The sequence below is a fragment of the Scleropages formosus genome, chromosome 12 (genome assembly GCF_900964775.1).
Source record: "Scleropages formosus chromosome 12, fSclFor1.1, whole genome shotgun sequence".
Classification (NCBI taxonomy): domain Eukaryota; kingdom Metazoa; phylum Chordata; class Actinopteri; order Osteoglossiformes; family Osteoglossidae; genus Scleropages; species Scleropages formosus.
In genome coordinates, this window is record NC_041817.1 from 4,972,126 (window position 1) to 5,215,918 (window position 243,793).

At 43.3% G+C, this 243,793-nt stretch overlaps 5 protein-coding genes and 1 pseudogene across 5 annotated transcripts; 4 read left to right on the forward strand and 2 right to left on the reverse strand.

Moving 5' to 3' along the window:
• The first annotated feature begins 21,645 nt into the window (after positions 1-21,645).
• Positions 21,646-22,890, forward strand: LOC114912041 (paraneoplastic antigen Ma1 homolog). Its single transcript, XM_029256896.1, has 2 exons — positions 21,646-22,257; positions 22,375-22,890. The coding sequence occupies exons 1-2, from the start codon at positions 21,646-21,648 to the stop codon at positions 22,888-22,890; spliced, it is 1,128 nt and encodes a 375-aa protein (XP_029112729.1).
• A 21,835-nt stretch (positions 22,891-44,725) lies between these two features.
• LOC114912042 (uncharacterized) lies at positions 44,726-46,595 on the reverse strand (annotated as a pseudogene).
• Positions 46,596-87,169: 40,574 nt separating this feature from the next.
• On the forward strand, positions 87,170-177,225 carry srrm4 (serine/arginine repetitive matrix 4). The gene is made up of 13 exons (XM_018737831.2): positions 87,170-87,870; positions 139,075-139,215; positions 156,692-156,781; positions 156,945-157,019; positions 158,152-158,178; positions 158,276-158,326; positions 162,773-162,859; positions 167,714-167,888; positions 170,859-171,193; positions 171,609-171,803; positions 171,922-172,020; positions 172,370-172,522; positions 174,154-177,225. Exons 1-13 carry the CDS (start codon positions 87,632-87,634, stop codon positions 174,395-174,397), a joined length of 1,911 nt encoding a protein of 636 aa, XP_018593347.2. The 5' UTR covers positions 87,170-87,631; the 3' UTR covers positions 174,398-177,225.
• A 1,437-nt stretch (positions 177,226-178,662) lies between these two features.
• hspb8 (heat shock protein b8) lies at positions 178,663-190,654 on the forward strand. The gene is made up of 3 exons (XM_018737816.2): positions 178,663-179,509; positions 183,030-183,093; positions 189,713-190,654. The coding sequence occupies exons 1-3, from the start codon at positions 179,122-179,124 to the stop codon at positions 189,879-189,881; spliced, it is 621 nt and encodes a 206-aa protein (XP_018593332.2). The 5' UTR covers positions 178,663-179,121; the 3' UTR covers positions 189,882-190,654.
• An 843-nt stretch (positions 190,655-191,497) lies between these two features.
• LOC108925669 (uncharacterized) lies at positions 191,498-193,302 on the reverse strand. The gene is made up of 4 exons (XM_018737817.1): positions 193,176-193,302; positions 193,026-193,089; positions 192,729-192,855; positions 191,498-192,243 (listed from the first exon to the last, which is right to left on the reverse strand). The coding sequence occupies exons 3-4, from the start codon at positions 192,825-192,827 to the stop codon at positions 191,650-191,652; spliced, it is 693 nt and encodes a 230-aa protein (XP_018593333.1). The 5' UTR covers positions 192,828-192,855; positions 193,026-193,089; positions 193,176-193,302; the 3' UTR covers positions 191,498-191,649.
• A 3,322-nt stretch (positions 193,303-196,624) lies between these two features.
• LOC108925672 (coiled-coil domain-containing protein 60-like) lies at positions 196,625-242,982 on the forward strand. The gene is made up of 15 exons (XM_018737821.2): positions 196,625-197,245; positions 207,413-207,490; positions 207,585-207,661; positions 225,989-226,183; positions 227,310-227,417; positions 233,309-233,413; positions 234,837-234,968; positions 236,536-236,548; positions 238,403-238,583; positions 239,834-239,947; positions 240,307-240,358; positions 241,268-241,408; positions 241,564-241,695; positions 242,169-242,358; positions 242,878-242,982. The coding sequence occupies exons 1-15, from the start codon at positions 197,036-197,038 to the stop codon at positions 242,980-242,982; spliced, it is 1,833 nt and encodes a 610-aa protein (XP_018593337.2). The 5' UTR covers positions 196,625-197,035.
• The last annotated feature ends 811 nt before the right edge of the window (positions 242,983-243,793 follow it).

Below are 243,793 nucleotides of genomic sequence, written 5' to 3' on the forward strand. Positions count from 1 at the left end.
AGCCTAACTCAGTAGCACAGGGAGTAAGGCTGCAGGGGGAGGGGACACATCCCGGGCAGGACACCAGTCCCTCACAAGGCAGTCCATGCAGGACTCAGACCCCAGACCCACCAGAGAGCAGGACTCAGTCAAACCCACTGCACTACTGCACCCCACACTCACTGAACTTAGTTTTTAAAAATTTTTTTTTTGGAATGCTGTTATTTACTCAAGGGGTGCGGTGGCACAGTGGGTTGGACCACGGTTCTGCTCTCCGGTGGGTCTGGGGTTCAAGTCTCGCTTGGGGTGCCTTGTGGCGGACTGGCGTCCCGTCCTGGGTGTGTCCCCTCCCCCTCCGGCCTTACGCCCTGTGTTGCCGGGTAGGCTCCGGTTCCCCGTGATCCTGTATGGGACAAGCGGTTCTGACAGTGTGTGTGTTATTTACTCATTTGTATTGTTTTCTGTGTTGTTCTTCTTGTTGTTTAAATAAAAAAAGTTAAAATTCTTCCTCTTCCCCTCTGCAATTGTCACGGTGCCCCACACTTTCACTTGCAGGGTGAAACATGTTGCATTACATTCAGAAGAAGAGCAGTGATGGCACTTTGTAACATAACATCATGACAGGTTTATGGGTAACAAACAGTTCCGTGTGAGAGGAGGTCACACATGCTTGGAGATCACTTTGCACAAGGTGTACTGACACCAGACCAGCGTACCATAAATGGGAGATTTAATTTGGGGCTTGATTAGACACGTGGTGTTTTGCAATTGGGGGCGCGGTGGCGCAGTGGGTTGGACTGGGTCCTGCTCTCCAGTGGGTCTGGGGTTTGAGTCCCGCTTGGGGTGCCTTGCAATGGACTGGCATCCCGTCCTGGGTGTGTCCCCTCCCCCTCCGGCCTTACGCCCTTTGTTACCGGGTAGGCTCCGGTTCCTCACGACCCCGTACTGGACAAGCGGTTCAGAAAGTGTACGGGGGGTGCAGTGGCGCAGTGGGTTGGACCGCAGTCCTACTCTCCGGTGGGTCTGGGGTTCGAGTCCCGCTTGGGGTGCCTTGTGACGGACTGGCGTCCCGTCCTGGGTGTGTCCCCTTCCCCCTCCGGCCTTACGCCCTGTGTTGCCGGGTAGGCTCCGTGACCCTGTATGGGACAAGCGGTTCTGAAAGTGTGTGTGTGTGTGTGTGTGTGTGTGTGTGTGTGTGTGTGTGTGTTTTGCAATTCATGCACATAAAAACTGCAAAAGCACAACAATGTCTAGCAAAGAAGAACAAACAACATGGATTTCAGCGCGGTCAGCAGACAGTCATTAACGTACATTTATCTATTTTGGTGTATCTTGAACGATGGGGGTGCGGTGGCGCAGTGGGTTGGACTGCAGTCCTGCTTTCTGGTGGGTCTGGGGTTCAAGTCCCGCTTGGGGTGCCTTGCGGCGGACTGGCGTCCCGTCCTGGGTGTGTCCCCTTCCCCCTCTGGCCTTACGCCCTGTGTTGCCGGGTAGGCCCTGTGACCCTGTAAGGGACATGCGGTTCTGAAAATGTGTGTGTGTATCTTGAATGCTAAAGAAGAAAAAACCAAACACTGCATATAATTAACTGGTGTGAACAACAGCTATCAGTGTGAAGTAAAACTGAAGTTATGTTCAGCACTGCAATAGTAAAACACAAGGCCCCAATTTTAATTAGCCCTCAGGGTTTGGTATGCAGAAATTAACAGAGAACACAGCAAGTGTAGAGCTGTAGGCAACAAGGCAATGGCATCGGCTTGTCACGCTGCCAAAACATACACAACAGCAGCAACTTGGATAAGTACATCTTAAATCTACATCTGAAGACTGAGACAGCACCTGACTCTGAGGGGAAATCAAGTAGGCTGTTTCATGGTTAAGAAGCAAAACAGGAGAACAATCCATTTACAGTTATCTTTATTCATTTAGCAAACACTTTTCTCTGAAGTGACGTACAAGCCATAATAAACAAAAGTCAATTTCCCCAACAGAAAAAGAAAAATAGATGCACATTAAACAAGTAGGTGCCAATAGAACTGAATGGAATTGCGGAGGTGATTGTGACAGAAAATATAGTGCAAGTTTATGAAGCAGACAGAAGATCAAGAGGAAAGTGGAACTCAAAAAGATGGGTTCTGAGACCATTTATGGATGCTGGGAGGTATTTAAATTTTTTTTGGAATATACCTTGTAAACAAAACAACAGTGAAGAATAAAAAGTTGTTTGTTAAACTGAGTCAAATTTTTAAGTTACAGTTTATAAGTGAAAATAACCTATTACATAGAAATAAATTTTAAAATGTGTAGCTTTCCACTAAAGTGTAATATTCAGGGGGGTGCAGTGGCGTAATGGGTTGGACCGCAGTCCTGCTCTCCGGTGGGTCTGGGGTTCGAGTCCTGCTTGGGGTGCCTTGGGATGGACTGGCGTCCCGTCCTGGGTGTGTCCCTTACGCCCTTGTTGCCGGGTAGGCTCCGGTTCCCTGTGACCCCGTATGGGACAAGCAGTTGTGAAAGTGTGTGTGTGTGTGTGTGTGTGTGTGTGTGTGTGTGTGTGTAATGTTCAGTCAAATATTTCCATACAGGAATAAAACAGCACAACACTGGTTTTTGTGACAATGAGAAATCCAGAAAATTAAAAAAGATCCTGTTTTAAGGATGGGCTGAATTATTCTAAAACTGACTAGTTTTTTAATAAGTCATGTATACATATATGACTTAGACATATAAATATACGTATATAAATAATTTCTAATGAAAAGTCTCTAGTCTAATTATCATACTGTATTATAAACATTTAATTTTATCTCATAAACTGTTAAAATCACAGTAATAACAATGACAATAGTAATAATAAGGAGTTATTTCAGTGTACAATGCATTCAGAAAGTATAAAGAGATGGTCAGGAGAAATGGCATGCACATGAGGGAAATATTATATTTCTTGTTTTCAATAAATTTGCAGAAATTTCTAAAGTCCTGTTTTCACTTTGATATCATGAGGTACTGTGTGTAAACTGATGAACAAAAAAAATGAATTTAAATGATTTTAGCATAAGTCTGCAACATAAAAAAATGGAAAAAAAGTGGTGTCATGCCCAACATCACACGCCAGACACCTAGTATCAATCAGCACGACCAGGATTAAAATGCACCAGTCCACCACCTTGCAGATTCTCAACAAAGACAATAGTCCCTTCAGCTCTCTCCAGTCCCGTCTTGCGATCCTTACTTGTTCCTGATCCTTGCCCCCTCTTCCTCGCTCTCTTGCCCGACTCTATGTCTCCCATGATGCAACCTCTTGCCTGGTCCTTCCACCACATCTTTGCATCTTCGTCTCAACAACATTCGCCCATTGACCAACCATTCACCTGTCCCCGACCACAAAACCTGCCTAGCCCTCCAGTGACTAATAAAAGATCCAGTTTCCTGTGTGTTGCCTCGATGACCTCACGGAAGGTGTATATTTCAATTATTTCATGAAAAAAAGGTCATATTTTGGAATCTTAATTAATGAAATACAATATGTGAGAGAAAAATCAGTGCAAATAGAAAATATCAAGCCACCTGCTCACTTTTTTCATATTGAAAGAGTTACCCAGTAATGTTTACATGAGTTATACTAGGTAATTTAATGAAATATTTCAACAATTTTGATAAACAAAATGCTGGTGTTAACAGTTATTATATAATTTGTCTTTTGTACAGTTGAAAGCTGGTGGGCCATTACTGTCCTCTGACACTGCACTGACCTACAGTAATTCTACACCGTCTCATGTTATTATTTCCAAAGGTCTCCCAGGTAATAGTTTGCCGTATTTTTCAGCCTCTTGTCCACTTACCTAATGCAAGAGTGCTTTGGGCGTATGCTTGTGTCCGCCTACAGACCTAGCAAAGAGCTGGACTGGGATACCATAAAGGCAGGTGTTCCCACTTGAGTGAAATGGAAGGTAGGAGGCATTATGCTTTCCCTTCCTCTCCAAATGCATTTTAATACATATTCTTTGGGCCCATGAAACAAATGTGTTCCCAAGTTACCTGTCAGGAAAAGCCTGCACCTGCTTGTCGATAAAAGAGGACCAGCAGAGACATGCAGAAAAAAAAAACCACCTCCAGACTGTATGTGTCTATCACTCACACAACTTTATCACTGCATCTTTTAATTTGGGAAATACATTTGTAATTACAATGACAAAAAAGAAAAAAGAAAAGGCAGTGCCCTATGTTAATTGCATTTTTGGATACTAGTACAGCTTTGACTGAGTGTCACTTGGAATACATCCTGTTTAGATCTCTAGGGAAGATACTGGGAAGGGATTTCTCAATGTATTTTTAGTGCTGTGGAACAGATCAATTACACCTATGTGCAAATAAAATCATGGATACCCTGGATAGGACACCAGGCCACTGTGAGGTAGTCACACCCACATCCACACTCTCAGTCAACCATTCACACACTATTGACAATTTACGATGATTAATTCAGCTGTATTTGGATTGTGGAAAGAAACCGGAGCACCTTTAAGAAACCCACATAGACACGGGGAGAACATGCAAACTCCACACAGACTGATTCAAACCGATGGCCAAACTTCCCAGGCCCTGTGAGGCGGCATTGTTGCACCACCATTCCACCTCTTCTGTTAATCACATAATATTATTGTATGAAATATCTATTTCTATTGAGTTCTTTAAGCAGCCCCTGAAGCCCAGCCACTAGACAACATTAAACTCTATCCTTTCCATTTATGTTTTAATGGATTTTGCTGAGGGGGTGTGGTGGCGCAGTGGTGCAGTGGGTTGGACAGGGTCCTGCTCTCCAGTGGGTCTGAGGTTTGAGTCCTGCTTGGGGTGCCTTGTGATGGACTGGTGTCCTGTCCTGGGTGTGTCCCCTCCCCCTCTGGCCTTATGCCCTGTGTTGCCGGGTAGGCTCCGGTTCTATGGGACAAGTGGTTCAGAAAGTGTGTATGTGTGTGTGTGTGTGTGTGTGTGTGTGTGTGTGTGTGTGTATTTTGTTGATTCACTCATATTTCATGACTGGTTTGTTTAGCTAACTTGTTATCTGAAACTTAGCCAGTTCTACTAACACTCATCACATTCTTTTGTCAGTCATCATATTTGTTTTTTGTTGCGTTTCCCTGACTCAGCCATCATCACATTTAATGAAATACAAGAAAATAGTATTATTTAATGTCTCTGTGACTTGCTGTTTCATTTCACTGCAATAATGCTACAACCCACTAACTTTGTATGAGTGTTTTTAATCCTATTCCTTATGCTCCAGGTGTAGGCTCTTTTTTCTTTTCAGCTGAGCTGTCGCAGGGCTCTTACTAAACTCATTAATTTTGCCTTACTGGGTTGTTGAATGAATGAATCACAGGAGTCAAAGCACATTAATTCAAGCTTTATACCGAGGCTGTGTGTATTCTTCAATTCTTGTGTACATTCTTTAGGCTGTGTATATTCTTCCATTTCTGTGAAACTGAATATACTGTAGAATATAATGAGATGTGATGAGCTGTGTCCCTGTGTTATGTCTTTTGCTTTATCGCTCTTCAAACTTAAGCAAGAACTAAATAAATTGGTGCTAAACCTGTTTTTTTAGTCAATACTCAACTGTTAAAATGATATGAGTGATGTTAATTTTATGACAGAAATTTAACACCTTTGTTGAATGTATCACTGCTACACAGAGGTCCTGCCACAGCACCTCTGTTTGCTTTAGCTCTGGACTTTGACAATGCCACTTCAAAAACTTTAAGTTGATATCTTTTCATCCATTCTGACATGGACACACTTCTGTGTTTTGGATCATTGTCTTCCTGCATGACCCAGCTATGCTTCACGTTCAGTTCTCGGACAGATGACTACACATTCTCCTTTTAAGTTTTATGTCAAGTAGTCCAGGTCCTAAACTCCGCCATGGACAGTCACAAGCCCGGCTGAGAAAGGAGGATGGTTGATCGAGGGGCTAGCTACTCCACACCAAAAAAACCTTGCCAGCTACAGAAACGCCAACAAGGAAACTTTAAGGAGAGCCCTTGCTGGTGGCCTGTGCCCTAGGAGGGGTGGAAGGCGCAAAGAGAGAGAGAGTTCAGGTTCTAAAGTAACAAAGTACCCCTACAACATCACATGGCCATCACCATGTTTGACTGTTGATACATTGTTCTTACTGTGGGATACTTTGTGTAATACGGCAGATGTAATGAGACCCATGCTGTCCAAAAAGTTTCACTTTTAACTCCTCCGTCCATAGAACATTCTCCAAAAAGGCCTGGGGATCATCCATGGGCTTAATGGCAGAGGAGTATTTTTATTATTCTTGGCTGTACAATTTTTTGTGACTTCCTGGGTTATTTTGTGCAGTACTTTTGGAGAAATTTTGACAAGCCAGCCACTCCTGGATTCTGGACATGATGGCTGTCACTGTGGAGTACCAGAACCTTATAAATGGCTTTGCAACCATTTCAAGACTGATAGATGTAAACATTTTTCTGATCTCTTCAGGAATTTCTTTCGAATGTGGCATAACGTACCTGTTTAATCTTTGTGCTGGGAACTTCAAGGATTTACATTTACATTTCCATTTATTTATTTAGCAGACGCTTTTCTTCAAAGTGACTTCCAATGAATTCTATTTAGTGTTATCAGCTCACACACCTTATTCACCAAGGTGACTTACACTACTAGATACACAACTTACAATGGGTCACTCATCCATACATTGGATAAAAGTAATGGGTTAGGGTCAAAATATGTGAGGTGTACATCAAGCCAGTCTATGTTCATTTACACACACACACACATTGTCTGAGACCACTCCTCTCAAGCAGGGGTTGCAGCAAGCTGGAGCCTAACCCAGCAACACAGGTTGAGGGAACACACTGGTCCATTCCAAGATACCCCAAGCAGGAGTCAAACCCCAGACCAACCAGAGAGCAGGCCCCAGCCAAACCAGCTGCTGCATCACCACACCCACCATGCTCATTCACACACACTCACACATTGAAACCACTTGTCCCAAGCAGGGGTTGTGGCAAGCCTGAGCCTAACCTGGTAGCTCAGGGCATGGGACACACCCAAGACAGGATGCCAGTCCACTGCAGGGCACCCCAAGCAGGACTCGAACCCCAGACCCACCAGGGAGCAGGCACAGGCCAAACCCACTGCACCACTCCCCCCATGTTCATTCACCTAGGACTTATTCTATGTTTTCTGAATTTTGCATTTTTTTTTAACTGAGAATGTGATTTAGGTCTCATTCTGGATCCATTTAACTCAGGACAAAATCATGCCCTCATTTTGACTAAACTCATTCCAGAGTATGTAAATCTCAAGCTGGCACTTACTGTATGTAGGGTATAACTGGATGTGCTTTGAAGAGATTGTCAAAAGCCTGAAATTTGTAAAAAAAAAAATGATTTTGGTCCTCTTATTTGCAGTTCTGCATTCCTTGAGCTTTAGCTCATAGCTGAAACATGCTTAAGTCTATAATTATACCAAAGTCTGTTCGATGCCCAGGTCATGGTGGATCAATACACACATGCCAGTTTTAGGCAAAAGTTTTTTTTTCCTGTGTATTCCAGACTCACTTATTTTTTACTCTCATGAGCACAAGATGAGTAACACATTACTTCCATTGTCACATGCTGCTTTTAGGCAAGCAAAAATATGGAAAAACTTGACAATACAGCAATTAAAACTGATTAACTGTGTCATGTCCTGAGCACCCACCTCATCGGCGACACCTACCGCTTCCTGATGGAAGTGAGCAAAAAGAGGGACGACGCGCAAGCTGGGGTGCGGAACCTAGTTTTGCCTCTCTTGTTTCCCGTATGATGTCGCCACAGTGAACCCAGCCCGAGACCGACCTTCGCCTTTGTTTTCTGACCATATTCTTTGTCTTGCCCTTCGTATACTGTCTGCCGATCACCTGACCCTCGCCTGCCCCACCGCCTGCTTTTGGATACCGATTTGGATTGATTAAACTTCTCATCTCCCTACTCTGTGCTTGAGTCCGTCCTTCTCTCAGAGCGAACATGACAAACTGCATGTGCTTATTGCATTTTTTGAGGTTGTTCCGGACAGTGGGACTTACTAGTCATTTCATCTTTTTAGTGTTTTCTCCGCCCACCTTTTCTCAGTCATTTCACTGACTGCATGATGCCTGCAACACCACAGCACTCTCAACTTGCACTAAAGGTATAGAAAATAGTGCTGCTTAAAAGCACTTCTAAAGACTCCTACTTCACCTTTTGTTTGTAGATGGCAATAAGTCTACTAAAGGGAATTACCTTGAGGCCCAGTGAACATCTCTACAGTAGCATCTTATCTCCTTTGAGCCTTTCTGGACTTCTGAGGCTTGACTCAGCCATAGGTCATTTAAGACATGAAACACACACACACACACACACACACACACACACACTCTCAGAACCACTTGTCCCATACAGGGTCGCGGGGGAACCAGAGCCTACCCGGCAACACAGGGCGCAAGGCCGGAGGGGGAGGGGACACACCCAGAACGGGACGCCAGTCCGTCGCAAGGCACCCCAAGCGGGACTCGAACCCCAGACCCACCAGAGAGCAGGACTGTGGTCCAACCCACTGCGCCACCGCACCCCTTCCCATGAAAAACACAATAGACATGAATTTGTGGTTGTAGAATAAAGCCCTAACATACACATTATCTTCTCTGAGGCAGTCATATGATTGACATGCCTTTTGTTTGCAATGCATCTCAGAATATTAGACATCTTTACTTGTTTTAAAATGTGTGCATATTCATTTGAAGAAATGAATTTTGACTGGTTGTTGAGGAAAACTGCATCAAATGAAAAGCTGAAAAATGATTCTCTGGATTAGATTATATGATAAAACAAGAGCATAAATCTCAATCTTAAGAATAGTGCTATATACAGTATTTGAAAACTATTTAAAAATATATGAGGATACAAAAGTTGTACATTATATTACCACAGGGGTTGGAATTTAAAAGCAGCTCTTGCTGCTTAATAAAGTGAAGATGAAGTGATAATCATTCATTTTAATTTTTTGCTGTGCCAACAGACCAGCATTGATAAGAATTTTTTTATTTTGCTTGGCATTATTTGTTCATTTTCAGTGGAAGGACCAAAAATTGTTTCCATTCTCAAACAGAAGAAAACCAAAAGAGAATAAATGCATATTCAGAATTTTATTTATGTCTTCTATACCTTAAAATGTCCATTTAACTATGGATAGTTTGTCCTAGACGAGAGTAGGAGACCAAGGAGTTGGAGTGGACCCAATTGCGGATTTCTTTATTGTGGGAACAAAACAAGGAGTAAGCAAGGATCATAGTCGCAGACAGGTGTGGGTTGTTTGAGGTGCAGACATTGTTCTTGGGACGAGATAGGAATCCAAGTCCATCAAGCGAAGCAGGACATCTGGAACCAGGAAGGCAGCAAACAGGACGAAGGGGAAAGGATGAAGAGGGACTGGAAGGATGAGGAGGGTTCTATCACTATTGCAGGAGAAGTGGGTTTAATCAACAAGGTTCTGCAACCAGGTGAGCTGGCACGGCTTATTTTATACCCTGCTGCTCTGAATCAGGGCAGGTATGGTCATCTGGTGCGAGGGCGTGGATGTGACACAGACATTACTTATTTTGAAAAAGTTAAAGGTTTGTTTAAAACAACCATTAAGTTTTGTGGTCTCAAGTCAACTGACACTTTAATAGCTCTTAGATAGAGACTTCAAAAAAATGGATGCAGTTCAGTCGCTTGTACGTCAGGCTGATGAAGAAAGTCTTTAACCTGAATTACTCCAGTAAACTAACAAGCTGTATCACTAGGCTTCAAATGTGTTTCAAAAATGAAACTGCAAAGTAAGAAAAAAATATATGTCAAAGACCCAAATACCCTTATTGCACTTTAGATACTGAAGCAAGCTTTTTATGTTGTACAATCTTGCTTATACCATGTAAAATGTGCCGTATTAATGTAACTAATGTAAGGATTTCATTACAAGCTAATTTTAAAGTGTGTCACACATAATGTAGTGTTACATGCTATTTTAAAGAGAAATTTTGACCCAGTTCAACATTAGCAACTGAAAGGTGATGTTGGCAAACTGTTTGCATGGACCCTTCAGCAAGAGTGTGAAGTGAGTAGACGACAGTGACCCTCTCAATCAGCATCAGACCTGTTCAGTCTGTCTATACCAGTAGATAGGTATGTAGGTGTTATAATGCTGTCAATAGAATCTTCTTTACAGCACCTGAACACTGACTGCAAAGAAGCACTATGTTACAGTTAATTACCACACTCACCATGAGCAATGTGTTCTTACTGCCTTAACATTCAAATTTGCATCTGACTCTGTGTTATAACCTTTGTTGGTCAAAGGTTAATAGAGACTCTAAGTGGAATAGATTACAAAAAGGACAATGGCTTATTATTAAGCCAAACAACTTTGCCATTTACAGTGACAAATTAATCTTCCATCTAATCTTACAGTGCATCACAGTTGGAGTGCCAAAATGTTCCATAACCTATTTTTTGTCAAAGTGAGTAAACATGAATTTTAAAAAACATAAGCCTTCCTAGGCAACTGACTGGCTAATATGGGCTGAATGACTGAATAGAAGGTCACAAATCACCAGTTTAACTGAATATCCTTTGATATTCATATAGACATTAGACACCATTCCATACAGCCCAGTGCATGTGTAATAAGCATGATTGCCTTCAGGGACAGCACAGGAAAACTCCTGATGTAAGGCAATGCCAACAACATATCGTATGAGACTAAAACGTGAGAGCAAATCGTGCTGTACTTAGCAGTGACACCAGATAAAATGGCATTACGAGTGTTGCTTAGTCTTAAAATATTATGGTCACCCTTTAAGGCAAATATGTTTAATTAGTCAGGAGAAACGTTTCTTCTGTTTAAATAGATGGCCTGAACCTGTATAATTAGAATATTCCCTAGGTGAATTTGTGGCTATCACTGACAGCCTTACACATAAATGTCTTAAATATCACCCCATATAAGCCAAGTGCAATTGTCCAGAATTGTGTTTCAATTTATCTCACATATTTTTGGATTTGCTGCAGCAGCCAGCCAAGGAAAAAAACAGCTGAAGAAGAGAAGTTTGTCACTGCAGGCCTAGCTGCGGACAACAGTTGGCAAGACATTTTTAGTGTGGTCAGCATATTATTCATTCCCCTCACAGGAATGCTCATTATTAGAACGCATGTAATGTTACATGTCCAGGAGCACCAATTTGTTTCCATTAGGTCTTCCGCTGTAGCCATCTCTCCTACTTTAAAACTACTCTAATGAAATACAGTATGCTTAAATTACCTACAACTCTTCAACTGTAGGCACATTATAAGATTCACTAATTGCCTTTTAGAAAATGCTTTAGAATTTACAACAGCACTGCCTACATGGTTGCTAAATTAGCTTGTTAATAAAGCTACTGTATGCATTTTAAAAACACATTTTTTCCTTAGTTCATTATCAGTGGGTTTATATTCATTGAGTGGGTTTGTTATGTAATATGTTGTTTAATTAATCTCTGTGCCCCGTAAAGCTCTGCTACTGTGTTTCTGTACCTAATTAGAATAATGGGATGAAACTAAGTGAATGCCATCATTGAAGAGGAAGCCCTGAGTGTAAATCAGCTCTAAATGTTCACAGAAGAAGAGAAATCGTGTCATACCATGAGAACTGATATTACATTGTATGATTTGCCAAAACCAGATCTGAATGGTCCCTTTTGCCTATGATAAATTTTCTTTTTGGTGCTTTAAGGGAAAACTGTATTCTGAAATTAGGAAGGCTTAAGAAAAACTTTTATAAAAAAGAAATTTATATAAAGAATAAAGAAACACATAAGGTGATCACTAAGGCATTATTACTGTCTTTATTGTCAAGAGAATAAAAAAACTCAGGAATCGTGTTTTAATCTGAGAATGTTAGCTTTTGTCATGCCCCTGAAAAACTTGACCTGAAAGATTCACTCATTGCACCTGGACATAATCAAAAAAGGAGGAATAAAAGAATCTAAACAACCTCAGGAAAACTGCAGATTTTCTTTGAGAACCTATACTTCCCTTTGCCTTTTCCTTGCCTTTGACTCTTAGTTTAATCATGTGCTCAGAACTGGCTTGGAAACTTGACTCTGATCTGGATCACAACTTGTGCTTGGAATCCTACTGTTCCTCTGGCCATGAACTTGACCACTGCCTTCACCCTTCACCATGATTTGACTTGACCCTCGACCTGACTCTGGACTTCAGCTTTCTTTCTAACCCTGAAACTTGCTGCAACTTCACTTCCTGTACCAATGCCTTGTCTCCATCTCAAACACCCTTCACGCATCGTTCCCTACCTCATCACACTCAATCCTGCATCAGTTCCTGGTTTTTTCATCCAATAAACTCTGCTCTTGGTTCCACCCCCGTCTCCGTATTGGTATAATTCCTGACAGCGTTCGGTTAATTTTAGCAAAAAGTATAAAGTTGTCACAGTAAATTATCAGAGATGATATTCAATAACAAGTGGTTGGTACCACAAAGCTGGACATTTTTGTCTTCCCCAAGCAAGCAAGAAATGCGGTCAGAGGTCCAAGTCAACCGTCATGGCTTTTATGCAATTTGGCAGAAGACTGACAGTTACATTTAAAGCATGAAGTAACTTCTTCTCCAGGCAGGGGCTGAAAATCCAGCAGTGTGGCTCACACTGGCGTTGCTAGGTTACAGAAGAATTCACAGACGGTTGCCTGCAGGCTTCTTTCCTCCAAGGAAAAAGGGGATATCACCTGATAGACTGACGTTATGGCTACACTCAAGGGAGCATCTTGCTTGCAAGAGAACAAACTCTTCTTCGCTTCTCTTAGTTCTCCCACACTTCTTTAACATTATTGTTCTTGCATGCAGTATTTCAGGAGGAAGGGCAGGGCACCAAATGTTAATGTTCATCATATTGTAACGACCTGCGTTACTGTTTTAGGAGGGAAACCTGTCTAATGTAAATAGTTGCATTATGGGGAATAATGTTAAATAACGTGTAACCACTGGGGGCATCTCTGGGGGAAATAATGGGGTGACTGTGTTGATGAGTGTGTTGAGAAAGAGCCTGGGGGTGCTAAGTAGGCTGGGAAGGCTAGCTGTAGGTGCAGCTCCTGGAGAAAATGGGGTCCTTGGCCTGAGAGTGTTAGTTCCCTGGTGCTGGTGTTCCAATAAATTGCTTGTAATGAACACTGCCTCTGTGTCTTTCTTTGCCCCATCCAAGCCCACGGTGCTGCGCACTGCAATATTTCAGGAGCTCAATGAAATTTTCTTTAAATTATATGACTTGTGTAGCTTGATAGCAGTGGAGTGCTACCCTGAAGGTAAATTGCTTTTAGGTGTATGAATCTGATTGCGGTGTTTCTCAACATCATGCATTCAACTGTAATTTCAAATTTTTGATTACTATTTGTTGTTTTTAAGCAGTGAGAAATTACATGATAAGAAAAATTAACAGCAACCCTTACAAAACAAGAGAATTGCATATCATGGAGGATTGGTTGTGGTGACGCAGTGGGTTGGACTGTGTCCTCTTCTCTAGTGAGTCTGGAGTTTGAGTCCTGCTTGGGGTGTCTTGTGATGGACTGGTGTCCTGTCCTGGGTCCCCTCCAGCCTTGTGCCCTCAGTTGCTGGGTTAGGCTCTGGCTCCCTGTGACCCTGTATGGGACAAGTGGTTCAGAAATATGTGTGTGTGTGTGTGAGATTGGTTTTCAGGATAGCTCCAACAAAACCAGAATACACTCATTCATCTCAGTCTTGCTGTGTGAGGACCTTCTATGGGGCAATAAACCAGAACTCCCCCCACTTTGCATTTGCAAAGCTATTAAGAAAAACACATTACATAAGAAACAAATGCATTCCAGTAAGACAATAAGTTTATGAGAGGAGCCAGTTTTCTCCAACAACCCTGGGGCAGAAAAGACAGAGTTCAGGAATGGAAACTATTTTTATGCTGACGAGACCATGACGACAAAGAGTGTAAGAAGTAGAGAACAGAGACACTGAACAGGATTACAGCATGGTGTCTCTTTGTTCAGGAAGCCAGAAGAGCCTGTAGCTGCTGTGACTGCCCGGGAACAGATTTGTTAATTTCAACCTGTCCTATACAATTTTTAAGTGCAGCACTTTTGCACAACTTTTACTTAAGCTATCAAACATACAGTAGAGTGAACAAGTACATCACAAAAAGTTGTTTGGTAAACTGTAACATGGGTACATCCATAGGGCTGTCAATTTTGTTTTCCCCTTTTGGTTTTCCCAAACCATAGTCTGGAATGAGAGGCACATCCGTCCACCATCAAATGACCAATTCACTGAATAAGAAAGGTGAGATTTCCTCTAAGTTAAAAGGCACTCCCTGGAGGCCTTTGGGGGAAGGTTGTTTGTGTAATATCTCTGACAGTGCTCTCTCCTTGTTGCAGTTAGTTTTTATGTTTTCCTTCTTTGTCTCATTTGTATGTTGCTTGCCTGCCTGTTTGGTTGTTTCTTTTATCTTTTTCTCAGTGAAAGAATAGTACAGTCAGTCAGGTGAAAGAAGACCTTGTTCTGAGTTTTGATCACTTTTTAACTCTGTGCTTTGGGTTAGCAACTTAAAAGGCTAGGTTGGTTAGGCTTTTCCTTGTTTTTTTCTGAATACACTCTATGTTAACATTTGTAAGGTTTTCCAATATGCTCTCTTTCTGTGTACTTTGATTATTGTCTTTCACAGAAACATTAAACACATACATTTTATGAGTTTGTTGCTCCATACTTGTTATCCTGTCCATTCATAACAAATAACTTTTCAAATTTTATGTTACATCCCACTACACCCATCGGCAGCCTTGGGATCATAACAACATGATATACAACACCTATGAAATACTAAAATTTATGTTCACTCACCTTATTGGTAGGTACTGTCAGAACCATGGCCATACCGCAACCAGAAGCACCTGGCTTTAAATAGAGCATCTGGCCTTAATTAGAGCACCTGACCTTAATTACAACACCTTACTATAAATAGCACAACTCCAGCACTTCCCAGTTGCAGAATCTTACGTGAGACAACTGTTCTTCCTACCCCTACCCTGCCCTACCCTGCCCTGCCCTACCCTGCCCTACCCTGCCCTACCCTGCCCTACCCTGCCCTACCCTGCCCTACCCTACCCCTCCTTGATTATGACTGCTCGCCTTGTCCCTTGACTACAGCATCAGATCCTTGCCTCTGTCCAGTTTGACAATCAACCAACCATTCACCCGAACCCGATAACACAAGCAAACCTAGTCCTTTAAAACTGCATAAACGATCCTGCACTTGGATCCACCCTCCTCTGTGTCCTCTGGTTGCCCTGACAGGTAAGAAACACTGTAGAGGTTGTATACCTAACCTTTCCAGATCCGGAATGTTTAGGAATCCAACTGGAAGAGTTGGAAAATGTTGCTTTGAAAGGATAAAATGGTTTATCATTCTCAGCATATTGCCACTGTGACCCAACCCAGAATACATTTTGGTTCATTTGGTGTTATAGTAGATTCATTAAACATTCACTGTACTTTTTAACCCCTCCGCGAACCACCACCTTAACGTGGTGGAGGGGTTTGAGTGCCTGAATGATCTCAGGAGCTATGTTGCCTGGGGCTATATGGCCCCAGTAGGGTCTCACAAGGCAAACAGGTCCTGGGTGACAGACAAGACAAAGCGTGGTTCAAAAGCCCCTTATGACTATTAAATGAAAGTTCTCGTTTACCCTGCCCGGTATAGGGTCACCGGGGCCCCACGCTGGAGCCAGGCCCTCCGACCCAAACCTCGGGTGCCAACTCTGGCTTTTGAGACTTAGAATGTCATCTCACTGGTGGGAAAGAAGCCTGAGCTAGTGCAGGAGGTTGAGAGATACCGTCTAGATATAGTCGGGCTCACTTCCACTCACAGCTTGGGATCTGGAACCACTCTTCTCGACCAAGGGTGGACTCTCCACTATTCTGGCGTTGCCCAGGGTGAGAGGCGGCGGGCGGGTGTGGGCTTATTAATAGCCCCCTAGTTCAGCCGCCATGTGTTGGAGTCTACCCCGGTGAATGAGATGGTCGTCTCCTTGCGCCTTCGGGTCAGGGAACGGTCTCTCACTGTCGTTTGTGCTTATGTGCCTAGCGGCAGTGTAGAGTACCCGGCCTTTTTAAAGTCCCTGGGGGGCGTGCTGGAAAGCGCTCCCACTGGGGACTCTGTCGTTCTACTGGGGGACTTTAACGTCCACGTGGGCAGCGACAGGGACACCTGGAGGGGCGTGATTGGGAGGAACGGCCTCCCTGATTTGAACCCGAGTGGTGAGTGAATTGTTATTGGATTTCTGTGCTAATCACGGTTTGTCCATAACGAACACCATGTTCATGCATAAAGGTGTCTATCAGTGCACTTGGCACCAGGACACCCTAGGTCGGAGGTCGATGATCGACTTTGTAGTCGTTTCTTCTGATCTTCGGCCATATGTCTTGGACACTTGGGTGAAGAGAGGGGCCGAGCTGTCAACTGATCACCACCTGGTGGTGAGTTGGATTCGATGGCGGGGGAAAAAGCTGGACAGACCTGGCAGGCCCAAACGTATAGTGAGGGTCTGTTGGGAACGTTTGGCGGAGGCCCCTGTCAGAGAAGTCTTCAACTCCCACCTCCGACAGAGCTTCAACCAGGTCCCGAGGGAGACTGGGGACATTGAGTCTGAATGGACTATGTTCCACACCTCCATTGTCGGGGCGGCGGCTCAGAGCTGCTGCCATAAAGTCTCCGGCGCCTGTCACGGCGGCAATCCCCGAACATGGTAGTGGACATCGGAGGTAAGGGATGCCGTCAAGCTAAAAAATGAGTTCTATCGGGCCTGGCTGGCTCATGGGAATCCTGAAGCAGCTGACGGGTACCGGCGGGCCAGACGGAACGTGGCTCTGGAAGCCGCCGCGGCAAAAACTCGGGCCTGGGAGGAGTTCGGTGAGACCATGGAGAAAGACTTTCGGTCGGCCTCAAAGAGATTCTGGCAAACCGTCCGGCGACTCAGAAGGGGGAAGCAGTGTTCCGCCAACACTGTTTACAGTGGAAGTGGTGTGCTGCTGATGTCCTCGGGCGGTGGAAGGAGTACTTTGAGGATCTCCTCAATCCCTCCGACACGCCTTCCGTAGAGGAAGCTGAGGCTGGGGACTCGGAGGGGGACTCGTCCATTACCCTGGCTGAAGTTGCTGAGGTAGTCAAAAAACTTCTCGGTGGCAAGGCTCCGGGGGTGGATGAGATCCGGCCCTAGTTTCTCAAGTTTCTGGATGCTGTGGGGCTCTCTTGACTGACACGCCTCTGCAGCATCGCGTGGAGTTCGGGAACGGTGCCTCTGGACTGGCAGACCAGGGTGGTGGTCCCTGTTTTTGAGAAGGGGGACCGGAGATTGTGTTCTAACTATAGGAGGGATCACACTCCTTAGCCTCCCTGGGAAAGTCTATGCCGGGGTACTGGAGAGGAGAATCCGACCGATAGTCGAACCTCGGATTCAGGAGGAGCAATGCGGTTTTTGCCCTGGCCGTGGAACACTGGACCAGCTCTATACCCTCACTAGGGTGTTGGAGGGTTCATGGGAGTTTGCCCAACCAGTCCATATGTGTTTTGTGGACCTGGAGAAGGCATTCGACCATGTCCCTCGTGGCATCGTTGTGGGAGGTACTTCGGGATTATGGGGTTCAGGGCTCGCTGCTACGGGCTGTTCGTTCCCTGTATGACCGGAGCAGGAGCTTGGTTCGCATTGTCAGCAGTAAGTCAGACCTGTTCCTGGTGCATGTTGGACTCCGCCAGGGCTGCCCTTTGTCACCGATTCTGTTCATTATCTTCATGGACAGAATTTCTAGGTGCAGCCAGGGAACAGAGGGTGTCTGTTTTGGTGGCCGCAGGATCTCGTCTCTGCTTTTTGCGGACGATGTGGTCCTGTTGGCTTCATCAAGTCAAGACTTGCAGCGTGCACTGGGGAGGTTTGCAGCCGAGTGCGAAGCGGCGGGGATGAGAATCAGCACCTCCAAATCCGAGGCCATGGTTCTCAGTCAGAAAAAGGTGGATTGCCCCCTCCGGGTTAGGGGGGAGTTGCTCCCTCAAGTGGAGGAGTTTAAGTATCTCGGGGTCTTATTCACGAGTGAGGGAAAAATGGAGCGGCAGGTTGACAGGTGGATTGGTGTGGCGTCTGCAGTAACGCGGTCATTGTACCGGTCTGTTGTGGTGAAGAAGGAGCTGAGTTGTCAGGCGAAGCTCTCAATTTACCGGTCGACCTACGTTCCTACCCTCAGCTATGGTCATGAACTTTGGATCATGACCGAAAGAATGAGATCGCGGATACAAGCGGCAGAAATGAGTTTCCTCCGCCGAGTGGCTGGGCGCACCCTTAGGGATAGGGTGAGGAGCTCAGTCATCCGGGAGGAGCTCGGAGTAGAGCCGCTGCTCCTCCGCATCGAGAGGAGCCAGTTGAGGTGGCTTGGGCATCTGTTCCGGATGCCTCCTGGACGCCTCCCTGGGGAGGTGTTCCGGGCATGTCCCACTGGGAGGAGGCCTCGGGGCAGACCCAGGACACGTTGGAGAGACTACGTCTCCCGGCTGGCCTGGGAACGCCTTGGGGTTCCCCCAGAGGAGCTGGAGGTGGTGTGCGGGGAGAGGGAAGTCTGGGGGGCTCTGCTTGGACTACTGCTCCTGCGACCCGGTCCCGGATAAGCGGAGGAAGATGGATGGATGGATGTACTTTTTAAAGACAATGTTTTCCTTTCATAGCAAGCAATAAATTTGAGTTCATAATATTGTGTACAGTGCATGATTACATGTGACTACATGTATTGTCTGTTATGTGTTCCTATGTATTCTTTGATAAATTTGCATTCTTGATTTCTGCTTTGCTTTATTTACTGCTGCATACTGTTGTTAACATTCTGTGGAAAGCAATTTGATCAACAGCAGCCATGACTTGCTGTGTGACAAAATGTCAGCTGCCAGGAAATGATCAATATTACATGTTTTTAAAATACCGTTTCACATTTTTTTTTCCAACTGCTTTAGGAATCGTTCCACAGTAGTTTTGGTAGTAAAATGCATTCTAAGTGACCATATATTTCTGTTAGGATTTGCTATGTAGCATTTTTTTTGAGTTGGGTGCAGGGAAGATAAAGTAATCCTCTTTCAGTGTGTTGGCATCTGTTAGGTTTCCTTTGTATATATCTGATCAGTTGTTTGGCATTCATGTGCACTCACTGTGAATACAGAACTCTGGCTGCAATTAACAAGCTTTTTAAGATTAAAATGTTTCCTGCCCTTAGGAGAGGGTGACTGTGAAATTTTCAGCTAAGTTACAGTCAGTTTATACTGACTTATTTTTAATTGTCGATTGGTGGGGAGGGGGCATAGTTGCACAGCAGGTTTGACCAGGGCCTGTTGTATAGCAGGTCTGGTGCTCGAGCCCTGCTTGAGGTGCCCTGTGGCAGACTGGCGTCCCGTCCGGGGTGTGCCCTCTTCCCTTTGCCCCTGCGCCCTGCTGGGCTAAGCTCCGACTCACCGGGACCCCGCCTGGGACAAGCAGTTGTAGACATTGTGTGTGTATTGGTGGGGGCCATTATACACAGCTGTAATGCCAGGAACAGTTATTGTGGTGTTGACTTTTGCTTTTCTATAAATTCAAGCCTCGTTGTCCAGTCAAATCCCACCCTAACCTCACCCCACCCTCAAGAGCAGGTGATGTCTCTGGGTTTTAAAAGAATTTTCCATTAAAAATTCTCATTTTCCATTGTTGAAAACTTCAAGGAAACTTTTTTTGGAAAATTTTCTTCCTCTTTTCATCAAATTAGAATGAAGATGAATATAAACAGAAAACCACCAATATCCAAGCTGTCATGGTGTCCCCCTAGCGCGGATGCATAGGACCCAAGTGCAAAGCACAGGAAGTGAAATCAAGGGGTGATCCAGTAGACATGGTCAGGAAAACAGGAAAAATGGTCACCTATCTGTGAGCGGAATCCAAAGGTCAAATCCAAGAGTCGTTGTCCAGTAAACAGATGAGAAGTCTTGGCAAACCAGGAAGTCCTAGACGCAGGGCAGGAACTGGGAAACAGGGAGGTCAGGAGATCTAAGGCGAGAAGGGGACGCACAAACTAGTAGCAAGGCTGAACAAGGTTCCACAACTTCCTGCCCTCCAGGCTGTCTTTTTATGTGCCCGGACTCTGTTCAGCTGCAGGTGTTGCTCGTTACTGAGGTGGAGGGCGTGAAACAAGCAAAGTCTTTTTCCTTTTTAGCTTGGCCCAGGGTTATCATCATAGTTTTCATTTTAACTAGAGTCATTCTAAATTGTTAGCTCCATCATCAAAAGTGTTTTCAGTTAGGTTCCACATTGAATTAATGCATGTTCGCATTATAAATTAAAAAAAAAACCCTGTGGTAGGTAACACAGATGCCAACACAGTGAAAGAGGTTCAGTTTTTTTTTTTTTTTATTTATCTACCCTGTATCCATTTCATGGATTCCGGTTTTGTACAGGAGAACGGCATCCCCGGGAAGGACGGTTACGTAGCTTTGTTGGTGAGCACTCTCGATGGGCAGCCCCTTGGGTTGTGGAGTCTTGCACCAGAGTCCTTTGCATGATGGTTGGGGCATGCCTTCAAGAGGACGTCTTTTGTTTTTTTTTTTTTTCTTTTTTTTTTTTAAGTCCTTCAGGCCGCAGATACCCCTGTTCTGGGCTTTCCCTGGCTGGTGAGCCATGACCTGGTGTTTCGGTGGAGGACAGGGGAGTTAGTATCATGGGGTGACTGGTGTGCGTGGACCTGTTTATGACTCCCCTGCAGAGTCACTTCCATTGAAGCGGTAGAGGGGGCTCAGCAGGTGGAGGTCCCCCCATGAGTACAAAGACCTCCAGAAGGTCTTCAGTAAAGTCCCAGCAGCCAAACTTCCCCTGCACCAACCGTGGGACTGTGCAATAGATCCCCTACCCAGTACCACCCTGCCGCAAGGTTGTGTTTACCCCCGTTGCTTCCTGAGTACAAGGCAATGACGGAGTACATTGCAGAGGCCCTCAGCGCGAGGTTAATTTGGCTGTCTACCTCTCCCACGTCTACAGGGTTTTTCTTCAAAGAGAAAGCTGGAGAAGGGGTGCGGGGAGAGGGAAGTCTGGAGGACTCTGCTCGGACTGCTGCCCCCGCGACCCGGCCCCGGATAGCGGAAGAAGAAGATGGATGTTTGCATTCGTTTTGATGGAATTTTCAATTTTGGGGTTAATAACTTTTAATATTTCTATGGGGGTTTGGAAAATTTATTAAATCTGTTGAAATACCTGAGTTTGGGTTATATATTGGAATAGAACCCAGGGCACCACCCTCATAATTAGGCGAAATGGAGGGTGGCGCTACATAAAATGGAGGCACCGCTGGGATAAATTAATTTAGGATGAACAGGTACTGGAAGCTAAATTGACTAGTTTATTGTGTAGTACATATATAATCTTTGCAGTGTGAGGTTAAGGGAATAGAAGTGTGTTAGATTCCATAACTGTTTATCGGTGATAATTGGTACAGGCCCCGTAGAGTTCTTGCAGTTTGAATGTTAAACAAAGTTTAGTACCAGACAAGGCACAGTGACCACAACTGAAACATGGCTGAGCTCCGTAATTGGTGTAGGGGAGAGGCCATTAACCCTGAGTACGCTCTGTTAGTGAAGGATATTCCTGAAGATGCAGAGATTACTCTCGTTGAAGAGACTTTGCAATCCATCAAGGCTCTGGGACGAGTTAGAGTGCGGGGACGAACGTATGATCCCCAGACTCAACATCTGATGGCTCTATGCGAATGCCGTGAGAGAGTAAATGTGAAGGCAATCCCTTTGGACGTGTTGCCACAGGACAGTGACAAGCCATGGAGAATCCTAGGAGTCTCAGATGAGGTTGCAGGAAGTCAACAATCTTCTGAGTCTGACCGACCGGAAGAGAACATGAAGGTGCCCCTCCAAGCCTGCTCTCCTGAAGCAATCATTCGTGCTGTTGGGGACTTGATGGAGAGGCAAGGCAGGCGATCTGTGGATAGCAATGTGTATAGGAGGCTACGTACTTTCTCAGGAGTTGTCCCGACCCCACTGGGTGAGGAACAGCTTGGAAACTGGATAGAGCAAGCATGTCTCATGGTGGATAACTGTGAGAGGCCAGACAGAGAAAAGAGGTTAAAGATTATAGAGAGTTTGAAGGGTCCAGCAGCGGAGATTGCTCGGGCAGTTTGATTTAGCAACCCTGATGCATCTTCGGAAGAGTATATTGAGGCTATTCAACATACTTTTGGGTCTGCTGAGACTGGCGAGGAACTCTACTTTGCATTCAGGCTTCTGTGTCAGCATCCAGGGGAGAGGGTCTCCGAGTTTCTTCGAAGAATTGAGAAAACTTTGAGCAGAGTCACACAGAAAGGAGGTCTTGCAGCAAAGGATGCAAATGCCGCTCGCCTAGATCAGCTCATCAAGGGAGCTGTAGGAGCCGACATAATGCTTTTGAATCTGAGATTGAGAGAGGGACGAGACAACCCACCTGATTTCTTACAACTGTTGAGTGAGATTCGCACTGAAGAGGGATATGAAGCATCTCGACAGAAACTGAAGTCCACCGTGAAGCCTGTCCAGGCCAAAACTGTAGTGGCACATGCAGACAGTGGAATGCAAGAGCTCCAAGCTGAAGTGAAAGCTTTGAAGCTTCAGTTAGCTGAATGTTCTGCTGTGCTCCCTGCTCATCCTGTGGTGGTCCAGAAGTCCAGCATGGTAACAACTGACTCCACTGAACATTCAGAGGATGATAGAGATATGAAAGCCTTGAAAAAAGAGATGAGAACTCCGAAAGCAAGTCAAGAGTATGTCAGTTAAGCCTGCTACTGCAGTCATCGAGAAGTCAGATCCCAGACCACCGTCCTCACCTACACCACAGCGAGGCTCACTTCCATGTCGTAGACAGGGTGGGTTTTTCTGCTATCGCTGTGGTGAAGACGGGCATACAGCCGCAAAATGCGACAGACCAGAAAACCCACAGAAAGTGATCCAAAAGTTCATTCGTGCACAACGCACAGTGAGAGTCACTAAACAGGGATCAAGTGTTTCAGCTGAGAGAAGCCCTTCAGATGTTCACGTGAGTAGAGGTTTCGCCAGTACCCAAGCTGGTTCATTACCTAAAGGATTGGTGGGACCACCCTCCACTGTTCAGGTCAAGGTGGAAGGGAAGATCTGTACAGCCTTGTTGGACAGCGGGTCCCAGGTGACAATTATTTTTGACAGCTGGTATAATGAGCATTTGAGACATGTACCATTGTGTCCGGTAAGTGGATTAGCTATCTGGGGTCTGAGTGATTCTGATGATAGTTATCCTTATCGAGGGTATGTGCAGGTGGAGTTGGCATTTCCGCAGGAAGGGATGACTGATGGGAATCCCATTACTGTTCTTGCTTTGGTTTGCCCCGACCCACGCTGCTCTGATAACATTCCTGTTTTGCTGGGCACTAATGTGAAAAGGGTATGCCCTTTCGTTTTTGGTACCCACGAAGATACGAGTGCTGATCCATCGTTGAGTGTGCGCACTCTTACGTCTCAAGTAATGACACCAGCCCAGGTGGGGCGTGTTCCCCCCGACGCTGGAGACAAAGTGGCCGATGTCAGATGGATGGGTCCTGACCCTTTGATTGTTCCTGCTGCTGGTGAGCGCGTTGCCCTCTGTAAGATTGCAGAAACCCAGCCTATGGGGAAAAGCATTGTGATTACAGAGCGTGCTCCCACTACTGCTGTATCTTCTGGTGTTCTGGTACAGCCCACTGTGATACTTTCGTCAGCTGTTGATAAAGAGAACTTCCTGGTTATGTTGCGTAATGAGTCATGTAAAGATGCTTCCATTCCAGCTGGCACAGTCATCGCACATTTACATGTTGCGGACACAGTGACTGTTGCAAGGAGTAATGATGCCAAAGAGCCCACAAGGATTGATCCAGCCTTGTTTGACTTTGGGGAATCACCCATTCCTGAAGAGTGGAAGAGGAGGCTATCACACAAGTTAGCTGAGCGAGCCAATGTGTTCTCAATGAGTGAGTGGGATGTTGGTCTGGCGAAGGGGGTTGAACATAGGATCAGACTTACTGATAATAAGCCATTTCGAGAGAGATCTCAGCGTTTGGCACCCGCTGATCTGGATGACTTGCGGCGTCATCTACAGGGATTGTTGGCAGCAGGTATCATAAAGGAATCCAGAAGTCCTTATGCATCCCCCATAGTTATTGCCCGAAAGAAATCCGGTCAGTTGCGCATGTGTGTGGATTATAGGACACTGAACCGTCACACCATCCCTGATCAGTATGCTGTGCCCCGCATTGACGATGCACTTGATTGTCTCAATGGAAGCAAGTGGTTCTCTGTATTGGATTTGCGTAGTGGATATTACCAAATTCCAATGGCAGAGGACGATAAAGAGAAGACCGCTTTCATCTGCCCACTGGGTTTCTACCAGTTTGAGAGAATGCCGCAAGGAGTCACAGGGGCTCCGGCGACATTTCAAAGACTCATGGAGAAGGCAGTGGGGGACATGCATCTATTGGAAATAGTCGTGTATTTAGATGATCTAATCATTTTTGGAAAGACGTTAGAGCAACATGAAGAACGCCTTTTCAAGGTTCTAGACCGATTGGAAGAGGCCGGTTTAAAATTATCCATAGATAAATGCCAGTTCTGCCGCACACAGGTGACATATGTGGGACACATTGTGTCAGAGCATGGCATTGTGACGGATCCTGCTAAGGTTGAAGCGGTAGCTCAGTGGAAACAGCCAACTGATCTTCCATCCCTTCAGTCCTTTCTGGGGTTCTGTGGATATTACCATCGTTTTATAAAGAACTTCTCCATCATAGTCCGACCTCTCACTGAGCTGACCAAAGGCTATCCTCCATGCCAGAAGGGCCGGAAAGCTGCTGGCACTAACAAGAAAGACTATTACAAAGTGAGTGAGCCATTTGGTGATTGATGGGATGAGTCATGTACAAATGCTTTCAGGCAAATCATTCATTGCCTTACCAATGCACCCATTCTGGTCTTCGCTGACCCGACCAGACCCTATATATTGCATATTGATGCCAGCTTCCATGGACTGGGAGCAGTCCTAAACCAAGAGTACCCAGAAGGTCTGAGGCCCATCGCATTTGCGAGTCGAAAGCTCAGCCCTTCGGAGAAGAACTACCCTGTCCATCAGCTCGAGTTCCTAGCACTGAAGTGGGCTGTGGTAGAAAAATTTCATGATTATTTTGTATGGAGTGAGTTTTACAGTGAGGACTGATAACAATCCTCTCACGTATGTTCTCACTTCTGCAAAGTTGAACGCAACGGGTCATCGCTGGCTTGCTGAGCTCTCTACATATAATTTTACCGTTCAGTACCGACCAGGTTGCCACAACATTGATGCTGACGCATTGTCACGAAATGTGTTCTCCAAGGAGATTGGGGAGTGGCAAGAGTTCTCTTCTGAGAACATCAAGGCTCTTTGCAAACAGATGCGCTGTGGTAAAGAGCATGTAAGGTCGCTAACATGTGCTGAGTTCATGGGAGTTTCGCCTGAAGCCATCCCAGACTGTTATGCTTTCCCAACACGTCTCAATGTCGGGCGTTTGGAACTTGTAAGCAGCACCGAACTGGAAAACGCTCAAGACTCTGACCCAGTTATATCCCCAATAAAGGAGTCTGTCAGGAATGGGCACGTATCTCCTTATGTGCGGGGTGAAGAGTGGCAAGTATCATTGTTGCGGAGAAAGAGTCCAAAGCTGCGAATGATTGGTAGCCTGCTTTATAAAGTAGTGCAAAGGCCATCTGGTACTGAGGTACAGCAGCTTGTGTTGCCCAGACTGTATGTTCCAATGGTACTCCAGTCTCTTCATGATGACTGTGGCCATTTAGGATCGGAGAAATCGGCAGAGCTCATCAAGGACCGGTTTTACTTTTATTGTGGCAGGTGCATTGCGCGCAAGACTCTTCCTCAGAGGGCAGCTCCACTGAACAAAATTACAAGTAAAGGGCCGCTTGATTTGGTGTGCATTGATTTCTTGTCACTCGAACAAGATTCAAAGGGATTTGGGAATGTACTTGTTGTGACTGACCATTTCACTCGTTACGCTCAAGCCTTTCCGACAAAAGACCAGAAGGCTTCAACTGTTTCTAGAGTACTGTTTGAGAAGTACTTTGTGCACTATGGACTCCCTGCTCGCATTCACTCTGATCAGGGGCGTGACTTTGAGTCGAAGCTGATCCACGATCTTCTAGGGATGTTGGGCATCCGCAAGTCCCGCACGACACCTTACCACCCTCAGGGAGATCCCTAACCAGAGAGATTCAACAGGACTTTGTTGTCCATGTTGGGAACATTGGACCCTAGGCAGAAACAGAATTGGAGTCAGAAGATCAGTCAACTCGTAGATGCCTATAACTGCAAGAAGAATGAGGCGACTGGTTACTCCCCTTATCTGTTGATGTTTGGCAGGGAAGCTCGTCTGCCTATAGGTCTGTGTTTCGGGGTGCCGCTGGCGGGGGATGACGAAATGCAATATCAGCGATATGTCACAAAGTTGAGAGCAGGTTTAAACAGAGCTTATCAGTTAGCTAAAGAAGCTGCTGAAAAGAATCATGAGCGGAACAAGAAAACACATGACAAATTAGTCAAGGAGCAGGTTCTGGAAAAGGGAGACCATGTGCTACTGAGGAATTTCGGTGTCACAGGAAAGCACAAGTTACAGAATAGGTGGAGGTCCTTACCATATATTGTGGTGGGGAAAATGGAAGATCTGCCAGTGTACCAGATCAAACCTGAAAGTGGCTCTGGAACAATCAGGACAGTCCACCGTAATCATCTACTTCCCATTGGGTGCTTAGTGAGACTGCCAGAGAGCGTGGATGAATTGAATCCTCCGCAGAGATGAGTAACAAGGACGCAGAGTATCTCAGAGATGAAACAGTTGAGTTGCAATCAGAGGAGCGATTCCAGGACGAGGACAGCTGTATCATCCTCCTCAGACTCAGATTCCGAGGTGGTTACTCAGCCCTTTACGTTCGATGGACGGAACTGGGAGAATGTATTACCATTAGCCGGAATATCTGGGGTGAGCCAGGCCCACTGTGGAAATGAAAGTCACAGTTCTTCATTAGCAGGGGCTGGAGATGAAGTTGAATTGGAAGAGGTTGAAGCTGCCAGTTCAGCAAATGCCCTCGAGATCGAGGAGTCCCCTGCTTCAGGTTCAGCGGTGGAAACCGATCTAGAAGGGGGAGCAGGTGACCAGGATGGTTGTGAGGCGTTGCAGGATGACGTGTTAGCTGAATGACCAAGAAGGGAGAGAAGACCAGTGGTACGGTTTACCTACAATGAGTTTGGAAAACCTTCAGATCGACCACTGGATATTCTGAGCAGAGGAGTACTTGTTGGCTGTGGAGCTTACGGAGATAACCGATGCTGATCCAGCCACACTGTGTGGTGTCACCCTATGGCACTGTGTTCTTGTTGTGGTCCATTTAAGTGATAATTCTTTATGAGGCTGCTATATGAGTTGATGAGGGCATCAACTTATTAGAAGGGGGAGAATGTAGCCCTGTAGCGCTACTAGGTTGCGTGTTTAATTTTGAAGGTTTAAATAAAGCTTCATCAATTGGAGTCCTAGTTTGGTTGAAGCCATATCACATTTTTGGAACAGGTGCAACCTACATGTTGTGCCAGTTCTGCACGCACTGTGAGTTGATTGGGGGGTTCAGTTTGGTGCTGAATCAATGAGAGAACAGGGGGATGGAACGAATGGGAAAAGTTTCGAGACTTTTCTAGAAGGGTCGAGAGAGAGGAGAGGGTGCGGAGGAGAGTGTGAGATGGAGGTGTTCGAAAGAGCGCTCCAGAGTGTCAGGAGGCGATATTTTTCTGGTTGCTGGATGAGTAACCAGAGAGAAAATATCACTCTTCTGCATTTGGATTGTGTTGGCGAGTTTTAGTTTCTGTGGTGTCCTTGTGGTCCGACGAGACGTCCAGTTAAAACAACAAGTTTTCAGCCCGTCTTGTCGAACTGCTACGCCGGTGTGATGGAGGAGGACTGAGGAGAACCCGATAGTGCTTTGTGCTACCGGTAACGCGCGAAGTTTCTTGGGCATCGCTGGAGTTTTCATTCGCCCCTAACGTGAGTGGACAGGGATAAGGTAAACTGCGGTTGTTTTTCCCCTTTGCTCGCAAGGGTGAAGCGACCCATAATTTTGGGTCTCAACGCACACGAGCTGCGTCCAGGCCTGCAACGAGGTGGTTTATGTGTGTTAAATACTCCGGAGTATTCGAGGCATTATTATTGATATTCATGGTGTGCATGCAAGAAAAGAAGGTTCTGTAAGAAACTTCTAGTCTGTTGTGTGTCGAAGAAGTGTGTAGTACAAAGGTTATTCGTGCTTGTAAGATATTGAGTGTACGTGTGTTTTCTGTTTGGTTATTTCATGTTTGCATTCGTTTTGATGGGATTTTCAATTTTGGGATTAATAACTTTGAATATTTCTATGGGGGTTTGGAAAATTTATTAAATCTGTTGTTGAAATACCTGAGTTTGGGTTGTATATTGGAATAGAACCCAGGGCACCACCCTCATAATTAGGCGAAATGGAGGGTGGCGCTACACATGTGCTTGAGGACCTGGTCAATGAATGCACGTTAGTTCACCTCAACAACATCCTCATCTTCTCCTGGACCCAAGAACAACATATCCAACATGTGAGGACCATATTGTGTTGACTTCTTCAGAATTGGCTTTACGTCCAAGGTGAAAAGTATCTGTTCCACCAGTTGCAGGTATCCTTTCTGGGATACATTCTAAGTAAGAACGGAGTAGCCATGGACCCCAAGAAGATGAGGGCAGTGCTGAAATAGCCCAGACCAACCACAGTGAAGGCCCTTCAGCATTTTTTGGGGTTTGCCAATTTTTATCATAGGTTCATCCAGGGATTCAGTACCATAAGCGCTCCCCTCACAGCTCTCATTGCTTGTAAAGGACTCTGGCTGACCTGGTCTGATGCTGCTGACCATGCCTTCCAGTACCTGTGGACCTGGTTCACTTCCACGCCCGTGTTGAAACACCCCGACCCTGCTGTACTGTCGTTGGTCAAGCTGGATGCTTCTTTTGTAGGGCTGGGTATGGTCCTTTTGCAGAGGCAGGGGACCCGCAAAAGCTCTACCCCATCCCTACTTCTCCTGCAAGTTGTCCCCAGCAGAACAAAACTACGACATTGGCAACCGGGAGCTGCTGGACATCAAGCTAGCATCTGAGGAGTGGAGACATTGGCTCGAAGGTGTGGTCCACCCCTTCTTAGTTTTACCTGATCACAGGAATTTGGAGTACATCCAAAAAGCCCGCCTTCTCAACACTCGGCAAGCCTGCTGGTCGTAGTTTTTTATGATTCAGGTTCACTGTGTCCTACAGACTAGGCTCAAACACAAAAGCAGACACCCTGTCCAGAGTGCAGGACCCAGACTCTGTGCCAGACAACCCAGAGCCTATCTTGCCTGCAAATTGTGTGGTCGCCCCGGTCAGGTGACATCTCTTTCAGGAGCTGCGGGATGCCCAGGTGGCCGAGGCCGGCCGCCCAAACTGACCTGATGGGAAGGACTACGTCCTCACTAAGATGCAACTAGCTCTCTCCCAGGGGACAGCACTCTGCTGATTCTCCTGGGTGACTTAAATCTGCATGTTGAGGACATTATGCAACTAGCCTTTTGTCACTCCTGCAGTCCTTTGACCTCTCCCTTTCCCAGTACCCTGCAACTGACAAAGCTGGCACTAGCCTTGACCTTGTCTTCTCCTATAACTGTGGCTGTTCTGTCCTCTCTGTTACCCTACTCCATCTGTCCGATCATTCATCTCCTTCCAACTAGGCCTCTCCTCTAATCCCTCTCCTTCTGCACCCATTGTTACCTTCCGCCATAACTTAAAATCTGTCACCTTCGTGTCTGGTCTCTGACACGCTGTCTGCTATCCCTTTTGAATAATATGCGCAAGATCCATCCTTACCTCACAACAGACTCTGCCCAACTACTTGTCTAGACCATGATGACATTCCGTCTGGACTACTGCAAATCTGTTTTGTCTGGCCTTCCTTCTACTGCCATCAAACCTCTACAACTGATACCGAACACTAATGCTCGAGTTGTGTTTGACTTACCAAAGCGTTTGCATGTAACTCCCCTACTCGTTTCTCTGCACTGGCTTCCTATAGCTGTCCACATAAAATTTAAGACCCTGGTTATTGCCTACAAATGCATCAGTAGAACTGCTCCCAGTTAGAGACTCCCAAGTCTTTATTATTTGCTACATGCCAACCAGATTGCTACGCTCTTCTACATCTGCTCGCTTGGTAGTCCCATGCAGAGAAGTTCTCAGTTCTGGCTCCATTGTGGTGGAACAACCACCCCTCTCACTCAGAACTGCTGAATCTTTGTCCACGTTTAAAAAGGATCTTAAAACTCATCTCTTCCGGACTCACTTTGCCCATGATCTCTTACTTTCATGTGAGGTATAAATGTTCATGATCATGCGCTGATCAATCCTTTACAGAGCCACTCCTGCAATGTAACAAATGTTTATATGTATCTCAAAAAAAAAAGGTGGTGATTAGGAATTGGCGATATTCTAGTAAAGTTTTATGCAGCTACTTGTGTGATGAACGTCAGCACATATGGTGAAGGAAACTAAGTATCACACAGCTGCAGCTATGTCTCTTTCTCCTAAGGTAATAAGCAAATTGTATTTTCTATGAGCTGTACATTGCTTGGGAGAAAAGCATCTGCTAGGTGAATAAATGTAATGTATATAAATGCTCAATCTAAACATAATACAGAAATCTATAAAATTGCAGCAATAAACAAAAAATGAAACTTGCAGTTCTGTGTGATCTAATACAGAAATAGATACTAGGAGATATAAGACAGATGCATATGCTGGTTTGGATGGATGTGGATAAAGATTCCTATAGGGCTGACACAAAGAGCTTGGCAGTGAACCGCTTGATTCAACGCACTATCCTCACTGAATCCATTTAACTCTAAGCTTCTGTTAGTGTAAATCTGTTAGATTTGGCCCTCCAGGACCATAATTAAATAGCCTTGTGCCAAAGGATATAGAAATAGCTGCCAGTGCTAGCTTTAACAGATGTAGGAGTGAAAAGCTGATGCTGAGGTAGCTGGTAAGGGAATTCCACTGGTGAAACTATACACAGAATCCCACAGTATGAAACCCAACCACTGCACTGATATTACTGACCATTCGGATGTGGAATAGGGCTGACGGAGAGACCTCCGCCTCTGGCCATCTTGTACAGCACCTCCTGGGGACAATGGGAGAAGAAATATAATTTTTTGTGGGTAGAAATGGCTTGAGAAGTGTGAAACAAACTGTCCTGGTACCATGCTTGAGAATCCCTTAAATTAGCAGGGTGACGATCTCTTTACAGCAAGCTGATGCAACACAAGTTAGTATTTTTTCCTGAAAGAGTGACAAGTGCATTGATGCAGAAAATGTCACAGCACTTTGGCTCGAGTGACATGCGTGTGAAAGAAACCTATGGATCACTGCCATGTTTCGCTTGACACTTTTTGTGTAACTAAGTGACAAGAAGCAACTGGTTTTGCTGTACAGCAACACAGAATCCAGCAGATGTCCATAAACAGCACAAATGACATGGAGTCCCTTTAATATGCTTGAACTTATTAAATAACTGTTTAAATTAGAAAGTCATCATATTGAGCAATAATGTGAGTTGATATGCTCCAATCTTTCTGTTTCTGCCAGCAATAATAATGTGAAAAGAATACATTATATTAATCTCTATAACATGTGTGATAACTTTACATTGTAAAAGTAAATTAAAAATTCTATTCAACAGCATGCAGAACAAAAAATTTTATTGGTGAAAAATTTACAATAGCCATAGCACAATTAATAATAGTATTACATAACAGATGAAGCAAGTAACTAGTCTTATTTCCTAACCACATGCAAAAAAAGTTATATTAACTACTAAAATTACACTGTTCATGGCATTTTTCCCATATGGTAAGTAATAAATTGAAAATACCATATAACAAATATGCAGAATATAATAAATTTGCAAAGAATGAGACAAAGTCCCCTATTGTTTTATATTTATTTTAGGGGCAGCAGGTATTGAGGTGTTGAGGTCCTTACTCCTAATTGCTCCAGTAAAAAAAAATACCTACTATGTATATGGATAACTCATTTTAAGTAGCTTTGTATAAAACACTAACATAAGTTTCTTCGCAGAAAAGCAAGTAAAAATGAATAAATAACTAAATATGGTAGTATCCGTATGTTAGTTTTGCATGTTATGTGCAGTAAATAATTCCTTCATGCTCGAAACATGAAACCTGTCTGCAGCATGAACGATGGAAAGTAACACTCAATTGGTCTGGGCCAGCAAACACCTGGGAATAACTATAAAGTCTGAATAAAACTGCATTGTGGTTCAGCATTTGTGATTTTTGCAAATGTGGGGGTGAGGTAGTGTTTCTGAAAGAGCCTGAAACACTTATAGAGATTACTATGGGAGCGTACAGAGGCCACAAAATGGATAGTGAACTAATTAGAAGATTAACCACAACAGTTTTTATCATGCAAATCAAATCTTTTTTGGTACATAACAAAACCAGTGCCAGAATTCACTTTAATGGGATATTATTTCGTAGTATTAGCGCTGGAAAAATTCACATTCATCTGAGTTGCTTTTTCAGGCACCTGTTGTAAGGAAGAATCAGAAGCAGTCAGTCAATTTGAGATTATACTGGCAATTATTTTATATATTTGTATTTTGAAAAGTTAATTGTCAGGAGATTTGTGACTGTGTGCTTCTAGAATTATTCGTAAAACACTATTTGACTGACATACTGGCTGATGATATGAATTCATTGGCTGAGCATTAATTCCTTTGCAGATGTTACTTGAATCTCTTCTCTGAGAATTTTCTGAAGGCAGTAGTGTTTGCTGACAGCCACTCTTCTATGTTCCCAGAAAAAAACAATGTCAATAAGGCTAGAAGGAAGTCAGAAATTGTGGTATTGCTCAGCACTTTGCAGGTTTACTTTAACCTTTGTGGAGTGAGGATGTAAGAGAGACTCACACTTTAGGAGCAACAGCGTTTAGCAGCATTGTATTTCTCCAGGCTACTGTTATGATTAATCCCAGAGCCACCTCTGTGATAACAGACAGGGAATTCAGCATAACCTACCTTTATATTTTGTCTCAGCAGCTACATTAGCACTGCTACCATTTTTATAACCAGGGCTAAGTTAGTCTATATTTAGTATTTTAGTCTGATTTTAACAGGAAGCTTAGTAGAGTATCCTGGGGATACGTATATTTGATCCAAAGCAATTTACGGTATTTGACCTATTAAAACAGCTGGGTATTTTCACTAAAGCAATTCAAGGTAAGATTTAGGATGCTACAGAAGTATTAGGAGAAGGACTCGAACCTGTAATCTTCATGTCTTCACTTATATGCATTTAGCCACAATACTACCATTATGCTAGCGCATTGTTTCAGTATTACGTTAAATACTGTGTTTGTCACAATAAACGTATATTTGCGCTATAAAAATATATATGTTCTGTAGTGTGTAAAAATTTGTTGCATTAAAGTTGTTAGAGGTTGTGCTATTTTGTGTTTCTCTTACTAAGTCACATCTGTTTATGTCTCTTTATTAATATAACATTATATATTGTTACTTAGTTTATATACTGCAAACCTGCATTTTTCTTGTCAGCTTCAGCTGTAACCATTGTCTACCCAAATTCAGGATTTTCAGATCTTTAGCTGTCAACCTGAATCACAGTTCCAAGTCTGAGCTTTGGATTGCTTTATGGAAGAAAAGGTATATTTGTTTGATTGTCTTATGCTTGGGTATCCTAGTAGCTATGATCTGTAAATGTTCAATCTCTTATGTGTAACATCAACAGTTAATCCTTTTCTAAATGTACATTTATTTCCAATAAAATATGCCCTGTACAATGGTGGAACAAGGGAATACAGAGCACCCACATACATATAGTATACAGACTACAGCATGCACTCATAGAGAACGGAGCATAAAACATTACCACTACAACATATAGAACATCACAAGCATACACACCTACACTTGCTTTCATATGGAACATTACACACAAACACACCAACCCCCATGCTTGTTTTCAATGCTGACAGCCATTGCATCCTATCACATAAACCTAGTTGTCATTAACATACACCTAGTTGCCATGACTCCCCTATTAATCCTCTTCTTGAAGGGTGACAAAAGACTTGCCCTAGAGCAGGAGACAGTGAAAAACCAGTCTGTGATTGCCCCCTCTCCTCCACACCATGCCAAACCTAAAGGTTCCAGAGTAAAGACTATTGAATCAAGAAATCCTATATCAATATCCCTTTTCACCAAAACAACAATATTTCATCATGACCCATAAATTCTATATATTTTCATTAAATTCACCCTGATATCGAAGGGAGTTTCGGAACTCCTTTAGAAAGAGACAAAGGAATGGACTAAGGGTTAAATGGCCTGGAATGTAGACACAGCAGATATATTTTAAAAAATAGACCACCATCTCTGCCACCCAGGAAGAGAAATGATAGAATTTCTAAGGGAAGGTAAAAAAATAGAAGTCCAGTTCAGGGCTTTTGGCGATGGCACCAGACTGGTAGCACTTCTTAACAAGTCATTTTGTTGAAGCTGATAATCCAAGAATATATGGAAGAGATTAATGATGAAGAAGAAGGTGAGGTGGAGCACTGTTGCTTGAAAGATTGAAGGGCAAGGTGTGTACCCACTGAAGAGGGGTGTGAGTGTTTCACAGGACTTCTGTGGGTAAAGAGAGGTGTACCATGGGTTCAGGGTAATCCTTGTAGGGTTCCTGCTCAAGAGTGTCTGATATGGTATTTAACAACATTTGTCAAAACATAAAAAAATCCATTAGTTCTTAGTAGAGCAGAGGCTTTGCCCTTGTTTACATTGGGACTGTGAAACTACAATTAAGCTGGCATTGAGTCAGATGGAGTTGTCTTGTTAATAGACTCAGGAACAATTATGTTGTCTCAGGGAACTTCAGACAATTTTGTGGCTTTGGCCTCTTTTTTAAATAATTCAGTGGGCAGTTTGATAACCTTATGTAAGCATTACAGAAAATAAAGGTACAAAATTTTCAGAGACAATTGGATATATTCAGTCTACAAGAAGCTGTAGACTGTAGCTGTTATTAACACCAAGAAAACCACTGCAGATCTGCTAAATTATTGACCAAAAGTAAAGCAATGTCAGAGAACATGAGGTCAACAATTAGGCTTTTTTATGTTCCTAAAAAGTGGGGGGGGGGGTATGGTGGTGCAGTGGGTTGGACCGGGTCCTGCTTTACGTTGGGTCTGGGGTTTGAATCCCGATTGGGGTGCCTTGTGACAGACTGGGGTCCCGTCCTGGGTGTGTCCCCCCCCCCCCCCTCCAGCCTTACGCCCTGTGTTGCCAGGCTAGGCTCCGGTTCCCTGCGACCCTGTCTGGGACAAGAAGTTCATGATGATGATGATGATGTTCCTAAAAAGGAGAAAACTTAAGTGTTGCCATTTTAGAGTCCCTCTAAAACATGCACTTTGAGAATTATCATAATATACTGTTAATTTTGCTAAAGATAATTAGAATTTCAGTCATAATGCGTTCCTCAGAGACCATGTTTCATTGTCCCACTACGGATTATTTCATTTGTATTGCATAACAACATAATGAAGCATGTGAATACTAAAGTAGGACAGCCATAGCAAGTACACTGCAGCAGAATGCAGAATGTCTGGAGTTTAGTGTAGGTTGCGATCATTATGAGTTACACATTATTGAATCTTTATCAGAAATTTGCATGATGTCGTAGAATTCATTCCTGCAAGAAAGAAGGTCAGTGGTCTCCAAAATGACAATAAATGAGAAGAAATCTATATACTGGTTTCTTGATACTGATGCCAGGTTTTGCAGAACATGCTGCAACAGCATGAATACAACAGCTTATACTATTTAATTTGTTTGATTAATGGCAAAGTAACAATTTTCTATTGCAATATATGCAGGAAAAAACATATATTAATATATAGTGAAGACATAATTACAGTTTCAGGAATAAAAGCCAGTGCTTAGTATGTCTGTGTCTGTGAACAACAAAAAAAATAGCATAAATAGCATGGAGAGACTCAGATTGGTTATGATTTAAGATTTGACCATTTTAAGCATTTTTTTGTATTCTCACTCATGCTACTTCATTATAAATTTAAATTATTTCTTTGCTTGAGATAAAAAGGCTCAGCTTTAAGTGATTACCAGGCTATTATGAAAAAATCAAAAGAATTTCAAACAGTAATTTTTACTTTCTATAATAAAAGGCCAGGAAAATCTATGGTTATTGTGAATATTGACAGTTTTTCCACAATTTTTCTACTTTATCTGATATGGAAATGCAGACTTTAAGCACTATTTTTAATTAGTTCCTTGTGGCCTTATTGATTTACATTCTATTTTAGTTTGCTGTAATACAGAAGCAATTTCAACTAGAAATCAACCAGATGTGAATTTAGCTTGTCCTCAGCTGACTGTGTAAATTCAGGCCTTTGAAAGAAACCCCAGCTTAAGTTATTCAAACACTGAATAATTTAATTGTGAATTTTTATTTATTTTTAGGTTTCATATTTTACTATTTCTGAAGCACTTTAAAATAAGTGTAATTATCCATAATTATCTAAAAACAATTATCCAGTCACTCTGAATCGTAATTGCATGCTTGACAAAATGATAATAAACCCTTGCAATCATTGAATATCAGTAACACTGTGACAATTTGATTCAGCTGATTGATTAGTAACTTTTTTTGTTATACATATAATTTGCATTAGTAGGATTCTTGTGTCCTGCCATACTAATGCTACATTTGATCTGATCCTGTACACTGCATATGCTGCCATTTTCAAAAGAGGTTGACATCTCTTTTTTTCAGTTGAGAGCTTCCCTTCAGAAGCTGCATGTGAAAATGAAGGGACAACTACAGCTACTCATGTCCCTGGGTGCCATCAGTTACAGAGCCTGATCAGGACTCTCTATTCTGAGTCCCAAGGATTGCAGAGCCAGGAACCCAGCTCAGAGTGATCCTCTGGATGAGGTAAAAGTGGAACACTTTTGTAAGCACACACACACATTATCTGTGCTGCTTGTCCCATAAGGGGGTGCGGGGAACGGGAGCCTAACCTGACAACACAGGGCGTAAGGCCGGAGGGGGAGGGGACACACCCAGGACGGGACACCAGTCTGTCACAAGGCACCCCAAGCAGGACTCAACCCCCAGACCCACTGGAGAGCAGGACCCAGTCCAACCCACTGCACCACCACGCCCCCCTTTTGTAAGCATCGATTAAAAAAGTTCAAGACATCACAATTTCTTGAAACATGGCTTTTTATTTTTTCTTTCTTTCACAGCTGGCCTATATTTTTATAATTTTACTTTAATGGATGTTACACTACTCAGGAAGGAGGCAATTTAAAAAAGTTCTTAATTTGTCAAAAACTGATACTGCACTTCGTCCACTATGGCATTCCTGTGTTTTGTTTTGAGAATAGTCAAGATTATTGTTCCCAAGTTTGTGCAAATTTATTTATCTAATAAATTTCTTGTCGCAATGTCAGTATGAAGTTGAAAATACTATTTGAAGTTTGAAGTTTCAGGTTTATTGTCATAGGTACAAGTACCATGTACAAGTATTATGAAATTCTTCTTGAATACGTCTTCACAGACTATACACAAAAACAATAAAAATACTGCACAAAAAAAAAACAATGACAATGAGTAATGCTAATAACAATAAATAACGGTAGCAATAATAACAATAAATATCAGCAGTCAGCCAGAAGACTCAGAACATGAGAATGAGAATGCTTAAAGTGACAATGTAATCTACCAATGTGCTTGAAAGGAGCGGTCCAACTCTAGTTAGAAAAGGTGGCACATTGGTGAGTGTTGTATACTCTTACAGCAGTGGGGTAAAAGCTGTTCCTGTACCTAGCAGTGTGAGTTCAAATAGACCTGAGCCACTTTCCAAACGCCAGAAAAGAGAAAAGTGCCCATGGGGGGTGACTATTATCTTTCATGATGGACATCATTTTTCTGAGGCGGCGTGTGGTGTAGGTGTCCTGGACTGCTGGTAGCTGTGTGCCGATGATTACCTGAGCTATTTTGACCACCCTCTATAGGGCTTTCTTGTCCTGTATGGAGCAGCTGCCACATCAGGATGCAGTACATCCTGTGAGGAAGGACTCCACAGCACACCTGTAGAAAGTGGTGAGGACTGTAGTGGACATCCTGGCTTTCTTCAGACGCCTGAAGAACTGGTGACGTTGATGGGCCTTTTGATGGTGGATGCTATGTGCTCAGTCCATGTGAGTTTGGCAGTGAGGGTGACCCCTAGGAATTTGAAGCTGTTGACCCTCTCTACAATGTCCCCTCCTGTGTAGATGGGTGTAGTATTTATCTTTGATTTGAAAGCATACTGGATTTTGTAAAAATCAGCACCATCATTCAGATTAGTTTCCTTTTCAGGTTTTGCTAATGATTACAAATGTCTTGCTTCTTAACTGATCACCTGTGAATTTTTTTGATTATATGAGAACAGCAGCTGTACCAAAAATCCTCTTAAATTCTTCTGAATTGCTTCATTTTTTTTTCAAGTGCCTTGATACTTAACACTGAGGCATATAGAAAACTAATTTTGAAATCATTGACTAATCAGCTGCTTGAGTATTAAATCGGAGTCCCCAGATTGATCTGCCTGTTCATAAATGTTTTCAAAATTGAAAATATGGGCAGGGTACCCAATGAATTGACTTGACCTAATTTTGTTGTGGAGCACCTGAAATAACAATTGGACTTTAGTCTGATGACAACAAAAGAACAAAAAATTTTTTGGAAGCCAGGGCCTAATGTGAAACCACAAAAATGGCACTGCTATCCACTTTTGCCAAAAGGTTTGTGTACTACACAGTATATTGCCAGTATGATACGTTTGTATGTTGTTAGTACATGTAAATTTATTCATTTAGCACATGCTTTCCTCCAAAGCAATATAAAACTCATAGTAAGCAAAAATTCATTTTTACAAAAGTGATGAACTTTAGGTCCAGCCAAGTTATTGTCAAAGCAAAGTTAATTTTTCCGATTCCACTGTTTTGGCTGCCACACATTATGTAAATAGTTTCTTACAGAACAGAGTGGGGCCAGAAATACAAAGATGACATGACAGATTGTCTGATGCAAAATTTTGGATCTGTTAGGAGATCAAGATTTGGCTCTTAAATATCATTTTGCAACCCTTTTTGAATGCTGAAAGGGACTGGCCATGATCAGAGTTTTGAATTTCCTAGCCAGTGGAGAGGGACAAGGAGGGGGAGATAGATAGTATCACTTTGGCAAATTAGATATACCTTGTGCTGCAGCATACTAGATTAGGTGGAAAGGCTTTATGGCAGAAGGAGAACACTAGACAGAAGAAAAAAGCAATCATCCAAGAGGGATAGCATCATGAGCTCGAAAGACTTCTTAATTGTTAGTCCCAGTCCCTCTTTACTGATAAAGCAGATGGACCTGCTGGGAGGTAGAAGGTCTCACTCTTAGATCGAGTTATTGATGGTGGCCATTCATCCAAGCAGAGATTCTGAGAAGAAACCGGTTATGTTAGAAAATATATCTGTTGCAGCTGTGGGAACGAATGCAGGGGGGACGGTTGTCTCAATGATGTTTTGCAACTGAGAAGAGGTGGAGAAGTGTTTTTTATAGCTGAGTCCTACAATTAATGCCAGGTGTTTAGATGGAAGTCAGGTGCTGCTGGTTGAGGTCCAGGCATGGACGTGACAGTACCCCCCTTGCTGACCTGCGACCCCTTGAACGGGGGGTGGCCTCTGGGATGGGGCGCTGCCTGATCCAGATGGTCCCTGTGGAAGTTGGTGATGGGGGATGGACCAAGGATGTTGCACTCCAGCATCCAGCTGCATTTTTCTGGCCATACCCCTCCAAGTACAACGTACATAAGGTAGGAGATGCCCCCACACCGACGCTTGGAGTCCAGAAGGGTGCAAACAGTGTAGGCCAATGCCCAATCCACCTCAACTGGAGGGGGTGTTGGTTGTCTGTAGGATGCCTGGAGAAGCAAGGTCCTGTAGGGTCTGAGCAGGGAGACATGGAAAGTGGGGCATATACGTGAGAGTGGAGGCAACTGTAACTGGTAAGTGACTTGAGTGATACGTTGGATGATCTTGTAGAACCGAATGTAGCGGGGGCTGAGTTTTTTGAAGGGCAGATTCAGCCGGATGTCACAGGAGGACAACCACACCTGTTGTCCCAGTTGGAACAGCAGTGTGCGGTGATGACGGTCAGCTTGTTGTTTGTAGCGGTGGATGCTCTGGCGTAGGTGTTCTCGTACTGCACACCAAACCTCCTTGCTGCTTCGGAAGCAGAAATCAACTGCAGGGATGTCAAAGGAACCAGGGTTCATTGGAAACAGGGGAGGTTGATACCCAAGGAGACAGTGGAATGGGAGGGAAACCTGTGGAGGAGTGTGAAAGGGAGTTACGTGCGTGCTTAGCCCATGACAGGAACTGTACCCATTGGTCCTGGTTCTACCTGCAGTAGCCATGGAGGTAGCAGCCAAAGTCTTGATTCAGCCGCTCCACTTGTCCATTGGCATGAAGGTGGTATGCAGAGGTCAGGCTTACCAAAACTCCCAGTTTCTGCCAGAATGCCTTCATACCTTGGACACAAACTGCAACCCCCAGTCAGATAGATAGATAGATAGATAGATCCCACAAGGGAAATTATTATGTTACAGCAGCAGAATACAAGTCTCAAAATACCTGCAATATAAAAAATATAAAAACAAATGGAAAAATACAAGATAAAAATACACACACACACACACATTTTCAGAACCGCTTGTCCCATACAGGGTCGCAGGGAACCGGAGCCTACCCGGCAACACAGGGCGTAAGGCTGGAGGGGGAGGGGACGCACCCAGGACGGGACGCCAGCCCGTCGCAAGGCACCCCAAGCGGGACTCGAACCCCAAACCCACCGGAGAGCAGGACCGTGGTCCAACCCACTGCGCCACCACACCCCCCCATAAGATAAAAATATATACAATTAAATATACAGTTGGAGGAATAATAAATAAGTATATTTAAATAAATAAATCAAACAGTATGTAGTGCAACAGTATGTAGTGCAAGTTGTGCAGAATGGTAATATAATCATTATGAAATAGTAACAAAACGAACTAACAATAGTGCTGAATAGTTCATCTGTCACACAGAGGTGAGCTGTTGTACAGTGTTATTGTGAACGGTAGGAATGATTTCCTGAACCATTCTTTACGACAGTGGAGCTGAATGAGTCTATTAGAGAATGAGAAACTATATCTTCCAGTAACCCAAAGATACAGAACATGTTCTGGAAGAGCTGTTCGGCTGTGGCTAGAGCAGTGGGGAGACTAGGCAAAGGGATTAGTCGGCAGGCCTTGGAAAACTTGCCCACGACCACCAGCATCACGGTGTTCCGGGCAGAGGGAGGTAAGTCCGTCAGGAAATCCACTGCCATAAGGGATAAGGGCCGGGATGGCACCGGGAGCAGTTCCAACAGCCCCGTGGGCTTCTGATTATGGTTTTTTCCTGGGCACAAACCTTGCACACTTCTACAAACTCTTCTACATCATCGCGAAGGGAAGACCACCAGTACCCCTTTTTGAGAAGAGCAAGAGTCCGTCAACTCTAAGGGTGGCTGGCTGCTGCAGTATTGTGTGCCCAGTGGAGTAGCTGGGATTGCATCCTTGCTAGGATATACTCGTTGCCCTCAGGGGTGTCCACTGGACCCTGGTCTTCTGCTTGGGCCATCTGGAGATCCTGCATGAACCGCATCGGTGCCACAAAGCACGAGCTTTGCAAGATGGTCTCTGGCAAGATAGGGGCCGGGTCCTTGTCATTAAGCCTGGACAGGGTGTCGGCCTTGCTGTTCCTCAAACCTAGACAAGATGAGACGGTGAACCCGGAATCCAGAACCTGGTGAAAAAAAGAAACCCCAACAGGCTTGGCAAGGGTTAGATCGATGGGCTGTTCTGAGGTACTCCAGGTTCCTGTGGTCGGTAAAGACCAAGAATGGGTGAGTGGACCCCTCCAACCAGTGTCTCCATTCATCCAAGGTCAATTTTATGGCCAGTAATTCCCTATTATCGATTTTGCAATTGCGCTCAGTGGGTGACAGCTTGCGGGAGAAGTATGCACACGGATGGAGCCTAGCAGGAGTTCCTTGTCTCTTTGAAAAACTTGCCCCTACACCCACAGTTGAGGCATTCACCTCGACAACAAAAGGCAGCAACGGATCGGGTGCCTAAGGACCAGGGCAGTTGTGAAATGCGGCTTGAGGTCCTGGAACACCTTAAGGGCTTCTGGTTGCTACGTGAGCCAGGACCCCCTTCCCTTGAGGAGTGAGCTGAGGGGAGCAGTGATGCAACTAAAGTAGCGAATGAATCAGCAGCAGAAGTTTGCAAACTGTAGGAACAGCTCTAGAGTCTTTACGGAGGTCGGATGGGGCCAATCGAGTGCTGCCTGGACCTTAACCGGGTCCATTGCCAGCCCATCTGGGCCAAGAGTGAAGTCCAGGAAGGCCAGATGCTCCTGGTGAAAAAGGCATCTTTTATACCCTTGACAAAGATGCTGTTCTCTAATATGTCACCAAGCACCTGTCGCACATGCACCAAATGTTGGGCTATGGAGTGCGAGAAGACCAGGATATCGTCGAGGTACACCAGGACAAATTTGTTCACCATATCCCCCAACACATGATTCATGAAGGCCTGGAAAATGGAGGGAGTATTAGCTAGACCGAATAGTATAACCAGATAGTTATAGTGCCCCAGGGTGGTGCTAAATGCTGTCTGCCACTCATCCCCCTCGTATGTGGACCAGGCTATACATGCTGCACAGGTCTAATTTGATGAAAACTCGCACCCTGTGGACCTGTTCCAGCACTTCCGTGATCAAAGAGAAGGAATAGAGATATTTCACCCTTATACCATTATGGCCACAGTAATCAATAGAAGGGCACAACCCGCCATCCTTCTTTCCCACAAAGAAGAAACCCATGGAGGCCGGCACGGTGGATGGCCGAATAATGCCCGAGGCCAAGGCCTCAGACATACACTCCTTGATGGACTGCTGCTCAGGGAAGAGAACAGCTATACATGACCCCTCGGAGGGGAGGTTCCCGGCAGGAGGTTGACAGCACAATCCAACCGTTGATGTTGAGGTAGGGAAGCTGCTCAGGCCTTACTGAAGACCTCTTTGAGGTCTCTATTTGGAGGGTCACTGTCTCTCAGTCCAGCTCAGGTGTTCTTGACCGATCCCCAAGGGTATTAGGGCATCAAAGAGAGTGCCAGGGTCCCTTGTTGCCGACCAGAGGTGTTGCAGGAGCTCATGGGCCACGTTGTCCAGGGCGATGGCATTCTTTATGTACTACTGGTCTAAGGTCCAGTCTTCACCCTGGTACATCAGCGGTCCCCAACCTTTTTGGCACCAGGGACTGGTTTCGTGGAAGACAATTTTTCCACGGACCGGGGGGGAATGGTTTCATTACATTTATTGTGCACTTTATTTCTATTATTATGATATTGTAATATATAATGAAAAAATTATACAACTCGGATTCTGACTTAAAGCCTGCCACCAGATGCAGCTTAATTGTCACTTGCCACTCATTGATAGGGTTTTGATATGAGTCTGCAAGCAATTGATTTATTATGGTCTCTGTGCAGTCAAACCTCTCTGCTAATATTAATCTGTATTTGCAGCCAGTGGCAGTTCTACCTTCTATGGGCCCTGGGTGAACCCCCGCTCAGCGTCCCCCCCACTCCCCCCCAGAAAAACCTCTCTCGCTTGCTCCCCCTCCCCTCCTGCTCTCTTTGCAGATGTTACCTCAGGTGTTGCCATTGGATGCTCTGAGGTGATGTCAACTAACCCCACTCCTCCTTTTCGTATTTCTTAATAAGAGTACAGGTGTGTGTTTGACTTCACAGAGTGCCTGTGCTGTGCAGTCAGAGCCACGTATGACATCAAAGTACCACAAGAGCGATTCAAAGGCATATGGAGGTGCAGTGTGTTCGCGAGACGCTCCCGCGGTACTTTGATGTCATATGCCGAACAGTCTGCGCAGACGTGATGTGCAAATACGCTGTAAAAACCTGATCACACATTCTTTTTTTTTTTTTGTGCGGGCGCCCCGTGCCGCCCCCGGTAAGATGCCGCCCTGGGCGGCTCCCCATGTTGCCCATGTCTAAATCCGCCACTGTTTGCAGCCGCTTCCCAGCGCTAGCATCACTGCCTCAGCTCCACCTCAGATCAACGGCGGCATTAGATTCTCATAAGGAGAGCGCAACCTAGATCCCTCGTATGCGCAGTTCACAGTGGAGTTCGGGCTCCTATGAGAATCTAATGCTGCCGCTGATCTGACGGGAGGCGGAGCTCAGGAGGTAATACGAGCGATAGGGAGCGGCTGTAAACACAGGTGAAGCTTCGCGCTCGCCCGCCGCTGACCTCCTGTGCGGCCCGGTTCCTAACAGGCCATGGACGCCCGGGGGTTGGGGACCCCTGCCTTACGTAAACTTAAGAGATCATGGGCAAAGTGAGTCTGGAAGAGATGAATTCTCAAGCACTTTTTAAATGTGGAGAGAGTTCCAGCAGTTTTGAGTGAGAGGGGAGGTTGTTCCACCGCAACGAAGCCAAAACCAAGAACCCCTGTGCTTTACATTTCGTGCGCGGGACCACAAAGCAAGCAGAAGTAGAACAGCGAAGCTGTCTGGTTGGCGTGTAGTGGTTGATCAAGTCTTGTAAATATCTCTGAGAAGTTCCGTTGATGCATTTGAGGGCAATAACTAGGGTTTTAAATTTGATCCGGGCAGTTATAGGAAGCCAGTACAGAGAAACGAGTAGAGGAGATACATGGTAATGCTTCGGCAAGTCAAACATAACTTGAGCAGCAGCATTCTGTATCAGCTGTAGAGGTTTTGATTGCAGTAGTGGGAAGGCCACACAAGAGAGAGTTGCAGTAGTCCAGACTGGATGTCACTATGGCCTGGACAAGTAGTTAGGCAGAGTCAATTGTGAGATAAGGACGGATCCTGTGGATATTATGCAGGATATATCTGCAGGTCTGGGTTGTGGCTTCAATGTGCTGAGAGAAAGATAGACTTGAGTCAATCGTTGCTCCCAGACTCTTAGCCAGGGAAGAAGGCAAAATGAGTGAATTGTCCAGTTTGATTGAGAGATTGTGACAGGAAGACGGGCCAGCCTGGAGCTGTAGGATCTCAGTTTTGAAGAGTTTGAGTTGAAGGTGGTGATCGGACATCCATGCAGAGATGTCCTACAGGCAGGCAGCAATGTGTGTGGAAATGTCTGATGGTCCAGGTGGAAGGAAGAGGAAGAGTTGGGTTTCATCATTGTAGCAGTGGTAGTTGAATTCATGGGAGGCGATGACAGGGCCGAGGGAGGAGGTGTAGACTGAGAAGAGCAGAGAACCCAGTACCGAGCCCTGTGGGACACCAGTTGAAAGAGGCTGAGGAGGGGAACGGGAGCCCTGCCAGACCACTTGATAGGATCTGCCAGATAGGTAGGACTCAAACCATCTTAGTATTGCTCCTTTGATCCTAAGCTGACAAAGAGAGGAGAGTAGAATCCGGTGGTTGACAGTGTTGAATGCTGCAGACAGATCTAGGAGGATGAGAACCGACTGGAGAGCATCAGACACTGCCAGAAGTGCCGTCTCTGTGGAGTGACCAACTTTGAATGCAGACTGATATCCATCGAGGAGATGATTCCAGGTGAGGAATTCAGAAAGCTGATCACAGGCCACAGGACTGGGACAGGGAGAGGTCAAAGGACTGTAGGAGTGACAGAAGGCTGCCTACATGAATATTGTCAACATGCAGATTGGAGTCACCCAGGAGAATCAACGGAGTGTTGTCCCCTGGGAGAGAGCTTAACAAGATGTCAAGGTCATCCAAGAAGCAGCTGGGAGGGTCAGGAGGGTGATAAAGAACATCCACAACAAGAGTGATTGGGACAGTGATGGAGACAACATACAATTCAAAAGAGGATAAGTCATGCAGGTGGAGAGGGAGAGCAGAATATTACCACTGGGGAGAGATGAGCAGGCCTGTGCCTGTGCCTCCACCTCTACCCGCAGGACGAGGGGTGTGGGAGAAAGAGTCGTTAGTGGAGAGAGCTGCAGGTGTGGTTGTGTTGTCCGGGATGATCCAGGTTTCAGTTAGGGCCAGGAGGTCCAGTGAGAGATGGGAGGCATAGGCTGGTATGAAGTCAGCCTTCCTTACAGCAGATTTGCAGCTGCAGAGTCCCATGGAGAAATTGAAGCCTGATGGAGGGTTTTACAGATGAGGATAAACCAGGTTAATGTAGCAGCAGTAGCGTCAGAGTCTCTGATTGTGGTGTAGGACAGTTCGGTTGACATAGACACCTTTAATGTTCGACATATTTGAAGCATGATCCCTCGAAAAACTGACTGGGGACAGCATAATTCATGTAGCAGTGGTGGCCTCAATTGGTTGACCCCCGCAGGTAGACTCCCTTGTCTTTGCACCCCAAATCTTTGCACCAAGAGGCTGCCGCTAGAGGTCACAAGCTACTATTTAAACCAGGCTACTTCCCGTCAGATGAGATTCCTAATCAAAATCGCAACTACTCCGACAATGGTAACCAAAACAAACAGACATGATTAATCAGTCGACGGAGTCACGTCCATCCTTCTGTCACCACTTCTGCTTCAACTTCTCTTCTTCACCATCTCACATTAAAATCCTTCCTCTTCCCTTCCCTTTCCTCTGTCGCCTTGACTTTCAGCTGTCAAATTTCCAGATTTGTCTACAGATTATGAAACCAATGTCCTGCTTTCAACCCTATCCTTTTCTGTTTATTCACTCAGTCCCCTCTATTTTCCAACTCTGGCTTATCCACGCACATTCTACAGTATGGAACACAAAATTGTTTAGCTTTACATATACCCGAACAAACTGCAAATACAATTAAAGAAACAAACGAATAAAAATATGACTGACAGCTACACAACCGATTGCTTCAATATATCCGCACAACTACGTGAGAAGAATGCACGTCAGGATGAAGTGGTAGCAAGAAATAAACTTACCCGAAACATGACGAACTGCAACAATAACTCCAACGCAAAATATAATGCACAATGAAGAAGATCGACAGCTTTCAGGCTATTTAAGGGCAACCATTCCTAATCAGAACTACTCTGAAAATGGTAACCAAAACAAACAAACAGAAGTGATTAATTGATCGACGGAGTTACGTCCACTCTACAGTGCAGGACACAGAATTGTTTAGCTTTACATGCACTCTAACAAACTGCTTCCTGAAGTTTTTATATGAGTCCCGCTTGTTCTACCTCCAAACTGCGGTAGCCCAGGCTAAGGCGGGGCCCGTCAATAGGGACACCAAATCAGTTATCCGGCTGGTGTCAGCAGAGTAGACCTGCGGCTGGCTGGAGAACACCAGTCCGCATTGAAATGGGGTCTGTTGATGGGACAGGAACGGCGCCCGGTGATAATGCAGGACCTAGCACCAGAGCAGGCATCGTCTTGGTTTTTTGGTACTTTTTCTGTTGAAACAGACACAAGAGGTCCTGTTGGGTGCTGGACAGTTGTTTCAGCAGCTGCTTATGGGATTCAAGGGCTGCTCTGGGGGCGAAGATGACCTGTCTTCTGTGAAATCTTCTGTCATGCAGAACAGAGGACGTGGGGAAGGCTGGACCTAAGTGCAGGATCATTTATTTAGAAGCAAGCAATCAGATGTGTTCGTGACTTCCTCCAGCTCAACCCAGGGGGTCCCCAGCCACTCCCAGGCCAACTGGAAGATATAATCTCTGCAGCAGGTCCTGCGCTGACCTCGGGGTCTCATCCCAGTTGGCCCTGCCTGGTGTATCTCCAAAGAGAAGCGCCGAGGGGGCATTCTTACCAGATGCCCAAACCACCTCAACTGGCTCCTCCCAATGTGGAGTAGTTGTGTCTCTACTCTGATTTCCTCCCGGATGGCCAAACTCCTCACCCTCTCATGGAGAGTGAGTCCCGCCACCCTGTGGAGAAAACTCATTTCAGCCGCTTGTATCCGCAATCCTATTCTTTCGGTAATTACCCAGAGTTCATGACCACAGATATGGGTAGCGACATAGACTGACTGGTAAATAGAGAGCTTTGCCTTGTGGCTTAGCTCCCCGTTCACCACTATAGGCCGGTACAGCGACCCCATTATTGCTGCCGCTGCTGCCAGTCTGCAGCCAATCTCATACTCCCTTCTCCCCTCACTCATGCTCTGTTTAATCTATCTAAACTATCTGTTTAATAGTTTTTAATAATAATTTGTCTACTTGTGTAATGTATGTTGGTTTATATGGAAGTTTGTGACAAATTCACTTACTCTGCTTTTGTTCATGTAAAGAGAGGCACCTCCAACTAAGTGTAAACCTTCTGACCTTGCAAGGAGGTCAGATTTGGTGGAATGACAGATCTTGACTCCAGACTGATAACCATCAGGGAGATTATTCTGAGCAAGCAATGTAGATAACTGGCTACAAGCTGCATGTTCAAGAGTTTTTACATTTACATTTACATTTATTCATTTAGCAGACGCTTTTGTCCAAAGCAGCGTACATCTCAGCAAAATTACAATTTATGCATTACATTGAGAGGAGACATAGCTGCAGACATGAAAATCTCAAGCAAACCTAATTTGTTCTCTACCACTTGCTGTACCGAGGTTTATCATTCAAGTAGGTGCATAAGACACAGGATAAACAAATCCCGATACCCACACCAATTTTTTTTTTTTTTTTTTTTTTTTTAAATATTGTAAGATACACAAATGAGCAGTACAATACCAGAGTAATGGCTGAATAAAGGTTGTATCTGGGAATGCTTCTGGAGTTACAATGAGTGAACAGTTACACCATACATTAGCTGGAGAGATCTTGGGCAAAATGGATCTGGAAAAGAGGGGTTTTCAGACCCTTCTTGATAACAGACAGTTTCCGCAGTTCTGAGTGACAGGGGAAAGTCATTCCACCACAGCAGACCCAGAACCAAGAACCTCCGAGCTTTGTCTTTTGTGCGCGGGACCACCAAGCGAGCAGAAGTAGAAGAGCGAAGGGGCCTGGCTGGGGTGTACCAGTTGATCAAGTCCTGTAAATAGCCAGGAACAGTTCTACTGACGCATTTGTACACAGTAACCAGGGTTTTGAATTTGATTTGGGCAGCTATAGGAAGCCAGTGCAGAGAGATGAGTAGAGGAGATAGATGGGAGTGCTTTGGCAAATCAAACACAACTTGTGCAGCAGCATTCTGTAGAAGCTGCAGAGGTTTGATGGCATTAGCAGGAAGGCCACACAGAAGAGAGTTGCAGTAGTCCAGACGGGAAGTCACCATGGCCTGGACAAGTAGTTGGGCGGAGTCAGTAGTGAGGTAGGGACGTCTCCCACGAATATTATGCAGGATGTATCTGGAGGACCGGGTTGTGGCTTTGATATGTGGAGAGAATGACAGACTCGTATCAGTCGTTACTCCCAGACTCTTAACAAAGGAGCAAGGCGAAATGAGTGAGTTGTCCAGTTTGATCAAGAGGTCGTGACAGGAGGACAGGACAGCTGGGAGGTAAAGAATCTCTGTTTTGGAGAGGTTGAGTTGGTGGTGGTGATCATACATCCATGAAGAGATGTCTGACAGGCAGGCAGCAATGCGTGCGGAGATATCTGACACGCCCGGTGGAAAGGAAAGGAAGAGCTGGGTATCATCAGCACAGCAGTGGTATTTGAATCTATGGGAGGCTATGACCCGACCGAGGGAGGAGGTGTAGATGGAGAAAAGAAGAGGACCCAATACCGAGCCCTGCGGGACACCGATTGAGAGAGACAGAGGAGAAGAACGAGAACTCCACCTGGCCTTCCTGCTACTGCCATCAAACCTCTGCAGCTTTTACAAAATGCTGCTGCACAAGTTGGGTTTGATTTGCCAAAGCGTTCCCACATATCTCCTCTTCTCATTTCTCTGCGGTGGCTTCCTATAGCTGCCCGAATCAAATTCAAGACCCTGGTTATTGTCTACAAATGTATCAATAGAACTGTTCCCAGCTATTTACAGGACTTGATCAACCGCTACACCCCAGGCAGACCCCTTCGCTCGTCTACTTTTGCTCGCTTGGTGGTCTTGCGCACGAAAGGCAAAGCACAAAGGTTCTCAGTTCTGGCTCCGTTTTGGTGGAATGACCTTCCCCTCTCACTCAGGAGTGCGGAAACTCTGTTTTCAAGAAGGGTCTGAAAACTCACCTTTTCCGGACCTGTTTCGCCCAGGATCTCTCCAGGTCATGTACGGTGTAAGTGTTCATGCACCGTAACTTAATGAGCAGCACCAGATAAAGCCTTTAATCAGCCAGTAATCCGACATTGTATTTGCTTGCTTGTGTATCTTGTGTGAATGTACCATGGTGCCGCGAATGGCCGCCTCGGTGTGGAGCGCCACAGTTGTTCTACTGTTTTTGTTAGTTTGTCCTGTCTTTAGTTATATTCCTACAATCAGTTTTACCAGGGAAGAACTGATGAACATTTGGCAGTACACACCACCCAATATTTTACCGGTTTTCAATTATTCTGACGTTTTGCTGGACATTGTAGTTGGAGGTGCAGCGGAGCTGCTCAAGCGCTCCAAGACGTGCAAAGGTGGAAAGCAAGCCAGCACACTAGTCAAGCTCGGAAAGTGCGGCGTCAGGACCACGCTGCCTAGTATCCATCTGCCGAATCTCCGCTCCCTACCAAACAAAATGGACAAACTTCTTCTCCTGTCCCAAAAAAACAAGGACTTCTTAAACTCTGGTGCTCTGTGTTTCACGGACACTTGGCTGAATGAAGCCATTCCAGACAACGCATTACGTCTGCCAGGCTTCCAGCTGTTCAGAGCAGATCGCGACTGTCATGGTCGGGTCTGAGGGAAGCGGCGGACCCAAGTGCAGAGCGGTAATCGTGGTGGTGTCTTTGGGGAAATCCAAGAGAGGAGGTCAGAGGACGGGCAAAGGGTCTTCAAGGTGCGAACGTCGTAACAGGGAGGATCCAAAAAGCGAGGTCAGTACACAGGCAAGAGGTCGATGATCAGAAAGAGGCAGTAGATCGGGGGAACAAGGGACGGGTTCGGGGAAGGCGTTCGGGAACAGGAAATGGCTGGAGAAGGTCGCTAACGAGGAGGCAGATCAAGGTTCCGCATCAGCTGGTGGTCTGACGCAGCCTTTTATGCTGTAGTCTGCGTTGCGTCCCAGGTGTTCCGTGTTGGCCCGGAGGTGTGGGTGTGGCAGTGACGCAAAATCAGCGGGGAATTCGCGTGGCGATGGGACATGCTTCTACATCAACAAAAGGTGGTGTACAGATGCAACAGCGTTGAAGAAGATGTGCTGTCCCGACCTAGAAGCGCTCTTCATTAATTGTAAGCCTTTCTACTCGCTGCAGGAGTTTTCCTTGTTCATCCTCCTAAGTGTTTATATTCCACCACAAGCGTGTGTGAACGCAGCGCTGCAACAGCTGGCCAATCAGATCACAGACACAGGGCAACAACACCCGGACTCTGTTATAATCATACTCGGGGACTTTAATAAAGCAAATCTCTCCTGTGAACTGCCAAAATACAGACAGCACATTACATGTCCTACCAGAGACAGTAACATACTGGACCACTGTTATACCACAATAAAGGATGCATATCACTCTGTCCCACGGGCAGCTTTGGGGCTCTCTGATCACTGTCTGGTTCATCTTATACCGACCTACAGGCAGAAACTGAGAACAGCTAAACCTGTAATAAGGACTGTTAAAAGATGGACTGAGGAAGCAGAGCAGGACTTACAAGCCTGCTTCGAGTGCACTGATTGGAGTGTTTTTGAAGCTGCTGCTACCAATCTATTTGAGCTCACAGACTCTGTAACATCATATATCAGTTTCTGTGAGGATAATGTGCATCTCTACCAGGACTCATTTAACATACAACAATGACAAACCGTGGTTCACTGCAAAATTCAGACAGCTTTGTCAGGCCAAAGAAGATGTCTACAAGAATGGGGACAGAGTCTTGTATAAACAGGCCAAAAACACACTGGCAAAGGAGATCAGAGTGGCTAATAGAAGCTACTCTTAAGATCTGAAGAAACAGTTTTCAGCCAACAACCCTGCATCAGCATGGAAAGGCCTGAAAGACATCACCAATTACAGGACACCATCCCCCAGCACCGTGTCAACTCAACAACTGGCCGACGATTTGAATGAGTTTTATTGCAGGTTTGGAAAACCCTGTCTCACACCCCACACCCATTCTGACCCTCTCTCCATGCATCAGTTAACACCTCCAGTAACCCCCACCTTCCCCCCTCCTGCACCTTTGATCTGTGAAGAGGAGGTGTGTCTGGTATTCCGCAAACAGAAGACAAGGAAAGCACCAGGCCCAGACGGTGTCTCACCAGCCTGCCTAAAAACCTGTGCTGACCAACTGACCCCTATCTTCACACAGATTTTCAACAGATCACTGGAGCTGTGTAAAGTTCCTTCTTGCTTCAAATGCTCTACTATTATCCCCATTCCAAAGAAACCCAAAATCACAGGACTTAATGACTACAGACCTGTCGCCTTAACATCTGTGGTCATGACGTCATTTGAAAGACTGGTGTTGGCCTACCTGAAGGACATCACTGGACCCTTGCTGGACCCCCTGCAGTTTGCTTATCGAGCAATCAGGTCTGTGGATGATGCAGTCAACATGGGACTGCACTACATCCTGCAACATCTGGACAAACCAGGGACTTATGTGAGGATCCTGTTCGTGGACTTCAGTTTGGCCTTCAACACCATCATCCCACACCTCCTCCTGTCCAAATTAACCCAACTCTCTGTGCCCACCTCCATCTGTCGGTGGATCACCAACTTCCTGACAGACAGGCAGCAGCTAGTGAGGCTGGGAAAATATTCATCCAATACTTGCACAATCAGTACTGGCGCCCCCCAGGGATGTGCGCTCTCCCCCCCACTGCTCTTCTCCCTGTACAGCAACGACTGCACCACAGAAGACCCCTCTGTCAAACTCCTGAAGTTTGCAGACGGCACCACACTCATTGGCCTCATCCGGGATGGGGACGAGTCTGCTTACAGACAGGAGGTCAAAGAGCTGGCTGTCTGGTGCAGTCATAACAACCTGGAGCTGAACACGCTCAAGACAGTGGAGATGATTGTGGACTTTAGGAGAAACACCTCAGCATTATCCCCACTCACCATCATGAACAACACTGTGGCAACAGTGGAGTCATTCAGGTTCCTAGGCACTACCATCTCACAGGACCTGAAGTGGGAGCTCCACATAGACTCCATTGTGAAGAAGGCCCAGCAGAGGTTGTACTTCCTTCGCCAGCTGAGGAAGTTCAACCTGCCACAGGAGCTACTGAAGCAATTCAACTCTGCAATCATCGAGTCTGTCCTCTGCACCTGTATAACTGTCTGGTTTGGCTCAGCTACAAAATCAGACATCAGAAGATTACAGCAGATAGTTAGGACTGCTGGAAGAATCATTGGCACAAACCCCCCCCAAAGCTCTCCAAGGACTGCACTCATCCAGAGTCAGTAAAAGGGCTAGCAAAATCATTCTAGACCCCTCACATCCAGGCCACTTCCTCTTCGAACCTTTGCCATTTGGCCGGCGGTATAGAGCACTGAGCACCAGGACAGCCAGGCACAAGAAAAGTTTCTTTCCTTAGGCCATCTACCTCATGAACAGCTAAATCCCCCCTAGAGAGTAAATCAGTGCAATACACAGCGCTATTTATATTTATACACACACACATTTTCAGAACCGCTTGTCCCATACGGGGTCACGGAGCCTACCCGGTAACACAGGGCGTAAGGCCGGAGGGGGAGGGGACACACCCAGGACAGGACGCCAGTCCGTCGCAAGGCACCCCAAGCAGGACTCGAACCCCAGACCCACCGGAGAGCAGGACTGTGGTTCAACCCACTGCGCCACCGCACCCCATTTATATTTATAATTATATTTATTTATCACATCATATATCTTACTCACATTCCCTTGCATTTGTATAGAACATACCTGTACATACATATTATGTCTAGTGACTATTTTTTTCTATATTGGGTATTTTATATTTTTATATATTTTTTTTTTATCCTTTATTCACATATCCTACCTTCTCATCTGTCTTGTCACTGTCATTCTGTCTGCGCTGTGGAAGTTTCTGTTACCAAGACAAATTCCTTGTATTTGTAAACATACTTGGCAATAAAGCTCGTTCTGATTCTGATTCGTTCTGATTCTGATATTAAAAAAAAAATGGTCAGAGGATCAGGATTCGTTTATCCTGTGTTTTATGCACTTACTTGAACGATGAACCTCGGTGCAGCAAGTGGTAGGTAAACTAGATTTACTTGAGAGTCACATGTCTGCAGCTATGTCTCTTTCTCTTAATGTAATGCATAAATTGTACTTTTGCTGAGATGTACGTCGCTTTGGACAAAAGCGTCTGCTAAAAGAATAAATGTAAATATAAGATGGTTACTGCATTCTGTGTGACAGGGAACTGCAACTGGTCAAAAGACTCTATAAGTGGCAAAAGGTAGGTTGCTTGAACCTCCTGAACATGTAAGTTAAAATCACTCTGAAGAATCATGGTCTGGGAAAACCAAATGTCAAGGTCATCCAAGAAGGAACCAGGAGAGTAGTAGAGAACAACCATAAAGAATGCAGTCAGGGCAGTAATAGAGCCAACTGGAATAGCAATGGGGACAGACAAAGATGGTACAAAAGAGAACTGAAAAATTCCTACAGAGAAGTGACAAGCAAACTGGTGGTTCCACACCTGGTAGAGGGTTGAGAAGGAAGAAGAGTTGTCTGAGAAGGCCCCAAGCATGGCTTTATTTTCAAGGGTGATCTATGTTTCTCTGAGGATCAGAGCAAGAGGTGGGTGGCACAGGCTGACATAAAGTCAGCCTTCTTCAGAGCAGGATACATTTACCAAAGAAATTTGCTGAAAGGAGGTCTTTCATGTATTTTTGCTGTTTATTTCAAACAAGAACTACATTAAAGTGCTAAGAAACCACGGACTGACACCTGCATCCAAAAATCAATGGATTTCCCTTATATTTCATTTTAAGTTAGAATCATCACTGCAGTTTCAAAGTGTGCCAAAATTTAGTTTTGCAGATTAACAAAGGCAGGGCACTGCACTGAAGGTAGTACATTAGGAAATCTGTTCACCTGGGTGTTTCCTTGATGCAGCAGGAGCAAAAGACTGAAATTCAAAAACTGGATAGGATCCAAACTAAGATTATTGAATTCTCCAGTTTTTTGTGTCCTGATAGAAGAAATCTGAATATAGGTAGAAATGTTCAAAAATAAACTGGTCAAGGTATTAAGATTTCAAAACTTAATAAAAACATACGCATTTCTAGAAATGTAGGGCATTAAAATAAGAATGCATACTTCCTGTGATATTCTACTGTGTGTATAAATAATGCAAGAAATGGTTAATAGCTTCAAACAATGATTTTGCTCATTGCGGTAAGTGTCAATTACAGCACTGGCTTATTAATTCATGCTATGTTTAACTAGGCTGGTCTTTTGTCTGAATAACCCTAAGGCTCCTGGATCTCTTTTTTGGGCTTTTGTTCTTTTTGAAGTTTTTTCACCTTAAAATAGAAAAAATAATTATTATGAAGTCACATAAGATCATTTATATTAGAATTATCTCATAAATTCTTAATTGAAGAAGAAGCTTGTCTTCTGGTAAGAATGACTTTTTTCATTGCTGTGCCCCAGATTGAAATCGTAATTGCTGTTTCAGTTTGAGAGCTCAGAACAATTAAAGCAGAAATTGTACAGTAGACAATTTGGTCTTAAAAATGAGGGAAAAAAAATGGGAAAAAAAAAGATAATGTGATTTTAAAAGTAGATTTTTCTCTTTTTTTTTTTTACTTAAACACTGTTATTATCTTGCTCACAGAATGACCATGGATAACAGAGTGCAGCAATAGCAAGACATACTGCTTTCAGCAGAAAAAAAAATTCGATAAGTAACACAGCAGTCTTACGAGCAGCTATTCATATTCTGCAGGATTGCACATTTCACAGCTAAATGGAGAATAAAAAAATAATGAGCGAGGCAGAGCGTCCAGAGCGAGGCACACACCGGTTGCTGAGACGGCGTCTTTGGAAAGAATGAAGTCCCTGTCCGACGCAAGTTCTATCCTGAATGTATCGTTTGACAGCATACCTGTGTGTTATGTATCATGTAACATGTTTTGTTTGGTTGCACCTGCTGACATTGTGGAACACTTCATTTGCTCGAAATGCGTAACAAATAATGACTTGGTGCGGAAGGTCCGCGGTTTAGAAGAGCACATTAAGAATTTGATTTCTATCCGAGAAACTGAGAATTGGTTGGACTCGGTGTGTCCCGATGCCACCGTAGTGTTGAACTCGGCGTCGACACTTACAGGCCCCAGTACAGCTATTGAGAAGCCAGGTACCCTGGAGCATTCTCACGGCGACTGGGTTACGGTTCGGAGTAAGAAGTCAAATAAATCGAAGCCTAAGCTACGGTTCCTGGTTCGGGTTCTCCCGTCCAAACCCAAATAGATTTTCGGCTCTAAGCAGTTCATCTAATAATATTATTATTATGTCCTCATTTTGGGGGATTCGGCTGTCCGAAATGTTAAGGTTTGGGGGCCTGGGAATCGAAATGTAAATGTAAAGGTAAAATGTTTCCCACGCGCACGTGTGTCCGACATGGCGGTTCGTGTCAGTTCTCTGGCCGATAATGCCGCGTCGACTATGATGGTGCATGTTAGTGGTAATGATATTCGTTATCAGCAGTCTGAGGTGTTAAAGAGCCGATTTATTTCTATGTGTATCAAGGCCAGAAGGAAATGTCGTAATCTAATAGTGTCTGGTCCTTTACCTAGACTCTTCATGGGGGACATAGTGTACAGTAGACTGGTGTCTTTAAACAGGTGGTTAGAGACGTGGTGCCGCTCTAATCGTATATCATTTGTTAATAACTGGGATGATTTCTGGGAAAGGCCAGGCTTTTCACGCGTGATGGTGTACACATCAACTGGAAGGGTTCGTTTGTTTTGTCCCAGAACTTGGCCTGCAAGTTGCAGGACTGACTCGTGGTCCATGGATCATCTCCTTTAGCAGCTTTGTGTATTGATGGGCCTGTTACTCGTTCTGATATCAGTAGTCATTTCTCATGTGATGTGGTTTCTTGTGCCTTGTCCAGTGTGGGCCTAAAAACTTTAAATAAAAGCGTTAAGTGCAGCCAAAACATACAAACTGTTACAAGGCCATGGCATTTAACTAGACTTAATGGTAGAAGCGTTTGCACCAGAAACCTAAAATACATTAAAACAAACATTCTCAACTTACCACCGAGGCCAAACTGTAATATAAAATGCTGTCTGTTAAATATTCGTTCACTAACAAGTAAAGCTGTCCTAGTAAACGACATAATATTTAAGTTACAAGTCCGATCTATTCTTTCTTACCGAAACCTGGCTCGGTGAGTCCGATACGATTCTGCTAATAATAGTAGCCGCTCCGGACGGATATGATTATTTCCATAAATCTCGTTCTGTGCGTCGTTGAGGTGGAGTCGGCGTTCTTTTCAGTAATAGATTACAAATAACACAGAGAAATCGTGATAATATCACCTCGTTTGAAGCTCTACAATTAGATTTCAACTCAAACCCTAATATAATTATATTCCTTATCTATCGTCCACCTGGACCGTACTCCTCTTTTCTCAAGGAATTTAACAACTTCATAACCGATTTAGTCATTAATCATGACAAAATTATCCTGCTGGGTGATTTCAATGTTCATGTAGACATGTCGTCGGATGCTCTCACTAATAGTTTTCTGTCTCTCTTAAGCTCCATCAGTTTTACCCAAGTTGTTACCGGTCCTACTCATTCCCTTAACCATACGCTCGATCTCGTCATAACCTACGGCGTAGATGTCCATCGTGTTAATATTATCCCTTTAAATGAGGCTATTTCTGATCATCATTTAGTAACCTTTGATCTATACCTGCCCGTGCCGTTGGACAATAGTAAGACCAAAATCATGCGGCATATTGATGACAATACTACTGCTAAAATTATTGATCATATTAGAAGCTCGGATTTTGGAACAAGCGTAGATATTGATCAAATGATTTTAGATTATAATTCGGTGGTAAAATTCGCCCTAGATTCTGTGGCTCCACCAAAAAGTAAACTTAATTCGAACTGTAAGAAACTTGCCGTGGTTCAACGAATCAACTCGTGCAATAAAGTTAGAATGTCATAAATTAGAGCGTAAATGGCGTTCAACTAAACTAAACATTTATCATGTAGCCTGGTCTGATTGCCTAAAAAAGTATAAAAAAGCACTTTCTTCATGCCAGATCCGAATACTACGCAAAGTTAATTGATGAAAATCACAAGAACCCTCGCTTCCTGTTTAATACCATCGCTTACTCAACAAACACAAAGATAAACAATGTATTTCTGCTACCATTACTAATGATGAATTTATGTTGTTTTTCAATAATAAATTAGTGAATATCCACAAATCCATAGTGCCCCCTAGTTCGGTTTTAGCAAACATAAGCGCTTCTGACAATGATATTAGTTGTCCGCACCATCTCAGTAACTTCGACGTAATAACTGTAAAGGAAATTACCATGCTAATTCGCTCTATGAAAAGTACTACCTGTCCTTTAGACCCAATCCCCACTAAATTACTGAAAGCCGCAGTTTCCGTGCTTGCAGAACCTATTGTTAATATTGTTAATATGTCGTTACTAAATGGCTGTGTTCCAAAAGCTCTTAAAATCACTGTTATTAGACCCCTACTAAAGAAATCGGGTCTGGACTGTAATAACTCATGTAATTATAGACCGATCTCCAATCTACCGTTTTTATCCAAAATTCTAGAAAAAATTGTAGCTTCCCAAAATGTAAAATATCTTAATCATCATAATATATTTGAAAGATTTTGGTCTGGTTTCCGCACTGGTAACAGCACTGAAATGGCACTTACACGTGTTGTTAATGATATTCTCATTTCTTCTGATGCTGGTCAGATCTCTATTCTTATGTTACTAGACCTGAGTGCTGCGTTTGATAGTGTAGACCATAGTATCCTACTGAGTAGACTTGGAAACCTGGTTGGACTAAGAGGTATCGTTCTGAAATAGTTTGAATTGTATTTAGCTAACCGTGAACAATTTGTATTGAAATCTGACGACAGCACCCTGTCCATCTCTACTACGGTTCAGTATGGTGTGCCACAGGGCTCTGTGTTGGGTCCATTACTGTTCTCACTTTATATGTTACCACTGGGTGATATTATTTGGAAACACAATGTGAATTTCCATTTGTATGCCGATGACGCACAGCTTTATGTATCGTTCAAGCCTGATGATCCATCACATGTGGTGTCGTTAGCTAATTGTTTTACCAGTATAAAATTTGGATGAGTAAGAAATTTTTTATCTCAAAATGCCAGTAAAACAGAGGTACTTGTGCTGGGTGGTGATGCTAAAACTCTTGGCATAATCACACCAATCTTTACAATAAATGGTATTACCTTCAAGCGTCCAGATTGTGTCAAGGATTTGGGTGTCCTGCTGGATGGAAAGCTGTCATTTGCATCGCATGTAAATGCTTTGACTAAGCCGTGCTTCCTTCAGTTAAGAAGCATAGCTAAAATGCGGTGATTCCTTTGTAGACGGGATTCTGAGAAACTGGTTCATGCTTTTGTTTCCAGCAGGCTGGATTACTGTAATGCTTTATTGTCGGGTTGTCCGTACCAGACTGTATCCAGGCTACAGTTGGTACAAAATGCTTCTGCGAGAATTGTTACTAGAACTAAGAAGTTTGACCATATAACACTGGTACTTAAATCCTTGTATTGGCTCCCGGTTGCTTATAGAGTTGATTTTAAAATCCTACTTTTGACTTATAAGGCAATACATGGCATTGTTCCGACTTACCTTTGTGAGATGATTCATTTTTATACCCTAGAATGATATCTCCATTCATTAGATGCAGGTTACCTTAAAGTACCTGTGATCAATAAGACCTCAGTAGGAGGTCGTGCCTTTAGTTATAGAGCACCTAAACAGTGGAATAGTCTACCAGTTACTGTCAGAAATGCCCCGTCTGTTTCTGTGTTCAAATCCCAACTAAAGACTTACATGTTCACTCAGGCATTCCACCTCATAATGTAATTTGACCTGCCTTGGTTGTTTTTTATCACCTTCACAAAAATGCATTTTATATTTACTTAAGTAACAAATTATTAACTCTGTCCTATCTTCTCGTTAAGCACTACCTCGCTACATAAGACCTGAGGAGGCCAGCCAGTGGTGACAGACGAATCCCGTGCTGACAGAGGATGATGTCCATCTGCCATGACGATCGAGACGTTCCATGCCGAGCTGGGGATCCAAGATGCCATTTATCAACATTATAATTACTTGTTACACACTGGCTTACAAATTGTTACTTTCTAGAATGCCCAGTAGGGGTGGGCAACCACTGGCCCGTGGACCCCCAGAGGTTTTTTCACTCTCAACCTTCAGTTGGGAGCTTTTGTTCCTTTCCCCGATGGCCAGTAGGTAATACTTATAACTCTATAATAAGTTCTTCATTATGGTAGCCATTAGCTGACTGTCTTCTTTGTATTAATTTTTCTTGCTGTATGCCTGTGTTAAAGCACTCTGTGTCACTGCATGAGAAGAGCGCTCTATAAAAATAGAAATAAATAAATTAATTAATTAATTAATTAATTAATTAATTAATTAATTTAAAAAAAACTTTTCATATGAACAGACCTTCTTACTGGAATCTGCAAGTGCAGAGCCCACTGATGTCAGCGTGTCACTTTGATTCACAACGTTACAAGTGAAAAACACCAGATGAGGTTGAAGAGGTTTTTCAACTTCATCGATCATGCTTGTCATCTTACAGTATCATAAGCTGAGACTGCAGGTAAAACATTCATCAGCCTTTCACTCAGACTTCTGGACTTTTAACAGTGATGCAAGCATCTGGTGTCTTGACAGTGTTGTAGGAAAGACTTAAATTAGTACAAGCACTCATTTTTTGATAATACTGTCTGTAGCAGAAAAAAGACTGGAGGTTACAGTGCAGGCAGGTTTACTTTCCACTACCCGTGAAATGATCAAAGTGAAAGTATAAAACTGAAATGTCCCCAGGAGGCAGCAGGTTCTGGTTAAACTTCAGGAAGACGCTTTCTTTGTATCTGTTATTGAGCATATTCCTGTCTTTTCCATTCCAAAGCCATGCTGTTTTTTTGAAAGAAAGTACTGTATCACAATGAAGTACTTTCTATGATCTTATTACATGCCAAAGGTCCTGCACGTATCATGGAGCACCAAGGGTAGCAAAGTGTGATAATGGAAGAATAAGCAAAAAATACATATATTCTCACTTGGAAGTCTCTTCAAAAGTAATGAAAGCACTTAATATTACATTTAAAAGTACCATTATAAGATATACAATTATCATATTCTTACAAATTAATTTTATAGTTATTTTGTTTTGTTCTTTAATTGAAAAATTATAAATGTCTACATTGGGCTGGATACTGCTACGTGGAAAGCTCACCTCTTGATTTGAGTGTGTAAAATGCAGAGAGGACTGTAAAAATATCGAAATAAGAGGTTAATTACATGGGTATACCATAACCAGTTTTCAGGAAGTTCATCTGAGAATGCTCTTATTAGTTCAGATTAATCATTTGGTACCCTTCGTTGTCATACCATGTAAGCACATAAGTATATTATAGTACAAGATATTTCATATAATGCTGTATATTATAGCTGTAGTTGATATTGAACTGATTCTGCTTGCCCTGGATATTGCTATGAAAGATCTCCACTGTCGATGTTTTTATTATAATTCGGGTGCATGGTTTGCAGTACAACCAATGGCACCACAACTGTTGGTTGTGAGGCTGGTGAGAAATTTCTGAATTTATACACACGTTACTTGATTGACTGCAGGGGAGTCATTTTTCTAGGTGCCATTTAAAACTGTATGTGAAGTTGAGCAAATGACCTTTTCCCCATGGGCTCTCGTCATATGCGAGGTATGTGTGGCTGTGCATTTTTATACTTCCATTCTTTCTTCTGTAGATTGTTTTCAGTGCTCCTTTAAATTCTCTTGGCAGCAAGTAACCAGGCAACAGGAGGAAGGCTAAACCTTGAGGAAATGGAGGGAAAATGACAGTCTGTGACTAAGATTTAAATCTAAATGGAGGACACCGCACAAAATGAGAAATGTCCACAGACATCGGCAGACCTTAACTGCTGCAGGGTAATTGATTCACTAATGGCAGCAAATCAGTTCTTGAATACATGCATTTCTTTTTGCTCAGCTCTTTGGGTAAATGCCTCCAACATGACAAAAGACAAAAATACAAACTCAAGTCTCCATTTCTCAGTAATAATTGCTTAACATATGTACATTTCACTATACTAGAGCTAATGTCAAAATTTAGCTGGGTTTCTTATGTTACCTGACATAGATATAATAAGTTTATGAGATGATAATACTCTGTTTTCATTTTCTGCACTGGATATTAACAATGTCTCAGCAAATGTAAAATAAGTGATTGCTGAAAACGGATGGATGGACAGATGGTAGTTGGTAATAGGATGTCCCATTTATACAGGTCTTGGACATTCAGTTTAGTAACCAGCAACTCATCCAGTCCATCCCAAGTTATGTGCATACCGACATTTGTTACAAGTCTTGGTAACTTCAACTCAGAAATCAAGCAAACATCCCTAATAATATGCCGGTAAAAGAGTATGTTGTATGGTAACACCCTGGGAACAGGTCAAGGGACCACCCCTCTTGAGTGGTGATGTTAACGGGTAAGTTCCTTTTAATTATTTATGGTTTTAAGCCATAGGGTATGTTTTTAGTGTTTTCAAAGTTCTGTCATGTGGTCTTTATATTAGATGGTCTTATTGATTTTTGTTGTTTTATTTAAGATTTTATCATAGGCATGGCATGGCAGTTTTTAGGATTCATGTATTTAATGAATAAAGGTTTTAATCATCAGAAATGATGAATGGATAAATTTTTACCTGTCAAGTTGTACAGTGTGGAACCAGGCACCCATGGTGGGCTGATGATCTATTCTGATCCATTAAAAAAAAAAAAAAAAAAAAAAATTCTGCATCTTTCTTTCCAGCATGTAACTCCATCCATCCATCCATCCATCCATCCATCTTCCTCCACTTATCCGGGACTGGGTTGCGGGGGCAGTAGTCTAAGCAGAGCCCCCCAGACCTCCCTCTCCCCGCAAACCTCCTCCAGCTCCTCTGGGGGAACCCCAAGGCGTTCCCAGACTAGCTGGGAGACATAGTCTCTCCAACATGTCCTGGGTCTGCCCCGAGGCCTCCTCCCCGTGGGACATACCCGGAACTTCAGGAGGCATCCGGAACAGATGCCCAAGCCACCTCAACTGGCTCCTCTCGATGCGGAGGAGCAGCGGCTCTACTCCGAGCTCCTCCCAGGTGACTGAGCTCCTCACCCTATCCCTAAGGGTGCGCCCAGCCACTCTGAGGAGGAAACTCATTTCTGCCGCTTGCATCCGCGATCTCGTTCTTTCGGTCATGATCCAGAGTTCATGACCATAGGTGAGGGTAGGAACGTAGATCGACCGGTAAATTGAGAGCTTCGCCTTACGACTCAGCTCCCTCTTCACCACAACAGACCAGTACAATGATCGCATTACTGCGGACACCGCACCGATCCGTCCGTCAACCTGCTGCTCCATTTTTCCCTCACTCGTGAACAAGACCCCGAGATACTTAAACTCCTCCACTTGAGGGAGCAACTCCCCCCTAACCCGAAGGGGGCAATCCACCTTTTTCCGACTGAGAACCATGGCCTCGGATTTGGAGGTGCTGATTCTCATCCCCGCCGCTTCGCACTCGGCTGCAAACCTCCCCAGTGCACGCTGCAAGTCTTGACTTGATGAAGCCAACAGGACCACATCGTCCACAAAAAGCAGAGACGAGATCCTGCGGCCACCAAAACAGACACCCTCCGTTCCCTGGCTGCACCTAGAAATTTTGTCCATGAAGATAATGAACAGAATCGGTGACAAAGGGCAGCCCTGGCGGAGTCCAACATGCACCAGGAACAGGTCTGACTTACTGCTGACAATGCGAACCAAGCTCCTGCTCCGGTCATACAGGGAACGAACAGCCCGTAGCAGCGAGCCCCGAACCCCATAATCCCGAGGTACCTCCCACAAGGATGCCACGAGGGACATGGTCGAATGCCTTCTCCAGGTCCACAAAACACATATGGACTGGTTGGGCAAACTCCCATGAACCCTCCAGCACCCTAGTGAGGGTATAGAGCTGGTCCAGTGTTCCACGGCCAGGGCAAAAACCGCATTGCTCCTCCTGAATCCGAGGTTCGACTATCGGTCGGATTCTCCTCTCCAGTACCCCGGCATAGACTTTCCCAGGGAGGCTAAGGAGTGTGATCCCTCCTATAGTTAGAACACAATCTCCGGTCCCCCTTCTCAAAAACAGGGACCACCACCCTGGTCTGCCAGTCCAGAGGCACCGTTCCCGAACTCCACGCGATGCTGCAGAGGCGTGTCAGTCAAGAGAGCCCCACAGCATCCAGAAACTTGAGAAACTAGGGCCGGATCTCATCCACCCCCGGAGCCTTGCCACCGAGAAGTTTTTTGACTACCTCAGCAACTTCAGCCAGGGTAATGGACGAGTCCCCCTCCGAGTCCCCAGCCTCAGCTTCCTCTACAGAAGGCGTGTCGGAGGGATTGAGGAGATCCTCAAAGTACTCCTTCCACCGCCCGAGGACATCAGCAGCACACCACTTCCACTGTAAACAGTGTTGGCGGAACACTGCTTCCCCCTTCTGAGTCGCCGGACGGTTTGCCAGAATCTCTTTGAGGCCGACCGAAAGTCTTTCTCCATGGTCTCACCGAACTCCTCCCAGGCCCGAGTTTTTGCCGTGGCGGCTTCCAGAGCCGCGTTCCGTCTGGCCCGCCGGTACCCGTCAGCTGCTTCAGGATTCCCATGAGCCAGCCAGGCCCGATAGAACTCCTTCTTCAGCTTGACGGCATCCCTTACCTCTGGTGTCCACCACCGTGTTCGGGGATTGACGCCGCGACAGGCGCTGGAGACTTTATGGCCGCAGTTCCGAACCGCCGCCCCAACAATGGAGGTGTGGAACATAGTCCATTCGGACTCAATGTCCCCAGTCTCCCTCGGGACCTGGTTGAAGCTCTGTCGGAGGTGGGAGTTGAAGACCTCTCTGACAGGGGCCTCCGCCAAACGTTCCCAACAGACCCTCACTATGCGTTTGGGCCTGCCAGGTCTGTCCAGCTTTTTCCCCCGCCATCGAATCCAACTCACCACCAGGTGGTGATCAGTTGACAGCTCAGCCCCTCTCTTCACCCAAGTGTCCAAGACATATGGCCGAAGATCAGAAGAAACGACTACAAAGTCGATCATCAACCTCCGACCTAGGGTGTCCTGGTGCCAAGTGCACTGATGGACACCCTTATGCATGAACATGGTATTCGTTATGGACAAACCGTGACTAGCACAGAAATCCAATAACAACTCACCACTCGGGTTCAAATCAGGGAGGCCGTTCCTCCCAATCACGCCGCTCCAGGTGTCACTGTCGCTGCCCACGTGGGCGTTCAAGTCCCCCAGTAGAACGACAGAGTCCCCAGTGGGAGCGCTTTCCAGCACGCCCTCCAGGGACTCTATAAAGGCCGGGTACTCTACACTGCCGCTAGGCGCATAAGCACAAATGACAGTGAGAGACCGTTCCCTGACCCGAAGGCGTAGGGAGACGACCCTCTCATTCACCGGGGTAGACTCCAACACATGGCAGCTGAACTGGGGGGCTATTAATAAGCCCACACCCGCCCGCCGCCTCTCACCCTGGGCAACGCCAGAATAGTGGAGAGTCCACCCTTGGTCGAGAAGAGTGGTTCCAGATCCCAAGCTGTGAGTGGAAGTGAGTCCGACTATATCTAGACGGTATCTCTCAACCTCCTGCACTAGCTCAGGCTCCTTCCCCACCAGTGAGGTGACGTTCCAAGTCCCAAAAACCAGAGTTGGCACCCAAGGTTTGGGTCGGCTGGGCACTCAGCTCCGACCACTGCCCAAATCACAACGCACCAGCCCCTTATGTCCTCTCCGGCAGGTGGTAAGCCCACCGAAGTGCTTCTCCACGTCTCGGCTTCGGGCTAAGCCCGGCCAGGCCCCGTGGGCATAGACCTGGCCTCCAGGCGCTTGCATGCGAGCCCCCCCCCACAGGCCTGGCTCCAGGGTGGGGCCCCGGTGACCCCATACCGGGCAGGGTAAATGAGATCCTTGATTTAATAGACATAAGGGCTTTTGAACCGCGCTTTGTCTTGTCTGTCACCCAGGACCTGTTTGCCTTGGGAGACCCTACCAGGGGCATATAGCCCCAGGCAGCATAGCTCCTGAGATCATTCAGGCACTTAAACCCCTCCACCACGGTAAGGTGGCGGTTCGCGGAGGAGAGCGTGTAACTCATTTGCTGTATTGCAGCTCAGTCTTGGTTTGATTTTAGCAGATTTGCATGAGCTGGCAGCTAACCATGCTGACACGGATTCACATACTGGTGTGAAAATTGCATGTACAAAACAGCACCCTGGTGAAATATATGTATTAGCAACATGTGTCTAATCTACAGTATATGTTTAAACATTTCAGTAATGCAATAAGTCACGGTGTTTTACTTGCATCTCTTTTGCTAGCTGCCTTAGTGGCTAAGCAGTGATTTGTACTTCTTGACCTATACCTATTTCAAATAAATGCAGCAAGTTTGGGTTTTTCCATGAATTCATTCCTAAATTTATTCACTTGCCTCACCAGTCTGGAATTTGCTTGTTAAAACAGAGAACATAGTATTTTTTTATTATTATTTGATGTGTGAATTTCATTCAGTCATTCTAAAACACACACACACACACACACACACACACACACACTTTCGGAACCGCTTGTCCCATCGCAGGGAGCCGGAGCCTAACCCAGCAACTCAGGGCATAAGGCCGGAGGGGGAGGGGACACACCCGGGACGGGACGGGACGCCAGTTCGTCGCAAGGCACCCCAAGTAGGGCTCGAACTCCTGACCCACTGGAGAGCAGGACCCAGCCCAACCCACTGCACCACCGCGCCCCCCTTCCATTCTAAAACAGTGTAACATTATATTTACTTTTATTCATCCAGCAGATGCTTTACTCCAAAGTGATGTTAACTGAGACTAAAGTGTATTTCACTGACAGATGGAGAGATACAAAAATACAATTTGTGAGGTGCAGTCACTTTTTCCAATGCTATATGTTAAGAGGGACTCAACAGTTCTGAGCAACAGAGGAAGCACATATCACCACTTTGGGGCCAGAACAGAAAACCTTTGAGGTTTGATTTTGGATCTTCTGTGAATGGGACCACCAAGAGACCAGAGGAGCATAGCAATCTGGTTGGACGTAGCAAGTGATCAGGTCCTACAGCTATCAAGGAGCAGATCTGTTGATACTCTGGACCTGAAGCTGTGTTGTTTGTTGCAACATAAGGGCAGATCCATCAGATGTTATGCAGAACATTATTCTTAAGAACATTTTTCCTCATAAATAACTAAGGATAGAAATGTTTGTTCATTTTTAAACCATGTTTCTATAAACACTCCCATAAACACTCATACTCATTAGTAAAAATTAATTGCAGCTAGGCTTAATTGTCATAATGGAAGACACAGTGTTGAAGTCCCACTAACGCGGATGCTTAACTGAGTAAGATGAAGTAGTTCATTTCTGTCAAGGATACAATAACAATCCCCCTCCTGAAGTGGCAGTCCTTTGTTCATTAGGCCATTTCTCTGACTCTTTTAGGTTTCCTGCTCGTTTAACAGAGTGAATGAAAAGGGCAACAGTAAAAATGAAGGCAAGTCGGAGGAGGGGAACCTAGAAAGTTTTATGGTGTTTTAAATCAATCGAATATCTCTGAAATTATTAAGGAACAAGAAACCTTCAATGGTGATTGCTATTATCATGTAAAAGAGGAAATAACTTGTTGCAGATCACAAACAGAAAAAATCCAGAAACATGATCTTGACATTTTGCAGGTGGTTCTCTAGTTCCAGTTACGAAGCAGGGCTCGAAGAATGAGCATACAAAATGTCATAACTGATTGCCAGGCTAAAAATGTCTGGCAGTCTCACCAAAACTGAATAAATCACAGCCAAAAAATAAACAATAACATAAACAAATAATGTCATTCATTAATAATGATAAAATTGTCTTTAATTGTCTTTTTTAATTCCTTTTAATTAAGTGGTGGTTATTTATGAATATTTGTCTCTCAGTTACATGGACACAAACATTCTAGATGAAGAAATAATTTCATAATTTTTCTTGTAAAATGAGATTTGCAATCTTAGTCCCATAAACAACAAATTAATAATTACATTTAAGAAATGATGAAATCATTGCCTGGCAGCACATATTCATGTGGAAGTCAGTTATTGCAGAATATATAATGTATGGACCAAGTCAACCATCACCAGCATTTTTAAATGAAAGTTGTTGACTCTTAAATAGTGTATCACATTTTAAATATTTGCTCTTCGTGAGGCACCACTATTGCTCATGCAGCATTCACATGTACCAACTAAACATGAACCACCTGCTCCAAGAGTACAAAGAGAGTGGTTGCAAGGAGTGGCTAGCATGACAGACAGAATCAATTTGGCCAAAATAAATAGAATGCCCCTGGTCAATTATTTTACCCTCCCTCTGTCCTTCGGAGAGAACTGCCATCTCCAGTGCTCAATGGAGCAAACTGTACGGTAGGGGATATCTATAAATAAAGGCATTGTGCAGGTGCACCTCTTTTTGTGCTTCCTTAATTGCCAACTGTATTTATAGAGGTATTCTGGATGATAACTGGGGTACGAGATGCAGTGGTGATATGGAGTCGTCAGATGTATGTGTGCTGAGCAGACAGGTTCATTGCCAATGGAAGCACACAACAAACAGGACTGCAGTGTACAGTTAAGGAAATAAACAGAAATGTTTCTTTCTTTGTTTGTTCTGCATATTTCAAGACCAATGATGACGAAGGTCATTAAAAAATTGATGATTCTGACAGTACCGTGTAAAGCAATTAGAATTTTCAATGCTTATTTTTGTCTTTGTCTGTAACAATGTTTGTGTATCTTCCATAATGATGTGTACATGAATCCACTGGAAAAACAGGTACGTTTCTTGCAGGCAGAGAAATGAGCTGATTCTCCTGGTCTTCAAGCAGCTGGGAACCTTTCACTCTCCTTTAGGCTGACTGTGACTGACAGTGACAGTACTCACACATGATGTGTGGAAGTGGACGGGAGCTCCATCTCTGGGTTCAGATCCACTATGTCTCATCAGTAAAGTCTCAGAAGGGATTAAACAATTTCACAATTGTGTCAAAGCACAGCGCTGTCATGTTCTGAAATGTCCAAAACTGCGGAAAACGTTATGAGCTTAACAGCTAACTGTTTGCAGTATGGGTACTGCTACCCTTCTGTTCGATCCAACCTTGGAAATTTAAATTATTATTTATTAATGCTAATAACAATAATAGCTGACTTACTTCTTATACCAAATTTGAAGCAATCATAAGCACTTTCTCTATTTGGTTATGCTTTGAGATGCATTCTGTCACATTTCCCGTGTTATGAGTGAACAAAACTGTGTTGTTGCAGTTTCAGAATGAAAATATTTTTGTGGACAGTGGCTAACCCACAATTGCGATGATGCATTTTAAAAATGGTCCTGCCTGGCATAATGGTCAAACTTTAATTTTATTCCAGCACTTTTAAGTTGTGCACACTGCTCTGGAGGAAGTGGCACAGACATTGCCGGGACATTGAGTAAATATGCAATTTTTAGAGAAATCCGAATTTTTTAATGTACGCTTATGATGCATGGAGGAGGCAGTTTATTTTACGCTGTGCCGGCACATATAGGATAGAGAAGGTGGTCTGTGTGCATATCCAAGTGCATTTTTATAACAAAATATTTGCATTGCTTCTGCTGTGTCAGCAAAGCAACGTTTGTTTCCTTAGTGTGGGCCTTGCCCCAAGGTGGAAGAATAAGAATTTGAGAAAGTTGATAGTCTGCTCTTTACACTCGAGCTTAACTACCCTGAGATTTGTCACATTAAATTCTACTATCGCTTCTCATTGACTCATTTCACTAAATGCTTTTTGGTTACACTTGCTGGTGAATCGTGAAACATGCAATGACGGGGCAAAACAGACTGGGCCGAGTCTCCTCGAGAAGTCAGTGCATGGTGTGGTCTGGTGAAGGTTAAGCTATTAAAATTAATATTCCTTCGACAGTGCTGCTTAATAACTTTTGGCTTGCATTTAATTGAATCATGTTCATAACAATTATTTTTGTCAGGGGATAAGGCATATTGATTCCAGATACAGTGTCTCCTTGTGATGGGGAATGTGGAGGAGGACGCAAGAGTCCTTGTAACTGGAGAAACTGACAAACAACCCTTAGTGAGGTGCATACTGAGAGTTTTAGAACAGTTCAGTTATGAATCTGTAAATCTGTTTTATTTAAAAAAAAAAAAAAAGTTTTTCTGATCTACAGTATATCTAAAGGCAGGGTCATAGAGACTCATGATACCTTGATCCTGCAGTCTGACTATTCTTTGTATTACATGTACAGAAGCAATATGGACTATTTTTGCAACCTTTAACCCAGTGAAATTTCTTGACATATATCATGGAAACTTGATCATCATCTCCTCCGTGAACCGCCACCTTATCGTGGTGGAGGGGTTTGAGTGCCTGAATGAGTCCAGGAGCTATGTTGTCTGGGGCTACATGCCCCTGGTAGGGTCTCCCATGGCAGACAGGTCCTGGATGACAGACGAGACAAAGCGCGGTTCAAAAACCCCTTATGAAGGAAAAAGCAAGGCGTCCGTTTACCCCGCCCGGTATGGGGTCACCGGGGCCCCACCCTGGAGCCAGGCCTGGGGGGGGGGGCTCGCATGCGAGCGCCTGGTGGCCAGGTCTATGCCCACGGGGCCTGGCCGGGCTCAGCCCGAAGCCATAACGTGGAGCCGCTCTTCGGTGGGCTCACCACCTGCCGGAGAAACCGTAAGGGGCCGGTGCATTGTGAGTTGGGCGGTGGTCGGGGCCGAGTGCCCGGCCGACCCAAACCTCGGGCGCCAACTCTGGTTTTTGGGACTTGGAATGTCACCTCACTGGCGGGGAAGGAGCCTGAGCTGGTGCGGGAAGTTGAGAGATACCGTCTAGATATAGTCGGGCTCACTTCCACTCACAGCTTGGGTTCTGGAACCACTTTACTCGATCGGGGGTGGACTCTCCACTATTCTGGCGTTGCCCAAGGTGAGAGGCGGCGGGCTGGTGTGGGCTTATTAATAGCCCCCCAGTTCAGCCGCCATGTGTTGGAGTCTACCCCGGTGAATGAGAGGGTCATCTCCCTACGCCTTCGGGTCAGGGAACGGTCTCTCACTGTCGTTTGTGCTTATGCGCCTAGCGGCAGTGTAGAGTACCCGGCCTTTTAGAGTCCTTGGGGGGCGTGCTGGAAAGCGCTCCCACTGGGGACTCTGTCGTTCTACTGGGGGACTTTAACGCCCACGTGGGCAGCGACAGTGATACCTGGAGGGGCGTGATTGGGAGGAACGGCCTCCCTGATCTGAACCCGAGTGGTGAGTTGTTATTGGATTTCTGTGCTAGTCGCGGTTTATCCATAACGAACACCATGTTCATGCATAAGGGTGTCCACCAGTGCACTTGGCACCAGGACACCCTAGGTCGGAGGTTGATGATCGACTTTGTAGTCGTTTCTTCTGACCTTCGGCCATATGTCTTGGACACTCGGGTGAAGAGAGGGGCTGAGCTGTCAACTGATCACCACCTGGTGGTGAGTTGGATTCGATGGCGGGGGAAAAAGCTGGATAGACCTGGCAGGCCCAAACGCATAGTGAGGGTCTGTTGGGAATGTTTGGCGGAGGCCCCTGTCAGAGAGGTCTTCAACTCCCACCTCCGACAGAGCTTCAACCAGGTCCCGAGGGAGGTGGGGGACATTGAGTCCGAATGGACTATGTTCCGCTCCTCCATTGTCGGTGCGGCGGTTCGGAGCCGCGGCCATAAGGTCTCCGGTGCCTGTCGCGGCGGCAATCCCCGAACACGGTGGTGGACACCGGAAGTAAGGGATGCCGTCAAGCTGAAGAAGGAGTTCTATCGGGCCTGGCTGGCTCATGGGACTCCTGAAGCAGCTGACAGGTACCGACGGGCCAAATGGAGCGCGGCCCTGGCAGTCGCCGCGGCAAAAACTCGGGCTTGGGAGGAGTTCGGTGAGGCCATGGAGGAAGACTTTCGGTCGGCCTCAAAGAGATTCTGGCAAACCGTCCGGCGACTCAGGAGGGGGAAGCGGTGTTCCACGAACACTGTTTACAGTGAAAGTGGTGCGCTGCTGACCTCAGCTGAGGATGTTCTCGGGCGGTGGAAGGAGTACTTTGAGGATCTCCTCAATCCCTCCGACACGCCTTCCGTAGAGGAAGCTGAGGCTGGGGACTCGGAGGGGGACTCGTCCATTACCCTGGCTGAAGTTGCTGAGGTAGTCAAAAAACTCCTCGGTGGCAAGGCTCCGGGGGTGGATGAGATCCGCCCCGAGTTTCTCAAGTCTTTGGATGTTGTGGGGCTGTCTTGGCTGACACGCCTCTGCAGCATCGCGTGGAGTTCGGGAACGGTGCCTCTGGACTGGCAGACCGGGGTGGTGGTCCCTCTTTTTAAGAAGGGGGACCGGAGATTGTGTTCCAACTACAGGGGGATCACACTCCTTAGCCTCCCTGGGAAAGTCTATGCCAGGGTACTGGAAAGGAGAATCCGACCGATAGTCGAACCTCGGATCCAAGAGGAGCAATGCGGTTTTCGCCCTGGCCGTGGAACACTGGACCAGCTCTATACCCTCACTAGGGTGCTGGAGGGTTCGTGGGAGTTTGCCCAACCAGTCCATATGTGTTTTGTGGACCTGGAGAAGGCATTCGACCGTGTCCCTCGTGGCATCCTGTGGGGGGTACTTCGGGATTATGGGGTTCGGGGCTCGTTGCTACGGGCTGTTCGTTCCCTGTATGACCGGAGCAGGAGCTTGGTTCGCATTGCCAGCAGTAAGTCAGACCTTTTCCCGGTGCATGTTGGACTCCGCCAGGGCTGCCCTTTGTCACCGATTCTGTTCATTATCTTTATGGACAGAATTTCTAGGCGCAGTCAGGGAACGGAGGGTGTCTGCTTTGGTGGCCGCGAGATCTCGTCTCTGCTTTTTGCGGACGATGTGGTCCTGTTGGCTTCATCAAGTCAAGACTTGCAGCGTGCACTGGGGAGGTTTGCAGCCGAGTGCGAAGCGGCGGGGATGAGAATCAGCACCTCCAAATCCGAGGCCATGGTTCTCAGTCGGAAAAAGGTGGATTGCTCCCTCCGGGTTAGGGGGGAGTTGCTCCCTCAAGTGGAGGAGTTTAAGTATCTCGGGGTCTTGTTCACGAGTGAGGGAAAAATGGAGCGGCAGGTCGACAGACGGATCGGTGCGGCGTCCGCAGTAATGCGGTCATTGTACCGGTCTGTTGTGGTGAAGAGGGAGCTGAGTCGTAAGGCGAAGCTCTCAATTTACCGGTCGATCTACGTTCCTACCCTCACCTATGGTCATGAACTCTGGATCATGACCGAAAGAACGAGATCGCGGATGCAAGCGGCAGAAATGAGTTTCCTCCGCAGAGTGGCTGGGCGCACCCTTAGGGATAGGGTGAGGAGCTCAGTCACCCGGGAGGAGCTCGGAGTAGAGCCGCTGCTCCTCCGCATTGAGAGGAGCCAGTTGAGGTGGCTCGGGCATCTGTTCCGGATGCCTCCTGGACGCCTCCCTGGGGAGGTGTTCCGGGCTTGTCCCACTGGGAGGAGGCCTCGGGGCAGACCCAGGACACGTTGGAGAGACTATGTCTCCCGGCTGGCCTGGGAACGCCTTGGGGTTCCCCCAGAGGAACTGGAGGAGGTGTGTGGGGAGAGGGAGGTCTGGAGTACTCTGCTCGGACTGCTGCCCCCGCGACCCGGCCCCGGATAAAGCGGAGGAAGATGGATGGATGGATGGACTTGATCATCATGTGCCCTTGCTCCCGAGCACAAGGAAAAATCGATTGCATGAGCAGCATCTGAAGGCAGAGAAGCTCTTGATTTTGTGTGTATGTGTGTCTGTGTGTGTGTACGTGGAAGGCACTGCAAGTGGAGGCCTGCAGTGTGCTCTAGAATGACAGCAGTACACTGTACATAATAGCCATGTGTTCCTTTCAAAGTGCACCATCTCTGTTCAGACATCCTGTGTCTTCCTGATATGAAACAAATGCAATATGTCAGACTTGGAGAAGTTCTACCCAGACAACTAAATTTGTGCACTTAGCAATGGTTTCCTTGACTCTAATGTACTTATATGGCGATAATATCATAGATGGTACCTTTCATTTCCACAGCTCTGAGATGATTTCTAAAAACTGACATTTTGTTAAAATGTTTTCCTGCAGGGGGTTGCGGTGGCATTGCAGGCTTGGCTGGGTCCTGCTCTATGGTGAGTCTGGGGTTCAAGCCCTGATTGGGGTGCTTTGCGGCAGACTGGTGTCCCATCCTGGGTGTGTCCCTTCCCCGTCTAGCCTCCCGCCCTGTGTTGCTGGGTTAGGCTCCAGCTAGATGTGACCTCGCCTGGGACAAGCAGCTTCAGACAGTGTGTGTGTTTCCTGCAAGTTCTATACAACCCATGAGTCAGCAGTTCTCATCCCATTTGATTTAATGGTTTGAAAGTCTTAATTACGTCTTGCTCAATCTTGATTAATTTTGACTAATTAGACAACTAATATAACTAACAATTTTTCAAACAGTTTTGTTCTTCTGTATTAGTTCACTTTGTGGTTCCTCGGCTGAATTATTTTTTTAATCACTGGTATGTATTTATAGAGATCATTTCTGTTTATGTGCACAAGAAAGAAGGGTTGCCACATTATTCCCTCCGATTACTCAATGACTTGGTGCTCCTCTGTGGTAGGGTGTAAAATCCATTTTGCCTTTGGCATGCCTGATGGCATTCATAAATAGCATGAATGTTGATTAAAATGTGCTGCTGAGAGGTATATCCAAAATTGTCTAACAAATGGTAATGGAACACCTTATCAGGGTACAACAGCTGGGTCCGACTAACAACAGCAAGTTGACATTTCAACCAAGGTGTCATAGTCAAAAAGTTAAAGCAACTGAAACTCAAACATGCCGTTGTGGGTCTCAGCCTTTTTACTCAGTAGAGAATAGTTTACGTGTCTCATCCAATTTTGCAGCTGTCCAGTTTTGGAAGTACAAAAGTAAAGAAGCATATAGATTTAAATTATCCTTGTAAACTGTTACCAAATCAGGGTAATCAGGGTATCACGTGAAAACAACAGTACTTACTAGAAGGCACCAGCATAGAGAAATAGCCCAAAATATCAAGATTTTGGGGCATTTTGTTTTGGGCAAATTTGGGTGCTTTCTAGCAAGAAGAAAGTTTTGAGACAATAAATGCAGCTGACACAGTTAGTGATTTCACAGTGTCTTTATTATAATGTTGGTCATTTTGTATGAAAATTCTTAATATTTTATCATAATTTACTTTCCACCTGTTCATAGGGCAGGTGTCAGAGTGATTCTACCTGTGTATGTCCTGGACAGTTGGATACCCATTAATCTTGAGCCCCGTCTCAGACAGAAATACTCTTTTTTTTAATGTTTCAGAGTATGAAAGTTTATGAACCTATGTGTAACCTTTTGACACCTGTAAATCAAAAATACAAAGTTTCACAGAAGGTCCACTATTACACTGTCATCTTTTCCAACCTTTCTAGATGCAGAACATGTCAAACCACCAAAAGCCAAGACCATCTTATTTTTGTAGGTAGTGATATTTGGTAAAATGTTTTTTAATGTTTCATGCCAAGAAATTTTAACTTTGATTTCAGAGAATAAGACATAGATTCTTTAGTGTCTGTGGTAACTGTCAGAAGTAACCCTGCCATGTTTTATTCCCTCATGTTTTACACCAATTACACTTTTCTTTAAAGTGCTGAGTTTGGCCTTTAGGGCTACTGTGAGGCACTGTAGCCTACTGCCTACAGCCCCCCTTCTCCATCAAAACATCAGCTTGAGAAGGTATGGTTACCTTATAAGCTTCGTCTCTCGCATCTCTAATTGCTTCAATAGGCTGGCTGTGTTGAGGTGGAATGAGCAGGCCAAGTCCTTGATTATACAAATATCGCTTCTGCTCCTGCACTCCTTATTCATGTAGCTCAAAATAGTGCATATGTCAAAGCATTGTGAGTGTGTAGTGCACGCTTCTATAGAGAAAGGGACGAGTGGGACACTCCCTCATGCCATGGTAAACCTCGCCCCCAAACTAATTTTCAAAGGCCGTTTTCAGTCTCGCTTAAGGCATTTTTCGGACCGATCTGGTAATTGGTTAGCCTTAACTGAACTCTTCATGTGCTGTGATGTTATGTTCTTGGCTGGTTGTTTACATGGCCCAGTGATCCTCAGGCCTGGTGCTTATTGTACCCTTCTGTGTACTGGGTGTTGCTGCAGCTGAGATCTTAATTAAAGAGCTAAGGTTGAATGAACAAGATGATTCAAATCACTGAAACCAAGCAAGTCGGCAGAGTATGGGGTGGATCTGAATTTGTGGTGGTCTGAGAAAATTGTTGGAGGTGAACCAGAATAATGTACTATTTATTTGTTCCTTCCTGAAACATAAGCAAATCCAAATTACTATTGAACCTTATCTCATTTAATCAATTCCTTAACTTAATTGCTGAAAGACTTCTAACAATTAAGGACAAGGATCGAAACAACTGTTCTACTGAAATATGACCATTGTAAACTAAGAATGTTTTACATTAGTTTTAGTGTTTCTTCAGTATCCGGCATGTTACTTAATTTAAAAATGATGCTGACTCCTCAGCTAATTTGTTTGATTATTACTATATATGAACCCTGCTGCACATTCAGTTAAGAGGTATGTAAAATGTAATTAAGAAATTACAAACATTCATTTCCCCAATATTTAGTTAGCGATATTTCTGAAAATATAATTTAGTTCAGGGTAGTACTTAATTTGTAGTTCTTAATAATTTGTACACTTTTTGAAGTATTTTTTGCAGCAACCTGAAATGGCAATTGATTGACATATTTCTAGTTTTCAATAATTTTTATATTTTGCTTTTAAAATATATTCTGCAGCAAATGGAAATCACCCTGGATTATCAGAGTGTCTACTCAATAAAAAAATAAAAAGATAATACTAGCCAGTTCTGAAAGCTGTTTTGATAAAGAGAGCAGTGTGGCTGAATTAATCTTATTATAAAGACAGATAGAAAGTTCCTTTCTCTGTCAGTCTGCTGTCCAAGGTTCTACAATCCAAGCATTTCTTTTAGTGGCCAAAATAACTCAATTTGTTACAGTGGGCTAATCCTGGCCATGTAAACTACAGGTTTTAGTCAGTGGCTTTGAACATCTCAGGAGGAGGCTGAGCAGATAGTCCCTCTGCCTTATACTGCTGCTTTCCGAATACCTGCTCTTTGTATTTTTTTCAGAAGTGAGAAATGATCATTGAATTCAGTCTTCTCTCCTGATGAAATAAACTTGAAAGATGAATACATCATCTTGAATCTTCTGTCAGAATAAAATAGGAATGACAGTTTTAAATGTGCCTGAGTAAAATTATGTATTACATGCATTTTGTTTTGCTCATAGGGTGAATTCCTTATTACACACATTATATTATTTTTTCTTCCATTTTCCTGCAGGAGTGTTCCTTACTGTTTAGCAAATTAAAATGTGATCCTCTAAACTTTACTTCTTAGAGAAATTGCAACTGAAAGAGGAATTATGTTGCTGTCACATGTCAGCATAGCCGCCTTGCTGGCGCTCCCAGGTCAATGCACTTAACCTCAAACAAAGAGAGGCCAGGACAAAAGAGGAAAAGACAAAAACAGAAATCTTGAAGGAGACAAATTTCCACCAGTGTCTCCCGATTGTGGAGTAAAGCCACAATGTCTGAAAAGCAGCAGTAAATCTACATGGAGAGATTTCACTTCAAAGGTGACACACTATCTTTCGTACATGTACATACATACATACATACACACACACACACACACACACACACACACACACACATTGTCTGAAACCGATTGTTCTGAGCAGGGTTGCAGCAAACCAGAGCCTAAGCTGGCAACACAGGGTGCAAAGCTGGAAGTGGAGGCCACACACCCAGGACGGGACCCCAGTCCGTCGCAGGGCACTCCAAACAGGATTCGAACCACCAGACCCACCAGAGAGCAGGCCCCAGCCAAACCCACTGTGCCACCACGCCCCCCTACCTTTTGTACAGTGGAACTCAAACATACCTCCAATGGTGCAGAATCAGTTCCACAAGTGTCTCACAAGTTACTGCATTAACTAATATTGAGATTTTCAAGGGAAAACCAAGCACCGAGTCACTATGAAAGTGAAAAATATAGGATATTGCTATTATGCAAAAGAAGCAGCAGTGTTTCTTAAAATTTAGTACCTTACTTGTACCCAGTACTGTTACTCTGCATGGCACTGAGGTAATAGATTTTGATATGAAATACACAATGTTTTTACATCATGTGATTTACATTTTAGGTTTTTATACTAGCACTACTACAGATTTGCTTGTTTTGTCATGTGGCAATGGTTACTGCTAGCATGAAAAGAAAAAGTTTTAAACTTTGCAGTTCTGTATCTAACTGCACTATAAAAGGCAATTTACTGTACAGTGGTGCTTGAAAGTATTTGAATTCTATAGGAATGGTCATTATTCTCATGAAAAATGTTAAAATAAATGTATAAAATCTAAACATTAAAATAAACTAAAGAAAAAATAAAGTGAATAATTGATTATGATTTATACACCTGGTTCTACTAACTAACTTGGTTTAACCAATGAAACTTGGGGTTTACTTATTTTTGCTCCTTCACTAGTTTGTGGTAAAACTAAGTGACACAAGGGGTTTATATACTTTCAAGCAGCACTGTGTTTTCTCTTTAAATATTAGATTTGGCTATTTATTTGCACAATATAACTATTAAATTACTGCTACCTTTGAAGCATATTTATATGACTTAATATATATAATCATAATATATATATAATTAAATTATCTCAGCATTCTCATGTTAAGTAGTTGCATCTAATGAAGGTAATTAATTAGAGATTTAGTCACCAACAAAATGGGGACATGGCCACATTAATGGGACAACAGAATCTGATCAGCTGAGACAGGCCCAAATCAAACCAAAGAAAACAACAGAAATACGGCCCACCCAACAAAAACTCAAGCTAGTTCCAGGATCCCCAACCAACAGTCTTTCAAAAATGCTCCCCCTTCAGTTCTCGGACCAGCTGCTTTAAAGTTTTTACTTTATTCTCACTCTGTTGTCAGCAGCTTGTCATCATTATTTCGTTACAGCAGGGGAAAACAGTTGGGAGCTGTCTGTCACAGCAAAACCCCACCCCTTGCCATGGTTGCACCATCCACCAGCTCACCGTATACTGAATACAGTTTTAAACTAAACCCAGAAACATTTGAAATTAGTGTAAATTTACTTTCGTTAAATAACCTAAGGGTGGCCTGGTCATGCAACAGGTAATGCTAGAACTTCACAACTTCTGTGATGCAGGTTCAGTCGTGGGTTCTGATATAATTCAGCCTCTGCAGACTTTGCATCTTCTCCCCATATTCATGAGGGCTTCCTCCAGGTAAATTGGTTTCTTCCTATAGTCCAGAGACCTGTGTTTCAGGTGAATTGGGCTCTGAGTGCTGAGCTGGTGACTCAAAATGTGTGAATGAGCCTGGGTGATTGCCCTACAATGGATTGGTGCTCTTTGTTTCATGCTCAAGGGGGTGCGGTGGCGCAGTGGGTTGAACCACAGTCCTGCTCTCCGATGAGTCTGGGGTTTGAGTCCCGCTTTGGGTGCCTTGCGACGGACTGGCGTCCCGTCCTGGGTGTGTCCCCTCCCCCTCCGGCCTTATGCCCTGTGTTACCGGGTAGGCTCCGGTTCCCCGTGACCCCATATGGGACAAGCGGTTCTGAAAATGTGTGTGTGTGTTTCATGCTCCATGCTTCCAGGATAAGCTCCAGACACTCATGACCCCAACTTGCACAAGCGGTTATTGATAATGGATGTTTAGTCCTAATATAGGCTATCTATATGTATGAAAGTTTGAATTTTTTGGCTTGGCACAAAACTGTCAGATACTCATGAACAAATTACTTAAACATTTGCTCTGAACTGCATTGGAAGATATCGAGTAATGTCCAAAAAAATAGTATCAGTCTTGAATGTGTGTGCTTGCAGCTGTTTTTAACACATTTGCTGTCCTGTTGGACGTATTCTGTGTTGGCTCCCATTTAATTTGAGTGCACTTAAACTCCATCGTTATTCAAAGCACACAGATAAAGCTCCCACTTAACATTAAGTGCTTGGACTCGTTACTCGTCAAGTTTCATGTTAGCAACTAAAATATGCACAGCTAATCATTGAAGCTGGAGTTCACCACTGCCGTCTGCATACCTATCAGTCTTCAGGATATAAAATGTGAAGAAGACATTCCTGAAAATGGATTCTAGAGCACTTTTCACATTTGACTGGTAATGACAATATGGTCCGTGGAACAAATGTAAAAAAAAGATAAAACACATCACTCTTCTGAATTACTACCTAATTTAGGCATCTGTCATAATTTCTCATAATCAAGTCAGCATCACTCAACACAACATGTTTCAATGCACCACTTATAGACAAATGAATATGATAGAGCAGGACCCATGTACATATTTAGATGTGCATAAAAGAAGTAATGATCACATTACTAATGATATCTGAGATATCTAAGTAGATCAGTAGTCAGTTCACCTATATATGTTTTTGATGTTTTTAATAGATTTCATGCATTGGTTTCCTCCTGCAGCCCAAAGACATGCTGTTCAGGTTCACCCATAATGTGTGAGTGACACAGAGAGAGTGTGCTCTACTGGACGAGTGACTCATTGTAAATAGTGTATCTAGCAGTGTAAGTCACCTTGGTGAATAAGGAACGTGGGCTGATAACATTACATACAGTTCATTGGAAGTCGCTTTGGAGAAAAGCGTCTGCAAAATAAATAAAAGTAAACCATAAAAAAAGGATAGTGATATCAATTTCCTAAATTGAAAAATTTCAGTTTGTTCTAATCCTATTGTCACGTCCCACAGGGTCACTGCCCCTCCTGGTCAGAGGCGATGCCACTCAGTGCCGCTAGTTAATGCTTACGTATCACCTCACAGTCTCGTAGGACACGGAGGTATAAAAGGAGCCAGCGGAGCAGAACTACTCGCAGATTCTTAATCAGTGGTTCTCTTGTGCTCCCTTGGCGATTAGTAGTCTCTTGTTCCCTCAGTCTGTTTTCTAGGTGTTCATGTTCCAGTCCCGGGTGCCCGTCCTGTGAGTCCCTGCCTCTTGTCCTCCAGTCCTGGTCCATCGTTCCTGTCCGGTATTTCGTCACGTCTCGGGGTTGTGGTCAAACTCACTGAATAGCGTTTCACTTTCACCGAGTGTCTTACAATACGCACAGTGCACTTCTAACATCACACTGCACGTGAGGTCATTTTGTACTTCGGACGTAATAGCAACGCGCGTCCGTGTCGGACTCCCGTCCGGACGCTACAGAAGAATCCGCCTGCTAATATGACTTCAGCAGAATGGCGTGAACTGGCGGAGCTGACAGAGGCGAACCAAGAACAACTCCGGGTTTGCACAAACGTTGCTCGCCGCATCACGGATCAATTGGAGTGGTTGACACGACTCCTCAGTCGCTGTGGGCATGGCGCCCATCCGACCAGTTCACAAACGTATTATGATTGACAGACATGTCTTCTTGATGCCCCCTCGGGTCCCCGCGCTGAGCCTGCGGTTGCCCTATGTGACAGGGAGCCAGCTAAAGCACGCATCATTGTCAGCTGTGGAGCTGCGGATCACGTTCAGGTTTCCTGTCCAGTGCGGCCACCCCGTGGATCCCAACGGACCGACTTACTGGTGAGTGATGTATCTCTCCATACCTCCCTGTTGACATTGCCAGTTGCAGTATCCTGGGGTTTCCAGCGGCAGGAGACAAAAGCTATGGTAGACAGTGGCGCTGCAGGGAATTTCATGGATCATGATATTGCTGTGTCCTGGGGCTTGCCCTGTGCCCCATGCTCCAAACCTCTGGCTATTAGAGCTATTGATGGCGCCCCAATCGGGTCTGGGAGTGTAGAGCAGCACACAGAGCCCGTTACTCTGCAGGTAGGGCCACTCCATAAGGAACAAATATGGTTCTATCTGATTAAGTCCCCTGATCACCCTATTATTCTGGGATATCTGTGGTTAGTCGCCCATGACCCTGTTATTTCTTGGAGTGAGGGGAAACTGCTGTCTTGGGGAAAGCAGTGTCCCAAACATCGGGAGATGTCTTGTAACTCCACATCCATAGAGAGCCCTAATGCAGATCTGCCCCTGCAGATTCCAAGGGAGTACGCAGATCTAGTGGCGGTGTTTAGCAAACACAAGGCAGCAGAACTGCCCCCTCATAGGCCTTGGGATTGTGCTGTAGATCTTTTGCCTGGCACTACACCCCCTAGGGGGCGGGTATACCCTCTTTCACAACCTGAACATCAGGCAATGGAGACTTATGTAACGGAGGCACTAGAAGCCGGACTAATCCGGCCGTCTACTTCTCCAGCTTCCGCTGGCTTTTTCTTTGTTGAGAAAAAGGACGGGGGTTTGCGCCCGTGTATTGATTATCGGGGGCTAAATGCCGTTACGGTGAAGTACCCGCACCCCCTGCCTCTTATCACGTCGGCCCTCGAACAGGTTTCTGGTGCTGTCATTTTTACGAAACTGGACCTTAGGAGCGCATATAACCTGATTCGCACTAGGGAAGGGGATGAGTGGAAGACCGCCTTTAGCACCGCCCTAGGCCATTATGAGTATCTGGTCATGCCTTTTGGCCTGGCGAATGCACCTTCCGTATTCCAGGCTTTTGTTAATGAAGTACTCCGAGAGCTGATTAATCGCTCAGTATTGGTGTATCTGGACGATATTCTGATCTTTTCTCGGTCCCGTGAGGAGCATATTGTACATGTCAGGGAGGTGTTGCAAAAGCTAGCAGCGCATAGGCTGTACGTGAAAGGGGAGAAGTGCCAGTTTCATGTGCGATCTGTGGATTTCCTAGGGTACATCCTAACACCCAATGGGGTCTCGATGGATCCACAGAAGGTCTCGGCAGTTCTGTCATGGCCCCAGCCAAAGACAGTAAAGGACCTGCAACGGTTCCTAGGGTTTGCGAACTTCTACAGGCGCTTCATAAGGAACTTCATTTCCGTTGCAGCCCCGTTGACTGCTCTGTTAAGAGGAGCCCCTAGGCGCCTGACCTGGACCCCTGAGGCTAGTCAGGCCCTTGAAGACCTAAAGAAGCGTTTTACTTCTGCCCCAATCCTGAAGCACCCTGATCCCAAACTGCCCTTTATCGTGGAAGTTGATGCTTCCGAGGCAGGGGTAGGGGCGGTGCTCTCACAGCGCCAGGGAAATCCCCTGAAGCTCTATCCGTGTGCGTATTTTTCACACAAGATGTCACCTACTGAAAAGAATTATGATGTAGGAAACAGGGAACTCTTAGCCATAAAGATGGCCTTGGAAGAGTGGAGACATTGGTTAGAGGGGGCTACTCACCCGTTTTTAGTGTTGACTGATCACCGGAACCTGGAGTATCTGCAGAAGGCAAAGAGGCTCAATTCCAGACAGGCGCGGTGGGCCATGTTCTTCACCAGGTTCCGTTTCACGGTGACCTATCGTCCTGGCTCCAAGAACGGCAAGGCCGATGCGCTGTCCCGCTTGTTCGAGGTATCGCCTCAGCTCTCCCCACCAGACACCATCTTGTCCCCGAAGCAGTTTGTGGCTCCTATCCGTTGGGCTTTATTTGACGATATCCAAGCGGCCCAACGTCAAGAACCCGGTCCCAACGAGCAGCCCCAAGACAAAGAATACGTCCCGTCCACCGTTCGGTCCGAGCTCCTACACTGGGCCCATGATGGTCCAAGTACAGGACACCCAGGGGTCAACCGAACCTTTAGGCTCCTCTCTGAACGCTTCTGGTGGCCATCCATGAAACGGGACGTACGAGACTTCGTCCTTGCCTGCACCACATGTGCCCAGGCCAAAGTCCCACGGCAGCTGCCAGCAGAGCTTCTTGAACCACTCCCAATTCCCAACCGTCCATGGTCCCATATAGCGGTGGACTTCCTTACTGATCTTCCGTGTTCTGATGGAAACACCACCATATTGGTTGTCATAGATCGCTTTTCCAAAGCCTGTCGACTGATCCCTCTGAAAGGTCTGCCCACAGCCCTGGAGACCGCGGAACTGTTGTTCCAACATGTCTTCCGGCTGTATGGCCTGCCAGAGGATGTCGTCTCGGACAGGGGACCCCAGTTCACTTCAAGGGTCTGGAAGGCCTTCTTTGCCCGCTTAGGAGTCTCAGTCAGCCTCTCCTCTGGTTACCATCCACAGTCTAATGGGCAAGTGGAACGCCTCAACCAGGAGATTGGACGTTACCTGTGGAGCTACTGTGCTCAGAATCAAGCAGATTGGAGCAGATACCTCCCCTGGGCAGAGTACGCCCAGAACTCCCTGGTCCACTCGTCCACAAACTTAACTCCTTTCCAGTGTGTGCTTGGTTACCAGCCTCCGCTGTTCCCGTGGACGATGGAGACCAGTGGATTACCAGCTGTGGACAACTGGTACAAGAGGAGTGAATCGGTGTGGGAATCCACACATGTCCGTCTCCAGGAGGTGGTGTCCAGCCAAAAGGAGAAGGCCGACAAAAGGCGTAGGACTGTATTGTACCAACCGGGGCAGAGAGTGTGGTTGTCAACCCAGGATCTCAAACTACATTTGCCCTCGAGGAAGCTTGCCCCCCGTTTCATCGGCCCATTCAAGATCCTGAAGAGGATCAACCCGGTTTCTTACCGCCTTCAGTTGCCCTCGCATTATCGTATCTGTCCCACGTTTCATGTTTCGCGCCTCAAGCCCCATTGTGTTTCCACCCTGCAGAGCCCAGCAGTCTCTCCACCTCCACCGTTGGATGTGGATGGTTCTCCTGCTTACTCCGTCAGGGTCCTCCTGGACTCCAAGCGGAGACGGGGTACGCTGTACTATCTGGCCGACTGGGAGGGCTATGGGCCGGAGGAGCAGTCTTGGGTACCAGCACGGGACATATTGGACCCGGCTCTTATTGGGGACTTCCATAAGTCTCATCCGGATCGGCCTGCTCCGCGACGGCGGGGGCGACCGCCTACCCGCCGGCATCCTGTGGCTGGAGCCGCCCCTGGAGGGGGGGGTACTGTCACGTCCCACAGGGTCACTGCCCCTCCTGGTCAGAGGCGACGCCACTCAGTGCCGCTAGTTAATGCTTACGTATCACCTCACAGTCTCGTAGGACACGGAGGTATAAAAGGAGCCAGCGGAGCAGAACTACTCGCAGATTCTTAATCAGCGGTTCTCTTGTGCTCCCTTGGCGATTAGTAGTCTCTTGTTCCCTCAGTCTGTTTTCTAGGTGTTCATGTTCCAGTCCCGGGTGCCCGTCCTGTCAGTCCCTACCTCTTGTCCTCCAGTCCTGGTCCATCGTTCCTGTCCGGTATTTCGTCACGTCTCGGGGTTGTGGTCAAACTCACTGAATAGCGTTTCACTGTTCACCGTAGTTCAAACATCGTGTGTGTTTCCTGGTCTCGTGTTTCCTGTTTCACTTTCACCGAGTGTCTTACAATACGCACAGTGCACTTCTAACATCACACTGCACGTGAGGTCATTTTGTACTTCGTCCGTGTTCGGACGTAATAGCAACATGCGTCCGTGTCGGCCTCCCGTCTGGACGCTACACCTATCCCACATTCCTGTCCAAATCACTCCAAATGATTCCTAATATCATAAGGAGAAAGTATTGCAACTTATTTGTACAATGATTTACTTTTTGTGATTTGTTCCTAGTAAATAATACAAAATCAAATTTTTTTCTTTAACCGCACTATTTTACTGAATTGCATATGTGGTTGTAGCAGTAAAAAATTGCCTGTATCTGAAAAGTTTCCTCATATACTTTTATACATCTTTTTGTTCTTTAGCTCTACATTTGGAATAGAGGTAAGACCAGTTAAATTTATTTTTATTTCATTAAGATTTCATTATGAGCAATGACCATTTGCCATACATTCATTTAATACTTTGTTAGTTATATGAAGTACAATTGTTTTAACTTCTCTTCTCATGCATTACAAGACAATGTCAACTGGGGGCCTGATGCATAGCTGAAGAGACAGCAGTGATTTTCTGCCCATGAAATGATTGAGACCACAGAGCCATTTGAAGCAGCGAATGGGGCACAGTGAGCTGGGACAGCTGGGAGGGCAGAGGAGAGGCCCGCCCTGGGGGTATTGCATCAGGCGTACGCACTGCTTGCCCCTCACAACCTCCCCCCCGCCCCGCCACCTTTTGTCATGCTGATAGAGGTGGTGGGCATTACCTTTTGTCACACATGGAGGAGAACACAACACAGATAGAAGGAGAGAGAGGGGCGATCAAGAGAGGCCTACTTCTCCTCCTCCTCGTCCTCCTCCTCCTGCTGTGGCCCGGCCCTAGTTGTCCACGTCACTAGCCCGCCGAGACAAAACAAGCAGCCGCCAGCTTTGCTGCTGTTCACTCACACACGCGCTGTCAGGCCACGCGTGCGAGAGTTACCCGTACCCACACACACAGCCTGCTCAGCTTGCTGCTTGCAGAGCTCCCCCCACACACACACACCCTGCTCTCTGCTGACGGCAAGGACTTCTCGGCATCCTCCGCCACAGGGGGCCGGAACCCAGGCTTGGAGAGGAAGAGGAGGAGGAGGAAGAGGAGGAAGCAAAATCGTGCCATTGCCGGTGGGGGAATGGAAAGGAGCCATCCTTCTGGGAGAAGAGACGACGACTGAGCTCCTCAGAGCCTCCTGAGGGGGCGCTACATTAGCAGCTGCCCCATTTCCCCGATCGCACAGCCCAGTCTTCAGGACTCGGGACAGCTCCCCAGCACGAGGGACAGAGCGTGCGTGTGCTTGTGAGTGTCCTCATGCACGCGGAATCAAGGACAATCTGGGAGCAGACAGACACACACCAGGCATCAGGGGAACCCGACTGGACCCCTCACCCACTTGCAATCACCGCTGCCGTCAACACCATGGCCGGCATGCAGCAGGGGGAGAAGCAGCTCTTTGAAAAGTTCTGGAGGGGGACCTTTAAAGCGGTGGCCAGCCCCAGGCCAGAAAGCATCATCGTTGCCAGCATCACTGCCAGAAAGGCAGTTATCAGGTGAGCTCCTCTAGCCCACATGCATTTGTAACCCCTTTCCAAAATCTACCCCCGAAATTGAGCCCAACATCAGCTGATGTGTCGTATTTCTCTGTGCTCTTAAAGACAACGTCTAGTCGAATTGGACAAAGAATGTCTTCACCTGCTCCCATGTTTTCATGTCACTGTTCAAAAATTTATTTAAAATAGGTAAACTAGTGAGATGAATGAAACCAGCACCTGTTGACTTGTATGTGGTTGTGGATGAATGCGCTGAAACAGCTGTGTGTGTTGAATTAGCATGCTTCTATTGCACTGTTCTTTCAAGGGACAAACAATACAGACGCTCACCAGTACGACCTGTAACAGCACATGTTGCATTGAACCAGGCTACCTAGCTGTCTGTGTATGTACAGTATGTGTGTGTGTACAAATATATAGAACTCTATATACAGTTATTTTTAATATATATTATATACATATAATCACAAGTTAACAGATATATATTTATATTTTATATAAATTTACCACAAGTCATCAGATACAGCTTGCAGCTGTATGCTTTCAGATAGCATACAGAAATTATATACAGGTATTTAATTAATATATTTATATTATGTAGGTATTAAATGAAGGACATATTTCTGAAAATACTTTGAGCAGAAGACTCCTACCTGACCAGATAAATGCAAATTGAAGACATGCAGCCAAAGAGTAGAAAGCATGTCAGTTTAAGAAAACACATGAGACACTTTTCTGTCCAAGTTTTGTTACGCTGTGATGCTGCCCATGAGTTACTCAGAAACTGCACATTCAACATGCTACCTCCATGCAAAGGGTACGATTCACGCCACAGGCTCCACCTGTTTACCTCCCTCACTTCTCCGGAATATTCCCGTTGTAGTCATAGTCGAGGTTCCACACTCCAGCGATTTAACTTCATTGCATCCCAGCCCAATGCTGTTGTTTGTAGAGTGCTGGAACCCAGGTGCGAGGACTCTCAATGTGGCCCCAGCTCACATGCAGGCCACCTGGTTGTTCTATAAGAGCTACAGGGGCCCTATCAAGAAAGAAGGATTCATAAGAAAGACCACATCAGACTGCTCAGCTGTCACCATCGTTTGTCTGTCAGTTATGAAGGAAATTATGCCCCGCAGGCTTCACATTTAACTTTGTCTTTCAAATGACATTTCCTGCCAATTTTTAAAATTGGACTTCAACAAGAATGAACGATTCTGTCAAAACACAGCTAGATGCCTCATTGTAAGAAAAGGGTGTACAAATATGGCTCCTGAAACTTACTGGTTTGAATAAGAATGTATACACTAGTAAAATGGTAAAATGTCTCACATTAGCTCCATAATTCAAAGTTCTGTTAAATAAGCACATCGTTGTCCATACATTTACATTTAACATTACTGGTTTGATTTAAAAACATATACACAGATAAAATCATAAGTATTCCATATTTATTCCACAATTCAAATCTATATTAAATAAACATAGGGTTATCCATGCATTCTTATTAAAGCTTATTACTTGAACACAGCAACTTCAAAAAATAACACCAAGGGTGAAGATCAAATAAAAGTCACGGAAACTGTCAGAAAAAATAGATTTGATTTCTCAAGGCAACCCCCTGCATAGTTTTTATTCAGTTTGATTGGAACATCCGGCAACAGCTCGCGTTAAGAATTGCTGTTATATTATGAATTAAAATATCTATTCTTCTGTGGCAGAAATTCTCCTCCTTAAAGTTTGTGCAGAAATGACACTGAAGGAGCCTTTATTCCACAAAGGACTGCATGATGGTTGAGCTGATGAAGCGATAGCGGGCAATAACTGCAATGCCATAAATACACATTGCTTCATTTACATGGTAGATTCCACTGTCATATTTCAGAATTTGTTCTGTTGACAGCAAACTAAAAACCATACATGAAGAATACGTATCCAATCGAGAAAAGAGAGGTTGGCTGTGGGCTCTTATAAAGTGTCCCCCCCCCAAAGTGCCCCTGACCTCATCGGTGCTTGGAGCGATTGTTCAGAAAGTCACTCGAGAGCGCACAGCCTCCCCCAGGCCTTTCCCATTCTGCCAGAGTAAGATCATTGTTCGGGATGGTAAATGCTGGAGCGCAGGGTACAGGAAGGGAAAAGTTACAGTCATCCTTTTGGTACTTTCTCATCACTCATCCCCTTCCATCTGCCCATAGGGGGTCGTCGTGAGGGTAAGGACCCCATCCCTCAGTGATGCCACCCAGGTCCCTTTACACCCCCACAGTTACAGACAGAAGAAGACTTAGTTCACCGGCTTTACAGCTGGAGGGCCATACCATGGGTCATTATAGGCTGCAAGCTGTTTTGTTCTGTGGCTTGCTTCATTAAAAATGCAGGACGGACCAGAGATGGGGACTTGGGGGGAGTGGGGGATGGACCAGCAATGAAGCAGATGGCAGGCAGGAAGGCAGATGAGGAAAAAGGGAGGGTGTGTGCCTGTGTGTGTCTGTGTGGAAAGGATAGCGGTAGGGTGGGCGGCGGATGGCGGGGGAGGGGGCAAAGCTCTTACCCCAACAGATGCTAGCGAACAAGGAGAAGAGGAGATGGATTAGAGTGTGCGCATCAAAAGGAGCAGGGATCGCACAAGCAGAGACTCATACAAAAGGACATGGTAAAAAGGGGATGGATGCCATTCAAGGCAGAATGTGGTTGCTGTCTCCCTGCTCAGCTTGTCGCTCCCTTTACAGATTTACAAAGGCGGTGTCATACAAGACGGCATGGCGGTGTCACATTGTGAGCAGTTAGAGGTTATCCGGTTTCCCGCGCCATTGTAAAATACACAGACGCAAGGGAATGTAATGTGGACATGGATTCTGCTCACCGGCAGCCTTTTGCCCTTTTGGGGCAGACTTCAGGTGTACTTCCCAAAACTAGAACAGTTCCTTTTGTGTATTGCTGATATTGTCATGCTATTTCTAACCAAAAACATGCTTGTTTTTGTGTTTAACTGTTTACTTAAGCAGGATTAATAATATTTAAAATTGATGTTTTCCAGTTACAGGTCATTTTAATGCCTTATACTGTCATTGTGAATGGAGGTTGTTGATGGTAGGGGGTCTGGTGGTCATTGTCTGGAGCAAATGAGACCCTTTGAAGGATGTAATTTTTTGATGGTATTTGTCACATAGTCTTATTTATTAATTTTTCCTGAGTACTCGTCTTCGAGGTTTCCCTGCAATTGCAGTGGCAGATCATCTCTTTCTGAAATCCCTTCATGTCTCAGGCCACACGAGCCTTTAAATAGCAGTAATAACATTTACAACACATCTCTCGACTGAGGGTTATGCACACAAAATGAATATGGTCCGCCCACACCACTGTTATAAGGCGTTCAATTGAAAGCAGCCCATGACACGCCTGGTTATATAAGATGTGTCACAACACAAAGAGCAAAAAAAGCTAATCTAGCCTGATATTTTAGAGCCACTGTATGAATATAATGTTTCAATTTATTCTCTCATCACTCGGTAACAATTAAAATTAAAGTCCTTGTATGAAGTTTTATTGAAAACCTTTGGTGACTGAAGTATTGAACGGGAACTAGAGACATTCTGTTTACGATACTTCAAAACCTGATCATTGCTGTCTTACTGGGAGGATTTTTCAAATGCTGGGCCCATGATCAGGCTGCTTGCATTCACAATCAGCTCATTTTGAAAAACTCCTGCCATCTGTGATATGTGAATCTGTGGTCTTTGAACCTAGCAGGGGGTCATAAAGGAGGCCATCGGACAGCTGACGCGCCAACCACTCCAGGAAAAGCAGAAGCCTGCAGGTCCAGATGAGGGGCACTGCATCTGTAAGCTAACAATGCACCAGGGGTTTGAGAATCCCCTTTACTACATGTGTAGGTGCACTGTCAGATGCTTTATTTTCACATACAGTACCTTCATTGCTATAATTCAGAGAAAAAACAATATGCATAATCCTGTCAGCAAGTACTGCAGTGTGAGAACACTGATGTGGTTTATATGTGACAATGCAGTTTAAGATATTCAGAACACATTCACAGATAAGTTACAAATTAAGCAAAAGACAAACCCCTACATGAAAACACAATAATAGCTGCAGTAATAGGTACAATAATAATGATAATGTCACACACACACACACACACACACACACACACACACACACACACACATTGTCTGAAGCCATTTGCCTCAAACGGGGTCGCAGCAAGCTGGACCCTAACCTGGCAATGCAGAGCGCAAGGCTGGAGGGGGAGGGGACACACCTAGGATGGGACGCCAGTCCATCACAAGGCACCCCAAGCGGATCTCAAACCCCAGACCCACCAGATAGCAGACTTTGGCCAAACCCGCTGCACCACCGCACCCCCTGATGATAATATGTACGCCTGAAATAAACATCAGTCCATCCATCCATTCATCCACCCATCTATCCATGTACAGAAAGAAGCTATTGAAGTTCTGTTGAATCAAAAGTTAATCCATGATGCTTTAAGGCATGATATTCAAGAGGATATCAGCCCATCAGCCCACTGCAGGCAACCCACAAATACACACATTCTCTCATTCAGCCACACACTAATGCCCAACAATTTATCTAATGGCCAACAATTTATTTGCCTCTAGGAGGAAAAATGAATCTGACAGAAACCTGCAGATTCAAAGCGACAACCCTAGAGATTGTTGGCAGTGATATTAGCTGCTAACCCGCAGTACCGGGGGCTTTATGGAGTTCCTTTAAGATCCTCAAAGATGTGTCCTCATCGAGACAGCATGATGTATCGGAACAGACACAGATTCCTGTGTTAATAAAAACTTTGAAATTATTGTTGTAATGAAAGAAAACAGATGGCTGATGTGTCTAATTTAGTGAGGCTGCCTTGAAGCTTTTGTAATCTGGTTCCTTAGCAGTTATCTATAACTAATGGCAAAGTAATAAATCACAAAGTCACAAAGCATTTATTCTTTAGCAATGTGTACATTTTAATGCACAAATCACATGTATTTGACATTTAAATCCGTGCTTGGCATTTAAAGCTTAAAGATTAACTGAATGAATTGCTTACCGCTCAGTAAATTTGCTGATAATGTGACAGTCAATACCATTTTTTAATCAATGTTGTTTAAAGAGTAACTCATAATAATAAAGTTTAGTCTTAATGCATCAGCCTTTTCTTTTTTTTCCCAAAAGTTCGGACTGTGAAATATTGAGGTGTAGGGTTTCCTGTCAGAGATCTTTGGTTAATCGTGCAGGTTACAAAATCAGTATTGTGTTTTTAAGGGCACTTGACGCTGGTCTACATATTTGTGAGAGCAGGAAATAGAGCAATCTGAGATATTAGCAAATCCAAATTTAACAAAGAAATAAAATAAGGCATAGTTTGAAATAAAGGAATTTCTAGGACTTACTAAATACTTTACAGTTTAACACAAAGAATATTTTCAAAAATTGATCCAGCCATTGATTCAATTAAAAAAGAAAAAAAAAAAACATCAGCAGTTCTATATTGTATTGTCAACAGAGCAGTAAAGCTGGCATTAATAACAATAACAGTTATTTTCAAATGTATTGGACAGCTGCTCTTTGACTTGCTTAATTTCCTGCTAATACATTTTAAAATTTTAATCTGTGAATGAAAAATTCTGTGCGAGATAGTATCTTTTGGCCAGCTAGTAGCTGGTAATGGATTATTAAAGCATGTCCTGAAGACTCTGAAGTTTTTGCAGAAGGTGTTACAGTAAAAGAGGAAGAAATCTGCCACATGCCTTTTTTTTTCAATTCATCCTGAAAAGCTGTCCAGCAGCACTCCGAACAAGCCCTTATTTGGGCTATTTATAATCCGCAGCCCCCCAATTCACCTTTGATGACAGAACACTTCACGCGTTTGACAAGCTTCAGATCACAGCGACCCAGTCCCTTGTGGTACTGGCTGGAAATGTCAACATTAAGAGGCACCAATTATACTCTCTGATGCATTTTTAATTGGAATATGCTGTTGAGGAAACACTGGCTAATCTCCATGCTGTAATATAATGGTGTGCTGAATTGTAAAGTCGGAAAGAGAAATATCTCCTCCCGTTATTTGTTGTCATGAAACTTGAACTCCAATTAAATGAGATTTCTCTGTCAGCAGCAACTGTAGCCCAGGGTGTTCTATATGTGAGACGTGCAATGATTATTTTCTTGCATTTTTTTTGCAGTTCATAATTGAAAGATTAAATTGGAAGATTAGCGCTCAGATAGGGTTCTGGAGACTGGTGAGCTGCAATTTCTCTAGGTACAGGGCTCGCTGGGAGTAGATCTCTATTTAACTGTGCTTCAGCACAGTCAACACCATAGATCTCCTGCTGTATTCAAAGTCACAGATTTAGCTGCATAAATGAGGGTTCCTTACAGCTTTTGTGAACCCCTCACACCTAGAAGCTTGTCTTATTCTCTACCCATACAGTTTGCAACTTCAGTTCTTTCATGTTGACCAGATACAAACACGTTTCCATCTTTCACTGTGTTACCAAGGAACACTGCTCTAAGATGTTCTCAATGTAACACTAGCAGAACAAATCTGTTTTTCTTTATAAAACATCTTGTTGATGATCCCTGGAATGACAACTGTGCACTTTTTCCCTGCGTATTAGAGTTAATCTTTCCTTTCTGGAAATTTTCTACAAGTCATGCTGTTTTATCAGTATACAATCTCACACACACATTGTCTGAAGCCGCCTGTCATAAACGGGGTTGCGGCAAACCAGAGCCTAACCCAGCAACAGAGGGCACAGGGTTGGAGGACACACCCAGGACAGAATGCCAGGCTGTAGCAAGGTACCCCAAGCAGGACTCAAACCCCATACCCACCAGAGATCAGGCCCTGGTCAAACCCGCTCTGCCACTGTGCCCCCCAGCATGCAATCTGTGCTTCTCAAAGTACATTATATACATTTCTTTATAAATACCCAGAAAATAACTGGTTATTCACAACTGCACTATGAAAAAAATAGTAATCCATGGTCTAAACTTGATGAAATATGGACAAATGTGAGGTGACTTGAGGGAAAATGAAGGAACGCTTTTAATATAGTGGCTTGAGGATCAATGTCTTTAATGTTAACATTATAGACTAAGAGAAGCGAAGATGGGAGCCCCTGAGAAAGAAGTATAATGAGCAGAAGCCTGTAAAAAGACACCCTGTGAATTATACCCTACAATGCACTCAGTTTTAAATGCACTCAGGGAATGGACAGCCTTGAGAACACACCTTGTTCTTGGATATTTCGGGTAAATACTTGCCTGTGAATGTCTTACATCCACTGGAGGCTGAAACTGCTACCTGTTCCCTTTACAACAGAAGCTCTATAAAACATTTCCTCTCACCCCCCACTCTTACCTCTTTTAAAGTAATGATTTTATTAATGCATCTCCAACTAAAAGTACCCATCTTCAGTACTTTTTGTCTCACATGTACTGTTTGGCTCTGCAAATCGGAAGATTTTCCAGTTCAAATGAATAACAGAGATGTAATACAGTACATTAGAATTTCTGCAATTTAAAAACAGCTAACTTCAGAAACCTGAAGTTTAAATAGTCAAAAATGTTTCAAAAGTAAAAAATGAAAATTGTTATTTCCTGCTCTATGCCCATATTATATGTGTGCATTCATTGTGAGTAAATGGACTTATTTGTACATTATTTGTTTATTGCACCGACCCCATGACTTTGATGTTCTGTATGTTGAATGTGTCTGAATGTGCATCCAACATGTCACATTCTTTGTAAATGCAAAAGTGTGTGGGTACTGAAGTTAGCTTATATTATTTTCACAGTAAATAAATAATATTAATGTTGATAGTAATATTGCTATTATTAACCCACAGTAATAATAATAATAATTTCTGAAAAAAATGAAAAAAAACAATAGTGCCTCACAAACTTTATGCAATGAACTAATATTGAAGGGCAGAGTAACAGAAATGAACCTATTTTCTTGCCTCTGACAATAATGCATTGTGCTGGAGGAAATTAATCTTTCTGACAGTGCAGTGATAACTTCCTCTGTGTCCTCCTTTCCCTTCCAGCCAACTACAAACAGTCCTCCACGAGGGAGCGATGTAGGCAAGGCGATGCTCAAAAACAATATCAGTACAAAATACTTGGCATGTAATAACAGATGTAAAGACTGTCTGTTTGAGTAAGTAACTGAAATGCACAACTTCCATGGACTGTACTCATGGTACTTCATTATGTGTACTCAGCAAGTGGTGTAGTGTTTAAGGACATAGATTACATCTAACCTTGTTAAAATCACAGAGAGGGCTCAAGTACTCTTGAGTGAGGATACTTAACCTTAAATAAATATCCAGCTGTATAAACAGATGAAGTTGTAAATCATTTAGAATAAACCCATTGGCTAAGGTGGGGTGAAAATAGTAGGATATTTAGGATATATAGAAGGTTTGAGGGGAAAGGAGAGAAAATGATGAGTGATTATGTTGGAGGAGTGATGCTACTGTGCATTACCAACCCACAGACTGCTGTTGGACTCAGTGGCAGTCCTTATCATATCTTGCAGAGACAGCAAACAGATGCTGAAACTTCATTTTGGTGCAGTGATGGAGAGAGAAGCAAGACAGGGAGACTGGGATATTTTCAAGGAGAATAACTGAAGAATAGAATAAAAGATAGAAAAACTTACAGACTGTCATGGAAGAGATGGAGAATGTCAAAGGACAGTAGCCTCTGATCTCAGTCGGTGAGGGAGACAGGTGACGGGATGGATCACCAAACATTGTCTTCTACCCAACAGTTACCTTTGGCCTTAGGAACCCCTCATGAATTTTATACCAAAACCCTTTTTTTAGAAGCAGTAGAAGAAATTAACTCACTGTAAATATTACCCACTAAAGATGTAATCTCATTTTGGTAACGGCTGTTTAATTGGTTAAGTGGAAAGATAATATGTGTTAGTTTACGATTAAAAAAAGACAGAAAAAAAATTAAAACACATTTTGGGCTTACGACTATAAAAATTAAGAGTAAATCTCTTGAGATAGTTTTTTAAGAGAGGAAAAAAATGTCCTGGATCCTTCAGTCACTAGGGGGAGTGTATATTTCATCAGTTCAGCTTTTGTCACTTATGTGAGGTCATCGACAGAAAAAAAGATATATATCCCATCAAGTCAATCCTGACTCATAGCAATCGCTTATGTGGTTTTTCTGGTAAGGGAGATGCGGAAGTGGTTTTTCATTGCCTTCCTCTGTGCATGTCTCGGGGATGCAAACATAGGGAGAAAGACAAACTCTGCACACACAACCACACACACACACACACACACACACACACACACACACACACACACACACACGTATATATAGTTTTATATTATTATATTTGTAAGGACGCTGAAGAGCAGCACCCTCCAAGCTGCATCCTCCAAGCAGACAGAATGGATGTTCAACTATATTCTTATGGAAGCATCAACTTCAGGATACATTACTGTTCAATTAATGGAAGAAAAAGAATCAGGAGGCTTCTTTGTTGTGCCAATTTGGATGTGAAAGAAAATAAAATTGGAAGATGGGTCTCGGATGAACGTGGGAAGATATATGCTCATTACGAAAAGATCAGCAGGGCTTTGGGGGTTGTAAGATGACGAAGTATGGGTAAAACTCGCCGCTCTATCAGACTTAAGCGCACTACAATGAGCCACAATCACTCATAACAGTCATGGGAAGAAATAACTGTGAACCAAAAATTGCTTGGAGACCTGAGCTTTATTAAATATGCATTCTCCACTGAGATGGCTTATTGGAAAGTCAAAAAATCTAGCATAATGGGGACTGCAATGTTTCGCTGGAGACACGTTCGGCCTGCAGTAATGGTACATCTCCTTTGCTCCAAGACAAGTTGCAAACAAATAGGGGTGTTCAATAATAACTTGTATTTTTTTTCACAGAGGTTCAGTCAGATGTGTTAAAAAGCCCCTCTATTTTCATGGCTTACGTCTGTACATGCGTAGCATTTTCTACATTGCTGGACCCCTGAGCAATTCGATGCCATCATTAAAATGCAAACTTATCAAAGTCAACCCCTCATCACTTAAATTAAATCATTTCAAGCTCCACTGGCTTTCTCCTCCTCACCTCCTCCTCATTTTTCATTTCCTTCTCCCTACCCTCCTCTTTTTCTGGCACATGAGATGCCTCTCGTCTGAAACTGCTTCCATTTGCATAGCGGATGCTGTGCTTTGGTGGAGTGATGTCACTCCATAATGTGCTGGGACAGGGGAAGAGGAAACATTAATTGGTACGTCATCGCATCAATCCCTGGTCTTACATCTGCAATCGCTGCCTGACATTTAATGGCATTGCACATCTCTGCTGATGAAGAAATCCACAAACTTGCACTCTACTGTTGGAAACGACGCAATGTTAACTCGCTGTTGAGTAAGGGAAAATCAAGGGCACCAGATAGCACACACTTGTGACCTGGAGGTGCTGTTTTCATGTCCTGGGTGATGTACTGATGTCCTTGAGCAAAGTGCTTTAAACGATAAGGTGACAATGTCCAGCTGCAAAAATAGAACCGAATGAATTAACAGTACAAATAGTGTCAACTAAGCGCAGAATATATCTTCGAAAGGCTTTTGATGAAAAATGTTGGAATGGACTCTGCTGGAAAGGCATGTTTGTCTCATTTCTCAAGGGTGTTTTTTCCTCATTAATGCGCTCTGACAGAAAGAGCTTCATGTGAGCTTGAGCGCTCTGTTTCCGTGGGTGATTCCTTGATGTGTATATCCATCGAGACTCATCGCTGACCCCTCAAGTCTTGCCTCCAGTCGCCTCTGGTTTTCATTACTGGCCTGTTGACCCGTTTACGTAGGGGGCCTAAGGGGAGCATGTACGAATTTCTGGAAAAAGTAACTCCAAGTGTGGCACAGCAAGATCGACGGAGGACTCCGCATCGTCTCCTGGGAGGACAGGGAAGTCACAATTGAATCCTGCAGCAGTGCAATTTTAAATTGCGATGACCTTTTGGTGTGACTGTTATTGTGACTGACGTCCCCATGGCCAGCAGATTCAGCTGAGTACTGATTAGGAAGAGCAAAGCTGACACATTCCCTGTCTCTAAGAGATGCCCGCCTGCTCCCTGGGCTGTATTTGGGGTGTTCTCCTCTGCATATCTATCACATTATATAAAGGAAATATACAGATGTATTGCCGGCAAGATCCACCTTTATTACAGCACATAGAACACACATGTCATTTGTTGCTGCACACCCCACATATGGTACTTCGTACTCTCATATGTACAGCCTGAGAAATACACTGGAAGCTATAATTTCGACAGTTGTGTCGTTTTGCATTAGTTTTGCGTTGTGAACAAAAGCAGTATATCTATGTGTGCCATGTAAGCAGGAATATGCCCTTTAGGACTGGCCTAAATATGCATCATAAGGAAGACACAGGTCAATGTGAGGCATACTGTTTTCAGGAAATTCTCTACTGCATGCCTTTGTGTTTCATAATGCCTACAGCTTAATATGACAGGCAGTGCATTTTTTTATTCTATGAATTTGCAGAATCCTGTTTATGTAACTGCTGGACTTTGTATCCAAACAAAATTGGCGAAGCGATATCAATGTACTGAGACATATTGTGTGTCCAATTAATCTAGCTCCTCAGTTTCCTGTGTATACAAACACACATCCTGGGGAAAAAAAAAAAAAAAAAAATTAAAACAGTTTTTGACCTGTTCTTGCCAATAATTTAGTATATAAACATAAGCTTGTGCAATATTGTCTAGGGAAGCTGTTCTTTTTGCCTTTGAGACCAGTTAACTACATGAGGCAATTTATTTTACTGCCCCGAATCCAGCTTTAAAGAACTGTACTGCATTTAAATTTGCAATGAACATCAAAGCTAGTACATAAAGTCAAGTTCTTGTCAAAATCAAACAGTAATTAATAATAAAGCAAATTTTAGTAGTTATGGTTTGGACACTCATTTTACCAGTATTGACCTAATTTATATGTAATGCCACGTTTATATTGTTACATAATTGTTTCATTGATGTATCATATTTGAATTTTTATTTCATTGTTCAGTTTAAAATAATTCTGGAAAATCTACGGGGATTTAGTGATCAGTTACAAGCAGACCAGAAATAAAAAATCTCATGTAATTACATGATAGTAGTAAAAGATGAGTGAAGAATTTGCATCTAGATTTTTTTTTCTTTTTTTCCTTCTGACATCCAGCAACGGTTGCATTAAGATCTGCTTCAAGGATAATTTAAATGGTAGCAATTTTGCTTTTAGGTTGCAGATAATTGTCTAATCCTAATGCTTATTATATTAGTTTGTATTTGCTGGTAGGCATGTTCTGTGAATTTTAATGTTCTGTGTGATTCTTTTACATTTGTAACTAAACTGTTTTGTAAAACATGCAGCATTTTGATGTACAGTGTGTATAACTCTTCACGATATTTAAGAGAGTCACAACAAATATTTTAGTGTTAAACAAATTAAGATAAAATCTGAATGCACTCCTAGGCACTAATATTGTCACTGCCATTTTAAACTAGACTGGGAATATATAGATTATGTACGTAAATTAGTTATTTTCAGTATCTAAATTGCTTTAAAGATTAATTTGATGGAGACAGAGAGAAACTTAATTTTCAAACTTTTAAATATCTGTTTCGTAGCAGGTACATAAAAAGAGTCACTTATCATTCCTTTTAATCCGCTGGGATGTCTGAAAACATTTTACTAAAGCTGTATAATTAAACAGTTCATATAAAGCATTAATTAAATAATCTTAACGGAAACCTTGCTACAGATGTCTCCTCAAATGACGTTGCTTTGTTTTAGGCCTCTCTTTGAGTGCGATTCCAAAGGCACTTTGTGCATGAAATCCAGCTGCAATAAAACTTCAGATGCAGAGAAGTGGAGGAGCTTAGGACGGACGATCGTGGCTTTGATCGGAGAGCGGTTCCGGGCCTGCATCTTTGTCCTCTTTTAATGAGTTTTGACTTGATTCAGAAACCATCAGGCAGTATATTCGGCTACCTCTCCCCTTCCTTATCGCTTGCTTCTCAGCATTATGTTCCATGATTAGTATTATTGTTTGATCTGGCGCACATCTGAGCCAAGCAACAATACTTACGGAAAAATTGGTTTCTTCGCGCAATCAAACGAAATCTGTTTGTGTGCCTAACATTCAATTGAAACCTGGTTTTGTTAAGGTTTGGATTACATGAAAGGAGTGAATAACAAAGTGAGAACTTTATACCCCAAAGTATCTTCTTGTAAAACTTGAATTTTACTCTGTTTTACTTCAAAACCTAAAGCCATAGTAGAACTTATCTAACAATGTAGTGATCAGCATCAAACAGAAGTCCTCTAGCTTTTATCAGTGGCCTTTATGGAAGACTATATACCCCATATTAGTGCCCTGGTTCATAGACCAAGCTACTCTGGGATGAAACCATGCTGGGTACAAAAGAATATGAAAAATTGCAGGGTTGTCCAAACCACCTGTGGCCCTCCTGCCATTCTGCACGTTTCTCCTCTTCTTCTTTCTTGCACTATTTGGTGTCCGTGGAGTAGCTCAGCATGAGAGGTTCTAAAGAAGGAGCTTTCATCTTGTAGACCCCGCTCAGGTGTACCTTCTTTAGCAATGCGTAATATAATCAATTGGCCATCCCTGTCTTCTCTCTTTGTGAGGTTTTTGTGTAATTTGTCTTACCATGCTGCATAGGAAATGGCAGCTCAGAGTGATGGCTTCATCCAGAATTTTGATTATTGATTCTGTACTGGTCCCTCAAGCAGATTCCAGCCAGCATGACAGTAGTTTGGAGAAGCACCATCCATGGATAGGTCCCAGTAAATGAGTACAAAGCTGAGGAATGGGTAGCCCAAGGTTACAAAGAGCAGAACCAAAGCATCCCACTCATCCATTTGTGTGGGAGTGAGAGAACATTGCTTCAGATATCATGGTTCATTGAACAACTGAATTCATTATCAACTGTTCTCACATTACCTACCCACACAAAGGCCTGAAATGGCAGTCATCACTCACGTAACTCACCAAAAATATTAAATAAATTGTGGGAAGTATTCTCCTAAAAGGGGGTGCGGTGGCGCAGTGGGTTGGACCGCGGTCCTGCTCTCCGGTGGGTCTGGGGTTCGAGTCCCGCTTGGGGTGCCTTGTGACGGACTGGCGTCCCGTCCTGGGTATGTCCCCTCCCCCTCCGGCCTTACGCCCTGTGTTGCCGGGTAGGCTCCGGTTCCCCGTGACCCCGTATGGGACAAGCGGTTCTGAAAATGTGTGTGTGTGTGTGTATTCTCCTACACAACCCCCCTTAAACATACCAACAGGTCGACACCATGAAAGCAAGGTCAGGGTTTACATGGAAGGGTTTCAAGTGCAGTGCTGCTTTTTGTTTTGAGAATGCTGCAGTAAGAACTGTGACAGAAAGTCTTGGAAAATTCCTTACAGTTATTCCTTTTGCTCTTCATAACATTTTTTTTTATTGTTGATATTTCCCAAGGTCCCAACAGCTGTCTAGATTTTTTTTTTTTTTTTTATTGCACTAGAGTCTACAGACCCTTTGCCTCAGGTGAAACCAATAATTTGATTCACTTGATTTTTTTTTTTTAATGAAATTGGAGAGACATGGATGTTACATCTTTGGAGCCCAATCCATCGGTTGTGAGTAATCCGCGATAAACACAAACTGCTTTAAAAAAGTGGAAAAATATTTGTGGATATCAAGTGAACATGTTCTGGTATGTATCAGTGTAGCTATGCAACACTGTCACATAGATTAACGAGCTGTGAAATTGTTCAGAATGTGTCCCTCAAATTTAATGTATGTAAATAGAGTATTACTGCATAACATTTAATTATACACTTAACCAGAGCTCTGAAATCCTACAACTGCATTATAAAGTGGTATTTAAAAGATGTTTCTGCACCTTATCAGAAGATGATGCCTCCAGAGCAGCACTTTGTATAGTCTTATGTTGGGTGACTCATTGAGAGAGCGCATTTAAAAGTTTAATATGTCCTGAAATGCTGCACATTGAAAACATACCAAATAAAATGGGCAGCCACAGCACAAATTCATATCTAGCAGCACATCAGCTCTATGAAAAGCAGTCAATCATTCAAATACACAGTATTTTTGGAACATTTTTTTTTATTTTCTATTTTAAGATACTGGATGATTTGGAAGCCAAACTTTGCTTTCAGTGACTTTCCTGATTTACAAGCATGAGTTCTATCATAAGATTATGGAAGTAATCCCCAAACCATCCCAGGGAGAAGATTCGAACCTGCAAGCCTGCAGCTGCAAGGTGCCAGGACAGCAGGCTGGGGTTCTATGCCTCCCCATCTTGCCAGGTTTCTTCTTGCTCTGAGAGCTCCGTGTACTCTCCCGTCTCATCCCTTTTATTGACACCATCATTCAGTGAGAGGAGAAAAAGAAAAATGTTACCAGCTTCAGCCGGGTCCCAATGTCCAGATGTGAGGGAAAAAAATTATCTTCACCACCACAGAGCAAAAATGGTTTTATCCTGACAATCAGACTGCGTCTCCACGTTTCCGCTCCCCCAAATACTTGAATCCCAATCTATCAAAGATTCCACCTGAGCAGTTCCTCAAATGTGTGGATGCATGTCAAATATTTATGCCCTGGTTCTAACATCATGAGCTCAATCAAGCTAGATCCACCTTTGCCTGCTCAAGGGATTAGCAGCTAATCGGGTTTAAGCTGTGCTTAGATGACTGTTTCACTCAGCCAATTATTTTAAGATGAATCACTTTCATTAATAACTTCAATAATCATTTTGAATTCTTTGCACTTGAACTTAAATGCTGCTTTCTCTTTACTAACACCTTTTCTGAAGTATGACAGCCATGAATCATTCAAAGGTTTCTATCTTTCTGCATGAATATGAAAGAAAGAAGCTGTGTACATATTGCATGTTTTCTGAGGTTTCAACTGTAATACACAGTAATCAATTTTACAAGGTGTTATTGTTCTATATTTTGTTGGCAGACATATATTTTTCAGTTGTCATGAAATTCAGAGAGCAAATAAAAGGTGATTGTTGCAGCAGAAAATTGTAATAAGAATATCAAACATTTATTACAGGAACAAATAAGGCCTGAGGGGTTACAGCACACAAGTGTTTATACTTATTGGTGCTGTTTAACACTGAATGTACTAACAGAGACAGAATAATGTATTTGACCTTGAAACTATTGTACTTCCTGAGAGAACTTTGCACCTGGCTCTCTGGTCAGTCTAATAAACCTCCCTCTCATAAAAAGGTAATGGGATTTCCTTTGATGGGACATTAAATAATGCTGATGCCAGGGTGGGCAGGATGAGAAGGGCCAATTTATTAGATCTTGCAGAGATATTCTCCCTACATGGATGTGAGCACAGAAGATGCTTGTTCCCCACACTGTTGCTTTTATAAAAGAAACAATGTGTGGGCATTGACCTTGGTCATATGCCATTGCCTTTTGCCTAGTTTTGGAATAGATGGATTTACAAGACAGTCCTTCACAAGAGCATTTTTGACAACAGAGGAATTTTATGTATTTCAGTGTTGTTGTAAGGCAGGCACCATCATATTGTGGCATGCCTGGGTTTGGATGGAGAGAAGAAGGACGCAGAGGCAGCTTTCATTACGAATGATTTATTTGAACACCAGCACCAGGGAAATAATGCTCTCGGTCTGAGGACCCCATTTCCTTTAGGACCTGCGCCTACAGCCAGCCTTCCCAGCCTGCTTAGCGCCCCCAGGCTCTCTCTTCTTTCTCCCCCTGGCAGATGCGAACACCCCCTTACATTCCCCGTGCGTCACTGAACGCTAACCAATAAACAATTAACACATTTCCCGCTAAAATTCAGTAACGCGGGGCATTACAGTATTTTTTCTTTTTCTTTGTTGGGCCATCGATAATCTTTGTCATTCCACTTGGAAGACGTGTATTTACTTTTGAGATATTTGTAGTCGAAGGTTTATTCCCCTCTCTTGTTCCGCCCCCTCCTTTTTTTCTCTTGGGTTGCTCTGTGTATATACATCTTCCTTCTTGCATGTGGAGGCATTTTATCATGCAGTCAAGTCTAATCTACAAACCTAGTCAGCCCTGGAAGGAGCATGCCGGCTTGAGGGATGTTCATTAGTGTCGCAAAGACAGGGTACTCTTATTGCTCTTTACAGCTGTCGCTCACCCCACAGAGCACGCTTGCCTCGGGTCGTGCAGAACGGCAGCGCAGCTCTGGCGTGTGTTGCTTCTCTGTCATCGCCCTCTGTAAAAGATGTTTGCCTCTGATGACTTTCTAATCACAAGCTGGGTTCTGCCGCCACTTGCTGATGCTCATCCTAACCAGCCACTGGCTGCTCAGGCTGCTCCTTTGCTTCCATCTGCAATGTGAACCAAACAGTTGGTCAGACCTGTGGGGGTGAATTTACCCAGGGATTAACAGCAGTTGATAACGGTGTGGAAGAAAAGGCCTGGGGATGACTCACCTGTCCATTTGGGCTGTTCAGGAATCACACACTGAGGGAGCCTCAGCACAGACAGTCTTTGATTGGCTCTGTTCATGCCCTGGGTGTAACTGTGTGCTTTCTCCTGACCTGGGAAAAAACTTAGTCACCTATACTTTCTCTCTCATGGCATCTCTCTTTTTAAAATATGGATTATTCAAAATATTACAATTAAAATAGTATTAATATATGGATTATTCATAACTGGATAAGACCAGCTCGGATTTTAAAGCTTTTGAAATCCACCTGTTGGTTAAAGAGACCTCACTCACTCCCTCACTAAGTATTTTTAACAGCTAGTCCAATTTAGGGTTGTGGTGACTTGAAGCCTACCCAAGAAGCACACAGCACTAGGCTAATTAGAGTCGACCATGGACGGGTTGCCAATACATTACAGAGTACGCATATACTCAGACCCAATCACTCACTCAGAAATAGTAAAAAGGAATAGAAAAACATTTCCTTGTTTGTCACAGAATCATGATGCCACTGCTGTCATTCGCGGCACTTTTCATAACACACAAACGCGCACAGATATATATTTTTCTGTTATTGTTTCGTTTCTGAAATATGTGCACCATGGTCATGGGTTTACTCTGAATAATTTAACAAGCTGCTTTGCATAGCAAAGAAGGCTGTTCGAACACTGGGAGGGTGAGAGAAGGGTGAAACATTACAGGAGATGACATCAGTGCGTTTTTCTTCAAGCTCCTTATTGTAGTAACAGTACCAGGCCTCCTAGAGTTTTCACATCTCCATAAACTACCATTTTACTTCACTCTAATGCATTAGGTGGGTGGGTGGCACAAACCCCTGGTTTATTGAGCTTGAGAGCACCATGTTGTTAGTTGTGAGAGCCTAACAGAATGCAAATATAAGTTTCACAGTATCTCTCAAAGACTACAAAATTCTGGGTTGGTGATGAAGTGACATATACAATGTTTCCACCGCAGTACTTCACTGCAGAGATGATATTTCTGGGGGCTTTGGAAGTATTAGGTATCCATCACACATAGTGTTTTAAATTTGTAGAATAAAAGTCTTGCTCTCACCTGAGGACAATGCCTTTTTCCTCATTGCAGCTGGGTCACTCTCATGCTGTATGGCAAACACCAGACATGCTTTAAGATGATTTTTTTGAGCTGTGGCTTGTTTTGTGCAATCTTGCCAACACTTCCCGTGCCTTAACAAACAACATGCACCCTGTGAAGTATGGTAGTGGCAGCATCATGCTATGGGGCTGATTATCATCTACAGAGACTATTAAAACAAGAGGGAAAATGGCTCAAACAAACTGAAGGGAAATACTGGAAGAAAACCTGCTTCAGCCATCTAAAAAAATTGAAGACTGGAAGAAAGTTCACCTCTCAGCATGATTCCAAGCATGAGGCCAAAACCACATTCTAATGGCATAAAAAAGGTATGCCAATAAACAACACCTGAGTATACAATTCCAAAGAAATGTCATGTTATTTTCCATATAAACATAGCAAAGTGTATTAGTATCTGCATGGCTACCATACTATATTTTTGTTCACAGTCTCAGTGTAAAGTTACAGTTATTCTGAGGTCTCATCCACTCCAGGCAGAAGTCAGCTTTTGAGATGAGCAGACACAGTAATTTATGGTTTTCTCTTTTGTGACATGGCAAATACAATTTAGTAGCATAACAAAAGCCAATTGCTTAATTTTGCAATAGTGCACAGACCCTGGTGTTAACAGTCATTAACAAGTTTAACTTTTTAATAAAATGTTGCAGAGTATCACAGATCAGCAGCAATGCTCAGATAGAGTCCAATGTTTTTTTTGGAACTCAACAGTTCAAATGTAGAATTGTAGCTTTATTAGGATTTGATCTGGTTAATAAGTTGTTTACTGGAGATAACTGCTGCCGCCTTAATCGTCATCTTGAAAACTGGTGAGGACAATCTGGCAATCACTTTTTATGTGCAAAAATCCCACTTATTTACCAAGTTCCCTCTACTGGAAACAAGGGATAACTTAATCAGCATTCTTCTGAATTAATTTCCCAGCAATGTGTCACGTTCCACTGACTAAAACAGGAACTGCTCAACCTCCCAGATGGAGAGAGAGTGGCTTGAAATGTGCTTTTCTACACCTTTCCGAAATCTGCCGTGGAATATAATTAAGTCTTAATAATCTGTTGTTTTTGTCGCACTTGTCAGTCTCATCTGACTTTGCAGATATCAAGTGAGAAGTTTTGGCGCAGCCTTCTCATCTCTTTGTTCTGCACTTGCACTGATGGATGAACACATCCCAGATGGTCTGAGAGCCCTCTCTGTGGCAGGCTCTACATCCTCTTCTTTTATCGCCTTTACAGAAGGAGAAATAATGGATGTCAGGGTTTCCATTCCACCATCTTTCTCAGGAGGATGTGCTTGGACCTGTAGCTGAAAAAAAACAAACCCATGGCTGTAACTGATGATTTGAGAGTGAGTACAAGCAGGGTTTTGAGAAAAAAAAAAACAAGAGCCTGTGATTGAACTAGATTAACCCAGTAGCTATCACATATGAGTGTCATATTACGGTTTTTCATTAAAACCTAACTATACTTCCTTAAGCCGTCCATTGCTCTCAGCCAAGCTTCCCTGTTGCTTAGACTCCACTGCCATCCCAAGGAACTGTAAACAACAGCTGCGACTTGGAGGGCCACTTTGAAATCTTGCCAAAAGGCCATAATATCCTGAAAATGATCTCATGGCTCTTCCTGTTCAATAATGCTGGTGCTCCGGATGAAGGTGCTCAGCAGTTTTACAATTGGCCGTTATTACTGGAATCCTCAAGTGCACCAAAACGGCGCCAGCTCCCTTCCACTAAGGAGAAAAGGCAATCTAAAGGTTTCTGAAAGCAAAGCCTTCAGTAAAGGACAATACCTTTTGGGTGGAATTGGGATGGACATGACAACTTCTCTCTCAGTGGCCAGATGGGCAGACAGAATTACAACACACAGATCCATATGAGATTCCTCTGGCTGCTTTATGAATTACAGAGGGGTTTGTTGCAGGAGTTCCCTCGCAAGCCATCTTTCTCTCCTTCCCTAGCATTGGATGTGAACCAAGGGAGAGATGTGAAGACAAGCAGACAGACGTAATAGTATTTCATAGTTCTTGTGTGTTCTCTTATGTGTTGAATTTTAGAGGGTGCCCTGAGGATTCGTTGTACCACTTGTCAAACCAAACTACACCACTCCACAGGTACAGACCACTAAAGGAAAATTGTGGAATGACACAGAGGAAAAAGCTCAGTGAGCGTTCTCCTTTCAAATTTATTCATTTGAATCAGATTTTAAATGTTTATTTTATCAGGAAACAAGATATCCCTCACAGTGGGACTTGCTGGTGCTTTGAACTAAACATAGAAAACAAGGGTCTTAAATCATATTTCTTCAAACCCTTGCATATATAACCATCCTGAATAAAATGGCAAGTGCTTAAAATGCTTGGTAAACACACACCACATCTCTCATAAATGAAAAGCTGGATTGTTGCTGCAAATGAGAACTGATTTTTCTAATAGCCGCTGATTTTCTTCAGCCCAAGAACACCAGGCTGCAATGAAATAGTGCTTCCTCCATCCATCTGATTCCCTCACTTGCACTCTTATTTCTCAGCCTTGCAATTAATGTGTGGGTGTTCTATGATTGCGCCTCGTTATTCCTGACATATATTAGCATAAGCAGTGAGCTTCTAGATGGCGTAGACATGAAATATCATGAAGAGATGCATATTAAAGCAGGCTAATTAAAGCATATGATTTTTCTCCTGGGGTACAAAGAACATTTAATTGGCTTAAACTTGACTTAAAATAAAGTTTGACATGTCGGCTGATTAATTTCACAATCCATGAAATTCTGAAATATTGTGGACTAGATAATGAATATACCAAAACATCCATACTAAGAAATTATCATTCCTTTGAATTAATATTAAGAATCTTCGCTAAGAAGTAACGGCTGCTGTAGCCATGGAGCAAAACACATTAACTGATGTACGCAAATATAAATTCAAATTTAGAAATATGAAAGTCTGGGCATGTAGCATCATGTGTACACATATCTACAAAAGCATATTTTCTGTGTATCTGTTGTTTCGTCTGAAACTAGTTTGAGTCAAAACATGACAGTGTAATTTTGGAAACTGGGCCTGAATCCCTGCCAAATGCAATGCTGGCCCACATCCCTTTCTTGCTCCTGATTATGAGCTGTCCCTGACAGGAGCCTGCAAAATTAAATAAATTGGCTTATAATTCATGGCAGCTTGCAGCAGTAATGGAATTTAAAGAGTGTCTGAGGAGAGGGAGGCTGCTCGTTTATGAGAATTAGGGAAGCGCTTGCAAAGCTCACGGGCTCCGCTCCACTTTGGGCTTGGCGAAACTTCTGGGTAATCCAGGCTTTGCTAGGCAATATGACTCAGGAACAGTTGAGTACTTCCATCTTCAGCTCTCTGTGACTCCCCGAGAGTTACCCCTTCACTCCTCTGAGCCCAGTTTGGTCTTGAAATGCTCAGCATTTATTATAGCCTCGGTAACTGACATGGCCAACTCTAAGTGCCGGTAATGCCTTAGCCTTCCACTAGCTATTTAAGGGAGCACCTGTTGAAACAGTTATGAACAAAGTGGATGAGATAAATGGGCATTAATGACCAAATCCCTTCAGGAGCTTCTTTACATAACTTGCTCAATATTTTAATAGAAATAAAATATCAGCTATTCTTTACTTATTGTGGAAAAAAATACAACTTATAATGATATTTCTCTTCTACATAGGACAGTATTAGATTTAAATAGGAAAATTACAGTTGTAAACCTGAAACTATCTGAATAGCCTCTACTTTCTTCTGAGTGATCCAGCAAGGTAAATCGTTTTCAAGCAGTGTGCTGGCAAACAACGGACACCGTTTTCTGATGCCAAAGTATTCCCAGTGCCGCTGGTTCCTGTATAAATGAAAAGGCTTTGTCATGAAATACTGTAACATGGCTACTTTGACACAATTACTGCTTTTCAGTTAGCTAACACTTTTATCCAAAGCGTCTTACAGTGTTTGACCCATTTATCCAGCTGGGTATTTTGCTACAGAAAATCATATGAAATATCTTACTCAAAGGATACTATAGTAATACTGCAGTTGCTGGGAGTGGGTCTTAAACTGGCAGGCTTGAAGCTACAAGTCCATGTCCTTTACTGTCATGCCACCTGCTAAAATCGTTTGAAGTCAGGGCAAGAAGTTCTCATTCTGAGAATTATGACTGTTCCATAAAGCTGGGTGGAGCGGGTGCATTTCGGCACATCCTTTGCTGGGGCAATATGGGGGACATACCCATGTGTGTTTTGATCTTCCCTGAAGACCTCAGCATGCCCGTCATGGTTCTCCCACACCATCTGTTCACTTTCATGTTGTCGAGTGAAGAGCACCTCCAGCAAGAGAGTGTTAGAAATCCTGTCTGGCGACCTTATCAACTTAAACAGTTTTCCACAGCTCCTGACAGAATATTTTTTCATTTTGTTCAATTTAATATGAGTAAACTTTGGCTGGAGAAAGTGCTCTTCTAAGATCAGCATGTCTGATTCGTATCTGTACTCTTACTGAGTGGTTTCACTTTTACGTGCTAGTTCTTTAAAAATATTGAGAATGATTGCTACTAATGTCTCTTCAAAATGTGTTGCACTTAAATTAATGAACTGAATTGTTTAAATTATTGCTGTCGCTTAGTGATTTTGTATTAGTCCAAAAGAAAGGCATAAATATCTGTAAGGAAGGAATGTATTTAAATAATAATTAACTGCCTTTGTGGGTGTGGTGGCACAGTGGGTTGGACCAGGTCCTGCTCTCCAGGGGGTCTGGGGTTCAAGTCCTGCTTGGGGTGCCTTGCGACAGACTGGTGTCCTGTCCTGAGTGTGTCCCCTCCCCCTCCAGCCTTTTGCCCTGTGTTGCCGGGTTAGGCTCCAGCACCCTGCGATCCTGTATGGGACAAGCGGTTTCAGACGATGTGTGTGTGTGAGTGTTAACTGCCTTTGTAATATAGTCATGTGAAGGTGTTTAAAATCTAATAAATATAAACTTAACCATTTAAAAATTTTAAGGTTGCAATTTTTTCATATCATATAATTTAATTTCATTTCATATAAGATGTTAACTGTATGGTTGGGCATTTTACTTTTGCGTTACATATTACGGTATACGGAAGCCCGATGGAGAAGCAGGCAGTGCTAGTGCCTCACAGTGCCTGGGCTGTGTGTTTGGACATGGGTTTGACTGCAGTTTGAACTTTACAGAGTTTGCATATTCTACCTGTTCACATAGGTCTACTTGTACAGCCCTAACACATTTTTCATGTGAATTGGTCCCTCTAAATTGCCACAGTGTGTATGGTATGTATGGTCAAGTGACCAGGTTGGAATCTCACTTTCTCTGTAGTACCCAAGGACTTACTACACTGGATTAATCCAGTATAAATTACCGATGTGTATAAAAAGGCAAAAAATTTGCATGTAGCCTAGGTAGTAGCTTCATAAAAATTATGTTATAGTTTTGGTGTTACTACTGCTACGATTTGTCAATAATGTGCAAATTCATTACATGGAAAGTATCCGTTCAATGTGCCCTCATAACACCTCTGCTGGTTTCTTCACTTGCCTTTAAATGGCATGAGCATTCATGCTTTCATAATAATAATTAATGAATAATAGTTTTGATGAATAATAGATAATATTTTTGTAATAACTGGATAGAGTGAAAACTGATAAAGATCATAATAATCAAGGTGAAGAAGTCTGGTAATGAGAGATGGCTGGCTATTATGACCTTATTATAAGTTATCTGAAAATGATTGCCAGATAGCAACACATTGCAAGAAGAGAGAGGGGTTAGTATAATCAGTTTCCTACTCACAGGTCCCAGAAGCATTCCCATAGGGTGCCATGCATTCCTGACTCCTCTTTGGTAATACCCTGGGCTGAGGTTTTTAATGACTGTTTATATGAATACGCTCTGCTTCGAGTGTAACACCTCCCAGCAGACCGAGCAGGCATTGCCAGCTTTTATTACAACCCAAGGGCTATGCATTTTAAAAAGAAAGACCCGGTTCTGCCAGCCCTCCAGAGTTACACTGCCATGTTCAGATTCACGAAACAAGATCATGGAATTTCAGTGGGGCTGAAATAGCAATAACATTATGTCAGGTCTCTCAATATGTTCACCCATTTTTAAAGCCCATTAAAGGCTATGGAAAAAATAACAAGTGAAATAGAGGACCACATTTTTAGAGGGACGGGTTTGGTGGTGATGTCACAACTTAACAGCCTGGATGTCGAATTTTTTTAAGCTATAGTCAAACTGTGGGATATGTACACTGAACGTATATCACGTCATCTGCAGACCCCCACTGCCCCGAGTCTGTCTGCTTTTACCACTAACTACAGTATGTATCGTTTAAGACCAAGTATTCAGCACCACATTCAAAACACGGAAAAACAGAAATTGCTCAGGTGGAGATAGTGTCTATTAATCTGATCATAGATTCAGAGTGAAGAGACAGCAGAAACCCTGTGCACTACTCTTTCTTGAGGTGGTGATCACATTATGCCAGTTTTAAATTCCCTTCCAACTTTTAATAGATGGTAAATGCACATATCAATGCTTAAAAAATTTTGTTTACTTGTTTCCATCCCAATTCTACTAGTCTTCCACCTGCAATTATATATGCTTTAGCATGGAAGTTAGATTTTTTCTCTTTGTGACAATTTGGATGTCAATGGGCTGCTTCATTGTGACTCACATGTGGTTTCAAGAAGACAGTGTGTTTTGTTTTAATTGCATGTTTGCTCTGCTCTCTGTGATAAAGACATCAAGCCAGCCATTGTATTAGTCTCTATTGTTTACAAACTTCAATAATTAAAAACACTACCTTCGCCTGTGCTGAAAATCCCTTTCTTTGTGCTTCTCCTGTGATCTTTATGTAGAAATTCACAGACATTAGGTCATCAGTAGATATAAGCATGGGAAGGTGAATATTCATACAATTTAAAAAAAAAGCTTTTGATAGATTTTAAATAGTAGTTTGTCAAGGGACTATGCAACAGAAATTCTCTTTTCTGCAGACAACACTGGAGATAAATTTATGTTATGTATAAGAATTGATGAGCCAGACTAATAGCTCTGCAGTGCAACTGAATTTTTGTTGTCAGCTCTATGTTTTAAGTTGAGTCTTTTCATTTTGAAACACTGTGCAATTTATCTTCTTCAGCTGGTGTAATTTTGATGTGTGGCATCATGCTTTTGGTCAGTATAAATACCCCTTGACATGACATAGTTGGTATTAAGTTTTCTGCTTCTTTCCATCATATGTTTGTCCACTCGCCTTGCGTGGGAGGAGATTGGTCAATTTTGGTGCGTCTTGCTGCTGCAGAGCATTTACATCCTCCCCCTAAGCAATTAACTTTGGCAGGTGTGTCACCAGAAATCAATTACTGGGTCACGTTTGCTGGGAATTCTCTGAGCAAAATTGTCCATGGCAGAGGACAAGCTCCTTTGGGCTTCTCAAAGACCAAAAATTATCCCCCTGTCCTCTGCACCCACAATGTCAGCACATCACCTCTGTCTGAATGTTGTGGCAGTCAGGTTGTTTTCAATAAGATTACACTGAAACGTGACATGACAAAGAATGTTGCATGAATTTAGTATGTCGGCATTTTCCCTTGTATCTCTGTGATGGAATTTATTGAAGGTATAATTTCAAAATGTTGCTCTCTAATCAGGCAGTCCTAGATGTTTGGCATTTTCTAAGTGTATAATAATATTGATATGACATTAGTAAACACTCTGAGAGACTGATAAGGAATTTATATTACAGACATACATTAACTCATTCAGCTGATGCTTTTCTCCAAAGTAACTTACAATGTTAAGCCACTTTATGATTACTTACCTATTTCCGATTACTGGAGCAATTTTTCGGGTAGATATCTTGCTCAAGGGTACTATACCCGGAGGTGGGGATAAAACCTATGACCTTTGGTTCCAAAGGCAGCAGCACTAACCACTACACTACCAAAAAGCCCTGGTGCTTCTTTTCCATCATAAGCTCTGCGCAAGACATCAAACCTCTCAAAGAAAGAATAAAAGAGTAAGAAGAAAAAGCTTCCATTTTCAAGCTCATAATGTCTTATTTTGATGTTTGGTTACGCTGAAGATTCTGAGCAGCAAATCAGCTGAATGTATATGTGTCATGTCTAGAAGACATTATTAGTTCATTTTTGGGGTTTGGAACGTTTTCCTTTGTCGATAAAGTTCGTTCAAAATTGAGCACATCACTTTCTGTTTCTTCTGGACTCGAGATGGATTTTGTTTTTTTTTTTTTCCTTCCTTTTAAAGAAAAGGCTTCCTGCGATGTTCTATTTTTAGTTGTAGTCCCCCCCCCCCAGGGCCAAATGATTTCTTTTCTTCAATTTATATATGCGTGGATTTTTTTCTTCTTTTAAACCCCTTGGGCAGTAACACATTCCAAAGTTCAGAGATGGGCTAACTTGCATTCTTCTCCTTTTGGCACCTTGGAGTACATGGAAGAAAGAAAAAGAAAAAAAAAAGGAAAACGTTCCAAACCCCAAAAATGAACTAATAATGTCTGCTAGACATGACAATATGTGATTTAATTTCAAATCTTTGACTTGTAATTTACTTTGCCAGAGATAAATGAAAGTTAATAAATTTATCATTAAATATGAATCCAGATTTGAATTAATGAGGACACTTTAGGAATTACAACTGCAAAGCATGAAGATTGTTGCAATTAATTAGCACAATTAAACCTTATTCATTGCCCAAAACAACTGTTGCTATGAGCCAGAATAATTATGTAACAACTGTCTTCATTCATTTGGTTTGACCTGTCAAGACTTCCTGTTGACCTAAAGTTGATATTTTAACTGGAGATCTGTTAAAAAAACAACCGATTTATGCAATACTAGTTGAAAATAGTACACAGTGCATAAATATTTCTGTATACATGTAAGTATGTACATCGTGCATTTGTGTGCTGAATTGAATTTGGTGGATGTGCACAAACATAAATGTATATTTGTGAAAGAAATTTCCAGTAGTATGTATTTATGTAATTATTATAGACAGGATGAGGATTATTGTTATTATACAAACGTTTGTACATTAATTCATTTAGCTCAATTTTGTCCAAAACAACATACAATGTTAGGTTTGTACACAAAGCTGTTTAAGGTGATTAATCCATTTATACAGCTTTGTAATTTATATTGTACCAATTCAATGTAGGTACCTTGATCAAGAGTACTACAGCAGGAGGTGGGATTCAAACATGGGTCATTTGATTGCAAGGCAATGCCTCTAACTATTACACCACCCACTATTCCTGCATGGGATACGACAACAGACTAAGGATTTTCTAAGGGACTAAGTCTAATTTTTGTGAAATCCCACCAATATTCCCTCCAGCCTTGCTTTAACAACTATTCAACACAGTCATTTACTGTGGAAATGTGAGTAGTTGAGTTTTAAACCTTCATCTGTAAATGGTCCTATAAAGAATGTTACCAGCTCACTCACTCCATATGCTGTTAAAAACTACTAAATCTGAAAAACATTATTTCCATATTTTTCTTTCCCCTTAAAAAATACATAAAGCTACTGTTTTCTTCCTGGTTCCAGAGTTTCCCCCAGATATCCCCAGATGAGTTCCTCCAAGTTCCCATTCTTTCACCTAAGTGTCCCCCGGGGTCCCTCAGTCGCTCTGCTGTAAATGCAAAGGCATGCATGTGTGTTGATTTACAGATGCCTAGCTGGTAGTGGGAACCCCACAGTGAGCGTTCAGAGTCCCTGGACACCACACCTCTTCTTCTGCCCTGACCCACTGCACCCTGGAATTGCTGGCATGTGTCTAGAGTGCACAGTGTCTACAGCGTATTAAAGATTTGTGCAATTCAGAGCATGAATGATACATTACATGTGTAGAACATCAATTAATGTCAGATAATTGCATTGCTGCTTGGGGGCCTAGTGTTGGCCTAAGAACCTTTAGGCTTTATCCTGACTCTGACAACACTGATAAAAATTTGCATACAATTTGCATATATTTTTATTTCATTAACAAAATCTGTTCTTTGCTTTTTTTCATCTACTGCTGTGCTTTAATTGCTGCAGGTACTGAGTTCAAATTAACATTTGTAGTTAGAAATTTGGAGTTCTGTAATATAGGTCTTCCAGGTCCACAAAGATGGAATGTCAATGAGAGGCTATGCTTTGCTGCTGGTGTTTTATTAACTGACACTATTATCAAGTATCACATACTGTACTGGACCATCATAACAAAAATGTAATATAACATTCAGGGCAATGGCACTGACACATTATATTCACATCAGTTAATATATTTCACTTCTAACAGGTGCTGTCATGTAACTGTAGCCAGATTCTATATTATGGTTTTAATAGATGCTTCTTCATTGTGAGATGGAACAGGTTATATGATTCTGCATTTAAAATCAATGCTGAAAGTTCATTCCGTCATCACAGAGCGATTATAGTGTACTGGGTTTCCTTCCAATTTAGTCATAATAATGATACTTACATTCCATTTATTCACTTAGCAAATGCTTTTGTCCAAAGCAACTTACAACAGATACTAAGTAGTGTTACTAGCCCACACACCTTATTCACCAAGGTGACAACATTGCTAGATACACTATTTACAAGGGGCTACTCATCCATGTATCAGTGAAACATACTAACACACTATGGGAGAACCTGAACAGCATGTCTTTGGACTGTGGGAGGAAACCAGAGCACCCACAGGAAACCCACACAGACATGGAGAGAACATGCAAACTCTACACAGGCTGAGCAGGGATCAAACCCACATTCTCTCGCACCACCCAGGCACTCTGAGACAGCAGCGCTACTCACTGTGCCACCATGCTGCCCCTCTTTCTCCTTTTAATAATTGTCATTATTAGCACTTTTATTGTCATTATATTTTTTTCCTGTATAGCTTGGACAGAAATGATGAACTGCTTATTACACCCCATGACGCTGCAGGGCGGTTAAAGGACCAATAAGTCACATGTGGCAATGCTAGATGAAGCACATTGTCGGTCTCTGATGCATTCCAACATCGTAGCCTTTTTAATAACGTGACATGTTCATGGACTCATAGCTGATCTCAGGAGGGTGCAGTGTTTTTTTACATTCACATTCACATTTATTCATTTAGCAGATGTTTTTCTCCAAAGCAACGCTCATTTCAGAGAAAATACAATTTGTGCATTACATTTTAACTTATAACACATAGCACATTCACAGAGTATTTAATACATGATCACCTCTTAGCATTCATCCTGATATCCCACAACATTTCTTTGTGATAGATTTTGTGGACAGATATGTACTGTGCCTAAAATCAAGTCTTGCTTATTTTTGACAAAAGAAATTAGATCCCTTTAATGATTTTATAATTTAGGGTGTTCCAATCAATTTGGTAAGGGAAAACTGCCCTGATGTTTTGATTTTAGAATGAAAAGTCACATCAAGGGTTATGGCACATGCAGTCCAAGCCCCTGCCAAGGGTTCTCATGAGGTGCAGAGAACAGCTGGTGGTACAGATCATTGTTGCACACATAAAAACAAACCTCCCTGTTATACCCCGGCACTTTAAGCGATCAGCCAGAGTCAACATGTGTTAAACTGCGTATCTAAAGTTGAGCTTATGCACCAAACTGCACTGCGAGGCTGCTGTGAGCAAAGGAGCAGCACTGTGACATTCAGACACATTGATTTGCTCCCCTTGCTCACGTACCACAGCTGGATGGATTTCCGTTCTCATAACTTTAAACAAATATGGAGTATGGAATAAGAGCTTAGCAGCAGGAAGTAATGGCTCAGAAACTGGCAGATGTCTCTGTCATTGCACTTCCATTGTTTTCTCTAATAAATATGGGAAATGTGTGTCTGCATAGCTAACCTAAGTGGAAAGTATAGGTCCCTGTGATCTGTATGTGGTGAACATGTTTCACGTGACATCAACAAAATGTCCGGAGAATATTTGATCCATTTGTACTAGTGTTAATTTCACTTTCAAAGAAATGGCTCATAACTGACCTTGACAATGAATAGTAACTGCAGCATTACATAAAAATCATGCACCCTTGTTGTGAACCATTACTTTCAAATGCAATATACATGTTTAAAATGAAATATCACAAACTCATGTATGTACATGGAAATATCAAAGGCCAGCCATATATAAAAGGTAATATTAACAGCATGGAGCAAGCACGCTGTGATAACGTTATATCACAGCAGAAGTATTTAGATCATAATTGACTTTTCATATTGAGAAGTGTTTCATGTTGAGCATATTACTTCTTAGAGAATTAAACGAAAACTGATTAGCTCTAAACGCACTGTTGACTTTATCGATTTTGTGTCCGCTGTTTATGACATGCTATTTGGATTACCGGCCCTATTGATGTTCAGGAGAACTTCCCTTCTTGCTTAGCTCTGATTAGCTTTATTAGACATGGTGCAGGGTGCAACTTCTGGAAATGGTATAAATACTGGATTCACATGTGGCTGGCATGGCAACCCAAATTAGCTGCATCTACTTCCCGTTGGGGCACAGCAATTTTAATCTTTTTAGATGTGGCAAGGAGAGAATACATCAATTTGAAATGCCTTCTGGGTTTGTCTGAGATACTAGGCAGGTGAAGAACTGCTCTTGTAAAAACATCACTGATGATTTCAAGTATAACAGTTTAATAAGTACATGTAATGCTGTTTTTTTAATCTTTGCAGGATAAGTTCTTGTTGTGATTAGGAGAAAATTATTTAGATATTTTACAAATGTCACCCAGAACATAAAGTATACCAGCAAACTCCTGTGTATAAATATATAGAACCATGTACAAACCAAAACAGGAAAGGACCTAGGACCTCTTGAACTTTACAGTTTTGTCAAGGAGACCTCTGAGTGTTCAGTGAGCTGCTGTCACCTGTATGACAAGCAAGTGTTTAAAATCCATAGTTTGTTGGTATCATGTAAATGATGCATCTTCAGCAGTTTCATTTTTGTTTCTATCTGCAAGTTAGATTTGTCTTTACAGTTTACCGTGACATCAGGGTATTGTCTAATGTATCTGATTTCAAGTTCCATCATTAGTGTTAGCAAATAGCTTAAATTCCAACATCCTTCCTGAACCACACACACACACAGTCTGAAACCGCTTGTCCCAAGCGGGGTCGCAGCAACCCAGAGCCTAACCCAGTAACAGAGGGCACAAGGCTGCAGGGGGGGAGGGAACACACCCAGCATGGGATTCCAGTCCGTTGCAAGGCACCCCACGTAGGACTCGAACCCCAGACCCACCAGAGAACTGAACCTGGCCAAGCCCACTACGCCACCACACCCCCCTTCCTGAAGCATAGTTATGAAATTGTAGTTAGAGGACCTATGCTGATGAGGATGTCCACATGCAGTAGAGGTACAGTGACAATTAGTGCAAATTGCAAGGTCATCAATAAAGAAGAACTGCTCCAATCATGTATGGTTTATGTCCTTCACAAGGTCATAAGCACAGGGGCAAACAGTGAAGTGGCTGAGTCATATGATGCAACACTTGTATGTACCCCTTGGCAAAGACTGAAGAGCCATGTTTGGTAGGCAAGCTTTTTATATGTCTCTGCACATCATCACTACCACACAATCTCCCTGGACAACTCATCAGATGAAATGTAAATCTCTGGCCTTATTCCTTTACGTATTGGGAAACACTACATGTGAAATCCAGTAGATGGGTGAGAAGTCTAGTATGGGGGATACAGTAGTAGCAGTTATTTTTATAAACCCAACCAAGTAATAAGAGAATACCCTATTTCATGCCACACACACACACACACACACTTTCAGAACCGCTTGTCCCAGACGGGGTCACGGGGAACCGGAGCCTACCCGGTAACACAGGGCGTAGGGCCGGAGGGGGAGGGGACACACCCAGGACGGGACGCCAGTCCGTCACAAGGCACCCCAAGCGGGACTCGAACCCCAGACCCACCGGACAGCAGGACCGTGGTCCAACCCACTGCGCCACCGCACCCCCTTCTATTTCATGCCATTGCACTATAAATGTTATAACCCAAGTTTAAGTCTGGAAGTATTTTTCTGTTAGGATGAATTCCCACAGTCAGTACCCATTGTGTTCCCCCCTTGACTATGTAAAAATAAATGGCATACCAGAGATAAGTTAGAGAATAAAAGTAAAAACTAAATATATATAATATTCAAACATTTAATTCATACATTTAAAAGCACTTTATAAAAACCTGCTGTTTAAAATTTAAACTCCCCACCCCGACATTTATTTGATTCCATCAGAACAGATGAGAACTATGATATATTTCTGTTAGCCATAAACGGATCTTTATAGTTCCTTTTCTTTCTTTGAATAAAAAATAATCTGTAATCACACTTCTGAACCAGGAACCCATTTATCCTAAGAAACTGACTTCAGATTTTTAAGTTCAAATGTATACAGTCTGATTTTTATGGCCTGTTCCGGAAGGAAGCAACAAACCCAAGTGCAGAGCGGTATACGTGGTGTATTCAGGGAAATCCAAGAGAGGAGGTCCGAGAATAGGCAATTGGTCTTCGAGGTGCGAATGTCGTTACAGGGAGAATCCAAAAGGCAAGGTCGGTACACAGGCAAGAGGTCGATGATCATAAAGAGGTACTGGATTGTGGGAACAAGGGACGGGATCGGGGAAGGCGTTCGGGAACAGGAAGTGGCTAGGAGGTCGCAGACGAGAAGGCTGAACAAGGTTCCGCATCAGTTGCTGGTCTGACGCAGCCTTTTATGCCCCAGTCTACGCTACGTCCCAGGTGTTCCGTGTCGGCTTGGATGTGTGGGCGTGGCAGTACCCCCCAGGAGCGGCCCCGACTACCCGAGGGCAACCGGGGGACGGCCTCGAGGCCGGGGTGCGGGCCCATCCGGATGATTTCTGTGGAAGTCGGTGATGAGGCTCGGATCTAGGATGTCTCGTGCCGCCACCCAGCAACGTTTCTTCGGCCCATATCCTTCCCAACCTACCAGATACTGAAGGACCCCTCCACGGCGCTGGGAATCCAGGAGTGCCCGTACAGCATAAGCTGGTGCGCCACCGTCAGGCAGGATTATTGGGGCCGGTGGCGCGGTTGCTGGCTGGTGTAGTGAGGCGGCCAAGGGCTTGAGGAAGGACATGTGGAACGTTGGATGTGTTCCTAGATGTTGGGGCAGTTGCAGGCGATACGAGACCGGGCTTACTCTGTGGGTAATCTTGAAGGGTCCTATGTACCTTGGGCTGAGTTTCTTTGACATGTAGGGTCCCTGGAGACCCCGCGTTGATAGCCATACCCTCTGTCCTGGTGTGAGGGAGAGGGGCCGCTGATGTCGATCTGCTTGATGCTTGATTTGGGTTTGTGATTCTATGAGGTGTCTGACAGCTGCCCATACCTCGCTGCTGGTCCGGTACCAGGAGTCCACAGCAGGCACATTGCTGGATCCCAGTTGCCATGGGAACAGTGGCGGCTGGTATCCCAAGATGCACTGGAATGGGGAGACACCTGTAGAGGTATGGGTGAGCGTATTGTGTGCATATTCTGCCCACGGAAGATATCGAACCCAGTGAGCTGGGTATTCAAGACAGTAGCTTCTGAGGTACCGACCGATATCTTGCTGTAGCCGTTCTACCTGCCCATTGGCTTGAGGGTGGTATCCCGATGTCATACTCACCATGACCCCAAGTTTTCTGAGAACTGAGGACCCCAGTCGGACACTATGTCTTCGGGTATACCATAGACCCAGAATACATGATGAAACAACAGCTCTGCGGTCTCCAAGGCAGAGGGGAGCTTAGGCAGAGGAATCAAGCGACAGCCCTAGGAAAATTGATTGATCACCGTCAATATGGAGGTCTTACCATCAGACGGAGGGAGGTCCACCAAGAAATCTAACGCTAGGTGCGTCCAGGGACGGTTGGGTACTGGCAGGGGTTCCAGGAGCCCTGCCGGATTCTGATTTGAAGCCTTGAACTGAACACAGACTGGACACGCCCGGATGTAGTCCTGTACGTCCTCCCAGAGGGACGGCCACCAGTAGAGCCGCTGTATGCTTGCCTGGGTCTTCCTAAACCCCGGGTGTCCCACAGCTGGATGGTCATGGGCCCATTTTAGGAATGTGGTTCTCAGACCTGGGGGAACATATTGTTTTCCGGAAGGTTTACCTGGTGGTTCGGGGTCCGCTTGTTGTGCTTGGGCGAGTTCCTGGGTGAAGTCCCACTGAACGGGTGCCACAAAGCAGGATCTTGGCAGGATGTAGTCTGGTTTTGGTACCTCCTGCATTTCATCATGAAGCCAGGAAAGGGTGTCCGCTTTGATGTTTTTTGGACCTGGTCTGCAAGTGACAGTAAAGTTGAATCGAGAAAAAAAACAGCGCCCACCTGGCCTGACGTGTGTTGAGGCGCCGTGTTGTCTGCAGATATTGTAAATTCTTATGATCTATAAGCACCAAAAAAGGGTGTTGTGCCCCTTCCAGCCAATGTTGCCACTCTTCCAGGGCTAACCTGATTGCTAGCAGTTCCCTATTCCCTATGTCGTAGTTTCATTCGGCATCAGACAGTTTCCTGGAAAAAAATGCACAAGGATACAACTTCACGGGCTTACCTTGCCTCTGTGAAAGAACAGCACCTACCCCTGACTCTGAGGCATCCACCTCAACCACGAATGGTAACTCCGGGTCGGGTTGATGCAGGATGGGGGCTGTAGAAAACTTGTGTTTGAGGGTCTCGAAGGCTCGTTGGGCTTCTTGGTTCCACGGGAGACCAGGGGTTTTATTCGCTGTAAGCCCTCTCAGTGGGGCAGCGATCATACTGAAGTTCCTGATGAACCGGCAGTAAAAATTGGAGAACCCCAAAAACCGCTGGAGAGCCTTAGTGGTGGTCGGGCGAGGCCATTGCTGGATGGTCTGGACCTTACCGGGATCCATAGCAATGCCGTCTCGGGTGAGTATGAACCCTAAGAAGGAGACGTGCTGCTTGTGGAATTCACACTTCAACTTCACATATAATCTGTTCTGCAACAGTCTCTGGAGCACCTGTCTGACAGTCAGTACATACCTGGCCATCGTATCAGAATAAATCAGGATGTCGTCATGGTATACCAGGACGCCATTGTTGATCATGTCCCTGAGCACATGATTCACAAACGCCTGGAATACGCTGGGTGTGTTCGCAAGACCAAAAAGCATAACCAGGTATTCGTAATGACCCAGGGTGGTACTGAAGGCAGTTTTCCATTTGTCACCCTCCCAGATACGGACTAGATTGTATGCACTTCTCAGGTCTAGCTTTATGAACCACTGCGCCTGCTGGATGTTCTCAAGGGCGGCCGTGATCAGTGGAAGAGGATGTGGGTATTTCACGCTAATGCTATTTAGCCCCCGATAGTCAATACATGGGCGTAGCCCCCCCCCCCATCTTTCTTTTCGATGAAAAAAACCAGGTAGACGCGGGGGATGTGGATGGCCGTATGATTCCTGTTTCTAGGGCTTCAGTGATATATGTCTGTAAGGCTAATTGCTCAGGTCTGGACAAAGGATAAATGCGACTACGCGGAGGCGTGGTACCTGGCAGGAGTTCAATTGCACAGTCCTATGGGCAAAGTGGTGGTAGCTCGAATGCTTGTCTTTTGCTAAAAATCTCAGCTAGATCCACATACTCGGAAGGAACTGGCACCTGTAGGGCAGATTCTGAGCCTTCTATGGACGTAGCACGGCAGGGTAGCTTTAAGCATGTCTTCTCACATTGGGATCCCCAAGCCACCAACTCCCCAGTACTCCACTGAAAAACAGGGTCATGCTGGGAAAGCCAAGGGAACCCTAGAATCAGGGGAAACTCCGGAGAAGTAATCAAATAGAAACGCAACATCTCTTGGTGACATACCCCCACACTCACAGTTACAGGTGCCGTCTTGTGGTCCACAAAACCTTTCCCTAGGGACTGGCCATCCAGAGCTTTCACTTTGAGACACCTCCCAATGGGTTGGAATGGGATACCATGAGTTCGTGAAAAACCAATGTCCATGAAGCACCCTGCTGCTCCCGAATCTACCATAGCTTGAGTCTTTACCTGTTCTGAGCCCCATGACAACATAATGGGTACAGCGAGGCGGTTACAACATAGGGTGTCACTCACCTTGGCCTCAGGGCGGACAGGGCACTGGAGACGGAAGTGACCGGGGTCACCGCAGTAGAGACACAGGTGCTTTTGTAGTCTTTGCTGACGTTCTGTGGAGGACAGGCGCCCAAGCCCCAACCGTATTGGCTCTGCTGCCTCCTGAGCGGGACAACCTCTTTCTGGGGCATGTTCTGAGACTGGTTCCTGGGTTCTGATCTGGTGATCTAAGGCAACAGCGGTTTCTATGAACCGATCGAGGGTCCATCTTTCTCTTCGGAACACCATTTCTCTGCGGATGTGCGGGTTTAGCCCAGGCGAAAACCAGCCAACAAAGCTTTTCTCTCGCCAACCACTGCGCTCCGCGAGGGAACGGAATTCTATGCTATAATCTGCCACGGGTCGGTTACCTTGTTGTAGATCCATAAGTTTTACACTCAGATGTTGTTCTGGGTGAACCAGTCTGAAAACGGCGAGGAAACAGCTCTTGAACTGTTCATATATGTGCTGGGCAAGTCATTTGTCCAGAATGCTGTCGCCCAATCAAGCGCTCTGCCCGTGAGCAGGGAGAGTATGTAGGTGATCCGGCTCTGTTCGGTGCTGTAAACAAGGGGCATACTGGAAAAAACGAGCTCGCATTGAAACAAGAAGCCTGCACATTGAGCCGGGGTCCCATCAAAGCGGGTCGGGGGAGACAAGTGGAAAATGCGTGATAGAGAGGCGTTGTGTTCGGCGGGTCAGGCGCTGCAGGACCGGCTGCACGTTTCGCGATGGGCGATGTGAGCACCCGCGACGTGTTCAGCGCGCTTACTACTTTGTTGTAGGAGGTTAGGAGGTTGGTGAGCATCTGTTCTATACCTTTCATGCGTGATTCGCGAGAGTCCAACTCTGCCTGTAGGCGGTTCAGCTCCGCTGGGTCCGTATAGGAGGAGGAACCTTCTGTCATGTCCGGTTCCGGAAGGAAGCGACGAACCCAAGTGCAGAGCGGTATACGTGGCGTATTCGGGGAAATCCAAAAGAGGAAGTCCTAGAACAGGCAATTGATCTTCCAGGTGCGAACGTCGTTACAGGGAGAATCCAAAAGGCGAGGCCGGTACACAGGCAAGAGGTCGATGATCATAAAGAGGTACTGGATTGTGGGAACAAGGGACGGGATCGGGGAAGGCGTTTGGGAACAGGAAGTGGCTAGGAGGCCACAAACGAGAAGGCTGAACAAGGTTCCGCATCAGCTGCTGGTCTGACGCAACCTTTTATGCCCCAGTCTACGCTGCGTCCCAGGTGTTCGTGTCGGCTCGGAGGTGTGGGCGTGGCACTGATAGTCTGGATAAAAGAGAAGGTAGCAGAGTGCTGGATCTGCACCTTGCATTAACTGTATTTAGAAAGTACACAGAACATGCATATAACTCATACAACCATTTAAACACAGGTTTCCTATTTAATCAGTGAAAGCAGGTCCAATCATTTACCAGTCCTAAATATCTATTCTTTTTATTAAGCATTTGTTTTTCTAAATTTTATTTTATTTTTTTGTAAATGCATGCTTAAACTACTTTAGTATTTCTTATTTTGAGTTATTATTTCTGCTGTATGTTTGCTTCATTGTATGCTTCAGTTGTATTTCCAAAAGCAAACTGAAAAAGAAATAGTCATAAATTCCATGGAAAAATGCATCTTCAAATGCCAGCAAAAATAACATGCTTGGAATAGCTATTCCATTATCACAAAGATTTTTTCATTGCCAAGACTTTCACCAGCTTGGAAAGTTTCAAGACTGCCTACAATAAATTGAGGCGCTTATTGCTTTGAAGGTTCCATCATAAATTTCCAGTCTTATCCTGGGGAAGTGCATCCCTGATGGGGAAATCGATTTCATTTAGAACTCTCATCAGCTAAGCTTCGATAGCGACAGCGAGCCACAAACAGCCCAGTTGTATCTAGACAACCGACTCTTTAGATGAAAGAAACATGCAGTTTAAAATCTAGTGTGAACTTGGGATATTTCTTATAGCGGCTGCTTATGTGATGACATTTGGCCTATGTAATGACATTTATTCATTTAGCAGACACCTTTTCTCCAAAGCAACTTACAAATAATTCTACTTAAAATTTAGCTAAGACCTTTTCATCCAAAGTGGCCTACAATGCTGGTTACACTTGCCTACAGCCACTCATCTATCAACCAGAGCAATGTAACACACACGTACACACACCTACACACACAATATGGGAAAGTTATAGTCACCTCTTCATCATTTCCATCCGTTGGAAGAAAGCAAAGGGAACAGAAGGAGAACATTTCTCTGCACTGGCTTCCGATAGCTGCCTGAATTAAATTCAAGACCCTGGTTATTGTCTACAAATGCATCAATAGAACTGCTCCTAGCTATTTACAAGACTTGATCAACCGCTACACCCCAGCCAGGCCCCTACGCTCATCTACTTCTGCTCACTTGGTGGTCCTGTGCATGAAAAGTAAAGCTCAGAGGTTCATGGTTCTGGCTCCATTGTGGTGGAACAACCTTCCCCTCTCACTCAGAACTACGAAAATTCTGTCTACATTCAAGAAGGGTCTGAAAACTCACCTTTTCCAGACCCATTTCGCCCAAGATCTCTCCAGCTCATGTATGGTGTAAATGTTCATACACCCTTCATGATCATCCCCAAATAAGCCTTAACGCAGCTGCTACTCCTGCATTGTATGTGAATGTTTGTGTACTTTATTTTAAAAAAAAAAAAAAATGTAGGAATGTTATGAGGATTCATCTAATCTGGTTTTATGCACCTACTCGAGTGATGAACATTGGTGCATCAAGTGGAAGGTAACAAACTAGGTTTACTTAAGAGTCACATGTCCACAGCCATGTCTCTTTCTCTTAATGTAATGCACAAATTGTATCTCGCTGAGATGTAAGTCGCTTTGGAAAAAAGTGTCTGCCAAATGAATAAATGGAAATGTAAACATGCAAACTCCACACAGACTGAGCAGCAGTTGAGTCCATATTCTCTCACAACACCTGGTGTCTGAAAACCTGCTTCTTTTCACTGGAATTTATTCAATTATTTCCATTTCATTTTTTAGGTTGCCTTTAGAAAATATTTCATTCATCAAATGTGTATAAATTCTGCATTAATAATAATAGTATAGTGCCTGGAGCTGTTGTATTTGAATTCAGAATTTATAGGTTCAAATCCTATCTCATACTGCTATACCCTTGAGCACAGTAGCTACCCTGAATTATTCCAGCAAAAAATACTCTTTGTATAAATGGAAAAATAATTGTTGCCTGATTAACACTGCAAGTTGCTTTGGAGGAAAACACTGGCAAAATTATTAAATATGGTAAAAATAATGACATTCCAAAACAGAGTGGATATAAATTTGCTTGAGTTCTGACATGGTACCAAAAATTGCATCTCAGCAGTATGATTTTAAATCATTTCAGCATTTAATAAGAAAACAACATAACAGGTCCCATGTTGCCTTCTTTTAGCTAACAAACTTCTAAAATAGAATCAAAGTCATTTTGAGATTTTGAGCCAAAAAATCTAAAATCTTGTCCACTTGCAAATTTAACCAAAGGTGACATAAATTTGCATAAAATAACACAAAAGAAAATTGCACAGAAGGGGCTGCGGTGGCGCAGTGGGTTGGGCCAGGTCTTGCTCTCCAGTGGGTCTGGGGTTCGAGTCCCACGTGGGGTGCCTTGCAGCGGACTGGCGTCCCGTCCTGGGTGTGTCCCCTCCCCCTCCGGCCTTTCGCCCTGTGTTACTGGGTAGGCTCCGGTTCCCCGTGACCCTGTATGGGACAAGCGGTTCTGAAGATGTGCGTGTGTGAAAATTGCACAGATCTTGAGTCATACAGTTCAGTGAGATGTATCAACAGACATCTTTTTTTGATCATCACAAAACAGGCTTATTCAAACTAACCCTGATAATTTAATAAATGTCTTGAAAAATAATGGATTTGTCCAAAACAGTACTAATATTTTTTCGTTTTAGACAATGTTGATTTGTACATCAAAGTAATGCAGTCAACTGTGTTCTAAGTAGTTCATGAGTAAAAAACATCAAGACCCCAATGAGTTTTAAGAAACAGATTATTAATGAATTAATGAATTGAGTACTGTGTTGCTTTAGCGAACACTAGCTCTTTGTGTTCTAATTTTTTTTTAGACTTTTAATTTCCGAAAACACAAACATTTTCCGGGTTATATATTTCTGTGCCTAGCAGTTATATGGTAGTAAAATGCACGAAAGGAGAACAGGTATCAATGAGTGTCTCATTCACTTGGACTCCACAGCACTTACAGTTTGTGTCTGGTGTTCTTCAGTGTTAGAGATCAATAGCAGGATGACAAATGTTGCACAAGTTAATTGCATGAAACAGTAGCCATTAAATTGTTTTTATTTGTAGTCATTTTAAAATAGTTTTATTTTAAAAATGGAAAAATAGGAGGTTCTGCAGATGACTTTTCTTGTAATTATAAATGAGTGTTCATTTTATTGTCGGTTGAAGTTCATAAAACATAAGATAAATGTGTTACACTGTGATGGACTAGCGTTCTCTAAAGGGTGTAATTTGCCCCATAGCCTTTCTTCCAAGATCATTGTGGTTACATGTATTAAAAAAACTGAACTTTCCAATACAACTGATTGTACAGCATTTGTGTAAATGAAATGGTATTAAATACATATTTTCTTCCAATACCTTCTAAAATATTTTAAAAAAAACAAGTTTTTAAACTCATATTTTGAAAAATTATTACAAGCAGCTAAGACTACAGAAAATTCTTGACTCCTGTCTGAGCTCACAATTGATTCATTTAGCTGAAACTTCTCCAAAGCAATTTAGAATTTAAAGTAGATGCAGTTATTTACCCATTTATACAGGTGGGCAGTTTTTACTGGAACGATTTAAGGTAAGTACCTTGCTGGAGGTGGAATTCAAACCTAAAACCTTTGGCTGCAAAGGCAGTAGCTTTAACGACTATGCCCCCAGCAGTCCCTGATCAATGAATACATGGATAGAGCATATATATCAAAAATGTACAGACCCTGTACAGGTATTTCAGTTATTTCTTTATGTGTAATTTTATCAGTTATACATGTCAACACCACTGGCATAGTAATGCTGTATACTTCTACATAACATGCACACTCAGTTTAGTCCTGATCTCAATGTACAGCTCTAAAATGTAGGTTTTATCATTTTTTTATTTTTTATAGCATCCCATTATATCTCTGGTTGTGAAGATAATTTTAAATTAAGTTTGCCCTTTGGACCTTTCTCTTATTCAGCAACTCTGGTTCATTAAGTGCAGTTGCACTAAGGCAGGTTCTCTTGTGTTTTAGGTGCAAAAGATAATACAGTATAAAATGTACTAATACTGAACACATTACCCGTTTTTTTAATTCGGGTACTTATAACTGTACTTTATGTAAAACGTAAGTTTGGATTAAGACATTTAAAGTTTACTCGCAAAGTCTTTGATGAGCTCAGTCCCCCTAACATCTGGCAACACTCAATATACTTGAACCAGCAACCCTGAGGGTACAAGTCTGAATCCTAAAGCACTAAATTACATTCTGACTCTTGTTTAGGTGAGCTTTATGTTTATGTGTTCCATATACATTAGCGTAAATCATTATGTAAATTACCTTTATGCATATGTAATTTTAGTCAACTTGGTTGTGGGGTCACAAAGCAAGGACAGAGTAAATTTTGAACATGTCAGCACTGTTCTTTGGGAACACAGTACCAGTCAAAAGTCTGAGCATGCTTGCTGGAAATAAGGCATATTTGAATTCTTTATGCAGTTCAGTAAGGAATTGAGCTGACATGTCTTCCCAGCTCTTCTATAGTAATTCCAAGAGATGCAAGACACTTGCAGATTTCTTGCTTTCTCTCTTCCATTCAGTTTCTCTCATGCTTATTTTGCCCACGTGTACGCAAACTTTTGGCTGGCACTGTATATCAAAGAAAGTCCATCCTCTAAGAATTTTCCCCTTTGCCTTGTTTAATTAAAAGCCCTGCAGGTACAGTCACTGACTCAAATTAGGGTGTGGACATATCAGCTAGGAGAAACAGTTTTAAAGGCACTTTCTCAATGGGGTCATGTAGCCCTACTGTGTTCAGCTGTTATTAAGAGTTTTTGTTCATTTGCACATGTGCTTGTGTTGTTTAGCTATCACAATCAGTGTATTTAACATACTTAAACCAAGTAATGATATGAACACAATCATATTGCTCGGCATATCAAATATGACCATTTCTGCATGTAAATACATATTGAATTTTATTCTGTACTGTGCTACACGGAGGTTCAGCTGAGTTGAGTTGAACCTCGGACAGAAGAGGAACAATGTGGATTCTGTCCTGGCCATGGAACAGTGGACCAGCTTTTTACCCTCTCACAGATAATTGAGGGGGCATGGGAGTTCACTAATCCAGTCTACATGTGTTTTGTAGACTTGGAGAAGGCTTACGACCACGTTCCCCGAGAAATTCTGTTGAAGGTGCTTCGGGAGTATGGGGTACCGGGGCCACTACTGCGGGCTATTCGGTCTCTGTACACACGGAGTGGGAGCTGTGTCTGCATACTCAACATTATGTCAAGCTCGTTCAGTGTAGGTGCTGGACTCCGCCAAGGTTGTGCTTTGTCTCCACTCCTGTTTGTGGTTTTCATGGACAGGATATCAAGGTTGTGCAGCCAAGGTCAGGAGGGCATTCTGTGTGGGGGCCGGAAGATGATGTATCTACTTTTTGCGGATGATGTTGTCCTTTTGGCACTGTCACACGGATGCCTCCAGCATGCACTGGAACGGTCTGCAGCTGAGTGTGAAGTGGTTGGTATAAGGATCAGCACCTCCAAGTCTGAGTCCATGGTTCTCTCACGGAAAAAGGATGGCTCGCCCTCTTCAAGTAAAGTGAGAAAATCTGCCCCAGGTGGAGGAGTTTTTGAGGTTTTGTTCACGAGTGAGAGGAGAAGGGAGTGTGAGATCGGCTGTAGACTGGGAGCAGCGGCAGCAGTAATGCAGTCGCTGTACAGGACTGTAGTGGTGAAGGGGGAGCTGAGCCATAAGGCAAAGCTCTCTATTTACTGGTCAGTCTACGTCCCTACCCTCATCTATGGTCATGAACTCTGGGTAATGACTTAAGGAATAAGATCACGAATCCAAGCAGCAGAAATGAGTTTTCTCTGCAGGGTGGTGGGACTCACTCTCCATGACAAGGTGAGGAGCTCGGCCATCCAGGAGGAGCTCAGAGTAGAACTGCTACTCCTCCACATTGAGAGGAGCCAGTTGAGGTGGTTTGGGCATCTGGTAAGAATGCTCCCTGGGAGCTTCTCTTTGGGGGTATACCAGGCACGGCCAACTGGGATGAGACCCTGAGGTCGGCCCGGGACATTCTATGGAAGTTTCATTTTAAACTTTCCAGGACTTGCTTGGAGCACCTTTGGGGAGGTGATGTGCAGGTCCACCAATGTCAGATAAGCAGTATTGTGAAATGGAACACCAGTGTAAATATGGTGTGTACAGCACATTAAAATCATGTACATTACAATCAACATCCAATGGGCATGTGATGATATGGGTGGATACAATGAGAAGTCCGTGGCTTAGGCACCTGTTCTTTCACACTCCAGCCTGGCCACACCTGATCAACCAGACTAATATAAGAAAGCAGCTTGCTAATGAGCCAACAAGCCATAGGTGCAGCAATCATTTCATAAAAACTGCAGGCAGTCCTTATGACATATTCAACTTAGGAGACCCTTGGACATCCCATCAACCAACCTTATGATTTTCAACATCAGACATTTGGCGTTATGTCTGCCTACAGCTGCCCATCTGCTGTATGATAACATCGACTGGATGTCCTGCCATAAGGCAAAATATTGGTTACTGACTCAGTATATTGTTTTTTTTACAAATATGTCACTTAAAGAATGTTTGATTTCTGATTCAATTCAGTTTACTCTCTTACAAAGGCTAGCAAGTGAAAGTAAAAGTTGTGCAGCATCAAAATATAATTATAAAAAGGTACTGTATTTGTACTATAGATTTTTTGTGTTACTTTAAAATGACTAATATGTGAAACTAGTTAAAAAAAATTGTCACATTATACAATGCAGCATTTGAGAATATTAATTGTCGACATCTCCTCATGGTTTACATAATATATTATGAGTTATTTGTGACTGTCAAAGTGAACTTACAGCAAGATCACTGGAACAGAACCACACCTTAAATGACGAACCAATTGTGTATAAAAGCCTCAGACTCAGCAAACCAAGAGTCTTCAGACTCTGTCCTAATGTACAGCTGGGGACAGCTGGTTGTTACTGCCTTTGGACCCAAAGGTTGCAGGTTTAATGCCCATTTCTGACTGTAGTATCATTATGCAAGGTACTTACCCTAAACTCCTCCTCCCTAAAATCCTAGCTGTATAAATTGGTAAATAATTGTAAATACCTTAGGTTGCTTTGAAGAAAAGCATCAGCTAAATGAATGAATGTAAACGTAGCACACTGGCTCATGCCAGGTTTGGGGAGTGACCAGGCAGGGAATTGTGATGGCAGGCTTTATGAGTGTATAGCCCTTTTTTTTCCATCACCCATAACTGATGCTTTCACAGAGACGATAATACAAACAAAATAAAGTCAACAATGCAATAAATGGAACACAAGAAGGCAACAGCAATGTACAGACTCCACTAAACTTAGAATACACCATGTTTTAATACCATGAGCATCAAAACCTCCCTTTCTCAGTCTGTCCCTTTTATATAATTCTTTATTAGTTGATGGGCCACACCTGGTATTTGTTATTTCCTTAAAGCTGACCATGCTTTTTAAGATTTAATGCATGGATAGAGGTATGGAACCACCATGGTAAGGGTGAAAGGGGGGTTTGCAGTCATCACTAGGATTCTGATGGCAGCCTTGTTAAATTTTTGCAGGAGGAACACTGTTTACCTGCCGGGTTAGACTCCGGTTTGCCATGACCCCACTCGGGACGAGCGGTTTCAGCCAATGTGTGTGTGTGTGTGTGTGTGTGTGTGTGTGTGTGTGTGAGAGAGAATACTTTTTACCGTCATATTTTGCCACCAAAGTACAATAACTTAATTGTCTCTTCTGCAAAATGATACGTTTTCATAGTTTTAGTTGACAGTGTGACACATGCACTAAGTGCATCTCACAATGGATTTGCAACACCTTAGGGCTATGCAGAAGTATTCATTGTAGACTGTTTACCTGGGTCTTTAAAATGCCTGTTTGTGATCTTGCTCTCCCAGAACAACTGCAGAACAATATCAATTATTACTTTTATCTTAAACTATAAGATTCTCATTTCCTAGCAACTGCTGAAAGCTTTGGTTTCTGTGAATAATAAAGGATGCTACTGTCCACAGTGTAGTACTGTATCCAAAGAAAGAACTGCAAGATTGTAGGCATTATTTGACATAGCTTTAGATCATTCGTCTTTATACCAGAGATTAAAAAATAAAATTTCATCTGTATTTAGTTGTTGAAACTTTATATTCTGATTTTGACTTCTGTAGCTTTGATAGTCAAGCTATATTTGCATCATGTTTGAAACCCCATTATGACTATTAAATCAAGGTTCTCCTTTACCCTGCCCGGTATGGGGTCACCGGGTCCCCACCCTGGAGCCAGGCCTGGGGGGGGCTCGCATGAGAGCACCTGGTGGCCAAGTCTATGCCCACGGGGCCTGGCCGGGCTCAGCCCGAAGCCAAGACGTGGAGCCGCTCTTCGATGGGCTCACCACCTGCCGGAGAGGACATAAGGGGCCGGTGCATTGTGATTTGGGCGATGGTCGGGGCCGAGTGCCCGGTCGACCCGAACCTCGGGCGCCAACTCTGGCTTTTGGGACTTGGAATGTCACCTCACTGGTGGGGAAGGAGCCTGAGCTAGTACAGGATATTGAAAGATACCGTCTAGATATAGTCGGGCTCACTTCCAGTCACAGCTTGGGTTCTGGAACCACTCTTCTCGACCAAGGGTGGACTCTCCACTATTCTGGCGTTGCCCAGGGTGAGAGGCAGCGGGCGGGTGTGGGCTTATTAATAGCCCCCCCAGTTCAGCTGCCATGTGTTGGAGTCTACCCCGGTGAACGAGAGGGTTGTCTCCCTGCGCCATCAGGCCAGGGAACGGTCTCTCACTGTCATTTGTGCTTATGCGCCTAGCGGCAGTGTAGCGTACCCGGCCTTTTTAGAGTCTCTGGGGGGCGTGCTGGAAAGCGCTCCCACTGGGGACTCTGTCGTTCTACTGGGGGACTTTACCGCCCACGTGGGCAGTGACAGTGACACCTGGAGGGGCATGACTGCGAGGAACAGCCTCCCTGATTTGAACCCAAGTGGTGAGTGAGTTGTTATTGGATTTCTGTGCTAGTCACGGTTTGTCCATAACGAACACCATGTTCATGCATAAGGGTGTCCATCAGTGCACTTGGCACCAGGACACCCTAGGTCGGCGGTCAGTGATCGACTTTGTAGTCGTTTCTTCTTATCTTCAGCCGTATGTTTTGGACACTTGGGTGGAGAGAGGGGCTGACCTGGTGGTGAGTTGGATTCGATGGCGGGGGAAAAAGCTGGACAGACCTGGCAGGCCCAAACACATAGTGAGGGTCTGTTGGGAACGTTTGGCGGAGGCCCCTGTCAGAGAGGTCTTCAACTCCCACCTCTGACAGAGCTTCAACCAGGTCCCCAGGGAGACTGGGGACATTGAGTCCGAATGGACTATGTTCCACACCTCCATTGTCGGGGTGGCGGCTCAGAGCTGCTGCCATAAAGTCTCCGGCGCCTGTCGCGGCGGCAATCCCCGAACATGGTAGTGGACACCGGAGGTAAGGGATGCCGTCAAGCTGAAGAAGGAGTTCTATTGGGCCTGGCTGGCTCGTGGGACTCCTGAAGCAGCTGACTGGTACTGGCGGGCCAGACGGAACGCGGCTCTGGAAGTCGCCGCGGTAAAAACTCGGGCTTGGGAGGAGTTCGGTGAGGCCATGGAGGAAGACTTTCGGTCGGCCTCAAAGAGATTCTGGCAAACCATCCGGCAACTCAGAAGGGGGAAGCAGTGTTCCGCCAACACTGTTTACAGTGGAAGTGGTGCGCTGTTGATCTCAACTGAGGATGTCCTCGGGCAGTGGAAGGAGTACTTTGAGGATCTCCTCAATCCCTCCGACACGCCTTTCGCAGAGGAAGCTGAGGCCGGGGACTTGGAGGGGGACTCGTCCATTACCCTGGCTGAAGTTGCTGAGGTAGTCAAAAAACTCCTTGGTGGCAAGGCTCCGGGGGTGGATGAGATCCGCCCCGAGTTTCTCAAGTCTCTGGATGTTGTGGGGCTGTCTTGGCTGACACGCCTCTGCAGCATTGCATGGAGTTCGGGGACGGTGCCTCTGGACTGGCGGTCCCTTTTTTTAAGAAGGGGAACCGGAGATTGTGTTCCAACTATAGGGGGATCACACTCTTTAGCCTCCCTGGGAAAGTTTATACCGGGGTACTGGAGAGGAGAATCCAACCGATAGTTGAACCTCGGATCCAGGAGGAGCAATGCGATTTTCGCCCTGGCAGTGGAACACTGGACCAGATCTATACTCTCACTAGGGTGTTGGTGGGTTCATGGGAGTTTGCCCAACCAGTCCATATGTGTTTTGTGGACCTGGAGAAGGCATTCGACCGTGTCCCTCGTAGCATCCTGTGGGAGGTACTTCGGGATTATGGGGTTCAGGGCTTGCTGCTACGGGCTGTTCGTTCCCTGTATGACCGGAGCAGGAGCTTGGTTCGCATTGTCAGCAGTAAGTCAGACCTGTTCCTGGTGCATGTTGGACTCCGCCATAGCTGCCCTTTGTCACCGATTCTGTTCATTATCTTCATGGACAGAATTTCTAGGTGCAGCCAGGGAACGGAGGGTGTCTGTTTTGGTGGCCGCAGGATCTCGTCTCTGCTTTTTGCGGACGATGTGGTCCTGTTGGCTTCATCAAGTCAAGACTTGCAGCGTGCACTGGGGAGGTTTGCAGCCGAGTTCGAAGCGGCGGGGATGAGAATTAGCACCTCCAAATCCGAGGCCATGGTTCTCAGTCGGAAAAAGGTGGATTGCCCCCTCCGGGTTAGGGGGGAGTTGCTCCCTCAAGTGGAGGAGTTTAAGTATCTCAGGGTCTTGTTCACGAGTGAGGGAAAAATGGAGCGGCAGGTTGACAGACGGATCGGTGCGGCGTCCGCTGTAATGCGGTCATTGTACTGGTCTGTTGTGGTGAAGAAGGAGCTGAATCGTAAGGCGAAGCTCTCAATTTACCGGTCGATCTACGTTCCTACCCTCACCTATGGTCATGAACTCTGGATCATGACCGAAAGAATGAGATCGCGGATGCAAGCGGCAGAAATGAGTTTCCTCCGCAGAGTGGCTGGGCGCACCCTTAGGGATAGGGTGAGGAGCTCAGTCACCCGGGAGGAGCTCGGAGTAGAGTCGCTACTCCTCTGCATCGAGAGGAGCCGGTTGAGGTGGCTCGGGCATCTGTTCTGGATGCCTCCTGAAGTTCCGGGTATGTCCCACGGGGAGGAAGCCTCGGGGCAGACCCAGGACATGTTGGAGAGACTATGTCTCCCGGCTGGCCTTGGAACGCCTTGGGGTTCCCCCAGAGGAGCTGGAGGAGGTGTGCGGGGAGAGGGAAGTCTGGGGGGCTCTACTTGGACTACTGCCCCCGCGACCCGGTCCCGGATAAGTGGAGGAAGATGGATGGATGGATGGATGGATGTTTGAAATATAGCTTATTCATATTTTGGGCTGAACCTTATACAGCCAACATTATGATAGCATTAATATATATCCACTAATTAATTATTCCTTAACAACATCCAAGCACCAAGCAGCAACCAAGCAGCGGGAGTTATGTAGTCTATGGAGGGTAATTGTTTTTCACTTATATATTTTAGTGGAATAATGAAAATTAATCCTTAATTATAAGTCATTAATGACAGAGCAGAAGTACAGCAGAAAGTATCTTTATTCCCAGTTTCACATATTTAACCTAAAATTAATAATACAAACATTCTGTAAAATACAACCAAGAAGTTTAGACAAGATTTTCCAACCTTTTCAAAAACACTTGTGTCCTATTTATGTAAGACCAAGCTGGATGCTCTAAAACAGTTCTAACACTTATTTTGACTTCCTGCTCTGATCTTGAGTGCAGCAACACCCTTTCTGCCTCCCTGACTTTCTGTGGTGCAGCGTGGCTTCTTGTCATCACTGAATTCTCAGGTCATCTTTGCAAAGCTGAAACGATCCGCCTGACAACCTTGGGATCCAGAAATTATTTTGGAAATGTCAGCGTAATTCAGGCATGTAAATAGATGCTTTTCAATTGACAGCTCATTTGAGTGGTTACTGTGTTTGACCTCTGGTTTTATAGAGGTCTCAGTAAGTTTATGCAAAAAAATGTTTGTGAAAAGTAAGGATGGCTTTTGTGGAAAAAGTGAAGCAGTTGCAGGGTAAATCTAGCACAAATGTTTTTTGCAGAAAACACCTGACAGTCTTTTACTGGTTATTAATTTAACAATGAGTTATTGTAATAAGAATAGCCCACCATAATTTGATGCACTTTGATCATAGAAAATAATTTTAAAAATAGGACTTACTTCAGAAGTAGCTCAGAGGAAAATTTTGAGTTTTCTCATTTCTGCAATTTTTTAGCCAAAATAATTCTTATCCTTCTCTATAACATACAACTTCCATTCTTGCAAATTTTCCTATATTGTTTATTCTTTTATATATTTTAAAATTAAATTCATTCAATATTCTTAAACTTTGTTGTACCTTGTTTAGCTTTTTCCTTACTGTTTACTCTTTTTCTCTACAGTTTGCTTGCTTACCAATGTTTATCTGTTCCCGTTGGCACTAGGTATTGTGTCTGTATATGTCCTTATCAACTGTGCATTGGCACAGAGCTGTATCTTGCTTTATTTCACTGTAAATGCCTCTTTGGATAACAATATCAGCTAAGGATCTACTCGCATAATGAAATATCTGCAATTGCATTATCAATTTTTTAATTGCCACAAATGTTTTTTTATTTTTTCTTTTTGTGCAGATTAGCAGAAAAATACGCAGCTCTTGACTACCCAGCAAAATGGAGAAAATATGTGACACATTTTCCTCCCTGTAAAAAATAATTAGGAGGGAAAATTGGCACAGCCACTTGTGTTTTTCTCATTTAGCAAGGAGTGTGTATACAGGGCCCATGACGCAGAAAGGCTAACACATCTCTGTTGGCTGTGCAGCCTCTTGCTGTTATCTGGGAAAGGTGAGGCCCATTGTTGTGGGCCCTCTGTGCTTGGCAGCCAAATAAACGGCTCCTTTATCTTCCTCCAGCACTGAGGCATCGACCTGCCAGGCACGCAAAGCCGATGAGCAGAGCGTGGGGCCAGCCGACACAAGAGCCGAGGTGGCAGATCACAACAGAAGCATTCAGGCCAGGGAAAGGAAGCAAGGCAGCCGTCACCAGGCACGCAGGTGAGCGTCTCACCTTCACATCCCTCAACCGCCCTACTCAGTGAAAGTGTCAGTGACTGCTCTGTCTGCTTCAGTCAAACACGGCCCCTGCTTTCCCTCCCCATCACACGCACAAGGCACCACAGCTTCAGGTTTACTCATCATCTAATGTTTACTCAAATATCTGCTCACCCACAGTCCACACATGAGTCGTCCATTGCCGAGGAGATTTTCTCCGGCCAAATTTGTAAGTACAGTTGCATCTTAGAATGTGAAATTGCCCATCTTGCTTTGAATCGGAATTAGCTGTGAATAAGAGTGCAATATGTACGAGGGGAATATAGAAGCGCCATCATCGCTGAGGACACTTCTGTAAACACAAGTGTGTTTTGGGGGGGCGGTTAACTTTAGTGTCTGATCGTTCTCCACTTGTAAAAACTACCTGCAGGGAACCTCTTACTGGGATGGTAGTAAGTCACCGCTGAAGTTCGTTCTGACTGCTACGTCACTCCAAGTTTTACGCTGGTCAAATTTGACCTGATTACCACTTTTATCAATCATAAATATGGTTTCTATAATGTGAATGCCATAAGGCTTCATGACATCCTTCACACTAGATGTCTGAACCCATAAAATGAATGATCACTGGTTTCAACTACATGATTTATTTTTATGTTGTGCATCTGCAGTTTGTGTAGTCATATTTACATGTACATTTACATTTATTCACTTAGTTGATGCTTTTGTCCAAAGCAACTTACAGCGGATGCTATATAGTGTTACTAGCCCACACACCTTATTAACCAAGGGGACTATGTTGCTAGATACAACAGGAGGTGCTGCTGAATAGGGGTCTACGGAGGTAGAAAATTAATGGGTGAAATTATAATTAAAGTGTATCAAATGCCAAATTCAGCAGTATACACACACACACACACACACACACGCACACGCGCACACACACACACACACACACACACACACACACACACACACACACACACACACACACATACACACACATACACACACAGAGAAAAGTGGTATCACTTCAGCTAAATTAAGATAAATTCCAAATTACTTGTAATAATGACTGGAATGAAGTTGGTTAAAAGGTGTCACTATCACGTCCACGCCCACAACTCAGTCGACAGCACCTGACTCCAGTCCAGCACCTGACTAACTCCCTACCCTTTAAAAGACACTCCGCTGCTCCTAGACCCTTGGGGAATCTTGTCAGGGACAACTTCCCTTTCTTGTGACGCTTCGTCCACAAGCATTGCTAACTCTTTGCTCACGTCCTCTGGTTTTTGACTCTTCGCTTCGTTTCCCAACCACGTCCACGGATCCTCGTTCCTGTCCTGTTCACCATTCGACCAACCCTTCGCTAAGTCCCCTGACCTCGTCCACGGATCTTCGCTCTGACCCAACCGCCGATCAACCGACCCTTCGCCTGTCCCTGACACCGAGAATTTGCCTCATCCCTCTTGTCCGGACAAACGCTGCTGCACTTGAGTCCAGCTGTCCCAGGTCCCTATGTTTCGCGTGACAGTCACACAGTATATGTGGAAATGCATTCTATAAATCTGTTTATAATTGCTTAAATAATTATAAGGGGCCACTCAATTTTGGATGGGAACAGCAAAAATAGGAAGCTATCTCTAATACAAGCCAAGGGTTAAATTGTCCAGTGCTGGTGATGCCATCAAAGTCAGTGTGGCATTGAAGGAAGTGCCTTCCTGCATTTTTGAAGCCCTGAGACACAGAGGTGTCCTTCAGTGTATTTTTTTCCTCTACGTTTTTCTGGATAATTGCTTGATGTTTGAATTTGCTTGAACCATTAACAAAAACCTGTGATTTCTCAGCCCCAAAAGAAGCCTTTTTGGTGTTTAATGGTGCTGAAACCACCAAACAACTGGAACACCCATATCTATCTGTCACAAAGGCACAAAAAAAATGCATGAAGAATCATTCATTACAGCTTTCCCTCTGGCGTATATCGGCTTGTGACAGCTGAAGTAACGGCCACCATTAGAGGCACATTCACCAAGGCATTTCCCTGAAGGTCAGGCGGCAGAGAGTAAGGTACATGCAACACACAACAGCAAAGAGCAAACCCATTGCCGCAACAGCTAGAGCAGCAATGTGCTGCCGTGTAAGGTATTTACCAAATTTACTGCAGAAGATCACAGCGCACCCTACTCAGGACACACAGTTATTGAAATTGGATGGAAGGATGGACGGTCACTTAAGATTGTGGAAGGTTTTTGGAAAGATAATCTGGGGTAAAACCCCGGTCAGTTTTGCAAAACATTTCCATTTGAAGAATCCTTACTTGTTATGTCTAATTAGTCTTGCACTATGTTTATCTTTATTGGCAGTGGTGCCAAGATGCACTTGTTTTTTTTCTTTTGTTTTATATCTGATTGGTTCATCAGCGGGGGGCGCAGTGGGTTGGACCGGGTCCTGCTCTCCAGTGGGTCTGGGGTTCAAGTCCCGCTTGGGGTGCCTTGCGGTGGACTGGCGTCCTGTCCTGGGTGTGTCCCCTCCCCCTCCGGCCTTACGCCCTGAGTTGCTGGGTAGGCTCCGGTTCCCCGCAACCCCGTATGGGACAAGCGGTTCAGAAAATGTGTGTGTGTGTGGGGTTCATCAGCCCTGACTATGTTGTGGGCATGGGCCTCTGTGGATAAAAGCTGTTTTCTTTTAGGGGTACCTAGAATTCACACACACACATTTTCAGAACCGCTGGTCCCTTACGGGGTCACGGGGAACCAGAGCCTACCCGGCAACACAGGGCATAAGGCCGGAGGGGGAAGGGGACACACCCAGGACGGGACGCCAGTCCATCGCAAGGTACCCCAAGCGGGACTCGAACCCCAGACCCACTAGAAAGCAAGACCTGGTCCAACCCACTGTGCCACCGCACCCCCACCTAGAATTCAATTCAATGTATTTTTATGGAGTGCTCTTCTCACCCACTGACACAGTGCTGAACAAAGGGATAAGAGAAAACAAAAAAGGTAGTTAGCAATGTAGTGAATTAGTACCTTACCCATGCTGCAGTTATTAAAGCTATAGGTGTGCCTACTGACCATGTGGTAAAGGAGCAAAAAACTCCAAACTGAAAATCAAGGAAGAAAAAACCTCTGGGGGTCCAAGTGCCAGTGTCTGCCCACCCCTCCAAGGCATTCTACAGATGGTCCCCAACTTACGATGGGGTTACATTTTGTGAAACCCATCGCAAATCAAAAATATCAGAAGTCAAAATGCATTTAATACATGTAACCTACTGAACATAATAGCCTAGCATACGTGTAATGGCCATTACAGGCTTGCCGCATTCATGCTGGGCAGTTATCTTGAGTTTCTCCTCAAGAGTAATTGCCCTCCTTTTCTTCTTCCCACCAGTAGCAGAAGACACAGATGGACATTTTTGTGACATTATGGATGCACAAAATACAACACAGATACAGGGATGTATCTGTACAGTGATCGCATGGCAGACTGGGAGATGTGGATCGCTGCAGCTACTAACCCTATCATTATAAATTCGAAAAATCATAAGTCAAATCATCATAAGTCGAGGAGTACTGTATCTGTAGATTAGAAAAGGGTTTTCAGTCAATTTACAACAAATAATAGCACTGTAGACAAGTGTTAACTTGATGTCCCAGTTCACATAGATACGTCTCGTCCATCATGGCAGGCAGTCATCAGCTTCAGTCAGCGTGAAGTGATGGTATCATGGCTGGCCGGCCTCCTCAGGTCTTATCATAGGGAAACAATGCCTAACAAGAAAAAAATTACTAGTAAAGGATGAATTAATGAGGTTACAGAGGTTAAACCAGATGAGCAAAAGCACAGCTAACAAGAATTTCACTAGTTATTGATATGCCAAAGTGAACATGTAAATCTTTAGCCAGCATTTAAAGGCAGATGTAGACAAGGCATACCTGACAGTAACAGGTAGACTATTCCACAGTTTAGGTGCTCTGTAGGTAAAGGCACACCCTCTTACTGAGGTCTTATTGATCACTTTAAGGTAACCCACATTCAATGAACAAAGACACAGTCTTGGAATGTAAGAATCAATAGTTTCACAAAGGTAAGGTGGAGCAATGCAATTTACTGCCTTATAGGTCAGAAGTAGGATTTTATAATCAACTTTAAAAGTAACCGGAAACCAATGCAGTAATTTTAGTACTGATGTTATATTGTCGTACATCCTAATTCTAGTAACAATTCTTGCAGCAGCATTTTGTACCAACTGTACCCTGGATACAGTCTGGTATAGACAGCCCGACAATAGTACAGCACTACAATAGTCCAGCCTACTTGAAACAAAAGGATGAACCAATTTCTCAGCATCTTGCCTACATAGCAATCATCTTAATCTAGCTATGTGTCTCAGCTGAAGGAAGCACAACCTAGTCAATGTAGTAACATGAGACACAGATAGTAGGTTTCTGTCCAACAAAATACCCAAGCCCTTAACACATTCTGTATGCTTGAAGCTTATGCCATTGGTGGTAAAGATTGGTGTGATTGTGTCAAGACTTTTAGCATCACCACCCACCACAAGTATCTCTGTTTAACTGACATTCAGAGGTACATAAAATTATTACTCATCCATAATTTAACAAAACTGTTTGCTAAAGACACCACATTTGATGGGTCATCCGGCTTAAATGAAACATATAGCTGTGTGTCATCAGCATATGAGTGGAAACTAACATTATGTTTGCAAATAATATCACCCAGTGTAAGAGTAAGAACAATAATGGACCCAACACAGAGCCGTGAGACACACCATATTACATTTACATTTGTCCAAAGCGATGTACATCTCAGCAAAAGTACAATTTACGCATTACATTAAAGAGAATCAAACAGTAAATGAAAATAAAGGGACACAGTCATCAGATTACCATACAAATTGTTTACACTTAGTTAAATGCGGGGGTGTGGTGGCGCAGTGGGTTGGACCAGGTCTTGCTTTCTAGTGGGTCTGGGGTTCGAGTCCCGCTTGGGGTGCCTTGTGACGGACTGGTGTCCCGTCCTGGGTGTGTCCCCTCCCCCTCTGGCCTTATGCCCTGTGTTGCTGTGTAGGCTCTGTGACCCCATAGGGGACAAGCAGTTCAGAAAATTGTTTGCCTGATTATTGAGACTTGCTTCGCCCATTTACCGACGTCTGCGCCTAGAACGATACTTGCCTGTCCGTGATCACTGTTTTTGTCTGTCCCAGCGAACCCCTCCTGAAATAAAGCCAGCTCGCACTTGGGTCCACTGACCTCCTCCTGTCTCCAGCCCGTCTGTTTGACACCCACCTTATCCATGAGTTTGGTATCTGTGGTTTTGACCAACTGCAATTTGAAAATATTGTAACAACCCGTGTTACTGGTATTCAAGGGGAAGATGTTTTGTGTAAATAGTTGCATTATGGGGAATAATGTGAAGTGAGTGTGTGTAACCACTGGGGGCACCTAGGGGGAAAATGACGGGGGTGTGTTGGGAGAGAGCCTTCGGGTGCTTGGCAAGCTGGGAAGGCTGGCTGTAATTAAGCGCAGGTCCTGGAGGAAACGGGGTCCTCGGACCGCGAGTATTGTTTCCCTGGTGCTGCTGTTCAAATAAATCGTTTGTCATGAACGTTGTCTCAACGTCCTTCTTCACCCCATCCAAACCCACAGCGCTGCGCGCTGCAATATTTTTCAAAAATCCAGAATATTCTTGAAAAAGAACATTTGAAATTCCCGCGCGCAGCACTGCCCGCTAAATACGCACAAGAAACAATGTGTGCAGGCTGATGCTGCTCAGTCACAGCATACCCAAGCCCAACCAACCCTCAGTTTCGCCCTTGTGTTCGCTTCGTGTGCGCAATCGTCTTTAAATATGTAATTTTGCTGCCCTTAATTGCTAGATTAGTGATAATATGGCTCCAAAAAGGCAAAGAGAGAGAGAATGTACGCATTTTAATTTTGTGTGTTACTAATCTTTTTGTTTTCAGATGTTCTATTGTATATTATTAATGTGTTATACATTTATGTATGGTGGTGTACAGTAAATTGTATTCTTATGGTGGCATACAGTATGCTAGAATACTATAGATTACTGAATACTATAAAATACTGATTTACGTGGGTTTTACCAGTTCTTAGTAGTACACCGCAGGGTTTCAAGTTATGAACACGTACAGGGTAAAATTGCATCGTTTTATATAAGCGTCCTGTGCATCCGCAGTTTTTACACATCCACGGGGGTCCTGGAACCATATACCCGCGGATAAGGCAGGTCGACTGTATTTTACAATTTGGAAAGCTACAATCTTTTCTAAAATTTTGGATTAAAAAACGGTACATTGGAGATGGGTTTTTACAATCTAGATGCAATTTCTAGGGGTCTAATAACAGCGACTTGCAAAGCTTTTGGTACACAGCCATTAAGTAATGACCTATTAACAATATTAACCATAGGTTCTGCAAGCATGGAAACTACGGCTTACAGTAATTTAGTGGGGATTGGGTCTAAAGAACAGGTAGTACCTTTTCACTGATAGAGCGAATTTGCCCGGTAATTTCCTCTACAGTTCCAGGACCTGCACTCCTTGCACTACAGAATTTCACCACGGAATTATACTCACAAACCATTTGATCTATATCTGCACTCGTTCCAATATCAGATTTGCTCATCATTTCATTGATAAATTTAACAGTACTATTTCTGTCACATGTTTTTGGTCTTATTATTGTCAACAGAAGCAGGGGGTGTGGTGGCGCAGTGGGTTGGACCGGGTCTTGCTCTCTGGTGGGTCTGGGGTTCGAGTCCCACTTGGGGCGCCCTGCGGCGGACTGGCATTCTGTCCTGGGTGTGTCCCCTCCCCCTCCGGCCCTACGCCCTATGTTGCTGGGAAAGCTCCGGTTCTCCGCGACCCTGTATGGGACAAGCGGTTCAGAAAGTGTGTGTGTGTTGTCAACTGACACCGGCAGGTAGGTTAATAAGTGATGACTGGAAATAGTCTAGTTGAAAGGAATGATATTCACACCTACAAACATGAACATCTACACAGTAAGATATGACAAGATTGAGCATACGGTTAAGGGAATGAGTAGGATTGTTAACAATGAGTAAAATCTATAGAATTTAAGACAGACATAAAATCAGCAATAGTATCTGATGATACATCTCTATAAATATTAAAATCAACCATCAAGATAATTTTGTCATGAGTAATGACTAAATTGGTTATAAAGTCACTAAATTCTACGAGAAAAGAGGAGTACAGTCCTGGTTGAGAGTCGAAAAGAAATATAATTATATTGGGTTTGGACTTCAAATCTAGCGGTAGAACTTCAAACGAGGCAAAATTATCGCGATTTCTGGAGATTATTTGTAATCTATTATTGAAAATAATGTAGACTTCACCTCCACGACGTACAGAATGAGATTTATTGAAACAGCAGCTTCTATCAGCAGAATCGTGTTGGAGTCACCAAGCCAGGTTTCACTAAAAAAGAAGAGATCGAACTTGTATTAAATCGTTTATCAGAGCAACTTTATTTGTTAGTGAGGGAATATGTTTAACACTACAGACAGCCTTTTTAGACTACTGTTTAGCTTCGATGGGAAGTTGAGAGTATTTGGTTTAATATATTTTAGGTTTCCGGCGCGAGTGCTCCTAGGGTAGTTAAACTCTGTGGTCTTGTAATAGACTGTAATTTTTTTCACTGCAATTACCGCTTTTATTTTATTGTATTGAGGCCCATACTAGATATGGCACAAGAAGCTGCATCACATGAGAACTGACTACTGGTTCAAGAACGAGTAGCAGACCCATCAATACACACACAGTCTGAAACTGCTTGTCCCACATGGGGTTGCGGCGAACCAGAGCCTACCTTGGCAAGAAAGAACGCAGGTCTAGATGGGGAGGGGACACACCCCGGACAGGATGTCAGTGTGCTGCAAGGCACTCCAAGCAGGAACCTCAGACCCGCTACAGAGTGGGACCCGGCCAAGCCAGCTGCCCCCCTGCGCCCCCCCATCACAAAGGAGCTAAAGGAGATGACCCATGTCTGAATCAGCCCTGCAAATTTTGGTTGGTAACTTCATGTTGCTGGCAGTATTCTGTGTAGTGCTTTGGCTGAATCTCAGCTGTATTAATAAAATATTTAACTTTATTAGTTGCAAGACTCTCTGCTGTTCTTCTACAAGATGCACTGTCTGAGACCTAATACCATAATTCACTTTATGGTGATGTTCTTCACATCAGATGCATACATACGTTCCAAAACTATGCCAGTTTCCATAAGCTTCAGACAGGTTGGTATAGAAGTGTACCAGATTATACCTGCAAGCAATTAATTACATGTTGCCTGAATCAACATAATGTTACAACCAGTGGATTAAGCAAATCCTTAAGCGGCTCAAAAAGGATGAAGGGGGTATTTACTTTTGGCTGAGGTTAAATCCACCTCCAGCTTTGAAGAAAGCTTTTCTCTTCAGTTTTTTTTTTTTTTTTTCTCTGAGACATGGCTGTGAAAAAGTGGTTATATCTGTTCTTGGAATAAGCACATGTATTCATGGCACCGATAAATGAATAAAAGCAGTTTGGAGAGATGTCGAAGCCAGATGGGTCCACTTTGAGAAGGATTTTATTATCAAGTTGGAAGATTTGGTCTGTATCAGAAATCTGTATCTTCCATCTTGTGTTTTGTTGTTTGTTTTTGTTTTTTTTTTGGGAACAACCAAGTCCTCGGACCTGCAAAAATACACTATCCACTGTTGAACCACCTCATGCATCTTCTACTTCTGCAAGGTTTGTTGCAGTTGGGGAGATGCAAATAGACCCAAGCTTTTGGGCCAATGAGGGGAAAAGTGTTAATGAGTGCGAAAGCTTTTCCATCAAGGCAGAGGGCATCGGGCTTGCTTCTAATCAGCTTTAATGCATTTGAGCTGCTAATGCGCTGACTGCAGCTTGCACTGTTGTCATTAATTACACTGAAATGGCCATGTCCAATTGCCAAGACAAGGCTTTCTCCAAGCAATTCAGATCAATTTTCATTTGAGAGTGTGGAAAAAGTAAAGATTGCATGTCTGCATAATGATCGTGCTTAAAAGCTTGTTATCAACATTCCTTTTTCATCACTGGTTATGATGAAACAGAACAATCTGGGCAGAATGATATATTATAGATGTTCACAAAGTTTATTTTTGGTAAAGTTTTTTTTTTTTTTTCCTTTAAATGGATAATATATATTCTTAATCTTCATAAACAACTGTTTTTGAGACATCCAATAAGTTATCGGTGTAAGTAACTTGCCTGATGAAGCTACAGTGACTGTGTGTAAACATTTGCCAAAGATAAAAATGAAGGCCTTGGGGAGAAATATGGTTTTGTTGTGCATTTTGTAGGTGTGGACTGAACATTGATGGGACACACACACACATTTTCAGAACCGCTTGTCCCACACGGGGTTGCGGGGAACCAGAGCCTACCCGGTAACACAGGGCGTAAGGCCGGAGGGGGAGGGGACACAGCCAGGATGGGACGCCAGTCCATCGCAAGGCACCCCAAGCAGCACTCGAACCCCAGACCCACCGGAGAGCAGGACTGTGGTCCAACCCACTGCACCACTGCACCCCCTTTGATGGGACAAGATTAACCCCAATTAAAATGATGGTATTAGTTGTTCACCTTTTTATTTTCTTCTATTTTTATGGCTTTGCTGTTTTTAAAAATGATCATTTTAACTATTTATCCACCCATCCTAGTGCAGGGATACGGTGGACCATAGAATATTTTGGAATAAGGCAGGGTATACCATGGATGGGATGGCAGTCTATCACAGAGCAATCACACACAGTATGGTCATTTTAGAGTTACTAATTCACCTGAAAAACAGCCTTTTGACTGTGGGAGGAAACCTGAGCAACTGGAAAAACCCATGTGAAGTGGCCCCTAAACCCAAAATCTGATGATATTTGAAATTTTTTTTCTGTGATTACTATAGTACCCCTCAGCACCCTAATGTTCAGAGTATTTAGCAAATGTATTAACTCTGTCTCAGAAGGAAATCTATCCAACCATTTTCATCCATCACTTGTCCTGATCAAGGTCACGGGGGCCTGGAGCCTATCCTTCTATTACATCTTCTGAAAACAGCTCCTGTCAGTCAAGGTGAAATGTTTGATATGAATATTTGCAATTCACATTTTGTGTCTAGTAGCTCCAGTATCAAGCAAAATCAACATTTAAAATCAAGGTAACAGGTGTTTCTATGTCTTTATGTAGAAAGTATAGAATAAATGTATTTCTGTACAATTAACTTTTTGCTGATAGATCCGAAAGGTGTACTGAAAAGTAATTTCAGTCTTTTTAATGGGATTTTTATCTGTGTGGGATTGTAAAATCTGTGCATACAAACCTCAGAGCTGTGTTGCGTAATCATACTTAAAAGCCATTCTCCCAAAATACAAAATTTCAGTATACAGGCAGTCCCCGGGTTACGAACATCCAACTTACATACAACCCATAGTTACGAACCACCCCCGTAAAGCCTACCAAATTAAAAATTCAAGTTATGTACAATGGTTCGTAACAACAAACAGGCACTACTTTGCAACGTGCATCAAAACATTGCATGTGTACAGTAGTTCCTCGGCTCATGGGCATGTGAGCCCGAGGTAGGACAAAGACGTCCTTGTTTTCAGTCGGACTACATTGCTGTTAAGTGTCTCGTTTGCTACTGTATTTGGTTTCAATCTTTTTTGTTTTTACCCTCCTAACCATGGCACCAACGCATAAATGTGATGCAAGTGATGGTGATGCATCAAAGAAAAGGAAAAAGATCGAATCTAAAGTGAAAATAATACAGTGATCAGAAAAAGGTGACACGCCAATGAACACTGGAAAAGCGAACATTAAAGTTTCTTTAATGGTACACACACACACGCACACTCTATTACATTTACATTTATTCATTTAGCAGATGCTTTTCTCCAAAGCGACGTACATCTCAGAAAAATATAATTTGTGCATTACATTAGGAGAAAGAGAGACATAGTTGCAGACATATGATTAAGTAAACTTAGTTTGTTTCTTTCCACTTTATGCACCAATATTAATCGTATGAGTAGGTGCATAAAATTCAGAATAGAAGAATCCTGACCACCTTCCTTCAATTTTTTTTTTAAAAAAGGTACACAAACATTTACATACAATACAGGAGTAGTGGCTGTGTAAAGGCTTATCTGGGCATGATCATAAAGTTATGGTGCATGAACATTTAAATCATGCATGAGTTTGAGAGAGCATGGGCGAAGTGAGTCTGGAAAAGGTGAGTTTTCAGACCCTTCTTGAATCTAGACAAAGTTTCAGCAGTTCTGAGTGAGAGGGGGAGATCATTCCATGGAAAGGGGGAGGTCATTCCATATTATAAATACTGTAGTTGTCACGACCACGCCCGCACCTCAACCAGCAGCTTCAGTCAGAGCACTCGTCTATAAAAGACATTCTCAGCCTCTCCTCAGTTGTGGAATCTCACTCAAGACAACTTTCCCCTCTGCGGTCTCAAACCAACTGCGCTTTGTTCTCCAAGTTCTGTCCCTCATCATTTCCCCAGTTCCGTTCCACATCTCTTTCAACAACCACCAGCCTTGTTCCTCAACCGTGATTTCGGATCTTTGTCTCTGATCAGTTCGCCAGTTGACCGACCATTCGCCTGTCTCTGACCACGAGAACACGTCTAGTCTTTAGATTGTCAATAAAAGATCCCGCATTTGGGGCCAGCCATATCCTCTGTTCACCATGACAATAGTGACATTTATTATTATCTCTTTCTATGTCTCTCACTATTATAAATACTGTAGTTACATTTCTTATTATTCTTTTTTTTTTTTTTTTTATTACTGTATTGTTATATTAAACATGTTTTAGTGTATCCGGAAGTATTTCTTTAATGTTTTTTATGCATAGAAAGGTACACGATATACTAAGACAAACATTTGACAAACTGACGTTAGACATGAACTGTACCTAACTGTTCCGACTTGCGTACAAGTCCGACTTAAAGACTGGCTTAGGAAGGGAACTCGTTAATAATCCAGGGACTGCCTGTAAAGTCCACTAATGACTAAGACCACGATATGTCCTTGGTCAGTGAGGACTGTACATACAACCAAATCACAAAGATCAAGATGGCTTGAACACACACACACACACATTTTCAGAACCGCTCGTCCCATACGGGGTCACGGGGAACCGGAGCCTACCCGGTAACACAGGGCGTAAGGCCGGAGGGGGAGGGGACACACCCAGGACGGGACGCCAGTCCGCCGCAAGGCACCCCAAGCGGGACTCGAACCCCAGACCCACCGGAGAGCAGGACCGCGCCACCGCGCCACCCTGCATGGCTTGAACAATGAAAACTAAATAAGATCGCAGTCCAGATGACACCTGTTTCCTAATGCAATTCAAAGAGATCTGTTTGCAGCCAAAATGTTTATTCATTTAGCTGACACTTTACTCCAAACCGACTTAAAATGTTCAGCAATTTACAATTATTTACTGATTTGTACAGCTGGGTAATTTTACTGGAGCAATTTAAGGGTAAATGCCATGCTCAAGGGCATTACAACTGGAGGTGGAATTCAAGATTTAGATGAAAAAAATTATGTCAGATATTTCTGAAAATGTTTAAATTACATGCGGGTGCACATCATTACAAGTTTGTTTATCAGGCTATTTATCCACGGCTTTCAAAAACAACTTTCATTGTACTACCATCTGATCTCACAAAGTTAAACATCAACACTGCCGATTCTGACCTCCAGTCCTGAGCTTCTCATTTTGCTGTTTATTAGAATTTTTGTGAAATTTATGCTTTTTACTCAGTAAGTCATCTATGCTATGTTATTGCAAGATGGTGCATAAATATGTTGTATATCTGTTATTAAAAAAACATGCAACAGAAAATATTAGCAAAATTAATTTTTCTTGAGGTGAAATAGCCTTACAAGTTCAATGTTTCTAATATTAATATAATAGTTAGTGGCTAATACTGGCAAAATTGTAATAAGAGTTCAAACATATTATTTGATGCTGATGTCAAAAGACTTCTGAAATACAGTTATTTAGCTTTTTTAAAAAAAAGACTGTGGCCATTTCTTGGGTTGACTCACTGCAGAACTGACCAGGAAAAAAAACTGGTCATCCGCCGCTAACTGACATCATCATCGACGCTCATGTGGAGCAGTTAGAACAAAGCATGGATGCTGGGAAAGTGTAACTGTGCCGCTCAGCAGCTGCAGGACCACTGCTCCTGCTTTCTCACTAAAAAGAAAGTACTGAAGTGTGCTGAAATGAACTGTGGAAGGTTGCAATTTTTAAAATGAATTCCCCCACATATTCCCACAGGTGCCTGGTAATAAAAGTGTGTCTAGATATAGCACTACTGCCGCTAACTTTTGCTGAAGCTCAGGTATGTCATTTTCCATCATGTATGGGGCCTTTCATCCGCTGCACGGTTTCATCCCGCACATCTAAGGCTGAAATCAGGATTATTCATTGTCTCCATACCGAAGGCAAAGCAATGAGGTTTCAGGTTGTGAAATAATGTCGTAATCTCGTGGATTTGATCATCACGTTTGTTCCTCATATTGATTTGGTTGCGGCAAAAGCATTAGGAGTGATAAATCGAATGCCACAGAGACGGAAATTATGAACGGCATTTTGCTCCATCTTGAATGCAAACGGAGGCAGATGAAGCGACACAGCAAAGCGGTGAAATGCTGTTACTGCAATTCTGCTGCTTTTCCATCACACGTTTTCACAGGGATTAATTTCAGCTTTATTGTAGTTAAAAGACACAAAAATAACCACTTTAATGTTTCACTTTGAAAACATTGGATTCTGAATTTCATCCCCCAGATGACGTTAGCATATTTGTCAATTGGCGCCTATTTCATGCTTTTTTCTCACTTCAGTGACAATAGATAATTCATTGTATTCACAGACCAATGAGGTGCTTTATATGCTCATGTCCCAGTATTCATAATTATTTGCTTTATATAGTTTGTCCCAGTTTGACATGCTAACAACACTTAAACAATGTTTCTGAAATCACTTCATGTTTGACATAATGAACATACAAAGCTGCAGCTTTTCTGCATTGAATACTGTAGAAACTTACATATATTCTTAAATTTCAGATAGGTAAATTTTTATTTCTTGATCAGACCAATATATTTATAGTTTTTTTTGCATTGAGCTGCATTTCCAAGTGGAACAAATTAAACAATATATTAATGTCGAGATTGTTTTCAGTAATTAAATGTCATCAATCACCATGCGAGCGACTGCACGTTGTTTCTTTTTCTGTCCAAAGCAGATTCCGGGACACGTCATTTGGCTGGTATCCATTTTGAGGGTCTGTCCCCCCACTGAGTCCCATATGGCACAAAGGGTCCCCCAGTGCTTCAAATGACACTTAATGCTGACTGTTGATGTGGTGTTCAGTGGCCATATTGTGAACGCTGAACAAATGCTAATAAATCTTGTAAGTCATTATTCTTGAACATAATGCAGTGTTACAAATGGCCTCTCAGATTTTCAGGTATTTGATCATAAATAATAAAGTCGACCAATTTTGTGCACATAACTGCACACTTAGTGTATACTCCAGTTATTCTAGGGCTCCTTGTGTTTTGTGTAAGTAATTTTGGAGACTTTGACTTTTGATGGGTGGTGGTGAGACAGCATGGGGCATGGTGGTTAATGCTGCTGCTTTCTACTTGAATGGTTTAGGTTCAGATAATTTCTTCTGCTGTTAAAACTTTGAATACAGTAAATTACTTTGAGAAAAGGATCAATTAAATCAAGAAATGTTAATAAACAGCAATTCTTATTAAAAATAAGTTAATGTTAATACTGAAAGGAATTTACTCCAGCATGTATTTATCTGAACATTTATGCATTGTAGGAAACCTTTGTATTATGCAATGTAATTTTTTTTCTACTCTTGTCCTATTTATAGACACTAGCTATCTAATATGACTTTTTGGGGGTCTCAAGTCATGTTTTTTTTTTATTCCAGCTCACTTCGTCACAGCAGCATTCAGATGAGAATCAGTGTATTCAGTATTTTTGGTTCAGCTGGATTTCTTCTGTAACGGAATGACATGCTCAGTGAAACATAATACTTGGTTAAGAAATGTATACCTTTTTATATGTGCACTTTGTTAAATATACTTTGACCATGGGCAATTCCCAAAGTGAGGCTTTGCTGCAGCTTTAGGAAATTACTCTTCTGCTATTTGCTGAACACTATAAAGGTTGCATGAAGGTGAACCAGAAACATGACTAGTCTGATAGCTTGCAGGATTTTGGAGATTAGAGGGGATAAAATGCTTCTTTTTGATCAAGCAAAGAAAAGGTAGCCCTGGACTGCCATTTCCTCTGCCGTCGCCACGATCTTCAGCCAGAATCTTGCCTTCCTCCGTCACAGGCTGCTTGGTAGTCAGTGCCTGCTCCGAAATTTATTACACAGGGTTTTGTGATCTAGTCATGTGTTGGGCTAGCTGGTTTTGCTTCTTCACCATAATAATATCACAGCCTTCATCACAATAATCACACTGCTGCCTTCCAGCCCTTTTGAATCAATGGTGAATAGGAAATGTGGAGCTTCATTGACTGCTATGAAGCAGAGCGTGGCAGACTTGAAGATTTCTGGTTTTGGCTTAGTCCAAAATTACCTAAGGAACCCCTGAATTCACACAGTGTGCTCTCATAATGAGCTTATTAGAGGACCATGGGCCTGTCTAGCGGCGTATTAAATTGTTGCATATCCTGCTGTGGCTGACTTCGTAAGAGGGTCCAGTGGCTGTTAGTATGAATTTCGTCTCCGCTGTTGACACCCACCTACCCCCAGCATATTCCCATTTGCCGACCTGTCCTCTGTGTTTTTAAAGGCTATGCGAGTCCTGGCTAATTCTGGGCATCTAATTTAATGTTCTTCAGAGGCCTTGGCGATTACGCTTTCCAGCCTTGTTATTACTAGAGTGAGGCTGCCCCCAGACCACCTCTCCACACATCTCTTTACCTGAAAGGGCACTTTAATAAGTCGGGAATTACTTTAAAGGCCCTTCTCTGGCCTTGCAGTTTGGAGAGTGCAAATAAAAGGATGGAGGGGCTAGCCCTTTGAGAGCACTGATACTGAGTCCCATTTCAATATTTACAGTTTTGCATGTAGGGAGAGGAAGCCTGTGTGTTTAGACAGAGAGAGGCAGGGTGAGGTAGTGTGGGGTAAGGTGAGGCAGGAATGCAAACGCGATCAGAATTGTCAACACAGCCACAGGGCAGGGTCTCCAAGCCCATGTTGCACCAGAGACCATAGAGATCAGGTTTGTTGTGGGCTCTCCCATTAAACTGCTACGTTCCATAAAGATAAACATCAAGTTTTGCTGTGAAATTACTTTGACATTAAGTTCACCTTAATTTATTTCTAGGCACCTAAGGACATTTATTCATTTAGTAGATGCTTTTTTCCCCAACTAATGTACAAAGATTCAAAACTAGTACTTACAGTAGCTGATATCTTTATAGGGGGGGTGCGGTGGCGCAGTGGGTTGAACCACAGTCCTGTTCTCCGGTGGGTCTGGGGTTCGAGTCCCGCTTGGGGTGCCTTGCGACGGACTGGCGTCCCGTCCTGGGTGTGTCCCCTCCCCCTCCGGCCTTACGCCCTGTGTTACCGGGTAGGCTCCGGTTCCCCATGACCCGCATGGGACAAGCGGTTCTGAAAATGTGTGTGTGTGTGTGATATCTTTATCCAGTGTCACATATTTGTACAGAAGAGCAGTCATTCACTGACATACACACACAATTTAGAGTGACCAGTTCACCTGAAACCCATATCTTTGGAAGGGGGGAGGAAACCAGAGCACACAGAGTAAATCCATTCAACAACAGGGAGAATACACAAATTCCATAGGGACTGAGCTGGATTTGAACCCATACCTGAATACACAGTGTCAGGCATTGTAAGGAACCAGCACTACCAGCTACTCCACCAGCACTATCCACCACACTGGTGTGCCAAAACAGAACAATTTGCAAAGGGTAAAGCTTGCAAAGCTTTTAAAGCTTTTTTGCTCATTGAAACACTGAGAGGTATAGTTTTAATTTTTCCATACTGGGTTCATTTTTATAAAATATAGTCTAGAAATTATTATTTGTTGAAACCTGTTTGTCAACCTTAACTTGCTTGCAAATTTGAAATCCTTTACTAGATCTTAATTTAAACTAAGCATTACACTTCAATGTCATCATACTGTAAACGAGCTCATCTGTGTTTGACTGAATAATTGCCCCTATAATTGTATGATATCAGGCTACCATCACTTCATTAATATTTCATGGTTGTTGCCTTTGAAATAGATGCAGGCTTGGCAGTGTGACTAAAAGATACCCCCGGTAAATCCAGTTTCTGTGTTTTCTTGATGACAGCCTCTCTTTTGATGAGGACCTTTCCCCTCACCCTGCACCAAAAGGAAAGAAGAAGAAAAAGAAATCAGAACGAAAAAGGAGAAGGAAAAGGTCAGTGTGAAGGGCGTTGACAGACAGGACTTTGAATCAGTTGGTGTGTTGTTGACACTGTAAAGTCTAACAACCAAGTGAATCATTTAAATAAATACAACATAAAAAGGAACTTTTTGAATGCCGTTCTGACACCAAAAATGCTGTCTGAATTCCCACACAGGTGTCCATCATACAACCTTTCACCTCTAAGGAAGAAGAAAAAGAAGAAGAGTTCTAAGAAAAGAAAAAGGCACAGGTATCCACAGCATCCTCCCCTAAATATGAAGATCTATATTATGTTTACATAAATCCTCTTGAACAGAATAATGGCTTAGCTGGTGAAAAATTGTTCTTGTATTTGCACATGAATATGAATGCATAACTTATTTTGTAAATACTGTAAAAACTATTTTTTTCCATGATTTGTTTATACCATTGTGTTATACTGTATGACTCATTATATAGCAATCCTTTTATTTACAAAATTAATCCTATCCTAAAAACAGCCTGGATACCAAAAGGCTAACTCCTATTATTTTAAATGTGAAATGTAACAATGTGTTCCCAGCCCATCTAAAACCCAAAAACCTACAAACTAATTTTCCCAATATCACTAAAATACTGTAAAACACTCTAAAATATAGTGTGGGGTGCATTGATGCAGCAGGTTTGGCCTGTGCCTGCTCTCTGTGGGTTTGGGGTTTGAGTCCCACTTGGGGTAGCTCACGATGGACTGGCATCCCATCCTAGTGGGTCCTATCCCCCTCTAGCCTTGTGCCCTGTGTTGCTGGGTTAGACTCCCACTCACTGCAACCCTGCTTGGGACAAGCGGCTTTATCCAATGTGTGTGTGACTGTAAAACACCTACATAACTGTCATTCTATGATTTTAGCATGATTTAGAACACTTGCGCTTGAGTTAGAACATGCAATATTGAAATTTTTGTAAAAAAGAAAGTGCAGACAACAAATTAAAATAATCAAACAAGGTCATTTACTGTGGTGAACTGTTACTGTACTCACCATAATGAAGAGAAGAACAGCTGATTATGAGTTGTGGTGGATGGAGGAAGGAGGAGGCTTGGCAGTCGTTCTTGTACTGCCACTGCACAAATTCATGGAAACAAAGTGAACAGAAGACAGCAAACCAACAGGAAACAGCCGATGGTACACTAACACCGACTACAGTATATTGCTGCACTTTACTCCTATCAAAAGCCAGGGGCCATTATACGAAAATTTCACATACAATTTCACATCAAGGGGTGCCTGTATATCAGAACTGTTTACTGAGATGATACTTACTAATTCCTTGAAATTCTCAAATTCATTGGCTTATCTGTCTAAATCTTAACTTTTGAAGAAATTAACTCTATTCTTGTGTTCTAGGTCACCCTCCAAAAAGAGAAGACACAGGTAGATATTTCAGTTTTGTTTAAAATGTTTTGAAATTGCCTCAGGGTTCAAAGTTGAACATGTATTTTTCATTGCCTTATTTTTTTTTTTTTTTCAGCTGTTCAATCCCAAAACGGAAAAGGAGGGATCAAAAAAAGCACAAGAAAAGGTCAGTTATTTTTTGTAATAAAATCTGCTATAATTGTTGAAAAAAGTTACTATTTTCTCAAGTTGACAAATTTCAGCCAGCCCTGCCCTTCTGCTGCTTATGCATCAGCTGAACAGTCTTTCCTGATGAATTGAAAAAGGGATTTTTTTTAGTACACAATACACTGCAATGCACTGTTTTTCTTGACAGCCCTGGAATATTAATTTACATTTATTCATTTAGTATACACATTTCGCCAAAGTGACATACAATAACTGTACAATACAAGAAATACAAGTATTTCTCTGAAATGTTTATCCAAGGTGACTTACAGCATTATACACAGCACTAAACTGCTTTACAGTCATTCACACCTCTCTATAGCAGAGCAGTTAACACACACTAGAGGTAATTTAATGTTACCAATTCACAAGAAACACATATCTTTGGGAGGAAGCCACACAGACTTAAGGAGAAACTCCACACAGACTAGATTGAATTCGAACCCATTTCTAAATGCAGAGTCTAAGTGCTGTGAGGTACCAGTGCTACCTGCTGTGCCACCACAGGTTATCCCATGAGAATGTGTTGGTGATAAAGGATGGGACTGGGTAAGGCAGGAGGGTATATGATTCTCTCAACGCATGCCCCCTCCAGTGTCCTGGCTGGCAAATATCCGATTTGCTAGGTGTCGCTGAATGGGTGTCCTCAGAATTAGATGTGGTTCGTGGCTGAAGGCTGCTTTGTGTCACGATACCGTGACAGTGCCATGGGACCAAGCTGAAAAAAGAGGGTTTGTTTTGTGACTGTTGAGAGGGGCGAAACCAATTTCACACTGGGGGCCTGCAACATTTCTAATCCCTTCAGGTGAACCAAACCACATTTCTGACCCTACTGAGGGTTTCTGTATATGTGTCTAGCAGAACACAAGTCTCCACAGCTTTATTTCCACCTTTTTTTCACCTCCTTTCTGACTCTCTGGGTGCTGCTGAAAGTCAGAGCAGTGCAACATCCCTTGTCATGTTCAGCCAGTTCTTGACTTCGTAGTAAAATGTGCAATACTCCCCGAAAGATTATTTTAACAAAGAAGGCCAATAGGTGGTGTAGTTGTTATAGCTGTTGGTTTGCACTCAAAAGATCCAGATTCAAATCCTCCTGCTAAAAATACGCTTGAGCAAAGCACTTACCCTGTGTGAAGGTCCTGTAAATGTGTAAATCACTGATGTAGCTTAACTTTGCAAGTCATTTTAGAAAAAAGCCATCTGCTAATGAATAGCTGACTAACTGTGGACCTACCTTTTTTCCCTCCAATGGATACAGGAGTGTTATTTTTTAAATTTTACTTTCTTCATGTTTCTTCAGCAAATGAGACTTCTTTTCATCCTTTCATCAGTGTCTTTGGTATGCTATGCAAAAAGCTTGAGTGAATGTAGTGAAGGGATACTAATTGACATATATGATACGCTTGGCAAAAGTCATGAAGAAATGGACAGAATTCATTTCCAAAGAAATTCCTAGCTGTGGGCATTCTCAGCCGGTGCCAGTTGGAAAATATAACTGCAACTGCAACAGCCACAGACACTGAGGCCATTCCACACTGAATTGGAGAGTGTCTCTTTTAAACACTGTGGAAACACTATCACTCAAGCTTAAAAACCATTTAAACGATATGATGGCATCTACAATGCAAGTGCAAGCACTTAATCAAAGTAGCAGGACTCAAATGAATGTTCAGATACTGCAGTGAATGTACAGCATCAGAATCAACTGTATTTCACAATTTCACATGTACCTATTTGTTATGATGAGTAAAGTGATATATAAATATCCATCACACCCTTTACTCAAAAATTAGTCGTCGTTGTGTTTTGATGGTGTGACGAATGTAATAGGCACAGGGAATTGTTTTTGGACATTCTCAAAAAACTGACAGGCAATTGCTGACATCAAGCAAATTTTGCTTCTGCAGCATATCTGCCTTCATCCTTGTCCTGCATATTCAGACAGTATACACGCTAGAGCTCAGTAAACTGTGTCTCTCACAGATATGTCACTAGATCCAAAAAAAATCTCACATCAGGATATGTTTTAACTGAAAAATGAAAGATAAAAAAACAAGTGTGTTTTTATGTCTTATTTAAAAATTAGTATTGTCTTTTATAAAAAAGGTTTTTGACATAAATATTGTGGCAATACATTTGTTTTTATCTTTTCACCTTTTAGTACTGTATGTGTTTTCTATAAAGACACACTTCTCACTTCTTGCTACTACGGAACATGTAGCATCATTAATATATTTTCTGTTATAAAAATCATTGACAATATTTAAAATACACATTTGGTATTTATGGATATTGGTTACCCAGTGCTGATCTTAGACCATAATGAGTTTGAGATCCTCAGTCCACATTAATAACTTTGTCTATTCCATGTGGGAAAATAGGTGCACTATACTGAATGTTTTTTCTCTATGAGACACTTTTCAGTCACTATTAGCATGGTATACCAAGATCCCCTTGTACCGTAGTGTTTGTCAAGGAGTGCACCACTGCTGCTTTTGAGTCACGCAAGATGAAACAGGACTGTCCCCTCAGTGGATGTGCCAGATTGAGGGGGCCGTTAAGTCGGCCAGCGGGACTGGACTGAGTACAGAGAAAAGCCTGACAGGCAGCTGGCCTCCTGGGATGTCTCTGGCAGAGTGCCGGCTTATGGGAACTGACACAGCGATCGAGTCCTTAACACTGACATGCGTCAGAGCAACTGGGCTTCCTGCTACTAGAGAGGTTTCTTGCCGAGCGCAGCCTCCATCAGTTTCCCATCGCAGGTCCGTCTCCCACTGGCCCTATTGTCATTAGGCACAGAAGGAGGTCTATTATTTTTCTCCTTTTCCAGTTGGTCAGGTAAAGTTTTCTTTTGAGTGTAAATGTTCACACCCACTATTTCAATAATAGGGCAGTAGATGGCATAGCAGTTCGAAATGCCAAATTCGGACTGTAAATTTCAAGTTTCAATCCCACCTCCTGCTGTAGCACCCTTGATCAAGGTATTTACCCTAAATTCCTCCAGTAAAAATTTCCCAACTATGTATATGGGTAAATCATTGTAAGTAGCTGATTGATTTCAGTCACATCAGAAAAAAGCGTCAGCTAAACTAATAAATTTAAACACCTGATAAAAGCAGTGTACAATGGTGTCTGTTTCATTGCTCCTTCTCTCTAAAGACTGCTGATTTAAATACAAAGATCTAGCTGTATGCTGGACTACATATGGATGAGGTACTAAGTGGGTAACATAACCTAGAAAGCTAAGTATGTCAAAACAATCCAAAATGCAGGGTTTCTAGGTAGCCTCCCAATGGCAGGTCCTCAAATAGGTTGTAAAACCCAAAAAGCTACACTGAAGTTATTTGCTGTGAAGTTTCACACAAATGGTTGATAGTTTATGGACAAATTCCATTAACTGTAAATATGAAGAAATGTCCCCGTTGTCAGCGATAGTCTGTCTCCTCTATGCATGTGTCAATGACAGATATCCAGTCATTTCTTCCAAGTGAACATTTACAACAAGCTCACAACTTGACAGAAACACACTGTTTCCTGACAGAAATTCACTGTAGGAGGTATGTCACCTAAAAAAACACTAATTTGAGCTGCATCAGATCCAGCCTTATTATTGCCAACATGTCAACAACCCAAATAAGAGAGACAACACGCTTCACCAAGCAGGTGGTTTAAGAAATAATCCATTACTTTTTAGGCTCTAACCTTTGCAGCCACTTGGGGTTTTGCTTAAATGGCTGATCTTGTTCTGTTCAGAACATGCCATCTAGAGTAGTACATGGTGGTGTTCTCTCTGCCCCAGTGTCATCCTTCATGAAATGTAGAGATTTCCTCAAATAAACTCAGAGACATGCAGAACTACTGTGTCAGCTGGCATAAGTGACATTCATGTCATTCCTACAGTGTAACTGTCATAACATGCCTGTGGGACTGAAAATGTCTATTGAATACTTTGTGATCTGAAAGAAAGTTTGACACAAAGAAGAAAATACAGAACCTTGGCGATGATTAATGTCAGCTGGCATGTAGGGGTCTACGTAGGTGTGAGGTACATCTCATGCCTGCCCCTTCACATGAAGGTCTTCCACGTTTTCTTTGCAATGTTTGTTCTCTGAGTGACGGGCTCTGCCAAGGAGGTGCTGCAGAAACAGGATGACTTCTGCCATGTGGTACCAGAGAGGTGAGGTGGTTGACTCTATAGTTTTATAGGAGCTGACAGAGTCAAACAGTGGGTCAGCACCTCTTCACTGAGATTATAAAATGAGAAGTAACACACGCAAAGGACTGACTGCTCGAGGGGGAAATTAAATTTGAATGTGACACATTTTCCCTAGCTGCTCTGGCTGCACCATTAGACGGCGGAAGGGAGTTGATGATCTCTGTCTCAGCCTCCCCGCTTGCCATGCAGGTCACGGAGCCACGCGCACAGGAGGCGTCACTACCGGAGGTCAGAGTCTGAGAGTTCCACTCGCCGCTCCTCCAGTGCTGACAGCAGGTAAGGGGACTAGGGGAAGGGATGTGGAGAGTCTCTGCTGGTAATGTCTCATTTGCACTACATTAAAAGGGATGGATTCGGAAAGAGATATGCAGCCAACCCCAAGATACAAGCATTCAGTTTATGAAAAAATTCTTAGTATTTACAAAGATCAGATTTGGATTTCACACACTACCTGATTGCTGACTGTATCCAGACCGCAGCCACCATGCGGTCTTCCTCACAGTGCTTCATAAGTTCTTAACTGCTATTCTTTCTTAGTTTCACCCTTTATAATCTTTGTAATCCTGGCAATCATTTGGACTGTCCAGTTTTTCAGTAACTGTAAATCCATTTTATTTATTGTTTTCATTCGTCCTTTTTTTTTTTTTTTTTGCATTGAAAGTCAAGTTAATACATTACATTTAATTCATTTAGCTGACACTTTTCTCCAAAGCAGCTTACAATGTTAAGGTACTTATAACTACCCATTTATACAGCTGGGTAATTTCACTAGAGCAGTTTTAGAGTAAGTACCTTGTTCAAGGGTACAGCTGGAGGTGAGACTCAAACCTACACCCTTTTGGGTCCAAAAGCTGCAGTGTTAACCATTACACTACGAGCTGCTCTTACATAAACATTTAGTATCACATGTATGTATGTATGGTTTCTGTTTAAGTGTATGGTATGCAACAGCTATGAAAGAGCTGAACAACTGCCATATGGTATTATACAGTAATTAATGAAATGAAACCTCTTGTTGTGATGTGTTATAATTAATGTTAACTGTTGAAGTAACTGTGTCCATGTCAGCAGGATTTGAAGATATTTAATTATAACTGAGGCTTAGGAATGCCTGAAATGTTTTACCATTGAAACAAGTGGCAATTACATCTATGATTTACAAGAATTAACCTTGCAAAAAGTTTTCCGGGAACTAATTGCCTTTGTATGGCAGTAAAAGACTATGTTCCAAATTGTATAATGATGTGTACACAAAATCCATAGTCATTATTAGTCACTTTCTTTTGACCATCTCCATCCTCTTGAACTCAGTTTCCTTTTGGATATGGGGTTTTACTTGCTGTTACTAGAATTTGTAACATAGCTTTGCACAGCATAATGATATCACAGAGCATTGATTATGATTTCTCATAAATTTGCTTGTTTTACATACTGTATATTATTAAGACTGGAAATTTTTGGTATTGCATTATTTTGTCTGCCACTAATTTACTCATTGGGAATCTGGAGCAACCATTCACTCATGTTCAGATTGAGGCTCCTCTTACCATATGAAAAGGAGAACCAGAGTTTAAAATTGAAATAGTCTGAGGCAGAAGATGATTGCTTTTAAATCCCTCTTGATCTCTCCATTATATGGAATTTCTGTGGGATATTCAGTAGGGAAAATTATTATAGAAGTTGAACTGTGTGGCTATATACTCTACTGTACTGAAATGAAGACAGCGGGAATGACCAGAATTATCTCCAGTTCACAAAAACTCCATTACTCAGTTGACAATTGATACAATACATACTAATTGTATTTGGCACAATTCACACATTAATTTTAATCTCCTATAGTCCTGTGAAAATATTACACATGGGAGAGACTGTAATTTTCTCATAATGATAACGGTTGCCTTATGAGTTGGATACATATGTGACTCGGTGTTTGTGGGTTTCTGTGTGCATGCATGTATGTGCACTTGTGTGATGCCAGGTTGGTACCATGGGCATTCTACAGGAGCAGACACCTCATTCTGCTCAAAGATGTTTTTAGCCTTCTTGTTTTCATCACAGACTGCAACTCCTACACCCCTCCTAATGCAGTTGGGTTGGAACAACAGTCTTTCTGGCGGCTTAACTGTTGATGCGCTCTGCTTACTGGAACTTTGTGGAGGTGACAAATCCCTGAGGCTGTTGAGCACTAGCTGCTGTGGCCAGTGCACTGCTCTTTTTACAAGGGAGTGTGTGGGGCTGTCTAAGAGCCTAGCCATCGCTGGAGTCAGAGACACACACTGCAGATGTCAGCTTGTTCTGTTATCACAGTGGCAAGTGTGAAACGTGCTTGGTATACACACGGTAGTATTCCACAGGGTAATGCAAGCATTTCACAATAATACTGACAAAGGTCATCATTCCATCCAGCCTCCCTTTTTCAGTGCGACTTCAAATGCATCACTGAGGCCTTGACATTTTACAGCCTCAGCCTCCCAGATGCATACATTGAGAACTTGAATGCTATGAACTGGACAATTTGGGGGAAGCAGTTCCATGCTATTCCTTCAATTATGTTCCCAAGAGGCTCTCCTGGGAAAAAAGAAAAAAAAAAAGTTGCAGTTATACTTTGTTCCTGTTTGAAAATATGAGGAAAATTTCAGGCATAGTCGTTTGCCTTGTCCAACTTTAATTTTCTGGCCATATTGATTTACTAATGATGAAACACAGTCATTGCAAATATCCCTGTTTAAATCAAATAACGGCTTGCACATTAATTAATTTAGTTGACACCTTTGTCCAAAATTACTTTGTAGTGTATTTCCAGTCATCCTCCAGAAGCCCCAGAAAGAACCAGGTGACAGCCTGAGATTTATTTTTATTTTGGCATTTGCTGAAACTGAAAAAATCAGAAAAGAAATTGTCATTTGTACACCTGCCCTAGTTTCACACTGGCCTTCCTCTCTTTTGGCCATCTTAATAGGAACTAACAAACTAAAGTGGAAAGAAAAATGTAGTTTTTTTGTTTTGCAAACTTCCAAAATAAACATACATTTTTGGTAATAAAAACATAAGTGAAAGCATAATAACAACATACAGAATATGTTACTGCAAGCAACGGAAAAAAATGTCCTTAACACACCACCCTTAGTTTCACAGTGGCCTTCTGTCTTGGGCATCTGAATATGGGCTGAGAAGGAACCCCTGGGAATACTATGAACCAAAATGTGGGTTTACATCTCAAATGAGAAATTAACACTGTATATTTGAAGTTAAAATAGGAAAGACAGCCATTTCTATTCAATATAATGTAAAATGTTGTGACACATATTATATAACACATATGACACATATTATAGCCTTTATTCAGCCACTACTCCGGCATTGTGTTTGCTTGTTTGTGTATCTTATAATATAACAAAAAAAAAAAAAAAATTGGTTAGAGGGTATCAGGATTTGTCTATCCTGTGTTTTATGTACCTTCTCGAACGATGAACCTCTGTGCAGCAAGTGGTAGGCAACGAACTAGGTTTACTTGAGAGTCACATGTCTGCAGCCATGTCTCATTCTCTTAATGTAACGCATAAATTGTACTTTTGCTGAGATGTACGTCGCATTGGACAAAAGCGTCTGCTAAATGAATAAATGTAAATATAAATATAAGTACAGGAAACTGAATGACATTAAAGATGTAAATTTGTGACTTCCTTCCTTTCCCCCAGATAACACATGTTTGGACACCTAAAAGTTCAGCTTCTGATAAATTTTTGCTGAAAGTGGAAATTCACAAACCAAGGGCAATTTAGATTCACTAATCCACTTACAACTTTAGGACTGTGGGAGGTTAACTGGTGCCCCTGGAGAAAACTCACACAGAAACAAGTAGAACATACAAACTCCACACAGACCAAGTGGGGATCGACCCACGTTTTCTTGCACTACCCAGGCTCTGTGAGATAACAGCACTACTTGCTGTACCGCTCTGCAACCCTTGACTATAAAAAAAATAATCTAAACATTTAAGCTTTTGTTCAGGGGGTGTGGTAGTGCAGTGGGTTTGGCCAGGGCCCTCTCTGTGGTGGGCCTGGAGTTCAAGTCCTGCTTGGGGTTGCCTTGCAACAGACTAGTGCCATCATATCCCCGAGAAGAACACACACATGCATTTTCTGAACCACTTGTCCTATATGGGGTCATGGGGAACCAGAGCCCAAGCCAGCAACATGGCATAAGGCTGGAGGGGGATAGGACACACCCAGGACAGGATGCCAGTCCATCACAAGGCACCCCAAGTGGGATTCAAACCCCAGACCCACCAGAGAGCAGGACCCAGGCCAACCCACTGCACCACTGCACCACCATGCCCCCTGAGAGGAAAACAATATAAACAAAACAAACTCCCAGGTAAAGCAAATCAGAGAAAAATAAACCTTTTGGTGTCAGTTGGGGTGTGGTGGAGCAGTGGGTTGGACCGGGTCCTGCTTTCTGGTGGGTCTGGGGTTCGAGCCCTGGTTAGGGTGCCTTGTGACGGGCTGGTGTCCTATCCTGTCCTGGGTGTGTCCCCTCCCCTTCCAGCCTTACACCCTGTGTTGCCACATTAGGCTCCGTGACCTCGTATGGGACAAGCAGTTCAGATTGTGTGTGTGTCAGTATCAATAGTTACCCATCCATCCTGGTCATTCTAGTCTATTACAGTGTTCCTGTGTGGAGTGCTTCTCTAGATAAAGTCAGTTTGGTTAGGACATGCAAAATTAGCATCAATGTGATCAGAAGCCATAATCCACATTGTTACCTGCTAGCACCATATACTTATTCAGTGTTTATTGGTCAGTTCCTCTGCAGGTTCTATGAAAATCGATTATATGAACTTTATATATGATAAATAGTACCTACTGCTGGCAGTGATGGGATATGAAAGATAAAAAGGGATGTAGTTCAGCTCTGTAGAACCAAAACTGCTTTTACCTCTTCAGCCAGGGCCAGTTGGTATTTTTCCTAAAAAAGCACTTATTGCTGGACTGAGCGTAAAAGGCAGCTGCAAAGTTGTAAACAGCACCAACAGGAGACCCCTGAATATGAGAGAGTGCCAGTGCTACATGAACACCCACCTTCCGGGATTCAGGGTCTGTCTGATGACTATCCGTGTGCCTGCAGGCGTCTGCCCAGGTCTGCCCAACGCTCCCCATCAGGAAGCTCAGCCAGGCGGCCACACCGCAGAAAGAAGGACAGTGCACCTGTGAGGCAGGCGGAGAGCACACTGGGGCCAGCGGCCGTGTCAGCGTGTGAAAAGCCTGTGCGCCACCGCCCGGCCCACCCAGCCAATGGCACCGTAAGTGTTCCTTGGGTTGCTGGCGGCTCGTGTGTGGGCGCATGATTTCATTTTCTTACTACTATACTGAGGCCATGTAAAACGTTGGTTTTGTCCACACACCACAGTTAGTCCACATATAACTGATAATTCTGGCACTTGCACAACAATCTGGACATAAAGCAACCCCCTTGTGCGTGTTTTGCACAAAGGAACTCTCTGAGCATTTTAAATATAACAAAAATAATTAACATTGACCCAATAATCTTTAAGATTACCAAAGATTAGAAAAGCACAGATATATGTGCATATACACATATTCTGTATGCATAAAAGTATAGTCCATTCACATTGTATAACCACTGAATAATTTTTCCTTGTATATTTTTCAATTTTATTTAATTACATTAATCATTTTATCTTAACTTTACATGGCCTAACTTGTGTTTTATGACCTCTTTTCATTCTTATATGTTAATACTAAATTCATCTATTATTGCTTTCCGTTTATATGTGAAAGAATTAAATTATTATAATGCTACAGTATCTCGGCATTGCAATACCATGAAATCAATAATTATCTGTATTGCTATAAGCAAACATTGGTATACTCAGAGATTAATATAAAAGCACAAGATCAATGTTTTAATTACATGTTGAATCTACACACATTTAATAGTATTGTCATGAAATTAACAGATCTTTCATAATTAAAAGATGTTCTTTAGTATGTTGTTGCCAACCTGCATACACTGCAGTCTGCCTGTGACTTTGAATATCATGTTACACTCAAATTAGTCATTAAATGAGCTTCAATGAAATGTACATTAAAGATTAATTTGAAATAACATTGATTAAATACAAGACTGCAAACAACATTACTGTACATTTTTCAGTTTGGTTAATTCAATACATTCTCCTGCATTTATTCAGTTAAAAAATGTGAGTAAATACATTCCACAGAGACAAAAGAGAGAGCAAAAATCTCCTCCTAACACTCAAACACACACACACACACACACACACACACACACACACATCACAGCCGTGTTAATAACAGTGAGCTATATTGAAGTTATGTGTGACGCACTGAATTTTACATTGAAATCATCACTGTAAGTCTTATTCCAGCATGCTTTTATATTCAATTGTTTCATAGCACTAACAATTTGCTTTTTGTTAATTGAATCCAAATTGGGTATTTTGTTAATATTTCCTTTCTAAGAAAGCATTCCTTTCGAATAAAGGAAAGGTGGGTATTGGTCTAAAGTGAATAAAGAGCAAAAATTCTTTGATAGCAGGATGGTGACTGAGTGTCGTTCTCACCTCGGTGGAGCGGCCAGGCACTCGTGAAATATGTTCCCGTGGTGGTTCACACTAAAGCAGCATTTAATGTGGACCCAATTCAGAGCCTGTGGTTGGCGTTAAATGTTTTCGACAAGTTGGTTCGATGAGACTGATCTCGGAGGTTAAGCTTGGTCTTCACTGGTATCGCTCTATCACACGATTCGAAGTTCCTTGCTGACAGAGGACAAAATGCCACACACAGTCAGAGAAAGGTTATTAGACAATTTATATTTACTGTTGCTTTCCACAGATTTTTTATGGATTACAGTCAAACAAAGAAAATAGGTATATTAATGGTCCTCACCAGGAAAAGAACCTAATTCTGCAGTATCCAGATTCAAGGTCCTATTTAAATGATCAGAGATGTTATATATTCAGAATTCACATTAGCAATACATAGAAGCTGATGTACCTGCTGAGGGAATTGCAGCACATAAATATTAATAAATGTTTTATTCTGGGTTATCAGTAAGCTACCAAGTGTACTGTCAGTAGAAGATTTAAAAATATTCAGACAGTCACAAAATGTTTGACTTCTGTAATCTTTTGTCAGCTGAGCTGAATTCTTCTGTTCTACCCTTTTGTTACTGATACCTTGTCTCAGGTACTCAGATAAGTCCACAGTTTTCTGGATGACTTAACACACAAAATGATGTCCAAATTGAATTAGTACCAACCAGCTAAACTGACCTAAATCGCTGGAGCTTATAACACGCTGCTTTTGAAATAACCTCACTGCAGGCTTATGGCTTTTGGATTGACAAACAGGGTGTTGTTGGATTTCGAGCACTTGCATCTTTTCTCAGGTTCAGAAATGAGATTAGCATTGAACCTGCATTCCCTTTCCCAAGGACAGCCCAAAGTGAACTGCAGAGCTACAGTTGCACATGGCCACCTGGCACAGGGACTGAAGAGAGGGTTATTGTCTTTTTCTTGTAATTCACGACTCTAATGATGCACTTATGTTGCCCGCTCTCCCCTTTTTCTTACACCTTACCTACTTAAGGAGGAAATCTTGATTGGTAAGTCGATGCTATCCGTAGACATAGGGTTTTACTGTAGGTCGCTGGAGGCAAATTAATTTCTTCTTACAGGAAAAAAGCACAAAAACTGTACTTTCTTGAGGGCTTTCTTAGTTAAGAGTGATGGAATATCTCTTTGTCTGCAATTCTTTTAATTTTTACATAATACCCATTTTGTGATGTTTGTTCAATGTCCATTAAAAGAGACTTTAATTGGGACTCTTCTTTTGTTTCTTTTCTCTCTTTCTCAACTTAAAGCAATTTGTAGTTTTATTCACAGTTTCTCCCTCCTTTTAAAATATTCTTTGGTTGTTCCTTTTATATGTTTCTTTTTGGTTCAATGTTTATTAATTCTGTTGATTTTTTTTTTTTTTTTTTTGGTTTTGTCTCTTTCATTTTATGGTTTGTTATGTTTTGTTTCGACATTATTCGCATGCTACAGATTTGCATGATGTCTTAATCTTTCCAAGTTTCCTGTCCCAAAAATAATTTCTTCTCTGTGTTCTATAGGGAGGTACGTGCCTTTATAGAGTATTTACAGTGGATCGTACAGGTAGATGCTTGAGATTGTTGGTAACGTGTCCTGTAGTAAAGCGACAGACCCATTTTTGTCTGCTTGCAGATTGTGCACTCAGAGTCTGGAGGTGACATTTTTACCCAAAAGGGAATCCACCATGACATTCTGTGCAGTCACGACAAAGGACAACAGGATTCCGACTCTGGGAATGACACGTCCTCCCCACCATCAACCAAAACTGGCTCAATGAGGTCAAAGGTGAACAAAAATGAAAAGGCCCTTTGCCGAACAGGGTCACCATCCCCTGAAAAATCTCAGTTCACCGATGGCGATAATGCCTCTGATTCAGGGAATTCTGTGACCAGCTACTCATCTTTTTGTAAGCCTCTCCTGTTGGACAGTGGCTCAGCTAGAGCCTCTTTAAATGGAAACGGAAAAAGGTGCGTCCCATCGACAGCTACAGTCTACAAGGCATCGCTTTTGGTGCAGTACTTTCCCAGCATATTCAGAAAATGAAAATCATGGGGGATAGTTGTCTTGAGAGACAATGTCTATATCCAAAGCAATTTCTTCAAAGGCCTGTTCATATGGATTTGGTAAAATTTAAAATTATACATTTATAAATGGAATCAAGATCCGGTGCACCTGAAGGTGCTATGTGTAGACTTCACAGCTTTACAGAGAAATCTATGCTTGCTGACAAAAAACTTATGAAATATTTGTTTATTTCTTCTGCAGCCTTAATAAAAAGGTCATACACAATATGATATAAAGGTATTTCTGAAGTATATGTATGTAATAGAGCAGTCCATAAATGGCTAATGGAATCTCCATGGCACATTCTTCCCTCTCCAGTGACCTAACTCCCAGAATATGTGGGCCTGTGTGGGGGAAATCCAAGGCACCTGGAGTCGCTGTGGGTAGGAGCATAACCCCTCCACACAGGCGGTCTCGGACCCGCTCTCGGAGCAGTCTAAGCAAAAGTAGATCCTCACGGAGATCTCAGTTTTCAGACCGCTACTCCCGCAGTCGATCGCTGTCCTCAGGAAGGTGCGTCCCCTAAATCACCTAAATATTTTAGCCCAGCACAGAACCTCAGTCCGTCAGGGATTTGAACTTTTACAGTCACCTTGACATGGTTTTCATTTTTACTCTCTCCTTTATTAAGGTCATACTCCCGTTCACCCAGATCTGATAAATCCAGGAGGAGTGTGGAGAGTGGAAGTTCTCGCAGGAGTCCTAGTTACTCCAGATACAGCCTATGCAGGTAAAGAAGACATCTTGCAAAATCATTAGCATGTGGAGTACACTGTAGGAAATAATAAACTTAATTTAGATGTATGTTTTTAGGTAAAAAACATTTGATAAGTCACTGTACTGTCAAGTATTTGTCACAATGAGTAGAAGACATATTCATATGTTCAAAGTCGTATTCAAAATCCATATGTTCAAATGCAAAATGATATTAGAAATAAACCTTAAATGTAAAATTAAGTCACCTTGGAAAATGGTGTGTGCTCAATACTACTACAATCAATAATAATAATAATAATAATAATAACAATAATAAACAGCAGAGGCATGTTCTAAAAGCTGTTTCATGTTGAAATCAAAAGGACTCGTGAGGATGGGAAAGAACACAGGAAATATAGCCCTTCTGGGAAGGAGTCGAAGCGTGAGCGAGAACGACGCAGGAAGCGGTCCTACTCTCCCATGAGGAAGAGGAGGAGAGACTCGCCCAGCCACCTCGAAGCCAGGAGAATTACCAGGTTTGCTTCAACAACAGCAGCATGCACACAGCTGCTGGCAAACAATGCCCTTCAGCAGTAAGCTGAAACAGTACATATTTCATCATGAACATGCAAGAACTGAGATCAACCAGACAATAGGGGGAAAACAGCTAAAGTAACTTGTGCAGACCCTCAAGACCACAAAATAAAAACTGAAACCACTCTGAAGCGGGTCTCCTGAGTGGCTTGGGTTGCTAAAGCACTCTACCCGAAAGCAAGCTGCTGGCGACATTGCAAATTGACCCACTGGGAAATGCAACCCTGTTGCATGATTGAAGGCAGTGCTGTTGTTAACAGTGCAGACCTGTAACATGAAGGGCTCTAGCTACAGTCTCAGACTTATGGCTGTAGTTACCCTAATGCAAGATGTCCAACCTTACCATACCTAGTAAAATATCCAACTGTATAAATTGGTAAAGAAAGCCCTATCTGTGGGAAGCATGGTGGTACAGCAGGTAGCACAGGGGTCTCACAGTGTGTGGACTGTGCAATTGATTGTAGGATCAGTCCCCATTTGGTTTATGAGGATGTTTGTATGTTTTCTTTGTGTTTGCAGTGGTTTCCTCCACAGTTCAAAATACATGTTTAGGTGGACTGGCGACATTAAATTACCTGCAATGTGAGTTAATGAATGTGTGTGTGTGGAATATAAAAGGAGGCGGCACTCTGAAACTTAGTAGATTTCAGGCAGTTGGTGGTGTAGTGGTTAGAACTGTACATTTTATTTGAAGAACCCAGGTCTGAATCCTATCTCCTGTTGTAGTACTCTTGATCAAGGTACTTACCCTGAATTGATACAGTAAAAATTACCCAGCTGTAGAAAGGGTTTAATCATTGTAAGTCACTTTGAAGAAAAGTGTCAGCTAAATAAATATAAGCAAATCTAATTTGCACAATTCATGGATGAGTTTTGCACTGATGCTTCATCAACTGATATGTATATTGCATCAAGAGACACACAATATGTATGGTTTATAGAACCTTTATGAACAAGGTTATAACCTTATAATTTTTCAACACTCAAATGATAGAAAGGAGACCAGTAACTGCACAGTGCACATGATATAAATGAAACAAGCCAAGGAAAGTAAATGGGCTATGATCATTACAGTGTTATTAATGATAACAAGAATAAAAGGAACAAGTAATAAGAAACATCCGGTATTATGAGGTAGCATAATCATTAGACCTGCTGTTCTAGGTTTGAATCCCACCTCTTGCTGTAGTACCTCAAGCAAGGTTCCTGCTCTGAATTGCCCTGGTAAATATTACCCAGCTGTATAAATGGGTCAAAAGAGTTACTTTGTAGGAATGCATCAAATGAATGTATGTATTCAGAATCATAAGAAATCATTCAAAAATATCTCCTTCCTGAGACTGTGCATAGAAAGCGAATGTGCAAAATGTGTTGTTGCACCAAACATGTGCCCTCCAGGGTTCACCCTGCCTCACACCATTTATTACTGGAATAGTCTCTGGACTACTGCAACTCTGCCTTAGGATCAGCAGTTATGAATAGTGAAGGAGATCCCTAGGTGTGAGTCCCTTTGAATAAAGCTGTACCCCAAGCAGCCAGATAGTATTAATGAAGTGTTTCTTGTTGTCCACAGTGCACGCAAGAGGCCTATCCCTTACTACCGGCCCAGTCCGTCCTCCAGCAGCCGGTCCACCAGCTGTTCCTCATGGTGCAGCATCTTTAGCCGCAGCCGAGGACGCAGTCGCAGCCGCAGCCGCACCCGGAGCTACTCTACCTACAGGAGCTACAGCCACTGTTCATCGTGGAGCTCCCTCAGCGGGAGCAGCCATAGCCGCAGCTGTTACTCAGTAGACAGCTATGGCAGAGCACGTCGCTAATGGCCCCGCCCACAGACGTCACGGAAGCCACTCATGAGACCGCTTGGGGCAGCTGGTCCAAATGCGCTGGAATAGTCCCGGGATCTTCTTCCTAATCCTCCTATACTTCTGTAACCGACGACTAACCAAGAAGATATTGCCATTGATTTCTGGTCTCTTGAGGTTCCTGTCTATGTGTCTTGTACGAGGACAGTGATGTTTGTGTTGCTCAAAAACTGTAGACAAGGAATTAAGAATGTATAATCAGTCTTGTTTATTTTTCTTACCATGTACCACCCTGAAAGAGCAGTACAGATCCCTCCAGTGATGTTAGAAAAAAGCATTGGTACTTTCCTGAGTCGTTACCTACAGAAAACGTGTGAAACCTGGAAGTATCAACAGTATTTTTTTCCAAGACTTCCAGCAGTCATGTAATCGATCTTCTGTGCTGTTTTGCTCCACAGTGTTTGTCTGATCCTTCTTCCTGAGACCTGTTAGTTTGAGAAAAACTTAAAATGCAGTTTCAAGTGTTGGAGAAACATTTGCAATAGGCTGGTTAAAGAAGCTGTTTTAACCTTTTCAGTGATGACCAAATACGATTTGCTGAAACGAATATTTCATAAGTTTCACTATACTTTCAAACGGATTGTACCATAATTTGTTCTCAGAGCATAAATAGAAGGTGTTTTTGTTTTTTACGTTCAGTTTTTGTTACTGATAATTGTTCTTAATATCACTTTTCATACTTTCCCTGCTATGGCTCCAGATTGGCCCACAAATTTTCACCGTCTTCATTAAATTTATTGATATTTAATTTCCAGCATGTTCACTACACAATAAACAAGTGATTAATTTTGTGATGTATATCATGATACAGATGAACCAAGGCATAAGTGAATCTCCTGCATGTTTCTCCACAGTGATGAACGCCATGATTTTTGCAGTTATGCTAGTTACTGAAACGTGACCAGCATATGATCTTATCACCAGCCGTGCTTCTCCAAGGTTTTTCCTGGCAAAGAGGAGCAAATCTAAGTGGCCCCTGTAAAATATCCCTCAAGTGTACAGTGACTCCCCATAAGCTCTGGATGAGAGCAGAAAGTAGAAAATTTAAAGAGGGTAATGAGATAGACTTTTCGGTCTCTCTTTAGGTCTCTCAATAATATTGTAATAATACCAGAAACAGAGCTTTAGTGTTTCCAAGCCTGCTGACCACAGTATAAGCCGAAAGGTTTGTATCCAACCTTGCAATACTCTGGTAACTGAAGGGCGGCCACAGCACTCCAGCAAGTGGACTTTTTTGTCTTAGAGTGATTATAAATGGTGCACTATAGTTTAAATTTTGGCTTATGATAATTATTTATTTAATATTTATTGATGTATTTGTTAACGGAGATTTGACAGCATCTGTGTTTGAAATTTTTTTAATCATCTTATTTTCATAATTTATATTGTTCACTGTTTTGTTGTTTGTACTGTTTTTATTTTCCTGCTAAGTAATTTATTGTGGAATAGGAAAAAGTAAAAACTAAAGCTCCTTTGCTTTTGAAATGAGACTTTTGGGTGAAAGGAAACAAGCTGCTGTAACTTTATTTATTTGATGCCGCAAACACAATGTATGTAAGCTATTCCAGTTGTTTACATTATCCAGAAGCAGTTATTTAATGCATATATTTTTATATTTACTTATTTATTTTACATTTATTTATTAAGTTTTCTTATTGCATATAAGACCACAACACTTAATAATAAGCCTATGTTTGTACTTATCTTTGAACCAAACAATGGAAGGCTATGGTTGCATATGAAGATATAATTATATATGACAAATGGGAATCTCAAAAAGGACATGCATTTTGTGGCTTGAACATGTGTAACTGAGCCCGTCTTTTTCTCTCATGAATGTTCTAAAACTTGCTGTCAGTTTGGGCACCTTCAAAGTTAGTGACGTATATCATTTTTTGTATTCTTGGAAAAAAACATCAAAATTATTAAATATACATAGTAACAAATGATAGAAAGGTCCTGGTATTGATCGTAACATCTCCATTTCTTTTAAAATTTTTACAGAACTGATTTTCATTCCATCACCTAATCAGAATGCTTTTAATATTATACTTTACCCAGAGTGTAAAGGCATCCATGTCTGACAATATTCACTTTCCCAAGGCGTGAAGATAAAGGTGTGCTTTCTATGCATTGTATATATCAAAAGATGGCTGAAGCTGCTGTATGATATTGATTCACTGTCTGTCCGGTAATTGATTTAGAGAACTAGAAGAAATCTAAAAAAAAAACTATATTTAAAGGTACAGTAATACAATGCTTTTGGTGAACTATTTTTAATTTGCATTTTGGTATAAAGTATACAACAAATGGAATATCAATGGGTGTACTTTCTGTTGTGTAAATATACAGTACATAAGCGTACCTGAATAGGGGGAGCTCATCTTATGAGAGGAGCATCGTGGGATTCATGGATTAATGTGATGTTTTTTCTGATGTATATACTGTTTTTCAATTGTTAGTGGCTCAGTAGGCATCTGTTTTTTGGTCCATATATAGGGATATAAATGTATATCCTCATTTACTAGGACAGTGATTCTACGTAAGTGAAACCCCAAGATTCACTAGATTCAGAAGCATTAAGGTTTTTGTTTTGACTGAAGCCTTACACAATGTCATACTCCCAGGGTAAGGAAATATTTATGCTCATTGATTTAGGAGCATATACATGCTTTCATCTGCTGTAAAAGTAAACCTATAAATTGAAACAATAAATTTAATCCAAAAATAAATATTGAACCAACTGCTGGCGCGTTTTTTTAAGTGTTTCATTTTAATCTTGACGTTTTCTATATGTTTATAATATGTGCATTAAAATCTCTCTGAATCTTGATTACACTGGCTCCTCGTGTTACAAAAATCCCTGTTACAAGTCTTTGAAGATACTAACACTCTCCTGTTTGTTTATTTATGTTTATGATCCTTTGATCCTATGATCCTATGATCCGCAGAGAAAGCACCATGTTTCTGCCTCCAGCCATTAGTTGGCAGCAAAATGCACTCAGAGAGAACAGAAACAGCAGTGAGCATCTAATTCACCTTGCCATCACAGTGTTTACATCTAGCGTCTAGTATTTATGAGCACAAAAAGGTGACTAGCTTTGCACATTTTTATGGGATGAATTGATCAAGTCTCATCTAAAAAAAGGGTTTGTCAGATGAATATTTCTGTTTTCAGTCATGTAAAGTTAGTTTTAATTTTAAAGTAGTAGTGAAATGAAAAGTTCTACTAACTCTACTGATTTACTATAGCTCTACATTTACTTTTTTAGCAGCCACTTTTACTCCAAAGATACTTCTAATGAACTCTATGTAGTGTTATCAGCCCACACACCTTATTCACCAAGGTGACTTACACCACTAGATACACTACTTACAATGTGTCACTCATCCATACACCAGTGGAACACACTCACTCTGTTACTCAGACACTATGGGTGAAACTGAACAGCATGTCTTTAGATTGCAGGAAAAAACCCACACAGACATGGAGAACATGCAAACTCCACACAGACTGAGTGGGGATCAAACCCACATCTTCTTGCACCACCCAAGCACACCCAAGACAGCAGTGCTACTCATTGTGCCATTGTGCTGCCCTAGTCAACGGTCTTTAGAGTAACCCTGATTTACTGTAGCTGTAGCTACCATAACCTAATCCCTAAATGAAACAAGGAGCCTCTGTATTATTGAGCCTTTACTGATTGCATAGATGATAAAGAAAGCTGAAAGCACCCAGAAGCTGACAAGCACTGGATATGATTATGTGATAAATGTGCCAGCAACTGGAAGTGAAAGGTGACGGCTCTTTCAATAATTTTAAATCAGTTTAAAGTTAAATGTAGTTTAAAGTTAATTAAAATAAAACAATAAAAGTGGTGCACTGCAATGTTTCTGATTACGCTAAAAGCAGCAGAGTTACAAAACAGCCTTGGGGCCCCAGTTGTGTTCATAAGTTGAGGAGCCTCCGTTTGGACTTTCAACTTTGTTTTGGACTCCAGGTCAAATCACAAATGACTCATGCTGAGGTAAATAAAGGCCATTTGAAATGGCTGCCTGATCTTTTAAGCAGTGATGTTGCTTATGTGTTTAGCAAATGGTGTGGGATGTGGGACATCCTCTGTGTCGGTCACAAAAGTGACTTCAGAGGCGAGGCATGCGGGACACGCGTTTGCGTGTTTCGCTGTTGAGAGCCTCTCTTTTTTATGCGAACAGTGACATCATGTTTGCTGGCCTTGAAGACACAAGCTCAGTGCTATAAAAAAGCGAATGAGCCATGAACTTGGGGCTGGGAGATGAAGATCTGGGCAGGCTGAGTGAGAGGGTGAGAAGGCTGCTTTCAGGGAGGACACAGACAAACACAAATAGAGACAGTGCTAAAACTGGACAGGGGCTGTCCCAAAGTACCATCATCATCATCATCATCAGTTGCTGCTGCCTCCAGTTCAGCAACCGGGGGGGTCAGCGTGCGCGTTTATAAATGGGACAAAAAGCTCCGCAGTCACGAGAAATGTGCCTCGGAGTAAAAACAGGACGTCCCGCTGCAGAAAGTGCGTGCAACTGAGGTGAAGTGAACTCGCCGAGCGGCCATTTTTAAAGCGCGCTCCTTCAGTGGCCACAACAGCTGCTTCAGCGCGTTAACGGGCGTCCCGAGGGAAGTGCTACGCGTGGGGTGAACTATGGCGGACGGGGACTTCTTCCCGCTGGGCAGGCACAGGGTGGCCCGGGACCCCTTTCGGGAGCAGTCGTCGCTCGCGTCACGCTTCATGGACGAGGACTTCGGCATGATGATGTCGCCCTTCCACGACGACCTGTCCATGGAGTGGCCCGGCTGGGCGCGCCCCCGGCTCAGCACGCGACTCGGTTCGCCCTGGTCGAGCTCCTTGCGTTCGGGCTTCCCTCGCGCGTCCGCGGCATCACCCCCTGGGTTCGGCTCGTGGTACGACGAGCCGCGCGGCGCGCCCCCGCCGAACCTGCGCGAGCCCTGGAAAGTTTGCGTGAATGTGCACAACTTCAGGGCGGAGGAGCTACACGTGAAAACAAAAGAGGGCTTCGTGGAGGTGTCGGGTGAGTGACTGAGTGGAGCCTCACGCACGCAGTGCCCACGGTGCCTGACCGAAGACACTGTAAAGGGGGTCGTTGTGTCACTGCGGCAGCGAAAGTAACGGGGAGAACAGTCACTGTTAGGGCCTATCGCACTACTATAACGGGCACTATCAATACTTATTAGCTGACAGACGTGTTGTCTTTATTCATTCAACTGACTACTTACACTGGTTACTCATTTTACAGCAGGACGTAGAAGCTATATGGCCAAGTTTATATATATAATATATAAAATTAGCATTACTGTATACACACACACGCTTTCTGAACCGCTTGTCCCATAGGTCGCGGGGAACCGGAGCCTCACCCGGCAACTCAGGGCGTAGGATGCTAATCTGTATGTTAATGAATATATTTTCATATATCATATTCATTAATTTTAATTATAAATAGATAACAGAATTACATTATTAGCATTATTTGTAATTAATTTTAAGTATAAATAGATAGTAACAGAATGACATAATTAACATTATTTATAATAATGAATGTGATATATGAAAAGGGATGCAAAGAGTATGACTATCTGCATTTTTGTAGTTTGAAATTATCTATCAAATTGAAATTTGTATTTCTTATTATTTTTTTCATAATTTGAAAAGTTGTAACTTGATTATTTCGAAAAAAAGACTCCATATTGGGTGGAGACTGGACAATCAGTGCAGCAGTAGAGGCCCAGGATGGCTGTGCTTTTTATATCCACCAGTTGGGCCTCTCACTCACTGCAGGGTCTCGAGGCTCCACAAGTCACTTGACCGCATTCCGAAGAGATGCTGGGTGGGAAATAAAAAGCACATACATGTAGTATGTGTAAACCCAGTGACACTTCACAGGTGGCATGCATGCATTACTTTATTATTATTATTTATTTATTGAGCACTCACAATATTCAATACACGTCATTTGTATAACCCAGGTTGCCCACAAATAGTCACAGTTTTCGCTGATACTGTGCATACTTTATACTGTATACCTGTGGTGTGTGCTACTATGCATTTTGCATGCTCTGCTCTGTAGGGCATATTTAGAATGCACAAGACATTTAATAAATAGTCCCCCACTTTAATTTGACATTGCAGGAGTGACTGTGGCTGCGGAGGAGAGCTATAATGAAATTGGAATTAAATGCTAGTCATCTTAGGAGGACAGCAGCTGAGATGGGTGTGTTTACAAGATGCCAGAAGGCACACAGTGTCACAGATGTATTTTGGAATATGAAACCCGCACTGTGAACAACTAAGGAGTGGACTGGCATCGTTAGTGTCTTTCTGGTACTTTCTGGGGTTCTCCCACTCAAGTACTTTCTGCAGGCCATAAAGTTACACATAGGGGTTCAGGTTGCACATGAGCCACCCATGAGAGGAGTGAGGCTTCCTGACATTTAGGAAGCAACAGATGTAGGGGAGAGCAGCTGAAGAATGAGAGCGTGACACTGACACAAAGGAGAGCTCTGTGTGCCCCAGAGAAAAGAGAACCTGAGCTAAGGGCATCTCAACTAGGTCTGCATTTGAACACTCAAAGACGTACATGAGCAGGAACAGTAGGTGACGTGGTGGTTAGAGCTGTCTCTCAGGTTTGAATTGCAGCTCCCGCTGTGCTACTGTTGAGCACACTTAACCTGAATTGAGTTCTTAAACCTTGTGGTACGTAACCTGAATAACTGTCTAAAAGGGTAAATAATCAAATAAACCAAAAACATCATCTAAATTATTAAATTCACACAGCCTTGCACTTTGAAAGACCATATCGATGTTTCACGTAAAAAGTGTCACTTTTTTAAAGAAAAAAAATTCTGCTCCAATTAAACTCTTGAACTAAGATTTTTTTTTTGCCGTTTTCCAGTTATGATCCCACATGACAAATCAAACAGGATGAGGGTATAGAATTTTAAATCCCCTACTTTTACTAATCAGCCAGCGCTTCAAGCCATGGCTTTTCCCTCTTTCGGATTTACTGCATATACGGTAGCCTCCAAAATTATTGCTACAGCTGATAGAGATGAACTGAAACAGTTATGTGTTACCACAAAAAAGGAAAATCTCAGGCTTTTATTCACATACACTTCTTTCAAACTAAATATTCATGCATGAATGAATTTGCTGCAAGAGTATGTGTCTTAAATTATTGGGTCATCCTTTCTAGTTCTTAATGAAACCTCAGGTGCGAGTAACAGCACAAAGGCTTTGGTACGTTTTTTAATATGGTTCGGAGAACATACAGGGAAGAATCTTAGACCATTCCAGAACTTTTCTGAACTTTGATATCCTTAGGAATGCCCTCAGTGTAGTTTTTCGTTTAGTTTACTTGCACAAAAAAAAGCAATACAACATGGTAAAACTACAAAGAGTACAACACAATGTGTACAGGAGGTCAAAACAACAGGCTTATCGTAGATGGGACCACGCTGAAAACAAAAGAGGGTTCAAAATGAACTTATGAAGGTGACAGCGAAAGTTACACCAGTCAGTTCTGAAGAGTTAACAAGGAAGTGACAAGCCTTTTTTTGGCAATAACAGGAGAATAATAAATACTTATATTCTGTTAATGCTGTTCTCCAGAGCGACTTACAGCATCAAGCAACCTGCAATTATTTACCCATTTACACAGCTAGGTAATTTTACTCGAGCATTTTAAGGTAAGTGCCTTGCTCAAGAGTACCACAGCAGTTGGTGAGATTCAGCAGCTCTAACCACTATGCTCTCAGCTGCCCCATATGACATATGATTAACATATTAAATATAATGCTATCCCGTAAGATGTTTTTGAAGTACTTTTTGGAATAATTTGACAGATGAACGTGATTTCAGACGGATACATGTTTCATTCATTGGCACCACGACATTGTCTTGAGAATTACAAACAAACTCTTTCGATTCAGACCACAAGCTTTCCATCTGGATTAAGTCTACTGACTGTGATGACCATGGCAACACTTTGACTTTGTTTTCTGCCAGAGATATCTTTTTCACCTTGAGGCGTGTTTGCGGTTATTGTCACAACTGAATGCCCACCTGTGTTGATGTTGCAGCCGCATGACACCAGCAACCAAGTTTTCAGCCTGTGTATGCTGCTACTTTGTGCAGTTCATTATGCCATTGATGTTAACAAGAGCCCCAGGGACACCGTTAGCAAAGCAGCCCCACAGTATCAACGATCCACCTCCGTATCTCACAGTGGGGATGAAGTGCTGTTCTTTGTACACACCCCTCTCCTGTTTCCAAATGTCCAGTTCAAACATGGTGACACATACTGTAGCTGTTGATCTGCACTGTTTATTTTACACTGCTTTTCTTTTCATCTTTATCAGATGTGTCCATAGTTCTTGTAGGCTGCTTTACTTAGACCAAGCGGACTCTGTAGTATTAATATTTGTCTTATGGATATGAATTTTGGGCATCTTATAATAAAAGCTGTTGTTTAGAAATGTGATACTCAAGGTCTTTCTTATTTTTCTGTCTGTTATTTTGCTGCCCATGAGTAGGAAAGCATGAAGAAAAACAAGAGGAGGGAAGCATTGTAACCAAGAACTTCACCAAGAAAATCCAGTGAGTAGTTCTACTCCTTGAGAGAAAAAAATAGATATAAACTCTGAAAGATCCCTTATACCACCACATCATGAATAATTAAAGTTGCCTGAGTGTACTTTTTATTTGTCATGTGTTCATCGATTCATTATCAAAAACCATTTCTCAAGTGCAGGGTCATGATGGTCTGGAGTCTATTCTGGAAGCCTAGGGCATGAGGCAGGATATAAAACCTGGGTGGGAGGCCAGTCTTTAGCAACACACACACTAGCCACTCTATTAGGTATACCTTGCTAGTACCCGGTTGGACCCCCTTTCGCCTTCAGAATTGCCTTAATTCTCCGTGGCATAGATTCGACAAGGTGCTGGAAACATTCCTCAGAGATTTTGGTCCATATTGACATGATAGCGTCACGCAGTTGCTGCAGATTTGTCGGCTGCACATCCATGATGCAAATCTCCTGTTCCACCACATCCCAAAGGTGCTCCATTGGATTGAGATCTGGTGACTGTGGAGGCCATTTGAGTATAGTGAACACATTGTCATGTTCAAGAAACCAGTTTGACATAATTTGAGCTTTGTGACATGGCACGTTATCCTGCTGGAAGTAGCCATCAGAAGATGGGTACACTGTGATCATAAAGGGATGGACATGGTCAGCAACAATATTCAAGTAGGCTGCTGTGTTTAAACAATGCTCATTTGGTACTAAGGGGCCCAAACTGTGCCAAGAAAATATCCCCCACACCATTACACCATCACTACTAGCCTGAACCGTTGATACAAGGCAGGATGGATCCATGCTTTCATGTCGTTTACGCCAAATTCTGACCCTACCATCTGAATGTCGCAGCAGCAATCGAGACTCATCAGACCAGGCAACATTTTTCCAATCTTCTATTGTCCAATTTTGGTGAGCCCATGCGAATTGCAGCCTCAGTTTCCTGTTCTTAGCTGACAGGAGTGGCACCCGGTGTGGTCTTCTGCTGCTGCAGCCCATCTGCTTCAAGGTTCAACGTGTTGTGCGTTCAGAGATGCTCTTCTGCATATCTCAGTTGTAACGAGGGGTTATTTGAGTTACTGTTGCCTTTCTATCAGCTCGACAGAGTCTGGCCATTCTCCTCTTGTGTCATTTTCTCCCGCAGAACTGCCACTCACTGGATATTTTTTCTTTTTCTGACCATTCTCTGTAAATCCTGTGTGCGTGAAAATCCCAGTAGATCAGCAGTTTTTGAAATACTCAGACCAGCCCATCTGGCACCAACAACCATGCCATGTTCAAAGTCACTTAAATCACCTTTCTTCCCCATTCTGATGCTCAGTTTGAACTTCAGCAGATCATATTGACCATGTCTACATGCCTAAATGCATTGAGATGCTGCCATATGATTGGATGATTAGATATTTGCGTTAACGAGCAGTTGAACAGGTGTACCTAATAAAGTGGCCGGTGTGTGTGTGTAATATTATATACACAGTGTCATTCACACATATTAAATAATTGATTTGAGCCTTTGTTGAGTCAGTTGTCAAGTGACACCTCACGTTTCTCAGATAATGTTTACCTAGCTTGTTTGGGGAAGATTTGCAGGTTTCTCAAACTGGTTTTGTTACTTTCACACCTTTTCTCTTGTCTTGTGATGTGATAACACAGGCATGCGTGGAATGTTGCACCTCAGCATTACAGTTCACACTTGCTTTTTACTGGTCCAGTACGGACAAATAACTTTCCATGTGACTGGTTCTGTAATGGGTTTGCAGAATATCTGACAGTGCTGTTAATCACCAGTGTTGTCATAGTCACTCGGAAACATTCTTACATCATTGTTAAAGCCTCGTCCATCAGTTAGCCAGCAATTTGACCACTAAACTTGGCCCTCCAGCATCAAAGCAGATGCAATCTTGTTACTGTATATTTAAGAATGTATACAGCCATACCCCAACACTCACCCAGTCAGACTGAAAATTTTACTTTACAAGGAGTTTGAATTAATGGCTTCATTCCAGTTTAGGAGACATCCCTTCACATTTACCAGGATCAGATTTGAAGAGAGGCAACAGCTGAGCAGTGTGAGACTTCCACCATGGGTTCGTCTTCTCAGTTATAATTTAGTTTGTGCTGCATTAAGTTCTGAACCTCCATTAGTCTTTGTTTTCCGGTTTCACCAGTTAGACTTTCAGTAATCATAGCCTCTGTTTTGACTGTTCACACAACATCAAATTGTGTAGTGAGCATGAATTCATTTGCGTTGTTTTCATTGATTTCCATTTTTGCTTTTAATCAGTTTTTTTGGCACTAGAGGTTGAATTAAAAATTGGGGATCATATGTATGTTTTTTGGGAGTGTTTAAGTACTGTATACTATATGTAACAGCTATGAAATAGCTGAACGAGTACAGGTAGACAGCCATACAGAACTAGAGTAATTAGTGAGGGCAACTGCCTTTTTATGTTTCCTGCGATTAATGTTAACTGTTGAAGTAACTGTGTCAGTTTTAATGGGATTTGGTTATATTTTAGTATAAGTGGGTGCCAGGTTTGGGGCTCAGGAATGCATAAAATTTTTCGCATTGAAACTAATGGTAATTACCTCTTTGATTTATGATAATTTATTGTACAAAGGGTTTTTCAGAAGAGCATTATCCTCCTAAGGCCAGAGGAAGGCGGAATATTTAATATGAACCAAATGTATGGGTTAGATATCATTTGATGCAACTGTAACAAGCTTTGCTAGGTATTTCGTGTCACAGGACAGACCCCGCTGGAGTTTTCTTCAGGAAATGTGTCTGAATTACTCTGCTGAACCAGCCATTTTCATTCTTTTTCTCTAAGTGCTTCTCCAAGTCAGGGTCATGGTGGTCTGGAGCCTCTCCTGGGAAGTATAGGGCATTAAGCAGGATCAAACCTGCTTGGAACATCAGGGTATTATAGGACAATAATGCATATACTCATTCAGTCATACACTAAAGACTGAGGGCAGTTTTGAGACAGCAGGTCAATTGAAACATGTATTTCGTGTGCAGGAGGAAACCAGAGCACCTGGAAAAAACCAATGCGAATAACCAACAGCCTAGGTGCTATGAGGCATCAGCGCTTCCCACTGTGCCACCCTTTCAGGAAATATGTAGCTTTACATTTGGGCAGAATATACAATAGTATACATCAAAGTTGCTTTACTGCACAATAAAATAAAACACACAGCTTGGAGCTACTGAGGGCAACAGGTGGTGTAATGATTGGAGCTGCCATCTTGTACTCAAAGGGGCTGGGTTTGAATGTCACCTCCTACTGTAGTACCCAGCTGTGTAAATGGGAAATAACTAAGTGGATCAATATTCTACAGTATTTTGGAGAACAGACTCGGCTAAGTAAATAAATTGTAAATATGATTTAGAATTTGAAATACTTATCATGAGCCATAGATAATCATTATAACATACAGTGTATGTGTGTGTGTATTTTATTTATATATATATATACACACACGCACACATTTTCAGAACCGCTTGTCCCATACAGGGTCACGGGGAACCGGAGCCTACCCGGCAACACAGGGCGTAAGGCCGGAGGGGGAGGGGATACACCCAGGACGGGACGCCAGTCCGTCGCAAGGCACCCCAAGCGGGACTCGAACCCCAGACCCACTGGAGAGCAGGACCCAGTCCAACCCACTGCGCCACCGCACCCCCTATATATATATATATATACACACTTTTATATATATATATACTTTTATATAATGACATCGGCATGCATTCAGCAATGCCTGAAGCATTCTCTGTATTCTGTTTGTTAATTGGTGTGACACTGTCTAATGGCTCCTAACTAAATCAGTGTGAATGTTCCCGTGTGATATGTGACCTGTCTTCCCTTCTCTGCACTCCGGGAGCCACATCCCACTGTCTCTCAAAAAGCACATTGGTTTTTTTTTTTTTTTCCTCTCTCCTTCTGGCAGTTCCACAGAATCAATGTGAGTCAGGAAAAATGTTTCCAAAGGTACACAAAATTGGGTAGCAGACAGATAAGGTCACACCATGAGCCACGCTGTACATTGCCTGAGGGATGTGACTTTGCCCACAAATGACGACTTTTCCATGCAGTGTTTGCTTTGCTTGTAGGCGAGCGCTTTCGGGGCAAGTACTTAATGTGGTTTTCTTTTTGCTGGATGCCACACATGGTGCCAAAAAAAACTGCATTTTTCTGCCTCTAAACACACAGCTTTGGGCGAGGATTTTAGAGCAGCTCTGGTAATTGAATGGAGGGTGGGCATGAATTCTAAAATGGCTCCAAAGTTTATTTAAGCACCAGGACAACTTGGCAGCTTCCACAGAAAGTCTGGCAAGGCCTTATTAGGTGCTCGACGAAGCCTCAGCACTCGCTCTCCTTTTCCTCAGCTGTCGCAGATCACAGGGTTCATCTCTGAAGCTCTCTGCACTGTCCTGTGTGCCTCTTCTTAAGGAAGGGGAATTTAGGCATAAATACTAATGTCTGCCATATTTTATGGCTCAGGGGGGTACTTTTGTTTAGGGCTTGAAGTGAATTTAGCCTCTCCAAAACTGCTGCTGTGTGCAGTAAAATGTCTGATGATGATAACCAGATGTGCTTGTTGGTATTTGCATATGTTAAAAATGAGAGAAGTGGGAATTGTAGCGTATTGTCTGTCGCTTCTGACAAATATGTGTGTGACTCTTCTGACAAAACTGCTGGTGTTAAACAGTTCTCATTTGTGGAGTTTGGGGATGCAAAATGAGACACTACAAACAGTTATGACATATTATGACATTGTTTTGTGGCAACTGTACAAAATGATCATTTCAGTATTTTAATGAGTTTCAAATACCAGTGATACCTTCCTTCAGTCATAATTGACAGTCGCTCAAAAATAAACAAACTCACTTACAAGACCACATTTTTCATTAAAGTAACAAGTTAGTGGCATTATGGAAACTTCTCCAAATTTCATTATTATGCGGTATTAGTTTTAGTATAATTATTGTATTTTTATATCATTATAATATCGGCATTCATTCTTGGATTATCAAAAACTGGTTGTCCAGTGCAGGGTCCCCAGGAAAGATAGGTTCAAGACAAGGTATCATATACCTGGATAGGATGCCACTGCATTACACTGTTTTGATGTTTCAGTTTTCGCTGTATAGTTCTTCCTTTTTACAACAAAACTTGTATTTCTAGGAAGTACTTAGTAAACAGCCCTTGCTACATATTTTCTTTGTCGTTAGTACTCTTACTGCCACTACAACAAAACTTTGCAATATAAAAATGCAGAAGTGACAAGTATGGTTGGAGCAAATACAGTCTTGCACTTATTGAGCTGCAGGATAAATCACAGAAGGATTATGTAATGGAAAAACACACACACACATTTTCAGAACCGCTTGTCCCATACGGGGTCACGGGGAGCCGGAGCCTAACCCGGCAATTCAGGGCTGGAGGGGGAGGGAACACACCCAGGGCAGGACACCAGTCCGTCTCAAGGCACCCCAAGCAGGACTTGAACCCCAAACCGACCGGAGAGCAGGACCCAGTCTAACCCACCGCACCACCGCACCCCCATAATGGAAAAACAGCACTGTTAAATTATTTTAAAATTTAACATTTATTTTTATGTTAAGGTAAAAGTAATGGAGAATACTACTAAGAGATGTTCATGTCTTACTGTCACATTCCCTAATATAAAAAAAACATTTGGGAATTGTTTATTTCATAGACACCAAATTCATTCAGATGCTTTGTTTTATTGAATTTCAGTAATGGCTTATAACACATTCAAATTACTTCATCACAATTTATGAAAAGTTTTCTTATGATAACAGTCGAAAGGATGTTTTTGCATGTTCTGCAGCTGAGTTGCTATATGCGCTCCAGAATGTGAAAATTAATGTGGATGATTAAAGAAAAAGAATACCACATCTATGGGTAACTGTAACGAGGAGCGTATATTCTCTTGGAATAGAAGTCCATGTATAAATGCTACAAATGTGTTAATATCCCACTTATGCGGCCTATTAATTTGCGAACATAAAAAAGATGTGATATTCACTCTCATCCTCTTTCTCGCCTGTCATATTCCTCTTGCTCCCTCTCCTGCTGTGAAAGCTGCCGACGAACAAGCTGAAAATAAATGCAAGCTGATTAGAGAATGCTGGGGAGAAAAAAAATCTGATGAATTTTCCATTTTTAATTGCAATCAAACTTTACTCTGACATTCTGTACCTGAAGCAAATCTTTTCCACAGCAACTGATGCTTGTAGGGTGATTTTAATGAAAGCAAGGTATAAATTTGAAATGTATCCTCTGGCTTTGGAGATACGAGTTATACAATGTTTATATTCCAACCATACTTGTCAGTTATATATGCTTTTAGGGTATATGTCCAAATAGTGTACTCTTGAAGATAGTCTTGGCTTATGTATCACTTTTGTCAATTCTTCCTAGGGATTTAACTGGGTATCAATCAAAGCCTCTGGCTCAGTTGTATATCTCATGTTTTTGACAGTAATATGTTATTGAGTGCCTGAAGTGATAACCTGAGCCATTGGCATTGTGTTGTGTTTTTGCATGCATTTACTTTTTCTCTCATATAACACTGGTTCTAACACTGGTTCTTCTATCTTTCAGAATACCAGGAGATGTGGATCCCCTGTCAGTGTTTGCTTCTTTGTCCCCTGAAGGGGTTCTCATAATTGAGGCTCAACCAGTGCCCCCTTATTACCTTTTCAGCAGCGAATTCCCTGTAAACGAGGAGGAAGAGAAAGATGTTCAGACTCAGGAAGCCACCAAGGCTTAATAGCCCATTCATTCACAGCAAGGTGTCCAGTGGCATGCAAGGGGGGCACGAGAGAATTTGGGCTACATAAGAGACCATCGGTCCTTTTGTGAGCCTCATTGCCCCATCATGAAGTTTGGGATCGGGCCCCATCCAGTTTTTGTACCAAGATTGGGTACCAAAGAATTCAGTTCATACTCTTCTGGCATCAGACCATATTTTGAGCTTCATAAGCAAATGAAGGGGATCAATCAGAGATGAAGATGAGTGGCTGCTTATATGAACAATCCCATGATAATTCTTAGTGCCTGACTTGTACCCAAAGATGTTTTCACCAGCATTTGCCAAATACAAAATTTTGATAGCCTGCTAAAGCAACACCTCCACCTCTGTATTGTGTGAACTTGGACAGTTGAACTTATGGTGTATTAAAGCTTTGCACTGTAGCTCTAGTTACAGGAGGTGAGACAAACCTATCAATACATTGAACTAAAAGTCACGTATGGGCTCTGTCCCTAATCGCATTTGGAGGTGGAATTCATAAGAAATTGTAATTCTGTCACATCTCAGTGAGTGATTTGAGGGTTGCCAGTGTTTTGAAAGCTTAAAGTATATTGTCTTGAACAAACTCATTCTTAGGTCTAGAAATCAAAGTGGTCTTACAAAATGGTATTCCTTTGTTTCAAGTCCTTGTTTCGTACTTACTCATGTCATGTTGTATCCTGTACGAAATAAACAATTTTTTGACAGGAGGCTGACCGATGTCTTTGCATTGTATTCACAATAAAACCTCTTGGCACATACAATGTCACATCTGTGCCTTTTGTTCAGTGCTTAGGATTCAGGGAAGTGTTCCAATGTTGAATTTTATTTCACACAGTAGTAATTAGGTGATGGACTCATCATGGGCTTCTTTAGAAAGCTTGTATGGTAAACAGTGTTAGGTCTGTAGTAGGGAATTATATTCAATGCTACGCCTTCATTTGAGAAAACAGTCATATGGCATAACTTTGCATACATATCACAGTATTTTATTTAACACGTTATCCAATGTGTACAACCTTTTTTTTGGCCAAGAGCCATAGTCATTGTGAAATGGTCTGAGGGCCACATATGGAATTATAGTAAATGACACACTGAATTGTAAATCTCAGAATTGTAGGTGTCATACTTGTCTTTAACTATAGTCATGTCATTCAATAGAATTTACAGAATTTACAGTTGTCGAATATATTAATTTTTCAGATCTTCTTGTGGGCTGTATTATGTGAGACAGCAGGCCACACGCAGCCCTTAAGTTCCCTCGTGGACCACCTGGTCTGTATGAGAAAACTTTTTACATATATGTATATATATATATAGGAATGTATGGCGCTACAATTTCTGCAGTTATCATTTGCAATGTAACCTAAATGTAGTGTGTGAAGGTATATCAGCGATTATAATTTGAAGTATTTAAAAAATCTCAAAATGTGCTAAAAATCAGTTTGTATGCAATATTTATACACAGCTTTCTCAAAAGGCACTGCTGTGTTTCAGTTGCAATGTCTCGTAAGACAATGGAGGGTTTGGCAGTTAATCATTAAATATATTATCAAAAAAATTCATACAGACACTGGTATCGTCATGTGCAATGGTTTATTAGCGCTCCTCAATAACATGAGTATAGTGTGGAGTCCTTACTTTGAGCTTAGGGTCTGTTTAGTGCTAAGTAGCTGGCTGGAGCAGAGCAGACTGGAATTTGGCAGGTTCTGGAAGCAGTTCAAGGTGTGAGAAGCCCTCTGTCAGATCAAGATTTGGTAGGTGGCTCTTCAGCTTGTTCTATGTCCTGTCCTTCTAGGACCTCCAGTTCAGGACTCTGATACTTTTCTGATTGAGCAGAGTCTGGCTTTGCTCTTTCGGGAGGACATTCCTCACTGGGTCCTGGAGGACCCTCCATGAATTCACCTTCAGCATCTTTTTGAACCGCTCCCTCCTGCACTGGCTCATCGAGCTGCTCCTGTGCTACAGCGCCTGATGCCTCAGAATCCACCTCACCAAGTTCTTCTCGCTGCATAGGGTGGCCTTGCGGGTCCTCCCTGTCTCTGTCCTCAATGGGTTTCTGCTTTAGTGGCTCTTGAAGCACGCCCCCTGCGGGGCGGATTTCATCCTGTTGCTCTGGGGACAAATGCTCATCACCCGGATGCCCTGCTTCCTCTCCAGCCCCAGCAACAGGTTCAGTCGGAACAACACCAGGAGCCTGTTGGGCCGTGTCCCCATATTCTGGTTCCTCTCCAGATGCCTGTCTGTTTACACGGAAAGGGTCTGCTGGGTCACTCTCTTCCTCTCTCCTTGCATGTTCTTCCATCTGTGCATCCTTCTCCTCTACTTTTTCCTTGCCCACCTACCCAAATACAAGATGCATTGTTCATGTACCATGAATAAAATCTGAAACTAGGGTGCAAGCATTTTTAAAACTCTTTTAAACTTTTAAACTGGTGTTGTTAAAGGTAATTTGTTGTTCAGATGTTGATCAAGAGGATGTATTCATGTCTGTCAATACAGGTTAACCAATTAAGTCAGAGTAATGGTGGATGAAGTTAATAGCAGAACAGCACTTCAGCCAAACATTTTAAAATAATGAACAACACTGATACCTGTGCACAACTCAAACTATAAAACACATCTCTCTATACCAAGAAAAAGTTTTATCCCTCGAACATATACCAGCCAATTAAAGAAAAAGAGTCATGAATATGTGCCTATAAGCATGACCACAAATTGAGTAAACAAAAAAAAATTCATTCAATTCTTCAGAGACAGGCTGGTGGAGAAAGGAGGATGAGAAGTTTTCTAGGTCTCTATGAAATTTTGAAATAATTTCTCCACCTGAATGGGGATGACAGTCTTCTCTGGGACCACTTCTTCTGGGACTGGTAGTGGGGCCTCCACAGACAGGACTCCGTCCCCTGATAGGTAGGAGGTCATATGCTCGACATCTACATTGGCTGGGAGCCTATTATGAATACAACATTGTAGAAATGACAAGCAGGGAGCATGGATAATTGAGTTAATACTGTCTTCAAAGGTCTTTTTTGACTGTTGTAATGTGAAAGATTAATGCAAAAATGAACTTTCAGGCGTGTTATATTTATAGTTGTTGAGTAAGAATGCACACTAACATACTTGTATTTTCTGACGAAACACCTTGAGACAAATCCATGTTCTTCTTGCCTTTCGTCATGCTTTCCTGGGTACACACATTGCCAGCATCAGAAAAACAGTTCAAATGTAATTAAAATAATTCTAATATTTTCTTTCTGTAGCTGTACTTACTTCCTGTAGGGACAGCAGGTGTTGTAGTGGTTAGAGCTGCTGCCTTTCACTTAAGGACCCAGATTTAAGTCTCACCTTCTGCTGCTGAACCCTTGATCAAAGTACTTACCCTGAATTGATAGTCAGAATTACCCAGCTACATAAATAAGTAAATCATACTAAGTAGCTTAATGTTCTAAGTCACTTTGGAGAACAGCATCAGCTACATAAATAAATGTTCCCTAGCTTTATTTATCTGTCATGTTAGGAGAGTGATACCTGTTATCTCCAGACAGTCTTCTTTCACTTTGATGGTGATTTCTTCAGGTGCAAACTGGTTGACATCTAAGCTGACCGCCCATCGTCCTCGTTCGCTCCTCACCACAGACAGCTCATTCGACATTTGCTTCAGCAGCCAGAGACTAGGCTGCATGAAAGCCTGCGCCGAGGTAGTAAAAAGGCGGGAGCGTGCATACCCCGGCCACGAGGAGCTACCCACGACACGGTCACCTGGATCAGGCAAATGAGGCACCCCAAACGCCTGGTCAAAAATGCCTTTTGGTGGAGCCCTGTTGTGGATGGGGTCCCAACTCAAATCTTGGCAAAACTGCGGAGGAGGTAAAATTTTGTCATACTCAGCCATGACAAACGCTCAGAATATTTGATAAAGAAAAAACGTGGGACGTAGAAAGGACAATTCTTTTAGGAAAAATTCTTCTCGTTCACGTGCTCTTGTGTCGAGATTAATGAGTGCTAAAGCTTTGTGCAGCTAGGAGACATCTCTCCAGCCCTTTATATAGCCCAGCCATCCGTCTTAACACTTATTAAGCACTAATGGTTATCCTATGAGATGAGAATGTAGGAATGAGGTGATGGCTGTGAAGACAAAGGTTCCAACTTCTCTGCTGGCCCATGGAGAAGGAGATGCTAATTATCTGTATTTATAGCCCTGAAGGTGAAATGGCAAATAGTTGGTGGATGACACCAGCCCACAGTGGCTACACTGTTGTTCGCAGCTTGCCACCGAAATCTTTCACATGACGGTGCGTTTTATCCCCTCAATAGTTACTGCCGCCCTTGGGCACATGATGGAGCTCTGTGCCAGCTAACCTCTGAACACCAGGGAAGGCAATGGTAATTTTACCTGGAGTTGTGAAACACTATAGTTGAGGAAATCCATCAAAGTCAACAGCACAGTGTTCAGGAAACTGGAAGAAAATGCCATAGTGTCTGTTGGGAGCATATGATCACACTGGTGTTCAGTAGTTTGAATTCACACAAAATGTTTTCAGTTTTGAGAAAAAAGAAATAAACAACTTTGACCATTTCTTCACACAGAACACAGACAGGAAAGGTCATCAGTGCCATTGATTGATATTATGCTCAAGAACCTAGAATCGAAAGCACAAAGCTTTTCAGTTCTGTCTCTCATGTGATGGAATAACTCTCCTCTCTCACTCAGAATTGCTGAATCCCTCTCGACATTCAAAAAGGGTACCAAAATGCATTTCTTTCAGATTCACTTCTCCCAGACCTCTGTAAACATGTACTGTGTTATCCGTTTAATAAGAACTTTTAAAAAAAAGAAACTATTTGCAGCTACAGGACTCAAGAACCATGTGTCTGTATCCAGATCTCTTCTTCTTTTGGTGAAATTCACTTATGTATTGTCTTCTGAGATGGACTTTGCTTTGAACAAAGGCATAAGCTGAATGAATAAATGTAAATGCAAATGCAGTAGCATGCATATCCTGTAAACATGATGATACTGATGTTTAGTTCAGCCTAATTCACGGAAAATTACTTCAATTTTGAGGTAAAGGAAGTAAACAATTTTGTCATTTCTTCACACACAAAATAGAGAGGAAAGATCATTTGTGAACTGATTTTTCTTTCCAGCAGTGACATTTCGGTTCACAGGCACTGACACAGCCTTGCTTGCCTCCTGACATGGTGCAAAACATTTAATAGCTGCTTGAGCCGTTCATTAAGGGCTTACTTGTTAAGTTCTGAGCCTGCAGGAGCAGGCACTACATGTGGCGTGTCTGGAGGACGTGCTATTGCTATTAGAACCAAAGCAAGCAGAACGCACACGGATGACAGATGAATATGACATGGCTTCATGTTTGAAGGCACAGCAAAAGCTGAGAGGTCACAAAAGGCAACTTTCCCAGCCACAGGCTTCCCTGCATCCCAAAGAGTTTCAGAACGCCTTGGTTAATTTGCAGCAGAATACAGAATGTGGCTCTGCTCTAAGATATGGCTGGAAGAGATGGTAGTTTCATGTAAGGGAAACAACTGGAGGTTATTTTACTCGGACACATGGATCCAAGTGTTGGCGGTGCCCTAATTAAAGTGATAACATCCACTTTAATGGCAGTGAGGACAGCGGCATACCAGTCCTTTTTCTCTCTAATTAGTTTGCACCTCTGCTTCAAAGTATTAATGGACCAGACCCATACTGGCACATTCTAGAGGAATTTAATAAAGCAGCACCGCCAGAAATATCTGTAATGAAAGGCAGTCAGATTGAGGGCCTTTAAATAAATGAGCCTGTGAATGTATAATCTCCAATGACATAAAAAAGCATTCCAAATTTCAGGTGGAAAATAAAATGCTTTGACAAAAAAAGGTTTAGTGGGGGGGGGGTGCAGTGGTGTGGCGGGTTTGGCCTACGTCTGTTATGCTGCATGCCTGCAGTTCACTAGCATCCCGTCCAGGATGTGTGTGTGTCCCCCCTCGGCCCTGTGCCCTGTGCTGCCAGGTAAGGCTCCGGCTTGCCGCAACCCCACTTGGGACAAGCAGTTGTAGACATTGCAAAAAAACAAAATGACTGTTAACTGCTGATAATGGAAATAAACACATTCTGTCAGTTTATGGAGTTTCCACAAGGTCAGAAGCATAAAAATTTTTCCAGAAGTATTAGCAGTAGTATTCATGAGGAGTTATGCACAAATATTTGGAGGGCCAAAAATATTAACACTACTCAGTGGACTTATGCAGACATTGTAAGAACTGAAAATATTAACAATATTACTGTGTTTTACTACTGTGATACTGGGGGAGCAAAGTATTAGCAACAGTGCTAGAAGGACTACATTTGGAGAACCAAAAAATATTAACTCAACTTGAAGGAATTCTACACAAATTGGGAAGACCAAAAATACTAATAATACTTCTCAATCAATGGAGTTATGTACAAAAATACTGGAGGATACAAGCTTGCATATGCACAAGTATCTATTAATGTTCTGTGGAGTGTTATCTTATGAAATCAGACACACAGTAAAATACATACATACACACTTTCTGAACTACTTGTCCCATCTGGCGTCGCAGGGAGCTGGAGCCTAACCCGGCAACAAACGAGCGTAAGGGACACACCCAGGACAGGACGCCAGTCTGTCACAAGACATGTCAAGCAGGACTCGAACCCTAGGCCCAGCAGAGAGCAGGACCTGGTCCAACCCACTGCGCCACCACGCCCCCCTCTCACCGTGAAATAATGAAATTCAAATAAGTCAAAGTAAGGAAATTATAATACAAGAGATTTTAACGTTACTTCAGAAGAAAATGACGATCAAGCCGTTAGTTTCACGTGTGTTGCTGGACCAGTCGGTGTTTCAAGTGCATTGAGCATTCCTCGTAACTAAGGGCGACGCGCCAAACACACCGCTTGTTGTTTCGCGTGTGTGTGGCAACATAGCCAGGCGAGATTAGAGATTCGACTAAGATTTTTTGTAAGTGTTATAAAAGAAAACCAAATAAGTGTGAATCAATTTTTACTAAGGGCTGGCCCTCGCAGCCTTTATGGCGGCCCGCCACACGCGCGCTGTAGACCTCCGCCGTCTCGCGCTGACGCGAGCCCCCTGACTGGGTGCATGGCGGTAGATATGTTGCGCGCGCGGGGCGTCGCGTACGAAGCAGCCCGCGAGCGAAAGCTGGAACAGGAGAACCGGCGGCGGACAGAGCGACAAGCGAGCACAAAGGGCTGTCGCGCTCTGGGTTGGGTGGCCGCCGGGGAGCTCAGAGAAGCGCTCTGCCTGGAACGGAAACCGGTAATACAGCGCTCAGTGGGACGGCTCCAGCAGGTGCGGAACATTTTTACTGTCAGCTTATCTATCTATCTATCTATCTATCTATCTATCTATCTATCTATCTCGGTCACACATTAACATAACAGAGCAGCACAGAAGTAACTTTGAGTAAGTATGAATTAGTAACAACATTTGAAGGAAATTCAGTAAATGAGTCAGTTCTTTACTACTGGTGTCAGTAACCGTTAAATCTATTACTTCAGGATATATTATGAGTGGTTTGAGTCAAATTCCAGCAGTAGAATCTTTTCCTCCATTTAAATGTGGATACGGATTCGAATGTGCACTTCAGAGGTGGATAACAGGCAGTACTTGAGGGACAAAGGTGTTCCCGAGTAGTAAAACTAATTATTATTGCATTTAGCTGACACTTTTCTCCAAGATGACTAACAAGAGTAAGCTATTTACTATTAATACAGCTGGATAATTTTACTGGAGCAGTTTAGGATAAGTACCTTGTTCAAGGGTACTACAGCAGTAGGTAAGATCTGAACCAGCAACTTTCAGATCTAAGGGCACCAGCTCTAATTGCTATGCTCTCAGCTGCCCCATTCTTTAATAGCATGAGAAAAATTGTATGGTTGAATTCTGTTTTCCCAGTGACTTGTCTTTGGTGGGTTTTATCCAAAATATACTTATTTAGGTTAATTTCTTTTGAAATCAGGCGAATGTGCCAAATTAATGTAGGAGAGAAGCTTCCAGAAGAAACCGCAGACTTGGCTTTCTGTTCAGAGCCTATCTTTGACACAACGCGCTGGACTGATGGGCCATGCAGAGTGAGCCGTTCCTGTCCTCACAATGAAACGGCCCTGGAGGAACACTCGTGCTGCAAGGCGTGCGGGGGCCTTCTTTTCACGACAGACTTGCGATGTGATGTTCTCAATGCCCTTATTACAGTCCCGGGAGATCTGTCTCCCTCCTGAGCTCCTGATAGACCACCCTCTAATGGGCAGGGATGTCTGTCGTTGAAGGAATGTCACAAATCATGTCTCCTAACTGCAAACTGATGATGTGACGTGACATTTTTATCTGCCAGACTGTATGACAAATGCCATGCTTGGCCTGTTTTGAGCCCAGATATATTAAAATATTGGGAAAGTTGTAATTATGTTTGACTCACATCATTCATTTGTCTTATTAATTTATCACAAGCCCTATTAAATAAGAATAACATATGCTGGACTATTTAAGGACTGGATTTACTGCACTGGTGCAGACTGTTAGAAGATTTACTTATAAAGTAGTTCAGTATACAAACCACACATTTTAATTTACTTTGGAAAAAGCCTCAGCTAAATGATTTAATAATAATGCAGGGAATGAGAATGGATGGTAGCACATCAGCGGTGTCAAACTTGTCAGGTATTGGCAGTGGTACTCCAAGGAGTTACATAGAAATAGTGAGGGTGGGATGCATACCCATTACACTTTCCCCTTGTCTGTTGTACCTGTGTACCCTAAACATATTTCACAACCACAGCCTTTGAGAAATGGACTTTGATATAGCCTTTTCAACATCTTGATTCTTTTCTTCAGCCATTCAGATGGAGATGGTGCTCTTAGGATCATTGTCCTGTTGTATGACCCAGTTTCAGCCAAGCTTTATCTGCCAGGCAGATGGCCTCACATTTGTCTGTAGAATACTTTGGTATAAAGAGAAGTTCATGGTCAAGTCAATGACTACACAGTGACCACATCCTGTCGCTCCAGAACAAGCTGAAATGATCGCCTTTCCACTCCTGCGCTTGATGGTTGTTATGAGGTGTTTGTGGTGATATGATTTTTGCAAAATATGGCAATTAGTATAATGACCAAAAATCAACACTTTTGGTCTCGTCTATCGAAAGGACAGTTCCAGAAACCTAGTTGTTTGTTCAGAAGCAAATTCCTAAACCTAAGCCATGTTCTTTTTTGAGCAATAGGGCTTCCTCCCAGATACCTTTCCATGAAAGTCAATTTTGTTTAGTCTTTTTCTGATCCTACTGTCATGAAATTTAACATGTTTACATGTATTCATTTATCTGACTTTTTTTTCCAAAGCGACTAACAATGTTAGTCTACCTACAATTATTTACACATTTATATAGCTTGGTAATGTTACTGGAGCAATTTTAGGGTAAGTACCTTGCTTCAGGGTCCTACAGCACAAAATCAGAATGGAACCTACCACATCTGGGTCCAAAGGCAGCAGCTCTAACCAATGCTACTTTAGCAGCTGTCGCAGGCCTAAAGCAGTATGTTGAACCAGGCCTATAGGTACCTAGATGTAGCTTTTGGAGTCTTTATGATTTGCAGTTGCTGCTGTATTTTACCTAAACCTGGCTGCTAATTACCTTATTAATTCCTATGGAAACAGTGTGATTGTGTAATTATAGAGGTGGGTAAGAACCAGACAATTGTTATTTATACCCTGATATGTAAAAACTTTAAATTGAAAGAGGGTGTATTTTCTTTTTCACATGACTGTATAGAGTGAACAACATGACACCAATGTAAGGTGTTTTTTCATTGAACAGACTCTGAGTTTTCATTTAAAACTGGTGAATGCTGATTGTGCCAGGCATTTATGTTTATAATATATTGCTTTGAGGAGAAACACCAGGGATTTATTATGCCACATCAAATTGCAATGGAAGACAACAGAACATTAAAATTCTGCTTCAAGTTGGAGTACTGGCTAAAATTGTTACCTCTGGTAAAATTGCCTGCTAAGCAACAAAATAATAACTTCAGGCAATAAAAACAAGAATGATTGCAAGTTGTATTGCATTGCAGGGATTTGGGTTGAGAATGCAAATCACTGTCCATGCATATTGCAAATCACAAAGACTCCAAAAGCTTCTTAACAGAGAACACCAGAATGATTGACTGGATATCAAACTTTTACAAAAGCATTGGTATCATAGGTTTTTTCTAAAATATCAAAGCTGAAAGAATGATTTTTAGCACACTTACATTATGCAGTATGTAGTTTAAACGTGTGTAAACAAGTGGTCCTCTAGTTGCCACAGGATTCTGTTAAAATGTAAGTTGGCTTTGTCAATCAAAAATCCCCCAGTACTCTATTCTATGTATCAAAAGGATATACAGTGCTGCTTGAAATGTGCACACTGTAGGGATGCTCATTATTCTTGTATACAATATTAAAATAAACGTATGCAATCTAAATCTTAAAATAAACTTATAAAATGAATAAATGATTGTAATTTACACATCTGATTCTACTTACCTACTTGGTTTTAGCAATGCAACTTGGGGTTCACTTATTTTTGCACCTGCACTGCTTCGGCTTTTCTACTGTGCACATGGTTTCCTGTAAACCAACATATGAAACTGGTAATTACACACCTATTATGTCAGATGAAAAAGACTGTTCTGATTAAATAATAATTTTGTGGTAAAACTAAGGGACACAAGGGCTTCACATACTTTCAAGCAGCACTGTATAAACAATTAAAATACACTAATACCACATTGTGGAGTAGGATTTTTAAATATTTTTTGCACCAGTTTCACACATTGATGTTAGAATAATAGTAATGTAAATACAGTGGTGTATATTTTCATGCTGCACTTTTATTTTCACTTTTCAATTTGTTTCCTTTTGCTTTTTCTTTTCAGAACAATCGGAATGCTCACGCTTTTGCTTGCTAGCCATTGATAATAAAAAGTAACTTCTGGGGAATCATAAACGAAAAGTATTGTATACAAAACACAATCACTGCTAGACAACAAAACACTGCCTAAACCCAAACAATAACAGATATGTGTCACGTCCACGCCCACAACACAACCAACAGCACCCGATAATGCTCCTGCACCTGATTGATCACTCACCCTTTAAAAGACCCTCCTCAGTTTCTATACCTTTGCGGAACCTCGTCAGGGACAACCGCCCTTCTTCGCGACGCTTCACTCACACGCTTCGCTAACTCTCAGTTCACATTCTCTGGTTTTCGAATCCTCACTTCGTTTCCCGACCACATCCACGGATCCTCATTCCTGTCCTCTTCGCCACTCGACTGCCCCTTCGTTAAGTCCCCTGACCTCGCTCATGGATCTTCGCTCTGACCCTGACCGCCAATCGACCGACCCTTCGCCTGTCCCCAACACCGAGAACTCGCCTCTTCCCTCGACTCCGGATGAATGACGCTGCACTTGGGTCCAGCCATCCTGGCTCCCTATGTTTCGCATGACAGAAGATTCCGCCTTGAAAAAAATGGACCCAGCAGCGTTCGCTCGTCTGCAGAATGCGCTGAAAGCGCTTCCAGCGCACCTTGCACCCAGAAGTGAAACCTGAGTCCAAAAAGAGGCGAATCTCCTTGCACTACCCGGTATCGCCACCAGATGTCGCCCACGCTCAATCGATGAATCTTTCGGTCGCCTCCCAAGCCGATGAACAGACTCTGGAGCGGTGCATCCAACAGGCGATTGCCCTGGACCATCTGGCCCGTGAGCCCTCAACACCGCCACCACCAGAGAAAACCCCACAACCTTACGGGTCGTACCGGGACATCTTTCTCCTGTTGAAAGGCAGCGACGCTTCCAGGAGGGCCTTTGCCTTTACTGTGGAGGAGCCAGGCATTACCTATATGCCTGTCCGCAGCGACCTGTTGCAGGGAGCTTCCAAGCTAGACCATCCAAGGTGAGTAGACTCCTCCAGTCAGTCCCTCAACTCACAGTTCCTATTGTCCTAACATGCGGGTCACGCATGCACTTGTAGACTTGGGAGCTACACGCAGTTTTATGGATGCCGCTTTTGCGGAAGCCCACAGCTGTTCCACGTGGCATTGTGAGGCCACATTACGGGTGAAAGCGCTTGATGGGCAACCACTAGTGACTGGGGTAGTGGACACCAAAACGGAGGAGATCGGCCTCCAGACAGGGGCATGTCATGTGGAGACCATCTCCTTTTTTATCATTAGGGCCGCGGACATCCCGGTAATTCTGGGTTACACCTGGTTGGCCACGCATGACCCAGTGTTTTCCTGGAGTTTCGAGGAACTCGTATCGTGGGGAAAGCAATGCATCTCCTCATGCCTTACTTTGCCTTGCCGTGCCACCTCGATTGAGAGCCCTGAGTCCACTCAGCCTCTGATGGTGCCAGAGCACTATACAGACCTAGCCGAGGTTTTCAGTTTCCAGCGTACGTGACAGAGGCCCTAGCCCTGGGCATTATCAGACCATCCACTTCACCAGCCTCCGCCGGATTCTTTTTTGTAGGAAAGAAAGATGGTGGCCTCCGTCTTTGTATTGACTACAGAGGTCTCAACGAGATCACGGTCAAATATCCACATCCTCCTGCCTTTGAGCACCGTTGCACTTGAGCAGGTACATGGCGCAAGGGTGTTTACCAAGTTAGACCTACGCAGTGCATATAACCTCATCCAGATTAGAGAGAAAAATGAATGGAAGACTGCATTTAGTACCACTCTAGGCCACTACGAGTACCTGGTCATGCCTTTCGGATTGGCCAATGCCCCCTCTGTATTCCAGGCTTTTGTTAACCATGTGTTGGGGGATTTAGTCAACAAGTGCATCCTGGTATATCTAGATGACATCTTGGTATTCTCGCCATCAATGGCTGAACACATAACGCATGTACGACAAGTGCTCGGTCGTCTCTTAGCCAATGGCCTCTTTGTCAAGGGAGAGAAATGCTTATTTCATCAGGAGCGGGTCTCCTTCCTGGGCTTCGTCCTTGGTCAGGACAGGGTAGAGATGGATCCGGGTAAGGTCCAGGCAGTGCTGGAATGACCCCACCTGACCATAGTGAAGGCTCTTCAGCGGTTCTTGGTTTACAAACTTTTACCGATGGTTCGTTCATGGGTTCAGCAGCATTGCAGCACCCCTCACCTTGTTGCTCAAGGCCAAACAGCCCCAGCTCTCATGGTCCAAAGAAGCCAATGAGGCTTTCCAGGACCTCAAGCGGCAGTTCACCACCGCCCCAATCCTTAAGCACCCTGACCCGTCATTACCGTTCGTTGTGGAAGTAGACTCATCAACCGTAGGCATCGGACCGGTGTTGTCCCAGAGGCAGGGAACCCCAGCCAAGCCCTTTCCCTGTGCGTACTTCTCCTGTAAACTGTCGCCTGTTGAAAGAAACTATGACATTGGTAACAGGGGACTGTTGGCCATTAAACTGGTGCTGGAAGAGTGGAGGCACTGGTTGGAGGGGGCTGCTCACCCATTCTTGGTTCTTACAGATCATAGAAATCTAGAATACCTTAAGGCCACCCGTAGACTCAACCCGCGACAAGCCCGTTGGGCTCTCTTTTTTTTTTTAGCAGGCCCTGTCTCACCTCTACAACAAGGACCCAACTCCAGAAACGCCCAAAACCATCCTGCCCAGCACCTGCTTCGTGGGTCCTGTTCGCTGGCAGTTCACGGAGGATCTCCAGTAGGCCTAAAGGGAGGAGCCTAATTCAATCGACACCAGAAGCCAGCAAGGCTGTTGGAGCCCCTTCCAGTTCCAGTCAGACCATGGTCTCATGTAGCGGTGGACTTTCTAACGGACCTACCCCCCTCAGACAGTAACACCGTAATCCTCGTTGTGCTGAACAGGTTCTCCAAATCCTGTCGCCTGCTCCCTTTGTCCCGACTTCCCACTGCCCTGGCAATGGCTGAGCTTCTGTTTCAGCATGTCTTCAGGATCTTCGGGTTACCCGAGAACATTGTCTCTGATTGGGGACCCCAGATCGTGTCCAGGGTCTGGAGGGCATTCTGGCAGTGGCTTGGAGTGTCCATGAGCCTCACATCTGGGTACCACGCCCAGGCCAATGGACAGGTGGAGCGTCTGAATCAGGACCTTGGCCGCTTCCTTAGGAGCTACTGCGGGAAGGACCAAGGCCAGTGATCGCGCTTCCTGCCTTGGGCTGAATACGCCCATAATTCCCTGTCCCATTCCTCCACAGGCCTTTCCCCTTTTCAGTGTATCCTTGGTTACCAGCCTCCCCTGTTCCCCTGGCACCCTGCGTCCTCTGATGTCCTGACTGTGGATTCCTGGCACCAGCAAAGCAAGACCACCTGGCGGGCTGTGCATGACCATCTGAAGCAAATCGTCCGCCAATATAAAGAACAAGCAGACCGGCATCACCGGAACTTATACTTCCAGCCTGGGCAACGTGTATGGTTGTCCATGAGGGACATCCGCTTGAAGCTGCCGTCCAAGAATCTCAGTCCCTGGTTCATTGGTCCCTATAAGATCCTCCGAAAAATCACCCCAGTCACTTACAGGTTACCGTTACCACCTCACTTACATATCAACCCTACATTTCACGTTTCTCTTCTTAAACCACACAGTACTTCCATACTCCAGGCCACCCAGGAGGAACCAACGCCTCCTCCACTGGACGTGGAGGCAGAGGAGACCTACACGGTTCACGCCCTCCTCGATTCTAAGCGCCAACGTGGGGGGCTGTACTACCTGGTGGACTGGGAGGGGTATAGTCTGGAAGAACGCAGCTGGGTGCCAGCCCGCAACATCCTCGATCCGTCTCTCATTGCTGAATTCCACCGAGACCATCCGGATAAACCGGTGCCCCGTCCTTGGGGCCGCCCTCTTGCTGGAGCCGCTCGTAGGGTGAGGGGGTGCTATGGGGGAACGACGCTGCACTTGGGTCCAGCCGTCCCGGCTCCATATATTTTGCGTGACAATATGGTGTGTTATGGCCACGTGGCCAACCAAAGGTATCGTGCAGGCGATGGAGCGGTCACTGTTAGACATTAGAGCAAATGTCGGGACTCAGAAATAATGCATTAAAGTTAATGGAATGGTGGTCCTAAGTCCAGGGTGTCAAAAGTTGCATATGTTCTAAGTTGAAGACTACTGGTACAGTTTCCATCCCCTGATTAATCTTCATGTAGAAAACTAATCTTCATCTGATTTTATGAAAATGGTAATCTCAGGTTGTCTCAAATGTATTAACTTGCTTTGAAAATCTTGAAATGCTTAGCTGCAAATAATTTTGTTAGCCTATTGTGACTGTCCCTTGGGTACAACTCTACAGCCAGACAGAGATATTATACCACTAAATAAATTAAATACACAGCATCAACTCTTATTTAATGTAAAGTATAGTAAATCATTCTCAATTGCCTAAGCAAATAATGTTTCCTGAGCTTCTAAGTAAGCTTGTTAACTATGATCTCTTTATAAAACTCCAATTCAAGGTGTCCAGAAAATCTCTCACACACACACACACACACACACAGACACACACAGTCTGAAGCTGCTTGTCCCAAGCGGGGGCCCGGCAAGCTGGAGCCTAACCCGGCAACGCAGGATGCAAGGCTGGAGGGGACACACCCAGGACAGGACGCCAGTCCCTCACAAGGCACCCCAAGCGGGACTCAAACCCCAGACCCACCGGAAAGCAGACCTTGTCCAAGCCCGCTGCACCACCCGCCCCCAACCCCGGTGTCCAGAAAATCTAATTTAAAATTATTTTTGGAAGGAATATATCCAGCCTTATAAATGAGTGAAATTACATGTCACTTTGGATAAACAAGTTTCCTGATTAATAAAAATACTAACACTGATATACAACTTATTTCTTCTGTATATCGGTATAACTATGAGCTCAGTTAATCATTCTGAATAGCATCTTAATCCACCTATGTCAGTCTTTCTCTCACAGGACCTGATTTTTTTTTTCCACATAAAAAGTAAAAAATAATGTTTGTGGTTTCAATTCAGCTGTAAATACAGGCTTCTACACCGGTTTTATTTAAATGTAGGCTAGTTTATATTAATCGGTCCTGTAAGTTCATGAATGCAGATTTGTGCTGCGCAAAGTGCTTAACATAAATGCAAATAAACAGAACATGTTTTGCTAACACAAATACACCTGCCATAGATTTTTGATAACAATGGGTCATATTCATCAGTTTAAACATGACTGAAATCAGAGCAAATTCTTCACTAAGACTTTTAAGTTTCATTTTTATTAAACATCAGCATAGGTCTGGATCACATGTTAAGATTGATGGTGCAGTTAATTATGTGGACATCTCACTCTTGCTCTGGTTCATCTTCAGTACTGTGTCTTTGTCCTCAAAATTGTTATGATAGTATTCGGTTTCTATTGGAAAATTTTCTGTGTCGGTTGCTTTCACAAATATCAGCGTACAGGCAGTTCCCGGATTACAAATGAGTTCCGAGTCCTCAGTCTGTCTTTAAGCCGGATTTTGATGTAAGTCGGAACAGTTAAGTGTGGTGGGTATCTAATGTCAGTTTGTCAAATGTTTTACTTAGTTCTGTATATCGTGTACCTTTCTATGCTCAAAAATCATTAAAGAAACACTTTGGATACCCTAAAACATCTTTTATATAACAATACAGTAATGTTCTATAATAACGATACAATGTAATGATAATAGTGAGGGGGGTGCGGTGGCGCAGCGGGTTTTCCCTGTGCCTGCTCTCTGATGGGTCTGGGGTTTGAGTCCCGCTTGGGGTAGCTTGTGACAGATTGGCGTCCCCTCCTGGGTGTGTCCCCTCCAGCCTTGTGCTCTGTGTTGCCGGATTGGGCTCTGGCTCGCCGCGACCCTGCTCAGGGCAAGCGGTTTCAGACATTGTGTGTGTGTGTGTGTGTGTGTGTAATGATAATAATGACAAAAATAAATGTAATGACGCTATTTATAATAGTGAGAGATATAGAAAGAGATAATAAATGTTACTATTGTTATGATGAACAGAGGACACGGAGGAGGCTGGACCCAAGTGCAGGATCATTTATTCAGAATCAAAGGACTAGATGTGTTCTGCCTGTGTGCATGAGCGTGTGCAAAACATTAAAGAAAGTTTAATGTTCACTTTTCCAATGTTTGTTGGCATTTTACGAGTTGCAGGATGTTGAAAGCCAGGCTGGTGAGACTGTGAAGACAGAACAGAATAAACTGGGAAAGGAAAAGTCAAGGGGGCAACAGTCAAGGGTTAAGTGGCCCGCAGGTAGAGAAGCTGGGGTGTGGGATAGTGTAAATAATGATTTGGTGTTCTTGGTCTCGAGTCATAGAGATGTATGTTGGTAATCCTGGGTTTTGTTTGTGGCTTCATGGTGATGTTGGTTGGACTGGGTCTTTGTGTACGGTTGTTGTAATATACGCATGGCATGTAACACCTATTCTTATTGATCTTGAATGTTATTTCACTTTTTTCAGGCAGTTGAAGATGAGCCTTCAGCTTCAGATGAAATTTACCAGGGTGCAGCTGAGTCTGATGCAGAAGGTGGAAGTCACGTAAGGCTGTTCACTTTTCATGTTACCTGCTTTGTTAATGATGTGTTCTGTGATTGATAGAAGTAATTCCATTGTTTTTTCATTTGTTATTTAGGATTTGCAGTTTCATCTACCCAGACCTCAAAAGAGAGACAGCGTCACAGACCTCAGGAGGCACCTGTCTCATACAAGGTGAGAAACTGTTTATGTAACTTGAAAGCTTCTAACAAGCAGATTTATTTGCAACAATTCAAACTTTTAAAAATATCTTCTGAAAACACTGATGTCTTGGCCAAGGAGCAATATGTAATGTATTGTAGTGGTTAGGTGCTGTTGTTACCTTGATCAAAGTACTTACCCTAAAATAATACAGTAAAAACACCATGTGACAAAGCCTGGTTCTCCAGACAAGAGAACACAAACTCAGGGTTTCTGGATTCGATGGTCTTTATTCCTGAATTCCATAGGCTGGACAAGGTGTCAGAAGAAGGGAATCAGAACATGCCCGGTCTCTAGTCTTTTTCTGCCTCTTACCCCAGGATAATGTCTCAATGTCAAACTGGACCTTAAACTGGGGAGTCATGACAACTAGGTGTTTGTAATTATGTGTATGTGTTAGGGTGGCATGGTTGCCAGCATGGTAAGCAGGTGTAGGTGATGGTGTGAATGTGTTTGATGTTTCATACAGTATATGGCAATGGTAATGTGTTATGCTCTACAGCTGGACGTTCATATATTCTGTATAACGTGTGCCACATACCATCTGTATAAATTGATATATTGACATTGTAGCAAAAACCTAACATTTAGGTGAAATATGTGCTTTGTCTGCAACACTAGCTAAGTAAAGATCAATAAGAAATTTGAAGTTTGTAGACTCAAGTCCCCAAAGGGACATTGTACCCTTGAAAAAGGTACTAAACCTTGACAAAATACAGGATATCTAGCTGGATGTTCCCACCAGGGTGTATAAAGCCTTCCACCTTAGACTGGCTCCATATCGCCATGAAGCTGTCTGGGTAAGAAATTATTGAAGACAGGCGGATGAATTGACGGCCCACTATGTAAAAGCTGCCCACGTAACAGTAACCTTTGTCACTTTCTTTAAAAGCATGTTGTAACGATCTGGCTAATGAGTTACCCCAGATCCTCACGTGGATTGCAAAGAAAGGTGTATTAACCCAGACGGACATGGAAAAAATGGAAGCTCTTCATTTAATATCTTGTAGGCAACCATGGATGACTTATATCTCACACAGCTGTCTTCACGATAAAATAAACAACATTAAAGTAAACTCCAAAACGTGCGAGGCACAAGATGTGTATACGGCCAAGTATATCAGCCTGCGCCGCGCGCGGGGTAGAGCCCCCCTCGGTCTCCACCATAATACGTCATCATTACATATCCCCCCCCACTTAGAACAAGGGCTGTCCTCAGACCACAATGGAAATAAAACATTTACCCCTTCACTGTAGCACATTATTGCATAACAGCGACAAGCAGTGGCACATAAAAGAAAGTAAAGATAGTTACCCAGCATATTACCATAGCCCAACATTACACAGCCAGAACAGCATCCATTTTTTTTTCTTTTTTCTCCCCTCCTCCCCCACTAACTTCACACTGTTGAAGCAGAAACTGAAACAGAAGATATTACAATAAAGGCTTGAAACACACAGGTCTGAACAGTATCTCAAGGACAAGTGGTGCACATTGCAGCCATAACCCTTTCAGACATTTCAATACCTGCTAGTCTCTAGACCAGCCAAAGAAAACACATTTTCTTTCACAAACAAAATACAATAAGACCCCAAAATGAGAAACAGAACGTCATGAAACATTTCAATACTCAAATTGTGAAGCAAAATAAGGGTTTGTCCACCTGTTAACATCCCATCCACTGGTAACCCTTGGTGTGCACATAGGACGGAGGAAGTATGGGTGTGCTGTGTGGGCAGGTTGTGTGGAATGAGTAGGATGTTGCGAGTATGAGTGTATTTCCGTATGAAAGGGCTGTGTGTATGTGAGGCAGGAATCACCAGCATATCCACTGCGAAGAGAATACGGTTGTGTCTGCATGTGCACAAGTTGTGGGTGCTGGAGGTGAGCGTCAGTGTGAGGTGAGAAAAAGTTTATAGGGGGCGTGACCACAGGACTATTGACTGAGGGAGTCTGCGTCCCCATAGTCAGAGCAGCCGCCAACTGGTCATAGACGTCCGGCTCCTTAAACAGGATATCAAAGCCATATACGTCCTGCTCATCAGGGACACAGACCTCTTGCTCCTGCAAATTGGTCTCAGCCAACTGTTGGGGCGTACACTCCAGGTCCTCCTTGTCGTCCCAAGTAAAAAATGGAAGTAAGTTAGAAACATGGTGAACACCACCATCAGCTCCATCCGCCACCCTGGACAGCTTGTAATTCAGCTCAGACAAAACTTTGGTAATCCTGTATGGGCCTTTATAGACTGGGGCAAGCTTGGCCGAGAAACCCGCCGAGGCATCTGACCGAGGGTGGGCTTTCAGTTTAACCAAGTCACCGACCTGGAACGAGATGGCACGCCGATTCTTATCATAATGTTTTTTCTGTGTGGACTGGCTCTCCGCTAGGGACTCCCTCACATGATCATACGCCTCCCTCAGGGCTGAAGTGAGCTCCACCTTGTAGTCCACTACAGAATCAGCCATGTATTGAGGGCTTGGTGACAACCACAAATCAAGGGGTGTATTGAGGTTTCTGCCATACAAAAGAAAAGCTGGGGTATCTCCCGTACTCTGGTGTGGAGCTATTCTCAACGCAAAGGATATCAGCGGCAAGTGGAGGTCCCAGTCTCTGTGTTTTCGCCCCACATAAGCACGGATTGCAGTCTTAATAGTACAGTTCACTCGTTCCGTCTGGTTAGACTGGGGGTGGTAGGCTGTAGTCAGCCTGTGGTCTGAGCCCATGGCAGCAACAACCTCCTCAATGAAGTCACTCACAAACTGAACACCCCTGTCAGAGACCAGGTGCGCAGGAGTGCCATGTCTCGCAAACACCTCAGAGACAAACTTGCGGGCCACAGTCGCCGCTGTAGCCTCTCGAACTGGACAGATTTCCACCCACTTGGTGAAATAGTCAATGAAAACTAAAATGTATTCATTCCCACGGCCGGATCTGGAGAGGGGACCCATGAAATCAACACCAGCAAACTCCCATGGATATGTAGTGACTACTGGTTTCAGATAGCCTCCAGGCTTCTGATTGGCTGGCTTGGACAACTGGCAGGTCACGCAGGACTGGACATACCTCTTGACATCACCCCTCATACCTGGCCAGTAGACTCGCCTCTGTAAGCGCCCAGGGGTTTTGGTAATGCCCAGGTGGCCCCCCATCGGGTGGTCATGAAAGTATCTCAGTAAAGTACCTCACAGGATTCCAGGCACATAGAAACGCAGGGCCTTAAGAGGATGAAGCTGGCAGGAAGCCCTCTTGTCCATGAAGTAAACCAAACCATCCTGAATACAAAAATCTGTTGAGTCCACACAGGATCCGCTCTCCAGTTCCATGAACAGCGATGCGATTACCTGGTCGCCCTGCTGGAGCGACTTAAGCTGTTGCTTGTCCTCTAATATTAACAGTGGTTGACGTCTGAGGTTCAAAGAGCCAATAGTGGCGTATGATGACAGGTCTACGGGCTCGGAGGGATCACAGGCAGGGTTCCGTGAAAGGGCATCTGGAACTAAATTTGCAGAGCCTGGTCTGTGGATCACTTCAAAGTCAAAGTCCTGTAGTCGTAGGCGCCATCTAGCCAATCGGCCTGAGGGGGAGGGCCTTGACATCAGCCACCTCAAGCTGTTGTGATCCGTAACAACTGTTACATAGGAGCCCTCAATATATGGACGAAAGTGTTCGAGAGCCCAAATCACCCCGAGGCACTCTTTCTCAGAAGTGGAATATAGGCGCTCTGACTTGTGAAGTGTGCGGCTCGCAAATGCGACAGCCCTTTCCAAGCCATCTTCCCCAGTCTGGGTCAATGTGGCCCCGAGGCCAACATCGCAAGCATCTGTACGAACTGTAAAAGGCTTTCCAAAATTAGGTAAAACAAGTACTGGTGCCCTAGTCAACTGCTGCTTCAGGTGATCAAAAGACTGCTGGCGCTCAGTGGACCACGTGAAATGGGCATCCTCCCTCAAAAGAGCGAACATGGGCTCAGCGATACGAGCATACCCTGAAATGAACCTACGATAGTAACTTGTCATTCCAAGAAACTGTCGCACGTTTTTAACCGTCTTCGGTGTGGGAAACTGCTTGATTGCGGCCACCTTATTCTCATCAGAACCAATGCCTCCTGGGGTTACCAGGTAACCTAAGTAACGAAGGTTTGGCGTACAAAAATGACATTTAGCGAGCTTCAACGAAAGGCCAGCCTCCACCAAACGTCCCAATACACTAGCGAGGTCCGTCAGGTGTTAGTCAAAGGTTGGTGAAGCAACAACAATATCATCTAGGTATACCATACAACAGGTGTGTGTGTGAGCCCTGCCAAGACAGTGTTCATTAGCCTTTGAAATGTCGCAGGCGCATTTGACAATCCAAAAGGCATTACTTTAAATTGATAGAGCCCTTTGTGAGAGATAAAAGCTGTCTTTGGTCTCGAATCTGCAGCCAACGAGACCTGCCAATAACCTCGTGCAAGGTCTAGAGTTGAAATGAATTTACCCCGTGCCAAAAAATCCAAAGAGTCATCTACTCTCGGCAGCGGATAGGAGTCCCTCACTGTACATTTGTACACTTTCCTAAAGTCCACACAAAATCTTGGCTCTGCGCCAGGCTTTTCAACTATCACGATTGGGGACGCCCAGGGCCCTGATGCCGGCTCAGTAATATCATCCTCCAACATTTTAGAAATCTGCTCTTCGATAATCTTTCTTTTAGTGGGTGAGGCACGATAGGGAGGGAGGCACACCGGTTTCGCAGTTCCTGTGTCGATTGTATGTGTAACTAATGAGGTCTTCCCCAGCTTTTCACTGAAAAGTTATTCAAAGTCTCGTAACAGGCTTGCTAGCCTTTCCTTGTCTGCTGGAAGTAAAGCTGCCTGATCCAACACTGGGATAAAATCAACTTTGGTATCCTTAAATGTCAGGCAAGCTACATGACCTTCCAAGTCCCCAAACTCCCCCTCCAACAGGCCTAGGTCTGATGTGTAGTTTGCATTGTCTCCCAATTTAACGCTACCTGTGGCCGGATGAATATGAACATCTGCCTGGATCATGAAATCTGTACCCAAAAGAATGGGACAAGACAGGTCCGGAATTACAGTAAAGCGATGTGTGAACAAGTGACCCAACAAGCTCACGGGCAGCCACACAATACCTGAAGGAGTGCATTGTTTTGAGTCAGCCAACTCAAGTAGGGAGAAAGTCCAAGGGAGAACAATATCCTCATTTATTCCACATTTAAGGAGAGTGGATGGATGGACTGCTGAAATGGATGCACCGGTATCCAATGTCGCCCTCAGAAAAACTTGGTTAACCATTACCATTGACGACAAAGGGGAGTTCTTAGACTTCCTTGGGCTGTCCTGTACGAAATTAACTGAGTGAGAACCCTCTGTCCTCTGTACGCTGGGCCCCGGTTCCGCGTTCTGCTTTCCACCCTGGGGTCTCTGAAACCTATGTGGTCGAGCACCCAGGTCACCCCTAGTGTCTTGTGGAGCGTTTGGGTGCTGTTGATCTGGCTGAGGACTCGCAGCTGCCCCCCCCCCCCCACCAGGTTCTGTGTTTCCACTCTGCCTAGTTTTCTTACAGGTCCCACAATTACACGTGGTGACCCCGGGGGTAAAACATTTGTAGCAGTGCAAGTTTGGTCGCCGGGTCAGCTGAGCAGAAGTGGCAGTCCTGTTAGGGGAAATAGGCCCCAAGGCAGTGTGTAGCTCATGGGCAGTCAGGAGCAGCTCAGTTAAAGTTGTGGGTGCGACCGCATGGAGGGCCAGTCTATACTAGTCTGAGACATGCCGGCAAATCACCTCTATCTGTTCTTGCTCAGACGGCGGTTGCCTCAGTCGTTTGAACTCAGTCACCAGGTGAGCAACAAAAGTGGGAACTGGTTCATCAGAAGCCTGGACACTGTCTAAAATTCCTCTCCAAATCTTCTCTTCATTGTCTGTTGGTAAGAATGCTTGACGAAAGAGATCTGAGAAATGTTCCCATGACAGTAGGTGGGGCTGCATGGCAGAGTACCACTTCCGAGGCTCCCTCTCAAACAGCCTAGTCAACTCTAGAAAAAAACTGAGTATCAGATAAGCCAACCGCTGTTTTGTACAACGAAACAGACTGAAGCCATTCCTCTAGGTCAATAGAATCACCCCCATCAAACTTGGATGGCACAAGGCCGGAAAGGTGAGCAGAACTAACCAGCGGGGGGTGTGGACATGACTGGGCTGTGCATTCGGAGAGAGTGTGTGCCGCAGTGAGTGTAGTGTGTCCAGGACGGGCACCAGCATTCTGTCCATGTGAATGTTGAAAGCCTCGGCATTTCGACTATTGCGCTCTGTGAGTGTGTGTGTAGCAGGGGTGGAGGTAAACATAGGATGGGTATGTGTGTCTGGTCTTTGTGAGTGTGAAGAGGTCTGGATCTCAAACTGCTGTAGCAAGCTGTGTTGTAAGTCAATAGACATACTAAATGCAGATGTCAGCGTATCTACTTGTTGCTGCAACTTTTTTACCTGAGCAGCAAGACGCTGAATTGTGACCGAATCATCACCCAACAGCCCAAGTGGAACACCATCACCTTCACCATCTTCATCTACAAACGCAACAATACGTCTAGCCATTGTAAATGCAATGAGAGAATCAAAACAGAAATGTGACCACGAATAACTGGAAAGAAAATTATCCTAAAGCAGGTTATATTAGCACATTTGCATTAGTAAGACACCCTATCACAATACATAGGAAAAATATTATCATCAAATATCACTGCATGTATTCCCCTTGAATTCAGTACAGTAGTCAGTTTTCGTTATTTTGCTATTAACTATTAACATATATTACACACTCACATACAATTATAAAGCTTTTTTTTTTTTTTCCTTCCTTTCTTTCACGGTGCGTAGAACTCCGTAGCGAAAGGGAAAAAGATGAGGAAAAATATCCCACGGTCTGCCCAACTTTTAGGTTGCCACACCATGCACGAGTGAATGAAATATCGTAAACTTTGGCTGCCTCAGCAGTCCGCTAGCCAACGTGCGCGAGGCAAAGAAATAAAAAGTCGAATTCCAAAAATAGTTCGCCTGCTTCGTCATTCACCAAAAACATATTCCAAATATACTTACTGTCCAGTATCCAGACCTTTCCCTCTGAGGGTGTTCATTCACCGTTCAGGCGCCATTTGTAACGATCTGGCTAATGAGTTAGCCCAGATCCTCACATGGATTCCAAAGAAAGGTGTATAAACCCAGACGAACACGGAAAAAATGGAAGCTCTTCATTTAATATCTTGTAGGCAACCATGGATGACTTATATCTCACACAGCTGTCTTCACGATAAAATAAACAACATTAAAGTAAACTCCAAAACGTGCGAGGCACAAAATGTGTACACGGCCAAGTATATCAGCCTGCGCCGCGTACGGGGGAGAGGGGTCTCCACCATAATACGTCATCATTACAATGTGCTAAGCAAGTGAAGTATAAAATTAATATTTTTGGTGCCCTGGCATTACTGCCCAACTGCACTTCTACAAATACAGTTCTCACTTAATATGTGGTGAAAACTTGACGCCTCGTTCATCTCCAGCTGACAGGCTTTTGTGAAAACATTTATTTAAAATTTCCATAGTAAAACATGCTATTCATTCTACGACTCCAGAAAAGCATTCAGAGGGGAATTTTGTCAAAAGGGCAAAATTGATTTGGCTGAGTTTCGTGGGATTTAAGCATAAGCACTGTATTTCTTGCTGTAAAATATACCCAGTGGAACTTTTGTTCACTGAAAGTATTTACAGCATCAAACATGCTGTGAACTACAGCTGTCAGTGTACTGAGAGGATCCCAGTTTCTCAATTTAAGGCCCTCAAAAGTAGCACAATAAATCACTTGATGTTAATGGAAAATACAGAGTTCCCTGCTGTAAAAAACAAAGTAAAAACCATATCTCTGCATTACAGACATTTTTGGTCTATTTTGATCAGAAAACATCTGCACAACACACAGGGAGTTTTTTTTTTCTTTTTTCTTTTTTGAAGTGGGGCATGGTGGTACAGTCAGTAGTACTGGTCCTGCACAGCCCCTGAGTATGAATTCAGATGTGGGTTTGATCCCAGCTCAGTCTTTGTGGAGTTTGTTTGCTTCCACCATATGCTCTGGTTTTTTCCCACTGACCAAAAATATGTGTTCTAGGTGAATTAGTGGCTCTGAACTGCCTGTGGGGGTGCGGTGGCGCAGCAGGTTTAGCCAGGTCTTGCTCTCTGGCAGATCTGGGATTCAAGTCCTGCTTGAGGTGCATTGTGACAGGCTGGTGTCCCATCCTGGGTCTGTCCCCTCCCCCTCCAGCCTTATGCCCTGTGCTGCTGGGTTAGGCTCTGCCTCACTGCAACCCTGCTTGGGATAAGCAGTTTCAGTCAATGTGAGTGTGTGAATTGCCTGTGCTGCTTATTAGTGTGTTATTACCTTTCAGGGTGTATCTTACTTTATACCCTGTTCTTCTGGGATAGCTTCAGGAGCACTGCAATCCTGCACTTGACAAAGTGTTCATTGGTTGCATGTATGGATGGAGGTATGGATGGATGTCTGACCTTAGGACTTGAACTTTGTTTTAATTAAGTAATATTCCAGAGGTTAATTTACTAAACCTAGCTTTTTTGTCTTTTAATGCCTGTTGAAACAATGTATCTGAATGAGATTTGTTTTTGTCTGATGGCACAATGTTCACAGGCTTTTAATGTTACACTGTGCCTCTCTTCAGACTGTAGCATGTAATTGAAAGAGGCTACTGTCTCTCAGCTTCTTGCAAAAACAGTGGCTTTTGTCAGAAATAATAAATGTTTAAAAAATGTCTGAGCAGGTCAAAGGCAGAAAACACTTGAAAGGATCCTTTTTTGGCCTGCAGTCCTTTGAGAAGTCAAATCGACCCTTTTGACAGGAGAGCTTAAGCTCTTCTGAACTGGGGACACTTCAGACAGCGGCAGCTCAGATGCCTTTTGTGGACAGACCTGCCTGTCACTTTGAGAACATCAAACCCCGCTTTCCGAGCATGCATGTGTTTAACGTGAGTTGAACCACTGATGTCATGCTCCAGGTAAAATGATCAAACACAATAAAATTCACCTAATAGTACTCTCAGGAGAATGTACATACATATGTATAAAGTGTTGCATGTAAAATTCAGGTAATATTTTTCAGTAACATGTAACATTTACCTGGATTTGCAAAATCCTGATTAACTAGAATTTGCTCTCATAAACCATTTAAAGATATCCTTTAAATCTGATTTAAAGTGAAGGTACTTACCCCACAGTTACAAGAAAAGTCTTACAGGGATAAAGTCTCGTGATTGTGTGCAGACCTCTGTAAGTGAGGCAGTTATTGCTTTTATTTTCTTGTTGAAATAAATATTCACTAATGTCTTGGTTTTTGTTAGTGATCATGGTTTTCCTACAAATTACATTTCATAAAACAGTACAACAAGAACTGGAATAATTTCTGAAACAAATTGCTGTATAACATAAATCCCCTTAAATGATGTGCAAAAATATGCTGTTTGTCATAGATATTGTCATCGATTTTGAATCCATTTTTAAATATGTAAACATATTTCTCATACATATGGGAAGGGTTTAGATTGTTTACTAGACATTTATCATGCAGCCCCATTTTGAGTCCAGCCACAAAACAGTTTGAGATAGCAAGGCACCGTTATTCTGTATGTGTTGCAACATGAATGCTGCTGTTGTTGTTCAACACAAATGCCTGGCGATTTGTCCCTTCCTCTTACTTACATCCATAGCATGCCTACTGTTGCCTGGAGACGAGCAGCCAAGTATGGGTGTGCAGTCCTGCTCAGTGCGAAAGCTGTTTCAGGCCGGGATGTCTGTCTCAGCGTAACATCCGTTCGTGGTTAAGCAAAGATCCCACCTTGTTTTCAGCAGAGGCAATAAATAATTTACAATGAACAGCTCACATCGTTGTCAGTAGTTAGGCACCCATTTGGAGACATCATCCATAAGGAAAGCTTATGGTAATTGTATGCCTGAAAAATCTAGTTAGAGTGGAACCCCAGATGCTCTGGTTTCAAATGTAAATCTGATGCTGGTTGGCTGTTACAGTCAAACTCACTGAAGTTCCAGACAATGCCCCAGCTGGTTCTCATAATTTATTAAAAACCAAGACTCTCTGTAATGCCTCCCGTTTTTACAGTAACCTTACACTGCCCTGAAACTGCTGCCTGGAAATAATTCCTGACCCATCATGAAGCCAAAAGGTAGTAAGGTAGCCTTTTAGACCCAATGTGACCAGTTGGCAGAGCCTTCATAGGCCAGGGCATACAGTAGGACAGGAGATGTGAGATAGGCTAAGGTGTCACAATAGAAGACTGGAGAAGATCTGTCCCAGGCCTATGATGTGGGGGCGGCCAAGAGCAGTAACACTGACCTCCCATGGATATTTGCAGGTTTGCTGTTCTGGCCCTGGAAGCCAGTACCGTCACAAATTTTATTTCTTCCTTTCACTCTTGCTTAATGTCCATGATACAGTTTTACATTTTTAAATAGCAGAGCGTGTAACTGACCAAGATGGCGCCGTGGATGGCCACCTCGGTGTGGAGCTCCACAGTTGTTTTACTGTTTTTGCTAGTTTGTCCTGTCCTTAGTTATATTTCTACAATCAGTTTTACCAGGGAAGAACTGCTGAACATTCGGCAGTACATACCACCCAACATTTTACCAGTTTTCAATTGTTCTGACATTTTGCTGGACATTGTAGTTGGAGGTGCACTGCTCAAGCGCTCCAAGACGCGCAAGCGTGGAAAGGGAGCCAGCGCGCTAGTCAAGCTCCGATAGCACGTCTTTAGAACTGCGCTGCCTAGTATCCATCTGGCAAATCTCTGCTCCCTACCCAACAAAATGGACGAACTTCTTCTCCTGTCCCAAAAAAAGAAGGACTTCTTAAACTCTGCTGCTCTGTGTTTCACGGAAACTTGGCTGAATGAAGCCATTCCGGACAGCACGTTACATCTGCCGGGCTTCCAGTTGTTCAGAGCGGATTGCAACGCAGAATCAGCGGGGAAATCACGTAGCGGTGGGACATGCTTCTACATCAACGAAAGGTGGTGTACAGATGTAACAGCGTTGATGAAGATGTGCTGTCCTGATCTAGAGGCGCTCTTCATCAACTGTAAGCCTTTCTACTCGCTGCAGGAGTTGTTCTCGTTCATTCTTGTAAGCATTTATATTCCACCGCAAGCGTGTGTGAACACAGTGCTGCAACAGCTGGCCCATCAGATCACAGACACAGAGCAACAACACCCGGACTCTGTTATAATCATACTCGGGGACTTTAATAAAGCAAATCTCTCCTGTGAACTGCCAAAATACAGACAGCACGTTACATGTCCTACCAGAGACAGTAACATACTGGACCACTTACTGGACCACTGTTATACCACAATAAAGGATGCATATCACTCTGTCCCACAGGCAGCTTTGGGGCTCTCTGATCACTGTCTGGTTCATCTTATACCGACCTACAGGCAGAAACTGAAAACAGCTAAATCTGTAATAAGGACTGTTAAAAGATGGACTGAGGAAGCAGAGCAGGACTTACAAGCCTGCTTCAAGTGCACTGATTGGAGGTTTTTTGAGGCTGCTGCTACCAATCTAGATGAAGTCACAGACTCTGTAACATATATCAGTTTCTGTGAGGATATGTGCATCCCCACCAGGACTCATTTAACATAGAACAACGACAAACTGTGGTTCACTGCAAAACTCAGATAGCTTCATCAGACCAAAGAAGGTGCCTACAGGAATGGGGACAGAGTCTTGTATAAACAGGCCAAAAACACACTGACAAAGGAGATCAGAGTGGCTAATAGAAACTACTCTGAAAAGCTGAAGAAACAGTTTTCAGCTAACGACCCTGCATCAGTGTGGAAAGGCCTGAAAGACATCACCAATTACAAGACACCGTCCCCCAGCACTGTGTCGAATCAACAACTAGCCGATGATTTGAATGAGTTTTACTGCAGGTTTGAAAACCCCTGTCTCACACCCCACACCCATTCTGACCTTCTCTCCATGCATCCATCAACACCTCCAGCAACCCCACTCTTCCTCTCTCCTGCACTTTTGGTCTGTGAAGAGGATGTGTGTCGGGTCTTCCGGAAACAGAAGACAAGGAAAGCACCAGGCCCAGACGGTTTTTCACAAGCCTGTCTAAAAACCTGTGCTGACCAGCTGGCCCTTATCTTCACACAGATCTTCAACAGATCACTGGAGCTATGCGAAGTTCTTTCGTGCGTCAAATGCTCCACCATCATCCCCATTCCAAAGAAACTCAAAATCACAGGACTGAATGACTACAGACCTGTTGCCTTAAGTTCTGTGGTCATGACGTCATTTGAAAGACTGGTGTTCACCTACCTGAAGGACATTACTGGACCCTTTGCAGTTTGCTTATCGAGCAAACAAGTCTGTGGATGATGCAATCAACATGGGACTGCACTACATCCTGTAACATCTGGACAAACCAAGGACTTATGTGAGGATCCTGTTTGTGGACTTCAGCTCAGCCTTCAACACCATCATCCCAAACCTCCTCCTGTCCAAATTAACCCAGCTCTCTGTGCCCACCTCCATCTGTCAGTGGATCACCAACTTCCTGACAGACAGGCAGCAGCTAGTGAGGTTGGGAAAATTCTCATCCAGCACCCACACGATCAGCACTGGTGCCCCTCAGGGATGTGTGCTCTCCCCACTGCTCTTCTCCCTGTACACCAACAACTGCACTGCAAAAGACCCCTCTGTCAAACTCCTGAAGTTTGCAGACGACACTACATTCATCGGCCTCATCTGGGATGGTGACGAGTCTGCTTACAGACAGGAGGTCCAAGAGCTGGCTGTCTGGTGCAGTCATAACAACCTGGAGCTTTACATGCTCAAAACAGTGGAGATGATTGTGGACTTTAGGAAAAACACCCCAGCATTACCCCCACTCACCATCATGAACAGCACTGTGGCAACAGTGGAGTCATTCAGGTTCCTGGGCACCACCATCTCACAGGACCTGAAGTGGGAGCCCCACATAGACTCCATTGTGAAGAAGGCCCAGCAGAGGTTGTACTTCCTTCACCAGCTGAGGAAGTTCAACCTGCCACAGGAGCTACTGATGCAGTTCTACTCTGCAGTCATCGAGTCTGTCCTCTGCACTTCTGTAACTGTCTGGTTCAGCTCAGCTACAAAATCAAACCTCAGAAGAATTACAGCGGATAGTTTGGACTGCTGGAAGAATCATCGATACACTCCTCCCCACTCTCCAAAAACTGTACTCATTCAGAGTGAGTAAAAGGGCTGGCAAAATCATTCTAGACCCCTCGCATCCAGGCAACTTCCTCTTCGAACTTTTGCCGTTTGGCCGGCACTACAGAGCACTGAGCACCAGAACAGCCAGGCACAAGAAAAGTTTCTTTCCTCAGGCCATCATGAACAGTTAAATGCTCCCACTGGGCAATAAACATGTGCAATACACAACACTATTTATACTTATATTTATTTAATATACCATACCTCTTATTTACATTCCCTTACATTTGTATATACTGTATATATGTATATGTATGTACATACCTGTACATACATAGAATGCCTAGTGTCTATTTTGTATATTGTGTATTTTTTATATTTTATAAATTTTTATTTTTTATTCACTTATTCTATTTTTATTATCTGTGTCTTGTCACTGTCATTCTGTCTGTGCTTTGGAAGTTTTTGTCACCAAGACAAATTCCTTGTATGTGTGAACATACTTGGCAGTGATTCTGATTCTAATGAGTCATTTCAGGTTAAGTCAGGCCGTATTCAGACCTGGTCCTGTGAGACTGCCTGTCGATTTTAGTTTTTGCTGCAACCAAGCTCTTAATTTATTTACCATTACAGCTGTTGATTGAATAAGTCTCATGATTCAGAGGTTGTTGAACCACAAGTGAAGGCGGAGGACTCAGTATGTTTTTTGTTTTTTTTAGTTGTATGAAATCAAATTTGTGTTGGTTTAAGAAAATTGGAGCTCTGCCAATACAGTGTTTAATTCATTTCGATCTGTCCGGGAGCAAAACAGAATAAATTAGTATTGAATCTCTTTTTGATTCACCTTCATTGCTGACAATGATTAAGTAGGGTATGTAATCATTGTTTACATCTGTTTAATAGAAGTAATCACTGATACTGTTCAAAAAATGTCTTCACCCATGTTTTCACAATCACAGGTATTCCTCAAGTAATGCAAAATGATTGAACCCAGCCTAAAATTATAGTGTTTCTTGTAGCCAATATGTGGAGATTAACATGAACGTAACATTAATCATGCCACTATTCAGTTAGCAGTTAAATCAAAACTAAACGTTAAGAGGAAGCAAAATCCAGTAGATGTTCATGGACAAGACTCCTGGGATAAGTAACGTTCTCCAGATTAGAAGACAAATCTTTTACTATATATCTATATACTTAACCCTATTATTAAGTGCAGTCATACACACAGTGGAGAAATTAAGTATATTGACAAAATAGATGGTACGGTTTGATTATTATAAATTATTATTATAAATACATATTCCAACATTGTGAAACTGTAACAGTATCTTAAGTTAATGGTGACATTTTATGGGGTGCGATGGCAATTCAGGCTTGGCCTGGTCCTGCTCTCTGGCAGGTCTGGGGTTCGAGTCCTGCTTAGGATGCCTTGTGATGGACTGGCATCCCGTCCTGGGTGTGTCCTCTCCCCTCCCCGGCCTTATGCCCTGTGTTGCTGGGTTAGGCTCCGGTTTGCCGCGACCCCACTTGGGACAAGGGGTTTCAGTCTGTGTGTGTGTGTGTGTGTGTGTGTGGTTAAGTTCCATTACCATCTGTGGTGACAAGTAACCAATGAAAGTCTTATTTTGTTGTGCAAAACAAAGAAAATGCCCCTTTGGAAATTTGGAGGGATTATTAACAAAAACGATTCTGAGGATCTCAGATGGTGTGTGAAGCCAATTTCGGCAAGTGGATTAGGCCATGGTGCCGAAAATGTTGCTGAGCTTCTGTTGTTTCATACCGAGTGACTCCCAACAGTGCTCTGCATCAGACTGAAATGAAACCTCGCTGCTCTCCAAATGAGCAAATCAAGGGGAGAAACACCATAACTTGCTTAGGATTAATTGACTTAGTTTCTGTCACAGTTTTTTGTTGTTTTTGGAAAGACTTCTGATGGAAATATTGTAATCCTGCTGGTTATTTTAAATACCAATGAAAGATTCAAATAGCTGGCTTGCTGTACAACAGAGTTTTTTGTTTTGATGAAATGGTCTGCAATAAAAAAGCTTAAAAGTGAATAATTTGCAAAAAAGTTATGTCATTTTAATTTCGCGTTAAACCTGTTAACCTAGGTAATTAGTTTTTGTGCCATAACTGATAGAGATACATAGAGGAAATTAACCAGACTAGTGATGCACTCATTTGCTGTTGCAGTACTGGAGAAGATGTAAATAATTTGGAACTAATTGTTGTTTGCAGTTAATTCACAATTCCAATGTATTTCTGCAGACCTTTCTGGCAGCCTGAAGAAGTTCTGCATGATATCTTTATATGTTGCAATCTCTATATTTTTTAATGAAGTTTTGCCATTTTTGGCACTATAATATACATCTCTACTTATTAGCTGTAGAGGAATTCTAAAAAGCAACTTTAACGAGGACAACAATGTAACTGAATGCTGAAAGTATATTTCTAAACCTGCTGCGTTACCTGTCAAGCACTCGTCAGGTGAAGACCGCTGTGTTTTCTAGCAGACCCTTGCAGAGAAACACAGTACAGTAAATGACCGCCTGGTCGACAGCAGACTCAGTGAGTAGCCTTCCTTCGGCTGCCTGCCTCAGGACACTCCTCACAGTCTCTCCATCCCTGTGGCATGGACATGTTCCCAGTCATCCCGCTGAGCAGAGAGTCGGCTGAGAAGCCAGGCAGCGATATGCTCCAGTCTCTCCCTCCAAGGTTGCCTGCATTTCCTCCAGGGTAGCACAGAAAGTCATCCCCATGTTTGGTAGCCACATGTTGGAATGGGATATGTGTCATCACATTTGTGTCACTGCAGAGTCAAATGACTGGTGGCACTTGCAAGATTTTTTTCTCTAATTTCCACTCTGGTGTCAGTGCAGCTGCATTTGCATACCAACCAGAAAAATAAAAACATGCAAACCAAATTTCTGAAGATGGAGGCAGGCTGCTTGTAAATTACTATAATGAAGTAATTATTCGACCAGCACCAAGCACTAACTTATAATAATTCTCATAAGACAGGGAAGATCATTTACACTTGCTGCAGACAAAATTCGTACTGAGACCCAGGATGTTTTGTTATTGCCATAATCCTCGTTGGATGAGAGTAATGGTGTTTTGTTAAAAACTAAAGCAGGGACTGTGTAATTTCAATTATTCTTCTCTTCTGTGTGGTACATTGAGTAACGTTATATATGTCATTTCAAATCATTGTTACAGTTGCTTGTAATGTTTATAGCCCATACATCTGGTTGAATTTAAATATACCTTCTTCCTCTGCCTGACAAAGGTAATTTAAAGGTGAATTCTTATAAATCAAAGATGTAATTACCGTTGGTTTTGACATACATTTATAATAAAATATGACCAAATCCAATTAGAATGGATGCATAGTTAACATTAGTTACCATAGCACAACATCATAGCAAGACAGTTTCCCTTCATTAATTACTCTATAATACTGTATGGCTGTCTACCTTCACTCGTTCAGCTCTTAACAAAAAACATACATACGATACGAAGTGTTTATGCATTAATTTAACCTTTAATGCGCTGAGTAACCTGAGTACAGCTGGTGTCTCACAGTGCCTGGGTGGTGCGAGACGACATGGGTTCGATCCCCACTCAGTCTGTGTGGAGTCTGCATGTTCTCCCAGTGTCTGCATGGTTTCCTCCGGGTGCTCTGGTTTCTTCCCACAGTTCGAACACATGCTGTGCAGGTTCCCCCGTAGTGTGTGAGTGATGGAGATAGTGTGTTCCGCAGATGTATGGATGAGTGACCCATTGTAAGTAGTGTATCTACCAGTGTAAGTCACCTTGGTGAATCAGGTGTGTGGGCTGATAACACTACACAGAGTTCACTGGAAGTGGCTTTGGAGAAAAACATCTACTAGATAAATAAATGTAAATGTAATGCAAAAAAAAAAAAAACAGAACAGTACAGTACAAAAGAAATGAATGAAAACAATACAAATGAATTCACAATCACAGGACAAGTTGACATCATTTGGACAGTTCAAAAGTGGTCGTTGAGTACTCAGATTACAACTTGTAAAATTAGCTAACAAAGGTTAATGGAGCCCAAAAATTTAACATAACATGAGTGAAACTGTGGTGAAGAGGTCAGGAGGTGCACAAAATCCAAATATGTTTCGTAAATATAAATAAATGTAAATGTAAATATGAATACATGTTTCATACATTGAAGTAGGGGTATTAAATGAAACATTCCTAATTAATTTGTTATGAACAAATGCTTCTATCTTGGAGGATGAGTGTAATTGCTTTAGGAACAAGGTACAATGTTGGATAACATAAGACAGGTAAAATAACACTAAACAGACCTGTATCCTTAAGACTGATGTAGGTCCCTTGATTGCTGCTTAGTCGTCCTTTGGCCCTGCTGCTTGTACCTTTGAGTGAGGTACCTAAATTGTCCATTCGAAGGCCCAGCTATGTAAATAGATAAAATTAGATTGCTTTGGTGAGAAATACCAAGGAAACTGAACAATGGTGAGGTATGTGTAACTGTCATACACCGTCTTGTATCCTTGAGAACTCATGTACAGGATGTTCTACTGCTTCAGTAAAACCCTGTGAAAGCACGCATGCGCGCACGCGCTCACAGGCGGGCGGACGGACGGACGGATGGACTCATCTCCAAATAAAGTGTACATATAAGTAGCACTCCTTGAAACCGCACAATTGGACCAATTTATTTCAGCAGGTAAAGAATGTAAATGTGTGAGATCCATAAATGTTTGACTATCTATAAAAACATGGGATTGATCACAGTGAGTAAATTAGAACTAGAGCACTGCATTACCCCTTGTACGTATTCTGCCTCTCAGGATATTTCCAGATAATGTGTCAGTCCCAGGAGGCCACAGTCAAATTATGGTTTAACCTTGTCCAATGAATCCTCTGAAGGACATTCCACGAGATGTTGGGTACCGATAGCTGGAGAAACATACCGGAGTGTTTGGTTTAAAAGAATACCTGTGTGACTTCGCTGTTGCCTAGGCGACTGGTGTCAGCCGTCAGGAGTGGAAGGGGCTACTTCCACCTGCTGCAGAGGGAGGAGCAAGACCTACAGGAGGTGCAGCAGAGGGAGCACAGGAGGTGGGAGGAGACACAGCATGCTGGTTATTGTTCCCCAAGCAGTGGTTTGGACCAGCACTGGGACAGCGACAAAACAGAAATAAACCATCATGCCAGGTGAGAGCAACTGCAGATGTGTTGTAGGAATTTCGATCACATGGCTACGCAGTGGCACAGCTGGTAGTGCTGCCACCTCACTGTGCCGGGGCTGTTGAGGCAGAGGTTTGAATGCAGCTCAGTCTGTAGGGAATTTGCAGGTTCTCCCCGAGTTTGTGAGGGTTTCCTCCAGGTTTCCCCACAGAGTTGACAAAGATGCAGTTCAGGTGACTTGGCCAGTCTAAATTGCCCATAGTGTGTGACTGTGTGTGTGGCTGCCCTTTAATGGATGGATGTACCCCCCAGGCCTTGAGCCTACTGATTCAGGGACTCTTCTGACCAAAAGAGGCAGTTGGCAAAAGTGAATGGGTGTTTTGATCGCTAGTACCTATGTCCTAAATAATGGAAACAATTCATTTTTTCTGTGTCACATGGTAAAAGTAATCAGAGTGGTTCAGTCATGCAATCAACATTTCATTCATTCAAATATTTTTATATTGTGTATTTCAAGTTTTATGCTCGAAAATCACTTGATATATTGAAATTGTTTCTTTTTTCCTCAAAAATCTTACCGCTAGAAAAAAAATCACATTCACCTTAATGGGAGGATGGCCGGCTGACAATTCCTTCTAATACTGAATTTCCAAAAAAAATACTTTTATGTAATGAGAGTTGTATGCTGGAAGATCACTTCAATTTAAGGGATTTTTCAAGATTTTTATTCTTTTTTTTATGACAATTTTTTTTTAAGGAACAATACACACTAGACTGTCCAGACATTTCAATATCCAACCACTCAATATACGTGGTGCCCACTGTGTGGCTGTGTGGCAAGTCCGGGATTTGAGTCCTGCTTGGGGTACCTTGCAGTGGACTGGCGTCCCATCCAGGGTGTTTCCCCAGGGTGTTTCAGCCTTGCACTCTATGTTTCCGGGATAGGCTCTGGCTTGCCGCGACCCTGCTCAGGACAAGTGGTTGTTGACGTTGGTTGGTTGGTCAATATACGTACATGTATGTATTTGATGTATATAAAATGTGTGCACAGGATTTTCTGGTGTAAAATAAGGATGTGTGTATAGTTTTAAGACCTTGAAGAAAAGCCAAAAGTGTTGTCTTTCTTGTTTTGAATGGCCTTGTCAATCCCCAGGAGCTGGTGTTGCTGGAAACATGCGGGAAGGAAGGAGATGCCAGCAGCGAGACCCTTCACCCCGATACACCACTCTCTGACCTCCCCGCAGCAGAGCTCTGGAGCAATGTGAGTTTCATTGCGTGTCTGCAAGGTCTATGCCCCTCACACTATCCATGAGCAACCTCTTCCTTTATGTTATCTTCAACTCCAGGGATAGCGTTTGAAGCACAGGGTGGTAGGATCATATAAAGCAACAAAACTGAAATGTGTCAAACTGAACATCTGAGGTGCAGTTGATGTCTGAGCCCCACGTTCTCTGGACCACAGAATCCTCCAGAAAGAGCACCTCTGCCATGGTTTCGTCCGGAAGTAGAAGGCGGACTCAATTGCGGAGTACACAGGAGTTTTGAGGGACAAGACAGGAACCGTGGTCAGGGACAGGCGTGGGTCTTCGTACTGCAAACGTCGTTTACCAGGAAATCCAGAATCGTGGTCAGTGAGTACAGGCGATAGGTCAAACATGAAAACACGGATCAGAACACAGGAAGGTTGAGGTCACGGGAGAAGGAGTCGGACGGGTGGATTGGGAACAAGGATGAGTGCGAGGAGCAGGCTGATTCAATATATATATATAGCTTGCCAGGTCCAGGTGTATCTGATTATGGTGATGGCATGGGTGTGGCAACCTCAGTTGTGTTGAGCTATGTTTTTGCCTACAGCGTTCAGGGCAGTGTTTGTGTTTCACTAAATAAGAAGTGTGCCCTCACTCTGCTCTTGTCATTTTCTGCTCTCACATTTTGAGTGTTTTATGTATCAGGTCTATCATTATACATTAATGTTTCTGGATTAACAAAGCTTAAATAATTCTTTTTCTTTTGAATTGCATAGTCATTGCATTTATGGCAGTAGAGCTGTTTGATTTGTGTGTGTGTGTGTGTGTGTGTGTGTGTGTGTGTGTGTATGTCTTTGAAGGTCTTTGAAATGAAGTCTTTTCAACATGCAGAACGTGATCTCTGTGATACGGCACCTTTGCAGTCCATCATGCAAAGCCTGACAGCGAGGGGGAAGAAAAGCATACACTCATATACGACTTCATTCCCTGTGACTCTCAAATTATTGTCAGATGCCAGCGCAGCGAAATAGCGATCAGCACAGGGAGCAACAGGAAAATAACGGCAATCTGAAAGGTCATTATACATGTTTTGATGGATATTAATCAGGAAGACGTGGCGTTCCCGCCTGGCTGCCCAGTATGCGTTCGTTTCTTTATGAGATGCCGTTCCTGCCCCCATCCTGCATAATAATGCTTTAACGAAGGAGACGTCAGCAGGCTGGTACACACTGGGGGATGCTGAGAGGCAGTGGACAGAGCCACAGCCTTATATACAGCATGTCAGGGTGACTGATGGCTGCCTGACTTTGGGTGACAGGCCACACAGCTCACAACTCTTTGTGCCCAGGCTGCCCATGTTGACAGCTCTCAAGTTTGGTGGCGTCTCCTTGCACACAGGCATGTTTTTCATTTGCACCTCCCTCTCCGTGAATGAAAGCTCTCCGTCCTCTGCTGTGCCGCGTGATGTCTGCTTTCCCGATGCTTTCAACACTGCAGTAGCAGGCTCTGACCACTTGGGGGTGTGCTGTACCGCTGATTAATGTGCTGTGGTAGCCTCTGTCCCAGACCTGTCTCTGTACTGTGTCAATTGTGGTCTTCACACTTAAGTCAAAAATGCAAACAGTGCAAATATATGACCTTCTGCATGTGCAGGTAACAAATGCAGGACTACGCATAACAGCTGGAATCGTCTATGCAACATTGTCAACACTGTCTCTCTCTGATACCTGCCGTTGGAATTGATCTCTTTTTAAACAATTTGAAGTTATTTCGACTCTCAATAATGTAGCACAATAAAGCTTAAAAACATTTTATTGCAGTTCTCACCAGGTGTTACCCATTGCAAACATCTGCTTCTGTATGTCCCTCTTTAGACACCCAAAACTCTCGTATGTACTTGTATGCCAAAGACCAACCAAGATTCCCTGCATCCACTTCCAGTAAGTGGAATTTACCAGTCGCAGAACTGCTTTCTTCTAGAAATTAAAACAGGCCGTGTCACAGAAAGATAGACACCAAAGAGAAGAATAAAAGTTGTATAATGAGGTAAAACAACAAGGAATAAATTAAAACCATGTGGTGAATAATATAATAAGGAATAATTAAAGAATGGTTAAAAGTAGGGGGCGTGGTGGCGCAGCGGTCTTGGCTGGGTCCTGCTCTCTGGTAGGTCTAGGGTTTGAGTCCTGCTCGGCGTGCCTTGCGATGGACTGGCATCTTGTTCTGGGTGTGTTCCCTCCCCCTCCAGCCTTGCACCTTGTGTTTCCAGGTTAGGCTCCGGTTCGCCACAACCCCACTCGGGACAAGCGGTTTCAGACAGTGTGTGCGTGTGCATGTGGTTAGAAGTAAATCATATTAGAATAATAAAGAGCCAACAATACCAAAATTGTAAAAAAGTGAGTACACTCCAACGCTACACCATGGGGATTTGAGCACCAAAATTTTCTGCGAAACATCACTGTTCCAGTTACACACGTTGTCCATTGTTACAGGTTTCTCTTCACACCAAAGCCTTCTCTCCATTTACATTTACATTTATTCACTTAGCAGACGCTTTGTCCAAAGCGACTTACAACGGATACTATGTAGTGTTACTAGCCCACACACCTTATTCACCAAGGTGACTACATTGCTAGGTACCCTACTTACAAGAGGTTACTCATCCATGCATCAGTGAAACACACTCACTCCGTGACACTCACACACTACAGGGGAACCTGAACAGCATGTCTTTGGACTGTGGGAGGAAACAGAGCACCCGGAGGAAACCCACACAGACATGAGGAGAACATGCAAACTCCACACAGACTGAGCGGGGGTTGAACCCATGTCCTCTCACACCACCTAAACTCCTAAACTATTTAACTGCCTGAAGAGGGATTTTATCAATCACTAACTACACTTTTACATTTATTTAGCGGACACTTTCTCCAAAGCACCTTCCAATGAGCTCTTTAGTATTATCAGCCCACACACCTTATTCACCAAGGTGACCTACACTGCTAGATACATTACTTACAATGGGTCACTCATCCATACATCAGTGGAACACACTCTCTTTGTCACTCAAACACAATGGGTGAACCTGAAAATGTTGTCTTTGGGAGAAAACCAGAGAACCCAAAGGGAACCCACACAGACACAGGGAGAACGTGCAAATTCCACACAGACTGAGGGGGATCGAACCCACGTCCTCAGCAACGTTACTCGCTGTGCTGCCATGCTGCCCTATCATCACCCTGAAATCAACAGTGCAGTCGAGCAAAAGTGGATTAATTCATTAAGTCCCACGTTGTCCAACTAATGCCTGATTAATAGACTTTCTTCTACATATTTTTCAATTTGAAGATGCTACGGTGAACATAAATGCATCAAAAAACAATGGCCCTGACTCATTGTATCCCAGGACTTTATTGCTTCTTGCTGGGTTATACATTGTGCTTGTGTACTATGCATTGTGGTTATATATGTAACAGTGGAGTAAAACATCACAGCATACATTAGTCCACCTTTGATTGTGTTGATCAATGGCTGTCAAGTCCCATAAAGTATACCAAAATGTCATGTAGCACTCATTACATCACACTGTATCATTTGGCACAAACTACAAATTTGAAATGCATTTTAAATGGAACTGAAACATTCCTACGAGCTTAGTGTCTGTGTTTATGTTGCTTAATGGTACTGCTCTAAAAATTGCCATTAAGACCAGCAATGGAAAATAACTCACTCGCTATCAGTAACAGGTTTTCCAAAGGCAAGGGTCATGGTGGTCTGGAGCCTGTTTCAGAAGCATGGGGCACTAGACATTAATCTGGTGCAATTAATTTACGCATATTTGACAGACTAGGTTAAAGAAAATTAACTGGATAAAGTTCATTTTTGCAGCTTTTCAGGCTGTGCTGCAAGGAAATCTGGCTGCGACTGTCCCTGTGTAGTTGGGGTGTGATCCAGGCTTCAGACTCACTGGCGGAACACGTCTGGATGATGAAAACATAGAGTTTGTCCTGAACAGACTCTCTGAAGCCCTGAGCAGCAGCAGAAGAAGTCCTGGACGATCAAAGAACAGAAATATGAAAGAGCAAAGAAAGTCTGGAGGCCTTAGCATTAGAAAAGCCTGCTTGTGAAGAATGAAAACTCACTGGGGCACAACTACTGTTTCCTTCTCCCAAACTAGAAGCATTGATAATGATGATGGTTCATAAAGTCCTAATTAATGAATTTATATCTAAAATCAAACTCCTTTTTTCAGCTCGCTTGGGTAGTAACGAAAATATATTGGTCACTCACTGTCCTTAACAGCTCATCCAAAGACGGTTGCAGTGCTCCAGAGTCTACTCTGTAAGCATAGGGTGAAAGATTATTTACAGGGACAAGGAATCAAATAACCGCTTAGTATGTGTAGGGGCAGCTGGTAGTGTAGTAGTTAGCATGACTACCTTTGGACCCAAAGGCTGCAGGTTTGAGCCTCACCTCCAGCTGTAGTACCCTTGAGCAAGGTATTTACCCTGAATTGCTCCAGTAAAAAAATTACCCTGCTGTATAAATGGGTAAATAATTGTAACCTTAACATTGTAAGTTGCTTTGGAGAAAAGTGTCAGATAAATGTTGATATCTTTTAAATATAGTCTTCCCCTACCTTACAAAGGTCATTTGTTCCTTAAAAACCCTGTGTATGGTGAACTCTAGTTAATCAATGGAGTCATTATTATTAGTTTCACAGGTGAAAATTCTCAGTGCCAAAATTTACACCTGCTTATGGTAAAATATGGTCGCACCCCAGCCTGAGAGAGCTGGTAGCATAGTGGTTAGAGCTGTCTTTAGCTCCAAAGGTCACAGATTTGATACCTATCTCCAGCTGCAGTACTCTTCAGCAAGGTACTTACCCTGTATTACTCCAGCAAAATTACTCATCTATATAAATAATTGTAACATTGTAAGTTGGTTTGGAGAAAAGCATCAGCTAAATGAATAAATGCAAAATATCACCAAATGCCATTCAGATTAACTCAGTTGCTTTAGTAGTTAATGTTAGTTACCAAGGCTCCGGTTCCCCGTGACCCCGTAAGGGACAAGCGGTTCTGAAAATGTGTGTGTGTGTGTGTGTGTTAGTTACCACAACACAGCATAACAAGGCAATTTCCCTTGTTAATTACTATGTAATACTATATGTCATACTTGGTTTTTATGTATTAACTAAGGCTTTGATAGAAAAAAACCGAACAGCTGAGAAAAAAGAAATCAGTGAAAACACACACACATTGTTGGAAACCACTTGTCCCGAGTGGGGTTGCGGCAAGCAGGGTGCAAGGCTAGAGGGGAAGGGGACACACCCAGGGCAGGACACCAGTCCAGCACAAGGCACCTCAAGCAGGACTCGAACCTCAGCCCCACTGGAGAGTGGGCCCTGGCCACACTCACTGCGCCACCACGCCCTCCTCAGTGGAAACAATGTAAATGAATTAACACTCCGTGGACAAGCAGACATGGTTTGGACAGTCCAAACAGGGCCTGATTACAGGTGAAACTAGCAAACAAGGACTAATGGACATTGCAAAATGAATGCAGCACAAGTCAAAGTATAAATGAGATGAAGACCCCATGGTGCATAATCCAAATTTTGTCCTCATAAATGTGAAGAAACGCCTTATTCATTGACTAAGGGATAATAAGCGAAACTCCTCATAACGCTCAATAGCAGTTGCCCGACTGATCATATCTGGGGGGAAGACTGCATATTTAGTTGAAGACTAGAATAGAGAAAAATAAACAGTTCAGATGCAAGGGCTCTACAGTGGGGGCCATGCTGCACTGATACCGCTGTACTTGTCAGAGTGGCAGAAGCCTGTCTCACTGCAGCCTCAAGTCATCCCTCACTAATGACTTCCCTGGCTCTGGGTTGCAGGGAGCCCCTTTTCCGCCAGCTGTGCTGTCTCAGCTGGCTTTTGGAGGCCCTCACTTCAGAGCCTGGCAGCCGCATCAGACCCATCTCCTTCTGCTGGGACCCGAGGTGAGTCAAAGGTCATACAACCCTGTAAGTGTTGGCCACGTGTCTAAACACGCATGTATGTATCTTTTTCTTGATAATATTTGTAGTGACTATTAAAATGGAGGCACAGCTGTGGAATCTCACAGCTCCAGGTCTGTGGGTCTCAATCTGACCCAGTTTGTGTAGGGTTAACATGTTACCCCGTTTTCACATGGGTTTCTTCTGGGTGCTCTGGTTTCCTCCCATAGTCCAAAGACAAGACCAACTAGTGACTCTAAATTGTCCTTAATGTGTACTGTGTGTGTTTGTGTGTGTGTGTGTGTGTGTGTGTGAATGAGCATGTGCAATTGTCTTCTCATGGAATAATGCCCTATCTGGGGTGTACCCAGACCTTATGCTTTCAGAATAGGCTCTGGATCACAGCCACTATGCACTGAACAAGAGGTTATTGATAATGATTTTTTTATTATTATTATTTATCTTTCACTTTTGTCTGTGGTGACTTCTTTTAAAAATGCATAGTGCTTGGTAGGAAATAACACCCCCTTCCTTTCTTCCTGGGACTCAACAATGAGATGGCAGCATTTCTACTGAATGCTTCCTTCTCTGATTCGGGGGGTTGGGGACGCAGAGAGCTGGCTAAGGAGGCAAGGATGCCCTGTTTCAGCTCGTTTAGTGGTAACTCAAGCCCCAGGGGAGGATTATTCTGGGATTAAATTCCAACCTCGCCCTCAGTGCAGGTTGCCTAGGGAGGGAGCCCCCTGCACCAGCACCTCCGGGTGAAACGCCCCAAAATGGGTGCCATTCACTGAACCACAACTGGGAGCTTTCTCACATTCCAAACGGTTCTCCCTCACTGTTTTAGCGCCACCATTCGATTGCAGTAAACAGGGCCCTCTATGTGGAGACAGAGGGTGCGGACCTCTTAAAAACACACGGCAACAGAAGCAGAGCCATGTTGTCAAGCGATGTGCCCGTGGACCAGTAGGAAAGCTCATGCAGTCAGTGTGCGCAGATGAGCAGATTCATAAAGGTTGTAAATGGATGCTGTGAGTCGTACGCACATGCAGGCAGCATGGAGGCACATGCACAAATTCATAAAGGTTATGGATGGGCTAACAGACGAGTTCACAGAGGTCATAAATTCACAAATCTCCGCAGGCCTGTACCGAGCCTTGCAGATGTGATGGAAAATCACCGCTTATGGTGGGGAACTGACAGACTGAATGGAGAGGGGACACATCAGGAGGTTTTTATTGCACTTCTGGGCTTGAAGGAGCAGCGGACAGGCAGCGGCTGCTGCTTCATTGCTGCACATTAGCATCTTGATATCACATGTGGTCCGGGTGCCATCTCAGCGGTACATCTGGAAGCTTGTTTTAATGATTACGAAGATGTCGCTGATTGTCATCGATCTGGTCTTTTTTTCTTCCTCTTCTCCCAGGGATCCGGGGCGAAGCAGGATGACAATAAACGCGGCAAATAAAGAGAAGGCGATTGAGACAAGATGGTGCCGGTTTGTTTCACAACCAAAGGTGGTACTTTTTTCCCGTCTCCCTCCTTCATCACAAATACAGTAGCCCCCCCTTATCCGCGGGTTCACTTTTCACGGTTTCAGTTACCTGCGGTCTGAAAATATTAAATGGAAAATTCCAAAAATAAACAATTGATAAGTTTTTAATTGCGCGCCATTCTGAGTAGTGTGATGAAATGTCGCGCCGTCCCCCCGGGACGTGAATCATCCCTTTGTCCAGCGCATCCACGCTGTATCCACTACCTACCCGTTAGTCACTTAGTAGCGCCTCAGTGATCAGATTAACTGTCTCAGTATCGCAGTACTTCTGTTCAAGTAACCCTTTTTTTTTTATAAAAAATCTTTATTAAAAAAAATCAGTACTTATGAGGACCTGAGCATTGGTCTTTAGTTTTCTTTCTTCTTCTTTGTATAAGAAAAAACATAGTACAGTATATATAGGGTTCGGTACTATCCGCGGTTTCAGGCATCAGCTGGGGGTCTTGAAACATATCCCCCATAGATAAGGGGGGACACTGTACACTTGAGTCTTCTGCTTATGAACATAGCTGGGGCCCACAGTCTGATTGTATTTCGATTTGTTCCCAAGTCTCGCTAACCTCTCTCAATCACTGAAAGCTTAGTAACATAGTCATGTCTTGATATATTCAGGTTAGGTTCTGTAAAAACCTCAGATACACTTAGTCACTATGACTTGTCCTGGTTGCGGTGGTTCCTATCCTGGAAGCACGGTTCACACAGCTGGGGGGCACACATTGGACGGGACACCATGTTTTTCGACTGTGGGAGGAAACCTGCACAGACACGGGGAGAAGATGCAAACTCCACACAGACTGAGCTGACATCAAACCTATGCCCAAAAAGCCAAGGCATGCTGAGGTGGCAGACATTCCAGCATCTGCACTGGAAACATACTGCATGAGGCAGGGCACAACATGAACAGGACACCAGTCCTTCATGAGACTTTGATTATCTTTTACTAACTTCACTGGCATTTACTGTACATTTACATTACATTTACACTTATTCATTTAGCAGACACTTTTCTCCAAAGCGACGTACATGTCAGAGAAAAAATGCAATGAGTGCACATCAGCTGAAGGTGAGATTCGGATGGAGGCACGTGATTCTAGAGTTCAGTCAGTTTGTCACATTCCACCACACAAGGTTTACCCATTATTCAACAATTTCCGTAGAAAAATGATTAAACATAAACATTTACATGTTTACCATGCACTTTCCAGGATCAGAGGAGAAGTGAGTTTGAAAGAGGTGAATTTTGAGACCCTTCTTAAATGAAGAGAGAAATTCAGCAGTTCTGAGTGAGAGGGGGAGGTCATTCCTCCACATTAGAGCCAGAACCACATTAAAATTGTGTAAATAGCTGAAAATAAAAAGTACATCATGTCCTTTTCAGTGTGCCATTCTCTGCTTTATACACGCAAGACAGTGCCGTGTTTCTTCTGCACATCAGGTGCCACAGCAGAATGAAAGAGTGGAGTAGAGAATGAAGAGTAAGTTGGAGTGTAATGGAGGATAGCATCAGGAGAACTTATTCAAACATGTTTGACCTTAAATACTGACTGCATGTCTCACCTGCGACTGAAAGAACAAAACTGGGGGTAAGGATGCTACCTTCATCACCATGTGGTCACTTTCAGTTTTCTTTATTGTCTTTACAATAAAGGAAGCACAATAATAGGCACATACCTTCATTTGTTCACTTAGTAAGTTGTGTAAAAGTGTGGGTATAATAAATAATTATGATTAAATTAAAATATTCTGTAAGAATAGTCCCACTTGGGGTGCCTTGCAACAGACTGGGGTCCCGTCCTGGGTGTGTCCCCTCCCCCTCCGGCCTTGCGCCCTGTGTTGTCGGGTAGGCTCCGGTTCCCCGCAACCCCATATGGGACAAGCGGTTCTGAAATTGTGTGTGTGTGTGTGTGTGTGTGTGTGTGTGTGTGTGTATTCTGTAAGACTTTCATTTTAATGTTTTTAGGAACTTTGAGCTTAAGTTGAAATGACTGAAAATACAAATACATTGTCCCAAGAACTCCCATTCAGTGCAGAAAGGTCTTAAACATGCAGCTTTCATCGTCTCATTCAGCTCTTACAGCACAAGACATGAGCTGTTAACACTGTCAAAGACTTTTGAACCGATCCCGTCCCACACTCCTACTCTGTTTTTGTGCTCTTACGACTGATGTCCCATTTGTAGAAATGCATGGGATGTTTCCTGCTCTGCGAATACATATTTGAAAATAGAGAAGTGATGAAAATTAAAAATAAACACACTGGAAAAATGTCTTTTAAAATGTGTAACTCAATTTTTTGTGATACAGTGTCCCAAGTGTATTGCTTTTCTTTATGTTTATTGGGATGACAGCCTGCTCTCAATGACATCATTCGTCATCAATAACCACTCGTCCAGTGCAGTGTCGCAGTGGTCCAGAGCACTCAGAAGCCTAGAGAATGAGGCAGGGTGCACCATGGACGGAACGTGTGTCCATCTCAGCGCAATCACATACACTCGTTCACACGCTGTCATACTATGGGCCATTTGGAGTCACTAGTGCACCTGGAACATCTCTGGACTGTGAGAGGAAAACAGAGCCGTGTTTGCATGGGTTGCCTCCCGCATGCTCTTGTTTCCTCTTACAGTCCACAGACATGCAGTGCCGGTGAATTGGTGATTTTAAATTGCCTGCAGTATGTGACTGTGTCACATCCTTCCCAGGGTGTACCCCCCTTTTCCTAGCACCCAGTGATTCTGGAATAATCTCCATAAGGCTGAGACCCTCATCAGGACAAGCAGTTGAAATAAATGAGTCCCTGTTGATACCAGGTTTTCTGTTCTGTACTCAGTGAACACACTTTGCACACACTAATGAGTGCTATGCATCTGCTGACTTTACATGTCCTCTGGGAAGCAATGGGCCACAGGCCAGCATTCCCCAATATTACACTTTAATTAGGCAGCATTCAGCTGTGTTGGTGGTGCGGTGAGTAGTGTTGCTGCCCCACAGTACCTGAGAAGCGCGAGAGAACATGGGTTCAATCCCCACTCAGTCTTTCGTGGAGTTTGTATGTTCTCCCCATGTCTGCATGGGTTTCCTCTGGGTGCTCTGGTTTCCTCCCACAGTTCAAACACTGTTGTTCAGATGGATTGGTGACTCTAAATTGCCCTTAAGGTGCAAATGGGTGAGTTACTATGTGTGGCTACCCTGCAATGGACTGGCACCCTGTTCAGGATGTACCCCCCTTTGTTCCCCCTGCTTCTTGGGATAGGCTCTGCTCAGGAGAAGCAGTTATAGAAATTGGATGGATGGATGGATGCATGCATGCAGTATGCTGTGCTTACCTCAGTTACACATCTACAAGCAATGTGTTATAAGTACTGAAGTGTTACTGAGGCTGAGGCCCAGTGAAGGAAGTGACACCCCTGTTCTGTTGTCCCTAACCCTCCCTTCCTTCAGCTGAGGAAGAATCCCCACAGATTCTCACAGCACAAGATTCCATACTCCTCTCTCAGTGTGGCCTCCCCCTGCACCGCTACCCCGGGCAGCCTGTCCGCCTTGGTTCCAGGTCCAGCGGAGGGCCAGCCACTGACATTTCCAGACTCAGAGGAAGCTGAAAATGAGCAGCCAGTGTCTGAATGTAAGCCACCCCCTGCCCCACCCCCACCTGTTGCCACAACTCTTGCATTATGATTATCACCTTCTGGCTGACCACAGTAAGGAAGGACACCAGCATGTCCTCTGTCGTGTTCATCAGCACCCGTATTGACGCACCGCTGACTCCACGTACGTGCCAGACAGCCCAGGCAGTCGTCATGGGAACGGTCACCTGATGCAATCACTCTGACGCCTCTGAAATGATGTTTGCGTCTCCCGTGTCCAGTAAGACTGTTGTGAGGGCGGCCTTCATGCATCCTCCTGAGAGGGCCGCTGCCCTGTGTGGACACAGCAGTACTCAAAGCGGGAACAGCTGATATGTGCACTGCGGGCATCAGAGAAGTACCGCGGACGCCCTGCTGCCTTGCACACTGCCTTTGGTTTGGGTGCGAAGTGACTGCTGCTCTGCCTGAATTCAGACCATCTCTTCCTCCTGCTGAAGGGCTGGAATGTGGTTCGGCTTGGCTGCTTTATCGTCCCGTCAACGAAAGGAGCCCTTCAGTAAAAGGACTTATTTAACCCCCGCTCTGATGCCAATTAATTGGTGCAGCCACTAAATCCCTCAGGCTCAGAACACTGAGCACAGAAGGTGATTAATTCCATACAAGTGCCTTTATTTTCGAATGACAAAAACTTGCACTTTAATATGAATGGGAGACTTTCTGCACTTTACCAGCATTCAGGGGAGCTTTACAGTTTTTTAAAATGAGATTTATTCTACGCTGATCTTCGGTGTTTTGTAGACATTGGATCTGAGTCTTTAAAATTCTTTTGTGAATTTTAACAATTCTGTTTACTATCATACAGTTTTACTGGTACTGCTTGAAATAAATGCAGAAACAAACTAATATTGTATTTGCTCAGTATTGTCATTTTCAGAGATCCTTTTGTATTATGCTATTCATAATTTGTTTTGTTTTTCTTTAACACAATGAAATTTTTGAATTTTTATTAAACATTTGTGTGCTTTTTTTGAGCTGTCCAGCAGGTGGAGTTATTTTGGCATTTTTCTTTTATTTATTTTTGTTTAATGCTTTAAAACAAACTGAAATTAGTAACTTGGTATTTAGACCCTTCATTTATCATCTCATATTTCCTTGTGAATTGTCAGACTCTGGGACGTATAGTATTTGTTTTAACTGTCATGATAGGTGTTCAGGAAATTTGACGCATTGTGGAGTGATGACGTATATTTGACACAAAAATTAAAATGCCTGTTGTGGTCTCTTGTAGATCTGCAGAAACTCCTGAATGAGATTTACTGGAGTGTCGCCAAAGAAATGAATGAGTGTGACCAAGACAGCGAATGGCCACCCGAGAGGTATCTGCCACACCTGGGTTTTCCAGGCTCACATTTGATTAAATTAGACTTTAAACAGCTCTAAGCAAATCGGTTTGATCACAAAGGAACATGAGGAGTACTTGATGGAGATTTGTTTACTTTACCTTCTACTACAATATTTTGTTTTATTTTTTATGGCTGCGATCGTTTAGTTTTTTCAAACCTTCTGATGTGAAAAAATCTTTTGCCTCACAGTCTAATAGAATGGGTTCATGATTTACAGTCAAATCCAGCATGTTTTGTTGAAGGTATCAGTGAAGGCATCATCAGAAATGCTACCCAGTGTGTGTCTTGAGCTGCCTGCAGGTGTGTTGTTACCACGCTGACTGTCCCTGTAGCTCATTGCCCCCCAGGCCTCTCCAAGGGAAAAGCAAGAATCCAGCAGACTTGGAAAGTGCCCCTCTGAGACCAAAAAGGTGAGAGTGGGACTGAAAAACTGTTGCACCAAAGACAGATTTTTGTGCCGTGTTTCCAGTAAGAGCAAGAGGCCACGTACCTAGGGAGTGATCCTGCTCACACGCACTGTCATTCCATGAGCTTCTCAGTGGAAGCTCAGAACTCACCCTCAGAAGTGCTGAGTCCCTCTCAACATTTAAGGTCTCAGATCACTTTCAGACCCCTTTCTTTCCTCATCTAACAGCTCCATAAAGGTGCATTACATTATCTGTTTAAATTACACACACACACACACACACACTGGCTGAAGCCGCTTGTCCCGAGTGGGGTCGCGGTGAACCGGAACGCTGCAACACAGGGCATAAGGCTGGAGGGGGAGGGGACACACCCAGGATGGGACGCCAGGCCATCACAAGGCACCCCAAGCAGTACTCGAACCCCAGACCAGCCAGAGAGCATGACCCAGCCAAGCCCGCTGTGCCACCACGCCCCCATCTGTTTAAATTAAATACATATAAAATTACAAAAACATGTTGACTCCCAGTGTAGCTCCTGGTGCAATATATGCTGGCTAAAGCAGAGACTTTGGACTAAGTGACTCTGCACTCTGAGATTCGTGTCTGCATCTGTATCTCTCCATCTGCTGGTGAAATGTACTTTCTTTTACTCTGAGCTTTGGAGAAAAAAACATCTGCTAAATGAATAAATGTAAATATGGAGTGTCCCCATGGCTCTTTTCAACTGTACAGCCGCCCAACTGCCTGTTCTTTAAACTCGAGGCCTCGGCTTGTAGTGAAAGACTCCAGCTTCTGGAGGGAAATCAAAGACACAGGCTGCACACTGACATTTAAATAAGGCTGGGGTATGGCGTTATTGAACAGATGTCTCTCTGCTCTTGTACTTCTTCCACATGTTGGTTTTTCTGACAGTTCCCTGGCGACACGGCCCTCAGCAACGAGTTGCTTCATAGAAAGTAAAGTATCTGTGCTGAAGGAGATGAGGGCAGCCTTCCAGAAGAAGTCCCAGGAGCAGGCCCTGGACCTGAGGAACATGCTAGAGAGATGGGCTAGGCGAGTATCGCCAGCAGAGTGTCCCCAAGTGCTGTGTTTAACCAGTCAGAACACTGGAATGATACCTTGGTTAATGTCATGATGAGCAGACTTTCAGCAGTCCTTCCAGGTGTTACTGTGCGCTCTCTGTGGTCTCCCCTCTCGCTGTGTCACAGGCAGCGCTGGGAGACCAGCATACAGAGGTACCAGGTGCTGTGTGACAGGAGATGCTGCCGTGACTGGCATCGCACATGTGCGGGGCGCAGCAAAACGAAGGAGGCCATGGAGCAGCCCTGTCACAGCAGTTGGTCAGTGGTCACTGTGACAGTCAGAGGGGAAGCCCTTCGGCCACATGACGCAGCTGCAAATGATTATCATGAAAACTCTTAATGTAGCTTATGCATATTATGCTAATTTTGCATTTCATATGTACAACATTTTTATGCATCCTCTTGTAAAGCTATGGCATAGATGACACATAATAAAAAGAGGCAAAAATTCAAATGTTTTTTAACTCGGTGGATAAACATTCCAGTAAAGAAACTTACGACAGGATACAATCATACAGTAATTCCAACACTTTAGGAAATACTTATAACTTTACTGATCTTGTTCACCTAAATCAAGTTGGCCACCCATTTTTACTGAATACTCTAGATTTTTTCTTTTACTTACTTACTCTTTTACTCTAGATTCTTTAAAGTTTTAGCGTAGCTCTCTAGGCACAGGGTTAGGTGTAAGGTGAGACAGAATGACCTGATGAGCGTGTGACCACCTGCAGGCTGCCGTCACTGCTGAGCTGTCTCCCCGAGGCTGCCCTTTTTGATCCTAAGGTGCGCCGTGTGCTGGAAAAGCTGGCACGCTTCACAGATGGAAGCAGGCTCAGGGCTCAGCCCCAGGCATTCCTCAAGGTGCTCAGTGCGCTGGATCCATGGGAGCTTTGTTGCCCAGACCTCTGTGCAGCGATCGAGGTACCATCATCTGAAAAAGTGGCTCATTTAAAGAAATATACAATTTAAAGGGATAGTGCCAGATCCAGTGCCAGATAGTGCCAGACTCCCACCACTCTCCAGCTAACTAACTTTGAATTGTTAAACCGCAATTTTCTACACTACTTCCCTTCAGTTATCCAGTTCACCCAAGGTGGGATTGTTCAGTTCACTTCTATTTATTTTTATATAGCACTCTTTTCACATAGTGACATAAAGCACTGAAAAAAGTCACTGTGAATGATCCAGTTGTGATAGTCAGCAGTTATAGTTGATTATGGAATAAGCCAACTGACAGCTGAGGAGAGGAAAACAAAAAACCCACAACTGCAGAGAAAGAGCAAAAAATAGACCAGTGGCTGTCCACTCCTCTTTGGTATGAAAAGAGTATAAACATGATTTTTCACATGTCCTGAATGATTTGATAATAAGAGAGCGGCACTAAAGCAGACCAGTGATAAAGCACCACTAAGGGCCCGCTGCGGTTCTTGTTCTTTCCAGATTGTCAGGGAGCATGTGGTACAGATGACCAAAGAAGACTATGACACATGGCTGCAGTCCAGGGTTGTCTTGCCACAGAGAGCTCAGAGTGCCCCCCCAAATTAGATAAAGGGACTTGGCTTTGGATTTCCTCACTGCTGAGGCCTTGTATTTTTTGTTTGCATGGTTTTTGCAAGTGGATTCACTTTTCATTTCGACAGCGTATTTCTAGAGAACATCAGCACTATTGAATGGTTCACCCTTTGGACTCCCACCTTCCCCTTTGTCCCCTGTCCCCCTAGTCACCACCGCTGGGTGTACACACTAAATTGAGTCACTTCTCCAGCAACTGATTGTTTATCAGTTAAAGCATTTTTAATGATGTCTTTGTTTAACATACAATGAAACCTAGCTTTAGGAAAGTAAGTTTCTAAATAACTCCACTTTGAAAAAGCAGCCATTCATTTTTCTATCAGACTTTATTGCTTTGAGCAAACAATACTGCACAGATGAGATGTCATGTCCCACAAAATACAATTTACTGGATACAGCATGTTACAAATAAAGAATGGTATTTGAATGAAAGCTTTACATTTATTCATTTAAATGTTATTTAAATGCACTTTCATTCAAATATTACTGTATTTGTTACATACTGTGTCCAATAAATCGTTATATGTTGCTTTTCATTATATGTTCACATTGAAATATTGTTAAATATCTTGGCAGTAATGTGGCAGATTACAGTTAAATGTTTTAGAGTTTGTATTTCATTGTTAGTGTTTCAGCACTGTAAGCCCAAATTGATACTCTGTTATGTAGCACCACTGTTGCTATGTTTTTCTTATGTTTTAGTTCTTTGTCTTATTTTCATGACAAGTTGTATATTTGGTCTCTCTGGGCTGTTCTGCTGTTACCTTCAGTGAAAGAAATGAAG

Excerpts from the sequence above, each read along its gene's own strand:
- LOC114912041 (XM_029256896.1), top strand. The coding sequence starts at position 21,646 with ATGGCTGAGCTCCGTAATTGGTGTAGGGGAGAGGCCATTAACCCTGAG. Across the intron at positions 22,258-22,374 it reads CAGCGGAGATTGCTCGGGCA|CATCCAGGGGAGAGGGTCTC; the intron begins GTTTGATTTAGC and ends CTTCTGTGTCAG.
- srrm4 (XM_018737831.2), top strand. The coding sequence starts at position 87,632 with ATGCACGCGGAATCAAGGACAATCTGGGAGCAGACAGACACACACCAG. Across the intron at positions 171,194-171,608 it reads TTAAATGGAAACGGAAAAAG|TGACCTAACTCCCAGAATAT; the intron begins GTGCGTCCCATC and ends TTCCCTCTCCAG. Across the intron at positions 172,523-174,153 it reads GAAGCCAGGAGAATTACCAG|TGCACGCAAGAGGCCTATCC; the intron begins GTTTGCTTCAAC and ends TGTTGTCCACAG.
- hspb8 (XM_018737816.2), top strand. The coding sequence starts at position 179,122 with ATGGCGGACGGGGACTTCTTCCCGCTGGGCAGGCACAGGGTGGCCCGG. Across the intron at positions 179,510-183,029 it reads GGGCTTCGTGGAGGTGTCGG|GAAAGCATGAAGAAAAACAA; the intron begins GTGAGTGACTGA and ends GCCCATGAGTAG. Across the intron at positions 183,094-189,712 it reads AACTTCACCAAGAAAATCCA|AATACCAGGAGATGTGGATC; the intron begins GTGAGTAGTTCT and ends TCTATCTTTCAG.
- LOC108925669 (XM_018737817.1), bottom strand. The coding sequence starts at position 192,827 with ATGACCTCCTACCTATCAGGGGACGGAGTCCTGTCTGTGGAGGCCCCA. Across the intron at positions 192,244-192,728 it reads AGACTGTCATCCCCATTCAG|GTGGGCAAGGAAAAAGTAGA; the intron begins GTGGAGAAATTA and ends GTATTTGGGTAG.
- LOC108925672 (XM_018737821.2), top strand. The coding sequence starts at position 197,036 with ATGGCGGTAGATATGTTGCGCGCGCGGGGCGTCGCGTACGAAGCAGCC. Across the intron at positions 238,584-239,833 it reads TGAGCAGCCAGTGTCTGAAT|ATCTGCAGAAACTCCTGAAT; the intron begins GTAAGCCACCCC and ends GGTCTCTTGTAG. Across the intron at positions 242,359-242,877 it reads ACCTCTGTGCAGCGATCGAG|ATTGTCAGGGAGCATGTGGT; the intron begins GTACCATCATCT and ends TGTTCTTTCCAG.